General features: G+C 42.4%; 1 protein-coding gene and 1 pseudogene across 6 annotated transcripts; both read right to left on the reverse strand.

Annotated features, from left to right (window-relative positions):
- Positions 1–20,549: 20,549 nt before the first annotated feature.
- Positions 20,550–165,376, reverse strand: Frmpd3 (FERM and PDZ domain containing 3). Of its 6 annotated transcripts, none has more exons than XM_070039960.1 (15): positions 165,312–165,376; positions 88,202–88,356; positions 84,360–84,462; positions 81,074–81,119; positions 69,355–69,459; positions 64,946–65,053; positions 61,937–62,068; positions 60,475–60,594; positions 53,702–53,838; positions 53,274–53,400; positions 50,682–50,771; positions 48,221–48,400; positions 38,296–38,440; positions 26,177–26,998; positions 20,550–24,494 (listed from the first exon to the last, which is right to left on the reverse strand). In XM_070039960.1, the coding sequence occupies exons 2-15, from the start codon at positions 88,347–88,349 to the stop codon at positions 21,475–21,477; spliced, it is 5,283 nt and encodes a 1,760-aa protein (XP_069896061.1). In that variant the 5' UTR covers positions 88,350–88,356; positions 165,312–165,376; the 3' UTR covers positions 20,550–21,474. The 6 variants fall into 6 exon arrangements, with proteins under 6 accessions (XP_069896061.1, XP_069896062.1, XP_069896066.1 ...); XM_070039961.1 differs by lacking the exon at positions 165,312–165,376 and adding an exon at positions 107,586–107,646; XM_070039965.1 differs by lacking the exon at positions 88,202–88,356 and having other exon boundaries at positions 165,312–165,349.
- LOC138839427 (MICOS complex subunit MIC10 pseudogene) lies at positions 126,767–127,003 on the reverse strand (annotated as a pseudogene).
- Positions 165,377–270,577: the final 105,201 nt, after the last annotated feature.

The raw sequence follows: 270,577 nt of genomic DNA on the forward strand, positions 1-270,577 counted from the left end.
GGCTAATTTGTTAGGAAATGGAAAGACTTGGAAAAAATTATATTAAGTGAAGTAAGCCAGACCCAAATATACATAGGTCCCATGGTTTCCCTTATCTGCAATAACTAGTATACATCTAGCATAATCTTACCAGACAATCAGAAAAGGTAAAAAACTATGTAGATATGATATAAGACATAAGATATAAGATGATGCTAAGGGCTGGGAAGGTGGCTCAGTGGTAGAGTGCTTGCCTTGCATACATGAGACCCTGGGTTCAATTCCTCAGCACCACATAAACAGAAAAAGCCAGAAGTGGTGCTGTGGCTTAAGTGGTAGAGTGCTAGCCTTGAGCTGAAGAGCTGAGGGACAGCGTCCAGGCCCAGAGTTCAGGCCCATGACCGACCAAAAAAAAAAAAAAAAAAAGATGACATTAAGCGAAATGAACCCCAAGATAAGACACAAGAGCTTTTATTTTGTGGTTGTTGTTTTTAATGTCCTATGTGATTTTTTTTGTTTCTTTCGTATGTTCTTTCCCCTATGTTATAACCCCTGTTTTCACTGTATTTGATTCTGGTACCCTGAATCTTGTATATACATTTTTCTAATTTGAGAGAGGAAGGGAAATAACAAAATGCTGAAATAAGGATACAGGTTGACTCATTTTAACAATGAGATGTACAAGACACTATGTTGAAAACAAACATTACAACTTGGAGGGGGGAGGGGAAAAGTTGAGGAAGTGGGGAGGGAAGGGATGGTGGGGTAAAACAAAGGAGGGGGTAGCAATGCTCGATAGGAAATGTACTCATTACCTTACTCATGTAACTGTAACCCTTCTGTACAATATTTTTACAATAAAATATATATTTAAAAAGCTGAGTCAGGGGCTGGGAAGGTGGCTCAGTGGTAGAGCGCTTGCCTTGCATGCCTGAGGCCCTAGGTTCGATTCCTCAGCACCACATAAACAAAAAGAAAAAAAGCCAGAAGTGGCGCTGTGGCTCAAGTGGTAGAGTGCTAGCCTTGAGCTGAAGAGCTGAGGGACAGCGCCCAGGCCCAGAGTCCAGGCCCCACGACCAGACCGGGGGGGGGGGGGGGGGGGGGGGGGAAGCTGAGTCATTGGGCAGGGAAGGTGGCTCAGTGGTAGGGCGCTTGCCTTGCATCCATGAGGCCCTGGATTCGATTCTTCAGCACCACATAAGCAAAAAGAAAAAAAGCCAGAAGTGGCGCTGTGGCTCAAGTGGTAGGACGCTAGCCTTGAGCTGAAGAGCTGAGAGACAGTGCCCAGGCCCCATCCCCCCCCCCAAAAAAAAACTGAGAATTTTAGGACCATTTTCAATTGCCTGTCCAAACACTGATCTTTTTAATCCAAAACTGGACTCAATAGATTAAATCTAAATATCCCATTAGTGCCCAAATTAAGTAATCTCATCACCTTATGCCAAATGTAAATGTGTGTGGGAACAAAACTGTTTATTATATTTGTACCTTATTTCTCCCTATAAAGGTAAGTAAAGTCAGGATTTGTGATTATAATTTACTTTGGGTGGTAAGTGAGCTTAGTTCATGTAGATGCTTCTCATCTTGAAAATAGCATTGCTCAAAATTGCATTTAAGACAGGCACCATTGGCATATTCTTATAAGCCTAGCTACTCAGTAGGCTGAGATCTGAGGATCACAGTTCAAAGCCAGCTCAAGCAGGGAAGTTCATGAGATTCTTATCTCCAATTAACTGTCAAAAAGCTGGAGTGGATCTGTAGCTAAAGTAGTAGAGTATTAGCCTTGAATAAAAAGCTCAGGGACAGTGCCCAGGTCCTGAGTTCAAGCTCCTGAACTGGTACAAAAATGCACTTAATAGCCCTAGCCTATAAAACTCATAGCTGTAGGCGCTGGTGGCTCACACCTGTAATCCTAGCTACTCAGGAGGCTGAGATCTGAGGATCGCTGTTCAAAGCCAGCCCAGGCAGGAGAGACCTTGAGACTCCTATCTCCAATAAATCACCAGAAAACCGGAAGCGGCGCTGTAGCTCAAGTGGTAGAGTGCTCGCCTTGAGCTGAAGAGCTGAGGGACAGTGCCCAGGCCCAGAGTTCAAGCCCCACGACTGACAAAAAAATAAAATAAAATAAAACTCATAGCTGGGCAAGAGTAGAGAGCTGGTTGCATTGTGTGGTTGACTAGAAGATGTGGGGCTTGCTAGCCTAGGAAAATATTTGAATTTGAAATTCATAATGAAGCCCTGGGTTCAGTCTCTAACATTGCAGTATTAACTTTGATTTTTTTTTTTTTTTTGCTTTTTTTTCCCTGCCAGTTCTGGGGCTTGAACTCTGAGTTTGGGCGCTATCCCTGAGCTCTTCAGCTTAAGGTGAGCACTCTACCACTTGAGCCACAGTGCCACTTCCAGTTTTCTGGTGGTTAATTGGAGATAAGAGTTTCATGGACTTTCCTGTCTGAGCTAGCTTTGAACAGAGATCCTCAGATCTCAACATCCGGAGTAGATAGTATTATAGGCGTGAGCCACTGGCCCCGGGCTATGTCCTTAAGCTTTTGTGCTCACGGCTAGCATGCTACCACTGGAGACACAGCTCCACTTCTATTTGTGTTTGATTGGAAATCAAAGCCTCACTGACTTTTCTGGCTAGACTGACTGGCTTAGAATTGTGATCCTCAGATCTCAGACTCGGGTGTAGCTAAGATTTCGGGTATAAGCCACTGGTATCCAGCTGCAACACCAGCTTTGAAACACAAAGTATTATTTCTACAGATTGCATGTTGCTTTTGAAGCATTGTAAAGTTGAAAAAAAGTAAGTTGAACCATTATAAGTTGGGGGCTATCTGTCTAGTCCTGAGTGGAAAATTGAAAGGAGATATACATTCATAACAATATAATGTCCTTAGACCTTTAAGGATGGATGATTGTCAGCAAATTATTCCATCAGATTGGGGACAAGGTATGTGAATGCAGGCATTAGGAACACAAGAGGTATAGTTTTGAAAAGTGTAAAATGTAAATTATGGTGGCTTCCATAATATAGTTCAGAAGAAATGTGTTGAGTTCCTATGTATCAGGGCCTATGGATTAAGATGATCCTACATAGAATGAACAATGCAGACACAAAATATAGAAATGTGGTTAATTTGAGGACATGAGAAATGCTCAAATTAGGAGGATCTAGGAAGGACCTTGCAGCAAATGGACCCCCTAAGACCAACAATTCACCAGGTGCTAGTGGCTTACACCTGTAATCCTAGCTACTCACGAGGCTGAAACCTGAGAATTGTGTGAAACTCTTATCTCTAACAAATTACCCCAAGAGCTAGAAATGAAGCTGTTGCTCGAGTGGTGGAATGCTAGCCTTGAGCAAAAGAAACTCAGAGGCAGCGTGCAGGCCTTGAATTCCAGACACACACACACACACACACACACACACACACACACACACACACACACACACACACACACACACACACACACACACACACACACACACACACACACACACACACACACACACACACACACACACACACACACACTAGAGAGAAGAGCTTTAACAAATGCCAGGACAGGGAAATGCATGTACAGGATGAGTTGGAATGAAGCGGGGGGGGGGGGGGGGGGGGGGTATATTGAGCACTCAGGCAAGGAGGTTTAGTAGAAGGTTGTGAAGCTTGGATTTTATGTATCAGGTTAGCCTATCTGTTGTTCTAGTTATTGAATCAAACATTTAGATGGCAGTACACATCAGTACTCTTAGCATTTGGGAGGCTGAGGAGGAAGCTCGAGAGTTCTAGCCCAGCCGAGCCTATAGAGGGATCTCCATGTGGAGTAAAACAAAACAAAGACGTAGAACAGATGGAGGTGGTACTGTGGAGGTATTTTGTGATGTGGTTAGCATCTATGACGAATTGACTTTTAAAGAGATTTTCCTAGTTCATCTTGATGAGCCAGATCCTATCCATCAAAAGGCCTTAAGGGCAGAAATGAGGTTTCCTGAGGAAACAAAATTCCACCATTGGACTCCAGCTTAATTGATGGGATTGCTGCCCTTCTTAATAGCCTTCCTCTCAGATTTCAGACTTGTTTAGCCAGTTCCTAGGTGGCATGAGCTATTTCCTGACAATAAATACTTTGATATACACTTTATTGGTTCTCTTTCTGGTCAACCTTGATATAAAACCAGATTCTGGAAAACTTTGGATGGCAATCTGAAGATTTGAGAGTAATATCTGGAGTTCTAATAAGGACACATCTGATTCTGACCTGAAGGGAAAAGAGAGGGGAATCACTATTGGTTTTATTTTAAAACATTCTGCCAGGTGCTGGTGGTTCATTTCTGTAATTGTAGTTACTCAGGAGGCTGAGATCTGAAGATCACGGTTCAAAGCCAGCTGGGGCAGGAAAGTCCAGGACACTCTTATCTCCAATAAACTATTCAGAAAAAGCCAGAAGTGGCTCTGAGATTCAAGTGAGAGTGCAACCTTTGACAAAATAAGTTTAGGGACTGTGCCCAAGTCATGAGTTCAGCCCCAGGACCGGCACACATACACACACAAAAAAAGGAAAGCAGGGCGCCGGTGGCTCATACCTGTAATCCTAGCTACTCAGGAGGCTGAGATCTGAGGATCGATGTTCAAAGCCAGCCCGGGCAGGAAAGTCCATGAAACTCTTATCTCCCATAAACCACCAGAAAACTGGAATTGGCGCTGTGGCTCAAGTGGTAGAGCACTAGCCTTGAGCTGAAGAGCTGAGGGACAGTGCCCAAGCCCAGATTTCAAGCCCATGACCGACAGAAAAAAAAAAGGAACAAATGAAAGAAAAATAAAAGAGAAAAAAAAGAAAAAGAAAAAAGGAAAAAAAAGAAAGAAAAGAAGATTCTGAGGTATACCTTGACCATGTTTCACTTTTCCAGATATTTCATTGGGAAAAGTCTCTTCTACTTACCCTACAGGATGTTTCTTCCTCACTGGTTTTGCCTTCCTCTGAGATTCCAGACATTACAGGAGAATCTAAACCCATCCTTTTATTCAATCAGCTATTTCTTCTTCAATATCTCAAGGGTAGCTAAGGACAAAGTACAGTGGTCAGCATCTGGATTGCAGGTATGAATAAAACTTGGCCTTCTGCAGGGTGCTGGTGGATCATACCTGTAATCCTGGCTAATCAGGAAGCTGAGATCTGAGGATCACAGTTTGAAGCCAGCCTGGGCAGAAAAGTTCATAAGCATTTTATCTACAATTACACACCAAAAACAAAACAAAACTGGAAGTAGAGCTGTAGCCCAAGTGGTGGAATGTTAGCATGGAGGAAAAAAAAATTTTCAGGGACAGCGCCCTGGCTCTGATTTTGAGCCCCAATACTGGCAAAAAAATATTTTTTTTTATTAGTGGCCTTTTCTGACCAGGCTGGCCTTGAAGTATGATCTCCTGATCTCAGCCTCCACAGCAGCTAGTATTTACAGGCATGAACCATGGATGCATTGCTATTTTCCCACTCTTTTAATTAGTTTTTAGTGGATTCCATTGTGCTATTTTTATACTTGTGGTGTCCTTGGGTCATATTTATACCCATCACTCTGTTTTCCCTCTCCCTCCTTTCACTGATTCCTCTTAAAATAGTCCTCCATTTAAATCAGGTTATAATTCCACATATGAGTACATATGAGTAAAAAAATGATATTTGTCTTACTGAGCTTGGCTTATGTCACTCAACATGATGATTTCAAGTTCTCTCCATTTTTCTGCAAAGGACATTATTTCATTTTGTTTATGTCAGTAATGGGGTTTGAACTCAGGGCTCAGGGCCCCAAAGTAGCTCAGAGATAGCTCTCTACCACTTTGAGCCACAGCACTACTTCTGGTTTTCTGGCGATTAATTGAGATAAGAGTGTCATAGACTTTCCTGCCTGGTTGGCTTTGACCCACGACCCTCAGAACTCAGCCTCCTGAGTAGCAAGGATTACAGGCATGAGCCACCAGTGTCTGGCTATTTCCTTTTTTTAAAAAAATTTTATCCAACTCATTTCAATGCCAAAATATTTAGCTGCTGGGTTTCTCCCTTTTCTAAGCACACCCGATTACAAAGGCTCAGGCTGGAGGCAAGCAATCATGCACTTCTTTAGCATGCCAGAAACCCTGGGTTCTTCCCTAGTGAAAAGGAGAGAAAGAGAAAAAAAGAATCCAAAGGCCTTGGTGAAATGAAACCTGAGCACACCTTTGAAAGCATGTCCCCTGGTGCAGCCCACACTGATTTTACTGGCTCTCAGAAGGTGGACCTCCCATTATCCTCTTTATTCCTGGCCCCTCCAGATTTCCAATCTTCTTTTCTGTTATCCCTAACATAGGGACCTCAGAAGGGATGAATTTTAAGCACTTAAGAATTTGACTTGAGGGCTGGGAAGGTGGCTCAGTGGTAGAGTGCTTGCCTTGCATGCCTGAGGCCCTGGGTTCAATTCCTCAGCACCACATAAGCAAAAAGAAAAAAAATTGACTTGAAGTTTAAAATTGACACTCAAAATAATTTAGCAGGTAATCTTATTTATTTATTTATTTATTTATTTTTATTTTGTTGTTTGAGATGATCTCACTATGTAGCCCAAGCTGGTTTCCAAATCACAATCTTCCTGCTGGGATTACAGGTATACTACCACAGTGAACATGGTGGTGACTTCATAATGAGTTTTCAAAAGGATTTGGAAAGAGAAAAGGGGGCAGGGAATGTGGCTCAGCAGTTCAGAATTTGGCTAGCAAGCCCTAGCTCCATCCCTAGCACTAAAAAGAAGCCGGGAGAGAAGACTTAGCCTATTAACAACAACCACAACCACAACCACAACACACAACTCACATATTGTGTGTGTGTGTGTGCCAGTCTTAGCTAGTATTTCACAAAAGGGGGTAGGAGGAAGACTTTGCCTATTAACAACAACAACAAAAATCTACAATACATATATGTTTATGTGTGTGTGTTGGTCCTGGGACTTGAACTCAACTTAGGGCCTGGGTGCTGTCCCTGAGATTTTTGTTTAAAGCTAGCACTCTACCCTGCAAGCCATAGCTCCACTTGTGGCTTTTTGGTGGTTAGTTGGAGATAAGTCTCATGGGAAAAAAAAAGTCTCATGGACTTTTCCTGCCCAGGCTGGCTTTGAATCCTGATCCTCAGATTTCAGCTTCCTAAGTAGCTAGGATTACAGGCATGAGCCACTGGCTTCCAGCATTGTGTGTGTGTGTGTGTGTGTGTGTGTGTGTGTGTGTGTGCGTGTGTGTATTGGAGTTGAACTCAGGGCCTCATGTTGTCTTTCAGCTTGCTTGCTCAAGGCTAGCCCTCTACAATTTGAGCCATGTCTCCAATCTGGCATTTTGCCTACTGTGTTAGCCATATCTTTTATCTTTTTAACATATTGTTTTATTGTAAAGATACTGTACAGAGGGGTTACAGTTACATGAGCAAGGTAATGAGTACATTTCTTATGGAGCATTGTTACTCCCTCCTTTGTTTTTCCCCCACAGTCCCTTCCCTCCCACCTCCCCAACTCCTCCCTTTCCCATCAAGTTGTAACTTTTGTTTTTAACATAGTGTCTTATAAATCTCATTGTTACAATTCTTTTATCTTAAAATGATGCTTGTTCTGAAAGATTTATTTCATATAGCGAAGTTTATTTTACCTTAGTTAGATTTGCCTAAATGAGTTTTATTCTTCAGGGGTTCTTATGAGTTCATTTTTCCTTGTGTCTGTATGTGTTCTTGTGTAAAGTTAGTGTCTCAGGGAGCTACAATCAGGAATTAAAAAGGAGGGTTCAGCACCACTCCCCCTGCAACAGATGGCAATTAGATGAAAGCAGCAGGGCCAAAGTAGGCTTTGAGGTTTGTTCTGGTGTTGAACTTCTATAAACTGGAGAGTTCTCCCAGTTTAATTACTGACTTGGGGAATATTTGGGTGAGGCTAGAAGTGCTTATTTTCATTTTAAAATGCTTAAATGAAAGCTTGGCATGATGGCACATGCTTGTAATCCTGTACCAGGGAGGCTGAGATCAGAAGATCATGAGTTTGAGGCCACAGCAAGACCCTGACATAAAAACAAAGTAAAAATGTTTCTGTGAAGGAATGCTGAGAAAAAGAGTCCGTGCAAAGCTAATAGACCCTCTAGTTTGATTCTTATTTTATTTTATCTTATTTTTCTTTTTTTTTCTTTCTTTTTTTTTTGGGTCCAGTCGTGGGGCCTGAACTCTGGGCCTGGGTGCTGTCCCTCAGCTCTTCAGCTCAAGGATAGCACTCTACCACTTGAGCCACAGTGCCACTTCCAGCTTTTTCCTTTTTTGCTTATGTGGTGCTGAGGAATCGAACTCAGGGCCTCATGCATGCAAGGCAAGCGCTCTACTACTGAGCCACCTTCCCAGCCCTCTTATTTTATTTTTAATAATTGTATTCTGTGTATGGCAGGGCAAGCGAAGGGTTCTGGGGCTTCAATTCAGGGCCTGGGCACTTTTTTTTTCCTTTGTCGGTCATGGGACTTGAACTCTGGGCCTGGGCATTATCCCTCAGCAATTCAGCTCAAAGAAAATGCTCTACCACTTGAGCCACAGCTCCACTTCTGGTTTTCTGAGTGGTTTATTGGAGATAAGAATCTCGTGGACTTTCCTGCCCAGGCTGGCTTTGAACCACGATTGTCAGATCTCAGCCTCCTGAGTAGCTATGATTACAGGCATGAGCCACTGACACCTGGCCTGGGTACTTTCTCTGAGCTTTTTGTCCAAGCCCAGCACTCTATAATTTGAATCAGAGGTCCACTTCTGGCTTTTTGCTGGTTAGTTAGAGATAAGACTCTCATACTTGCCTGCCATGGTTGGCTTTGAACCTTGATCCTCAGATTTCAGCCCCTGAGTAGCTAGGTTTACATGCATGTTCCACCATCACCTTGAATCGTGTGTGTGTGTGTGTGTGTGTGTGTGTGTGTGTGTGTGTGTGTTTTAGACTTTGCTAGAAAACCATGCAGACATCCGGTACAAAGAACAAAGAAAGGTTTATTGCCAGTAAAGGGACCGGCAAGGCCCCTTCTCACAAGAAGGAAGTGTCAGCTATTGTCTGAGGTGACCTATATAACTAGGTTATATAGGAGGTTTAGGAGGGGCTAGGATGGATTAGGAGGCAGAGACCTTGGTGAGGACTTGAGGGCCAAGGACTTCATCCTGGTGGGCTAGGATTTATGGCTGCTGTCCAAGTAGTAGATAAGGGGCCCTGCAGCTGCCCAGACCTGAAGGTCACTCTAAGGGGATTTTGCTACATTATATGGTGGTAGCTGCCCCAGAGATGTGCCATCTGAAAGTAAAGGGGGTTGGAGGCTTATTATTCACTGCCTTTACTAAATGGGCCTAGTGTTGCCTAGAAAAGGAGCTAAACTATGGAAAGGAGAAGGACTATGCTAAGCCATGGGAAGGAAGCTTACTGGATTAACAGTGTGTGTGTGTGTGTGTGTGTGTGTGTGTGTGTGTGTGTGTGTGTGTGTGTGTGTGTGTACTAGGGTTGAACTCAGGGCCTCATACTCTCTCAGCTTGATTGCTCATAGCTAGCACTCTACCCTTCGAACCATGGTATGAACTGGTATTTTGCCAGTTATTTTGGAGATATTTTGGAGACTCTCAGACTTTTCTGGCCTGGCTGGCTTCAAACTTCTATCCTCAGGTCCTAGTTTCCTGAGCAGCTAGGATTATAGTCATGAGCCACCAGCGTCTGGCTTGATTCATTTTATGTAGCAAGAAGTTGGTAGCCAGAGAAGGGGGTGAATATTCAAATTCTCCCAGCTAGTTCTTGGAAGAGCTGCAAGAACTAACCTGTCTCCTGGTTCTTTGTGTCAGGCTTTTGCTTGCAACTCTGTTGTTGAGCCAAGCTAGCATGAACTCAAAGTTGAAGGAAATACAACTCGAAGACTCTTGCATTTTTCAGCACGACAATCTATTTCATTTCAACTCAATTCTTTTGAGTGTTTTCGGGTCTCTGGAGGGAAAATATACTCTTATTGTGCTCCTTTAAGTAATGAAAACCAGCACTTGTCCTTGATCTATTGCTTTCCTTACCAATTTCTGTGTCCATGGTGACCAAAGTCATCTAGCAGTTTTGGGTCTATACATCACAGGAATTGGGATGCATAGGCTGAAGAAGCAGGAATTGCGTTTACTTCCAAGAAACTGCAAACAGCTTGCTCAGGCTGTAAACTTAGCCTAAAGTTTATAGGAGGTAGGGAGAGGCAGATGTGAGCCCTAGCTTACATGGGGCAAGCAGTGGGCCTGAGTGTTTAGGGTTCTAGAGAAGGCAAAATGAACAGATGTTTCCTCAATGGCTTGGCTACCCCCTACTGTCATAATCCTGTAATTGAGAGAGGGGTTTCTGACAGCCACATTACCAAGATCACACAGCATGCATATCAATGAAAAGATCTGATACACTGCATCTTGCATTGAATATGAGTGTGATTTTGTAGGAAGCCCTTAGGGCCAACACAAAGTGTTTTATTCAATTCATCTCATGGCTCCAAACCCAACCTAAGTCTACATATGGTTCCAGTTTAGGTCTGAGGAGAGGGAATGAAGGAAGATGACATTGAAAAAAGATATAGGCTAGAGGGTTATATCTCTGTAAAGCATTGAGAAACTAGAGGAATGCATGAAAGTCAGGATGTACCAGGGAGAGAGAGAGAACGATGCAGAGCAGCCAATGGGAGCCAAAGCCAGGAGGTGAACCACTCCATTCCCTAACTTTCTTGCTGCCTGTGGCATGCTGCCATAGGTTGGTGAACTGCCAGGGTGGAAATGGTAGATATGGGAGCTAATCATTGAGCACAATACATAAACTCAAAGTTGCCACTGAGAAGCTGGAAAGATTTAGACTTTAGAGCCGAGCGTGATGGTACCAATCTGTGATCCCAGACCTCTGGACTCAGAAACAGGTAGATTGCTGTTCAAGGTCAGCATAAGCTACATAATGAGTTCTAGGTCTAGCTTGGGCTAGAAAGCAAGACCCTGTCTTGAAAAAAAAAGGAAAGAAAGACAAAGCATGGAAGGAAGGAAGAAAAGAAGAAGAAGAAGAGGAAGAAGAAGAAGAAGAAGAAGAAGAAGAAGAAGAAGAAGAAGAAGAAGAAGAAGAAGAAGAAGAAGAAGAAGAAGAAGAAGAAGAAGAAGAAGAAGAGAGACAGAGAGAGACAGAGAGACAGAGAGAGACAGAGAGACAGCCTCAACCTTTCCCACCTATGGCCCTTATTTTACAACGAGGAAAAAAAATGTGGGACTTGGATGAAAAATATATCTTGTCATATACCACAACATGGATGAATCTAGAGGGAAACATGCTAAGTGAAATGAGTCAGATCCAGAAGTACAATTACTATATGATCTCACTCATATGTAAAATATTTTATGGGATGAATAAGTGTAGACATATAATGTAGAACACAGTGACTATAGTTAATAAACAGTGTTATTGATTAATGTTAGAGATTTTTTTTTGTCAGTTGTGGAGCTTGAACTCAGGACCTGGGCGCTGTCACTGAGCTCTTTGTGTTCAAGGCGAGCACCCTACCACTTTGAGCCACAGCACCATTTCCAGTTTTCTGCTGGTTATTTGGAGATAAGAGTCTCATGGACTTGCCTGCACAGGCTGGCTTTGAACAGAGATCCTCAGATCTCAGCCTCCTGAGTATCTAAGATTATAGGTGTGAGCCACTGGTGCCCAGTGGGCCTCACATTTTCTAACACTGGATTTTGTTCAAGTACAGCTTTGGGTGGATGACAGAGGCCATGGAGTCAGCCCCTGGCAAAGATTCATCTCTGAGTGGAAGAGGTGGGGAGGGGGTGGTTAGTTGTGGCTCAGTCTGACAGGTCCCCATCTTCAGTTTCCCCTGGGGTCTGGCCACTGGCCGCCTGCCCAATGGCTTGCACCCAGCGATTTCTCAGCTCCTGGGTCCCCCAGGTGTAGAGTTGGTCTGATTGTTGCAGCTGGAAGCTTCGGGAATTTCCCTGGGGCCTGGGAGTCAACAGGTAGCCCAACAGGGGGGTGGAGGCGTGGGCTCAAGTGTCCTGAGGGGCAGCATAGACACAGAGTACCAGGGGGTTGTCCCGGGGGAATCACATACCAGCCCTGGGGGCTGGGCTGTCCCTTGTCATCTGCAGGAAGCCACAGATCACACTCTGCTTAGGCTCTGTTGAGGCCCCTTTCTCCAGGATGCCAGGCCTCCTGTCCTTGTCCCTGGGGAGCAAGCTTCCAGTGAGGAGCGCGTAACAGGAGACGTACACCCGGCTGGGCCTGTTGCCTTTGTATTTCAGCTGGGCTCTGTAGTCTGAGCATCGGGCACAGACCACATAGCCACAGGCCCGGCAGTGTTGGAGCTGGTGGGTCAGGGCTTTGAAGGGCTCCTGCCAGCGCAAGTGACCATCTTGTCCTGGATCCACTGCAGGGCACACAGGCCCAGCTCTTTACTCTGCAGCTTCCGATCCTGTGCCTCTCCTTCCAACCCCTGGGCCCCTGCTTTGAAGGTTTCATTCAGCTTCTCGATCTGGTCAATGGCGGCCACTACAATTATTATTATTATTATTATTATTATTATTATCATTGTTATTTGCCAGTCCTGGGGCTTGAACATCTGGATTGGGCACTGTCTCTGAGCTTTTGCTCAAGGCTGGTGCTCTCCAACTTGAGCCACAGTGCCACTTCCAGCTTTTTCTATTTATGTGGTACTGAGGAATCGAACCCAGGGCTTCACCCATGCTGCACAAGCACTCTACCACTAAACCACATTCCCAATTATTTTTATAATAATCTGATAGTCAGGCAAAGGGGTTCACACACACTCTTCCACTGAGCTACACCTACAGCCCACTCTCCTATAAAGCTTTATGTTGAGGAATAACTGGAGATTCAAACTTTTTTTTTGCTCAGTCATGGGGCTTGAACTCTGGGCTTGGGCGCTGTTCCTCAGCTCTTCAGCTCAAGATGAGCACTCTACCACTTGAGCCACAGAGCCACATCAAGTTTTCTGGTGGTTTGTTGGAGATAAGAGTCTCAGTCTTTCCTGCTTGGGCTGTCTTTGAACTGTGATCCTCAGATCTCAGCCTCCTGAGTAGCTAGGATTACAGAAGTGAGCCATCGGCACCCGGCTTCAAACTTTTGATTATAGGTGCATCTAGCAAGGAGGATGAGAATAACTGAAGATTTGGAGAATGTCAGATAAACAAACTAGAATACTGGCCAAGGGCTAAGAGGAACCCTGGTTTGGCTGCCTGTTCACTGAGAGCCTGCTGGCTCCTTGGTGTTAGAAGAAAGTCAGGATGGAGTAGGGTCATGCATGTCCCTTTGGAGGGTAACTGATAGAAGATGGTTTTGCCTGAGCGACAGACATTTGGAGGAATCACACTCCCAAACTTGCACAAGCCAAGGCTCTAGTTCCATACCCTTGGTGCAAGCTTAATTAGTTTCTGTGGACTGACTGTAAATGGGGCAGTTTAATTTCTACTTGTTAAGCATGTACAGTGTGGAGTCAGAATTTTTACAGCTACCTCTATAGCACCACCTACCTCATTAATCCTCACAGCCCCAGAGGGAGGCTGAAGACTCAGTCATATTCATTTTAGAAAAGAGGCCCGAGGAGGTGAAATGACTTGTACCCCATCATATGGCAAGTCAGTGACTGGGCTCAAAATAGAACTGAGCTCTGATTCTGGAGTGAACCACACGACATAGCCCACATGGCCTTCCTGCTTTCAAAGCTTGATCATTGCAGGTGCCGATATCTCCAATCTCCACCTTGCAAGGAAGCTGGCTCCCCCTTAGAGTGCTCTTTGGTTGACTCTCAGCTTAAGTGAGACATGGCCAACACTGAGGAGAGTCAGAAAGGGGCAAGGAGAGGGAGGTTTTGATAACTAGGCCTCATCTTTGACACCTGCCTTTTGCTACAGAAACAGACCAGTCCTGGATGCCTTCCCTTTGGAATTGGAATTCCACTAGCTAGCTCATCTGTAGAGCCTGAGGCTATCCACTGTTTCCATGGAAGCATGTCTTGAAGTGGAGGATGCTGAACTTGGACGCTAGGTTGATGGGTCACAGAAGGTATCCTCAACTCTCAAATATTTTTGAAAGACTTAGGTATTCTTTAAAAGGAATGCAACTTTTATATACCTCATGATGATATATTTTCTTTTCTTTTTTTTTTCTTTTCTTTTTTGTCAGACTAGGACTTGTGCTCTTAGCTGCTGAGCCACACCTTCAGCACTTCATATATTTCTTATAAAAATACTTAATATGAGCAAGGCACTGGTGGGCCACCCCTGTAACCCTAGCTACTTAGGAGGCTGAGATCTGAAGATCGTGGGTTCAAAGCCAGCCTGAGCAGGAAAGTACATGAGACTCTTTTTCCTTTTTTTCTTTTCTTTCTTTCTTCCTTCCTTCCTTTTTTTTTTTTTTTGTCTGTTGTGGTTCTTGAACTCTGGGCCTGGGCACTGTCTTCAAGGTCTTCAGCTCAAGGCTAGCATTCTACCACTTGAGCCACAGAGCCACTTCTGGTTTTCTGGCGATTAATTGGAGATAAGGGTCTCATGGACCATCCTGCCTGGGCTGGCTTTGAAGTGCAATCCTCAGATCTCAGCCTCCTGAATAGCTAGGATTACAGGCATGAGCCATCAGAGCCAGGCCATGAGACTCTTACATCCAGTTAACCACCAGAAAACCTGAAGTGGCACTGTGGCTCAAGTGGTAGAGTGTTAGCCTTGATCTGAAGAGCTGAGGGACAGTGCCCAGTCCCAGAGTTCAGGCCCCACAACCAACAAAAGAAAAAAATACTTAATATGTCATCTGAATAATATTTTTTCTCAAAAATATTTGATAAAAATTATGTGTCAGAAATATCGGCCACCCTGTATTTGTGATTTTTGTTTTTGTGACAGTACTGGGGATTGTATTCAGGGCATGAGCACTGTCCCCTTAGCTTTCTCTATCAAGGCTAGCACTCCAGCACTTGAGCCACATATCCACTTCAGGATTTTTGCTGTTAATTGGAGATAGAGTCTTATGGACTTTACTGCTTGGGCTGGATTCAAACTGTGATCTTCAGACCTCAGACCCCTGAGTAGTTAGGATTACAGGTGTGAGCCACTGGTACCAGACTATGACTATGACTCTTTGTGTGTACCAGTACAGTATCAAATGCCCTGGGAGACCAAGACACCAGATTGGAAAGAACAAACGGGTGCTACAACAGTGGCAGATAAAAGGTGGCAGTGAGCCACCTAGCAACTCACATGTGTATTTTGATATACTCTACCTATAAATTACCATGCATGTAAACTATGTCATTCCTGGTTCTGTGAGGGGCACATGGTACAGGGAAGACAGGTGAAGACAGGAAAGTGTATAGGGGGAGGAAAGTTTCAAAGTATTCTGCATTTCATGCTTCATTGTTATCCAAAGACTGTCTGGACCTCCAGCAACAACTACATTTGTTGCTGTTCTGACCAGTGTGGCTGCATGCACCCCTCTGATTCTAGCAGAGGTGCTGGAAAGGTGTGGTTGGGCAGAATAAGGTAGCATTTGAAAACAGGGGCTGGGTATGAAAACTGCCTTTACCAGCTGTGTAACCTGGGGGTAGTAGCTTAACTTCTCTGGGCTTCAGTGTCCTCTGAGAAATGGAGTTGGTAACTCTCTCAAAGGATTATTATGTAGATTAAATGAGATCATGTATGGAAAGTATGTAAAATACTTAGGATCATGGGAAGTTGTCTCAAGTATTGAAGCGCAGGAGTATTGAAGCACAGGAATAAAAATTTTCCTACACTATTTCCTCCTTCCCCTTCTCTCTCCCCTCCACCTCCTCCATCTCCTTCTTCCTCTCTTCTTTTTGGTTTAAAGTCTTATTATGGAAGGTCTTATTATATAGCCGAGGGTGCCCTCAGCCTCCTGAGTTTTGGGATTACAGGGTGTGCTACCATGTCCAACTCTTTTTTTTTCCCCTGAGGAAGGGATTGAACCCAGGGCCTCATATATGCTAGGCAAGTACTCTACCACAGAAACCTTGTACTATCTGCTCTTCCTTGGACCCTACCTTCTTTGTTGTGGAAGGATCCCTACACAGTACAGGAATGTGTTCCTTTCAACCAAAGCTTTGCAAGTAAGAATGAGGCATGAGTACAGCGAGGAAAGAGCATTCTGTATTCTTGAGTGACAGGTTTGTCATCTGCAGCTGAAAATGTCAGGATCACCATGGATGCATTGGTGCTGGGGCATGGATGTCACCCAGGGATTTAGTGTATGGGTCTGTGGGCACATGTGGGAGGGATTTGCTGGCAACACTGATTTGAATAAAGCACCCTGTCCTTGAGAGAAGGTGGCATTCCTTATTCCTTATTCCTTATTCCCACCTGACTGCGTCAAGCAGCAGGCTCGGGCAGGGATTGGACCCAAGAGACCCAAGAGACTGTCCTGGACTTGCAAGCCCAGAACTGAACCCTCAGAGGTCACTTGCTTGCACTCCATGGAGGCTTTCCTCCTTACTCTAAACATACACTCACTCTTGCCTGCAGACTGTGGGCTGAGGAATGGGATGCGGTCATTACTTCCATCCTATTGGTTGCTTGGTGAAATTTGATTCCTAAGACATAAATGTATGCCTCTTTCCAGTGCTGGCAATTGATCCTCCCCTGCCCCTGTTGGCAGCAAAAATTCTGGCTGAGGCAGTTCCTTTCAATTCATTGCTGATGAAATTGCCTATTATCCCAGTGCCTTGACAACAGCTTGAAAAAAAATGTGCCTGTGCCAGCCCCATGGGCACTGTGGACCCATGCCAACAGTCTGAGCCCATTTTCTGTAATTGGCTGAAGTCAGAAAGGCAGGAGTCAGGCTCTTGGGGACTTATATGGGGTGGTTGGAAAGCATCAGCTCCAGGCTCCAGGCCTGGCCAGAGGTGTTGTGAAGGTGGTAGAAATATACTGCCTCCCTCATCCCTGCCCCCTGCTGCCAGCTACTGCAAAGATTGGCCCTGGGTCACAGTATAGGAGAGAAGCAGACATCTCAGGAGAGTTTTCAAAGTTTTTGGGATGTAGTTGATGAGACCCACTAGAGTTGGTGTGACACTGGAGATGGACTCAACTTCCCCCCTCCCCCTTTTTTTTTTTGCCAGTACTGGAGATTGAACTCGGGGCCTGGGTACTGTCCCTGAGCTTCTTTTGCTCAAGGCTAGCACTTTACCACGTTAGCTACAGAGCCACTTCCAGCTTTTTCTGTTTATGTGGTACTGGGGAATTGAACCGAGGGTTTCATGCATGCTAGGCAAGCACTCTACCACTAAGTCACATTCCCAGCCCCAACTCCTCCTTTGATAAGAGAAAAGCACTTTACTCATGGTAACAGCTTGTTCATGACAGTCTTCTCATTTAACACTTATTCATTTAACATTTATTTGAAGACCTACTATATGCCATGTACTGTTTGGGTGGATGCTCAGGATACAGATCCAAATATACATGCTTTCAGATTTTCACAGGCTACCAGTGCTGTTGGTATACACAGGCTTCCAGTGCTGTTGCTACAGGGCCACAGGGCGCTTGAGTTTTAGACTGTTCATTGGGTCACCTTGAGTGTCAGCAGGCTCCACTCTATACTGGCATTAACTTCTACAGAATCCCAGGCTTGGTGTTGTGGGCAGGTCTGACCTGCAGCCCCCCAGAAGAGCCCTGCCATCAGTCCCAGGCTGTCACCTGCACTTTCCTCCTCCCATGGGAGTGCATTGAGGAACCTGCAGAGCAGCTCAGGCTGCCAGCTGCCTATGGCTCCTCCTTTCCCAGTGCTTGGCTTGCAAACCTCTTTTGCAAGGACCTTTGCAGACATAACCAAAGTCAGTCTTTGGAAGGAAGTGACTCATCAGGGCCATTATACATAATTGTGGACCCAGCCAATGGGCAAGTGGGGCTGGAATGAACTGAAATTACCAAGCCACATGCCCTCAGGGTTGTCATTATCCAGAGGGAATACTTTTTCTTTCTTTCTTTCTTCTTTTTTTTTTTTTAATAAAAGGACGTAATATATTTTGATATTCTTTACTCTTGATCATTCTCTTTTCCTCTAACCCCTGAGAAAGGGCTTTTTCTAAGTCATCACTGAGGGAGCACTATGGAGGGAGAAACTTCCTCTAATTTTTTTTGAAATGTGATTTTGTTGTTATTATTAAAGTGCTGTACAGAAGGATTACCATATCACAAGTTAGGTCATGAGTGCAATTTCTAATTTTGGGGGCTTGAACTCAGAACCTGGGTACTGTCCCATAGCTTTTTTGCTCAAGTTTGGCACTGTACTACTTGAGCCATAGCTCCACTTCTGGCTTTTGGGTGGTTAATTGGAGATAAGACTTTCACATGAAGGGTAAACAAAGGAGGAGGCTGAATGCTTGATAAGAAATGTACTCATTATTATCTTGCCCATGTAATTGTAACCCCTCTGTACAGTATGTTCACAAAAAATAAAAAAATAAAAATAAATTAAAAATAAATTTAAAAAAGAAAAATAAACTTACAGTCAAACAAATGAATACCAGGAAACTGGTACTTGAAAGGTAGAGTGTCAAGGGTAATGAATGAAGAAAAGAAGGTTGGGAGAAAGTAGTCATAATATTCAATGAATAGCCTTCAAAATTAAGAAAATTGAGGGGAAGAGTTGGGTTGGGAAAGATAGGGGAGAATGATGAAAGGGGTGATATTTAGAAAAATGCATAGTATTCATAAGCTGTTTTGTTGATTGTTAACTCTTTTGTACAACTACTGAATCATAATAAAAATATAATTGTAAAAATAAAAAAAGACTTTCACAGACTTTTCTGCTTATGATGGCTTTGAATATCAATCCTCAAAACTCAGCCTCCTGTGTAGCTATAATTATCGGTATGAGCCAATGATGGCACAGCAGCATTCTCTATTTTGTACAAAGGTAAACCACAGGCAAGTAGGAGACCTAAGACAACCAGAAGGAATGAAGAGCAAAAATAATTTTCAGCAGGACACCACTGACAAGCCAGGGAGGCTATCCATGCTTAGGGTCTCAATACTTCTATCAACATCCCTCTTCCTGCCAAAAATTACCAGAGACTGATGCTGGAGATTCATTAGTTTAAACTTCAGGTGAGCAGATGTTTCATCTCCCAATCCCAATCCAAGGGCTGGCCTAAAACCTTGTTTCCTAATTTCTAACCATCTGGAGCAGTGGGCTAGGAGTATATGTGCTTTTGTCCGATCCCCATCCTTTGGCTCTGAGGTCTCAGCTATGGTGGCCTGGTGAGCCAGAGGACCCACAGTCAACAGAAAGAGGTAAACAATACTTCAATGTATAACAACTAGTAAGCTTCTATGAGAAGTAAAGAGGATCCCCCCCTCCCCTTGCTGCAAGCTGGTAGGGGTATGGGAAGAGCAGAGTCCTCAGTTCTCATCATCCAGCAGTGCCCAGGTTCCCTGGGACAGAGGAGCAGGAGGAGTACTCAAAAAGGCTGGCACCCATTAAGGACACAATGACACTCACAGAGAGGCACCGCAAAAACTTGTTGGGATAATAACATGAATAGATTTAATCATTCTTGTTTGAAAAACAAGACATAAATTAGTGTATATATATAATTTATATATTTTATGTAGTATATATACTATGTACAGACATTAGAAAATGTTCCCTCTCCATGAGGCTGAGGGAGAGGTGAATGATGGCGCTGGAATGACACAGGCAGAGACTGAGTGGCAAAGGTTGTAGGATCAAGAAGTTGGGGGAAGAGGAAGACCACGTCAGCACTGGGGCTGGCAGTGGCTGTAGGGGAAAGGGTTCCCCATTGGCTGCATCTCTGGCCCATTAAACAACTTGGTCCTGGGGGAGGAGAGGCAAGGAAGGGTGGGCACTGCTTCTAGAGAAGGGACACGCCTCCTCCTTGCCAGGAGACCTTGCCACTCGGGGGGCAGGGGTAAGGTTATTGCAGTAGGGGCTACCAAGATTGGGCAGGGGCTCAGCACAGTGTACATCTTTATAAAACTCACATAAGAACAAGAGATTTCACATGGGCCTCTCATAGAGTGATGAAAGAGAGGCAGACAAAGGGTATGGGAGGTGGGGTGGGCCACAGGGAGATATGGAGAGGTGGACAAGAAGCAATCTATACAGAAGAAACATTGGCTTTCTTTGTTCCCTACGGTGGGACCTTGGTAGGGACTCCGTGTCTTCACTCCCAGGAGGGTGGGGGTGGGGTGGGGTGGCAGCGGTGGTGGCAGTGGCGATGGCAGCAGTGGTGGTGGTGGCAGCAGCGGCGGCAACAGATGTGTGTCAAGGAGGATGCTAAACAGTGTGAATTCCCTTCCAGATGGCTCCGGAGAGGGAGAGAGAGGTGCAGGAATGCACCGGGTAAGGCGCTCAGCTTCTTTTCTTAGAGAGACAAATCCACAGGGTCAATACACAGCCAAAAGCATATACTCAGGATTAACATATCACGCTAGCTTCCAGAAGTTTAAGATATAGTCATCAACACCCACCCCACCCCTGCCCCCCTCCCCCCACCCCCCACCCCAATCCATAGCTAAGTCAAACTCCTAAGCACAAGTCTGTCTGGTAGAGATGTTGAGAGTGGAACTGCATGCCTCTGGCCACAGCCTGCACGCAGGGCAGAGCAGAGCTGGGCCAGGCAGGCTCCAAGATCTGCTCTGGGTGTCACCAGGGCAGACATTTTCATCAGGTATCTTCCCTAACACAAGGGGGTGATCCCAGAGGCCTGCTCCCTAGTGGACTGAGCGGCCTTGCCCATCAGTAAGGGGCAGGGCACTTTGGGGATGGCTGGTGTGGAGCTACTATACCTGGGGCGGAAGGCTCCCGATGCTGCCAGCCTGTTGGGCCAGCCACAAACAGCCAGGCCTGGCTGTTCTCTGTGCACATCCTACCTGTGCATGGGCCTCTGCAGTGGCTCCTGCCAGGTGAGTGTGAGCCCAGGATGGGCAGGTGCATCTGGACGGAGCACCCTCTCTTCTTGGCTCGGCGCTTGGGCCGACTGCTACTGCTGCTGCTCCCTGTAGGGGAGCAGATGCCAGGAGGAGCTCAAGACCCCAGCTCTCTGGTGCCCACTTCAGAGCAGAAAGTGAGCTTGATGTCACCTCTCAGCTCCGGAGAAGAGAAGAGAGAAAATACAGCTCTGGAAAGCGAGGGGCCTCTGCCCTCACAGTGACACCCAGAGGCCAGGCAACAGGGGGGAGGGGATGACCCCAGGGCGGCAGCGGCTAGGCCTGCAGCCCTTAAGAGAGAGCCTCAGTCACAGGGAGTTTTCACTCCCTGGAGACTGATGGGCTCTTGGACCCTGACTGGCCCAGCAGACACACACACACAAACACACACACACACACACACACACACACACACACACACACACACACACACACTCACCACAAGATGCAAGGACCACAAAGCTCAAACCTGGTGCCGTGGGTGGGGAGGGGCAGGCCTAAGCCAATGCCCTACTTAATAAGGGTTTTTAAGGAGCGGGTGAATGTGCTCATAACAGTCGCCGAAGTTGGGGAGCCTGGTGGCTGCCCCGTGGCAGCCTCTGTGGCTGCTGCTGCGTGCTGCTGTTGCTGCTGCTGTTGTTGTTGTTGTTGCTGCTGCTGCTGCTGCTGGCTGAGGTTCCGGGCTGTGGACTCCTCAGCGGCACGTAGGAGGAAGGTGTAATTCCTTACTACCTCTTCTACCTTGGCCAGCAGCTCTTGGCGCTGGGCCTCAGAGCGCACGATGAACACCAGCCGCACAAAGGTCTCAATGAGGCTGCTCAGCACCTGGAAACTGCCTGTGATGGCCGCCAGCATGTGAGTAGGGCTCTTGTCCACGTTGGCCACACGGCGGCAAGAAGCTCGGAGCTCCTTGAATTTGAGAGCTAGCTCAAGCTTGTACTCAGAAATCTGGGAGACATAGGGCTTGGGAGCACGGGCCTCTGGGCTGGCCACACACTGTCGTAATACTGTCAGCAGCTCATTGGTGTCCAGTCGGGCAGCCAGGAAGCCATCAGGGAGCCCATAGGCATGGGCTCTCAGGGCATTGATCTTGGCCAGGCTCCCTTCAAAGGTGGACACCCGAAGGTCAATCTCCTGGGTACGGGAAGCCTCGGGGCTGCTGCTGCTGCAGGTAGCGGCATCCAGCACCTGCAGGGTTCTGCTCACCACAGGTACTACCTGTTCATCCAACTTCATGCCAGGCAGAATCTTCATGGGGATGGAGTAGGAGAGCTCGTCCTTGCCATCACTGGCATCATCGGCCATGTCGCACTTGCGGTAATAGAAGCAGTAGCGTATGGAGCAGCACTTGCCACTCTCACTGTCTTCATCCAGGTCAGCAGGCTTCCGGTATACCTCCTCTGGCAGTGAGAACACAGCCATCTGTCTGGGACCTTTGGTCTCAGGGGCTACCTGGACGTAAGAGGGGTCTCCCAGGGTCGGTGATTCCACAGACTTGCTTTTGGGACCCAAGGGGAGAGGGAGGCCTGCCTCTACCTCCTTGGCTTCCCTGGGCAGCATGCCCAGGGGTGGGTGCGGGTAGACATCCGAGGTCAGTGAGGCACTCTCACCTTGGTCCAGCTCACTGACACTGTAGCGGCGCATCAGTTTCCGGTAGTTGGGAGCTCCCAGACATTCACCCCCTGAGGCACACGTGGTCAGGCACGAAACACCACTCTCAGGATCTGATCGGCACTCTCGCGATTCCAGGCTGGTGGATCTGATGCGCCGGACGTTGATAGGGCTGCTGAGGCTCAAGCCTGGGCCAGCCTCTGGCTGCCTCTGGGTAGGGGGGACTCTGTCCCTCTCCCTCCCACGGATGCCAGGTACCGGTGTCTGGGCGGCCTGGGGCCGGCCTCCTCGACAGATACGCTTACAGTCACAGCTCCGCCTCTGTTCGCGGGACATGCCAGGTCCTTGTTGCACGGGGCTGCTACGAAGCTGGCAGCTGCAGCGGCCAGGTGCTGGAGGCTGCAGGTACTCGGTGCTCGGCAGCTCCCCCTGGCTTGGTGGCTTTAAAAGTTCCTCGAGGAATTCCAGCTCGTACTGCTTTACCTTCTGCAGCTGGGCCTGGCGCTCATCTGTCTCCTTCTTTTGGCGTGTGGGGAAGGTAGCTGAGAATAAATTGCGAAGTCGGAAAGGACCTCGGGATGACTTGGGCTTTGTGGGGCCTTCAGAGGCCGAGTAGGCTCCGTCCAGGGTGCTTTCAAGCTTTCTGGAAGGCATGGTGCTCACCTGCCGGCTGGCGGCCTGTGGCCTCAGTGGACTCTGGCCTCGAGGTTGGCAGCTGGGGCTCTGACCTCGGGACTGACTACTTGGACTGTGAGCACGGGGCTGGCAGCTTGGGCTGTGGCTTCGGGACTGGCAGCTAGGGCTCTGCAGAGCCATAGGGTAGCCAGTTCGGGGAACCAGGCTGGTCTCCTCAAGCTTATTGCTTTTGGAGGTGCTCTCCAGTTGCCCCTTCTCCCCCTGGCTGGAACTGGTGCTCTGCTTGTGTAGGGGAGGCTTTGCCCCCTCTTGCCCGCTCTTGCCTGCCATCTCCCCTGAAGCTTGTTTGCCCATTGATTCCCGACTCGCTCGTGATACATAGCTCTTGGGAGGGAAACTTTGAATAGAAAGTCTGTCCTCTTGTGGAAAGAGGTGGAGGTTATCAGCCCGGCTGCCCATGGGTGTTCGGGGGCTGGCAGATGAATTCCGTGAGGGCTCTGGAGCGCCAGGGCTCACTTTAATCTTCGGATTCTTATTGGCACTGCTGCCCACTATGTTAGCTTCTGGCCTCCCCACACTGGCCTCCACTCTTCTCTCACCCCTGCTAGGGGGATTCCCCAAAGCCCGGCTGGGTGTGCCTAGACTCTTACTGTGCACTACCTGCTGAAGGGCAGCTGAGATGATAGCTGGGGTCACACTGCCTTTTGGGTCCAGGATAAGCTTAGGGCTCAACCTGACCTCCTTGGGCAGGTTGTCCCTCAGCTCTGTGACCTGCTCTTCACCGAGGGTTGGTGTGGCTGCCCTCAATGACATCTCCATGCCTGCCCTGCTATGGCCAGGCCCTTTGTCCTCAGGAACTGGGGGCAGAAGGCTCAGATTCTTCTGCTCATTCAGCTGTGGAGACAGTGCCGGGTGCACTGCCAGGGAGTATGTTCGCTCTCCCTGTGCCTGAGCCTCGGATGGGGGCAGCTTTCTCCGAGCACCTGGAGGACCAGGACTCTGGCCTGTGACAGCTGGCTGGAGGGATGGGTTGGGATCCGGGCGCCCAAGAGAATAAGGGGCCGTGAGAACGGCCTGGGCTGCACAACTCTGGATCCGGAAGGGCAGGTCCTTGCGGGCAAGGAGGCTGTCCTTATTGAGGTGCTGAGCCAGGAAGTAGGTGGTATTCTGGTGCTGCTTCATGGCCGACATCATCTCTGACATGTCCGTGAGCTCTGAAGAGTTGGTTTCATGGCCCGAGTCCAGCGAGGATTCAGGAGTGATTGTGGCCAGCACAATCAGACCTGGAGGAACATGGATGGGACTGGTTATACTTACATCCAACCAGATGTAGAAGTTCATGGACCCCAAGGTTAGCCAGAAGTATTTCAAGTCGGGGAAAACCATTGAAGCCTGGGAGGACTGCAGGGTCCAGGGTGGGAGGAGCAAAGGGGAAGGGGACAAAGAGGAATGAGATGTGAAAGGAGGTATGAAAGGCAGAAATCCAAAAGGATAACAAAAGAGGCAGAGAAGATCTGGGCCATTTGGTGGCAAATTGACATGCAAAGGCACATGCTAATCAACACTATTTTTAGATTTAACAGCTAGGAAATTTGTTAATTGTCTTGAAGAGGGCTGGCAAAGAGTGGTCTCTTTTTATCCCTCCTCATCTGGCCAGGCCTCCGCATAGTTCTTGCAGCTGAGGCCATTTAGCTGAGCCTGTACTCTCTCTGGCAGCCACCTGGACCTGGATCCTGGAAGCACATAGTGTTGTGAGCTTCAAACCTTGAACAAAGAGAAATGCCAGTCCCCAGACAAACACACAGGGGCTTCCCAGTTCCAAAGGTGTCCTCACACATAGAAAAGCAGGTTCCTTTTAACTCCTTCCTCTTCTGTGTTCACACCTGTCTGTTTCACATACTCTCTTCCATTCTTTATTCCTATTCCTTTTCTGTTGCTGTGATATTTGCCTCCTTTTTGAAGGTAGATGTGTATGGAGGTACACATGTGACTATGGCTATCTGTCTGACATGTTTGTCTAGAAGATGGTTGGACACAAATCTTATAGAGAATGTTAGTCATAGTGTATGGTTCTTTACTAATAATTCCTGCAGTAGCTACTTCTTGAGTCCTTCCTCTGTGTGAAGCAGCACTTACCTGTTCTGCTTCAGTGAGCTCATTTAATCCTCACAACTAATTGACACCATTAAGATGACAACAGTGAAGCTCAGAGACAGTAAGTGTCTGGCCATGGGTCACATTTGCAGAATGAAGAAGCCAGAACTCCACTGCACCTGACTCAGAGCCTATGTTCTTGGGCAGGATAAAGACTTCAGTCCTGAGCAGATGGCTCTTGGCTTTTCTGATGCCATCTCACTAGGTGGAGTTGCTCCTTTTGTTTTTCTTTCTTTTTTGGGGGGGTCCGGTCATGGGGCCTGAACTTTGGGCCTGGGCATTGTCCCTCAGCTCTTCAGCTCAAGGCTAGCGCTCTACCATTTGAGCCACAGCACCACTTCCGGCTTTTTTCTTTTTGCTTATGTTGTGCTAAGGAATCGAACCCAGGGCCTCAGGCATGCAAGGCAAGCACTCTACCACTGAGCCAACTTCCCAGCTCCTCCTTTTGTTTTTCTAATCATGTGTATGCCGATATTTTTTGCCTGTCTTCTACAGTTGTCACAAATTTTCTCTGCTTCTCTATTCTGCCCTGACTCTGTAGCTGTCATAGCGCCAATCCTTGAGATGTAGCTGCAAGATGTCTCTACAGAGATGAAATGGCAAGAGCTGGGGCTTTAGCTACCGTTGAACTATATCACTGCCACACACCAGAGTTTCCAGAGCTTAATCTGTACTACTTCTGGCCTATGCACTGCCCCAGACATAACATGGTCACTTTAATATCAGCTTGGGAAAAGCAATGTTTACCTGCTGGCCATTCCTAGGCCAGGGAAAGAAAAGGAGGCAAGAAGGAGGAGGAACGGGCTGTTACCTGCAGTCTGTGGGGGTGGGGGGTGCGGTCCATCCTCTGATGCAGCTAGGGCTTCCAGAGCCTGAAGGGTGGACACCAGGGCATCATCGAGCTCCTGGGCATGATCTCGGACAGTCCGGGTCTGTACACTGTCAATCAGGGTCACTGGTATCTCATCATACAGGAGCCCATGCAGGTGACGTCCTTGCTCCTGACTCTGGACAGCCCTGCGCTTGGGATCATCCTCATCAGAGCTGTTGTCTCGGAAACCAGGGGGTGGGGCAGCAATGGCAGGCAACAGAGAAGTTGTCTCATCTTCTTCTTCTTCTTCCTCCTCACTCCCTGGTGGTGGGAGGGACATCAAGTCTACCATATTGTCAGGAGTGGTGCCTGGCCTCCCACTTTTGCGAGGGCCCAGCTGTTCCTGGAGTTTGGCTTTGCACGAGTCACAGTAGAAATTCAGGGCTTCAGCCCCAAGGGAATTGTCCAAGGTATATGACCGGGCCCTGCTGGCACAAGGCTCATGGTCTAGGCTGGCTGCATCAAAGTCATCAGGTACTACCTCATAACCTTGGCCAGAACTTTTGGATGTGGGGTCAGACTTGGTCCGGGGCCTGGTCTCTTCAAAGAAGATTAAGTTCTCATTGACATCTGTCCGGTTTTCCTGCTCCTTCCTTTGTTCCCGCATGTGGAGGTAGCAGAAGCTGACAAGCTCAGAGTCGGCAGGCGGGGGCGTGCAGCGGCTCGACTTCCTGGGGCTGGTGACCACGCTGCCCACATAACTACTCTCCTTTTTCCCCAGGTGGCCCCCAGTGACAGGGCGGTGGGCGCTGTGCATGTAATCTAAATGCAGAGAAAGAATCAACAAATGAGCCTGCTGTTGGAAATGGGGGCAAGCTGAGCTCACCTGGCAAGGCTGGTCTGTATGTATGCAGCACAGTGGGGTGGCCTAACTGTTAGAGATTACAGGGAGGGGAGTTGATAGACCATGTCTTAGCTGACCCTGAAAGTAGTATAGAATCGAATGGCCAGAGCTGTGACAGTCCTACCACCTCTGAAATGGCAGGTGATGTGGGGATGGTATTGAACGCCTTGCTGTGTGGGCATTGCTGGACTCTTATTGGATATGTCTGATCTGAGGAGTCAGCTGTAAACATACTTAAGGAGACTGGGTTTGTTTTAAGTTTCCTTGAGAAAGATTCCATGCCTGTCCTCAACCCTTCTGAGGGCCAATCCAACTGCCAACTCAGTAGCTCTCCTGTTACTTGGATCTTTTCTTACTCAAGGAAATAAACCTAACAAGTTACTAGTGCTGTATGGAGAAAGTGTTAACAGTTTGCATTCCATAGAGGGCCAATTTGAGAGGAACTCTAAAAGAACAGATTTCTGGGCATCTGGTCAGTAAAGTGTAAAGGAGGTATTGCAGGATATGTTGGATGGCAGGGGTTGGGATATTGTCTGTACTTAAGATTCTTCAAAGTTGGGCTGGGAAGGTGGCTCAGTGGTAGAGTGCTTGCCTTGCATGCATGAGGCCCTGGGTTCGATTCCTCAGCACCACATAAGCAAAAAAAAAAAAAGATTCTTCAAAGTTTATTACTTTTCTATACTCAAGCAGTACAGCCCCTGCCTGGTCCAAAGACATGTGGCAAAATCATTGGGATCAACAGTTCTTGATGGTACGTAGTATATCTGAGAACTACCCAGAGAAGATGTTTTATCTGTGAGTGGTTTCTCTCTCACTCTGTTTTGGGACCCCTTTCCATGTAACCTGTGACAATGCGAACCTGCTCTGTTATTAGCACACAGATAACAAGCCAGCACTAAAGTAGGCTAAATTTATTACAATTGATTCCTTTCCATCCTATGAGGAAGGTATTATCACTACCCCCATTTTTTGCAGAGGAAGAAACTGGCTCAGATGGTTCTGAGATTTACCTAATGTCACAAGTATCATAAGTGGTGATCTGGATTTGCATACAGATAAGAGAGACTTCAAAATTCATGTTTGTGCCAGGTGGTGATAGCTCACGCCTGTAATCCTAGCTACTCAGGAGGCTGAGAGCTGAGGATTGTGGTTCAAAGCCAGCCTGGGCAGGAAAGTCCATGAGACTCTTATCTCCAATTAATGACCAGAAAACCAGAAGTAGCACTGTGGTTCAAGTGGTAGAGTGCTAGCCTGGAGCTGAAGAGCTGAGGGACAGTGCCCAGCCCAGAATTCAAGCCCCACAACCGACCAAAAATAATTTATGTTTGTTTTTCATGCCAATTCTGGGGCTTGAACTCAGAGCTTGTGTGCTATTCTTGAGCCTTTTTGCTCAAGGCTAGTGTTCCACCACTTGAGGCACAGCTCCACTTCCAGCTTCTTGGTGGTTAAATGGAAATAAGAGCCTCATAGATTTTCCTGCTTGGGTTGGCTTTGACCCTTGATCCTTAGATCTCAGAGTCCTGTGTAGCTAGGATGATAGGCTTAAGCCACCACTGCCCAGCAAAACTTATGTTTTAACCTTTAACCTGTAGCCCATTATAGTGATAAAAGTGTTGGAAAAGAAGACTTCAAATTGCCTTTCAAATTTCAGTGACAAATGCTTGCAATCCCAGCATTTGAGAGACTGAGGCAGGATGACCTCAAGTTTAAGGTCATTCTGAGCTACAGACTGTCTCTATCAGTGTTGCCTTTCACAAAATTCAGCACTCAGAACTAGCATGTAATAACAGAGCTCATAAACACAGCAAACAAAAACAGATGGAATTGAATTGAAGGGACAAATATGCAATTCAACAGTAGTTGGAACATTTAATACTTCACTTTTGTAATGCATAAAACAAGAGCAAATCAGTAAAGAAACAGAGGATCTGAACTATTACCACTAGATGTAACAGAACTCCATAAAACATCCTATGTGCCTAGCAGAATATATGCTAGCAGAATATATATTCTAAGTGTACATTGCCCAGGACAGACAGTATATTTAAACATCAAATAAGTCTCAACAGATTCAAAATGAATAAAATGACACAAAGTATATTTCCTAAGCACAGTAGAATTAAAGACAATAATAGCTGGGAAGGTGGCTTAGTGGTAGAGTACTTGCCTTGCATGCATGAGGCCCTGGGTGCAATTCCTCAGCACCACATAAACAGAAAAAGCTGGAAGTAGCGCTGTGGCTCAAGTAGTAGAGTGCTAACCTTGAGCTGAAGAGCTGAGGGACAGTGCCCAGGCCCAGAGTTCAAGCCCCACAACCAAAATAAATAAATAAATAAAAGAATAATAAAAGCATAGGCAGGTAGAAATTAAGGCATACACACACACACACACACACACACACACACACACACACACACACACACACACACACACACACATCCAGGGCTAGAGGTATAGCTCATTAGTAGAATGTATGCTTATCATACAGTGGGCCCTGGATTTAATCCCCAACACTGAAAGAAATGGAATATTGTAGACCAATATTTGGGAAAGAAACTGAGTAGCAATTTAAACCTGCCCCCCTTTCTCGAAAACAAGCTCTTTTAAAAACAGAAAGAAACGGAAACAAAACCCACAAGAGGAAAAAATACTCTTGAGCTTATTCTATGTGGCCAGCATTAACCTTGATACCAAGCCCTGACAGAGAATATCAAAAGAAAGCTATAGAACAATATCTTGAGAGTAGAATATCTCATGAATAGAGACACAAAGTTAGTTAACAACTAGTAGCAAATGAAGTTCTGCCATACATTGTAGAGCACAGGGGCAGCAAAGATGGCGCTGAGAGGGAGTTGAGTGGGCAGAGCCCAATTTGCCTTAGGTTCAGTGAGTAACCAGCCCATGGAAGCTTAGGTGCATGATAGGGTGTGACCTTGACAGTGATTGGTTACTCTTCCTCCCCTGCCATGCCACCGTTCCTTTTTTTGCTTTAAAAAGGGCTGCTCTGTGTTAATAAACGAGTTTCTTCCTGCTTGACTTGACTCCCCGCTGCGTCCAATTGTCTCCCAAGCTGAGGGAGGCTGGGGAGCTGAGGGAGGCTGGGGAACAGGCGAGCTGCCGCACTTACCTTTCCTCAGACCCGGTCTGTCTTTCGTGGGACAGAAGAAGACCCAACAATACATTAAAAGAATTACATAGCATTACAAAGGGAGAAATTGTTGCAGTGATGCAGTCAGTTAACATCAAAGGTAAATTAATGTAATACACCATGTTACCAAAGGATCAAAATTAATGGTTGCCAAACATGATGCATGCCAGTAACCCCAGCAACTCAAGAGGTGAAGATAGGAGGATCTCAAGTTTGAGAACAGCCAGTACAGAGTTTACCTAGACCCCATCTTAAGAAAAAAATGAAAACCAAAGAAAGAGGCTGGATACTGATGCCACATGCCTGTAATCCTAGCTACTCAAGAAACTGACTTTACAACTTGGGCGGGGGGGGGGGGGGGGGGGGAGGGGGAAGAGCTTGTTTTCGAGAAAGGGGGCAGGTAGGGGAAAAACAAAGGAGGGGGTAATAATACTCAATAGGAAATGTACTCATTACCTTACTCATGTAACTGTAACCCCTCTGCACAGTATCTTTACAAATATAATATATATAAAGAAACAGGGCTGGGAAGGTGGCTCAGTGGTCGACTGCTTGCCTTGCATGCATGAGGCCCTGGGTTCGATTCTTCAGCACCACATAAGCAGAAAAAGTTGAAAGTGGTACTGTGGCTCAAGTGGTAGAGTACTAGCCTTGAGCTGAAGAGCTGAGGGACAGCGCCCAATCTGAGTTCAGACTCCATGTCTGACCAAAAAGAAAGAAAAAAGAAACTGAGATCTGAGGATCATTGTGATTCAAAGTTAGCCCAGGCAGGAAAATCTGTGAGATTTTCATCTCTAATTAACCACCAAAAAGGCAAGAAGTGGAACTATGGCTCACGTGGTAGAGTGCTGACTTTGAGAGAGAGCCGGAGTTCAAGCCTAGTACGTACATGTACACACACACACACACATAATGAGGTACTGACATATCTTACAATCTAAATGACTGTTGAAAACAGTCTAAGTAAAAAAAGCAAGCCACAAAGTAATATATACTAGATGAGTTCATCTATTTAAAGAAAACATTCAGAATAGGCAAAGCTATGGAAACAAAAATTAGAACAATGGCTGCTAGGGGTGAGTGGCAACTGGGAGGACATGGGAAATAATTGCTAATGCATATTGTTTTCTTTATGAATGGTGATAGATGCATACCTTGTGGATATACTAAATACATATATTAAAAACATTGAGCTGGGTGATGGTGGCTCATGCCTATAATTGTAGCTACTCAGGAGGCTGAGATCTGAGGATCATAATTCAAAGCCAACCTTGGCAGAAAAGTCCATAGACTCTTTTCTCCAATAAACTACAAAAACAGTGGAAGTAGAGCTGTGGCTCAAGGTGGTAGAGTGCTAGCCTTGGGCATAAAAGTCCAGGGACAGTGCCCAGGCCCTGAGTTCAAGCCCCAGGAATGGCAATCAACAACAAAACTAACCATTGAACTATATATATATTTTAAATGAACAAATCGTATGGCTTGGAAATAATAGCCAAATAAATCTATATGTTAGAAAAGCTCTGTCATGATTTTTATGTTCTTTTGAGGAAAGAAGTTAAACATGTTTAATTTTGTTATTATTAATTGCTTTAAATAAGCAAAGATTAGTGTGTAAGACTTGTCCTGGTGGTGTAATTTTCCAACTTATAGTGTTGCTAAAGATCACTTGCCATGAGGCAAGCAATTCTAGAATCTTTCACAAACATCTAACGACCTACATGTACATTGGTCTCCATTCAGAGATGAATCATCCTGCCTATATAGATAAGCTAGCTTCTAGAGGGTGGTTGGGATATACTCCTCTGAGGATTTCAGGGTGTCTTCCAACTGAAATTTCAATGTACTCAGTATGAACAACCTGAGATCAGATACCTATGTTTGCAGAGTGCTATTCACCCAGTAACTCCCCACCCCCCAAAAAACTCCAATGGATAATACTGGACATATATTGTCTTTTTGACATTATCTTAGGAGTCTGTAAGAGCCTCTCCTGTCCTCTTCACCAGTAAGACCATTTAAGTGTATGTCAAACAACTACAGAAAATTAAATAAAAAGTTTGCCTAAAAAAACAAACAAATCCAACATAGCATTGGACACATGAAAACAGATAGGTTTTACTGACTTCCAACTTTTATCTTCGTGCTTCAGCCTCTGCTGTTCTGGGTTCATAGGCATGTACTACCACAGCCAGCTTGAGCTTTTAATCATCGTCATAATTATTACTTTTTGTCAGTCGTGGGGATTGAACTCAGGGCCTGGACACCATCGCTGATCTTTTGTTCAAGGCTAACACTTTACTACTTTGAGCCACAGTTCCACTTCTGGTTTTTGAGTGGTTAATTGGAGATAAGAATCTCATGGACTTTCCTGCCTGGATTGACTCTGAACCATGATCTTCATATCTCAGTCTCCTGAGTAGCCACCAGCACCTGACTTTAATCCTTATTTTAAAAAAGAAAAAAAGTGCTTTACATCATAAAAAGAATTTAATGTGGCTTACCACACACAATCCTGTGAAATTCCTTATGAGGTAGTAGTGTTAATATTCTTTTACACATATAGAGCTTGATACTCACTTTATAGAACTTGCTCCTATGAACCAAGAGTCAGAACTAGAATCCAAGCCTCTCTGCCTTCAGACCCAAGTTCATAGCAGCTTTCCACAGACCACGTTGGCCCATGTTACTCAAAGTAACTATAGTGAGTCCATATGCTTCAGGCCTTACTGGCTGTGTCTATAGAACTCTGGATCAACTAAGCAAAAGGATTCAGTGACTCAATTCAGGCCTCTAAAAGTCAGGGAAGAAGTGCTCCATGGAAGTGCTGAGTTGGGAGTATGAGCTGTAATTTCCTGGTATTTCTCTACCCCCAGGCATCATCAGAAGGGTCTGGGGATTCCTCAGGAGCTATCCTCCTAAGAGACAGCTATGCAATCACAGGAACTGGTCTAGCAATGAGCTGCAATCAGAGGTCGCTCCTAAGGTAGATCTACCAAGTAGATCTCAGACAAAGGCTGGAGTCCTTAAGGTGGCTTTTCTCCTTGCAAGACAGCACTAAGACAATAAAGGTCAGGTCATGCTAGCCTGTCACTGGCACAGTGACTTCCAGATCTGAGAAAAGTGTGCCTGGAGAAACCCAACTCTCCTCCAGGCAGAAAGCTAGAGATGCCATGGAAGCCAGGTGCAGGTGGCTGATGTCTGGGACAGTGTGTCTCTCAGACTGCAAACCTGTGTAAATTGCTCATCAGATTTCCCCAAGGAGGGGGCGGGGGTGTGCTAGTTTACCAGTCTATACTCAGCCATTCACAAGACTGACTTCAAAACACCTGCAAAAAACAAGTCAGTGAGCCAGTTAGATTTGCCTCAAAATATATGCAGTTCATGTACACACACACACACACACACACACACACACACACACACACTCACACACATCAGTGCAACAGTATGATGTGGCCCTCCTGCATTCTATCATTTAACATTCATTCCTTAAATGACCATATACAGCCCCCTATTCTTTCTGAGCCATTCAAAAAAGTGTATTGTGTTCAGCCTAACTTTGGCACTCTGAATGTTGCTGGGTTTTACCTATAGGAAAACTGGCAAGGCACAAAGAGTTAATTAGAATAGTCATTTTACCAAACCACACTGTCTCTAATCATGGTAGTTGTAGAATAGCTCTCCTCCAAATAAGGCCCCAACTGAGATCCCCAAAGCATAATTTTCCTGGACTCCCCCAGGATATAAATAAATAAATAAATAAATAAATAAATAAATAAATAAATAAATAAATAAATAAATAAATAAATAAATATATATATATATATATATAAAAATTTAGATGCTGGTAAATTTCTTGCTGATTCATTATATCCTGGACCTTTAAACACACATGCTAGTAGTCTGTGGTGGCTGCTGCATTCCCTAGCATAAAGGCAGATTTTTAGTTATGGAAATGGTCCCATACATTTCCCCCCCCCCCACTATGCTGTAAGCTGTAAGAGGGCTGGGACTGTAGACAATGCATTATTCTCAGCTGTCTTACCCTCCCCAATGCTTGGGTAGTAGAGAAATATCTGTTGAGTGCAGCTACTGAGAAGAGGGAATACCTTCCCTGCCACTTCCCAGTTGGTGGTTTAACAGCATTCTTTAGGCCCAGAAGACTGTGCACTGAGTTGGGATGGTTGGATTCTAAGATCTGCTGTGGCACAAAAATATAGACCCAGACTGACCTTTTCCTTTTTGTCCTGAAAGACCAAGCTCTACATGAGCTGTAGCTGTGGCCCCTGAGGGACAAGGCCAGTGAGACTGGCAGGATGCCTATTCACTATAAGCCTTTGCTAGGCAACAGCTTCTGGCACTGATGCTTCTGTGGTGAGATGAAAGAGAAGGCTGATAGAGGAAAATGACTTCAGCTTTGGACAGTGTTCTAAAGGTCTACCAGACCAGGAGCTGACCACCACAGCAGTATATCCCCAGCTGAGGCCTTCTCAGTGGAGTCTGCAAAATAGGATGCGCATAGCACCCTGGTGCTTTGTTGAGCTCAGCAACACATGCTGGAAGCTCACCTCCACACCACCTAGCAAGAGCATTTTGTGGGTACTGTCAACCTAGCACCTAGCACTTCAGTAGGCCAAGAAACCAAGCCCCTAATCAGTTCTCATGGAGGAGGTGATGCCAAGCTAAAGGTCATGTCTTTCTGGCCAGAAGAGAAAGGAGAAATAGAAGCTTTCTATTGCTTCTGCTTCTGAGCAAATTTTCTGTGCTAAGAAAGAAGCACTACAAACTGCAGACATAATACAGTGGTCCATTTGGCTCCTGCATGGACACAGAGATTCCAGGCTAGGGATAGTCTGAGCCTATGGCCCTCTGCACACACATATGGGTTCTCAGGAATCAGGAAGAAGATCCTAAAACCATGATCAGCACCAAAAGAGTGCAATGAGTCAGATCTGCCTTTGGAAAAGCAACAGGGAATCAAGTCACATGGAAGGTGCTAGGTAAAGCTGCAGGGACACACTTGGAGCCCCTTTGTTAGGGTGCTGATGGTGTGACACAAACTTACTTTCTTTTTTGTGTGCCTATTCTGGGGCTTGAGCTCAGGGCCTAGGTGCTGTCCTGAAGCTGTTTTGGTCAAAGCTAGCGCTCTAGCACTTGAACCACAGCTCCCCTTCTGGTTTTCTGGAAGTTAATTGGAGATGAGTCACATGGACTTTCCTGCCAGGCTGGCTTCAAACTGCAATCCTCAGATCTCAGCCTCCTGAGTAGCTAGAATTATGGGCAGACGCCACTGGAGCCGTACTTAGAGCCAGCTTCTTAATGCAGATTCCTTCCTGATACAATTCCTACTGTTACATTTGGCTCTTGGCTGGGATTCAAGTTCTTCCTTCTGCCATCTATTTCCCTTCCTCATCTATTCTGCTCATACTTGGGTGTGATTAGACAGTGGGGGAGCATAGATGCCACTGTAAGTGCTAACACTGGCTTTTCTAGCATGTGGCCATCTGTAGGTTAGCAAGTCCAGCTGTCTCTTCAGAGCTCTTCATCTGGAGCTGTGCAACACCTTGCCCCCTTATTTCTTTTTTCTTTTTTTATTGTTATTATAAAGGTGATGTACAAAGGGGTTACAGTTACCTAAGTCAGGTAAAGAGTACATTTCTTTTTGGACAATGTCGACCTTCCTCCCCTGTTGCTTCCTGTTCCAGCTCAACCCCTTCCTATACCTTGGGTGGGGGGCGGTGCACATTCATTCCCAAATCTGTGTTTGGTGCATTGCCTTTTCATTCTCATGAAGCACATTATGAGATCCATCAAAACTTGTGTCTTTTATGATGTGTGGGATGGACTTGTTAATGGGGAAAAAAGTCATGATGATGTATACAGAAGTGACACACAGCTCTATGGGTGCTAGGTCATCTTGCCATAAGCATGTCATCGTCGTCTTCTTCTTCTCCTTCTTCTCCTTCTCCTCCTCCCCCTCCCCCCCGTCCTCTTCCTCCTCCTCCTCCTCCTCCTCCTCCTCCTCCTCCTCCTCCTCCTCCTCCTCCTCCTCCTCCTCCTCCTCCTCTTTTTTTTGTCGGTTGTGGGGCCTGGACTCTGGGCCTGGGCACTGTCCCTCAGCTCTTCAGCTCAAGGCTAGTGCTCTACCACTTGAGCCACAGCACTACTTCTGGCTTTTTCTGCTTACATGTGTGCTGAGGAATTGAACCCAGGGCCTCATGCATGCAAGGCAAGCACTCTACCACTGTGCTACCTTCCCAGCCCTGAAGAGTGTGTTTTCATGCTTAAACATGGCTATTACCAATATGAATCAGATGTGACCCCTTTGAAAACTAATAAAGTGTTGATGACAGTAAGTCAGGTAGCAAGGGCAGGTGCATCAAATGGTTATCATGTGACAAAGGTGTCAACTGGGTGTTAAGTTTTGACTTCTCTCATAATGTTTGATGTTGGGAACCCTTACTATTTGTATGTGAGTCCAAGGTTAGTATGTGAAGCACAGGCTTTCCGAGTCATCTGCTTCTTCTTCTCCAGCTTATGTTCTGGGCAGCAGGCCTGGACTGGCCTGATTTTCCCAAGGCTTCTCTTTGTGCCATCACCAGGACAACCTTGGCAGGTGGTCACTGGAAGTTGTCTATTACTTTGTGTTTGGGGGCTGATTTGTTCTATCTCTTATTTTCAAGCTGCCTTCTGGCCCTTCCCAGTCCTTCTTCTCTCCCCCATTTTTCAATGCAGAACAAAAATTTATCTTCTCTTTCTTTCCTTCTTTCTTTCTTTCCTTCTTTCTTTCCTTCCTTCTCTCCTTCTTTCTTTCTTTCCTTCTCTCCTTCTTTCTCTTTCTTTCTTTCTTTCTTTCTTTCTTTCTTTCTTTCTTTCTTTCTTTCTTTCTTTCTTTCTTTCTTTCTTTCTTTCTTTCCTTTCTTCCTGCCTTCCTTCCTTTTTGCTGGTCCTGGGGCTTAAATTCAGGTCCTGGGTGCTATCCCCTGAGCCTCTTTGTGCTCAAGGCTAGTGCTCTACCCCTTGAGCCACAGTGCCACTTCTGGCTTTGTTGAATAGTTTATTGGAGATAGGAGTCTCACAGGGACTTTTCGGCCAGGGCTGGCTTTGAACTGCAATCCTTAGATCTCAGCCTCCCGAGTACCTAGGATTACAGGTGTTAGCCACCTGAGCCTGGCTAAAATTCTTTTCATGGAGAACCCTCTTTTCTGTATCAGTTGGCCTTAAACTCATAATCTTCTTGCCTCAATCCTCTTTTTAATTTTTTTTTTTTTGTCAGTCATGGGGCTTGAACTCTGGGACTGGGTGCTGTCCCTCAGCTCTTCAGCTCAAGGCGAGCGCTCTACCACTTGAGCTACAGCGCCACTTCCGGTTTTCTGGTGGTTTATTGGAGATAGGAGTCTCACGGTCTCTCCTGCCCGGGCTGGCTTTGAACCGCGATCCTCAGATCTCAGCCTCCTGAGTAGCTAGGATCACAGGCGTGAGCCACCAGCGCCCGGCTTTTTAATTTTTTTTAAACAATCCTGGGACTTGAATTCTGGGCCTGGGCACTGTCCCTAAGCTTTTATGCTTAAGGCTAGTACTCTACCACTTGAGCCACAGCTCCACTTCTGGCTTCTTCTTTGATTAATTGAAGAGTCTCATGGGCTTTCCTGTCTGGGCTAGCTTCCCATCATGATCCTCAAATGTCAGCCATCTGAGTAGTTGGGATTATAGGTGTGAGCCACCAGTGCCCAGCTTGCCTCAATCATCTGAGTGCTAGGATTACAGATGTGTACTACTCCATCCTACCCAATGCAATTCTTCAGTTGGCTCCAGCACATGCTTGCTGAAGGTATCTTACATCCATTCACTGACTCAAGCATTCTGCATTGTTACAGGAATGCTTTGTTGAACAGGCACATTCCTAGTGGGGATGTGCCAGGAAGGGTGCTTGATATAGAGCTGTGAGAATGATATTAGGGACTGTGGGCATGGGGTGAGTGTGAGGGCAGCAGATTTCCTCCATCTATGTCTTCAGGGTCCAAAGGGCTTCCAACACACTGAAAACCAACCGAGGCTGAGCCCTACCTGCCTTGATCATTGGAGGTGGAAGGGGCTGGCTGGAAGGCCTGGAGAAGACCATCTTTCTGGAATCCAGCAGGAGGCGGCAGTACCCTGCAATCAGGCAGGCAAAGTTGGTGGCTTCTGGCCACTCCATCAACAGCACCAGAGGCTGTGAAAGAGAGGGAAAGAAACGTAAAGACACGAGAAGGAAGACTGGCTACAATTCCAAGATAGTGAAGAAAAGTAATAAATAATAAAGTAAAAAGTAAAGGAAAAAAAATAAAGGTAATAAAGAAAAGATGCCTTGAATTGTTGGAAGAACCACACTTTTAGCTGGGTACAGTAGCTTACACCCGCCATCCTAGCTACTCAGGAGGTGAAAGAAGGGAAGATTGAGGTTCAAAGTTAGACTGGGCAAAAAGTTAACAAGTCTCCATATGAATCAATAAAAAGCTGGATGTGGTGGCACATGTCTGTTATCCCAGATATGAGGGAAGCATAAATAGGAGGATCATGACTTAAGCTGAAACAAAAAGGGATGAGATCTGAGCATTGAGGTTCAAAGTCAGCCTGGGCAGGAGAGACTTTTATCTCCAAATAACTAGCAGAAAACCAGAAGTGGAGCTGTGGTTCAAGTGGTAGAGTGCTAGCTTTAGGTGGAAAAGACAAGAATGAGAGGCCCTTAGTTCAAGCCCTAGGTCTAGAAAACAAAAGGATGAAAGTGTGGAGTCACTGGACACCTGCTATGAAAGCTCAAGGCCCTGAATTCAAACCCCAGTACCACCATAAACACTATATATATATATATATATATTCAGAACTAAACATTTAGGCACACTGCCTGACAACTTCTGATTTGAGATTCGCTTTGTAGTAGACTCTTACTCAGGTATCACATTAAATCAGCCTTTAGTCACACATTTAATGAACCAACATATTTTACTGAAAAAGACTAAAATTATATAACATCATGTGCCTGCTGTGTGGCTGCATTTGCATTTGTCAGAGCTCAGCAGATGTGTGGGCCAGCTGGGAGAATGTTGGTAAAGCTGGAAGTCTAGGCTTCGCCTATACTAGCTCTCACTCACCACCATATGCCCTGACACTTCTAAAATAGCCGAGGCTACAGGCATGCACTACCACGCCTGGCTTAGGTATCCTCCTTATAGTAACTAATGCAGAAGGACTGATTCAGAGAGGTTTGAGCGTGGATGGTTGCTACTATCATTGCTGTGTCTAAGAAAGTGCCACCTGATGTACCTTAGGGGCATTCAAAAACATCACAGCCATCCTCACTGTGCCTGTCTTATCATCTTCCACCCAGATCCACTCTCCTCAAGGTATGTGGGAATGGCTGATGAGGGGCAGTGATCTGAGCCTCTCAGCCACTGGGTCTTCTGCTGGGTCCACAAGATGCCTTACTTGGGTATATATGGCTCATCTGTAGATATGTTTTGCCATAGAAATTGTGATGTTTTCTCATGATATAGAGGAGGCTGGGATATACTAACCTAAGGACTTCCAGTAGCCTCCTAATTGGCTTTTCTGTTCGTCTCTTCTCAATTTAACCCACTTCGTCTCCGACAAGAGTCTTTAAAAAGCCTATCTCTTTCCCCTGAGAACCTCTACAACTCATCACTGACAGGCTAAAATCTCCAATCACATGTCCCTTAACACTGCCTGTGACCTCCTCCCTTCATCTCTCACCTGGGGCTTAGGCAATGCCCCATCATTTACAGTTTGCCATGCTCTCTCATAGCACCATACCTTAGTCTGTGCTTTTCCCTTGCACAAAGTGCTCCTGCGTCCTGCCTTGTTGACATGGTCAACTGTTACAAATGGCTCGATGCCTTCTGGGAAACGTGACCAACTGAAATCTTTGACCATTCATTCCAGAGCAGCCAATCTAATTCCTGATCCTGTGGAGCTTACACTCTAGTAGGAACATGACATAACAAGAATAATCACACAAACAAATGTGACTCCAAGGTGGGAGAAGTACCACAAAGGCAAATTACAGAGAGCTATCAGAACACAGAATGTCCTGGAGCAGTGGGTAGGTGGGCATGAACATGTGTTAGTGTGTGATATTTGGTTTCAGAAGCTGAAAGAATCTTCTTTTGAGGAAAAGGCCTTGGCTGACAAATAGGATGAAAAACCATTTCACTAGAGTACAGGCTGAATGGTAGTCTGATAGACACACTGATGGGCTGACTGGCTACAGGGCAGACTGACTCACTCAGGCTTAGTTGACAGGCTAGCTGCAGAGCAGGCAGAATGTCAGTTATTCTCATATTCTGCTTAGTAACCTGGCTGATTGGTTGACTAATGGAGAGAATTACTGACTGGAAGTTGAGTGACTAATTGACTTAACTGTGTGACTTTAGTTTCTTCTTACCCCTGTATAACTTGATGTCAGCAATTAAACAGCATGAGAATAAAATCTTTTTTTTTATTTGCTTTGCTTTGCTTTGCTTGTGTGTGTGTGTGTGTGTGTGTGTGTGTGTGTGTGTGTGTGTGTGTGTGTGTGTGTGTGTGTGTGTGTGGTTTATTGGAGATAAGAATCTCAAGGACTTTCCTGCCCAGGCTGGCTTTGAACCACGATCCTCAGATCTCAGCCTCCTGAGTAGCCAGGATTACAGGTGTGAGCCACTGGTGCCTGGCGAGAATAAAATCTTATGCATAGAGAGGGCCAAGCCCATTGGCAGCTGGTTTAGCCCAGTCCAGTGCAGCTCAGCCCATCAGGAGTCTCTCCTCAGCATTTGCAGATAGCCAACTGGGCCCCAGCATGGGGCAAATGCAGTATGTAAAGGGAACACAGATGTGCTTTTTGCCAATAGGGGTAAAAATCAAATCAAAGGCAGGCAAGCAAGCAGAGGTTAGATAGGTTTTTGAAAAACCTTAAAAAAACATTTTACTTTAAATAGGATTTTAATGCTCATGATGCCTAATGTAATACTTGTCTCTACAGAAAGCACTAGACCAATACAGCTCAATCATGAGAATGGGAGACACAGGGGGGGAGTGGGGCACACAAGAGATCCCTTGGGACTTTCTTTCAACCATTCCACCCTTACCGCTTCCATGTTTCTATGGTAATGGGGTATGATAATGTCCCAGTGGTGTCTCAGTCCCACACTGCTATCTCCTGGAGAAAAATATCTGAACACTACTACTTCATGCTCACTCCACTATGAGCAAGTAAGCCAAGCGAAAACAGAATATGTCCAGGCCATTTTCAAGTGGAAAATGAGATCAGTAGGATGGAGTGTGAAGCATGAGACAGCCAGGAGAAGGGACAGTGGGGATTAATTTGACATGCTCCAATCACATCTTGCCCTAGCATAGCTTCAGCTCACTCTAGCATCTCTGACAACAGGAGAAAAATGGGAATCCAGGGCCTGTAGAAGCAAGGTTACAAGATGGTGATCAAGTCCAAGGCAGCCAGTACATTCCAGTTCTTGCCTCCACAGTACTGGGAAAGGTTAATTGGGCTCAGCCTGCTAATTTGGGGATAAGACTGAATATGACTTAAAGGCTGTGGTTCTCAGGCTAGATGCAAGAATAATAGTTACCTGGGAAGCCATAAAGACTTAAATGGTACCTCATGGTACCTCATGGTACCTCAGATATTTTGATGTGAGTGATCTGAGACAAAGAATTGGGACAGCCAATGGTTTTGAAATCTCCATACATAATTCTTCCATGCACTCAAGTGAATAATCTTAGGTTTTACCAGACCCTTCCAGAATACTATCAGATCAGAGAGGCATATCTAGAAAGAAATGGGTCAAATTTGGGTTCTAACTTCTATGTTCCCCGTAAAGTAAATTGAAAAGCTGAAAGTGTCTCCTATGCAGAGGTAGGCTAAGTGTCTCACAGTCAGTTCATTCAAGTTCTAGACAAGCACTCTATCACTAAGCCACATTCACAGCCCCTCTTTCAAGTTCGGCTCCTAGCGTTTACCTTTTTTTTTGGTGTGGCTTGAACTCTGGGCTTGGGCGCTCTCCCTCAGCTCTTCAGCTCAAGGCTAGTGCTCTACCACTTGAGCCACAGCACACTTCTGTTTTTTTTTTTTTTCTGGTGGTTTATTGGAGATAAGAATCTTATGGACTGGACTTTTCTACCCGGGCTGGCTTTGAACTGTGATCTTCAGATCTTAGACTCCTGAGTAGCTAGTATTACAACATGAGCCACTGGCATCCGGCTTGCATTTATCAATTTTTTGGGGGGGCTCCACTTGTGGGGCCTGAACTCTGGGCCTAGGCGCTGTCCCTCAGCTCTTCAGCTCAAGGCTAGCGCTCTACCACTTGAGCCACAGTGCCACTTCCAGCTTTTTTCATTTTGCTTATGTGGTGCTGAGGAATCGAACCCAGGGCCTCAGGCATGCAAGGCAAGCACTCTACCACTGAGCCATCTTCCCAGCCCGCATTTATCAATTTTTTGGGGGCGCACCTACACCTGCTTTCAAGTTTTCAGTATATGATGTCATCATTTATTCATTTATCTTGTATGCTAATTGATCTGAACAGAAGGATAAAAAGTGTTGTGTTCATTTCAGAAGGTACACATTTGTCCTCATGATGCACAGTGGATATCTCTTAGGACACATGCATCTGACTTTATGTAACAAATGCTGGTAGTTTATCAATCAAATCATTTTTGATATAGTGTATAAGTACTTGCTATTTGGAGGAATCTCACAGTGGATTAATCTCTTATTGCTAGTGTAACAAATAACCTCAAGCTTTGTGGTTTAAATAACACACATCTATTTTTTGCCATGCCTGGAGGGGAAAGCCTAACATAAGTCTCACTGGGCTAAAAATGAAGTGTAGGCCCATCTGTGTCCACCTAAGGAGGTTGTAGGATAGAATTTGTTTCTTTGCCTCTTTTTGTGGCTTCTGGAGGCTGCCTACACTGTTTGGCTCATTGTTCCTTCCTTTATCAAGGCCAGTAAGGCTGGGCTGAGTCTTCTCATTGAATCTGTCTGGCCTTTTCAGTTTCTTCACTTATGTGGACCCAAACAATTACATGGGTCCCACCTGAATGATCCAAGCTAATTTCCCTACTTTTAGGTCAGTTGGTTATCAATTATGATGAAATGATAATTTCATCCACAATCTTAATTCTTCCCTACCATATAACATGTTCACAGTTCTGAGCAATTGGATTAGGACATGGACTTTTTGGGGAGCTACACTATTCTGCATCTAGCCCAGATGAAATTTTATTACAAAGTAGAATAACTGTGACATAAAGTAGAAAATTCATCTGTGTTGTATTCTTTTCTCTTTTCCTTCTATCATTCTTTTATGATGCTGGGGATCCAACCTAGAGCATTGCATGTGGTGGCACACACCTGATCCTGTTGTCTCTTGGTTTTTCATATGCACTTATTCAGTCTAAAGTAGGACATACCTGACCATCTATCGTAGTACCTCTGAGCACTCATGTCAACTTCCTAACCATTCACTGTTTCTTGGTACCAAAATGTAACCTTCATTTACCCCAAAATATAGTCTTACCTTGACATCACACAGTTTCATCATGCAATCTAGTGAGTGTGTAAAGCATAGTTCTTAGTGTTGTTGGGCTATGTTCCACAGGCAACAGGGTTAGTTGTAACAAGGCAGGTGCACTGTGTGTGCAAGACAAGTGTGGGGTAAGGATACACACTTGCTCTTTCTCCTCCCATCCTACTATTAGCCTCCAGCTTGAGCTCTTCTTGGCTCTTGGTACCAAAATCCCCTCCTTACTTCCCTAGCTTCACACAAACCTTGTTTCCATGCATCTTTCATTCTGGTCCAAATCAGCGTCCAATCCCTCATCTCTCTGCTCAAAGACCTATAGTGGATTCTCATTATTTGAACACATTGAATCTGAATTCTTTGGACTGGACTGAGAACTCTGGTTTTTTGTTTTGTTTTGTTTTTTGTTTTTTGTTTGATCCGGTCGTGAGGCCTGAACTCTGGACCTGGGCACTATCCCTCAGCTCTTCAGATCAAGGCTAGCGCTCTACCACTTGAGTCACAGCGCCACTTCCCGCTTTTTTCTTTTTGTTTATGTGGTGCTGAGGAATCGAACACAGGGCCTCAGGCATACAAGGCGAGTGCTCTACCACTGAGCCACCTTCCCAGCCCCTGGACTGAGAACTCTGAAGCAACTTTTTCTGCCAACTCCCTAATCTGTCTGCCCTCTTCTCTCATTTTCCTCTACAGCTAAGAAACTATGCTTATCAACCTGCCCATGTGGTTTGTTCATTTCTATGCTTGCTCCTTGCCTTTGAACACATCCCATTTGTCCCTATTAACTAATTCATGCCTATCACTTCAAGATCCAGCTAAAACATGCTCTTGCAGCCAGTCTCGTAAACTCTGTCCTGTTCTTTGTTCCATACCACACTATTACATTTATTTCACTTGTCTTTTTTCCTGACTGGTATTTTGCTTCTGAAAAAGTAACAGGACTTATTTGTTGGGTACCTATTATGTACCATGCAGTATATAGTTTCTCATTTAATGGATGTATAGGTGCTCCATTTTTCAGTCAATAAGATTCGGGTTCAAAAATGTTTGGATACTTTCTTGGGGCCACACAGCTAGGAAGCAATATGGCTGGGACCTGAACCTCAGTTGTCCGATTACAGAACTCTGAACATGGTTTGTGAGTGTTGTCTCTCCAGTAAGGGTATAGCTTATCTGGAGCATTCAAGCATATAACTGTGACTGCTGGATCACTTCTACAAAGCACCCTATTGCTCCTAACTCAGGCAATACCCTCAGATCCCTGCGCAGCCTATTTCCTCTCAGACCTCTGGTCATATAGGTCTCAGTCATGAACTCTGAAACTAGTTGTAGCTGGGTGTGGATTCTGGCATTCTTGGAATCCAAGCATTTGGGAGACTGAAGCAAGAGAATCATGAATTCAACAAAGCCAGCCAGGACTGCATAGTAAAACCCTGTCTCAGGAAGAAAAAAAAAAGCCGGGTGAAGGTGGCTCACACCAGTAATCCTAACTACTTAGGAGGATGTGATCTGAGGACCACAGTTTGAAAACCACCCAAGGCACAAAAGTATGAGAGACTCCATCTTAAATTCAGCAATAAGCTAGACTAGAGGCATGGCTCAAGTGTTAAGGTGCAAACTGTGAATGTGAATAAAAAATGAGAATGTAAGACCCTGAGTTCAAGACCTGGTACTGGTACATGCATGCTCGTACACATGTGCACGTGCCCACACACGCATCAACTAAACAACTCCCCTAATTGGTTGTACTACAGAATCACCTAGGAAACTGGAAAAAATTCAGATGACCAGGTATTGCCTACAACCAATGAATGCATGGTTTCCAGCAGTAGAACCAGGCATCCTTAATGTATAGTCAATGTGAAAATTCACAGTGACAATGTGAAAAGAACACAGGAGGCCATTCAGTTGGAAAGCTGTTTCTCCTTATAAAGCCCTTCTATTTGTCAGGAAATCACACCTCCCACGCATGCCCGTCTCTGATCCCCCTTCCTTACTGGTTAATTTGGCTTTTTACCCAAAAACATCTGAGGAGAGCAGCAATCACACGTTGTGGAAATGGCCACAAGCCAATTAAACAGCACCAGGCAGGTTCCCAAACCAATGGGAATCCTGTGACTTGCAGGTGGAAAATTAACATATTAAAGCTTTCTGGGTTTCCCAAATACAAAAATAAAGTAAATAATTTGTTCTTTTAGAAACAGCAAACTCTCTACGCTTAAGCTGTTAACACCACATCCTTCAGCCAAATCCTTTAAAAAGGGAAAGCTACACCTACTCTAAGTGCCTGCTGGTTGGCAGGCAGGCAGGCCTGCCCTATCCCTGCTGGTTACTGTATTAGCAGGAGAGCTGTGGAGGAGGCAACTGACCACCACTGCCAGACTTTGCACAGCTCACAATAACTGAAGGAGCTGATCTGTGAGAAAGGTTCTAAAGTTCTGCATGCTCTGGACTTGGAGGTGAAATGGGGTTGAAGCTCTATCTACTCCGCTCCTCCCCAAGCATCCACCCTGGTTCTGTCCACATGCTCAGATCTCCCTCCTCCATGATTCAAAATGAGTCTTCCTCAACTGGTTCCCTCTCTGCCTTCCTTCATCCCTCCTTTTCTTCTCTTCCTTTCTTGTTGTTTTTGCGCTAACACTGGGACTTGAACTCAGGTTCTGGGTACTCTCCCTTAGTCCCTTAGCTTTTTTTAAAATCAAGTCTGGTGCTCTACCACTAAAGCTATAGCTCCGCTTCCAGATTTCTGGTGGTTAATTGAAGATAAGAGTCTCTTGGACTTTCCAGGCTGGCTTCAAAGCAAGAACCTTAGATCTCAGTCTCCTCAGTAGCTAGGATTACAATGGTGATCCACTGGTGCCTGCTTTCTCTGGTCTTTTTTCTGCACATAAATTTTTTTATTGCCAAGGTGATGTACAGAGGAGTTATACTTACACAAATAAGGTAATAAGTACATTTCTTGTCAATCTTATTATCCCTTCCCTCATTTTTCTCCTACTTTCTGTCCCCCCATCTCCCCACCTCCAAGTTGTAGAGATCATTTCCAACATACTGTCTTGTATATATGGCTGTTGCATTGGTTCCCCCCTTGTCCTTTGTCTCACCATTCTGTTGGTTTCTCTCTCTTATTTTTGATGTTAGTACTGGAGATGGAACCCAGGAGCTTGCAAATGGTAGGAAAGCACTCAACTAGTGAACTCCATTTCTAGTAATTTGCCAAATTCTTTTGTGTGTGCCAGTTCTGGGGCTTGAACTCAGGACCTGGGCACTATCCCTGAGCTTTCCTCAGCGCTAATGCACTACTACTTGAGTCACAGCTCCACTTCTGTTTTTTTAGTAGTTAATTGGAGATAAGAGGCTCATGAGGGGCTGGGAAGATGGCTCAGTGGTAGAGTGCTTGCCTTGCATGCATGAGGCCCCAGGTTCGATTCCTCAGCACCATATAAGAAAAAAGAAAAAAGCTGGAAGTGGCGCTGTGGCTCAAGTGGTAGACCGCTGGTAGATCCCTAGCCTTAAGCTGAAGAACTGAGGGACAGCGCCCAGGCCCAGAGTTAAGGCTCCACAACTGGACCCCCCCCAAAAAAGAGGCTCATGAACCAGGCACTGGTGGCTCATGCCTGTAAATCCTAGCTGGCTGAGATCTGAGGATTGAGGTATGAAGCCAGCCTAGGCAGGAAAGCCCGTGAGACTCTTATCTCTAATTAATCACAGAAAAAATCAGAAATGGCGCTGTGGCTCAAGTGGTAGAGGGATAACATAGAGTAAAAGGAGTTCAGGGACAGTACCCACCCAAGTCCTGAGTTTAAGCCCCAGGACTGGCAAAAAAACCCACATCAAAAGCAAAAAGAATCTTGTGTACTTCCTGCCCCCGCTGGATTCAAACTGCTTTCCTCAGTCCTCAGCCTTCTGGGTAGCTAAGATTACAGGCATGAAGCACCGCTGCCTGGCTCTTTGCTATCATTTTTTATTTTGAGACATTTTCACTCACAATGTAGTCCTAGCCTAAACCTTGAATTTATGATCTCTTTACCTTAGCCTCCATAGTGCTAGAACTACAACAGTGCTAGGATTACAGGCATGTACCATCATGCTCAGCTTTGTGAATATATTTTCCTATAATACAACATGAGAAAAATTGGGAAGTACTGGTCTAGCAGTAGTTGTCAGTTCTTCAGCTTTCCTGCCATGTGGAGAAATTCTGATCACAGGTTCATCTGACAATTCCTAGCAATCCCTAATACTGGCTGACCATCCTAGGTGGTCAATATAGTATCTGGAGGGCTGAGAAGGGAAGGAAAGAAAAACTCAACAGGGTCCAGGGTCCAGAATCACAGAATCTTACTTCACAATCTCATGCTTTCTTTCTCATGTTTCATAAGCATGTTCCTGGAGAGAAACAGCCCCATCAAAGCGGAGTTTACCTTGGCATCCATGATGCTTGTCTCCACTCGGGCCACACCCTGGTTCTCCCGGAACAGCTGGATCTTACTGATCTTGCTGAACTCAGACAGCACAGTGGTGAGGTTGGTTTTGAGGTCAATAACATGGCTGATGCCGTGACGGGGTCCCACTAGGAGAGTGGTGGCTGACTGTTTCTCGTCCTGGTGTCCAAGCATGGCCGGCCGGCAGTATTCACAGAGAAGCAGGAAGACAGAAGACAGGAGGAAACAGAAAATGCACATTGCACTGGTTCTGCTGGGTAGGGAGGGGGTGGTAGAAATGTCTGGAGCACAGTATCAAGGCAGAGCCACTGCAGCAGTAGGGTTAAGTGGCCAGCAGCAGGGCTAGCTCTAGCAAAGTGGTGAAGGAAGTTCTCAGGCCTTTGGAGAACCTTCCTCTACTAAGCCCCAGACTTTCTACTGCTGGCTGCAGGCGATTTGAGACTCTCACCTGACCTTCTGTCTGACTAGACAACTTTGTGCCAAGATTTTATCCTCCCTTCCCCAACAGCCAAAAGCTGAAGTGATAAATAAACTCTACGTAACATATCAAAGGTAAATTAGATGCTTAATAGACTCTTCTGCTGGGTATAGTTGTCTCAACTGTAATCCTAGCTACTCAAAAGGTCGAGATCTGAGGATCACAGTTTGAGGCCAGCCAAGACAGAAAAATCTGAGAGACTCTTATCTCCTATTAACCACCAAAAAGCCTCAAGTGGGACTGTAGTTCCAGTGGCATAGCCTTGAGCAAAAAAAGCTCAGGGGTAGCACCCAGGACCCTGAGTTCAAGTCTCATGACAAGCACACACACACACACACACACACACACACACACACACACACACACACACACACACACGTCTTTTAATAAGCATTTCTGGGGCTTGAACTCAGGCCTGGGCTCTGTCACTGAGCTTCTCTGTGCTCAAGGCTAGCACTCTACCAGTTGAGCCACAGTGCCACTTCTGGCTTTTTCTGAGTAGTTCATTGGAGATAAGAATCTCTCAACTTTCCTGCCCAGGCTGGTTTTAAACCACAATCCTCAGATCTCAGCCTCCTAAGTAGCTAGGATTACAAGCATGAGCCACTGATACCCAGCTTCCTGAAATTTTAACCCAAAAGAAATGTCCAATAGAAGTTTTTGCAATGATAGATGAAAGGAAAAGAGATTTGAGGGGTGTTTGTGGGTGAAAGGAGGGTACAGGGGGCTTTCAGTGATCTCAGTATTTAAATGTCTGTCTGTAGGTGTAATAGAGTGGATTCCCTTACATGGTCCTGACATACTCTCTGGAGCCATCAAACCAGAGCCTTGTTCTTGCCCACCTTTCTGCCATTAGCATCACCCTTGGGAACCCCTTTGTCTTTCTACAGGCATTTTGATAATACTGCTTTTTTTCCCCGTGCAGTTTGCAGGACTGAGTGCTCGCCAGAGTGTGACAAGCACCTGGCACCAATCAGCAAGATGTTTTGAAATTTTTTTCACCTGGGTCAACGACCTTGGGGCATATTTGTAGGGGTGGGGCTAGTTGTGCCCCGCAGCATGAGAATTGCTTCTGCAGTGTCAATGTTGCACCTGCAGGGGGCGTGATGGGGAAATCAGGAAACCTGGGGTAGGGGACTACCAGAGTATGCGTAAGGGCAGTGAAATATAGCAGGGGCTGGAAAAAGGCCTGTGGGCCAAATCCATCCTATCACCTGTTTTGTGTGGCCCAGGAGCGGGGAATGGTTTTTATATTTTAGATGGCTGGGGCCTGAACTCTGGGCCTGGATGCTGTCCCTCAGCTCTTTAGCTCAAAGCAAGCGCTCTACCACTTCAGCCACAGAGCTTTGGCCTTTTCTGCTTGTGTGGTGCTGAGGAATGGAACCCAGGACCTCATGCGTGCAAGGCAAGCATTCTACCACTGAGCCACCTCCCCAGCCCTGCAGTTTATTTTTTATTGGTACTGGGGGTAAAATTCAGGGCCTGACACTTGCTAGTCGAGTGATCTACTACTTGAGCCATGCCTCCCCAGTCTTTTTGCTTTTGGTTTGTTTTTCAGAAAATGAAAATATCTCCTGCTTTTTACTCAGGCAGTCCCTGGAGTGTTATCCTCCTATCTGTTTCACTCAAATAGCTGGGATTACAGGAGTATAACACCACATCTGGCTACATCTTACATATACTTGATATTATTTACAATACCTAATTAGCGTAAATGTGGTGTTAACATCTGTCATATGTTTTGCTTAGGAAATAATTAAAATAAAAGCATATATATATATATTCAGTACTGCCACATTTTTTCTTAGAATAATTTTTGGTCCACATTTGGGATCCATAGATGTGGAAACCTTGAATTCAAGGTCCTTCCTATGCTACCTCTACCCAAGGTCACCAACCAAGAGCTGCCCTTCCTCCACCACACCCTCCCCATCACACCCTCCCCTACCACACCCCACTGACCAGGCCCACAGTGTTGAACAAAACGCCAGTGAAGGTCGGAAGTTCATTCAGAATTCGAAGGTACTGGAGCTTTGCTTGAATTGCAGAGCCCTGTGGAAACAACCCCCCCTGGAATATGAGAAGCCCCACAAGCACAGGAAAAACAAATTTATGTTAACAAAAGAGGAGTCTCAATATCAAGACAGGCACCAGTCACTAAGCTATGCTGTGGGAATGAGGAGAGGCTGGGGTGAAACTACGGGAAGGTTCCAGATTGGACTGCTCTCACCTCTGCCATTCTCCCTTTCCAAGCCTCCTGATCCTGGCTCTTAAAGCGTCCAACTGACTCATTTTGAGCTTGCTTTTAATTCTAATACTTTCTTTCAACTCTGATACCCACTTCATCCACGCTTTTTTTTCTGAGATCCTTCAAATTCTTTGAGCCACTTAGGCACTGCCCATCTGAAGCTGAGGGTCTTACTCTGCTTTTTCATTGAGTAGCATGACATCTCAAGCCTGCTCTTCACCTGATCTTCTAGACCTCTGTCAGAATCTCTAAGGCTATTGAGAAATCTCTGACACTGGACTCCATCCTCTCATCTGCAATAATCACCAAATTATCTTCACTTTTCCCAACTCTCTCCAACCTCTCTATCTCTATTCTTTTGCCCTATAGCCATTTGCCTTGACATTCTCTCTTGTGGCAGAGTTTATTTACTTTTATTTACTACAGATACTCTTCCCTCAGCTGCCTCCATCCTTCCCTCAGTTGCCTCCACCCACTGTTAGCAGGAGCATCCAAAACCATAGTAACTTTTTTTGTGGGTTGTTATAGGGCTTGAACTCAGGGCCTGGGCACTGTAGCTTTTTTTTTTTTTCAGTTGTGGGGACTGAACTCTTAGCCTGGGCACTGTCACTCAGGTCTTCCACTCAAGGTTAGCACTCTATCACTTGAGCCACAGTGCCACTTCCGGCTTTTTCTGCTTATGTGGTACTGAGGAATTGAACCCAGGGCCTCATGCATGCAAGGCAAGCACTCTACCACTGAGCCACCTTCTCAGCCCCTGTCCCTAGCTCTTTTGTTTAAGGCTAGTGCTCTACCACTTTGAGCCATAGCACTGATTTTCTCATGATTTTAATTGGAGATAAGAGTCTCATGGACTTTCCTGCTCAAGGTGGTTTTGAACCACAATCCTTACATCTCAGATTCCTGAGTAGCTAGAACTACAGGTGTGAGCCACCAGTGCCCCATCCCATAGTAACTTTAATCACAACTGCTTCCTGCTTCAATCCTGCTTCCCTTCTCTGAGCCTCCCTCCAGGCCCCAGCACAGAAGGTTCTCTGAACAGACTCCTGTTGACTTCCCTACCTCTTCTCTTGTCCCTGTTACATCCCTTGCCTTCTGTGTACTTGCTAAGAGTAAGCGATCTGCTTTCCTGACCTCATACCATAGTCTCTCCTATCTCTGGACTTCTGTACAAATGGATTTCCCTGCTTAGGAAAGTCTTCCACTACCTAACCCAACCAACTTATGTAGACAAACTCCTAGCTATCTGTCCTTTCTTCAAGACCAAGATCTAGCACCAAATGTACCAATTCCTGGCGTGTTCTTCCTCTCCCAGCCTGTGTTTAGTGTCCCTCCTCTGTGTTTCCAGAGCTCATGGAACCTATGACATTGTGTTGGGGCTGACTATTGTGTTTCTGCATTAGACCATGCCTGATTCTGTCATGCCTTCTTCAGCTTTGTATCTCCAGGCTCAAAAATATAAAATGCTAGTGGTGGAGATGGTGGTGAGCACTGGTGCTCTCAGCTGAGAAGAAAACAATGCTATTAAATATGTGCAGCAAGGTGGGAATGGCTTAGCTTTCTGAGAGAAATTGGCATCTTAAAATAGAAGCTAGCTGGCAATCCAAGAAATCTGGAATGGCTGAAAAATATGAGTGGGATCCATCCATGTCCTGCATCTACATCCCTGTGCAGATTCTAGCATTTCTCAGCACTCGATAGCCTCTGGGGTAAGAAACAAGTACATGGAGCCTCAGAAGCCTAAGAAGGGACTACAGAGTCAGGACCAGGGGAGGCAATAGAGAGGTCCCTCATAGGCAAAGGTGTGTGCCCAGAAATTGGAGAACAGCACAGTTGTAACCTTGGCCCTCATGTTTGCCCTGTGATCCATTCTGCAGATTAGGCCTTGTCACTTCCTCCACCCAGACCCTGGTTGGGCTTTCATGTTCCAGAATTCCACATCCCAGACCTGATGAACTTGAAAAGTAGAGCAGTCATTTCCACAGAAAGCATGTGTCTCTCCTGGGGGTAATGCATGCCATAGGACATGTGCTCAATTAGCACTAATTGGTGAAAGAATAGAGGAATGAGCTGCGTTTGGTCACTTTGTGTTGAGGACCCAAAACTTGCTCAATGAATTCTACTGAGTTGTGACTCAGAGAATCTCTGAGTTGTGACAAACTCCTGTCTGTAACAGCCCCATACTTCATACCAACCCAGATATATACATGAGTCAAAGATTAGGGATCCCCAGAAAATGAACAGACACCTCCATCCTCCCCAAGACCTTTAGTGCCTAAACACAGTGCCTAATTGCCTTTAGGTACCTTGGTGCCACTAGAAGGATGAGTTTGGTGAGCTTTCAGTTGCTGAGAGAGAGATTTTCGAAGGTTCTTCTCTTTAATGCCCTGCAGGAGGGAGGGGGGAAGAAAGGGTTCCAAACCCCACTCCTTCCTAAAAGCAAAAGAAAAGGAAGAGGTTAGTAAGAGAGATGAAGTAAGACAGAAAGAAGATGGTAAGACAAACTGACTGAAGCAGAGTGGCAGAAACGGACAAATAGAAATTGAGAGAAGGGGCTGGGGACAGAACATCATTGGTCCTCAGTGGGAGATTTAGCTGTAGGCTACAACAGTCTAGGTGTGAACACTTTTGATTCTCACTCCTACAGCATGCATACATTTGTGAAATGCACAGCAGAGCATCTTCTCCCTATGCAGCAATCTGTCCCCACTCCAAAGGGTTCTCCACAACTCACTCCACATTCTTGAGTGAGATCTTCTGAGTAGGCCGAGTAGCTGAGACAGTGATATAGATGTGGAGGGCAGCAAGGCCCAAAAGCATCTCTGGCTTAGGGTCCATTCCAAAGCGTTCTCGGATAACATCATTTCGACTCTGTGAGAGAGGGCAGGCCAAATTAAGTTAAAGGGACATTTTCTTCCCACCCCCATCTAGCCCTTTATCATCTAGAAAAGAATTAGGCATCATTTAAGGCAGGAGGGACCAAAGGGATGAGGAAGAGAAGAGACAACAGAGGTGCTTTGGGTCAAAGAGACATCATTCGCTTTACTCAGCAGGTACTAGACAGCCTTCTCAGTGACAGGTGCACACAGAGGCAAGGCCCAAGTGGGAAGAAAACTAAGTTTACTGCCCAAGTGAGACATAGCACCACTTTTCTTCTTTCCTCCTGTCATAAAAGATCTTCCCATCTTTTTTTCAGGGCCCTATTCACATTCCTCCCAGTCATACAAGGCTCTTCTACTAGTTCAAATAGGAACAAAGAGAGATATTGGGAAGGGCTTTCCATGGAGCTCTGGCTCAGAATCCCAGAATAAGATAGACTGCAGGGATGGGACAGACATTATATTCTTTGAGGTCTTAAGGCCAAACACATTGATGAGTCACTTTCCTTCTATGCTGTCTTGGGTGTGAGGTATGATAACAAAACAAACCCACAAACAAATGACAAAAAGGGGGAAAAAAAACCTCACAAACAGATGACAAAAATAAAAAAAACGGGAAGAGATGTGAAAGGTAAACAAAGGAGGAGGCTGCAATGCTTGGTAAGAAATGTACGTATTATCCTGCCCATGTAATTGTAACTCCTCTGTACAGTATGTTCACAAATAAAATTAAATTAAATTAAAAAAAAAAAAAAAGACGGCTGCTGGAAGCTCACGCTTGTAATCCTAGCTACTCAGGGGGCTGAGATCTGAGGATTGTGGTTCAAAGCCAGCCTGGGCAAGAAAGTCCATGAGACTCTTATCACCAACCACTAGAAAACTGGAAGTGACGTTGTGTCTTAAGTGGTAGAGCACTAGTCTTGAGCTGAAAGCTCAGGGACAGTGCCTAGGTCCAGATTTCAAGCCCCACAACCAACAAAAATAAATAAATAAATAAACAAACAAACAAATAAATAAATAATTTAAAAAACCCTACCACCACCACTACAAACAACAACAAAAACTCTCATTTCTATTTCCTGGAATTTGTTTCAATACATAGTATTTTAAATGTACAGAGGAGTTATGCTCTTGGGTTTTCCCCCTTAGAGTACCCCGCTTTGGTCTCATTGTGTGTGAATGCCTAGATTCCTGTATAAGTTATCATGTCCCAGTGCATTTTAGTTCTAGCTCCCATATATGAGAGAAAACATGCAGCATTTGTGTCTTTTAGCTTGGCTTACCTCACTTAACATGATTTGTTCTAGGTCCATCCAGTTCCCTGCAAGTGACATAATATTATTCTTTCTAATGGATGAATAAAATTCCATTGTGTATAGGTTCCACATTTTTTGGATCCATTCATCTATTGTAGGTCATCCACATTTGGCTATTGTGAATAGTGCAGCAATGAACATGATGTGCAAGTGTCTTTACAGTATCTTGGCTTGTGAAGTTCTGGTAGATGCACAAGAGTGGTATGGCTGGGTACTACCAATTTTTTAGTGTATATTAATTGTACCAACAGTTTTTACCATGCTATTTTAGATGTGCCTATATTGTATTATGATCAGAATAATTCTATCGCTTTTCTCCCCCCATCCTCTCAACCCTTAGTTTTTGTTTTTGTTTTTTTTTTGGGGGGGGGGTCCGGTCATTGAGCCTGAACTCTGGGCCTGGGTGCTGTCCCTCAGCTCTTCAGCTCAAGGCTAGCACTCTACCACTTGAGCCACAGCACCACTTCTGGCTTTTTCTGCTTATGTGGTGCTGAGGAATCGAACCCAAGCCTCATGCATGCAAGGCAAATGCTCTACCACTGAGCCACCTTCCTAGTCCCTGTAACATTTTTTGTGTGCCATTGTTAGGGATTGAACTCAGGGTCTCATGTTCTCACTAAGCTTTCTCACTTAAGCTTGGCAATCTACTACTTAAGCCCACCTCCAACTTTCAGCTTTTTGGTGGCTAATTGGAGGTGAGCATACCATGCATTTTTTTGCCTGTGTTGGTGTTGAACTCCAATCCTCAGATCTCAGCCTCTTGAGCAGCTAGGATTATAGGCATGAGCCCCCAGTGCCTTGCTACAAATCCCTTATTGATCAATAGTTTTCACTGAGATCCTTTACGGTTCCTGGCAACACATATGAAAGTAACTAAAAATAGATTATAGACTTAAATGTAAAACTTAAGCCGACAAAACTTCTAGAAAAAATATAAAGGGGGTTGGGAAGGTGGCTCAGTGGTAGAGCACTTGCCTTGCATGCGTGAGGCCCTCGGTTCGATTCCTTAGCACCACATAAGCAGAAAAAAAAAGCCGGAAGTGGCACTGTGGCTCAAGTGATAGAGTGCTAGCCTTGAGCTGAAGAGCTGAGGGACAGCGCCCAGGCCCAGAGTTCAGGCCCCACGACCAGACCCCCCCCCTAAAAAAATATATATAGGATCATTGTGACCTAGAGTTAAACAAATATTTTCTAGATACGACACTGGAAACATTGTCCATAAAAGAACAAATAACAAACTGGACTTAATCAGTATTCAAACATATGCTCTGGAAAATATTGTTTAGAGATTGAAAAGGCAAGCCACAGAATAGGAGAAAATAATTGAAAATAACACATCTGACAAATGACTTGTTTCCAGAATAGATAAAGAACTCCCAAAATTTGGTAATAGGAAAACAACCCCCCCCAAAAAAAGCTGGAAAATGATTTGAACAGACATTTACCAAAGAAGATGCACAGAAGTTATTCAACATCATTATTCATTAGAGAAATATAAGTGGATGCCACAATAAGATCTTATATAGTACTAGAAAGATTAAAGTAACATTGTCAATACCTAATGTTGACAAGGATGTGGAGAAACTGGAACTCTAATATATGACTGGTAAGAATGTAAGATGGTACAATCTTTGAATTAAAGAAGTAGTCAGGCACCAGTATAGAAGTAGCCAGGCACCAGTGGGTCATACCTGTAATCCTAGCTACTCAGGGGAGTGAGATATTAGGATCACAGTTCAAAGCCAACTGGTGCAGAAATGTCTCCAGGAGATGCTTATCTCCAATTAATCACTCAATATCCAGAAGTGGAGCTTCTGGCTTAAAATGGTAGAACACTAGCCTTGAGCAAAAGAGTTCAGTGACAGCACAAGGTCCTAAATTCAAAATTTATCTATGATCACCACCACCACCACCAAAACAAACAACAACCAAAAAAAAAAAACCCTAAAGAAGCAAGGCAGGTACTAGTGACTCATGCCTGTAATCTTAGCCTGTAATCATGCCTGTAATCTTAGGCTGAGATCTGAGGATCCCAGTTCAAAGTCAGCCTGGACAAGAAAGTCCATGAGACTCTTATCTCTAGTTAAGCACCACCACCAACAATAATTAAAAAGCCAGAGTGGAGCTGTGGCTTGAGGAAAAATCCTCAGGGACACGGCCCTGAGTACAAGCCCCAAGACTTGCACAAAAAAATGAAACAAAATAAACCAAAACTAAAGAAAGATAGCTGAGCTTGGTGGCAAATATCTGCAATCCTTGCAGTCAGAAGGCGGAGGCAGGAGTATTACAAATTGGAGGCCAACCTGAACTACATAGCATGCTTCAGCTTAGACCCTGTCTGAAATCTGGTCACCTAGAAAATAATACTAAAGAAAAATAGATCTACTATACGATCAAATCCATTTCATTGCTATTTGCACAGGAGAAAAAAAGCATGTGCTAATACAAATATTTGAATATGAAAGCTTTATTTGTAATACCCAAATATCCATCACCAGGTACAAAAAAAAATCTGGGATAGTACTTGACAATAAAAACAAATGAACTATTGATATATGCAACCACACAGATGGATTGTGATGTCATTATACCTAGAAAAATAAGCCAGACTAAAATAACAATGCATCCTGTATATATAAACTTTAAAAAATAAATTTATAGTTAGGGAAAGCAGCTCAAAGGTTGCCTGGTGCTTGGGGAGAGGAATTTGCAAAGGAGCTTCAGGAAATTTCTGGGAATATTATATATGCTCAGTATGTTGATAGCAGTGATGGTTTCGATGGTAATGTGTGTGTGTGTGTGTGTGTCACAATTTATAGTATGTACTTTAAACAGGTATAGTTTGTTGTATGTCAATTGGACCTCAAAAATGGATATATAAAAAAGAAGAAATATACAGAGGGAAGAAATCTAGAAATTGTCTTGTCATCAAATTCCAAAATATTAGAATGAAGGTAATCCTCAAAAGTGTGAATGAAGAAATTCAAGGCAAACAAAATGAGAACTGGGCTGGGAAGGTGGCTCAGTGGTAGAGCGCTTGTCTTGCATGCATGAGGCCCTGGGTTCGATTCCTCAGGACCACATAGCAGAAAAAACTGGAAGTGGAGCCCTTGGCTCAAGTGGCAGAGCACTAGCCTTGAGCTGAAGAGTTGAGGGACAGTGCCCAGGCCCAGAGTTCAGGCCCCACAACCGACAAAAAAAAAATGAGAACGAAATTTCTAAAATTCATAAAGCAACCACACAACTCACTGCTCCCCTCTAGGTTTGGCAAAGGAACTTGAGAAGGAGAAATATTTCATAACATTTTAGATGGTCACAAAGGGCAGAAAGGACAACCATGATGTCTTACAGCACTTTATCAGGTGTCATAATCAGAGACAGATGAAGTTCCTTCCCCTACCTTTCAAGTGCTTTGTATATCCTGTGGGCACTTAAAACTCAACATGTCCCAAAATTAACTCATCTTGTCCCCAAACCCACTCCACTGCCTCCATTCCATGACTTGAGTAATGACACCATTTCTATGAAACACTCATCAAGTCAAAGTGTATTGACTGTACCTTTTAAGTCTCCTTTGAGTTCCACCCCATCCCTCCATCACAGTCCCGATTTCTCCTTAGGATAATAGCAAAGTTCCCCAGGTAGAGTACTTCCTTATCACTGTGTAATCTTCTGAAATTGCTTATCTGACTGGGCTATTCATTCATTTATGTGTCCCCACTCTCCAGCAGAATTTCTTTACCTTAGTCTCACCTGAAGAATTTTTCAAAATGCCAATATTTTGGCCCCACTACCATACTTTTTTCATCAGTTTTAGGTGGGCCAGAAGGGTTTTTTTTTTAATCAAAGGCTAGTGGCTAAGGTTAATACCCACTGTCTTGAAAGTAAAATAGGCTCTTTTGAGGGGAGAATACCCGTGGTATGGTAGGAGGCTAATGAGAGTAAATGAAGGTGAATAAGGTTGAAGTAGTTTATTTGCATGCATAAAATCTGTTGAAATTGTTTTAAGAAGGGGGGAAAAGAGGTAAGAGTGTGATGGAGATGAGTTTGATTGGGGGTACAGTGTATGCATGTATAGAAATGTTATGACACCCATGTACAAGCAAGGTATGCTAATAAAGAAGAACCATTGTACTAAAAGAGGATTTGGGGTATCAGAATCTGATAGATGGTCTGTTAAAACAGATCACTGAGCTCTACCTCAAGAGTTTGTGATTCAGGAGGGCTGGGCTAAAGACCAAGAATTTGAACTCCAGTAAGTTCCCAGTTGGGGCTGATGCTGCTGGTTCAGGAACACTGTGAACATTGCTCGGTCTCTATCATAAAGCCTAGCAAGCCCTTGGTAACCTGGTTCCTGTCTCTCCAACATCATTTCCAACTGTTCTTATGTCACATCCTGCACTGCAATTATCATACATGGCTCACAGTTTTCTCATCATGCCATGCATGAAAGTAAGAGCCCCTGCTTACAATATACAGTAAATATCACTCTTCCTTCAAAGCCAAGAGCATGCCTGAATCATTTTTGGGGGGAGGGGGGTCTGGTCGTGGGGCCTGAACTCTGGGCCTGGGCGCTGTCCCTCAGCTCTTCAGCTCAAGGCTAGCACTCTACCACTTGAGCCACAGCACCACTTCCGGCATTTTTCTTTTTGCTTATGTGGTGCTGAGGAATCGAACCCAGGGCCTCATGCATGCAAGGCAAGCGCTTTACCACTGAGCCACCTTCCCAGCCCTGCCTAAATCATTTTTATGCCTGAATCGTTTCTTCTATAAAGCCTTCACTGTCTCTCTCTCAGGAATTTATTGCTGAGTGCCCTCATTGACATTGAACTCTGCCATCGTATTTATTTATGCATACATGAGCTCTAGTGAGCCAGGATGGTTCTTTCTTCACCTCTGATTGCCAGTATCTAGCATTTGGCTTGGTTCAGAGTAAGTGCTCAATAAATATTTCTGAATGTAGTGAATTGGAAACTTATTCCTTACTGGAGCTAGGTACTGCAGTTTGAGATCCCCTGAAACATAAAAGGGCTTGTTAAACTTTGGGATCTTGTGAAGGCACTAGTTACTGGGGTTGCTCATTCCTGAAAATGGATGAGCTTTGTGAGGATACTTAGGTAGGACTAAACCATGGCCAAATCAAGTCACAAGATCAATCTACTTTGCCATGGACCACAATGGTAGCAGAAAAAAAGGGCTTTCAGAGCTATGAGGAGATTGGAAAGACTTAACATACTGACTTAATTGTGATGCTAGATCAATCTGCCTGTTTGTCCACATAGCTGCCTGTGTATCCCCAAGCCAGACTCTACCTGGATGTATAGGTACTCAAAAGCAGCAGGATCCCGACGCAGCAGTTCCACGGGGTCTTTGGGAAAGAAGCTTATTCGGAAGAGGCATTTCATTCCATGATAATGGGTCCGCTGTACCACCTGAATTCAAGGATGAGAGGTGGGGACAAGATATCTAGAATGAATGGAAGTCAGTTTGGTGGCTTCTTAAAGTAGGGCTAAGGACAGAGCTAGGTTGCTGTTTTCTATCTGGTAAGATTCATGTTCAGTAGTCTTCTTTACTGAGTTTTCATGTACCCTTGTCCAAAAATATCAAATGGGAAATTCCAGAAATAAATAATTCATGGGGTTTCAATGCCTTTTATTATAGTACCTTTTATAAATCTTCTATTTTATTGCTAGTTATTGTTGTTAATCTGTTACTGTGTCTAATTTATACATAAAATGTTGTCATAGGCATGTAAGTGTAGGGAAAAAACAGTATATATAGAGTTGGTATGCTGAGGGCTGAATTTGTAGATTTTTCCCAAACATTTCTTCTTTTTTGTGTCTTAATTTTCCCTTCCTCCCTCTCTCCCTCCTTTCCTTCTTTCCATCCTCTTTCTTTTTTAAAATTTTATTTATTTTATTTTTATCAGTCCTGGAACAGCTTTTTTTGTTCAAGGCTAGCACTCTACCACTTGAGCCACAGAACCACTTCTGGTTCTGAGGAATTGAACCCAGGTCTTAATGCATACTAGGCAAGCATTCTACCACTAAGACACATTGCCAGCCAATCCTCTTTCTTGCTTGAGTGCTTTACTCAGTGCTGGTTAGCCTGAAATGGCCTTTGTAGCCTAGGCTTACCTCAGCCTCTTGAGTGTGGGAATAACAAGCTTGTCTCACCACATTCAGCTTGATTTTGGCTTGTTTGGCTTACACATAAGCTCTAAAAAGGTCTTTCTTCCCAATGCTCCCTCTCCAGTTCTTATCTTCATAAAACTACTGAATCGACCTGCTCACTTGACACTTGGGTGTTTGACCATTGGTGAAATCTCATCCTATGTAGCAATCCTGTATTTCCCCTGTATTTATATGGCTAGGAACATCAGACAGTTCCTCCTCTATCTTGGAAGCATGTAGATGGAATGTGACCTATTCTTGGCCCTACAGAACTCATTTCCAATTCTCAATTTATGCCATTCCCTGACCTTTGCCTATCACTGCTTTATTCAAGTTTCCCCTTAAGAAGTAGAATGGTCAGGTGCCGGAGACTTGCTACTAAAGACTACAACTAATGATCTTCACATCCTCTTTGAAGTCACAAAGGACATGATCAAGGGCCCTCTGGATATGAGTAGTAACCACCTCTGCTACCGAAATGTGGCTTCTGGAAGCTGGTTGAGCATATTGTTAAAAATTTTCTAGATAGGGAGCATCTCAGACTCTCTTCTCTAGGAAAAGCAGCACACACGTACCAAGCCAGGCTAAAGGAGATACTTACATAAGCCAGAGGCTGCTTGTCCTGGAGAAGCAGGAACTTGTGGTTCTGCTCCGGCCCAGCATACTCAAGGACCAGAGCGAAGTGCTCGATATATCTCAGTGAGAGACGGTCCTGTAAAGTCACCATCACATCCTATAGGAGAAAAAGAACTTTGAAAGGGGAAATCCATTATGGCTCTAAGCTAACTAAGTAGCAAACATATAAGGAGGATAGACAACCAAGTACAAACATCCTATGGAGAAGGCAGAGACAGCAGTCTTCATGGTGGCCCAAGTACTGGATTTCAGGATGAAAAAAGGGGCCCATGAGTGCTGCCTACAGGTCTGGACCCAGGGGAACATCACATACCCAGGACTTGGAGGTGTCTGTCTCTGAATTATCCCTGATTGGACATATGGAAAAAGAAGTTTGTGTCACTGCCTCCAGCTCTCCTTCTACTAGACAAGTAATTGTCTGAGTGCTCACTGAGTGCCAAGTACTGTGTTGGTTCTCTTCTCCCCTTCTCTCATCAGTCAAAATGTCTACTCTGCCTTGCCTGTCAACTCTTTACTTAGGAATTAACAAAAGCAAAAGCTACATTTCTATGATTAAAAAGTAGACTATTTCCGGATTCATAATCTAAATCAAATGACTTGAGTTACTGGCAAAATGTTCATTTTTGGCCATAGCTGGCTTTTATAGATGATCAATTTAGCAACTTGAAAAATGTGTCCATGCAGAGGAACAATGTCACGTGTCTGCTGTACAGTCATAAATCTGACAACTTCTGGGCTCCGTCTGCTCTGGTGACCTACTTTTAATACTAGGGCGTCTGGAAACATTATCAGTGGGGGCTGCCCAAATGTCATTTTTGAGATTTCCTCCATCTATTTGCTATGACTTCAGCATCCACACTGGGCGCCAGTGTGTGCATTTGTGCACTCAGCATCTCCTCTCAGTCACCAAAGGCTGTAAAGAAGCAGGCTAGAAGGGTCATAGAGCTCTGTGACAGCTCAGCCTACTAAACAAGCCCCTCAGTGAACACTGCAAGACACTCAGCCATTGAAATGGTAGACTGGAAAGTGCTGGGTACTTGAGAGGATGTCTTTGTATTATCCAAGTAGTCACAGAGGTACCCGTATTGCTGAAGCTCTGGCAGGGACAAATGAGGTTTTCTTTGCAGTTCAGCTGCATTGGGATTGTGGACAGCCAAGCCGGCAATTGCCAACTGGTGTTACAAGTGTAACAGCCCCTGTGCCAGGCTGTCAATTCACACAGGTACCTCTCTGGGACAAGTGGCTTGGCAGCCTGTCAAAGTTCCAATGAATAGCCATGCACCCTTCCTGAAGTCAGACTGGGATCTCAAGTGAGGGGAACACTGCTATCATGGAAGCCACTATGGTGGTAATGATGTGAGGTGGGAGAATATGTGGAGAAGCTACCAGAGGGAAGGAGTTGGCAGCATATGCTCTCATACAAAGACAGAGCCTACACTGGGCAAAGCAACCTATGAAGGAACACTAAAGAAGATTCTGACACAGAGATACACACATTTGGATGAGGGACTTTGGAGATCTCCTGGGTGACTTTAATTCATGTGTGTGTGTGTGTGTGTGTGTGTGTGTGTGTGTGTGTGTGTGTGTGTGTGTGTGTGTGTGTGTGTGTGTGTGTGTGTGTGTGTATGTGTGTGTATGTGTGTGTGTGTGTATGTGTGTGTGTGTGTGTGTGTGTGTGTGCCTGTACTGGCCCTTGAACTCAAGGCCTAAGCATAAGGCCCTTATTTTGTTACTCACAGATGCTACTCTGCCACTTGAGCAACAGGTCCACTTTTGTTTTTTTGCTGATTAATTAGGGATAAGGGTATCATGAATTTTTCTGTCTGGGCTGGCTTAAAACCAAAATTCTCAATCTCGGTCTCCTGAGTAGCTAGGATTACAGGTGAAAGACACCACAGTCAGCTTAATTCTGCATAATTCCTCTGCATAATTCCTAGACCAGTTTCCTGGTCTAGGTTCTTTTTTTATTTATTATTTATTTTTATTTTTTGCTAATCTTGGGGCTTGAACTCTGGGCCTGGGCACTGTCCCTGAGGCTCTCTGTGCTCAAGGTTAGCACTCTACCACCTGAGCCACAGAGCCACTTCCAGCCTTTTCTGTTTATGTGGTACTGAGGAATTGAACCCAAGGCTTAACCCATGCTAGGCAAGCACTCTACCACTAAGTCATATTCCCAGCTCGGTTCTTTTCTTCTCTTTTCTTCTTCTTCTTTTTTTTTTAATAGCCCCAGTGTGGGAATCATAAGACACCTGTGGACCAAGGCAGGTTTTCTGTATAGGTGTTATAGCCCCTCAGCAATAATAGGCTGCACTGGTTGCACAAAAAACACCTTCATTTTGGAATGGCAGTCTCTTTCTGGAGAGAGTCCAGAAAATCAGGAATGGACAGTTGTGTCCCAGAGCAGAGTGAACCTAGGTTAAATTGTATCATCGTCTCTGTTCTTGGAGACTAAGAGAATCACTAGGACTTTTTCATGCCTGGCTGAGCTGTTAAGAATCACAGTTCAGTAATTGCTCTTCCTGTGAAAAGCATAGCTGAAAGGGCTGTGGCTGGACTTTTCAAATCTCGGTTCAGTGCTTAAGATTTGGTTGCAAAGCATGGCTAAGTTAACCTCCCAAGAAACTGCATTTGTTTATTTCTGTGTGTAAACTTGTGTAGGTATTATTGTATCAATACAAATAAGTTTTGCTTTATAAATGGCATGATAATATTCACAATCCTAGTCCTTAATAATCTTTTAGGATCCGAGGAATGTGAACATGAAACAGCTCAGAAGCAGATGTGCACTCTTGTGCACAACCACATTTTAACAATCAACACACAGTTGGGCTTGCAAAGTCCACGACCTCAATGGAGGACTATGCATTTTTGTAGCCTTGTGTTCATGAGCATTTGAGAGCAGTGAGCAGCCGTGTGCAGCCTCAGAGGAACATAGGACAAACAGCTGACTGAGGAAAAAAGACTCTGTATGTACCTTGACAGTGGTCCGGCCATCAAATGTGAATGACTTGATCTGCCCATTTTCTAAGAAAACCTTCAGGACGTTGGGGATGAGGAGGAGAGCTTCCTTCTTCATCATTTTCTATGAAAAGTCAGGGAAAAGATAATGACAAGGCTCATTCAGATGAAGAATAAGGTCCAGATGTGTATGTGGTAAACAGAAACAGAGAGATGATAGAGTCAAAGGGTATGAAAGGGCAAAGAGACAGAGGAAAAAGCAGATCGATAATGTTACATGGAGATCAGAACCAAATTCCCCAAGAAGATGTTAGGCCATATTAAAAGGTCACATCCTTCACTGGACATGAAGTGCACTTATATTGTACTGTGGTTCAAATCTCTATTGCTGTGGCCCCGAATCACTACCACACACACACACACACACACAGACACACACACACACACACACACACAGACACACACAGACACACACACACACACACACACACACACACACACACACACGCGCACACACACCCTGAGGGGCTTCTGTGCCTCAGCTTATCATCCTTCCCTTCCTATCAGATCCTTCACAAGGTCTTTTCTCTGCTATTCTCTTCCCTTCATGGCATCCCAGCCCTCATTCTTTTTTTAGTGAAGGGTACTGAGCAGGACTTCACACATGCTAGGCAAGTGCACTACTAAGCTACATCTCAAGTCTCTAGGTCACAGGTTCTTTCAGATGTGGCCCTTGCTACCTCTCTGCAGTCATGTCTTACCATTCCTGGTATTCTTGTTCCTTTGATGCCTCCATATCACTGACAATTCTTCATCGCAGAGAGTGTGAATTTAGTGTCTCAGCTCTGACTGATTCACTCAATATTTTTTTTTTTTTTTTTGTCGGTCATGGGGCTTGAACTCTGGGCTTGGGCGCTGTCCCTCAGCTCTTCAGCTCAAGGCGAGCGCTCTACCACTTGAGCTACAGCGCCACTTCCGGTTTTCTAGTGGTTTATTGGAGATAGGAGTCTCACGGTCTTTCCTGCCCGGGCTGGCTTTGAACCGCGATTCTCAGATCTCAGCCTCCTGAGTAGCTAGGATTACAGGCGTGAGCCACCGGCGCCCGGCAATTCACTCAATATTAATAGTATGAAAATCTCTGAGATGATCCCAAATACTCTCAGACATATTTGAAAGCTCTTGGAAAATGGGAGCCACTGACCTTGATTCAGAACCACTGGCAAGGCCCATGGCCCATTTCTTAATATCTGATCACTCCTTAGCCTAAGTTTTCCTGGACCCAGAGTTTGTTTAAAAAAGACTACATACTAATTTCTGAATAAAAATTATTAAATAAACATATTCTCTTCTGCCTTCTTCTTTCCCTTTCTATTCATTCTTCAAATCAAGCTCCAATATGCATTCTGTAATGCCTTGGTACAGTAACATCAGATACTTGTACTGATCTTATCATGAGTTCCTGTTATCAATTTATACCCCTTTCTTTCTGTGCATAGGTGTGTGTGTGTGTGTGTGTGTGCGCGCGCGTGCGCGCACGCGCGCGCGTGCAAGCGTACTTGTACTTTTTCAGTTTTTGAGACAGGGTCTTACTATGTAGGCCTGGCTGGGCTGGAACTTGCTACGTAGGTCACGTTGACCTCAAACTCAAAATTCTCCTGCTCCAGCCTCCCTAGTGATAGGTTCATAGATGGGTACTATCACACATGGCAATATTTTTGCATACTTGTTTTTCACAATCAAACAGTAAATTCAGTAAATTCATCTTTTCAGTCCCAATACTAAAGAGCATTCCTGACATACAGCTGGTATTCAACTAATGGTGTTTTCTTTGTATGTAGGTACTGGACTTGAACTCAGGGCTTTGTCTCTTTGTCCCAGGACCCTCTGAGGTCAGTGTTAGCTGAATATGAGTTCAGTTCTCGAAGACAAGACAACACCTTGCAACATGGGACTTGGCCTTGTGATACTCCTGCCTGGCTGACCCTGAGTGTCCCTACCTTCTACTATTCTCCATTACCTAAATGAATTAATGAATAAACAAAAAAAGTAAATAAAGTTTAAAAAGTGGGCCTTCCCAGTCCTCTCCTTGATCCTGAGATGCCTTGCTCCTGCCAACTCCAGAGGCCCCGACTCCCCAGGCTGATGATGCTCGGTGGTGGCAGGTTTTATTTAGCACACTGGGTTGGACTCAGATAATTACTTAATTGATTTTGCTTAAAAATAGAGCTGGCAAGGAACGCCCACAGGATTTATTTTTACTCTGGTTGCTTAATAAAGCCTTGGAACACAAGGGAAAGAGATATGGGACAGCCTGGAGTCATCTGGACTCCCCAAGTCCCAACAGGCTGCTATGGTCCATACTGGCAGCAGCAGTGGAAGGCTGCTGTTGGGATATTCAGGGAATTTCCTAAGTACAATAAGAGGTGGAAGATCGATGTGTCTTTGTCCTGGTAAGAGCTTTGAGAGATGCTTGGTGGCCTGTCCCAGTGAGGAAAAGAGAGAAGTCATTGGAAGGGTTCTAGCTGCTCTGGGACACTTGTTTTCCAGTAGGGCTGGAGTAGGGGTTTCAGTTTGCCTGTGGCCCAGCTCTGAGGTATGGAAGAGTTACAGTGGAGGAAGGAGAGCATGGAAAATGGAAAGGGGGTAGACGAATAAAGAAGGGGAAGAAGTGTGGGAGTTTTTCACTGGTTGTTCTGGCCATGGCTAATTTGTCTGCAATATTGAGGTAGGATAGACTGCACTGGTCCAACTTTCCAAATTGAAGTCCTATGGTTCAGGACACAAATGTCCCTTTGGTGACTTGGCACTCAGAATCTGCTTTAGTCTGATCTTCAATGAACTTCATCCTGTATCCTCTACCCTCTGATCACCCATTGTCTTTAACTTCAGCCTTTTCCAGAATGGACATAGATCCCAAGCACCAGTTATTCAGACAGCTTGCCAATGGGGTCCCACAGTCCTCTGGGCTTCCTAGCCTTTTTTATACATGTGTGCATGAGGGCACTGGCTGGGTTTGAGGATGAGAATCAGGCAATGGAGATGTGTCTCTTGTCCTTTCTTCTGAGTGGCTTTGCCTCAGAGAACTAGAGGTGCTGGGCATCTCACTCATTTCCCTGCTAGTTCAGGGCCTGTTATCTTCTCTCAACAACTACAGCTGGGCTTCAGTGTGTGAATGCTAAGTATCCCTGAGAGCACAGCTGGCCACTGCCCACAAAACCACACAAGGCCTGTTAGCTCAATCTCTCCTACCCCCACTGGGATATCACCAATTTCTTCAGACTCCTGGGGAACTCTGGGCCAGATTCCATGATAGCTGAACACACTTATTTCTGCTTCCCACTCACCTCTTCCCATCTGCACATCTGGAGCTGACAGCTCGCCTCATATAAATCCCACAAAACAGTGAGAAAGGCCATGGGCTGGCCAGTGTCTCCTAGATTGGCAGCTGTTTGGAATGAGCTGTCAAATATTACCTGTTTGTAGAGATGATGCCACATAGCAGTGGATTCTTTAATGCCTTAGTCTGAACCACTTGTCCCCCCCTCCCACTGATACCCCAACACTGAGAGGTATCCAGTGACAGGAAACAGGTATTTATTTTGTGCGTAATAAAAACTTGCTGAGTTTAAGCAGAGTCTGTCATTTCCCCTAGGCAACTTCACCTATCACCACAGTTTTCTCCAGTCAAGATGTGAAATTGCAGGACCACTTAAATGAGAAGAGAGTTCAATTTCATCAGCTTCTTGCTCCCTAGATCTTCAGAAAACCATTACTTCCTTCCTGTTTCTATCAAGTAGCCAAAAGATGTTTATGGAGCACTTGTTCTGAGTGTATGCTATTGTGGCAGGGATGGAAATTTCTCTACACATCAAGAGAATCTGGAGTGTACTGATACATGTTTTTTCTTCTTCCAATGTGTGGGGAGCCTCCCTGGAAGCTACACACTCTGGTCTACTCACTACCTACTCACTCACAGCATGGGATTTTCTGGTTCCAACCCCTTAGTAATGTTATCAACTGGGATGAGAGAAGAGAGAGAGGGGAAAGAGAGAGAAGAGGGAGGGAGAAGGACAGGGAGAGGGAGAGGGAGAGAGAGAAATAGAAAGAGAGAGAGGGAGGGAAGGAGGGAGAGGAGTGAGAGAGAGAGGGAAGGAGGGAGAGAAGGAGAGAGGGAGGGAAAGGAGAGAGAAAGAGAGAAAGAGAAAGAGAGAGGGAGGGAGAGGAGTGAGAGAAAGAGAGAGAGGGAGGGAGGGAAGGAGAGAGAAGGAAGGGAGAGAAAGAGATACACACACACACACACACACACACACACACACACACACACACACACACACACACACACACACACACACACACACACACAGATCTCCACAGCTTAGCTAATTTTGGCCAAGCACTAAGGAGTAGAGCCAAGGCTGGACTTACTGCATCTGTTTCTCCAACAGCCACCTGCTCAGAAAATCGGACCTTCACAGGATTAGATCTCAGCTTGGCCTTCTTTGCAGCACTGATGAAAGCAGATTTGGGAGACTGAAAAAAAGAACAGAGGGCCAGTGAGTTCTCTATCCTTGGCGGGAATCCTGACCTATGTCATGTCAGAGTTAAGATGCCTCAGTAGAACTGAGTATAGTCACATAAACTTGTAATCACAGCATTCAGGAGGCTGAGGTAGGAGGACCATAAATTTAAGGCAAGCTTGGATTACTCTGTTTTGAAATTTAAAGAAAGATGTCTAAATACATGAGTACATGCACATTTTGCCTTGCTAATCAATGAATCAATAAATAAGTATTGATTGCCTATTAAGTGCAAGGCAATATACTATCTCCTCATACAATTGTGTGTTGGAAAAAAGCTGGACATGAATCAAATGTGGGGAAATTGATGAATGCTATAAGCCTATGGGAGTTTCTCTAGAAATAACACACATTGGATTTTTAGATATTTGCTTTCCTTATTATGAGATATACCTAAATGTTGGATTTTATTGCATCTGAATATAAACGTTCCAAAGGATTTACAGAATTAATCTTACTCATCTCAAAGACATGCCCTGCCCTTAGGAAAGAGACTCATAACAAATATGTTTTCGATGTAGGAGAAAGGAACCATAGCCCTCCAAAATGACTCACCCACCATTTCTACACTGCTCAGGAAGAAAAATATGAGAGATTTAAGCTAGGGCTCTTGGCTCTCTACTTCTGGGTGCTTTGCTTATCCAATTCTGTTTGAAATGCCTAAAGATTCAGTTAAGCTTTCTGGTTCTTGAAAACATTTCCAAAAATTGAACAGGAAGTATGATTAGCAAACATTGGAAACTACATCCATCTATCCCTGCTCACGGGTTCTGCATCCTTGGATTCAACCATCCACAGATTAAAAATACTTTAAAAATGGTGTCTGTACTAAATATGTATAGATTTTGCTTATCTTCATTCTTAAAGCAGTACAGTATAACAAGCATTTATATAGTATTTACATTTGATTCCATATTCTAAGTAATCTACAGATGATTCTAATTATATGGGAGGATATGGTTAGTCCATTGTACCTAGGGACTTGAGCATCTATGGATTTTGGTACCTATGGTGGGTGTCCTGGATATAGGAAAGGTATTCTTTAAATTCCAGACCTTTGCTGAGTTCCATACCTCCCAGTAGCCAGTGAATTTAGAAATCCTGCTAAAGGGTACCCTGTTTGGGGGGAATTTATTTGTTAATTTGCCAAATTTAAGGAGGGTCTACTATATACTAGGTAGTCTTCCAGATGATGAATGATACCATAGTGAACAAGACAGACAAAGCTCCTGGGCCTCATGGCACATCTGTTCTATCTGGAATATAGATAGTAAACAAACAACTTTTTTGAGATAGAATCTTGATATGTAGCCTAGCCTGGCCTTGAACCTATGATTTCCCTGCCTCAGACTACCAAGTGCTGGGATTACAGGCATGTGTCACGATGGCTGGCTAATAAACAAAGATTTTTTGTAGCACATAAAGACTACATTAGTCTTCCCTTAGCTGCAGTTTGCTCAATATGGTTTCAGTCATGTGTACATAACTACAGCTTGAAATTTTAAAATGGAAAATTCAGAAATAATTCAAAAGCCTTAAATATATTTTGTTATCAAGTATTTTACTAATTATTTTATTTTGTTATTGTTGTTAAACTCTTACTATGCTTGATTTATAAACTAAATACTATCATAGTATATATGGATAAGAAAAAATGTTTCCTATATTTAGGAGCTGTTTTATAGTTCAGTATTATTAGTTGTTTAGGCATCCACTGGGGATCTTGGAAAGTATTCCTTGCAGAAAAGGGGTTTAGTGTAGGAAGGAAAATAAAGAAGGATAAGAGACTACACAAGAGAATGAGGGAGACTGGGGTTATTTTAGTAATTTTCAAACCTATAATCCACTATTCTTAACTGTAGTCACATGCTGTACAATAGATCTTAAACATTTATTCCTCCTGTTTGACACTATATACTCTTTTTTTTTGCCAGTCCTGGGGCTTGAACTCAGGGCGTGGGCACTGTCCCCAAGTTTCTTTTGCTCAAGGCTAGCACTCTACCACTTGAGCCACAGCGTGGCTTCTGGCTTTTTCTGTTTATGTGGTACTGAGAGATCGAACCCAAGGTTTCATGCATGCAAGGCAAGCACTCTACCACTGAGCCACATTCCCAGCCCACTTTATACTCTTTGAATAGCACCTCCTCATTCCCTTCTCTCAGCTCCAGCTTCTGGCAACCACCACTGTATTCTGCTCCTGACAATATATAATATGAATTATTTGTCTCTGTGTCTGGTTTACTTTACATAGCATAATGTCTTCCAAGTTCATCCCATTAGCAAATGGCAGAATTTCCTTTTTTTCTTGCATTGATGAAGACTGAACCCAAGGCTTTGCAAGAATTTCCTTTGTAAAGCTGAATAGTATTCCATTACCTATGTAGCCCATTTTTTCTGTCCAGTCATCTGTCAATGGACAGGTTGATTTTATATTTTGGCTATGCTGAATTGTGCTACAATGAACACAGTATCTTTTCGACATAATAGCTTCAACTTCTTTGGAATATATATCTAGAAATGAGATTGGGGGTGGTATTTTAGATATGTTGTTCAGTGAAGACCTCTTTGAGGACATTTAAGCAGAGATTTGAAGGAAGTAAGAGAGGACATCCAAGAGGCTATCCAGAGAACAGGGCTTCCAGGCAGAAAGAACAGTAAAGGCCCAGAGGTATAGGATATGGGTGGAAGAAGAACAGGAATAATCCCTCACGTAACTGGACAATGATGCAGTAGGGAATGGAAGCAATGTGCCAAGAGAAGCAGCTGAGATTGAGTTATTATATAGGGCTTTGTAAATCATGGTGAGAACTTTGGACTTTCCTCAGAGGGGGGTTTTGAGCAGACAGAGTCTGGAGTGCATTTAAAAAGATGCTTCTGGCTGCTTTGTGGAAAATGGAGTGTAAAAGGGCAATGGCAAGAGGAGGAAGGCCAGTTACATGTCCGACTGAAATACTTATGACTGCTATAATACAGTTCAAATATGGTGACAGCACAGGCTAGGTTCACAGTAATGGAGATGATGAGAAATGAGTGACTTCTAGGTAGATTCTTAGGGCTGAGCCAAGATCCTGTGCTGATGAGTTGGATACAAGGAGTAAGAAAGAGGTGCAGGTGGCTCACATCTGTAATCCTAGCTACTAAGGAGGCTGAGATCTGAGAATCATGGTTCAAAGCCAGCTTGGGCAGGAAAGTCCATGAGACTCTTATCTCCAATAAAACACCAGAAAACAAGAAGTGGCACTGTGGCTCAAGCGGTAGAGAGCTCGCCTTGAGCTGAAGAGCTGAGGGATAGCACCCAAGCCCAGAGTTCAAACCCCATGAACAACAACAACAACAAAAAAGCCCCATGAGCAACAAAAAAAAAGAGGGGAGTGAACACTAAGAGTAGGCTTGTCATTTACTGAGAAAAGAATTAGGGGGGAAATCAAGTTTGGGGCCACTTTAAATCATCTTTTCCATTGGTTTTAGAGCCTGTGAGTCCTATGATTAGGAATTCCTTTGTGTTAAGACCCTTAAGGGTCCCTGTCAGTTGGAAAGGTGAGCCATTTACCCTGTGGTTGGGATTCATTTACTAAATCAGCCACAGGGGGGGCAGGGCCCTAAGATATAGACACATCAGAAACAAAGGGCCTCATCATCCTCATCACGTCTTAAGCTCTGGACCCAGCTGTGTTTTCTGTCAGGGCAGCAATCTCATTTATCCAGAGGGCAGATCACCAAAAGCCACTTGTTCCACCTGAGTCCAGCAGGACTCAGGCTGCACAGCAAAAAGGCTCAAAGGGGTTTTAAAACTCCCAAGACCCAGGCCCTTCTCCAGACCAATTACATCAGAAGTCCTGGGGTTAGGGCCAGAATATTAGTATTTTTCAAAGCTTCTGATGATTTCAAAGTGTAGCCAAGATTGAGAATCACTGAGCTAAAGGAACCTTAGATTTCACATCTTGAGTCACAGGGGCAATTTGTTGGCAGCAGACGATACAGCAGAATGAAATCCAGGCTGGAGATCATTGCAGAAAGTGATTACAGTATTGATTGTTCATGAAGTCAATACATGTCTTTGCATGTTGCACAGCTGGGTGCTCAAATCGTAGGTGGGGGCTGAAGGCTGAAGCAGGAGTAAAGGGAAGGGCAAGACAGGAAGATCCGCAGTTCTGCTCAGGCAGATCTGTTTTATTCCACAGCTACACAATTTACCACTGAGCTGTCACAAACATGAGGCAAGTGGAATCTTTGTTCTGTGTGACAGTCACTCTCTCCCTTCTTTGTTATAATATACCAGCAGATATATGCCACCATTGTGGGACAGCATCTGAAAGGCCATGCAGTTGGTGTTTCACTGTTAAATGCAAAAGGGAGGTCCACAAAGAGGGTACAGTTTTCCCAAAATGTCAAAATAATTGAGTAGCAGAGCTGAAACCAGAATTCAGATTTCCTAAGCCTTGGATTAATGATTGTCTCCCTACAGCAGGCTGGGAGTCTACTACTGATCTTTCATCCACTGGTTTGAATTTTACCTTGGCCTATCTAATGGATTCCAACAATCAAGGAACCCCGCTGCTATCCTTTTATGTATTCACTCATAGGAGGGGGAAGCATCTTTGCTAGTCCTACCAAACATCCAAAATTAGATCCTGTCTTAAAGATTTTTGTTTGTAGCATTATAGCAAAATATTCAGATATTTACAAGAGCAAGACCAGTGAGAGTTGAATTGCCAATATTTTCAGGGGTTGTAATCACTTCTGGGTGGTGGTTTCAGAGCTATTTTCAGCTTGTTTATGCCTTATTCCTCATTGAACCTTGTCTTCTTGATCTCAGAGACACCATCCTGTTCTCAGTCTTCAGCCTCAATCCCTGATGGTGACTCACTAATTGCCAGCTGCTCTCTGCTAGATGTCACATTCATGTCTAGCCTTATGTTTAGATACAGGTCAGGCCTGCCTTCCAGTGGGATACAAGATGGCTCTCAAAGGTCTCTATGTCCTAAGCATCTTCAAAGCTTAGCTGTGGTTGCTTAAGTTCTTTTCTTTTATTAAAAGCACACATTTTTTGTATTAACTTCTTGTTTAGAAAGAGGATTCTCAACTGATGGTTTTTTCAATTAATCATTTCCATAGAGGAGCCTGAAGTTCTGAATACTAGGGTCACTTCACATTAACATATTGACAAATGCAAATGTGGTACCAGGAAGAGGTGACAAATACTTTTAGGGCCCAGCAAATGAAAGGCTGATGAGGGCCAAATCTTGTCTACCACCTGCTTTTGGAAATAAATCTATATTGAAATAGTCATGATTTTAATCTATGCATTGCCTACGGCTGCTTTGGGGCTTTCACATTTAATCTGCAATATTTACTATATGGGCCCTTACAGAAAGTATGCTGACCTCTATACTAACTTATACACTACCACACCAGTTTTAAATCTACCCAGCGATAAGAATTACTAGGAAATGTTCATTAAAACATGATGTTTCGGCCCACATCCCTATCAGATTTAAATTCAAAATCCTTGGGAGAGTAGGGTCCAGGAATGCAGATTGGTTAAGAAGTTCTAACCCATTAAGCATAGATTAATTGACGACCTTAAAGCTGGGACATCTGAGCTCTTCACTGACCCTATTTTTTTCTCCAAGCAGCCGTGAGTCTGATTTCGCAACAGGCACTCTGTCTGGCTAAAATGAATTTTTAGTTTGAAACACAGGACTAGAATTGCTAAGTACTTCTGGGGCCACTGCAAGCCCCTTGAAGCAAATATGAAGCCAGCAGCTAGGTGGAATAAGGAATTGAAGAGAGAGTCTGCCTTTGCCTCAGGGCTGAATTCAGCAGCTGGTGATGCTCTGACTATTTTTTAATTTGGGGGCTCTATTAGAACAGATTTCAGGGCTATGATCATTTATGTCTTGGCCAAAGTTAGGTATCTGGTCAAATACTTCACTGAAAGAAAGTACCCCACATTTTAAACATTTTATTTTATTTTTATTTGACACAAAATAGGTATATATATATATATATGTGTGTGTGTGTGTACATATGTACACAATATGTGTACATATGTATGGGGTACAGTGTGATGTTTTGATACATATATACATACATACATTCTGTAACAAACTGATCAAGCATACCTACCACCTCAAATTTTTATCATTTCATTGGGGGTGACATCAAAATCACCTCTTCCTGCTCTTTCAAATATCCATTATTAAGTATAGTCATACTATAGTGTAATTTAAAAATAAAACAGAACTTATTCATCCTATCTAACTATGGAATCTAAAACAGTCTCATAGCACTGAAGAGTTAAAACAGTAGTTATTCAGGCTGAGAAGAGTGGGGAGTGAAGACTGGGAGAGGTCAAAGTAGCGCTCTGGTTCTTGCCTGAAGCTCAGCCCATTTCCTGATTGGTCTTTCTGCAGGCTCATTGTCTTTGACACCTGAGCCTACTTACAATCAATTCCCATAGCAACCACTGTGGGCGCCTGAGATAATAGAAGGCTGCCTTAGTAGCACCAGATTTCTGATAAGGGAACCTGGAGGCCTTCCTTTCAGCAGTCAGGACTGCAGAGAAATGACCATGTCTTCTCCTAACCTCCAATGCCACTGCCAAGCCACACTGGATTCTAGCCTCATTCCTCAATTCTATCCTTTATTGCCTTCTGTTGCATTGCTGGTTCCAAACACAGTACTCTTCTTAACACAGTGGGCTTATTCCTACTTCTGGACTCATTTCATGGTGACTCCTTCTCATCTCTACCTTTCATGGGCCTGGGAGTCCTTCTTAATGCTATCTTTCTTATAACTCAGTTCCAATTCAACCTTTGTTCATAATCCTTCCCCAGCCCCTCTACTCCCTAGAATACAGTATTTCAAGTACTGCTTACCTCATAGCTCATCTCCCCTAGTGCTAAGCACGTAGTAGGCTCAGTATAAAAATTATTAGCTGATTGCCAAGATTAACAACAAATTAGTTTATAAATTCAGCAAAAAGTGGTTTGAGCATGTACTACACCTCAAAAAGCTCCATGTAGCTGGATGCATGTGGCTCACACCTGTAATCTTAGCTACCCAAGAGATATGAGAATTCAGACAGCCAAGGCAGACAAATTCAGGAGTCCTTTGTCTTCCAGTAACCAGCAAAAAGCCAGAAGTTGAGGTATGGCTCAAGTAGTAGAGCAGAAAAAAACCAAGCAAGAGCCAAAGCCCCATGTTTAAACCTCAGTACTGGCACATACACGAAAGAAGTTCCATGGAAAACAAGTTAGTTCTGCAGTGGTTTCATTATTTTGGCTTTTTTCCCCTGGAAAAGTGGTTCTAGGCAAAGAGCATGCAGGCTCTTTGGGTATTAGTTAAGTTCTCAGAACCAGAAAAATGGTTTATTGTTTGAAGGAATTGTCTTTGCTTGTTTTACTAGGGCTATTCTAGGTTCTAGGTCACAATCCAGTACTTTATATTGATTTAAATTATTTATTGAGTAGTAGGTATTAGACCATTATCAGCTACACAGTTTAGATGTTGGAAGAAGCCTTAGAGACTATCTGGTTATTGTTTCCTAAATTCTACTTATCATTTGAGTCATCTGTGGGTCATTTTTTTTTTGCAGTACTGGAATTTCCACTCAGGGCTTTGTGCTTGCTAGGCAGGCACTCCACTACTATTACTTGGGTTTAACAGCTGAGAGCTCCGTTTCCTTCAAATATTTGACCAATATTTATTAGTGCCCACACTGTGCCAGGTGCTATTCCAGATATTGAGGATACATTAGTGATAGAACATTGTCCATACACTTGTAGAACTGACATATTAATAGAGGAGATAGTTAAGCAACACAAATGCAACATTTCACATGAACTTAAAATGATACACACTGGGTGTCAGTGGCTCATGTCTGTAATCCTCGGTGCTCAGGCAGCATAGATCTGATGGAAGGTACACTGGGCAGGAAAGTCTATCAGAATCTTATCTCTAATTAATGACCAAAAAGCCATAAGTGAAGCTGTGGCTGACATGGTAGTATACTAGCCTTGACCAAAAAAAACTCAGGGCCAACACCCAGATCTTGAGTACAAATTATAGGACGGACACACACACACACACACACACACACACACACACACACACACACACACAGCTAAAACAATATGCCCACTTTGGCAAATAGTGGGCAGTTATTTAATAAACTAGGTATTCACTTATTAAATGGGCCAGCATTTATCCCAGACAAATGACAACTTAATCTAACAGAAAACCTGTACACAATGTTTATAGCAGCTTTATCCAGAAGAGTCTCAAACTAGAAATGTTCCAGGTACCCTTTGACAGAGTGGGAATCTGTCCTGTGGAATACTACTCTGCAATAAAAGGGACAAAACACTGTGAGGAAAATCATGCAGCAAGCATCTCAAGGGCATTATGCTGAGTGAATAAAAACCACTTCCTCAAGGTTACATTGATATTATAGTACATTATTCCCTTTACATAGCATTGTTGAAATGAGTAATTTATAGAAATGGAGAACAGATTATTGGTTGGTAGGAATTCAGAGTGTGAGTGGGGGAAGGAGGTGTGACTGTTAACAGGCAACATAAGGAATCTTTTGGGTGATAAGATTTTTTTTTCATTATCTTGATTGGGTTGGTGGATGCATAAACCTACTTATGATAAATTCACACTGAACTACATATGCATATTGGTAATTTCCTGAAAACAATTCTTTTTTTGGCAGTAGTGGGGTTTGAGCTCAGGTCCTCATGCTTCCTAGACAGGTGCTCTACCACTTGGGCTATACTCCCAAACATTTTTCATATAAGAGATACATGTTTTTTCCTGGGCAAGCCTTGGACCTCAATTCTCCTATGCACATCCTCTTGTGACTGGACTCACAGGGCATGCACCACTGTGCTTGGTTTATTGATAGAGATAGGCTCTTACTTTTTGCCTCAGTTGGCCTTGAACCAGCCACGATCTTCCCAATCTCTACCTCCCAAGTAAGTGGAATTTGTAATTTTATGAGTCTCTGTGATCAGCCCCCTCTTTCTTTGTGACAGCTCTCACTATATAGCCAAGCTGGCTTGAAATCCTCCTGCATTCACCTCCTGAGTGCTGGGATTATCAGTATACGTTACCACACCTGTCTCTGATTCCCTGCCCTTCCTTTCTTGCTGGTCCTGGGACTTGAATTATGGACCCGGATGCTGTCCCTGAGCTTTTGTGCTCAAGGATAGCCTTCTACCACTTCAGCCACAGCTCCACTTCTGGCTTTCTGTGGTTAATTGGAGATAAGACTTTTCCTGCCCCGGTTAGCTTTGAACCAAGATCCTCAGATCTCAGCCTCCTGAGTGGCTAGAATTATAGACGTGAGCTACCAGTGCCTGGCTGATTTCCTAATTTTGATGTTGCATTATATTTATGGAAGATGTAACCACTGGGAACAACATGAAAAATGGTATGCACAATGTTTCTGTACTAGCTTTCTTGCTTTCTGTGAATCTACATTTTTTTTCAAAAGTTTAAAAATATAGCATATCAGCTTTGCTGAAAGCTTAAGCAGAATCAGGATATAATGACCAGTAGGTGCTATCTCAGAGAATATAGGCAAGGAAGGTGTCTGCAAGGCAATGACATTTGAGCAGACCCAATTAACAGGGTAACTCATACTGTGTCTCTGATCAGAGCAGGAAAATCTCATCATACGAACAGCATGATTTGTAGGGAGAACTAATGGCTATTTTCAAGACAGGGGTTAGGAATGAGGATGGATGGAGCAACTGCACACATACTGTAAGATGGGGAAAGGGATCATTTACAGCTTCAATGAAGGAAAGGGCTTGTCTGTCTAGAGGCAGAGAATTGCAACTGAGCAAAGTCTGTCTGCCTGGGAGTGGGCTGTGTGTGGTGGGGGCATGTATGCGTGAGTATATGAGTACTGCACGAGTCTATGTGACACTGTACATGTGAGTATGTGTATGTGTGCATGCAAAGTTCACATGGACATAGAAAGGAGTTGGGGACCTTGGGACAAGGAGGTTGGTGCTGGCTTAGGTTTGTATCCCATGCCCTTCTTGTAAACCCAGGCTCCATCCCCGACTTTTTTATGTAATCATTACTTCTCTCTGAAATAGTTTCCCTTCTTGCCATGCCTGGGAAATCCTGTCCTTCTCTCAAGGTCCAGCTCAGTTACATCCTTCTTATCATTGGTGGGATACAGAGAAGTGTTGTAGACACTAGGAAGGGAGGTGGAGAGGGGTTGTGAATTTCTGCACATGGAAGTTTTGCATCTGGATTTGTGCATTTGAGTTAAAGTGACAATGTGAGTATATGGTAGTATACTACCATATGTCTATGAGTATACTACCATATACTCATAGCTCATTGCTACAGACAGTAAGTTTCTGAATCCAAAGCTTGAGGAGAGGGCCTTGGGGATTTTACTTTTAAAAGGTAGTCCTATTAATTGTTATAGTATGATAAGAAACATTTAGAAAATGTAATATTCCACTCTAACCTCTCAATTTACAGATGAACAAACAAATTCAGAAAAGGGAAGTTACTCATTGAAGGTCACATAGCCAGTTAGTAATTATACCAAGACAATAAAGAACCTTGGTCCATCTGTACCTACAAGAAACTTTATAGACAATTCATCACATGCAGACTGTCTCCTACATTGTAGGTCACTTAGTAAATACTTACATGAATGAGTTTGAGTAGCACCCACCATCTGCCAGAACTTTATGAGAACTGGATACCGGACAGATAAATATCAATGGGATATAGCAAAAAAAGTTGGAAGACAGGAGCTGGGAAAGTGGCTCAGTGGTAGAGCGCTTGCCTTGCATGCATGAGGCCCTGGGTTCGATTCCTCAGCACCACATAAGCAAAAAGAAAAAAGCCGGAAGTGGCACTGTGGCTCAAGTGGTAGAGTACTAGGCTTGAGCTGAAGAGCTGAGGGACAGTGCCCAGGCCCAGAGTTCAGGCCCCAAGACCGGACCCTCCGACATAAAAAAAGGTGGAAGACAGATTTGGAATTGAGGAAGTAGACAGCTTATGTGGGCAAAGCAGAGAGTACAGGACAAAGTAATGCATAGCACAGCACTATACTGTATAGTACTGCCCAGCACTGCATAACACAGCACAATACTACCCAGCACTGTACTTCACTACACAACAAGGAACTACAAAGCACTACACTGCAGAGCACAGCACTACAAAGCACTGCACAGCGTTCTACTGCATAGTACTGCACAGCACTGCACTACACAGGACAGTACTGCATCACACTATACTATACTATACTGCACCACACAGAACTACAAAGCACTACACTGTCCAGCACAGCACTGCAAAGCACTGCAGAACATTGCCCTTCAAAATCCTCAGCCTTGGTTGGCTGTTGAGTAAACTGAAGATTCCAAAGTTTCTCTAAGTTTACTCCTAAATCCTCACCTTATACATGTTGGCCCTAGTCAGTGAACCCCTCCTTTCCCATGCTGTGGTTTCCAACGTGTGGTGGGGAGGGGTCATCTCTTCTCAGTCAGGAAGAAGGACAGATGGCAAAGAGGCTCACTCACCTGATGAGTGTGCAGAACTGTAAGAACGATCGATTCCTTAGCGCTCCTATAGAGAAAAGAGGGAACAGGAGAGCAGTGTATCATGCACTAGGTATTCATCTAGTATAAGAAGCAACACCAGAATTTTCCCCTGGGTTGCATTCAGGTATATGGATTAGGACAGAAGGTAATCTGAGTGTTGGCATGGATGCCTGGCCTCCTTATCATTTGTAGATGTGGGCACAAGCCATCCATATTCGTTCACACAGGTATCCAGGATGGGATGACCATTACCTCTGGGGCTATCATTTTTCTGGTCTTCTTTATATATTCCTTCTCACATTCTGTCCATAGAAATCCTCAAATCATGGGAACAATTTTATTTACAGACTAGAAAATTCTCAAGAAAAAGAAAGGCTTGAATTATGGAACTCAAAAGGCATTCTGCTAGAGTTCTGGGAACCATGTATGGTGATTATTAGCAATTTGCTATTTAAGCATGAGAAGAAACTCACAGGAAAAACCCAAAGGAGGTCATTTGGTCATTGTGACTCATACACAGCAGATTTGTTTTAATTGAGGGACCAAAAAATGAGAGCCAGGGAGCAACAGATGGAAAGCAAGACTCTCTATATAACAAATATTCCAAAGGATGAAGAATTTGTAACTCTTCTGATGAGAATTATGCCAGTGATCAAAGAGGCTGTGAGGTATGAAAATTCTCTCCCAGGAATCCATCTTTTAAAAGAACTAAAAGAAATGAAAATAGTTTGCCCTGAAGGAGTGTCCCTGTTCCAAGTTTGCCTTTTCTAAATGTTTATGGGAACAAAATCATTCAAGAAGGAGTCAAGTCAGGTGGTGAGGTCCACCTATAATCCTAGCATTTGGGAGGCTGAGCCAGGATGATCATGAGGTTGAGGCCAGCCTGGACTACACAGCAAGAGTCTGTTTCAAAGCAAGACAACAACAACAACAACAAAGAAGTAGAGTCAAGACTTCCTTGACTCTGGGTATTCAAGAAATGCCTACCCCCCTAATCCCTCACCCCCACTCAAGGACTTCAAAGGCAAAGTACAGACTTGAATTAACTCCAAGTTTGGGAAGTTCCCAGAAGTAGAGTGTGTTACAAGGAAATTACTAATACCTTGAACAAAAAAGGAGCATAACACAATCATGTGACTCGTGTACTCCAGTCTTGCCATCTCTCCCCACATCATTTAGAAGAAAGCCGCCATGCTTACAATGCTTTGTGAGGCTCTCCATCTTTCCCTTGCTTCACCTGACTCCAGACACAATGGTTCTCCCTGTCCCTCCATCAAACCAGACATACCTCTGCCTTAGGGCTTATGCAGTCACCTTCTCAGTGAGGCCAACATTGGCCACATTATTATTATTATTTTGGGGGGGTCCGGTCATGAGGCCTGAACTCTGGGCCTGGGCACTGTCCCTCAGCTCTTCAGCTCAAGGCTAGCACTCTACCACTTGAGCCACAGCTCCACTTCCAGCTTTTTTCTTTTTGCTTATGTGGTGCTGAGGAATCGAACCCAGGGCCTCATGCATGCAAGGCAAGCACTCTACCACTGAGCCACCTTCCTATTATTAAAGTTACATTCAGTACCTCAGTGTTACTGGTTCTCTTTACCCCATATTGAATTTCTATTATTCAATAACATTACTTCTAATGTATTGTATAATCACTTATTTGTGGTATGGTATGTCTCTTCTTACTGGAATATAAATTTCAGTAAACCAGAGAATTTTATCTCTAGTTCACTGCTGTATCTTTAGTGCCAAGAATAGTGCCTGGTGCATAGTAGCTATTAAACAATAATTATTCATTGATTAAGTGAGTGAATGAGTGAATAAATGAATACCTACCAGTGATCTCTGTTTTGACCCCAAGGGAGCTCTGGATTCCCTCATAAAATCATACTACTTTGTTCTAGGGTACAAAGATAGCCTTTAGAAGCAGAGCAGTGACTTCCAAACGATGAAGCTGAAAGAATTCCAACATGTCCTGGTGAGGTTTAAAGAACTCCCTTTATATTGTGCTGGTGGAAGGTAAAGGGTGAAAGGTGACGGACCAATGTTGAGCAGTAGAGGTATGCAATGAACAACTCAACTTGGAGAAAACCAAACTAAGAAGGCTGTCAGGGTCCAGACCCACTTCAAGTATTTAGCTTGAGGGGGAACAAGCCAAAGAATACCTACTCTGGACTACAGGATAGAGCATCTCACCCTGACCCCATCCCTGGAGCTGCAAGTGCTGTGTCACACATAAATTGCTAAGTCTGCCTTTGAAAACCAAGTATCAGCTCTGAGACAGGTGGGGTTTTGAGAGTCCCAGAAAGATGAGTAGAATAAAAACATTGAGCTGTATGTGAGAGACAGCAAGAGAGTGAGTGAGAGAGTTGAGAGAGAATAAGAGAGTGAAAGAGCAAGTGGGGGGAAAGAAAGTAAATGGTTCTATTTAGAGAGAGATAGCCAATGTCTGTAACTGAATTTATCTGTAGAGTTTAGTCTTCCCTAGGTCCTCTTAATTAAGAAAACTATGCAAGGATGTGAGCTTGCAGTGTGAGGATAGAGAAGGAGAGTTTGTATATGTGGGGGGGGGGTGAGAGAAAGGCAGACAGAGACAGAGACAGACAGAGGGTGGGGCTGGGCATGTAGGAACAAAATTTGCTTTCACTGTGCTTATCATAGTGTGTATTTTTTTTCTGGTACCAGGGCTCAGGGTCTCATTCTTGCTCTGCTTTCTTGCATTTGCTCAGCATTCTTGCTCATGGATGGTGTTCTACAACTTGGGTCATGCCTCCAGCCTAGTTTTTTGCTGGTTAATTAGAGGTAGAGTCTCATGGACTTTTATTGGCCTGGACTGGTTTTGAACCATGATCCTCTAGATATCAGCCTCCTGAGTAGCTAGTATTACAGGTATGAGTCACTGCTACCTGGCTTAGGGGTCTTTTAATAGTTTGGTTGGTTCTTATCAGTCACTTGGCTTGTCTCATTGCACAGTACCAAGCAAATAAAGAAGGTCAGGTGAGGACTGGAGGTGAGACTGTGGCAAGAGGCTCTTCATATTTGTTCACATCACTGGAAAAGGCTAAACCAGAGTGTGCGAGGCCTCTCAGACACCTGACTGGCTAACCCTGGAAATTCTAGATAGCCAGGAGCCATGGCTAGGGCTGACCTGCCTGGGAGGACTCCCCTCTTGGGGCAGGAAGGACAGTGGTAGCCCTTTGCTACTAGAGGAGCAGGAGTGAAGACACTGTTAAACTCCTGCCAAGGCCCCAAAGGCCCTTGTTACCTGATAAGTTCTATGAACCTCTCCCTGGGGGCTTCACTCACGTCCTCCTCATTAATAGCCACAATCTGGTCACCAGCCAGGAGCTTGTCCTCAGAAGGGCCTCCTGCAGAGAGGAGAGGAGAGAGGAGTGAGCCAGGAAAGCATAAGTCAGGCCAGAGCCACAGTGCCTGAGGGAGCTGAGCTGAGCCAGGCCTGCAGGAGATGACACAGGCTGAGGGGTATGAGGGTGCTGTTCCAGGTTTGGATGCTGTCTATGGAGGGAAGAGAAATGAAGGAAGAGAATGGAGTAAAGCTAGATTAGCTGTCCACAGAATGGTACTAAAAGGTCCCAAGCCCAGATCTTGTTCACAGATGAAGTTACAAGTGCTTGGCTGGCTTGGTTCTAAAGAGGAACAGATTTGCACTTCATAGGAAGGAGTTGCTTAGCCACGAGGAATGACTTCCACACTGCTGAAGTGGTAAGGAGATTAGAAGAGGGTGAGGAGTCTTCGTACGTGAATAGTTTCATACTTACTGATCTGAAATGGTTTGAGCATTCTTTCATTTGCCTGAAGACAAGGGTATAGACTAAAAGATCCCGAGGTTTTAATTTGTTTCAACACTGAGAGATGCTGCTCTTCTACAAATGACAGGTGCAATCACAGACTCGGGCAGTTTTCTGTTTCCCACCTCTAGTGGTGGTGAGGATATGATCTCAGGTGACTGGACAGAAGTCTTGGTTAAAAGATTGAGGGCAGAGGATATCTGCAGGGTGGTGGTAATAATTCTGCTGTTTAGTAAAGAACATTTCAAGAAAAAAATTCAGTGACTCAGAGAGAATGAGAAGTCAGGTCCAGCATGACTTGAAACTGAAAGAAATGCTTAATGACATGTCCCATTTCTCAAAGCCTCATCTGTAAAATGGGAAAATAATAGTACCTACACACTGTAAGAGTGGTGAGAGGATAAATGAGATGATGAATGTATAATCCACAACAATTGATAGATATTGGTAAGAATTCAACAAATGGAGTTTTTTTTGTTTTGTTTTGTTTTTTGGGTCCGGTCGTGGGGCCTGAACTCTGGGCTTGGGCACTGTCCCTCAGCTCTTCAGCTCAAGGCTAGTGCTCTACCACCTGAGCCACAGCACCACTTCCGGCTTTTTTCTTTTTGCTTATGTGGTGCTGAGGAATCGAGCCCAGGGCCTCAGGCATGCAAGGCAAGCGCTCTACCACTGAGCCACCTTCCCAGCCCAACAACAAATGGAGTTTTTATATCCTCCATGATACAACTTCTTCACCTCATTTCATTCCTTATATCTACTTCTATCAAAAATATCATTCTTTATATCTACTTCTTTCAAAATATCAGTCTTGCTGGGCACCAGAGGCTGAGATCTGAGGATCACAGCTTGAACCAAACTGGGATAGGAAACTCTATGAAACTGTTATCTCCATTAAAATACCAAAAAAGCTGGAAGTTGAGCTGTGGCTCAAGTGGTAGAACACTAGCCTTGAGCAAAAGAAGCTCAAGGCAGCACACAGACCCTGAGTTCAAGCCCCAGGACTAGCACACAAAAAACACCCAATCCTGCTGGGCATGGTGGTGCTTGCTTGTAATCCTAGCACTCAAGAGGCTGAGGCAGGAGGATGATGAGTTCAAGGCCAGCCTGGGTTGTATAGTAAAATCCTGATTCAAAAACAAAAAGACTGGTTTGTCCCCACAAATTTTTCGGTTAAGGCCACTCTACCATTAATTTCCTTCCTTTCCTTTCCTTCCTCTTTTCCTTTCCTTTCCTTTCCTTTCCTTTCCTTTCCTTTCCTTTCCTTTCCTTTCCTTTCCTTTCCTTTCCTTTCCTTTCCTTTCCTTTCTTTTCCTTTCCTTTCCTTTCCTTTCCTTTCCTTTCTTTCCTTCCTTCTTTCCTTCCTTCCTTCCTCCCTTCCTTCTTTTTCTCCCTCCATCCTCCCCTTCCTTTCTCCTTTCCTCCCCCTTTCCCCCCTCCCTTGCAATAAAAGAGGTCTTGAATGATGGAACTTGACATCTTTCTTTCTTTTTTTTTTTTTTTGTCGGTCTTGGGGCTTGAACTCTGGGCCTGGGCGCTGTCCCTCAGCTCTTCAGCTCAAGGCAAGCGCTCTACCACTTGAGCTACAGCGCCACTTCCGGTTTTCTGGTGGTTTATTGGAGATAGGAGTCTCACGGTCTCTCCTGCCCGGGCTGGCTTTGAACCTCGATCCTCAGATCTCAGCCTCCTGAGTAGCTAGGATTACAGGCGTGAGCCACCAGTGCCCAGCAGAACTTGACATCTTTCACAGGCCTTGATATTTGAATGGTACTTGTAACATCAGTCTACTGTTGCTTCCACAGATGGTTGGCTAGCTTGGTTAACCACAATTGTCTTGTGTAGGATACTTCTTTGCTTTCTCTTATGGACTCAAATACTAAAACAAATGTCCTCTACTTCCCAGCAGGTGCCTGTGCAAAAGCAGCAATGTGGATCAGCCCTACTAAGTCTTTCATAGGCTAGGTGTCTTGCCCCATGATTTTGTGGTACTAGCCTAGGGTTTTCCTTTTCTTCACCTCTCCAACTCCTTTCTCTTCAACTTATCCATTTTGCAGCTTATACCCTAGGGCCTTTTTCAAATCTATGATTTATACTTTCTTTGAAGTAAAAGTTGGGGTTCCTGGTGGTCTACTACTAAGTTTTATCTGGTCCTTCTTTCCTGGGACAAATTTGATTTCTGATCACAGATAGAACACTTTTGCCAAAAACTGCATGACTGACTCTGGAGCCTTAGGTCAGACACAAACTTCTGTGCTGAATTTTTTTCTTATGCCCTCCAGTTGAAGAGAGCTTACAAACATCTTTTTTCTTTTCCTTTGAGGATTGAAAAATTCATCAAATTTCTGCAAGACCAGTTTGTACTCCAGCTGCTCCTCTTGACTGAGCTAGAAACTGTTGTAAACATCTCAAGCCTCAGGCCCAGCAAGGCTGGAATAAAATTCCTTTCTGTCAATGTGTAGCAGATCTGGAACAAAATAGTGTTCAGCCCTTCCCCATTTCATTCACGATGGCAGGAATTCAGTTTAGTGTGGTTTGGGCTTATTCCATTCAAGCCTCACTTCCGGCTTGTATCATCAAGCCCTGGGGCGAACCCTGGCCCTACTGGCTTCCTAGTTGAGTGACTCTGGACAGATCTTGTCTCTTCCTTAGATTCCTCATTCATCAAATGGAAATGGTACTAGTTACTTGCCTTGCAGGCTTGCCCATGACAAATAAACAAGATGATGTAAAGTATTTAGTAGATGCTTAGTCAATGGTAGCTGTTGCTATTGCTACCCTGGCATTCAGAGACTGAATTCTGACCTTGCCCTCTGATCCCACCTGTGTTCTCTTGCCTATTTCTGGTCTGACCTAACTGTAGATGGGCTATCTCATGAGTGTGTACTGGTCTTTATAGCCAGATGCTTAGATTCTCCATGACAGGAGCTGTCTTGCACTTCCCTGTAACACTGCTGGGTTTAGAGTAGGTGGTCTTATAAGTACTCATTGAGTTGAATTGAATTGAATGGTACTTTCTCTTTCAAGGCATTATGACACTTCTATGCGAGTTATATGCAAAGGGAAGCTTTATTAAGGCCCCGAACCTACTAAATTATCAACTGCAACCTCTGACTGGGGCCTCACACCACCTCACTGATTGTGTCTATCAGGGTTAAACACAGCTATTGGTGGCCAAGTTGTTACTAACACATCAAGCATTCCCTGGCAACATGTTATGCTCAGAAGCTCTGCTCTTTCAAAAGATATGTGGGTGTTGGGCAACAGAAGCTATGGCTGGGAAGTCACTCTGAGAGACACCTACCTGGCCTCACAGAACGAACCACCACAGGCCTCTCACTGCCAGCCACGAAGCCAAAGCCACAAATAGGGTCTCGGTGAATGGTCACTTGTCGCAGTAGCTCTGTTGGCAGCTGCTCACATTCCATATCATTTGCGCTCTCTTCCTGCATCACATGACTGAGGGAAGGGGGAGATGGGAGCAAAAGAAGATGCAAAGGGAACTAAGCCTCAGAATCAGCTCAGAGGGACACAGGTTAGGATTCTAGCCCTGGTACCTCAGAGATTACAGCTCAACTTCCTACTTCCTGAGACACCAAGGGAGATGATGACTGCCTTGTATTTCAGACTGCAGTAAGGTATGTAGGCAAGAGAAGCCACTTGTCTTCAGAAAAACTGGTACCCTGGAGCCTGAGATAATGAGTGAGAGCCTCCCTCCATGACACCAGGACACCACAACAAGAAGCCTAAGTGTAAAGGTGTTATGCTGAAGTTAACTAGTATTTTCCATCTTCATTGGTGATTTAATCCCCAAGGGATATCCAACCCTTGATGGGACAGGCCACACGTAAGTGGGAAATGAATGGAAAGTCATTTTAGAACATAGAACATATCTCTCCATGAAAAACTTGTGCAATTTGACATTTTAATGCCTCTTAGGTGATAGGTAAACAGGAACTATTTAGATGGCATATAGAAACAAGGGTGTTTAGGGCCAATGCTTTACATGGTTGTACATAATACCAACCTATTTCATTTAATGGGACTGTCAAAAAATGGCTCCTGTGAACAGGAAGGGGAGCTACATCTTAGGGCTGTGCACCAACTTGAAACTCAGAAGAGCTAGGAGAAGAGAAGCCCTTCAGACTTGAAGAGCTGATTACAAATTGTTCTCCTGATGCCCACAACTTAGCTTCTGAGCTAAGAGCCTTATACACTTGTACATCAAGGGCCAGAGTGAATCATACTGCAGGCAGATAAACCCACATATGGGAGTCAAAGAGCCCTGAGGGGTGAAGAGATAGCGGCAAGTGGGGCCTGTGAAACTACTGAGTCCCAGAGTCGAGGAAGAAGGTAAAAAGTGGAAGGAATGGTGGCTGAGGGAAAGGGCAAAGTAGGTGGAGGTGGAAGAAAGGGCTAGAGCCAAATGACTCCAAGGTTTTAGCTCCATGATTTGGCCTATGGGCTAGGCATCTCACCACCTCAATGTGTGTAGTCTGTAAAATGAGCACCAAATTCATCAGAGGTGAAACAAAACCATTTGGTTTCAAGAAGTTAGATTATTTATCAGGACACAAATCAAGTAATTAGAGCAAAGTTTAAGATGATTTGTTGGAAACAGGGAGAAGATTTAGAGTAATTGTATGAAAAAGAAATACACAGTCTAGCTAAGAACTTTTCAGTTTTCTCTGTCATACAAGAGCTCAGAAAAGCAGACAGACCCCAACTGACTTGATGGCAACCACAGCTTCTCTGGCTGCATGAAGACTAGCTCCCCTAGGGAGGTAGAGAGGCTGCTACCATGTGGACCAACTAATGGAATTCATAAGTTGGCTCCCTCCCTCCGGCCTACTAAGACAAATGGTCACTTTCTAACTGATAGCACTCAGAAGCTAGAAGCTAGCTATCCAGAGTCCTGGAAAAGTACTTTCCTGGGATAGGAGTTCTAACGGGTGTCCTTAGGCTGGGGCTTCTCTCATTTGTGCACATGGTGGCAGGCCAGAGCTCAACCTTGATAGGAACAAGAGAACACCTGCAGCTGCGGCCTTGCTTTAGTCCTGGGGTTGCTTCCCAAATCAAACTTTTGCCTTCTGCCATCTGGCCTTATCAACAGTAAAATAGTCTCTTTTGGGATGACACTAGGTCATTGCTCATGTAGCCAGGCACTCCAGGGCAGGCTGTTGGGCTATGCAGCCCTTGGAATGGAAAGCAAGGAAGATACAGGTGGACCATGTTAAGGAAGAGCTTGGTACTGGCCCCACTCTTGCTGCAGAAACATCAGCTTTTTCCCCTTTGCTTTTCCAGAAATTGGGGACCCGTCAATATTCAGGATGAAAATGAGTATTTCTAGGGCCAGAGCAAGCAATGAACCAAAGAGTGCTGTGGGACACAAACTATTTTGCTTTATTCTTTTGACTCATGTTAGTCAATCAACAAGTATTTATTGCGTGTCTATTCAGATAGTTCAGAGCCCTGGGGAGACATGAAAGAAATTACAGATCTCTTTCCACAGAAAGCTGCTAGTCTACCTGGAGGAGAGACAAATGTCCAATACCTAAGAGAATGAGAGCACTGGATAATATTAGTTAGATGAACTGTAGGATTCAGTGCCAACTTATGTTTTCAGAGGTGGTGTGAGAAGCTGGGGAAGGTACCATGGACGATATGGTGATGAATTGGGAAGAGAGACCAGAATCTAAGCTGTGCCCATAGGTCATGTTCTGTCTTCCCAGAGGGGCCTAGCTATTTCTCCCACCACGTTAGTAATGTCTCCAGGTGTGACTGGAGCACATTTGTTCCTGCTATTTGTTGTACCTAACTGAGCTGGACTTATCATCCCTAACAAGCAGTTCTTCCTTCACACTGCCTGTATCTTCCTAGACACTTTGGGTGCTTCAAGGAAGAAGCATCTCCATTAATAGACCGCGAGGTCATTTTCTAATTCAAATGAAAGTGCTTCATTTCCTTCTGGGGTTTGCATCTTTCTGTGTCTGCAGCTCAGTCCCTCTGAAATTTGCTAAGTGCCTGGAGAATCAGGAGTGACACTGAAGGCAAGCCGTGATGGATGAGAGGAGCTCAGCTGTCTATGGGTCACATGACTGCCTTCCTAGGGGAAAAAGGCAATTTGACTTTGAAAGATGTTTAGCTTCTGGTCTTTTCCAACAGGGCAACCCTGAAGAAAATTATGAAGCAGATAAAGTTCACCCCCACCCAGATTTGTTTCTGGAACCTGCTATTTTCTTCTGTTTTCAGTTATCAAACTATGCAATGCCTTCATTCTGTCCTCTTCCTACTCAAGGTCTCCAAAATATCTCCTTACCCTTCACTAGGCTTGCTCTCTCTATTCAGTACCCCCACATACAGGTCTAGCCTTTATCTTCTATCTAATGATATCAACACTTTAGATCCATGTGGTTATTTGCATTTTTATGTCCATTACCTCATTTGAGAAAAGGTGCTTTCACATCCATTATCTCCTCATCACTGACTCTAACTGTCCTGCCAAATAGCCAGGTGATTACTCCTCCTCCTCCACTCAGGGTCTCCAAGATAGAACAGCAGAAATCTAAAGAGGCTGAGCAAAATTAGTCATCTGGCTAGAGCCAAATCTCATGGACATGGCCCATAATCCCAGCACCACCAGCTGCTTCCACTCAGGATCTTAGACCCTCTGGCTACCAAGAGTTTCCACCACAGGACTGCCACAGCCTTATGGTCACCAGCATACCATGTTCTGGCCTAGCCTGGATGCTTGGTCCACATCATAATGAACCTGCCTCTGATCTTGTTCACTCTGCATTGTTGAGAGAGTGAAATGAGATCATGGCTACAGCAGCACTTAGGAAGGTTAAGCATATCATTACACGAATGTAGAGGTGGCAATATTACTGGTAGCGTTCTTCAAGGTGGCCAGAGGAAAAAAGAAAAGGAGCTAAATAGCAGTCTCACCCATTTCACACAGCCCTAGCTCTTCCTCCAACAACTCTTTGCTTTGAAGACACAGCCCCACAATGCACTGTTTCCCCCATTTTCCAGGAAGCTCTTTCCTTGACTCAGCTCAGACAACCTGGCTCCATCTGGATGCCCTGACTTCTCTGTGGGCTGAATTTATTCCCTTATCAGTGTCCAAAGAAAGTCGGGAGGCTGGGAGTCACATTAACAACTGTTGCTAGGCAGGATGTAGCTAAAGGACAGATGAACTGACAAGACAAAGAAATGGTTCCAAGCTGACGCTCTCCCCCTTGTGCTTTTGGGCAGGAAGATAGAAAAATAACAGTTCCATTTCCAGGCATCAGCTTTTAGTTCTCCATCTCTCCTTGCCTTTGGCTCTTTTTGCTTTACATTTGGTTGGCTCCTTGGGGAGTCTTGTCAGTCCCCTCGCAACTGGCAGGATTTGGAGCCATGCAGGGCCAATTAGCCCTCTGATTCCAGTAACTGGAGCCTGACTCTCCTGGAAGCTCCAGAGATCCAGCATGGCAAGCTAGCAGCTGGGTTCTCATGAGATGCCATAGTCTCCAGGTGGCCATGATAGCAGCACCATTCCTATAGCTGCACATAGCTGTTATAGGAGTGTGGACACAAGCACTACTCCCTGGAAAAGAGTCCTCACCTGTCATTTTAGCCAGCTGCTCCTTGTCATGGTAGTGCTGCTCAAACTCTCATGTGCACCTGAGTCATGGGTGTATCACCAAATGAATTCTGAGGCAATAGGTGTGGAGCAAGGTTTGAGATTCTGAACAGTTCCAGGGTGGTGTCATGCTGCTGGGCCACAAACTTTGAGAAGCAAGTGCCTAGAAGGATGCTGTTCTCAGACAATGAGAGAGCCACAGTCAGGTAGGAGGACTGAGGTACTTTTTATTCTGTTGGGTTATGGTGTCAAAGGTCCCCGTTAAAACACAAATGTTATCTTTAGTGGACACATGAGTTAATGCAAACAAAAGAATAGCTAGCTGAATCAGTTTTATCCCAGTAGTGAATATAGAGCTGGAAACAGATAAAGAAGATAGGCAAAGTTGTATTGGGGGAAAAGGAGAGGAAAGATCTGGAAGAAAGGGCCCTATTCAGGCTCCACTGAAGAATTTTATCAGCTAAACAACAGCCAGAGGACTAAAGGAGTGAGGAAGATGCTGAGAAAGAGGACAGTGCAGAAAACAATAACCTCAGCTGTCATCTATTCAGTAATTACTATGCTCTTGGTCTGTCTGTATAGTTCCTTATGATAGCCTCATGACAACCTCCAAAAACCAGATTGTATCATGGCTACTTTACAGATAAGGAAACATATTTGAGAAGAAGTTGGGTAACCTGCTAAAGAATATGCACCTAAGCCAAAATAGCTCAGTTGGGAGAGCGTTAGACTGAAGAAGAATATGCACCTATATAAAGTGTGTGACTATAATGTGAACCCTGGCCCTGCCTAACCCATTATTCTACATGACTTTTGCTATGCACCTAGTAGGCTATGAGAAGGCAGCAAGGTTGGCTCAGTAGACACATTTAGTAGACCACTCTTCCTCAAATGAACTGAAGGCCATTACTCAGAGAACAGACTGTCATCACCATACAGCAATCTCCACTTATGAATGAGAATACATTCTAAGGCCCCTTGGCAGATGTCTGAAATGATAGCACCAAACTCTGTATATATACTATGGTTTCCCTGTGCACATGTGCCTATAATAAAATTTAATTTGCAATCTAGTGTACAGTGGGAAACTAATGATAATAATGAACAAGAGCAACTATAACAATCTATCATAATAAAATTTATTTAAAACTTAGGAATGGTTCACTTCTGGAATTTTTCATTTAATACTTTAGGCTTATTATGGCTGACTTTAGGTAACTAAAACTGTGGAGATCAAAGCCATACATAAATAGAAACTATTAGTGCTCTGTTTATACTTTAATCCCACCCTTTTCCTACATCCCAATCCTTCTACTGCACTCTTTGGAGCTCTCAATCAACAGTAAGGTGCCCTATACAGCCTTGATTTCTTCTTTGAAAATCTGTCCCCTTCTTCTTCTTTTGAGTTGAAATTGCTTAAAAAAATTTTTTTATGTTTTTCCTGTTCAAATTGCAAGTCCTTCAGGATCTGGAGGGATAAGGGGGTGCCTTTTTGTCTTTTGTTTTGTTTTGTTTGTTTGTTTTTGCCAATACTGTCTTTAGTGCTTTATTCCTCCTTACTGCTGCAAAATACCCACCTGCTGTCCATCTCTGCCAGCCATCCTCTCACCTCATATTTACCTACAGATTTCCTACATAGGCTCCACAGTTACTGAGAACTTAGTACCTAGGCACGTGTAATTTTCTACTCTTCCAGCCCCCCCTTTTTTTTTTGCTGGTTGTGGGGCCTAAACTCTGGGCCTGGACGCTGTCCCTCAGCTCTTCAGCTCAAGGCTCTACCACTTGAGACACAGCGCCACTTCTCGCTTTTTCTGCTTATGTGGTATTGAGGAATTGAACGCAGGGCCTCATGCATGCAAGGCAAGCACTCTACCACTGAGCCACTTTCCCAGACCCACCCCCTCTCTTTTGTTTTGGTAAATTATATGTAATATAAAATTACCTGGTTTTGTGCTGTTCCTGGGGCATAAACTCGGGGCTTGGGTGCTGTCCCTGAACTTTTGTGTTCAAGGCTAGTGCTCTACCACTTTCAGCTATAGAGCCATCTCCAGCCTTTTGGTAGTTAATTGGAGATAATTATCCTTTTAAATTGTTTCTCTCAGGTATTCGTCACAACAATGAAGAACTAGCCTGGTAATTTGGTTTAATTTCTTGAGAAATAACCATATTGTTTTCTACAGTGACTACATCCAGTTAACCTTATTACAAGCACTTTTCCTATGCCCTAGCTAACACTTTCTATTTTGTTTCTTTTCTTAATAGTTATCCTAATGGTTGTGTCCACTGCAACTCTTGATATCACTGTTAGTGAATTCAATACCTACATGGCAATGAGGAAGCCCCTAACAATGTCTTCTTTTTACTGAACTCACTCAGTAGTCATCCATTTATATTTCAGGTCATCATCAGTTACTGCACCATCTTCCAATTCTTTTTATAACAAACATTCTAGTCTTGACTACGCTATCTATACACCCAGTTTTCCTTCATGAGGATTCTCTCTGTGTGGGTCATGTGAATGTATCATGTATACCTCTTCACTTTCTTTGTTCTCTCCTTTACTGGAAATTTCTTCCCCACTCTTTTCTGGGTCAACTCTTCAGCTTTGGAGAGGCTTGCTCTAAAGCCTTCCCCCTAGTTATTCATCTTTTCCTTCATGCTCTTTCTTAGTTTGACTTCCTTTTGTGTCCACATTGGAGTTCCTGGTCTGCTATTATGATCATTCGCTTGTAAACATCAATTCTCTTATTTCCTCTCCCTGTTATATTCACTTTGTAAAACCTCACTCCTCAGTGAAATCAATCAACCATATGCATTTTCTGTGTAGGCATTCGAGTAGCTGAAAGCAGCTGGAGAAAAATCACACCGGGTAGCTGGCTTTTACTTTAAATTCATTATCTCACAACTGGTGTGGACACTCCACACTGGCCCCCACTTTCTCTGAAAGGACTTTTTTCTTTTCTTATTTTTTCTTGTTGGTATCAATATTTGAGCTTGAGGCGTTGCAATTGTTAGGCAGATGCTCTACCCTTTTTACTCTGGTTATTTTTGAGATAAGGTTTCACTTTTTTTCCAAGCTAGCACTGACCACAATCCTTCCAGTTGCAGCTGCTGATGACTAGCAAGTGCAACCATGCCCAGCTTTTTCTGTTGAGATGGTGTTCTTGTGAAATTTTTACTTGCTCTGGCTGGCCTGAAGCCATGATCCTTCTAATTTCAGTCTCCCACATATCTGGTATGACAGGCACATCCCCATGCCCAGTTTTTATATGGGGTCTTGTAAGGTTTTTTTGGTCCTCACTGGCCTGGAACTGTGATTCTCCTTATCGCTGCCTCCGAAGTAGCTAGGATTACAGTAGTGTGCAACTGGCACCCAGCTAAAGAGGACTATTTCATAGCACTCCTCTTTTCAATCTTCCTTACCTCACCATTTGAGATTCTAAGAAGTCTCTAAGAAGTCTCAGCTGATGACCTCATCCTGCATATTACTGGAAAAAAAACCAGGTAGTCAAATGACAGCATCCTTTCCTACCATCTTTGTTTTTCCCACTGTAAGGTCTGCCTGGGCCTTGCAAGTCCTGTGTAGACACCTCCCTACCTCTTGGCTAAGTTTCTACCCATCTGTTACCTAGGTTACTGGCACACATGGCAGCAGTCACCTTCCCCTCCTGCTAGGTTACATCCTGGGCCACCTCTGGTCACATGCCTTCCATCTGACCTTAGGAAGGTTCCAGACCCTGAGGTCAAATCCAGGTCCAGTGTGGCCACACCTCTTCCTGTCCCTGGCCTACATTAGTCCTAGTCCCAGGTGGGTCACTCTCTTTTTCAGCCATGCCTCTCCACCATGCACAGCGGGGGCAGCATTTCGGTAAACTTCTTTTCCTGCCTGAATAGTATTTGCTATTCTCTTCATCAGCTACCTAATGAAACCTACTTATTTAATATACCTTACACCCACCTATCTCTTTGAAGAATGAAAAGTCTCTTCACTTAAGTCCTGGTGACATCTTCTCTTATCTTCTCATGTATTTTTGCTCCTTTGGACTTTCATTCTCTTCCCTAAATCATCCATTTTTCCACCTCTCCAGAATAATGATGGCCTAATCATGGAAAATATTCAATCTTAAAAAAACAGTCTATGCATGGTGGTACATGTGTATAGTCCTAGCTACTTAGGAAGTGGATGCAGGAGTTCAAGAGTTTGAGGTCAGCCCAGGCAAGTGTAGTGGGAACTCATTTAAAAAACAATATAAACAAAAAAGGCTGGGATGTGGCTCAAGTGATAGAGTGCTTGGGTTCAATTCTCCGTACTACTAAAAGGAAGAGAAAGGGAAGGGGAAGTGGTAGGGGAAGGAAGGGGGTGGGGAGGGAGGGAAGGAAGGAAATGCCTCCTTCCATTCCACAATCTCCTTAAAGTTACTGCCTCTATTTTCCTGTTCTACTTCACAGTAACATTCCTTAAGAATTCTCATTGCATATATGTGTATAAATAAATGTTTATATATGTACATATACACATGTGTATATATAAATACATATATATATATATATATATATGAAGATAATGTGATGAAACCCACAAAGATTGCTTGAAAAGTAGAGAGGAAGAAGGAGAGTGAAGGGAATATTTCAGAGAGAGTGAACTTATCTGAAGAACACTGTACTCATCAATGGAATTATCACACTTAAACCTCCTTGTACTTTTAATGTATGCTAATGAAAAAAAATTCCAGACTGGAGCCATGGCCCGAGTGGTAGTGTGTCTATGTAGGAAATGTAAGGCTAAATTCAAACACCAGTACTGCCCCCCCAAAAAGTAAGTTTTCCACACATATTGTCCCTACTTCCAGTCTGCATTCCTAATTGCTGCACTAACATCTGGTTGTCACTCCAGAATAGCTTGTTAAGGTTCCCTCTGATCTCCATGGTCACCTTTCAGTCTTTTTCTTATTGTCAAGGTGGTGTACAGTGGGGTTACAGTTACATCAGTAAGGTAATAAGTACATTTCTTGTCAAACTTCCCTCATTTTTCTCCTACTTTCCCAGCACTCTATCACTAAGCCACATTCCCAGTCCATACCTTTCAGTGTTCATCTTACTCAAGGTTCTCACCAGCTGCAGACACAGCTGATCACTCCCTCCTACCTGAAAGTCTCCTCCCTTGGCTTCTGACTACCTCTTGGCTATCCTCCTACCTCTCTGGCCACCTCCCCCTTTGTTTCCTTTTGTTGTTGTTTTTGTTTTTTGGGTCCTGGGCCTCGGTACTGTCCCTCAGCTCTTCAGCTCAAGGCTAGTGTTCTACCACTTGAGCCACAGCGCCACTTCTGGCTTTTTTCTTTTTGCTTATGTGGTGCTAAGGAATGGAACCCAGGGCCTAAGGCATGCAAGGCAAGTGCTCTACCACTGAACCACCTTCCCAGCCCCCTTTGTTTCCTTTGTGACCTCTCCTTTCTTACTGGAGTTCTTGGGAACTTAGGCCTGGCCATTTTATTTCTCCTCTCTTTTCAAGGTGAGTGCATCCAGTCCCCTGGCTTTAACTGTAATCTATAGGCTGACAACTCCCAAATTTGCATTCTATCTGAATGTCTTCTGGAGCTCGCAGGCTCTTAGATTTTGACACTTTTACTTTTCTGTCTTAGAGAAATCTCAAATTTAACATGGGTGAAACTGAACTCTGGGTTTATTTCTAACTGAAACTTAAGCCTCTCTCAATGTTCCTCATTTCTGCACACACCATTAGAATCTCTTCAATCGCTCAAGCCAGACATCTGAAAGTCCTTCTTCAAATCGACTCTCCTTGATCCTGCCCTTGCATCCAATTTCTCAGTTAAGTATTGACATCTGTCACCTCAAAACACATTGAGTATTTGCTAGACTTCTTCAATGTTCACAGCTACTACAAGCTCAAGGCACCATCACCTCTCCTGTGGATCTAACACCCTCCTTATTGGTCATCCTACACCACTGCTGCTTCCCTTTGAAATCTGTTCCCTATAGCTATTGGCAAAAATCAAGACCAGAGCCTATCACTATTTTGACTCATGATTTCAGAGCTTTAAAGTCCTTCAGGCATTTCCCCACTGCAAGTGAATAATACATAAATTCCTTTTCTCTGGCTCACAGGGCTTATCCCCAGCCCTGTTTTTTTTCCCCAAAACCCCAGTGCTATTCTAACTGGTCTGCCATATAATTTGGCCCCATTGGCTATCTAAGAGTTCAACATATTAAGTTCCTTGCTACCTTGAGGTCAGCCCATTTGATACTCTCTTTGTCCCAGAACTCCCTTTTCCCTATGTTTTGCACACCTGATTTTTCATCCTTTAGGGCTCTGCTCAAATATCACCTCCTCACAAACTCTGCCCTGGTTGCTCTCCATTGTTGCAACCTAGGTTTCCATTGTGAGAGTCATCCCAATTTGTAATTACATATTTATGTGATTATTTGCCTGGAAACCTTGTTCAACAATAGACTGCCACCATCTAGTATGTAACTTGGCACATAGTAGGTGCTTAGTAAACATTTTCTAAGAGAGCCAAAGCATACAGAATAGAACAATAGAGAATAGAATCATACAGAATAGAATCAATAGAAGCATACAGAATAGAATCCTCTGTGGCCATTCCATGCTAGACGCAAGCTACATGCTGTAGCTCAATCTGTGAAAGGCAGGTTTCTGGATGAGGAGTGCATTACTTAAACTTCAACACAACTTAAAAGGAGGGAAATCTATTTTGGTTCATGATTTCAGTGGTTTCAGTACATTTAAAATTGGTCCTATGGTGAGGCTGAACATAATGGTAGGGAGTCTATGGTAGAGCAAAACAGCATACCTCATGAAGCCAGGAAGCAGAAAGAGAAAATAACGGGTCTAAAACAAGGTTTTTATTTCCAAGACACCCACTCCCCCTAAAGACCTACTTCGTCCTAGGTCTTACCTCCTACTTTTTGTCGCTTCTAATAATGCTATCATATTATGAATTCACTGAGGGATCATTCATTGATTTGGCCAGAGCATTCAAGTTCCAATCACCCATCCTTTGGGAAACCAAGTTTTCAACACATGAGCCTTAGAGGGGGACACTTCATATCCAAACCATAACAAGGAGCCTAGCTTATAGGCAAAACCCTTTCACACCTTTGGCCAAAGCTCAAGTTAGGGAGAATGGAGTCAAAGGAAGGATTGAAAGCTGCAATTTAAGAAGAGGTGGAAGACAACACAATTCCAGCCTTTTAAGGATGGAAAATCCAACAGTTCTTCCCCAGTGGAGGAATTCCTTCCTCTCCTGTCTTCTCCTCTACTGTCTTCTCTTGTCCTCCTCTCCCCTCCCCTCTTCATTCTTCCTCCTTTCTTCTCCTTTCTTCCTTCTTTCCTTTTGTTTAGTTCTGTTTTCTTTCTCCTTTTTTTTCAATAATAGGGTCTTGTACTCTGACAACTAAGACTTTCCCCACCCTGGGAGAATTTTGTAGACAGTCCTCCAGAACAGCCAAAGGCAGTGGGATGGACAAGACGACTCTGGATAGTCCTTCCCACTTCTGGGAGTCTCTGGATAGATGATTCGGTACTTTCTTAGCATTGCCTTCCTCTTTTCCTTCCAAATCGTTAAGGTCTCAAAACTTCCTTTTCAGCTGAGTTTGGAGAAGCATCATTTGGAAAAACCTGCTGGTGTCTGGATTATTTCTCTGACTGCCCAAACAGTAGTTTTCCCCCAGTGGACTGAAATAGAGACACCTGTCATCTGTTCTTTCAGGTCACAAGCAGGCAGGTAGTGAGACCAAACTTACCTGTCCTTCTACAAATACCTGGGCCTAGAGTCACATTATCAAAGTCCAACCTCATAAAACTGAGAGGAAGCTGTGGAGGACCCTCTCTGCAGCCCCCTTCCCCTTCCCTTATCCCCTCAAGGGCTACACATTCAATAGATTCCGACATGTTGTCTAATAGGCCTAGACATATTCCTAAGCCCTCACTTCTGGGGCTGCCAGCCTGGTGACAGATGTGTGTGCTGTGCCAGATGTGAGGCTGATGCCATATGGCATCTTGGGTCTCGGGTCACAAGGTCTGAAGCAGCTGCCACTGAGTTGTGGAGGAGGTAGTGGGGAGATCCTTGCATTTTAGCCCCACTTACCTGTCACTGACTGACGCAGTGAGGGGGAACTGTAGCAATGAAATATTCATGGGATCTTGAAGGAGTTGTCATGTCACTCCAAATGGGCACCCCAGCCCCCACTCTCCATGTACCACACCAAGTATTTTTGAAAGAGGCCAAGACAGAGATTGACTGAGCCAGAGGGGGAGAGAGAAAAGACAAGCAAGAGGAGAAGACAGCTGAGCAAGAAAGGAGGACAGACAGAGCCAAGAGGGAGCAAGCGAGGCGAGGAGAGGCAGTGACAACAAGACAGAAGAGGCAAAATGAGACAAGAGGGCCTTGGAGACCGCGAAGGCAAAAGGACAGGCGTGGGGAAGGCAAACCCGACAGAGATGCTGTGGCTGTACTGCCAACTCCACTTACCTTAGCTTTACGCAGGCCCTCTCCTGCTATATACTTGCTCTCTAAATAACCCTGGGCTGCTCCCCAGTGCTGCCCTTGGGGCTTCCATGGCTACTCAGAAGCCATGAGATAAATGAGAACCTTCAGGTAAAGGATTTATGGTGATGCATCTCTTATGGGAAGAGGACTGCTATTCTGACAAACTGACAGTATGATTCCCTCTACCCATTTGACAGATGGGGATGCAGTGGCAAGGGTAAAATCTGAAACAGCATAAGGAGGAGACCCAGTATGACTTACCAACTAGGGTAATTTCCCAGTCACCAGATGGTACAATTTCATTGTGAAAAAGGAAATCAAGAGGAGCCAAATCCTAATGGGAGACAATTCCAGAAGGTGGGAAGGCACAATCATGATGGGATAAGTGGAGTTGGCAGGGCTAAAGGAGCAGCAGGCCTGAATTCTTCCCCTCAGTGCACACATCTCTCTGAGGTCAGGCTAGGCCACAGAGCTCTGGTAAAGAATGCTGATTCCAAAAATTATATTAAGTGAAGTAAGCCAGGCCCAAAGAAACATAGGTCCTATGGTTTCCCTTATTTGCAATAACTAGTATAAGTCTAGGACAAGCAGAAAAGGTCAAAAGCTATGTACATATGACCATATAAGATGATGTTAAGCAAAATGAACCCCAAGATAGGGACACAAGTGTTTTTTTCTTTCTTGCTATTGTTTTTAATGTATTTATAATGTATTATGTGATTTTTAAAATTTCTTTTCTATCTTGTATATACATTTTTATAATTTGGGGAGGGGAAGGGAAATAACAAAATGCTTAAATAAGGATATAGGTTGACCTATTGTAACAATGAAATGTGCAAGACACTATGTTGAAAACGAACTTTACAACTTCAAGAGGGGGGAAGGAGGAGTTGGAGAGGTGGGCAGGGAAGGGATGGTAGGGGAAACACAAAGGAGGAGGTAACAATGCTCAATAGAAAATGTACTCATTACTCATTACTCATGTAACTTTAACCTCTCTGTACAGTATTTTTATAATAAAAAACATATAAAAAAAGAATGCCGATTCCAGAGAGGGTCCCTGGCCTCCCTGTTCTCTGCTCTTGGATCTCAGCCTTTATTCTGCTAAAGATTGAACTGTAAACAAAACTTGGAGGGTGGACAGGGGGAGCAGATGTGGGCAGGAACTTTTGGGAATTTCCCAACAAGTAGCTTCCTCCAGTAGCTAAAGACCCAGGGCTCAAATAGCACCTCTGTGGGGGTTATTTGGCAGGTGCTAGCTGCACAGGACTCTAGGCAAAGCCTCTTGAAGAAAAATGAGGGGTTATTCAGCTATCTGCATCATTTTCCCCTTTTTTTGTAAGATAGCTAGACATCTATGGCCTTAGCCATTACTCTTGGATGACACCAACTTCTGGCTCTGGTCAACTTCTAGAGAATCTCAAGAATTGGTTGGAACCTTAAAAGTTATTCACTTGCTCCTCATCCACCAGCCACTTATTTCCAGAAATAGGGGACAGGGGGGCTTTCTAGATGAATAGTGCAGCTAGATACTGCAGGAAGGACCAGACTTGGGCTGGTAGAGAGCAAGGACACTGAGAACAGACCCAGAGACCAAAGGGAATAGGAAATATATAGTAAGAGGCATAAAGACAACAGCTTAAGGAAGGTAAAGCTTAGCTGGGAAGCAAGAAGCTGTAGCTGAGCCAGGGTAGGCAGATAATAGGCCTTTCCCTCACTGTCTCTCATCTCTACCAGTGCTAGGGCACAAAGCCCTCTTCCAAGTGCTTCTTGAGGAACTTTGTGAGGAGAGATGCTAGCCAGTCTAATCAGAAAGGGACAGAAAAGGGCACATTTATCTCGATGCCTTGCCTAGATGCCTGTGATGATGGAGGTGGCATCTTCAGCCCAAGCCTTATGGCCAGCAGGTGCCAGGCTGACCTCCTGTGAGGGAGCAGCCTCAGCTCCTTCCTGTGCACAATTTCTAATCTGTCCAATCAGTACAGCCCAAGAACAAGGCAGAAATTAGGTCAAGAAGCCAATAGACAAAGGAGAGTATGTGAACAAAGACTTGGAGGAGTTCAGAGATGCCAACTGCCGGCTCAGGACAATGAGACACCTTTTATTCTGCCGAAATGTATCTTCCTGCTGAGACAAAGAAAGTATAAGGTCTTTCCTAAACTGGGGTCAGTAAAGGAGTAGTGAGATTGGTGAACCCTTCACATAAGAAAAAAGGACAAGGGCAAGGACACCCACAAAATTTGAGGTAGCACAGTAACATATACTTTCCCGGTGTTGTTGGTTGGTAACACTCATCTGTTTCCTGGAGATGACAATGAAACGACCAGCCTCACAGGACCCATAGGTTTGCCTCTGCCTGGAGCAAGGACACATAGAGGTTGGGTATGGTAGTAGGAGATTGCATCCCATTCTATAAAAAGGCGTGGGGCAAAGAGAATCCTAAAGAATCCTGAGAACCCCCAGTCTCTCTACTCAGCCACAGACACTCAATGATGGATCCCAGACTCAACTCACTAAGGTAGAAAAGAAAACCCAGGCATTTTAGAAAAAAAACTCAAAAGGGTAAGGAAAACATGATTTTATTTTTGAAGGCATGCTAACCCTTAATTACCCAGAAACATTCTATTAAGCAAGAAGCTCTTTGACAAGCATTTAGGTTTTGGCAATACTGTCTATTTTCTGTTATTAAAATCCACAGTAGGTCTGGGAATGTGGCTTAGTGGTAAAATGCTTGCCTAGCATGCATGAAGCCCTGGATTTGATTCTTCAGTACCACATAAACAGAAAAAGCCAGAAGTGATGCTGTGGCTCAAGTGGTAGAGTGCTAGCCTTGAGCAAAAGAAGCTCAGAGACAATGCATAGGCCCTGAGTCCAAGCCCCAGGACTGGCAAAAAGAAAAGAATAAAATCTACAGTGGAATAATGCAAACTCTACCCCCTTCCCTCTTACAAGAAGGATGGCAGAGTCCCTTACAGTGAGTCAGGGACTCCCTCTCCTAGCTTTTAGATAGCACTAATTCATTTAACTAATATCTGTATCAAAAATCTACTCAACATCTACTATGTGCCTAGACTGTCCCTGCAGGAAAGTTGTAATCTATGGTGGGGGCAGGGGTACGTGTGGAAACAAACACAGAGCCATGTGTCATCTCTTCTATAGGGGGTAGCAAAAGATGCTATGGAAGCACAGAGGAAGGTTTGCCTCTACCTCACTATGGCTCCCAGCAGATTTCCCCACCCCCTCACCCTAACTCCAGACAAGTAGTGAAGGTGAGAAGGACATTCCAAAAAAAGAATGTCAGATGTGGGAACAAATGAACAGGAAGACTTGGTAAAGAGGGAAACCTCTTGGTAGCCAAGTCATTGCAGTTAGAAGAAATCACAGAATAAATTCAGGCAAGACTTTAATTTGAGCTCTATTCCCCACTGACTCCTTTTGTGTGGCCTTATGAAATGATATAGTGAACTCTGAAGAGACCATGTAGATAATGAGGGGCACAGCCCAGCACTGGGATTGATAGTCACATGTCTTATACACCACCCCAAAGCTGTTCAGGGACATCCCCATCACATAAGGAGCAGGAAGGATAGACCAGCTGATTCACTGAGATCCAGCCCATACTAATGGTGACCACATACCCTGTGATGTCCATACTGAAGAGTCTTCATGAAGCAATCTCTATGAATAGGGCAAGGGCAAGGGTAAGAAATTCAAAATAACGCAATTGCAGCACCAGGTATGTCATAGGGATCACCCTAAGGGACTTGGTCACATACAGGATTCAGTTCACAGGGACCATGCTCAGGGAGGAGCAGGGGTCACAGCAATAATATTACTCAAGTATGGGCTGGTGGCTCATACCTGCAATCCTAGCTACTCAGGAGGCTGAGATCTGAAGATCAAGGTTCAAAGCCAGCCCAGGCAGGAAAGTCTATGAGACTCTTATATCCAATTAACCACTAGAAAACCAGAAGTGGTGCTGTGGCTCAAGTGGTAGAGCGCTACCCTTGAACTAAAGAGCCCAAAGTTCCAGCCCCACAACCACAAAAAAAATACCAAAAAAAAAACAAAAAACAAAACAAAACAATCCCCTCTCCCTCACTAGGAGGTACCAGCCTTGCAAATAAGGTTATAAAAACTTTCTAGAAAATAAATCATAACAGAGGTACTCAGAGCCATAATATTGGATTAACAACTCAAAGCCAGCAGACCAGACACTTGTCTAATTAATAAAACTTACAAAGCAGAACAGCTCATTGATGTTGCAGGCATAGCACTTAGTACAAAAAAACCAAATCCATGAAGCCCATTCTCCATCGACTTGTACAATTCTGTTCTTGTGTGATAGGGGGCTGGGGAATGGAAGATAGTAAAGAGCTCTAAGCAGTTGGGAGTCTGTTCTGAAGACAAATCTGTGCCTTGTGCACAAAGCTCCTCAAGAGTTCTTTCAAGCCAGGCTGTGGAGTTCCTGGAACTGGTCTGGAATCCCAACTTTGTGGCAAGTTATTTAAGTCTCAGTTGCCTCATTTACATAACAAACTCATGATAGTTTCTACTTAGGAGTACCTACGAAGATTAAACATGAAAAATACTGGTACAAAACAAGACCTCAATCAATAACAGCTACCAGCAAGTATTATTACTGAGCACCAACTAATACGATCTACAGGCCTGTTACGGCTCACTTGGTTTGACTTTCTCCACAGGATATAACAGGAGTTGTTTTGAAAATTGATTGAAAACTCTACAGGACTAGGCCCTGACTTCAGATCTACAGAACAAATAAGCTTTGCCCTTTTACTACTTCATTAAGGCCAACTTCTTGTCCTATTTCCAGCAATTAACAGTGGGGGAGGGAGGCTGAAGCAATACTAGCTGAAATCCCATTAGCTGGAGGCCATGGACATGATCTCCACGATCATTGTGGATCTAAATGTCCTCATCTGCCAGATGGAAATGCTGTTAGTATCTACCTCACAGGGTTGTAAAAATTATATAAAATTATATATATATATATATATATACATACACACACACACACACACACACACACACACACACTTAGAACATGCCTGGTACACAGAGAGCCTTCAATGAATATCAGCTATGGTTATTCTTATAAAAATAATTTGTGTGGGGAGGCGGGGAACTTGAGCTGGAAATGAATTGTTAACTACAAGGTAAAGAGAGATCTTTTCCAGGTGCTGGTGGCTCATCCCTGTAATCCTAGCTACTCCGGAGGCTGAGGATTGCCATTCATAGCCAGCCTGGACAGGAAAGTCTGTGAGACTTTCATCTCTAATAAACAACTCAGAAAAAGCCAGAAGTGGATCTGTGGCTCAGGTGGTAGAGGCACTAGCCTTGAGCAAAAGAAGCTCAGGTACAGAGCCTAGGTCCTGAGTTCAAGCCCCAGAACCAGGCCAAAAACAAAAACAAAAACAAAAACCGGCTGGGAAGGTAGCTCAGCGGTAGAGTGCATGCCTTGCAAGCATGAGGCCCTGGGTTCGATTCCTCAGCACCACATAAACAGAAAAAGCCGGAAGTGGCTCTGTGGCTCCAGTGATAGAGCACTAGTCTTGAGCTGAAGAGCTGAGGGACAGCGCCCAGACCCAGAGTTCAGGCCCCATGACCGGCAAAAAAAAAAAACAAAAAAAAACAAAAAAAAAAACTTTAATACATCAAACACTAATGGCTAGGGGTGGTAGATCAGAAGGGAGACTTGTATGTGCTCAAAGAAAGGACTGACTTAGGATAAAGTCACCTTTGTTATCTCCTCTCTCAAGAAAAAAAGTGACAATTACACTCCTGCACATTTCAACTTTCAATCTTTCTGTAATCAATACATCTATGATGGGGTGGGTAGTCATGCTGTAGTCCTGCAAATCTTGGAGAAGACGGGGTATCATTGCTATCCACCTGTGCAGGCAAAGACGCATAGAGGGAAAGCAGGCCAGCAAGGGTGTCTAGGAAGTGGAGGTGCAGTGGGGGAAAGTGGGAAGGCTAGAAAACTCCCCCCAGCCCACTTCCTAAGAGTCCAGGTGACCCAGCACTGGAGGCTTGAGAGGGTGGCTCTTGGGGAGGATGGTGCCCAGCACCTGGCAGAGCTGCACCCCAGCTTCTTGCCTTCCTTGGTTTTTCTCAACCACTTCCCTCCCTTCCCCCCACCACCAGTAGGAAAACTTCCCGCTCAGCGGCCACTTTTCCATCCGCACCTCAAATCTCAGCCTCGCCCAGCAATTTCCTCTTCTGCAGCAACAGAACCGGCCCAGGGGCTACCTGGTGACCAGAACAATCTTCTGGGTTGGGGGATGGAGAAGGATTGTCAGTATTCAACGCACCAACAATGCTCACAGGCTGCCGGTGCCAACTGCGCACAGACCCAGGAGGAAAGAACCCCTGCCAGCGCCGTCCCCAAGTCACATCGAGGGCTGAAAACCCTAGGACTTGCTGCCGACAGACAACCGTATAGATCCCTGATTTCTAGCTTTTTCCCAGGCAAGTCCCAAGCCTGCTGCTCAGAGCACAATACTTACTGTCTGGCCCTCTTGGGCCAGGGGCTGGATGGCTACCCGGCTCAGGAACCCTGCCGCCGGCTCCCTCTTGCTGCCCCTTGCCAGTGGCCAGCGCTGACTGTAACAGCAGTCGGCAGCAGCAGCGGCAGCGTTGGTAGGAAGAGAAAGATCACGCCTGCCTTAGAAACCCAGCCCCTGCTGTGACCAGAATCTTAAAGAAGAAGGCGACTGGCTTGGGCCCCAGAACCTCCACTGAGGTTGCAAACTAGCGAGGCAGCTGGTAAACACCCTTTGCTTACCTCTTACCAGTCCGAAATCTGGCCACCTGGGCATTCGGTGGTGTCTGCTGGAATGAGCCCTCCGGCTGAGGACAGACAAGTGCTGGTAATCCAACTGCTGCTGGCTGAGCACTTAGTAAGGACTAGACATTGTAATTTTCGTCCATTTTTCTCATTCCAGCATCTGTTCCATTGTACAGAAAACAAAACAGAGGCTCACATAGGCAAAGGGAATAGCCCCTGATACGGTAGCTACCAAGGCACTGAAGGGTCCAAGATTTGAAATCTTTGGGATCTCAAAGTGTGGCTGCCTGCTTCAAAGCCATTGTGTCAGTACAAAGTAGCATATAAAAACATTTGTCTCTAGCTTCCCCAGTCATTACTTTTCTGAATGGACTGGGAACAAGTGGGAACTCCAGATCATTTTGCCTGTGGGGAAGGGAGTGGGACCTTGGGACGCAGAAACTTGACTGCAGTGCCTAGACCCAGAGACCAGCCACCTCTGTTTGCCATAGGCATTCATTCTTCTCACACTTATTAGACACTTATTATGCATGTCCTTATAAAAGACAGAAAAAGGAAAAGGAAGAAGTCTGGGGTCTGGATGGTCTTCCAGAACATATATTTAGAGCCTCCGAGGTCTGGATTATGCTATAAGGAGAGGGAGGTGCTAAGGCCCTAAAGCTATGGCAAGGAGTGTTCTCAGCCAGAGCTCAGGGAGCCAGTGAAGGAGTGTGGTGAAGGGGCTTACAGAAACAACCTGGGGAAGACCTTCCCACGGATCAATTCTCACTTCTTTCTGCTATTGCACTGATGACCCACAACATCTATGCCTCTGGACAGAACAAGTGGAGGGCAGCCTTCTACTGAGATAAAGCCCCACAGCTTTCCTGTATGAGCTGCCCTAATCTTCATGCCTTTGGTGATGCCAAGTGTGAAATGGTGAAAGATCTCTTCCACCTTCCTTCCTGGTCAAAATAATGAAATAACAGCATGCCTGCCCTATTCTGATCATATATATATATATTTTTTTAATTGTGAAAATACCATACAGAGGGGTTACAATTAGATGAATATTCTGATTGTTTTAAAAGCAACTATGAACAGAGTGTGGTAGTGTGGTTGCAGTCCCAGCTACTTAAGAGGATGAGGCCAAGTAACTGTTTAAGGCCATGATTCTGAGACCAGCCTGGGCAACATAGTAAAACAGACCTATTTCAAAACTTGTATTCTTTCTTGCCTTGTTTGCCCCTGCTTCTCCATTTAGTCATTCATGTAGAAAATACTTATTGGAATCTACTTTGTGCCAGGCACTATGCTAGGAGCAGGGCACTTCCACAATTCTGTGGGGGAGTCGACATGGGAGGTTGAAAGATCACAAGGCCGGAAGAAACACATTTGAAGTCCTCACTCTTTGACTAAATAGCTGATGACTCTGGGTAAGTCATGTATACTTTTGGGACCCTGGTTTTGTTGGTGACCAAACAGAGATAATAACACCCTCCCATCCTACTTTATGGGGGTGCTTGTGAAGCTGGATGGAGACTATGGAAGTGAAGGAGCCTTGAAAAATATAAAGCCACTAGACACATGCCAGGGATTAGTTTGTCTCTAAGGTGGGATGGGGTGGGGGTTCCAGGAAATAAAGCTTAAAGGAAATCCTGGCTGCCTCTCCCAAATTGATTACACTAATTCCATCTTCCCTGAATCACTGAACCTGTACTCAGGGCAGGAATCCCTACTCTGAAATTTTTCTCTCTTAGTGTTACCAATGACACATTTGTTAGTGATCACTTTGCCTTAAGCTGGAAGATGGCTCTTGGGGACTTGCAGGACAGCAGGACAACTCCAGGTCTCAAATTCCTGATAATAAGAACCTCTTCCTCCCACCTGAGCCCATCCAACTCCAACAATTGCAAACAATTGTTTGGGTAGTCACCATACATCTCTTTCAAGAAGCGTGGGGTTCATGTTGAGCAGTAGAGGATTGTTGAAAACTGGGGAGAAGGTTCTGTGTTCTGCTCCAATAGCTTAGATCTACAATAGAAGTAGTGAAGTCTTTGCAGAGGTTTTAACTCATTCAACTCATCTTTGAGAACAGTTATCCTTTTTTTTTTTGGTCGGTCATGGGGCTTGAACTCTGGGCTTGGGTGCAAATCCTTCAGTGTTCATAGGACATTGGTTCCAGGACTCCCCATGGACACCAAGGATGTTCATGTTCCTCATATAAAATAACATAGTATTTATATATAACCTACGCACATCCTCCTGTGTATTTTAAATCATCTCTAAATTACTTAAAAGTACCTAGTACAATGCAAGAGCTATGTAAATATTGGCTATATTCTACTGTTTAGGGAATAATGACAAGAAATAAAGATGGTACATGTTCAGCACAAACATAATTTTCTTCATATAATTTCAATCCACCATTAGTTGAAACTGAGAACGTGAAACCCAAGGATCCAGAAGACTGACTATATTATGCTTGTTATGCAAACACAGCTTCAAAACAAGTTCCTGTATTTCCAGAGGCATTCCTCTCTACTTCTGCTGTCCCAAGAAAACACATACTCTAAGGAAACATGGGGTTGTGCTGGGCAAAAACAAGTCCACTGGCCTCCTTCCTTCCCCCTGCAAGAATTTCACCCCAAATACCTTTGATATAAGAATGTCAGAGCTGATGGAAGAGCCAAGAAGGCTTGGACAACCACAGCTAAACCTGGTGCTTCACTGCACAGATCTGTACTAGAACTAGAATGGAAGCCAGAGGGACCAAGAGTAAGAACCCCAGCCTTAGGCCAGGGAACCTGCAGCTAGCAGGTCATTAGAGGAGGCACAGAGCAGACACATTCTATACTCAGCCTTCCTTGGCAGCTTCAGAGCCCATCCCTCTTGTGACTGCAGCTTCTCTCAATGTCTTCATAGATTCCCTTGTCACATCCATCTCTCCCAGACTGCTCCTCTTAATAAAGTGCCCCCGTGGCTACTCCAGACAGCCTGATGTTATCCTTCACTCTCCCGCCCTTCTTTCCAGTGTGGGCCACATAGCAGTGATGCGGGCCTCCTGGGTCACAGTACAGTTTCCTGGAGGAAATGCTTCCTGAGCTCCCAAGCTCAAGCTTCGCTGAAGCTGTGGGTGTGGGTTTATCAAACATTCCTGCCTTGCCTACCAAGGAGGCCACGTCACTGGATTTAGATCCTTGCCCTGAGTTCACATCCTTCTTAGCACGTTTCTTCTTCCCTGGACCAGTTGCCTTTCCCCAACTCTATAACTTAGATCTAATCTCAAATTCCTTTTCTCAGTGATTGTCAATAAATCCCCCATTTATATCCCCCCTAAAAAATGAGCAGAAGGCATCAAAATGCAAAGGAATGAACCACTGATGGTGAAATCTCAGCCACAATGACAGGCAATTGAGGAGACACATTTGATCACATCATGTTTACCTATGTGTAAGGCTGGCCCTGAGGATATTCTGGCATTTTTTCCCTCAAATATAATGAAGACTTGGGATAATAACAAAGAAGGAAATAGAAAATATACCAGACTGGGAGGCAGAGACAGCTTGCTGTTCATCCCAGCTCTGGCACTAACAAGAAATATTGCTCTACACTTTCTTTCTAAGCCTCAGTTTCCCCATATGCCAAAAGAGAACCCTGGGTGAATTGATTTCCAGAGTTCATTCCCCTTTTAATGAGCTCAGATTCTCAGCTCTTTGAAACAGACTGCTGTTCCTCCAAGACTGGGCCTAGATTCCAGGACATTGGGTATGGCCTTGTGTGTGCAGAGGAGTTAGACAATTGGTTGGCTCTATGAACATGGGTCTGGCACTGCTATTCAATGGTGCAGTCGGTCTGACTCACCCTTTGCTATGGGCATGAGGGGAGAACTTGTCCCACATCAGGTCTTACCACAAGGACCTATAAGGTTTCTATTGCTATCAATCTGCCTGAAAAAAAAAAAAAAAAAAAAAAAAAAAAAAAAAAAAAAAAAAAAAAACCTTATGCCCTCCATGTTCCATCTGCCTCAGGATCAAAGCTGATATTTCCCCCAGGGAATACCTGAAATACCATTTCACTTGCTCAAATCATGCATTTCAACCTTGATGATAGACAAGCAGCTACCTCTCCCATCCCTCTGGAGTGCCCTTGAATGTCCTGGTACTTCTTCATCCCCTCCAATCCAAACCAAAGGATTAAAGTCTGACCCAGCAGGGGATTCTCAACACTTCCAGTTCTAGTGGATGTCCATTGTGATTGGCCAGTGCCCTTCCCATATATAGGCTTTCCCAAATTTCTAATATTGCCCTAGCCTAAGATTCCATTCTAGTTCAGCACTCCTCCACTTCCCAGTGCCTTTTTCTAGGAAGACTTATCAGGGATGTCTCTCAACTGAGGGCACCAACCCCCATTAGTGGGTTCTGAGGAAGCAAAAGAAGGCAGCTAGGGTGTGGGGAGGAGACTGGCTTTGTAGTTAGTGGCAACTGCCCTGGTGACCTTCTGTGCTGTGGTGTGGATTCAGTTGCTAGAGACAAATGTGTCACATTTAAAGGGATGTTTCTTCCAGCAATCACCCTGTCCCCTCTCTCCTATGCACACACTCATGTTGCCCCTAGAGGCTGTCAGGCTCTCCCTCTTGCTTCCCAGGTCCACCTGGCACACTTGCTGCTGCATTTTTTCCCTCCTTTATTTCCCTCCTTCATTTCCCTCCTCCATGGCTGACTTATCTCCTGCTCTTCTAGATCAAGCTTCCTTAGCATCCAACCTCCCACCTTGGACCCTCTTCTTCTTCTCTGATACCCTATTTCCTTAGTAGGGAAAAGAAGCTCCAATGGGTGCTTTGCCTCTGTGGTGTGAATGTTCTGTTCTCACTGGGAGGAGTATTAATTTGCTCTCATTTGTGAGCTACTTTGTTAATGTTCATGGCCTTTTCTTAATGTGTAATGCTGCTTCCTGCTGCCTTTGTTGTCTCCCCACCCACACCCTGCTTAACCTTGTAATCACAGGCCCTTCCCTTGTGGAGAGGAGGGCTGGGCTTTTGCAAAGCACTTTATTATACATGGTATAGCAGTTCATTACATTCTCACCACCACTAAGGAAACACAGTGGGTGAGATAACCATTGATTCATGTGGGGAGACTGAGGATCAGGGTAGGTAAGGTTTGTGAGCCTGATAGCTATTGTGTGATAGTCAAGCAAGCCTAGTACCACAGCTTTCTGCCATAATACTCCACATGTCTATGCCACTGACCTCAGAGTGTACTACTCCTCAGAAATGTGTATGTATATATGTACACACATGTATAATTTGACTTATAGTAGCAGTTATACAACCTCTGAGGGACAGACTTCTGCACAGTACTTTGAAAAAGCTCCCCAGAGCTAGGTGCTAGTGGCTCACAACTGTAATCCTAGCTACTTAGGAGGCTGAGATCTAAGGAAGTAGGAAGCCAGCCCAGGTAGGAAAATCCAAGACTCTGACCTCCTATGAACTACAAAAAAAGGGGCAGGAGCAGAGTTGTGGCTCAATGGTTGAGCACTAGTCTTGAGCAAAAGCAGTTCATGGACAGTGCCCAGGCCCTGAGTTTAAGCCCCAGAACTAGTATAATTCTCTTTTTTGTGGGGGGGTCCTGTCATGGGGCCTGAACTTTGGGCCTAGGTGCTATACCTCAGCTCTTCAGCTCAAGGCTAATGCTCTACCACTTGAGCCACAGCGCCACTTCCAGCTTTTTTTCTTTTTGCTTATGTGGTCCTGAGGAATCAAACCCACGGCCTCATGCATGCGAGGCAAGTGCTCTACCACTGAGCCACCTTCCCAGCCCCCATAGCACAATTCTTTTAAATAAAAAGCTTCCCAGGAAATTCCAATGTGCAGTCAGGGATGAGAACCATATCCTGAAAGAAAGAGGGAGGAGAGAGGGTGGGAGGGAGGGAAGAAGAGAGTGAAGAAGGAAGGGAGAGAGAGAAAAGGAGGAAGAGGGTCAGAGAAAGGGAAAGAGACAGACTGATTTGACTGACGGAATGACTGACTTGGCTTAGTAGTTCTCAGGAAGAATTGTGGCCTACCTTCTCTGCCTCAGTTTCCTCCATTTTGCAGGGTTCCTCAGCACCTTGGACTGGCTTTGTAAGTCAGTCCAGCACTGGGTTTGGTATGTGAATGTGTACAAATAAAGAAACATACTCCTTTTCCCAAGATAACTCATCTTGCCATGATAACTTCTCTTGGTATATCTTTAGTATCTTCTCTTTGATAGGGTGGAACTAGATTGCCTGGATTAGTCTACCTGAAGGTGAAGGATAGGGACTGTCTGGTTCCTCAACTGGAAAGAGATGTTCCTCAGGTAAGGGACTGAAACTCCTAGGGATAATAATTGTCCTAATATCTACCATGTGTTAATCACTCACTATGTGATTGGCATCCCAGTTTCATGACCTCTGTCCTCATAATTGCCTTCTGAAGTATTGCTACTCTTCCTATTTTACATATCAGTAAACTGAGGCTATAGAGGTCATTACTTTACCCAAAAAAACCACCCAGATAGGTTAAGCAAGGAAAAGTGTCTTATTTTAGTTTGTATAATGTTTTCAATAAACTTTTATTGTTAATATGCAAACATCCTCAGATTTCATATCATATCATTCTTTCATAGCAATCCAAATTTCTGGCTGCTTCTTTTACAAAATCCTACCTGTCAACTCTGCGCTTTAAGGACCCACCCAAAAGTAATCAGCTAGAGCTAAGTAACAGTGCCCCCTTTTTGATATGGGATGGGCTTCCTGGGCCCACACAGTCCTGATCACTCCCTTCTGTATCCTCATTACAAAGTGTATGTCAGTTGCCTTTTAATAGTGTACTTGTACTACAGGGTTGCTGCTGTTTATTAAAAGAATAATAACGAGAAAAACAGAACATTTCTTGGGCAATACAGCTGATCTTCCTCTAATGAGTACAGTGACTCATTTGGGTCTGGTCTGTAGGCATCTGGGCTTATAATCCCTCTCTTCCCTTCCCCTCTGCCTGCTCATTAACAAGTAGAGAGGAAAAGCCAAGAACTTCTGCCTTGGCCTGTTTGAGAGAACATATTTGTAAATGGCCAAGGTTAGAAATGGCCTCTGGCAGATAGAGGCAGGCCAGGTATTTATTGGGAAGAAAGTTTGGGTTCCCAGAGGACCTCAGCAATAGGTATGATTATAACAATTTTACTACTGATATTAAAGTAGAACCCTAACATGTCTGTTTCATGGGATTACAAGGAGTAAAGGAGTATGTGTATGCAAATATACTTAGAACAGTACCTGGGCTCAGGAAAAACTCTCAACAAATGTTAGCTATTTTCATTAATTTCCATGTTAGTTTCCCTTTTGTCCTACTCTATTCCCTCCTTTTCTCCTCCCTCCCTTCCTTTCTGTCCCCCCCCCCCCCCCCCCGCACTCAGCTACATATCAAGTCCCATCACCTACGCTATAGTTTTGCGTAGAAGTTTTAGGCTAATCTAGACAATAAAGTTGAACATTAAACAACCCTGTGATAAGCCAAGAGAAATATTCAGATGCTTCTTCTTGCTGAAGCAGTCTCCTTTTATGGCTAATCATAGAGGTTTTACTGATGTTATATTAAGAAAAATAGCATTTCCTACTCCAGAAAGAAAACAGTCTTGTCTTTCTCATTCATATTTTCATTTACTTGCTTTTTTTGGTGGTACTAGAGGTTGAACTCAGGGCCTCAAGCTTCCAGACACTCTACCACTTGAACTAAGCCCCCAGCCCTTTCAGCTTTAGTTATTTTGGGAATGGGGTCTCATATTTATAATGGAAATCTGGATACAATCCTATTTATACGTCTTTCATAGCTGAAATGGTAAGTATGTACCACCACACCCACATTTTTATTGGTAGGAATGAGAGTCTTGTTAACTTTTTGTCTTGGCTGTCCTTGAACCACCATCACCACGAGTAGCTGGGATTGTAGGTATGAACTTCACTTGCTATTTCTTTATGCACAGAATAGCCTTGTCTACCTGGTCATTTCCAATGTATCCTTCTTTCCTTTCTCTACCCCTCTGAGGTGACTTTGTCTGGGAAATTCTCACTGATTCTCATCTACCCCTAGGCAGTGTTAATTTAAAAGCCTACCCTCTACTGGAAACTACAGGGCAGGATGTTTGTCTTGTTCACCAGATCTCCAGATCCCTAATAGGAGTAGGTACTGTTTAAGTGTGTTCTGAATGAACAGAAGTGTTTAAGGGATCACCCTAGCAATCATATTTCCTAGGGTTCTCTAGTTCCTAGCAGCTCTATTAATCCTGTGTTCATCTGAGCCAAGTTTTCCCAACTAACATAAATTCTCTGCACAACTCCCAGGACTACTCTAACCTAAGGCTTTCCTTTGGGCCAAGGAGTATGACTTTTGGGGGAGCAATTCCCAACTTTCACCAAGTCCTTATGCCTTTGAAAAGCTGGCCACTGTGAGAGAACTGAAAACTTTTCAGGGTACCCTCAAACTGCTGAGAATTTCCTGAGCACCAAAACATGAGTGCTTTAGGACCCATTTCCTTCAAATCCTGGTCTTTTTCCTGAGAAAACATATTTGATTGTTCCAGGTCTGCATCAGAGGAAAGTTCCAAAACTGGGATGCGAGCTGAGCAGCTATTTGTGGGTGAGTGGGGTTCCAGAGGGCCTTCAGTCACACCCTCTACATCAGTACAGGACTTCCCTCAAATGGTTGCAGGTGCCAGTCTTTTGTGGTAGAACATGCTAACATGCCTAAGTAAAGTTTGTCTCACCAACCCTACCACCTTAACACTGACACAGAGGCCATGAGGGTCTGCTGAGCCCTGCTCTAATCCCTATCCAGTGTAATCCCAGTCATCATCGCCAATCTCAAACCAACTTCCCTATGCTGTTTTCCTCTAGACATCCACATTCTTTTGCCAGGAGCAGCCTGTCTGCATGTAAAAACAACTTCAAAGTCATTAACATGAGACTATATCTTTCTGAAAAGCCTGATGATCCAGAGACATTAGCAGATACCTTTGTGCTCCTGTCTCAGGAGGAACTAGTGTCTCGTCAGCTGGTTGGCACTGGGCCAAGAAGTGTTCTGCCTAGCACTCTCCAACTTTGAGAACACATGCCCTGGGATCCATGGTGTGCCAGAAGAACCAGGTGAGATAGAAGAACAGTGACAAGACTGAGAATGTAAGGTTTCAGAAGGTATCAATAGTCATTCTGTGCGTGTGTGCACGCATGCGTGCACGCACATGCACGCTCGCGCACGCACGCGCTTGCTCCCAGCCAGAAACAGCCAGAAACAGGCGGGGCCACACATTGGCATGAAAATACCACCCACACTCTTGCTATAAGACTCACATGTGATTTGCCAACAAATTGCAAATTAACCTCCTAGTGAACAGATTAATGGTATTCATGGTAATTTACACTCCAAGTTTCATAGCAACAGACTTTGAGCATTCTGGTTGCATAAGAATCCAAGGATTTTAAAGTTCCTGGAGACATTGTAATAATTAACCTGATAAGCCTATGCAAATTATCCCCAATTTGACACTGTCATTTTAGAATCTAATACCCAGGGTATTGGCCCAGAAGGTGGCCTGGTCATAGCTCCAAGTCCTTGGCTTGGGGTACTGAGCAGACAGATGTCAGTCTGCATTCATCTATGCAAATGAAAGCCTCTGAGCAGAACTTGCCATCAGGCCTGATAAGGGACTGAACAATTGTAAGTGCTCCTCTGAATGGTGAGGAGAATGGATTCATGTCTTCTGGAGAAATGAGGAGGGACCTAGCTCATGTGCACAAGACTGACAGGGTTGTTGGGGTCCTTGTTTTGATAACACAACTTCCTGACTTGAGAAGGAGTTTGGGCTTCCCATCTGAAGGTTAAGACGCAGTAGCTAAGTGTCACTAAAGTTTTTGTTGTTTTTCCAGAAAGAGCAGCTTCCTAAAATAGACCTCAAAGCTGGGGTTCCCAATTTCATCTCTGGGAAGGTGAGGTTTAATTGGCTATATTGTCCATTTTTAGCAAAAAAAAATCACAGAATGTACTTAATTCCCTCATCAAATCAATCAGCCCATGAGCACAGCTTGTGCGCGCTCTCCACGGGTGGACTAGTTCCTGTCTAATAATGTTGAGCCTCAGGGGGTGGCCACTCCTCCCTCACCCCAACTCCATTCTAAGCTATATCCTTGACCTCTGTCTTGTTTGATCTCTTGAACTACCAGAACTCAGTGAGTTCCCAGGGAAGCAGAGAAGAGTGTATCCTAGCCCACTGGCTGCCCACGGTGGTGGCCCAGCTCAGTGTTCCCCAGGGTCTCAGGTGATGGCTCCTTGCACTACAGCCCTGCAGAACAGCTTCCTTGAGTTTTCATGGGGGGATGAGGGGAAGAAGCTGTTTAGATAACCCAGATCCAACCTTTCACTACTAATCTTCCACCTGGAACTCACTGACTTCTTTTTGGACTATAAGGCCAGACAGGGTGATGATCAGAGACGCCTCACCATGTTTGAAGAGCTAATACTATGAGAAGATAAAACACTCACCACTTATACCAATAGCATTCAGTAATAGCTATCTTTATGTGCTTTTGTGAGCAAGCTTTAGCTAAGTCAGGATTTTAAAGGCATGGAAGACCTTACCTGAAGCTACTGTCTTCTCCAGATGGGTATGCTCAGCCACCATCATAACATGCTGCCTACGACCCTTCTCATTAGGCCCATGTCCCTGTTCTCCAGGGCACAGCTCATCACTTAGCATCTGCTGTACTGGCTCACAGAACTGTAGGTGCAGGACCCTAGGTACTATAAGAGGAAGGCAAATCCATTCACCTGAGAGCATTGCCTGGGGATTCAAATAATAACTGATGACAATGACAACAATGATAATGCTAATTTTATTGGGGAACATTTACTACATGCCAGTCACTTTACCTGAGCTTTACATGCAGTATCTCATTGATTAGTCACAGTAACTCTGAGGTAGGAGTTAAAACAACATATTCAAGGTAATAAGAGGTATTGTATAAGTAATAAGAAGCAATGCCAACTTGAGTGACAGATGCCAGAGAGTAGGAATTTAAGCCTTGTCTTTTTATTCTTTCTTTCTTTCTTTCTTTCTTTCTTTCTTTCTTTCTTTCTTTCTTTCTTTCTTTCTTTCTTTCTTTCTTTCTGTTTCCCTCTCTCTCCCTCTCCCCATCTGTGTGTGTGTGTGTGTGTGTGTGTGTGTGTGTGTGTGTGTGTGTGTGTGTGTGTGTGTATGTTGCTACTGGGGTATGAACTCACTGTCTGGGTGCTATTCTTTAGCTTTCTCACTCAAGGCTGGTACACTTCCATTTAAGCCACACCTCCACTTCTAACTTTTTGCTGGTTTATTGAAGGTACAAATTTTACAAATGTAGGTATCACTGTTTTCCAAATGTTAGGCAGAGATAATAATTAACAAAATTCACACTCATTTAAAAATATGGTCAGGTATGGTGTTATATGCCTGGATTCCCAGCACTCAAGAAGCTGAGGCAGAAGGATTGTGAGTTTAAGGCTAGCCTGAACTTAGTGAGACTGTCTATAAATCAATCAACCAATTTACATTCAGGTTAATTAATTCATTGCTATTTTATGTATTTTTCCATCAATGGATACTAAGAATAAAATTGTTATCAAGAGGCATCTTATCCTTGGCTTCTGTCAGATTAGAAATAATGGGCATTTTGTGCAAAGAGTACTTCTACTAAGTGTCTTCTCATCCATGAACTTGTACATTGCACCCTCTTTCCCTCCTAAGGCCCTATATGTGTGTGGCAGGGTAGGGAGCTGTATCTAAAGCTCCCTTTAGTTTCAGTCTCTCATGGCACAGTATATACTGGGATCCTCCAACATGCCAAATGAGGTTCCTAGATGCCAGGAACAATGCAGTGAATACAACGAAGAAAAATCCATGTTCCTAAGGAGCTTGCAGTCTACTGAGACAATAGAGACAACAACCAAACTAATAGGTAAATTGGGTGATAGTTTAGAAAAGAATTACTTTGGAGAAGAATAAAGCAAGAGAAAAGGAAAAGAGTTGCTTTGGGGAAAAATATAACAAGAAAAAAGGAACACAGGCTTGGGGATGAGTGGTTGCAATCTTAAATAAGGTTGTCAGGTTGTCAGGTGCTAGTGAGAAAGTGACAAGGAGCAAAGTGGTTACAGGAAGGGGGCAGTTGAGCTATGGAGGAACAAGGAACAGCATGTGCAAAGGACCAGGGTAGAGTGAGGGGGTAACCAGGTACTGTGAAGTAGGCTGGCATTGCTGGCAGTGTTTGTGACAACGCATGTGAATGATTGTGTGGAGATAGATTCAAAAGCAGGCTCTATTATTAAATCTCCATATGGGCCACTTGGAGACTTGCTAGTAAGATTTGCACTAGTCTTAGGCACAACTATAAAGACAATGTACAACCCATGTGTCTGCCAATCCTAGTTCTTTCTTCTGTCTCCTCAGCTCATTTGCCCCCTCAGAATTCAGATCCTCTTCAGTATTCTCTGCCCTCAAAGCCAGCCCCACATGCCCAAGGAATAAATAGTACATCCTGGACTGAGTACTAGAAAGAGTATGTTCTACATATTAGAGCCTGCCTCTACATTCTGCCTCTTTCTAGCTGTGTGACTTTGTGATTTTCTTTGTGTAAAGTCAGCTACTTCGGGCTTCAACTTCTTTAGTGGTAAATAAGCATAATAAGTCAACGTGAGTGTTAAATGAGACAGTACATATAAAATGCTAAGCATTTATAGTAAATGGCCAAGAAATGGTAGCTGCTATCATTCATTCACATCCAGGTATAAATTCAAAGAACAAACTGTACTTTGGTCTGTGGAAAGGCCTGTGGATTTCTTGCAAGGAATTTTTTTTCAGTACTGGGACTTGAACTCAGGCCCTTGTACTTGTTAGGCAAGTATCATACTACTTGGGCCACATCCTCAGACATTTTTGCTTTAGTTTATTTTGCAGGTAGAGTCTTATGTCTTTGATCTATGGCTGGCCCAGGACTGCAGTTTTCCTATTTCTACCTCCTGTGTAGCTGGAATTACCACCTTTTCCAGCTTGTTTTTTGAGTTAGGATCTTGCTAACATATTTGCCTGGGTTGGCCTTGAACCTTGATTCTCTCATCTCCATCTCCCACTTAACCAGGATTATAGGTATGTACCTTCATGCCCAGCAAAAAAAAAGTTATTAATATACCAACTATGCATTGCCAGTAGAAAAAGAGAAAAAAATCAAGTGGACTCACTATTGCGGGGAGTATACTAAATGTTTAACCTTACAAATAGACACTGATAGTTGATATTTACAAACCATTGCTATCAGTGGTTATCTGTTCCCATTGATTCTGCATTTAATTAAAAACTGAATTGGGGCCTTTCTAGCATCATTGAGTGGATGAGAAATTTAAATAAAAACTTGGAAGTCCTGATCCAGTGTAAGGAAGTTTTTCCATGTCTTCTCTTCTTTTATTCAGTTGCTTCTGCTTTGATGGAAATGTGTGGAAGAGATGGAAAGCACTGCTTCAAACCACAACAGGCAGCCCCTGGGGTTGGCAGGCCCTGTAGCCATAGAGATCTAATAGTGTAGTTGGTCTTCCTTTGAGGTACTATTGTGCTTACACATCTCACCTGGCCTGTGAACAAACAGTTCTGGCCAACCACAGGAAATAGCCACAGAACTTGATGACAACCTCCCCAAAACCCAGCTGAGAGCTTTGCCTGCTCTGAATCAGAGTTTCAGCATGGCAGCACCTCACTGCAAAGAATAGTTGAATCCTGGACAAGTTTCTTATAAATCTACATTTTACATACCAAAGCCTCTTTTTCCTTTAACTTTTTACATAATATTGAAGATATGTTTCTCTGAGAGGGAAAAACAGTGCCACAAGACTTAATAAAAATCATGTTTATGAATGCAATGCAGCAATACACTTGAAAATCACAAATGTGAATGGAAAAAATGAGAATTTTCTTATAAAATATTAACAATGCCCCCAAATGAGTTGCAAGACCTGAATACAAAATAGCTACAGTTATTTTGATGTTTGGCACAATAGCTTAAAGGCCTAAAAGAAAAACAATGACAGCTTAACTGCATAGAACACACCGGACTAAAAAGTTGCCTGGCTTCTATAAAATTGCATTGATAATATTTGACAGCAGGAGATCATGGAAAATTCTTTGGGTGCTGGAGTCCTGGACCTAGTACTCAGGAGGAGCTGCTGGAGTTAAGAAACAAGCAGGTTGATCTGGGCCTGAGACCAGACCAAGGAGCCCAGCTGAGGCACTGTTTAAAATGCCCCAGGAAATGAGTTAATTGGGAGCAGGGGGTATGCAGAGACTTTCTGGTGACACAGATTCAGAAGACTTGACACTGATATAAAAGGACTTTGGACTAATGTATAACCAGTCTTCCAATTTCCAAAGGATTCTCTCAAGTTTCTGAAAAATAAACATTTTTTTAATGAGGGACTTTCTAGCCTTAGTATTTCTCCAAAGTATGTTCCAGAGGATGTCTATGTAGTCTCATAAAAAGGCTGCATAAAGGGGTTCCATGGATGATATAATTTGATAAATATCATTCACCTAAATCAATACTTTTCAGGATTTAATGTGCACACAAATGCACCGACGATCTTGTTACAATGCCCCTCCTGACTAGGAAAGTCTGGGGTGAAGGTTTGAGATCCTGCACGTCTAACAAGCTCCCAAGTGATGCCTATGGAGCCAATCCTCAGGTTGCACTTTGGATGGCAATGCTCTAAATGTCCTTTTGGAGATTCGTGATGCTCATTAGTATATTAAAAGCTCTGCAAAATCTTGTAGTAGAACTTAGCTTATCCAACCCAGTATTTCTCCAAGTCATTTGTACCCAAAAACCTTTTTCTCCTCATGGTACCTATTAAGCCTTCCCACTAGGGATACCACAGAAGCCAATTTGGGAAATGCTAGTCAAGCTAATAATACTCCACCCAGAGTGACTTTACATCATCTGAGAAATGTACATTTTGGGTCACAGCCACAGACTGTATTCACAGCTAGTGAATAGCTCTGCAGAGACAATGGTATGTCAGAGTTGTGAATTACCTTTGCTTTTCAAAGTTAGATGACAGCAAAATATCATAAAACTCTATTTTCCATCCTGCCATGCTCACTACTTTCCAAAGTTCTTTACAACCTTAATGTGGCTTGAGCTGAAACAACAACAGGGATAAAATGAAGAGGTTTGAAGCAAGGAAAGGATGATTATTTTGAAAGAGGAATGAAATGGGATGGTGCGCAAATAACACTGAACATAGACAGAAGGTAAGAGACTCAGTTAGAGCAAGGAGAAGGAGGTGGCATTGTTAAGAGACACTAGTGGGCAGGGTGTCTTGGGGGGGGGGTGTAATGAAAAGGATATATACTTGCAGAGTTCTATTCTCCTGAATGCAGAATAAGAAAACACAAGTCTTGTTTACCAGGCCTCTGCCACTGTATTTTCTCCAAGTTCTATTATACAAATTATTTGACCCAGAATCCCTCTCTGAGAAGATGTCATATGCTTACAGCACTGGTTACCAGATGGAAAGAAGGATTTATCAGGAGGCCATCTACTCATGCCCATGGTGGCACAGCCTATGCTTCTGTTTTTCTCTGGCGATGGGTCTCAGTACTAGGGGTAGACAATGCTCCTAAAAGTATAAAAAGGAAGAAATGAAAATCTGTGCAGACAGAACTATATGAAAGGTAGAGTGATACAGGATGTAAGGTTCTGGAGTCAAACAGAGATCACATCCCAGCTCTATTATTCAATGGCTATGAGGCCACAGCGTAAATAAATTAACCTGTCTAAAAATTTTTTTAAAAAATAAATTAGCCTGTCTAAACTTCAAGTGTTTTTTCTTCTCAAATTGGCTGAGTAGGGCAGAACCTGGTGGTACATGGTTGCAATTCCAGCACTTGTGAGGCTGAGTCATAAGAATCATAAGTTTGAGGCTAGACTACATAGTGAGTTCCAAGTACCACCTTAACTAAGTAAACCAACAGAATGGAGCTAAGAAGAGTATCTATCTCTTAGCCATATGAGAAATGATTTCTCACTGTCCTAAAAGATTTAGTACAGTATGCAATAGATAATAAGATCTAAGTAACTATGAAGCACTATATTATTATTATTATTATTATTATTATTATTATTATTATTATTGTTTGTTCAGTTGTTTTAGAACAGTGCCTAGGGAAAAGAAAAGGGTTGACAAATGAGAGCTCACATGATGATATGAACATGACCACACTGACAGCAGTAAGGTTGCTGTTATTAATGAGGATAAAACTTGGGAGATTGGCATCAGTAAGTTGGTAGTATGTGAGGAAGTAGTGTGCTTTGAAAGTTACTAGGCTCATATATTCCTAGGTCTGAATCCTGACCCTGGTACCTAATAATAAATAACCAGTTTTCCCAACTGTGAAATGCATCCTTACTGTGGTGAGAATGAAATGGGATGATGTGTGACATAGGAAGCCCATCACCTGTCCTGCTGGAAGCATTGACAGCTGTTAAGTAATTAGCTAGTGAGCCAGCAGAGAATTGGAGGGAGCTCTGGGAAGGGAAGCCTGGGGGTAAAGGTGCCCTCACAGGTCAAACTGTGGATTACAGACAGGCCTACGAAAGGCTTACATGTAATATGTGCCTTTCCACATACAAGCATTTCACACACATGAGAAGAATAGGTTAAAGCCCATATGCAGAATGGGCTTGTCTGCTGAGGAGAATTTTTAGTGTACAGAACTTCTTGATATATGGTTTAAGGTGTTTTATTTATCCTTAGTACCTTTTAGCTTTAAAAAGGTATGTCCTAGAAAGAAATGAATAAAACGAACCAGGCTGTTAGGTCCAGGCATGCAGGTTTGAGTCCTCTTCAAATCTAAAGGCTGTAGCCCAGAGACTGAAATGTGATAGCGTACAATAAATATCCACTGACTGAAAGGTCATGCTTTTATCACAGTCTTTTTTGTGTGTGCTGGTCCTGGGGCTTGAACTTAGGGCATGGGTGCTATCTCTGAGCTTTTGTGCTCAAGGCTAGTGTTCTACCACTTGAATCACAGCTCCACTTCTGGCTTCTTGATAGTTAATTGGAGATTAAAAAGTCTCATGTATTTTCCTGCTCAGGCAGCTTTGAACCATGATCCTCAGATCTCAGCCTTCTATGTATCTAGGATTAAAGGTGTGAGCCACAGGGGCCCAGCCATAAAGTATTTTTTGTAGAAATTGTCTCTCTGTCTGTTGTTTAGGTCATGAATCAAGGATTTTTTTTCCATCTGCACTTAGGAAGTCCTTTCAGTCTGTGAATGGGCCAAATTTGAATATTAGCCATAAGGGCTAGACACCCACAAGTACACAAGAGTCCCTCCAGTGAATACACATTCAGTCACTCTCCAAATGCTTTGCCAGATTTGGGCCTCCTCTGAAAGATGTGGGCCCAGCTTCTTTGGATGGAAATAGCAGAGCATGAGTCTGTGATGGTTCTCAGAGCCAATAGAGTTAGAATGATGAGGCCATTCAGGGTCCTCCTCAAAACCTTGTGGATCTGGGGTGAAATTTCAATCATCTTACCAGCTGGCACCAGAATACTTAAGGAGGAAACTAGGCTGGCTTTAGGAGATTTTCTTAAGCTGCTTGCCTTGACTGCATGGGCAAGGCAGAAGACAAAGCAAAGGAGGCAAGAGCTTAGTCCTCTGTTTAAGGCTGAATGATGCATGGGAGTTGCAGAAGGAGCAGAGAAGAAAGCACAGGCAGAAGAGAAAGGGGAAGAACAGAATCAGGGACTGGAGTCTGACTAAGAAAATAACCAAGAGTTCTCTTGGATCTGGGATTTCTCACATTAATTCAGTTATTTGTGCTACTGTGAGGTGAATCCTTCTGTTTCCCCACACTAAGTCTCTGGGTAAATTGTTATCTAGGTGAGGTTAGGGAGGAAAGTGAAGTTCTACATTTTGATTGATATGAAAATATGTAACAAACCTATGAAACATGCAGTGAAACCTACACTTCTTAACTGTGGCTGCATCTTAAGAGTCATTTAGGGAAAACTTCTAAAACTTAGTGATGTTCCCAAGGCCTTCCCTCAGACACTGATGTAATTTGTTGGGTGGTATCTGATACCAACATGCTCTCAAAGCTTTGCAAGTGCCCATGACAGGCAGCCAAAGTGGGCAATCCATCACAAAACTCTTTCAGTTGCCTGAGGTTAGAGTTGAAGTCTTCCTGGCCATGTAGAGATCATGAGTTCTGGAGAACTGAAAGGCAGGGGAGACCCTGTGGACATAACAATAACTGATGTCATTCATCTCTGAGTTCTCTCTAGGCTGTCCAGTTTTCCCTACCTAGGGAGGGAGCTTGTGGAAAACATCTCCTTTCCCTCTTCCATTGTTGAATCCTCTTTCTTTCTTTTTCTTTCTTTCTTTCTTTCTTTCTTTCTTTCTTTCTTTCTTTCTTTCTTTCTTTCTTTCTTTCTTTCTTTCTTTCTTTCTTTCTTTCTCTTGGTTGTTCAGCTTGAACTCTGGGTTTGAGCACTGTCCCTAAGGCTCTCTGTAATCAAGTCTAGTATTCTACCACTTGAGCCACAGTGCCATTTCCTGGATCTTATTTCTTTGTGAACCTACTTTTTTTTTCTTTCCATTTTTGCTTAATTTATTTCTCTGAAGACCACCTCCTTAGAATTTCCAGAGAGAAAATACAAAATGAGAAACAGACTTGGTTTCAAATATACAAATGGTGTGCTGGAGTTAAAGCATGGCCTACAGCATAGTGACAGAGGGATGTCAGCTCGCTCCGGGGCACTTCAGTATTCCTGAGGAATAAACTCGATTCTCTTCCTCCCAAGGGGGTATTCTAGGCTCCATATAGTCACTGCTCCTGCTCTTTTACATATTTTCCAAGGAGAAGATATGGAGACTGGAAATCATACTGACAGTTGGAGTAGGCCATCCTCAGTCCCATGCCAGAACCAAAGGCTAACGGCCATGTTCTTCTTTTAAAGAAGGTAAGTGAGAAAACAACTCCTAGTCCAAAACCAGTACTTATCTTCATGACTGTATCTGCCATGCACCAGTCCCACTTCTTGCCAAGGTCAGACTCCGACATGTTCCCCACCTGCAGCTCCAGCTTTTCCTTACGGTGGGCCCCCACCTGTGAACCTACTTTTGAGACTACTCTTCACAAGTAAAAGCTAGTGAACCAAACAGAAATGTACATTTTTTTTTGGTCAGTTGTGGGGCTTGAGCTCTGGGCTTGGGCGCTGTCCCTCAGCTCTTCAGCTCAAGGCGAGCACTCTACCACTTGAGCCACAGCACCACTTCTGGTTTTCTAGTGGTTTATTGGAGATAAGAGTCTCACAGACTTTCCTGCCCAGGCTGGCTTTGAACCGTGATCCTCATATCTCAGCCTCCTAAGTAGCTAGGATTACAGGCATGAGCCACTGGCGCCTGGCTAAAAATGCACATTTTTAACAAAGAAAGACCTTAAGGACAATACCTTGACTCATGGCAATAATTTTCAGAGACCATGGCAAACTGTGGAGAGAATATTTTGTGGTCAGAAGGAACTTGGAAAGTCATCAAAGCATACCACATGAATAGATGCCATGTGGATAGATACTGCAGATTACTGCAGATCCATGTCTGAATTATCTAGAACATTGAGGTCCATTCTATACTCACTGGCATCCAGGGAAGATCTGGCCTTTTTTTTTTATACAACTGTAATGCCTTCCTCTATTCTTCCAGTTTCCTCTAAGCTCTTTACTTCCAAGCTCTTTACTCCTCCAGTATTTTATGCAGCTCTGAATAAAATAAACTTCACAGGCCAAGCTACCAGTTAAAAGCTCACTCCGTCATGGCCAAGGCAGGAGTCAGCATTTTAGCAGCAGTTTTGCTGCAGCCAGAGAAGGCAAAGGCAGAGAATGGCAGGCTGCAGGTGCCAATTCCCTGGTTTTATAGGCCCGAGCTTGAGGGATGGATCATCCTGATTCACCTCCTGAAGCTAAATGTGACAAATGAGTGCTCATCAGTGGGAAAATATTCAGCAAGATAGAAGCAAGCAAGGAGGAACAGTTCTCTCTTCCCTATGTCTTTGCCAATGGTGGGGGGTGTATCAGGGGGATCATGTCAGATCTTAGTGGTTAGCACAGGGATAGAGTGGACCCAAACCCCATTTCCCAGGATAACTTACTCACAGGCAGGAGCTTGAATTGAGTATACTAGAAGCTATATCAGAATGAAACCTGTTAATTTGATGAATCCTTTCAGAATTTTACAGATACTTTTTTTAACTGAACATGTAACAAAGGTGCTTTTGAAAACCTAGTAAGCCAGTTAAATTGAGGCAGAAATCTGCATATTTTCTAGCACAATACAAAAAGCTTAAATAGTCTCTGCATCTGAATATAACTAAAATATTTGGTTTGTTCCGAGATTCTTCTCAGTAGTTCAGGCTTATTGGAAGAACTCTCTTCTGCTTCAACACCCCCCCCCCATCATCCCCAACTCCCCAAAGGAAATCTTGACTGACAACTTCCTGCAGTGCCTATCCTACCCTTATCTCCCCTGCCTCCTGCCAAAGACCCACTGAGTCCTAACCCAGTTTCCTGAAGAACTGCTTCTGTGGCCCAGGAACCCAAGCTCCAGGTCCAAGTGGCTCATCTCTGCACTCCAGCTCCAACTCATTCCTCTCCCCTTACCAAATTTCTTAGTTGGCTTGGCCCACCAGAGTGACTAACTTGGAACTTTCTTTTAGGGTATATGGTTCTTTCCAAAAGACTTTAAAATAATCAAGAAGCAATTTCTAACCAAAACCAATCAGAATCCATGGTTTTCTCTCCTTTATAAACCTCACATCCTAGCACAACCAGCACTTTTGCCTTCCTAATTAGCTAACTGTATCATTTAGGATACATTCACAGACCAGGAAGTTAACTGTATTGCTAGAGGATGCATTGGCAAAAACAATCACCAGGAACTCCAGCAGAGATAGTCACTGGACTCCTCCAAAACATGAGTGCCTGTCCAGGATTCATCTGGATTTGGACCTGTTTTGAACTATATAATCATGAAAGGACCTTGGGTTCCTGGACTTCTCTTGCTGTTGTGACCACTCCAGGATAGGCACCTCAGCCTACAGCACTGGCCTGAGTCCTGGCTCTAAGACCCAGCACTTGGACTGCCTCTGTCTTTTCCCCCTGGTTCCTCCTAGCTGAAGCCCACTAGAGCTCTGGCCCTCAGTTCCCAGGGAAGCCAGCTGGAGCAGTGATGAAGCTGCCTGTCAGAGCAGGAGATTGATGGCAGGTCCTCACGTGCTTTCCCTACCCTTTCTTCCACTGTCTGACTTCTTCCAGCTGGAATCTAGGGAGGAGGTAAAAAAGGAGATGCATAGTTATTCCACTCACATTTTTCTTTCTTTAGGGTATTTTGTCAAGTCCTCACTTGAAGAAGCTCAGTTGAGTAGATGCTATCCTCCCTTTCCGAATGGGGAGGTCCAGGGAACCCATCTCCCTCCTTTGGTGCCTCCCCTGGTTGGCCTAGTGCTGGTCTTACCTGAAGCCTCTTTGCTCCTCAGCTGTACTGTTGGGCAGTTTGCTCCAGGCCTATCTAGCTACATAAGCCACTGCTCCATGGTAAAAGCCCAGTGAGCTCATTGGAAAGCTTGGGTCTATGCTGCCAAGAGTGTAGGAAACAAGGGCTCTTAGCACAGCTAGAAGGATCCACTCTAATCCCAAAGATGGATTTGTCTTCCTCAGCCTCCTCACAAGCACATTCCTACAGCCTTGCCCCTGGCCTGCCACAGCTCCTCCCTTGTAGCCCAGAAAGGGTAAGTTAGGGACCTGGTAGGTCATAGACACAGCTCTGTGTGGACATGACAAAGCTATGCTGCTGAGAGTCTCTGGCCACTATCATCCTCTCTGTGTACCAGGTGAATGTCTATTTTTTGCAGTAGAAAGTGCCATCCTCCATCCAGACAAAGGCAAGGAGCAAGAGCAAGTTGCTCATTGGTAATCCTGTCCTACACAGGACCTTCTAGCCCAGACTGAGGATGTATTCTGGCTGCCATAGCTAGTTACAGAGAGGCAACTAGGAGGACAGGTGACAACAACAACAAAAAATGCCAGGAGGAGTAATTCAGAAAAAAACAGTTGGCATCTTTCTTATTAGGAAGGAAATTGGGCATCTACAATATAGTGGCTAAGCTAAGCAGGTAGACAGAACACAAGGGCTGAAAGAACTTAGAAATGGGCTGGGAAGGTGGCTCAGTGGTAGAGCGCTTGCCTTGCATGCCTGAGGCCCTGGGTTCCATTCCTCAGTACCACATAAGCAAAAAGAAAAAAGCCGGAAGTGGCGCTGTGGCTCAAGTGGTAGAGCGCTAGCCTTGAGCTGAAGAGCTGAGAGACAGCACCCAGGCCCAGAGTTCAGGCCCCACGACCGGACCAAAAAAAAAAAAAGAACTTAGAAATCTGGGAATTATTATAATGGTGAATCCTAGGCCCCATGAGATCCACATGACTCTGAGTATCCTGCCCTTACACTCAGGTGGGTGGCTAGCAAGAATCAAATGTGTCAGTTAGAAGCCAGGATCTACAAAGTTATGGGGTGAGTCTCAGCAAGGAACTTAGGAAACTCAGGAAGGATTCACAGGCTTTACAAAAGTTTTATAACAAAGTTTAGAAGAAGCTATTTCTGGATCAAATGAAAGAGAAGCTGCTTCGTCAGGTGGACTTAGCCCTATACCAGGGCACATAGTTTGGGGAGCAGAGCATGGGCTGGATTTTTATTGCCATGTATCCCCTTGGCCAAGAACCTTTTGTGTGGTAAACCCTGTACAACTATATGTGGTAGTTTTGTCTGCAAAAAAAAATAACTATACTTCTCCATAAGTTCAGGAAGAATGAACTGCTGGAACTTTGCCTACCTTCTGTCCTCTTTGGTTCAAAGTATGGGAAGGACTGGGTCTATGGATAGAGATAATGGGGAATCTGACTGGAGCACCAGACTAGTGAGACGGTCCACTGTAAGGCCAAGATAAATATGCCTTTTCTTGTTACGAAGTTATTTTTCAGAGTCTTGTGCCCACCAGCAACTTTGTATCTTGTTATTTTAACTGTATTCTGTGTTGAAAAGAATGCATACTTTCTGTGCCCTCCAACCTTTCCCCATGTACTGTTGTTTAACTACTGGCCCAATAGTGTTGGCACTCATTCATGCCCACTCTTCGGGAATCTTGTCCCCTCATACTCTGACCTAATAGGAATATTGTTATGCTACTATATTAGTGATCTTCAGTTTTTCTATCTAAACAATGGTGATAGATTAAGGACTCTCCCTGTTTTGAAAGACTGATGCTCTACAAAGTCTATTATTTTTGCCCCAAGATTTTCTCCCTGACTCCTCCTCTCCAGTAGATCAACAAAGGGCTTTGGAAGGGAGTGAATAAAAATATAAACCCTTGGGCAGGATTCAATGACTGTCATTCTTTGAGTTGCACGTTAGAGGAATCAGGCCAGGTGCAACTCAGATCAAGAGCCTGGGATGAGACCAATGAAGATGGCCAAGCATGTAGTCTAGTCAGCCAGTAGCTACCTACTAACAAGCACGTCACTGACATTATCTTCATTGTAGAATGGCCTTTCCAGTAAGCCTCTGGTGACAAAGGAGCGAGAGGAGGAGTGGCTGAAGAGGAAGCAAGGACCTACTGGAGACAGGGCTGACTCCAGAACAGGGCCACCTTGCTGTGGGAAGATGGGGAGAAGGAGGGAGAGCCTCTTCCAACACTGGGTTTCAATCAGTGCCACCTTGCAAAGGTGTTTGAGAGGAAAAAAAATCACTTGGCTCAGGGTTTTTTGTTGTTGTTGCTCAATATTTTTTTTGTTTTGCTTGTTTTTCTTTTTCCTTGACAACAGTATAATGTATGTCAGTGTTTCTTTTTAAAGGACTGGATTAGGATTCAGGAGCTCTATTTTATCTGCATTAATTAACTGGATGGCCTTGGGTAAGTCCCTTCCCCTCAGCTCAGGTTACTTATGTGCAAAATTACGAAGAAAGTGGAAGCAGCAAAAACTTCCCAGCTTTCTAACCTACTTATATTTATCTGTTATTAGACCTTCCATCATCCTAGGCTCTTAGCCCCATTTCTTTTTGATGCAGATTCAATTATTTTGAAACATAGCTATCAAATGTAACATGGAAGGGGATTTAGTTTCCAAGAAGCTAAAGACACAGAGATTCAGGAAAAATCTCCAAGGGTTCATTCTGGCCAGCTCTTCTCTAGCTCAGCATGTTCCCCTCCCATTAGGTCCCATCATGCTTGCCCCTCTCTCTTTTTCTTTTTTCTTCCTCCCTTTCTGCTCATTCGTCCCTCCCTTTTTCCCTCCCTCCTTCCTTGCTTCTCTTTCTCTCTCCCTCTTCCCCCTCTTTGGCTTCCTTCATTCCCTCGGTGGCATTTATCCTTTGTGGTGATTAGTGTAGACAGTAGGCAAAAGCTGGCCAGGGGAAATGCAAATTAGGTTACAGCCCTTTTCTTCTTGCATAGGGAGGATCAAAAGCCTTTTGTTTGGTGGGGCTGAAGCTGGGCTGGTGTAGCAAAGCTGCAGTGCTCACAGAGTGGTCCCCACAAATTACCTTTCATTGTGTCTCTATTTGGATCTGTTTAGGGAGATCTGCACTGATCCTTAGGTCTTGCCAGCAGTGAGATGGATGGTACTTTCCTATTCCAGGCAAGAACATCTGGAGGGCCCTGGCACTAGGCTACCCTCCCCTTTTTATCCCCATCAGCAAAGGCCCGAATGGCCAACAGATCACACAGAAGTAGGACTGGGTGACTGACTCACAGGCACTTCCTACTGATGCTTCCTCTTACTAAACCTTAGGCCATTAAAGCCATTATGGGTCACATTTTAGGGAGCCCTGCTCACTTCCAGCTAGAGGTCTGTGGTTTGATAAGATTTTAAAAGTGGAGCTGGATGGCAAAAAGCTAACCTAAATGAACTGATGACAGCATCTGCAACTTCTCTTTCCTACTTCTCATTCACAGAGGACTTATAAACACCACCAGAGAGTACCTGCTTGAATAACTTCAAGACTGACCCCTAATTATAAGCTGTATTATTTTGTAAGTGCTCTCCATGGAATATCTTGACCAATTTGTCTAACCAACTACAGTAGACAACTGGCTCAGCTCTGCCATCTTACTTGTCAATAGACTGACAATGCCTGGCTGCACAGAGATGCAGCCACTGCTTCCTCCCCATCACTGTGCTCCAATTTTCAATTCGGTCCTGGGTCTCATGACTCAGCTCTAGTACAATCTTTTTTTTCACCCACAGCTGAGGCTCTACCACTTGAGCCATGCCTCAAGTCTTTTGGTACAATCTGGAAATGCTACACAGGACTATATTTCCATTTTTCCATAAGTCTGCTCTCATTAAGAGTTTCTTAGATTCATTACGTTTTTATGAATATTTTCAAATATACTGAGCAGCTAAATTTAGCATTAAGACCAATACAATCATTATTTTTATATACACCTAGACTCAGTATTTTCCAAAATTTTGGTCAATTTTATTTTCTCTCTCTACATAACAAAATTTACTAGTCTTACCATTTTTACTGTAAAGTCCCTTCACAATGTTGTGCAGCCATCACCACCATTATTCCAAATGGAAGCTGTAGTCTCATTAAGAAACAACCCCCTTCATCTCCCCAGGCCCTATTTATATCTTTTTAAATGTTATCCCATTTTTAAAGTTTAAAACATTATGATGCTTCACCCCCTAAATATTTTATAACTCATCTCCTAAAAATGGGAACATTCCTGCAGAACCACACCACCATTCTCACATCTAAGAAATTAACAGCAATCTACTCTGCAGTTGGCAGGATCTGCTTAAATAAACAAAGGGTTCTACACCTAAAATGAGAGGAATGAGTCATATCTAGTTGTTTCATAAACTATGAAGTGGTATATAAATATGAGGCATTAATAATCTTGTTAGATGAGTTTGAATGTTTGTTGCTGTTCGAAAATTCAATTAGTGTTTATGATTTTCCCAAGGGTACTGCTTCAGAGCAAGTGATGTGGCCAGAGGCTGCCTGAAGGCAGGGAGACAATCCCTCTGGGTTAAGGCAGTGGCCTTAATTCCAGCCCAACCTCCTCCATCCTCACAACTGATTACCAATAAACAAATACATCAAACAAATCCATACAAATCCCAGCACAGTGACTCCACAAAGGAACATAAAGGCCATAAAGTACATTCTCCAGAACAGAAAGAAGATATAAGCACTTGGCCACCGACCACAGCCACAGCTATAGCTACTGGGACAGGGGTGGTGGTTGGGGTGAAGATATAGGGATGGAGGAGACTGACTTGGGGTGGAGCAGCTGGCCTGACCACTAGATTGGGAGCGGCAGAGAGTTTACTGCCTAATGACTGAGTGGGGTGCCAAGAGGTTTTACTCCCAATTTTAGCACTAACCCCCACCAAAAAATCCCCAGCTCTCAGCTCTGTTAGCTCAGCACATAATACAAGCCTCTCATAGGTTTAAACTCCATCTCTGCATTTGTCTCTGCCTCCAGATATCCTCACACAGGCACCAGTCAGTTCAGTGTTCAGCTGCTTTTCTTCCCAGCCATCTTAACAATCAATTTCTGTATGATTGCATGGCTTGGCTTTATAGTCTAGTGAAGCTAGGCACTGAGTCAAACATTTTCTTTTTCTTTATTTATACTGTGTCTTGTTTCAGAAAGGATTTTAAACAAGGAGACAAACATTTAGTAAACACCCTGGACCAGATGCTCAAAACTGTGCTAGGTGTTGTGGAAATTCAAGGAAGAACACATGGGTTTCTCCCCCCACCCCCACCCCGCCTCAGATGAATTTACAATTCACTTGGGGAGACAATACTTTCTCAGGAGGCAGCTAAACCACAACCCACTGGTCTTGGAACTGGAAGCCTGGGCATCTGGGTCCTATTCCAAGCTCAGGCACTAGCCAGCTGTGTGATCTTGGAAAAATCATGTACCTCTCTGGGCCTCAAAGACAGAGGCTGGAGCCAGTAATACTAGTCTTCTGAAGGGACAGGATGTGATGGGCTTGACAGGTGGATTATTTTATTAATTGCTCCTGTTTTTCTTTTATTTCCTTTTTATTTCTTGAGACAGCATCTATGTAGCTAAGGCTGGCTTTGAACTTACTTTGTAGTACAGCTTGGCCTCAAATGCCAGATCCTCTTGCCTCTATCTTCCAACTTCTAGGATCACAGGCATGTTCCATCATGCTCTATTCTGAGTTAGTTATAGGCACAGCCTATGATTATCCATGGTTAGAATGGGAAAGGAGAAAGTCTACTGAGGATCTCTAGAGTCAGGGAAGGCTTCCTGGAGGAAGAGAGTCTCTGGGCACGCCTGGAAGGACTGGAATGCTTTGTATTATTTTGATAGAGACAAGGAGAGGGCATCTTTGGCATAAGGTAGAGATGAGTAATAAATTGGCAGCGACTACAGTCAGGGGTAGAATGCAAAAATGAAAATAACTGTCTTAAGATGCAGATGTGTTCAGGATTAGGAGACATCTTGGGCTGGACACAAACTTGAGAACAGGAATAGCTTAGCCTAGTTCCCCATCTCCAGGGGGCAGCCCCCAGGACCACCTGCCAATGGAGCAGCTGCAAAATATGAGCAGCAGAAAGTCTAGAGGCTCCAGCCTGGTACTCTTGGATCACGGAGTAAGCACAGCACTTGGGTATTAGCTAATCAATCTCGTAAATTCATCTCCCTTTTACTGGGATCTGTCAGGAAGCTGATTAAATGCTGTGCGAGTGGGATTTGGCTCAGATGCTAGCCGGGAGCTTGGGGCTGAAGTTTTTCAATGTTCAGCTCATGCATAAAATTCATAGTTTATCATTACCCAGACTTGCTTCTCTAGAACTATCCAGATGGGAATATTTCTATATGACAGTCCTATCCTGGGTGAGTCGGTTGCCTAGCCTCTCCCTCTACAATTCTCTCTGCAATAGATGATCCCTCTGCCTGTAGAATTACTGAGCCAGGATGACAAAAGCCTTGGGGCACTCAGCAATATCTTCCTGTTTGCTAGGGCCGCAAAAGCATCCTAAGGGCAAGGCCAGCCTTCTGCACTTCCAATATTCTTTTTAAAAAATGGGAGTAGAGGGCTGGAAAGGTGGCTCAGTGGTAGAGCGCTTGCCTTGCATGCATGAGGCCCTGGGTTCAATTCCTCAGCACCACATAAGCAAAGAAGAAAAAAGCCGGAAGTGGCGCTGTAGCTCAAGTGGTAGAGCACTAGCCTTGAGGTGAAGAGCTGAGGGACAGCACCCAGGCCCAGAGTTCAGGCCCCACGACCGGACCCTCCCCCCCCAAAAAAAAAAAAGAAAGAAAGAAAAAAATGGGAGTAGATTGTATGCCTTTAGGGGAGAGACAAGCTACCAGTACCATCCTCTGTCCCAGTCCCCAGCTTACTAACTCTCTGGCTGTCCTTGCTGGTTTTTTTTAATCAAGTCCCCAAGTTCCCCCAAGTCCCTAAATCTGGAATCCCACCCCTGACTCTTGTCCCTATCCTTCTAAACCTTCAGTCTAATCAGGTGAAAAATCTCAACCAATGCATAGACGGAAAGGGGCTGAGGGCTTAGAGTATAAATGACAACCATCTTCAGTTCTCCCTTAGCCTTCTTTTCCTTCATTTGCTTGGAAGAGACAGTGGATATTCTTGACTCTTGCCTATAGTCTGATTTAGAAGTGGCCAGCCCTCATTTCCTTATCTGTAAGATCTTCTCTATACCTAACATCTCCTGGGTACAACTCCAGCAATCACCATGGAACTGGAAAACCTGTGTTAATTTCAACTGCCATCCTCAGTGTCTAGGTAGCTCTAGAAGAATAATGCTACCATTTATTTAGTACTCACTACAAGCCAGTCCCTGTGGCAGAGCAGAAGGGTCAAAAAGAGGATTCTGTCTAAACCTGCAGCCTGGCCAAGTGGTGGGTAACAAAGGCATCTGCACTGGCACCATTACTGAGCATGACTAAGCATCACTGAGTTATTTGTGCTTTTCCTAGGAGATAAGGGGTTTGAATGACTTGGGCAGACACTGAGTATCCTAAGGGTTAACATTCTGATGAGGAAATGAGACAAATATTAAAATTTCAGCCAACAGAAAATCTAATGGATCAGATCCATCAATTGATCATACACATTTCTTCACTCTGCTGTTTGGAGCAAGAGGCAAAAGATAATGAAACTAGCCTGCATCAAGGAATATTTCAAACAGGTACTGATTTACAAGGAATGGTCTGGGTTGAGTGCCTATTTTCAGCTATGGTTTCTTGATCTTGTGAAAATAAACACCACTCCATTTTACAGTTGAGAAAACTGCTTAAAGTCACCTGCTGCTAACTATGTGGCTTCCCTGGATGAGGAAGCCACATCTGTTGTTTCCCAGAATTCAGTGCTCAGTTTACTACACTCTCCTACCTTTCTGGGAGGCTAAACATTAGAGCTGACATTTATAAAGCCAGGTTCTTAAGTCATCAAACACAGAAAGCATTTCACTAGGAGTCGTTATAATGTAAGGAAAAAGTTTCATACTTTAAAAAGAATTGCACCAGTGAATCAAAATAAAAACCCTCCATTTATCAGAAAACTGGTATAATGTTTGCATTGTCGAATATTCTGGTCAACAGAGGATTTGCTCCATCTATAGATAACTCTCCTTTAGGCATCTGGAAACAATAGCTGAGCTGACATTTCATTGGCTCAGAGATTCTTCTCAAACCAATGACTGCTTCCCCCTTTGGATGTTGCTGAAGAAATAGCAGCTCAGGCTATGGTTGAAGCAGAGGAAAAAGAATCACAGGAAACAAAAACACATTTTCCAGATGGGATCCTCTTCTGCAAGGCACAGAAGACAATTGAATGTAGCTCAGGGAGGGAAGAGAGATGGGGTAGAAGCCTTCATCAATAACCATTGACACAAGGACACCCAGACAGTGTAATGTCTCCGTGTGTGTTTCTGTGTCTCTGTGTCTCTGTGTCTCCCCACCCCCCACCCACACATACACACACATTATCCATGGATATGCAATGCATTTGTGTGCCAGAAAAGAACAATGTTCGTCTATATGAATGAATACATCCATATCCAGACAGACAGACAGACAGACAGACAGACACACACACACACACACACACACACACACACACACACACACACACACACACACAAAGTGCAGATGCATTTGTTGTCCTTTACTCTAAATTCAGAGATCATTCTGCTATTGGCCTGCTAATTCTCTAACGCTCTGGAATACATAATTCTCTTCTCAGAGTTTCTCCTACCAAGCCTTCATGTAGTCAATTTTCCTCCCTGGACTTGAAAAGCACAAAGCCCCCATCGCCACCTTGCCAGAGCACTTAATCTATTGCAAGCCTCCAATCCTTTTGCCGTTTTTTTTCTTTTTTTTTTCTTTTCTTTACTTTCTGCCATTTTTACCTTTTCTTTTACTTTTTAAATCTTTTTCAGTCTTCCTTGGCACAGATCAGGAGCTTTGTAAATGTTGTTCTTTAATAGGGTGGCTTGGGGAGGAATCAGCCTTCCCCTATTTATCGGTAATATCACCTGGCCCCCAGCAAGGCACTCTTAATAAATACACAGCCCAAGTAGAAACGATGTACAAAGAAAGATTCCAGACAAGTCTCTATTGACCCCAAGTTCTTCCCATTTCATAAGTCTGTCAGTCACTGAGTTTCTCTCTCCATTTGCTCTATGAATTTGCCCTCCTTATCTTTCTGCCATTCCTGTTTCACGAATTCTTCTCTTAATTTCCTCTTTCCCTTATCCATTCTCTTTCAGTCCTTGAGTCTTTTCTTCTTCATTCTTCTTGCTCTCTTTCAGACCATCATATTCCTCACCTAGATTCCTTATATACAGATTAAGGCTCAATTATAGCATCTTCTCTAGCCCAATTCTTTGTCTCAAGCTCCAAGGATTTCAAGCTCTTCCTTTCTGGCAGCTCTTGTAGATAAAGGCAAAGCTGCCCTATGCTTCAAGGCTAGGGCAAGTTGTGGCCAGCCCAGATATCCATCTCCTGATGCAGGGACTCATGTTTCCATGGTAACAGGGAAAAGGTACCATACTTTTATATCCAGAAAAAAACAAACATACTCTTGAAGGTATTTTGAACTGGCCCTCAAATACTCAACACGTGCACCTGTTCTCATTTCTTGGACTCAGAAATAGGTTCAAAGGGAAACTAGCTCTGTGTGTGTGTGTCTGTGTGTGTCTGTGTATGTTACACAACTGAGAACCTCTATTCCTGTTCTTACCTTTGCCACACAGAGCATAAACTTCACTGCAAGGTCAAGTGTGTGACATCCAAAGTCTTCCATTCTGTACCTAACCTCTAACACTGTGGTGTACCTAACAATATCACATCCTGAAATCATGTTGATGGTCAGCAGGCTGTGGGGTAGGATAGAAAGAGGCCCAACTTGGGACTATGAACAGTTGTGGATCCAACTGTTCTCCTTATTATTGGCTCCTGTGTTCCTGAGAAAATAATGTCAGCCCTCAAAGACTCAGTTTCTTCTCAATTTGACTGGATATGAGTGTGCCTAACTCATGTAAATCCATGTAAAACCCTCAGTAAAAAAAAAAAAAAAAAAAAAAAAAAAAAACGATCTGTATATTCAAGAGAAGGCTTCTGATTGGTTTGAGAAGGGAGTCATGTGCTGGGGGAGACTGGTCTCTTTGGGGTGAGTGCTCTGAGTAAGAGTTAGGTATAGAAGAGCAACTTCCTTTTTTGGACATTGGCTTACTGGTTTCTTTCAACAACAGTATGAGTTAGAGTCTATCTCTACTTTGCAGAGAAGAAAAAGAGAATTAAGAAAATAACTTGCCCTAAGTCACAAAATCAGCAAGTGGTAGTAGAGACAGGATGCTAACACAAGGTTATAAGAAGGGAAAAGTAGGCACCAACATACAGTAGTTGGCCTATAACACTGTTTTTTTCCAGGGGGTAGTTAAAGCCCCTAACCGAAGACCTCAGACCCATGTAGCCCAGACAGTTTTTCTTTACTGTTAGGGAGCTCGCCACCCTGTGAGTAGCAGCTTAGAGCTGACAAGGTGGCAGTGGCCTGTGGGAGGCAGCCAAGGGCTAGCTCAGCAGAAATGACAAACCTCCTGCTTCAGACCCTTGTGTGAAGTTAAAATTAACAAAATTTCCCAACTGCAAACAAATGCAGAACCTGCTGAACCTGCATTCCCCTCTTCTGCTTCTGCTACCAGTGGGCTTCCTGGGCCTCATCCCAGATCTTTCCTCATTTCCTAGGCCATGACCCGAAGCTGGGCCTTATGGACAAGGACAGGTGATAAAATTAATTTGGGTGTGGATCAGAGGAGGCTCCTAGGACCACTGGCAATCCCAGATGTTGGTTAAACATCTTTCATGTACCATTGACCTCATGCTTTGGCTCTACTCTATACTTTTAGTATCCAATGTATCTGGTTAACACTGTCAAGTGACTTTATATTGGTCCTCAATTAGCTAGGGAATTTCAAATTTACTTCACAGGGGCCTTGGAAAGATCACTACCTATTCATTTGTGGTGGACAGCTTCTAAAATGGACTGAAGTACTTATTCCTCATGATATTCACACCCTTGTGTAGCCTTTCCCTCTAAGGATGGGCTGGTCCTGGAGATCTCTTTCTCTTTCCTCTTCTCCTTTGTCTTTCTCTCTGTCTCTGTCTCTGTCTCTGTTTCTGTGCCTCTGTATCTGTCTGTCTGCCTGTCTGTTGTTCTCTCTCTTTCTTGTGTTCTTACTGAGGCTTGAACTCAGGTAAGGTTATAAAAAAAAAAAAAAAAGACTGGCTTCTGCCTTGAGCTGGCCTGGACTTGCTTACACACTTTCTCCCCAAACTTCTTCTGCAATCATGCCAAAGGAGGCTAGCTACCGTGCTGTGAGAAGCATAATAGAGAGGCTCACACAGCCCAGCAATGAACTGAAATAGTCCCACAGCCTGTGAAGAATCCAGGCCTGCCAACAACCACACTAGTGATTTGATTTTCAGATGCAGCAGCCTGAATGCAACTTCATGAATGACTCTGATCTAGAACCACTCAGCTCTGCTGCATTCAGATTCCTGACTCAAAAAAAGTGTGACATGATTTTTTGTGGTCCAGAAATTTGATCATTTATTCAAATGTTGATTCATTCATGTGAACACTCCAACAACTTGGGTATGTGAATTTAGGTTTCCAACCACCTATTTTATGAAATTGCCACAACAGTTCAAAGTATGTGCAAATGGTGCCATTGGGAATTCACGTGGGCCAAGTGAAATATATTTTGTAGGAATTTAAATTACTTGACCTCTGGTCATCTGATGAAAACTTGGTGTTCAAATTCAGATGAGACATTTTTAAATTTTTTAATATATATTTTTATTATAAAGATACTATACAGAGGGGTTACAGTTAAGATAATGTGTACATTTCCTATTGAGCACTGTTACCCCCTCCGATGTTTTTCCCCTACCATCCCATCCCTCCTCACCTTCCCAACTCCTCCCTCCCCCGCAAAGTTGTAAAGTTTGTTTTCAGCATAGTGACATGTTTTTTGTTGTTGTTGTAAATGGTTAAATTGGGCAATAATTTGTTACACAGCACTAGGAAACAAATGGAACATCTTGTGTCCATCTATAAGTTTTTCAGCCAGGCACTTGTGGCTCATGCCTGTAATCCTAGCTACTCAGGAGGCTGAGATCTGTGGATTGGAGTTCAAAGCCAGCCTAGGCAGGAAAGTCCATCAGACTCGTATCTCTTATCAACTACCCGAAATCTGGAAGTGGAGCTGTGGCTCAAAATGGTAGAGCAATAGCCTTGAGCACAAAAGCTCAGGGTCAGCACTCAGACCCTATGTTCAAGCCCCATGACAAAAAAAAAAAAATAATAATCCATGTTTCCTGAGTCATAATGGCTGATGACTTAATATTCATTTTTTAAATTGCTAGATAAGAGCATGTCTTAATTCCATTAAAAATGTTCATGTCTTTAGCTAGCAAGATCAATAGAAAGCCCACCGATTGGGAGAAGATCTTTACTAGCCATACAACAGACAAGGGTCTCATATCTAAAATATACTTGGAACTCAAAAAATTAAACCACCCAACAACAAATCCTCAAAGAAACAACTGCCCAATAAATAAGTGGGCGAAAGACTTAAAGAGAAGCTTCTCTGAAGAAGAAAGAAGGATGGCCAATAGACACATGAAGAAATGTTCAACATCCCTAGCCATAAAAGAAATGCAAATCAAAACAACATTGAGATATCACCTCACTCCAGTTAGAACAGCAAAAATCAAGAACTCTAACAACAACAGATGCTGGAGGGGATGTGGACAGAAAGGAACCTTACTTCATTGTTGGTGGGAATGTAAACTTGTTCAACCACTTTGGAAAGCAGTATGGAGGTTCCTCAAAAGACTTCACATAGATCTCCCCTATGATCCAGCAATCCCACTTTTGGGCATTTACCCAAATGTTTACAAACAAGACCACACTAAAGCTACCAGCACAACTATGTTTATTGCAGCATTATTTACCATAGCTAAGATCTGGAACCAACCCAGATGCCCCTCAGTAGATGAATGGATCAAGAAAATGTGGTATATATACACAATGGAATTCTATGCCTCCATCAGAAAGAATGACATTTCCCCATTTGTTAGGAAATGGAAAGGCTTGGAAAAAATTATATTAAGTGAAGTAAGCCAGGCCCAAAGAAGCATAGGTCCCATGGTTTCCCTTATTTGCAATATCTAGTATAGGTATGAGTCAAGCAGAAAAGGTCAGATAATGTGATGTTAAGAAAATGAACCCTTAAATATGTATTTTAATGTTTTCGTTTCTTTCATGCATATGTTTCTAACGCATTTATAAGATTATTTCTTTGTTGCTTTGTATGTCCCTCCCCCACAGTGTAACCTCCGCTTTCACTATATTTGATGTCAGTATAACATGTGGAGGAGATGGGGGCAAACAAGTCGTTTAAGGATTCAGGTGGACCTGTTGCAACAATGAGAAGTACAAAATGTCATGTCAAAACCAGCTTTACAATGTCGGTGGGGGGGGAGGGGGGTATAATTGGGTGGGGGGAGGGGGGAGGCTGGGAAGGGAGGTGAAGGGTAAACAAAGGAGGAGGCTGCAATGCTTGGTAAGAAATGTATGCATTATCCTGCCCATGTAATTGTAGCCCCTCTGTACAGGATGTTCTCAAATAAAATAAAATAATATTAAAAAAATGTTCATGTCTTCAGATGTTCAATAAAAAGTGGTGGGGGGAATTTTAGACACTGATAGAAAAGATTTTTGGGGCAGAGGGTTCATGCTTGCTTGGCACACACTGGGTTCTGAGTCCAGGCAATACTCACAACTTCTTTGACTCCTCAGCTGATTAAATTTTGACTACAATAATCCAAATTCATGCTAATATCCGGAAAATATCTTCTCATATCAATTTCCTCCTTGGATAATGGTACTAAAGTTTACTGACTACTAAGTATCAGGTACTATTCTAAGAACATCACAGGTATTTATTTAATCCTCACAATAACCCCAGAGGGGAAAACTGAGGCACGGAAGAGTTAAGAAACTTGTCCAAGTACAGAGCCAATAAATGGCAGAGCTTAGATTTGAGCCAATCACTAGAAGCTTGGTACTATAGGGAAGCCCAGAGGTTTGTTGAAGAAGGAGGAATTCTGGTTACTCAAAGATACCAAGTCCTTTCTCTTTCTTTCCTCCCTTTCATTTCCCTGACCAAAAACCTATAGCAGTTTTACAAGGATTACAGGATTGAGTTCAAAGTTCTCCTCCCAACCCTTACCATAAGGTCCCAATCTTACATATCTTTCTCTATTCTTTACTACATTTATGCTATAGATATAATAAATATTATATCTAATAGCTGTCATAACCCTGATTTCTTGGGTTTTTTTCTTCCTGAAAAAGCCTCAATGTGTGTCCCACTCACTAGATAGGACACAAAAAATGATGTCATAGATCATGTAAAAAAGAATCTTGAAGATTTTTGCTCTGACAGTGGGCATGAGATATTAAGATAAACTTTGCCCAAAGTGAGGTTAATGCTGCAAAGATGGAGGTCAACACTATATACTGTACTGAGCCATACTCAATTGCTTCTGAAGATCTTCTCCAATTCCTTTTGTCCATGTGATTTTTCTCATATCTGAAATAAGATGCTACTGGAAGTCTGAGGCACAAGGTGTGGTCTGTTCTTGTGTAGTTTTGTTCTTAGATCAAATGTCACTTTTTCATTGAAACTTTTTCCTGACTATCTTAGCTGAAGTAGTTCCCTGCATCACAACCTCCATTATTTCTTTCCTTCATAGCATTTATCAATACAAGTATTGAGTTCTTGGTTTATTTTTAAGCACAAGCCTCATTGGAACGTATGTTCCACATGGCAGGGTCTGTCTATCCTTGTTTGCTATTGTATCTCTACCATCTAGAACAGGGCCCAGGAACTATTATTAAGAATATTGCTGGTTAAATGAAAAAAAATCACAAGAAACATTGTGTGTGTGTGTGTGTGTGTGTGTGTGTGTGTGTGTGTGTGTGTGTCTGTGTCTGTGTCTGTGTCTGTGTGTGTTTCCCTCCCTAGAGAATAAGTGTCACTCTTTCTGATGGATGCATATCATTCATATATACATACATATATATATATATATATATATATATATATATATCACATTTTCTCGATCCATTCATCTACTGAGGGGCATCTGGGTTGGTTCTAAATCTTAGATATGGTAAATAATGCTGTGATGAACATAGGCTTGCTGGTAGCTTTACTATGGCCTTGTTTGTGGTCAACTGGGTAAATGCCCAGAAGTAAGATTGCTGGGTCATAGGGAAGCTCTATGTTTAGTCTTTTGAAGAACTTCCATACTGCTTTCCAGAGTGGTTGAACAAGTTTACACTCCCACCTACAATGTAGTAGCATTCTCTTTTGGCCATATCCCTGCCATGGACTTTTCTACTACACACAATTCTAGTCTTGAACTTTCCAAAAGGGCAAGTAGAGGAAGCTTGAGTCAGGGAGAGTGTGATTTTAAGATTTTCTATAGTATCTGAATATTGGGGAATTTTTGAGGGGAGAAGGCCCAGAGACATCAAATGGAAAGACAGAGGGGTCCATATTGCCAGGCAAAGCTAAGGCCTATCCAAATATATCTGAGAAAAAGAAATCTTGATCCTGGGGAAAGAGCAAGCATTCAATAGCCATACCATAGTAGGGGAGAAGGCATTTGGAGGCTGCATAGCAACTCTTGGAGCCTCTGAATGGGAATAAGGATTACTATTGCAGGCCTTAGTGTGAGAAATTGTGAAGGAGGGGGAGAAAGAAGAGAAGGGAGAAGAGAGACAGAGAGAGAAACAGACAGACACACAAACACACAGAGAGAACACTAGTGAGCCTGGGCTCTTCACATCTAAAAATAGAGACAATGTAGTGAGAGAGGAGGGGAACCTATTTTCTAAGCTTAATGCAGTTAAGCAGTGAAATAAACTGCCAAGCGAGAGAGGATGTTGAGTCACTGGTATTAGAAGCATTCAAAGTAGACTCTAGTAGATCCTAGGGGCATTATCAGTACCAGCAAGAGCTTCTGGCTGTGGGCAATGGGATGGGGGGGTAGAAAAAAGGGGGGAATCTATCTGCAGAGGCTGCCATGAGTGTCCACACTCACACACACATACATAGTCATACTTTTGTACCCAGAACAGAAAGAAATGAGCCTGTTCCATGTTCCTGCAGTGCATCTGTTTCGTTGGTTGCAAAAAGGCTGGTGCACTATAGAGATTCTATTCTTTCTCCCTACTGAGAAGTCACTTCTGTGATCTTGATGTACCTCTGCAAAGGCCAAGAGTCCCCTGGGCCTCCACAGTCAGGAAAAATTCAACAACCTTTCTGTTTACCTTCATATACCAACATATGCAGGGATGCAAGTGCATAATTTTCCTCTTTCCCCTCTTCTCTCTCTCCTCTTCCTTCATTCTAATTTCTTCTCTCTCTTCCTTTCCTCTCTCCTTCTCCTCTCTCTCTCCCTCCCCCCTCTCCCTCTCCCTCTCTCTCTCTCCCTCCCTCTCTCTCTCTCCCTCTCTCTCTCTCTCTCTCTCTCTCTCTCTCTCTCTCTCTCTCTCTCTCTCTCTCTCTCTCTCTCTCTCTCTCTCTCACACACACACACACACACACACCACACCTCCAACCTGAGTCAATCTCAACAGTCGTGAAATGGATTTATTCAGCCTCACTTCTCTCTGGGAAGCACCATCCCAGGCCTTTCCAAATAACAATGTCCTCTAGATTTTCTTGGTGACAGATGTTTGCCTTCTGTGATGTTGACAGTACATCCCCAAGGCCCAGCAATGGCTAGAGAAAGGCCCATTCCTACACCAAGGGCCTAGGGAACATATGGATTTACCTCCATGCCCTACAGAACAGGCTGTGCTCTTTTCCTTGCCTTCTCTCCCACTCCACCCTCTCCTTTACTTTGGCAGCAGCCAACTCTTCAGGCCTCAGTCCTTTCTGTGGAAGGGAAGAGAAAAGTACAAGACCCAAATGGAATGGATCAACTAGTAGACTGGGAAACTGAAAATGCGCCAGAGGCTCAGGAAGGGAAATGGAGAGCAGCAGGGCAAGGAATGAAAATGGAAAGGCCCCAGCTGGGAAGCCAATGACCACAAATGGCCCTGCAGGGCACATGCCTGGCCAAAGCTGCTCTGCTCTGTTCTCTGTTTGGCTCAGAGCCAGGAACAGAGCATACACCAGTGCCAGCACTTGGCTAAATGGTACAGTGGGGCAAGCTGGTCCTCAGCATCCCTTGTCTTGTTCTCAACTCCCTTTTTGAGGCTCCCTCTTCTCTCCCAGATGCCTAGGCTTTCTCCTTATCTCAAGTCTTGTACAACCTCCCTACAACAAAATCTACCTGCTGATGTCCCATTTCTGCAGAGCCTTGGGTACCCTGAGATATTTGTATACCTAGGTATGAAATGGCATGTGGCAGCTTAAAGCTGCATTTTCAAATGCTGTTATATAGGATAGATATGAGGAGGATATTAGAAACCTTAAGTGACTTCAGCGAGTTCCTTATAGCAGGACTTTATAGAGCTTTTAATATGCTCTGAGAAGGGTATACAACATTTCTTAAGCTTATTTGGGTAGAGAATCTTTTGGGGGGAAGCAGAGCAGATCTGAACTATTTCCCCTCTCAGATACCTCAGTTGTGTTTTAATAGTCTTTAATACCAAAAACTGGAAGACTGACCAGATAGTGAGAAAGTCAGGCATTCTTACAGTTAGGAAAGTCAGTGATGCTAGATCAACCACCAAACCATAGGAAAGATACAGTCACAAGAAAACCCTATGGTAGGCCTGTCTCATGTTATATGATTCTATCCATTGGTCTGTTTCTATCCCAGTGCTTTTCATGTACAGCTTTTATTTGCCGAGACTGGGAGTTAGTATAGAGGGAACAGAGGGAAACCTGTCTTGCAAATACATGTCTACATCTTTTATCAAACATAACTTTTGTGACTTTTTTCTCTGCTGAAACCAAAGTCTGTTATCCTCCATTCTGGGAATGTCCATTGGCCAGTAAGGATAGCTGTAAGCCCAGTTCTTCAATTTGTGTTCTCACACTGCTTTAGAATAAACAAATTAGAAAAATGAGGATACCAGCTAAATGCAGTGTTTCATGCTTGAAATTCTGACTGCTTGGGAGAGTAAGAAGTAGAGGATCAAAGTTTGAGGCTAGCCTAGGAAGGAAGTTCATGAAATTCAATCTCATCCAACAGAAAGCTGTACATGGTAGTGTGAGTCTGACATCCTAGCTGCACAGAAAGCATAAATCGGAGAATCATTGTCCAGACCAGCCTGGACAAAAAATAAAAACTTATTTGAAAATAATGAAAGTAAAAACGGGATAGAGGTGTTGCTCAAGTGGTAGAGCAATTGGTTAGTTAAGTACAAGGATCTGAGTTCAAACCCTAGTAGTACCAAAGAGGAACAAAAAGGAAAATGGGTTACTGGAGATAAGTGGAGGGCTGTTACCCAGACATGCTGCTCTTCTACTAGCCTACTAAACGGCATGACTAGGTAGAGACATCTACCTTTGCCCTTCAAAATTGCTGAGATGTTCTTTATCCTGGTCAACTAAGTGGGGTGGACATTTCAATGACTTAATCCTCAGAAGGATCAACTACAACTACCTGAGAACAAGAGGGTCTCGCCCATTAAACTGAGACCTTTCCAAAGGTGATAACTATGTAGTATCAGGCTGTATTCAGTGCTGCTCAGAGCTCCCAGAAGTACCACACTCAATTCTAGAAAGAATCCCTAAGAGGCAGCCTCCCAGATTGGAGTGTTGCCAAATACAAGTGACTAATACACTATTAAGTCAACAGGCTGGTATCTTTTCTATGTTCTGGACCACTGTGGAGAGCTATGGCCCTTGAGGCAAGACATACACAGGCTATAGCCAACAGTGTACATAAAATTTCAGGAGTTACATAGACCTCCAGGTTAAGAGGATCAGCTATGGAACTACATCATGAAAGAAGTCACTGAGCAAAATGGGTCCGTGTAGTCCCCTCCCCCAATGAAATAAAAGACAATAAATTTAAAAAAGGACAAACTTGAGGAGCTATATTCAGAGTTTGAAGGGATTGCCAAGAGCAAGAGGGGAGGAAGAAGTGACTGAAAGACTACTTATAGTTTTCTCCCCAAAGTGTTCAATTAGTGGTGCACGCCTTTATCCCAACACTTGGGAGATAGTGGTAGGAAGAGGGCAGCACACACTATATAATGAGTTTCAGGTTAGCCTGTACGACACAGCAAGATCCTTTCTCAACACAAACACACAGACACACAGACACACACATACACACACACACACACACACACACACACACACACACACACACACACACTTTTGAATAAGACTTATTCAACACAGAATGGGTGACTCTAGGAAGCAGATAATGACCTGCTGATGAGTTTTAAATCCAGGCAGACCTGGACTTGATGGTCCCCAAAGCCTCTTCCTCCTACTTTGTATTTCCTTGCAGCCACTCATACTTGCATGTCACTGAGATTCTTCCTAGTTTATCACAGAGCTGAGTCACAATCTTGCCCAGAACAAACTCCAAAAGGCAAGAGCAATGCAGAGGTGGCCTTGAGCTCCAGCTAGCTTGCTGGACCCCTCACTCTACTCTCCCCTTAAGTCATCACATCTTCCCAGCCTCCTACCCAGAGTTCTCAAGGTTTCTTTGCCTGACAACAGCTAGTTAATCTGATAAAGTAATCTGCACTAATGGGATCATGAATGCTAATGAATTAATGCCTTACCTTCCCCAGTGACATATTTGCATTTTAACAGAGGTCTTCTGGAGATAATGCCTTAACTCAAAGAAGGGATTAATGTTGAAATTTTGGCTGTTAGGCAGTGCAGCAAAGGAGATATTTCAGGAAAGGGAAGTTTTCTCCACCCTTTACAGTAGACCATCTGCCAGAAGGTGTAGAGGAGGAGGCATGTCCCTGCCCTTGAGGGGTTTATAGTTTATGTGGTTGGGGAATTACAATGGCTAACATTTATTGAGTCTCTACCAAAGTGTTGGCCCAGTGCTAAATGCTAACTAAATATTACCTCTGAATTCTCACAACAAACCCTCTGAGGTAGGCATTTTACAGATAATGGCCTGAGCTTCAAAGAGGTTAAGTAATTTCCTAGTGCATTTCGTTGGCTGGAAGATGCTATGCGCTGTCAGAAGCAACAGTTTTTTCAGGTTTCCCTAAGAAAGAAAAAAATGTTGCCAATTAAATGACAATGCACGATGGATAGGAAGAAGCATCTCCATTTCAGCAATGGTTTTGAAACTGTTAAGTAGATTCAGTAAGTGGCTAGACTGACTCCAGAGTCCACTTTCTGCCTAATGCTGTTTGTAGAACTCAGATGGGAAATAGCAGGGGAACACTTTGATAAGATAATATGATAGCAAGCACATATTAATATTTTAAAACAAAATGATTACACAAGGACCCCAAAGATTGCAGACTGAATCTGAGGTCAATGGCAGAATATGATAATGGGGGTCGTGAACTTGAGTGGTGAGAGACATGGGGAGCTCAGTGTTAACAACTGAGAGACAAGGCTGACCCATCCTGGGGTCGAGGTGGGTGGTATTAGATAGAAAATACCTCTGCAAGTCAGTTTCCGAGGCTATGACATACTGGCTAGCTTAGGAAAACACAGGAGACATTATAGTGATATGAAATAAAGGAAGACAAATGAACTGGTAGATGCCACTTGGAAGCCAGGGCTATGGTTTGAATATGGGTATTGTTTCTCAAAGGTCCATCTGCTCACAAGGCAGTAAGATTGAGAAGTGTTGTGGACTTCTAAGATATGGGGTCTTATGAGAGTTCTTTAGACCACTGGGGTGTGCCCTGGAAGGGGGTCATGGGACTACCTCCTCACCATTTCCTCTTGTTTCATTTGCTGGTTTATGGCAGAAATTTGCTTCTCCATATGCTTGGCTCATGATATGCCACCCTCACCAAAAGCCCCAGGCAGTGGAGCCACTTAATCTTAGACTACAACTTCTAGAATCATGTTCTAAATAAATGGACATTTTCTCTTTATACATTAATTGCTTTAGGCATTCTGTAATAGTGATGATAAGCTGACTAAAACAACCAGGATGGGATATTTCCATTTAATGTGATGTACAAAGGAGATAATTGCAGATTCTTGCTAGTTAATGCCACCATATTAAGAAAAGCAGTTTTGTCACCAAGATGAATGAAACCTCCCAGCCTTGAAGCTGGGAGCTTCCTAAAGGAGGTCCATATCATCGGAGGCAGCAGAAATCCAGGGCATTATACATCCTAAACTTCTTTTTCTTTTAAATTTGTATTTGTTCATTCATTCAAACATTTGTCTATTTAGTTGATACAAGGTCTTATTATAATCCAGGCTGGCCTCAAACATGCTATGTATTCCAGGTTGGCCTTGTACTCGTGATGCTCCTGCTCCACCCTCCAAAGGGTTGGGATTACAGGCATGCACCCAGCTCACAACCCTCTCTTGACGTGCATTGTCTTCTCTCTGGATATATCAATACTCACCTGAAAAAGAAGGCTCAGCAGCCATGGCTGCATAGGATACAGTGAATAGCCTCAGGCCTTGCTGATGAAGCATAGGCCCTTTTCTTAGCCATGGGCAGAGCAATAGCTGGGAAAATGTACAGCCCATCTCCCCTTCTGGCTACTAACTGATATTTGTTGAGCATCTTCAGTGTATTTTCAGCAATACAAGAATAAGAAACATTAGAAGAGCTTACTCCACAGCTAGAAAAGTGAACACATACAAAGCTAAAACAATGTAAGATGGTAGAAGATTCTGAGTTGTGGGAGAAGACAAAATGTTATTCCAACAAGAGGGAGAATTATAGATATCTTTTATCCTGTAGGTTTTCCATGTTTTGAAAATTGTCTACTATGCATAAACATTATTTTTGTTAATGTTGTGGGCTGGGTTTTTTTGCACAGTATTGGGGCTTGAACTCAGAGCCTCATGTTTATGAGATAGGTGCTCCATCACTTGAGCCACACCTCTAGCCATTAGTTTTATAGCCAAAGAAAATTGTAATTTAAAAAGAGGAGGCAGCCAATGAGGGCTAGAATTATTAGAAAAGGATTATGGCAGATGCTGGACTTTAGCTTGTTGGGTAGATGATGTGATGGGGGATTTATAGAGAGGGGTGAAACGGTGTTGCTGCAAGCTGGGAGAACAGAAAAAAAAAATGACCATGAGAGACGAGTAAGCGCTGAGGTACAGTGGAGGAAATTAATGGAACCTGGACTCAAAAGAAGTGAAACAGTGATTTCTTTTTCTGTTTTCCTTCCTTCCTTCCTTCCTTCCCTCCTTCCTTCCTTCCTTCCTTCCTTCCTTCCTTCCTTCCTTCCTTCCTTTCTTCTTTCCTTCATTCTCTCTCTCTCTCTCTCTCTCTCTCTCTCTCTCTCTCTCTCTCTCTCTCTCTCTCTCTCTCTCTCTCTCTCTCTCTCTCTGTGCACTGTGGTTTTTTGGGGGACCTAGAGGCATAGTCCCTGAGGTTTTATGCTCAAGGCTAGCACTCTACTAATTGAACCACAGCTCCATTTCTGACTTTTTGATGGTTAATTGAAGATAAAATTTTCATGGACTTTCCTGGCAGGGCTGGCTTTGAACTGTGACCCTCAGATATCAGCCACCTGAGTAGATAGGATTACAGGTGTGAGACAGCAGCACCTAGCCAAACATTGATTACTTATAATAATAATTTACTTTATTAGTGTGCTTTCCATTCATATAAAATACTTAAGGCAGGCTACTTTATAAAGAAAAGGGGTTTATTTAGCTCATAGTACTGGAGATTCAAGTGCTCACATGTAGTAATGGCTTTCTTTTTGGCAGTCTTGAGGTGACACAATGGATCACTTGGCAAGAGATAGTTTGTGTGTGTGTGTGTGTGTGTGTGTGTGTGTGTGTGTGTGTGTGTGTGTGTGTGTGTGTGTGTGTGTGTGTGTGTTGATGTTCTTTCTTTTCCTATAAAGCCTCTGGTAATTAACTCATGGGGGAATTTACCTAATCTTAATCAACTCCCAAAGTTCCTACCTCTAACCACCACTGTCCTGTTGTTTCTACCCTCTAATAAGCAGCTCATAGTGATGATTAAATTTTGATGCATGAACCCTCCAGGGACACACTCAAACCATATCCAAACCAAAGCGAATTTTATCTACATGTATGATATTCTAATTATATAATTATATTTGTAATTTATTATAAATATAAAGCAGTGTATCCCAGCTGCTGTGGAAGGCAGGACTCAGATCCCAGGGAGAGGAGCTTCTTTTTGGTACAGTAAGCAAAAGGGCACTATTACAGGCTCTTGAACAGCAAGTGACATGATGAAAGATGTTTTAAGGAGATTCCTTTGGCAATACCATTGAAGGATCAATTGGTAAGGAGGGAAGAAGGCTACTACAGTAATCCAGGCATGAAGTTATAACAGCTTGGATCCTGATAGTGACAGTGGCAATGGTCAAGAAGGCTGGATATCATGAGACATCTCAGAGAGATGAACTGCCAAGGTATGGTAGGGACTGACTGGAGAGGGGAAAAGGGACAGATTCTAAGTCTCAGACCTTCAGCTTTTGAAAGAGTGATGGGAACCAAAAGTGGTAGTGTACCCCTATAAATCCCAGTACTTGAGAGGCTGAGGCAAGAAGATCACATATTTGAGGCTAGCTTGGTTTAGTCTTTTTTTTTTTTTAAAGACTCTACCTCAGAAAAAATAAGTACATAAAAGAGGGATAAAAGAGAGATGGTGGCCTGCATCTTGTATATACATTTTTATAATTTGGGGAGGGGAAGGGAAATTACAAAATGCTTAAATAATGATACAGGTTGACCCATTGTAACAATGATATGAACAAGACACTACGTTGAAAATGAACTTTACAATTTAGGCGCAGGCAGGGGTGGGGGGATGGGGGGTGTAGTTGTGGAGGTGGGAGGGAAGGGATGGTAGGGGAAAAACAAAGGAGGAGGTAACAACACTCCATAGGAAATGTATTCATTAACTTACTCATGTAACTGTAACCCCTCTGCACAGTATTTTTACAATAAAAAACATAAAAATTTTTAAAAAAGAGAGATAGTAATGGTTAAAAGTGGTAGGGCTGGGGATTAGCATAGGGGGAATGTTGGAGTGAAGATCTTGAGGATTTTTTTTTTTTTGCCTGTGGTGAATTTAAAATGATGGTAAATCCCAAAGAAGAAATATCCTTAAAAGTTAATAATGAAATGGAACTGGAGCTCAGGTTAAAGGCCAGGCTTGACGATTTCTAGCAATCACCTAGAATTCCAAAGCAGGACAAGCTATTTTTAGACCACATCTACAACCCTCTAAAGAGGGTGGAGGGGAAGTTAGCAGACTCAATTGCCAATTCTGATTTGGAATTTATAGGTGATAGTCTGAACTGTGTGGCAGCAGCAGGCTGGTGGTTCTGTTTAAAGATCCCTCTCTTTTTTTTGTTTCCATCAGTGAAAGCTTTTTCTACATATGGCAAAGATTACAGCTCAACTGTAGATGAGATGAATATGGAGTAGCACTTGCTTTATCAATCATTCTAAAACTCTGTGTGATTTTACTGATGGTAACAATGGAACCTGTGTAACACACAGCACACTTGCCAGCCCTGAGAGCAGGCTGGTTTTCTTTGCTGTAGCCCACAAAAACAGCATGCAGACTTTTTGCCATCTTGGTACAGACCTAGGAACAAATTTTATTTAAAATTCAACTGGGCACCTCACAGTTTCCCATCTCAATAGTGAAGCATGTGAAACTTACTTAGGTTCAGGTAAGTAGAATAGTAAAGAGAACAATTATTGTTTAGAAAATGTTTAGAGTATACACAATACTTGGCACAGAAACAGAGGCTACAGATTTCCAAATCAGACATCTTGACACTTACCTGGATGACTCCTAAGCTATTTGTTGCCACTATGCCTTCTTCTTTGGGCCTTCAATGAGCTTTTCCATGAGAAGAATAGTAAATATGACAACCACCTTAGTCAGAGATAACATTCCTTCTTTCCAATCCCCCACTTACACAAACATTTTCCAGAATGGACACCCACTCACTTCTCAGCCACCCTCCTCCCAACCATTACCCCTACTTCAAATCAGCAAGCAGAGGCTGCATAGAAATCTTTAGCAGGAAGTGCAGAAGGCCACTGGCTGGCAGAGTATGCAATGTGTATGTATTTGTGCACACGCATTAATATGTGTGCGTGCCTGTGTTCATCCACCAATCTAGCCATCTGTTACTGTTTCCCCAGTGGATTTGGATCAGAAGCAAAGACAAATCTGTTTGACTGGGTGGTCCTTCCCTTACACCAGTGCTTCCTTGGTGGTTAAGAGTTCCAAGCCTGGATAGACTGTTCTATTTATTCATCTTTAGAAGGCATCATATCCATCCACACAAGAAGAGCCAGCAAATGGGCATTAAAATCTCACACACATCCCTTTATTTGCAACTTTGTTTTTCCTCACAGACACCTACCCAGAGTGGACATTTAGCAGGCTGGGTGAGGAGGGAAGAGGTAGAAGGGGAGAAAAGTAAGCAGGTAGAGGCCTTTACCATCACTCTCCCACCTACCTGTGGACTTCCCACTTTGTTTTCTCCATACCAGCTGGAACACCAGGGCTCCAGCTGGCATCAAAGTGCTGTGGTAGCTCTTGCCATACCCAGGCACAGGTGTAAACCTCCACTGGGAAAATTGCCAAGTGCTCAGAGGAGTTTTTCAAACTGATTTTACCACAGAAGTTGAAAGATGTTTCCTTACTCCCAGCAGCTCTCCAAGGTCTTAAAAAAGACCAGACTCAGTCAGTGCCTCCAGCTTCCCTGATGGGGAACACAGCACTCAGCACCCCAGGTTATTTGTCATCTTCACCAGGTTTTGCAGCCAGTTCCTCCTTGCTCAGTCTTTCAGGTCATATCCTTGAAGGTCCCTGTGCAAGTGTACTCTCTTTGGGATGGCTAATCCATTGTCATCACAGCACAAATGCCCTGAGAATATGGGACAAGAATGCAAGTACTAAGCCAGATGCTGGAGGCCAAAGCCTGTAATGTTAGCAACTCAGGAAGCTGAGTTCTGAGGATCATGGTTTGAAGCCAGCCTGGGCAGAAAAAGTCCGAGAAACTCTTATCTCCAATTAACCAGCAAGAAATTGAAAGTGGAACTGTGGCTCAAGTGGTAGAGCACCAGCCTTGAGCAGCATGAGGCCCTGAGTTTAACCTCAGTGCTGGTAAAACACACACACACACACACACACACACACACGCACACACACACACGCACACACACACACACACACACAGAATGTGCAAGTACTGAGGCTAAAAGAATGGAGTGATGCAGAAACAAGCCAAGAGAACACACTTGGAGTTTTGCCAGCCATACCAATACCATAAGTGCCCTTTGAATTTGACCCTCCTCTTTATGTCCTCAGCCACCACTCTTGTCACTTCTCATTTGGACTCTTGCAACATCTATCAACCTAGCCTGGGTGTCCCTTACCCAGCCACATATTTTCCCCTACTGAGCCTCACATCTACCAACTTTTCCTTACTGTGACTCCCCTTTGGAGGCTTACTTTTATTCTATACAACACATTATACAAAATCAAGTTCAACTCTTCTGTAAAGCTGTCTCCTTCTGCTCCAGTCCATGTTTTTGTTTTTTTCTGAGCCTTGAACCTCTACAGTGCTTCCTGTTTAGAGCAAAATAGTGTAGCACCTAATTGTTTTCCATCATGTATTATTCTTAGTTGCTCCATATGAATAAGCATTATTTTCCTGTTAAATTATGAACCTCTGAAGAGCAAGCCCTTTACTTTTCTTCTCACCATAATATAAGCTCAGGGCTCAATAGATTTCTGTTTGCATGCCTTACCTCCAAAATGAAGGGAGGATAAGATAGATTGAAGACCCTCTAAGGATCTCCTGTCTGTGCCCTCCGCTTTCTCAAAAATTGTTCAGGCAACAGAAGCTCTGAGACTGCCCCCAAGAGGCCCAGGCAGCCAATCTGTTGTCAGATCCTAGCTTCCTGAATACTCCTACCTCCTAAGGTTTTCTGGGCGATCAATAATGCTGCTTAAGTGATCAATCTGAGACACAATGGGCTGCAGGGGCCAATGTTTGATTAACTCCAGAGAATAAATGTATGCTGGAAGAGAAAGAGCAGGGAGGGAGGAGCTGAAGAGAGAGCAAGAAGAAAGATGAACTGGGGGAAAGGAGAGAAAGAGAAGGATTTTCCCATGAATGAAGATATGATAGGGTGAGGCTGAGAGTAGCTCTCACCGGATCTGATTCAATAGCCTGAAGAATTCTTATTGAGGTAATTCAATACACTTGGGGCTTTCTAGTAACCCACTGAATATTCTGGTAGTCCTGATGACTTTTTGACCTGAACAAAAACATTGTTGTTACTGTCTGCTGAGAGCTCACAGGCTCCATATTGGCTAGAGAAGTGAGTATGAGATGCACACTTCTAGGGATTTCAAGGAAGGACTCTGCTCATTGACAATGTCTATAAAAATCCCAAACTCTGACATCCTCTACTCCCACCCAAACGTGGGAAATCCATGATGAAACAAGACAGTAGGCTGATTTTCATGGAGGAATATCAGCGTTACCTTCTCTTTATCTAAAAGGTTACATACTCCCCTTCCTCTCAAGGCTCTGGGGCTTGAAATTTGATAGTTTAAAAGCAAGGAGTTACTTTTTGATATTTGTTTGTACTGAGGTCCCAAATAGCTATACTACTTATCAAAATTTTTCTAGGAAAGATGGTGTTAACTGGTGTTAACAGAGCAGATGGCTTCTTACTGTGAGAAAGTTCTTCCTTTAATCTAACCCTGACTCCTGCTGCTCTCATTAGAAAGCCATCCTTTACAATGATGACATCATCACTGTTTTTCTCTGTTACTCAGGCTCAAAGACTAGGCATCATCTTTGATTCTTCTTCCTACCTCATGTCATGCATCCAACTGGTAAGTTAATCAGGTTTTGTCTACCTCTACATCCAACCACATATCATTTTCTTTCTGTTTCCATCAGCTGTTGTAACAATCTCCTTCCAGCCTCCAGGATGATTGCCCTTTTAATCAACTATCAAATGGGAAATAAATGGAAAAAGAAATGTGAGCCTTAGTCCAGAGCTAGCTTCCATTTAAAGGAAATATAGGGGACAGCAGAACAATTTAAATGACAATAAGATGACTAATCAAAAAATAAAATGCAAACCAGAGTTTCAGACATTTCACAGAAACTAGCTAACAAGTCAAAAGGGGCTGTTGAAAGAACCTGAGAAGATAGAACAACTAAATATAATGTGTAGAATTTTTTTAGATTTATATTCAAATAAGTCAACTGTAAAGCCAGTTTTGAGACAATCAAGGACTTTTTTTTTTTGTCGGTCATGGGGCTTGAACTCTGGGCCTGGGCACTGTCACTCAGCTCTTCAGCCCAAGGCTGAGCGCTCCTACACTTGAGCCACAGCGCCACTTCCAGTTTTCTGATGGTTTATTGAAGATTAGCGGCTCACCGCTTTTCCTGCCCTGCTGGCTTTGAACCTCAGCTCTCAGCCTCCACTCAAGTAGCTAGGATTATAGTTGTGAGCCACCAGTGCCCAGCAATCCAGGACATTTGATTAAGGACTGGGTAATGGATAATACAAAGCCTTGTTACTTTTGTTATGTTACATGATGTTATATGAAAAATGTTTATTTTTTAAAGAGATCCATCAGTGATGAAATGATATGATTGATGTGTGGAATTTCTTTTCAAATCTTTTAGTAAAGAAAAATGGGCAGATATAGAAAATATGGAAAAGTCCTGAATGGTAGTATGTACTATTAAGCAGTATTATACTATTTTCCTACTTTTTTGACTTTGAAATATTCATAAATAAAAAACAGCAGTCACCCACTATTTACAAGTGTACCTTTCTAGCCTTCCATGATGATCCTATTTCTCTATTTGCTTGCCTATTTGCTTGCTTAAGTTATTTGCTTGATTTTCATCCATTCACTTATGCATTTGTTCATTTGTTCACACAAAAAACATTCTTTAAGTACTTCTTATATGCATTAGACATTGTAAATACAAAAATAATAGAAAAAGGACTCTCCTTTATCTTTAGATTTTCCACAGCAACTATTACAGTCCCTTGCATGTAAGGCATGCTTAGATATTTATTGAATTAATGTCTAGAGGAAGATGTAACAAAATCCTTAACTCATATGAGTCAACAAATATTCAATCAAATTCGACAAATGCTTATTGATCATTGTGTATTATAGGAATGAGAGATGAAAACAATGATGTTCTTTCTGTCATTGAACTTATAGTGTAGTAAGAGTAACACCTATGAGAAATCACATTTGTATGTGAAGAAGAGATGAATAAAGGAATCAAGCCATAGTGGTGGACTGCCCCAGTGATATACTTGCCAAATAAATGTGTTTTAGAGATAGCAAGAGCCAGAGGAGAGAAAGCAATTGTTTTCAGTGTAAACTAATCAGAAAGTTTTAAGGAAGTGGTAAAATTTGTACACATTTTTAAAGGGCAGATATGGTAGGTAGTATTTACAGGAAAAGGAATCAAGATAAAGAAAGGAAAGTACATTCCTGGTGAGTAGGATGGCATGAACAAAAGCACAGATACAAAAAAATGTATAAAAACCTGCTTAGGAAACCTCGAGGAAAGAAACTTGGCTGGAACAGGCTTGTGGCTCACATCTATACTCCTAGCTACTCAAGAGGCTGAAATCTGAGAATTTCAGTTCAAAGCTGTCCTGGGTAAAAAAGTCCATGAGATGCTTTTCTCCAATTAACCAGGAAAAAGCTAGAAGTGGAAGTGTGACTCAACTGGTAGAGTGCCAACTTTGAGCAAAAAAGTCAAGTGAAAGCATGAGGCCTGAGTTCAAGCCACAGCACAGGCAAGCACAGTGGTGCATCACATGGATACACACACACACACACACACACACACACACACACACACACACATACACAAGTTTGGCTAAAGTTGAGGATCCACAGAGAGCAAGCAGTGTTTCTTAAGAGGGCCAACTACATGAGAACCACTGGGACACTGGGCTCCAGTCCCTATACCTACTAAATCAGAAGCTCCAGAGGTGGAACCCAGTCAGTTGGTTTATAACAAGTTCTCTCATTTTAGAATCATGCCTATAATCCTAGCTACTTGGGAGGCTGAGATCAGAAGGATCATGGTTCGAAGCCAGCCCAAGCAGAAAAGTTCACAAGAGCTCTTTTCAAGGCTTAGATGGGTACATTGGTGCATATCTATCATCCTTAACTATGTGAGAGGCTAAGACTGGAAAGAATATTGTTCCAGGTTAGCCTGGGCAAGAAAGTCCACAAGAGTCCATCTCAATGTAGGAAAGCTGGACAGAGTAGAGTACACCTGTCATCCTAACTATGATGGAAAGCCTAAAGTAGGCAAATTGTGGTCTATGTGCATACTCCACAGAAAGTGAGATCCTATGTTAAAAATAACTAGCAAGGCCAGGTGCTAGTGGCTCATACCTGTAATCAGGAGGCTAAGATCTAAGGATTGTGGTTCAAAGCCAGCCTGTGCAGGAAAGTGCGTGAGATTCTTATTTCCAATCAATCAGCAAAAAGCCAGAAGTGGAGGTATGGCCTAAGTGGCAGCCTGCCAGCCTTGAATAAAAAAGCTAAGAGAAGGGGCTGGCTCAGTGGTAGAGTGCTTGCCTTGCATGCATGAAGCCCTGGCTTCCTCAGCACCCCTGGATTCCTCAGCACCCCATAAACAAAAAGAAAAAAGCTAGAAGTGTTACTGTGGCTCAAGTGGTAGAGTGCTAGCCTTGAGCTGAAGAGCTGAGGGACAGTGCCCAAGCCCAGAGTTCAGGCCCCAGGACTGGACCAAAAAAAAAAAAAACTAAGAGAAAAGCTCTGAATTCAAGCACTAGTAATGGCATAAACAAACAAACTCGCAAAAAAAAAAAAAACAAAAAAAAAACAAAAAAAAAACCTGGGCTGTGGTTCAGTAATAGTGCCTGCTTAGCAAGTGCAAAGCCCTGAGTTCAAACATTAGTACCATGTAAAAGGGTGAATGGGAAGCAAAATGAGCTACAGCATGCATTAATTTCAGGGCTGAAAAGAAGAAAAAAAAAGGAGAGATCACTTGCATGGTGGGAGACTCACATAGTACAAGTAGGCGAGCATTCTTTCCAAACCTAGGAATGGCTAGTGTAGCTAATGCCAAAATGAGCTGGAGGCTCAAAGAAAGACTGCTGCTTGTGATATGACTATGGAGAAACCTGCTAATGGGCACACAACTGCTTATTCTCATATTTAATAACACAGGCTTGCATATATATATATATGTATACACACACACATATATATTGAACTTATAGTATAGTAACACACACATATACATATACACATATACAAACCACCTCCATTCTCTCTCCTCTTCCTACCCTCATTTCATATACATATTGCAATTCAAAGACTCATTTTCTTTTCTTTCTGTAATTTTTTTTAAGTACTGGGGTTTAAATTTAGGGCCTAAGCACTTGCTAGGCAGGGGCTCAACCACTAAAGCCACACCTTTGATACAGAGTCTCACTATGTAGCCGAGGCTGGTCTTGATCTCAAGATCCTCCTTCCTTCACTGGGTGCCAAGATAACTCTCAGTTCATTTTCTGACTGCCAGGTAGTATTCAATAACATGCCATTGGTTTGTTAATATTCTATTGTAATGTTGGTATTCCTAGTCTCAGAAAAAAAGAGTGCTGCTTGTTGTGGGTGGGGAACAGTATATTATACCCTTTCTCTCAGCTCAGCTGAAGAGGGAGTATAAAGGATGTAAGACAGTGTGTTTTTCCCCACTTTCTCCCAATCCTACCCATTGGTCCCTAACCTTGGATTTTGCAATGAACTACAAGACCCAGCACATATTGAGAGTGTTTCATGTTGGCTGCAGAAAATGCAAGAGAATGTTTATCTTTTTGAATTTATGGTAAGGAGGCAAACAGAAGTCCTTGAAAGAAGAGCCTGATCAGAGTTTTCTGCTGCGAATGCTAATGGCTTTAAGGCTGGCTCACAGCTAAAGCTGATTTGGGTATGGCTTCTGCTCAGAGACCAGTCCAAGCATGGGGTAGTTATCCAGCATCAATGGATACCATTCCAGTTCCCCTAGAATGTGAGGGCACAAATCCCTAGAATCTAAGTTTGTCTACACGAGCCTCATTGGCCACAATTTACTCCAGGGAGTGTGTGTGTGTGTATGTGTGTGCGTGCGTGCATGCGTGTGTGTGTGTGTGTGTGTGTAAGAGAGATAGTGTATAGATAGGCATGTGTGTATGTGTCTGTGTGTGTGTATGTGTCTGTGTGTGAGTGTATACACAAACACATGTACATGGCTTTCGCTAGCCTGGAGGCCCCAAAGACCAGAGATCCTTTCTCAGATGCACTGATGCTCCCCCTTCAGGGTGCCTTGTCCAGTGATCATGGAACCCAAACATTTATGTCGAGATGGGGTTGGTTGGTACAGAATGGTTCTCCTATTTTACCTCAATCTATATTCCCTTCAAGGCTCAAGTGAGGTTGCTGCGGAAGGGCCTTGAGGCTCAGTGCTTCTGCACTCATACCCCTTCCAGGACCATGACTGCCTCACTCCACCCACCCACCACATCCAGTGTCAGCCTGTGGCTGTCAACCTGTAATCTCAGCTTTCTTGCTGCACTTTTTCTATTTCCTACTGCTTCCAAAGGATGGAATTGATGCCAAAATTCCCAAGTTGGGTCACAAGGCTCATGTCTGAAGACCCTTTCACCACATCCCCTGCCTCTGTCAAAATCAGGCTTGTACATCCTAGGAGTCTCCACACCTCTTCCTTAGAAGAGCAGAGGCTCCACTGCGCTTTTTGAAGCCACAGTACCAACAGCTGTGCTTATAGGGATTCATAACCTGGCCAGTTTGCAGGATGACGCAGCTCTGCAAAATGCACAGAGCACCCACCCCCTACCCTGGCCAGCCGCCTCTCTCTAGTGGCCTCAGCTCCTACTTGCAAGACAATCATGATGGTGGATGTCAGTGAGCACAGAGAGGGAGGGCATCTCCACACAGCAGCAGTGAGCATTCCTGCGTAGGTCACATTCTCCCCCCCACCCTTCCTCAGAATCCTGCAGTGACTCCCAGTTGCCTCTCAAATCAATTTTAAACCTTCTCTCTGTGGGCCTCAAAACCCTCCATAATTACATCCCATCTTTTCACTTCCCCACTCTCCCACGCACATTGCACAAAACTCGCCCCAGACAGAAAGCAAACAGATGATACTATCCACAAATGTTCCTGCCCTGGGTCCTGCCACAGGTGCCTGAAAGCCTCCCCAACAGAGCTACTCCTCTACTTCCTTTAAAAATGTTACCTGGGAGGTAAAGGCAATGAAGCCCTAGTAGTTATTAACAGTTTGGCCTGGCAGGGATTCTGTCATTAAATTTGAAGGAGCTGGGAGCAAAGCGCTGCCTAAATGGTCTAAGGGGTGGGGGAAGGGACCCAGAGGAGCTAGAACAGCCAACGGGAGGGGCAGGAGCAGGGAAGGGACTCTGACGTCGAAGCTGTCTCTGTCACGACTTTACCAAGGACTACAGCCTGACTCTCAATCAAACACAGTAGTCCTTGCTCCCCTCTAACCTCACTTCTCCCTCCACACATTCCGTCTAATTTCACCTTAGGGTTACCATGAGGCCACTCTGTTGAGGTTGAATAGGTTCCCCTTACAGGAAACACACACACACAACAGACACACACACACACACACACACACACACACACACACACAGAGCCACACACTTGGGTAGACATGGCATGTTTGCTTGTACATGGTGACCAAATCTTGTTGAGGTCTCCTGGGGTGAGGGTGGGGGACTGAGAGTCCTCTGCCTCCGTAGAAATAGAAAAGGTTTTCTCAGAAAAGCTGGAAACTGGGTTTCCGTTGCTTCTTTTGCAGTGATCTTGCTAGCCAGGCAGGAGAAGAAGCAGGGTTTCCTAGCTGAGGACTCCAGTGGCTGAATTGCCATCCTGGGGGGAGAGGGGGAGGGGGGGAGAGAAGCTTCCAGGCCAAGGTGTGTGCCTTGTTTATCTCAGTCTCCAGCTGGGAAAACTCTCTGGGCTCTTCCCTCTGAGTCAGCACCGTCTCCCACCCTCTACTTCTTAAAGGGCACCCCAAAGAGAGCCTTGCTCTTATAGCACTTTCCCCAATGGGTAGCAGTCCAGAGACACCCCAACTCTTAGCAAAAGCTTCAGGGTGCTGAGACCACGGGGGGGGGCTTCGGGGTTTCTGCAGCTGATCCAACATGCCAAGACGAGGGAGTAGGTCTGACAGAATTCAGTGTTCACTTTAGTGGCAGCTGCAAAGATGGGGGTACCACCTGCTGGGGGGGAGTGTCAAGCATTTGCCCCTGCAGTGGCTTTAGTTTGTTCTCTTGTTCTCTCTCTCTCTCTCTCTCTCTCTCTCTCTCTCTCTCTCTCTCTCTCTCTCTCTCTCTCTCTCTCTCTCTCTCTCCTCCCTCCCTCCATCCCTCCCTCCATCCCTCCCTCCTTCCCTCCTTCCCTCTGTCTCAAGCGTGTATGCTCTCTCAGGAAGCCCAATTGTTCGAATGTAGAGGGGGATGACTTTGAGAGTTGAGCATGTTTTTTGTTTTTGTTTTTGTTTGCCAGAAAGGACTTCTCAAGCGACCTGGTGTAGGTGTCCACAGTAGCTTAGGGGTTGGGGACTGGAGGGGGGAGCAGCAGGTACTGGATCTGCAGTATTGTGCAGTTGTCATGTACTTCCTCATGGACATTGAGAAAACACACTCACTCACATAGACTCTCCAAGCTCCAACGGTGGAGAGAAGTGTATGTCTGTGTGTGTGTGTGTGTGCGCGCGCGCGTGTGTGCATGTTTTGGTAGCGCTGGAGAGGATGCGCGTAGCTGCATATGCCTTATTAGCATCCTGGGCAGGGGCAAGTGTAGCTCTGCTCGCGCGCGTGCGCGCGCGCGTCTCCGTGTGTGTGTGTGTGTGTGTGTGTCTGTGTGTGTGTGTGTCTGTGTCTGTGTCTGTGTGTCTCTGTATTTCGTCTTTTCATGTGGGTGACTGGTTGCGCGCGGGGAATTTGGTGCGGCTGTGTGTGCCTGTGAGTGCGCATCCGTGTCCGCTTGTGAACATGGCCCCGGGAACCACGCACATGCTTCAGACAGCTGTTTCTGGCAGCCTTGGGGCTGGGCTGGGGCTTCTCCGGACACCCCGGCTAAGTGGCCACCTCCCCGCAGCCAGGCCCCCGCACCTCGCCAGCTCTGGAAAACTGTGCCCACAGCCCAGGCGCGCGCACAAAGGCTCCATAATGAACACGCTGCACTCCCAGGCGCTGCGCTGGGTTCCTCACCCCGCACCCGTGCGGTCATGGTGAAGCCGCCAAGCCAACGACTCTCAGGGCCAGTGGGTTCCCAGCCGGCCACTCTCCCGGCAGCCCAAACTCCAGGCGGCCCGCCGCTCGGCGCCCTCCAGCCCTGCCCCAGGCTCCCGGGGGCGCACCAGCTCTAGTCTCCCCAGCCCCCTACCCACTGAGCCGACCCAGGGCGGCACGCTCCCCCTCCCCTCACCCCGCGACCCAACCCCGGCGGGGCAGAGACTGCGGGCGCGCCCCCCTGAAGGCAGCGTGCTTCTTACCTTCCTCCTCTAGCTGTTTTTCCTCCTCCTCCTCCGCCTCGCGGGCAGCGGCGGCGCAGGCGGAGGCGACAGCGACGGCGGCGGGACTAGGGCGCCCGTGCCCCGGAGCCCAGCACGGGCGTGGGGCTCAGTGGCGCCAGGAGGCAGGGCGGGCAGAGGCTGGCGGGGCGGCAGCAGCTGGCCCGGGACGCGGGGAGCTGAGGCGCAAGCCGCGAGCTGCGGGCAGGCAGGCAGCAACGCGCGGGGGCTCCTCGGGCGGGCTCCATGGCTGCGCCGCGGGCGGCACCATCGCCGTGGATCGCTCGTCGCTTGCTCGCTCCAGGAGTGCGGCAGGCTGTGAGGTGACGGATGGCGGCGAGGCGGCCGGACAGCCGAAGAGGGGAGGGGAGGAGAGGGGAAGGGAGGGATGGGAAAAAGAGGGGAGGAGGGACGGGGGAGGGGGGAGAGGAGGGGAGTGCAGAATGAGGGGCCCTCTCCGGCGCCTCCCGACCCTCAAGTGCTGGCGTCGGTTCCCCCAAATGGGAAAAGCGGCTTAAAGGCGCAGCTCCTGGCTCGGGTCACAACTAAAAATAAACAGAAAATTGACAATTAGGGAAAGAATCTCCCAAGACACGACCTAGCCATCCCAGCTCCCCAGACCGGCGCTGCCTCACTTCGTGAACCTGCTGGTTCCGGCTGGGCTGCGCCGGGAACTGCCGGCGGCTAAGGGGGCAAAGCCAATTTCCAAAGTGAACCCCGGGAAGGCAAGGGGAGGGGGTGGGGGCGGGGAAGAGGCAACTGCGGAGAAGGGGTAGCAGCAATGCTGTCTCTTTGGGGATTCCATTCCCTGGCCCCTGACCTTGCTTCTTGCCCCTGGATTGCTTGCCCTCGACTAGGGAATGCCCTGCCGGCAATTCCACTCCTGGTTACCACCGCCAACATCCACAGGCACCTTGACTTTCCTGGCAGCACCTAGCTCCAGCCAGGCTCAGAGCCGGAGCAAAAGCAGCTTGGAGTACAGGCCCAGTCTGGGAGCCCACTTTAGGGACAGCGCAATCTGCCACCCTGCAGAAATCTGCTTAGAGCTTGCCTTTGGTTGGCTTGGTGAGCTGGGAAGGAGGTTAAGGTGTGTGTACGTGTGTGTTCACCAGCAGATGGAGGGAGGGTCCTGGCTATGAACACACATGCACACATAAACATACCCTGAAGGAGAGCAGCTAGGCACACATCACAGTGTCTGATGAATGATCTCAGGACGTTGTTGTTGTTGTTATTGTTTTTTCCAAGAGACACGCTGTGAATACTAAACATGTAAAAGCTAGATTGGAGAGTGTCTCTTGATCTCCCAGCGAGCACCAGACCCCTTTACAAGAGTTTTAAAGATCAAGAAGGAAGGTTACTCTTCCTTCCCCTGCAAAGAGAGCCTTACTTGTTAAGACTGGAAGCTGGGCCGCAGGGCTGGGAGGGTGAAGTCCAGGGTAGGGAAGAGAAAAACAGTGGGGGTTTAGGAGCCTCTGGTGATGCCAAATCCATAGTGAATGTCCAAGTGTCACAGGCATCTGGGGAGACAGCTAATAGGAGCACATATGGGCTCCAGGAATGCTAAGGTGAAGTCTGAGTTCCCTTCAGTTCTCTTGGATTCCTGGGTTCTGTTGACAAAAGTAGCCACATTCCAGTTGGAATCTTTCCCTCACCTCCAGTTCTAATGACACACTTGAGTAAAGCCTCAGAAGAGGTTAGAGGGCTACTGAGGGGCAATTGTAGGGCAAGAGGATGTTCTTGTAAGCTGTATGAGATTTCCAGGATATAGAGGAGAGCCCTGAGTGGTTCCACAGCTGGCATCAGCAGTGGAGGAGCTGACAAGCACATTTGGCCATGGGTCCATTGAGTGCACTTTTTGCTTCTTTCCTAGTACTTCTGCCTTAATAAAAGGATGGAAATTCTTTGCATCTGAATGGTGGTAGCCTGGCCTGGGAAATCAAGTGAATGGAATTATTAAAGTGAATGATCAATGAACGTGACCATGCAGGAAGATAACAAACCATATAGCATTCTTGACCAGCAAAGACTCAGACCCTAACACAAGAAGATGTTTTAAGGAATACAGCACAATACACACACACACACACACACACACACACACACACACACACACACACACACACACACACACACAATGGAGCCAGAGAGATGACTCAGATTTGATTCTAATCCTTCCAAAGGAGAGAGGTAAAGAAGAGCAGAAAAGTGTCAGCCTCCCATCTCTGGAGATTGGGAACCAGCTTTCCAGTACAAATAATAACATTCACAGCCAGACAGTCCATCCCTGGTTAATTTCCTTAGAATAATATTAGGGGATAGGACCCCTTCCAGAGTCCCCAATCCTCACCCAGTTTAGTCATTATAATAATAATAATAACTATTATTATTATTATTATTTGCTGGTCCTGGAGCTTGAATTCTGGGCTCGAGCACTGTCCCTGAGCTTCTTTGGCTCAAGGCTATCACTCTACTTCTTGAACCACAGCACCACATCCAGCTTTTTTGAGTAGTTTATTGGAGATAAGAGTTTCACAGTGTTTCTTGCCCGGTCTGGCTTTGAACAGTGATCCTCAGATCTCAACCTCCTGAGTAGCTAGGATTACAGGCATCAGCCACCAGCACCTGGTTTAATCTTTATTATTAATAACATATCTACTGACAAGTCGGTGAGCATCAGTTCTTCCAGTAACATTCATTGGTTAACACAGCAAGTGAATTTTGATTCTGATTAAGCTTTCTTCTGCTGCTTGCTAGGCTCACTCAAGGCATATGCCCAGGTTCCAGTCAATCTGTTGTGTGGTAAACACAAATAAAGAAGGGGTGGTGAAGGGAGTAGAGGACTGGGAGGGGCTGTGTAAATGGAGAAGTGCATATATGAGGGCCCTAGAATAACCAGCATGACATCTGCCTCTTTAGGATAGTGATTAGTATGTGACTTTTGGAATCTCCTCTCTGCTAATAATGGGACCTTCAGTAGGTCATTAACCTCTCCGTGCCTTACCTGTGGGGAAAAGATGACAGCAGAACTAGCCTTCTGTAGTTACTGGGAGTGTCAAAGGGATAACAGGTTCAAAAGTCCTCAACAAATGAGATTTTTTTCCCTGAAAACCAATCTGCTTCCTAGTTATTTGCTAAAAGGCACCCCATTTTGTTCTGATTTTGTCTAATTCTTATTGGAAGGATGTGGCATCTGCATTATTTCTTCCTCTTGGAGTCCCCAGGTGACTTGGCTACATTCACTACCAAAGGGAAGACTCCTGTTGAAAGAATCTTGTAGGTAAAGTTTTCATTATTTGACAAGCTGGGTGCACTCCTTATATGCAACAGAATAATGTGGGAGAGTCAGAGACAGGCTACAGAAAGGTATGGGGGGAAGTTTCTTGAACATTCTTATCCCTGTGCCAAAATTCAGCAAAACAAACACTGGCATGCCAAAACTGGGACCCTTGATTTATTCTCACAGAAATTTGGTGAGAAGAGGCAAGACTTCTGTCTCCTCAAAGTGCATGGGAAGTGGAAGGCAAATGAGGATGATTCAGCCAGATGTCTATTTCTTTATTGAAATCAACACATTAAGATGGAGCTATTAGGTGGCACTATTTTTGTTGAGATGAAGGCAGCCTAACTTCATTGGCACCTTAGTCTGTAATCAGCACTTAACAACCAAGCAACCAATTCACCAGTAACAGAATCAAGGAATAAATGGACAGAGTCTCTTGGTCTCCAGTTATAATAATAATACTGACTACTACTTATCAAACTATCAGTCATTGCAAACTGGGCACTTTGCTAGCATTCTTAGAAAAAGAGGGAGGTCACTTCATCTCAGTGGTTACAAGTAGTTCCACTCTCCTGAAAGGACCTTACCCCTACCCCCAGCCAGGCCTGATAGCTTCAGATACATTGACTCATTTCATAATCCTGACAACCATCTTACTTAATTTTACAGAAGATGAAGCCAAACTCATATAGCAGTAAATGATGGTACCTCAATTCCAACCACATGATGACAATTAATAGTAATAATAATTATTACTATCTTTTATGGAGCACTTAGAATGGGCCAGGAACAGTGTTAGCATTTTACATACATTATCAGATTTAATCATCACAATCAACCCCACAGTGTAGGTACTCTGATTAGCCATTTTAAGGGAAATTGAAGGCTCAGAGAAGCTAATTAGTTTCCACAAGACCACTCAGGAGCAGGTTCTAATCTAGGATTTGAACTTTTGTCTACTGTGTCATTGTGACAATATCTGAAAAGACCCATTCCAAACCTTTAAATGAGATTACACAGCGGAGATAGGCTATTAATCTTCCCCATGGAGGCATTACTAAGCTGCCTGTCTCTACTGGGGCTACCCATCTACTTATTAACACCCGGGATAAAGCTAAAAAAGAGAAGAGTATAGCATCACCAATGCCTGGGTGTATGAAGTACATCTGACTTAGATGATTGATGAAAGAATGATGTGATAAGAAACATCAAGTAGGAAACTCCCATTATTATTTTCAACTCCAGCCCTTTATTCCCTGTCTTGCCTTTCAGCAAGATACACACCTACCCTAGAGCATCAGGGCCCTGGCATTAGGAATAGAGTGGATAAGGACAAGGATGAGGAATCTCCTGAACTACTGGGGAAACTGAGGGCTAGGCAGTAAGCTGGCTAACAGAGTGAATGCCAAACAAAAACAGAGGGAAAGGGCCATTTCAAAAGATTTGTCCCTCGGAGGAGGGAGGACAAAAGGCTGGGCAATTACACTTAGAGGGCTATTTAGTGGTTCTCTGTATGCTAGCTGAGCTTGCTCACCAGCTGTGGGCTGAGACTCACTGAAGGCTAGCAATTGAACAACACTGGGCTGAAAGCAGTAACCTGCTAGCCAGTTGCTTCACTAGCCTGTGCTGGGAGGTAGGCAGGCATCCTTTCCCTTCTAACACAGCTACTACTTGTCAGAGTTCCCTGTTGATATTCACCACTGCCCAAACTTGGTGGGCAAGTGCTTAGTCATGGGCCAGAGATCATTGGACCAGAGTGGAATTTTCCCTCCAGTGGTGCCCTACAGACTAGGGATGTGGTAGTTACACAATCCTAGTCCATCTGAGATATGGAGTCTGGCCTCTCATGTGCTGCTTGAGCAGTTGGCTATTGTGATCCCTCAACTTCTCTGCTTCTGCTCACTTAGGAATATAGAAGTGATGAGATTCCTTTTAGTACATACTACATATTCCTTCAAGAAGCTCCCTTCTTCTGAGATACTTTCTGAGTCCTCCTCCTCCTCCTTTACTCCTTCTTCTGGGAGTACTAGGGTTTCAGTGCCTCATGCTTGCTGGGCAAGTAGTCTACCACTTGAGTCATACCTCTAACCTTTTTTTTTTTTTTTGCTTTAGTTACTTATCAGATAAAGTCTTATCTTTTTTTTTTAACCCTGGACCAGACCTGGATCAGGATCCTTCTACCTATGTCTACTGCATAGCTGCGATTACAGACATGTACCACTATTCCTGGCCCTTTTTTTCCCAACAAAGTCTCACTTTGTAGCCCATGATAGATTTGAACTCACAAACCTCCTACCTAAACCTCCCAAGTGCTAAGATTACTGGTGTGTGTCACCATGCTTGGCTAGACACTCTCTACCCTCCTTTGTCCCCTTCAAAAAGTACCCTTCATTAACCCATCTAGATAATGTGATGAGTGAGTCCATATGTAACTAAATAGAGATGGTAATTGGGAGTACTTCTCAAGCTTTCAAATAAGCTGCCATAGACTTTCCAACCATTGAATCCAGTGGCCAAAAGCTTAACATTTCCAGGAAGCCTCATGTTTTGTTATGAATACATATGTGAATTTTCACATTGTACTCTAGTATACTAGTGTTCTATGTACCATGAAAGCACTAAAAATCTTTGTAAAAATTGATGCTCCAGAAAGAGGTACTGGGGTTATCTCATGCCTCAGTATATCTCATAGGATCTGTCAATGCTCCCATGTGAGAAAAGTTGAATAAATGCCTAATCCTCGAACTTGCTTGCTCTAGCTCATGGTCTCTGTTGCAGACAACAATGAACAGAAAGAATGACTAAAGGAGTTTGGAGTGTTGTGGTACACAGGTTTGGTGGAGGAACTTAGTCTTCCTGTCTGGCTCCATTTCCCCTCAGCTCTCGCAGCAGAGCTAGCAGGAAATAGGAACCCTAAGTCCCTAAGGGTATGGGTGGCTTCACACTTGCAACACCAATCTTCCCCTTACTCAAATTCATCTGCCCTAAGCTGTGTGAGCCAGAAATTCTCCTTTGGGTTAAGGCCCAGTCTCCAGAAGGTCCTAGTAAATTGCTCGTGTTATCGGGAATGGACAGCACATTAAGTCATTAGTGCCCATTAATGCATTCGCCTGAATAAATCTATCAGATTGCCTGTCACCTCTGCAGGGCAGAGGTGTGAGGGAATGAGACACTGACCAGGAACATTTTCTGGGGGAGGGGGATGGAAGAGCTCTAGCACAACAGCATTTCCCCAACTGTGGACCTTAATCCAGCTTCATCAGAATCACCTACGTAGCTTTGAAAAGGTTGATTGCTAGAGCCAGGCACTGGTGGCTCATGCCTGTAATCTTAGCTACTCAGGAGGCCAAGATCTGAGAACTGCAGTTCAAAGCCAGCCTGGACAGGAAACTCCATGAGACTCTTATATGCAATTAAACACAAAAAAAAGCCCACAAAAAAAAAAGCCAGAAATGGAGCTATGGTTTATGTTATAGAGCAAAAAGCTCAGGGACTGGTACAAAGAAAACAATTTTTAAAAGTTGATTGCTGGGCCCCATCCTAAAGCCCAGAACATTATTTAGCTCCCTGCAGGCTTGAAGTGATTAAGGTTATACTAGAGGGCCATGTGGCTCCCAGTCTAGGCCTTCTCTTTTTTGTTTCACCTTCCTTCTCTTCTTTCGTTTTTGTCTCTCTTTGGAGAGGTTCTGCCTCTCCCTTTTCTACTTCCCTTAGGCAGGGGGAACCTCAACAGAGAGGCCAGTGGCTCAGGAAGGTTTTAGCATAGAAGTTAAATTGACAGCCTCTAAGGAATCACCCATCACTTTCTTGTGTGCCTTCTTTCTCTTGCCTCTGCTGGCATCATGGGCATGTTGGCCCTCCTGAAGTTAGGAAGCAAAGCATTAATTTAAATAGATGCTGATGCAACCTGTCAGATGCCAAGTGCTTGTTGCCTTTGTCATTAGTCCAGCTAGTCCCTGTAAGGGAAGGCATTGGATTCTTCACCTTTACTCACCCCTGACTGGGTAGGGCTAAGGGTAAGTGATAGGCAGAAAGCATATGCTGGGAGTAGAGGATTGGCTGCCTCCTAGAGATTCTCTACCCTGAGTAGGCTGCTGTGTGATCGTGGTTTGTTCATCTCTCTGTGCCCTCAGGGAGAAAAACAGGAGAGAAAATCTAATGTCTACCCAATGCTTCTCAAAGGGATACAGACCTTAAAAAGGTGGCACGAGTTGCTCTTGGAAGGAAAACACCGCACATAGACAAATGCCCATTGAAAGTCCCTAAGGAAAAGAGTTTTAAAATCTACCTCCCTACCCCATACTCTGCGGATCCCTATAGATCTGATAAATTAATTCTTGCTATTGTAATGGCAAGTACTATTGGATCAATGAGTTAACTTCCCAAATGGTTTGCATTTTGTTCAAAGTTAAGTTTTCAGAGATGTTTCTCCAAAGGCAAAATTAGTAACAGGAAGGTAGGAAGCTGAGGAGACTGAGGGTGTGGGGGCCTTTTCTCTTTCCTTGAATAAGCAATAAGCCTTTACTTAAGCATAAGGTTCGACCATTTAATTGATCTTCAAAGCAACATGAGTTGGGAAGGAAGGCAGCTGTAGTCCCTATTTTATAGGTAAGGAAGCTGAGGCTTAGACTGGCTAAATGACTGTGCAAGGTCAAATAGGTAAGATATGACTGATTTCTAAACTTTCCCATGAATAGAACACAGGGTTCAAAGACACCAGGCTTGAACTGATTGGCCAGCTTCTCTCTCTCTCTCTCTCTCTCTCTCTCTCTCTCTCTCTCTCTCTCTCTCTCTCTCTCTCTCTCTCTCTCTCTCTCTCTCTCTCTCTCTCTCTCTCTCCCCCCCCTAACTATCCCTCTCTCTGTCGTTCCTAGGGCTTGAACTCTGGGCCTGGGTGCTGTCTCTCAGCTCTTCAGCTCAGGTTAAGCACTCTACCTCTTGAACCACAGTGCCACTTCTGGTTTTCTGGTGGTTAATTGGAGATAAGTGTCTCACAGACTTTCCTGCCGGGCAGCTTTGAACCCTGAACCTCAGATCTCAGCCTCCTAAGTAGCTAGGATTACAGGCGTGAGCCACCAGCGCATGGCTCTTTTTTTTTTTTCTTTTAATCTATCAATAATTTCTCTATTCTTTATGCTGTCTTTTCTATACCCTGTTTTCTGTTCTGACGCGGGTTCACTAGGCAGGGAAAGGGGGAAAAATCCACTTTGAAAGGCAAAGCAGTGTTGGTAGGCATGTGGTAGTAGTATAATGCAATAACCTCCAGAAGAGCCTGACTAAAACGTTCACACATTGGACTGTCAGTAACATGCTGCATTTGGCCTGGAGTTAATTGATTAACCTTTCTGTCTTCAAGTTCTCTTCTTCTCAACCTGCAGAAGCCTTGTTAAGCTCATGGCAGGACTGTCGTGAGAGGAGGTAGGGTGGGGGAACAGAGCAGTGGGAAATGAGGACAGCTAATGAATAACAAGAGCGAAAAAGCACTTTGCAACCATTCCTAAGTGACGCATCGATATTTAATGGCATTCATTGCCTCAAAAGCTATGGCTCAGAAATGCGAAGCATTTGTTAAGACACTGCAGGCAGGGCTCTGGTAATCCTGGAAGCCTCCTATTTAAGAAGAAGGCCTAATTATAGTTTCTTTTTCTCCTTATCTTCTTCTCTTGTTCATTAAGACCAAAGGACATTTGCTCGGGAAATCAGATCTTGGTTTCAGAAGATTTCATCTGCTCCCACAAATTGAATTTCCCACCTGGAGTCAAATTCTCTATTTATAATAGAGATATCATCTGCCCAAAAATCTGTCCTTGGTACTGGCCGAAGCTTGCTGAGATGTGCTTCGAATGATGACCAGCTGTGTGGGCCAGATGAGCCTCCTCAGGGAACTAACATTCTGGTCTCAGGATATAAGGCCAAGACTATATCTTTCTGAGACTGGCTATACCCTAGCTGGCTTTGTCAAAGGAAGCCCAGACCCTGTCAGTGCTCGAGCATATTTTCAGTGATTACAACTGCAGGAGGATTCTTAAGCATTCTATTCTAAGGCCTGTGCTCCCTACCTCCACCTCCAATCCTCTTCCTAAACAGATTGATCTTATCAAAACATGGCTCATATCATGATATTCTTCTGCACAAAAGCCTTCAGTGGCTGCTTGCTACCTACTTGCATCATAAAACCCAAACTGTTCTGTTGTAGTGTCCATGTCCCAGTGTTTCCCTCTGAGAGCAGCCTACTCCAATCAGGTATGGCTTCCCACTGTTCTTTTTCCATTCTCTGACTCCAATACTTTGATTTTGCTGTTTCTATAGGCCTGTGTTACATTTCCCCCTCACACCTCCCAGGCAACAGCCTTATGGTAAGGGAGCCCTAGGAATTAGGATCCCCACAGGAAATACCATCCCCAAGGCTCCTAGTTTGGTCCTTTGCTAAATTTTCACATATATATATATATATATATATATATATATATATATTGCCTGGCTTTCTATAATTTATACCATTGGTACAGGCAAGATGGACACAGATGGAGACTTTCTGTGTCCCTAGTATTTGTCAAAAGTATAAATTCATTTTTCCATTTTTATATCTTATTACATTTTGAGATAGGGTCTTACCATGGCGGCTGGTCTAGAACTTGCTAGCGATGTAGCTCAGTTTGGCTTTGAATGACTTTAAATTTGCAATCCTTTTGCCTGCTGCTAGGATTACATGCTTGTACTACCACACCTTGCTTTATTATGGTTTACAAAAAGAAAATATTCCAGTGAGCATTCAGAAGCCAAACTAGGCCATATGGCCAGGTGGTCTGGAAACATCTAGTAACAGGAAATGCCACACCTACAAAAGCCCCTTCCTCCCAGGACTGCTCAATACTTCTCATCACACCAGTGATTTAGCACATAAGAGAGTCAGTATTTTGTCACAGCATTGTATTCTTGGCTTGGATAGCAGTTTGTTCTTTTGTGGTCATAGTCCTGTCTATCTACAATTCTTTGTTTTCACAGAGTACCTACACTGATGCTGGGTCTAAGGTGGAGTACTCAGCAGATTGAAGTAGCTGGGCCCAGGCTACCTGCCCCTTCCTCCCATAACTTCCTGCAGCTCTGCACTCTGTGGCAAATGCTTTGTTTCCAGCTCTCACAGCCTTCCCCTCCACATCCCCTTTTCTTGTCCTTCAGTGGAAGCTCTGAGCACCATTTAGTAGCTTCTTCCTTTTATTAATCATTTTGATGGTTCTTCCTTGGACCCTCTTCAGTTTCTCTGAAATTAATCAATCCAAAGGCAGCCAAGAAAAAAAGAAACAACTCAAGTTGAAGTTTGTCTTTGCTACTACCAACCCTCCCTCTTCTGGTTGCTCAGTGTCTGTTATGGAGCAACACAACCATCATTTTCAATTCCTGTTCCTTGAGATTGAACTTCACTTAGAAAGGTATATAAACAGCTTTTCTGTAATTCATCAGACCTCAATTGCCCAGCAAGATGTCAGAACTTCCTTAATTCTGGGTGGCTAGAAGTAGAGACAATATGGCTCTTGTAGAATAGTCAGATACACGATTATGTGGTCTCAAGAGTTACTGGTGGGGACTTGATCTTTTCATTGCTCTGTTCTGGCTAAGTGTGTGTGTGTGTGTGTGTGTGTGTGTGTGTGTGTGTGTGTGTGTGTGTGTGTGCGCGCACGTGCGCGCGCGCACATGAGCGTGCGCACATGCATGTGTGAGCAGGTGTTGGTAATGGGGCTTGAAGGTACTAAGCATTGTCCTTTGGCTTTTCCACTCAAGGCCGGCACTCTATCATTTGACATCTCCAGTTTTTTGGTGATTAATTGGGGCTAAGAGTCTGATAGACTTTCTTGCCTGGGCTGACTTTGAACTGTGATCCTCAGATCTCAGCCTCCTCAGTAGCTAGGATTACAAATATGAGCCACTAGTGTCTGGTGGGAGAGAATCATTTTTTTTTTTTTTGGTCCGGTCATGGGGCCTGAACTCTGGGCCTGGGCGCTGTCCCTCAGCTCTTCAGCTCAAGGCTAGCACTCTACCACTTGAGCCACAGCGCCACTTCCGACTTTTTTCTTTTTGCTTATGTGGTGCTGAGGAATCGAACCCAGGGCCTCATGCATGCAAGGCAAGCGCTCTACCACTGAGCCACCTTCCCAGCCTCGAGAGAATCATTTTTAAATCATTCATTTACTTACAGATATTTTTGGTACATGAAGCTTTTCAGGTGCAACTATTTCATCTTGGTTTGGAAAAATCTCTTTAATCAGAAGATGGCTTGGCTTAGCTAGTGCCATTTTCTTTAGGTACACATCCCTGTGAGAAGCATCAAGCAAACATTAGATTTTCTTTCCTATTTTTCTCTGGAGGGAAGATCTGAGGCACACAGAGGTTAAGTAAAAGTGTCAGTGGCTATCAGCTGGGGAATAAGAGCTAACATTTGCTGAGCCTTTCTAGATGCAGGCATTCATTATTCCACACAGGTTACATCAAACATTGGGCTACCACCCATTAAAAACACTTATTCAAAACCACCTACACAAGGGCTATCCTTTGAATACTTTGACTGCTTTCAATTTACCACCTGTGATTAAGTTTGTTATCATAGTCTTAACAGTCATATCATGCTTCCAATGCTGCTCTGATCACCTTTTTTGTCTCATACCAAAGCTGTGCAGGGCATTGGATAAGAGAACAGGTTCTGAAGCCTGAATGCTTGGGTTCAAATCCAGGCTCTGCCACTTGATAGCTTTGTGACTTTGGACAAGTTGCTTAACCTGTCTGTGCTTCAGTTTCCTCATGTATAAAGTTAGGAAGAATAATACAACACAAGAGAGTTCCTTGGAGCATTAAATGAAGCAATGGATGTGTCATGCTTGGCAGAGTCCTTAGTACTTAGTCCTTAGCAAGCTGACTATAAAACAAGGCTTTTCCTTCATGGTACCATTTGCAGCCTGCTGGCATGCTGCCTCTACTGAAAGCCTTTTAGCCCCAAACTTCATGCTAAGCCCAAGTTCCTCCCTCAATAGTTAACCATTAAAAAGCATTCTTACTAGGTACTGGTGGCTCAGGCCTATAATGGTAGCTACTCAGGAAGCTAAGATCTGAGGATCATCTTTCAAAGCCATCTTTTTTTTTTAATTTTAATTTTTATTTTTTGTGAACATACTGTACAGAGAGGTTACAATTACATGGGCAAGATAATGAGTACATTTCTTATCAAGCATTGCAGCCTCCTCCTTTGTTTACCCTTCACATCCCTTCCCAGCCTCCCCCCGCCCCCCCATCCAATCCCCCCACCCCCCCCCCGCACCAAAGTTGTAAAGTTCGTTTTTGACATGACAACTTGTACTTCTCATAGTTGCATCGGGTCCACCTGTATCCTTAAATGACTTGTTTTTCCCCATCTCCTCCACAAATTATACCGACATCAAATATAGTGAAAGCAGGGGTTATACTGTTATACTGGGGGAGGGACATACAAAGCTACAAAGAAATAATCTTATAAATGAGTTAGAAACAAATGCATGAAAGAAAAAAAACATTTAAATACATGTCTAAGTGTTCATTTTCCTAACATCACATTATCTGACCTTTCCTGCTTGACTCATACATATACTAGATATTGCAAATAAGGGAAACCATGGAAGAAATGCAAATCAAAACAACATTGAGATACCACCTCACCCCAGTTAGAATAGCTATAATCAAGAACTCTAACAACAACAGATGCTGGAGGGGATGTGGACAGAAGGGAACCTTACTTCATTGTTGGTGGGAGTGAAAACTTGTTCAACCATTTTGGAAAGCAGTATGGAGGTTCCTCAAAAGACTTCACATAGAGCTCCCCTATGACCCAGCAATCCCACTTTTGGGCATTTACCCAAATGTTTACAAACAAGACCACATTAAAGCTACCAGCACAACTATGTTTATTGCAGCATTATTTACCATAGCTAAGATCTGGAACCAACCCAGATGCCCCTCAGTAGATGAATGGATCAAGAAAATGTGGTATATATACACAATGGAATTCTATGCCTCCATCAGAAAGAATGACCATTGCCCCATTTGTTAGGAAATGGAAAGGCTTGGAAAAAATTATATTAAGTGAAGTAAGCCAAGCCCAAAGAAACATAGGTCTCAAAGCCATCTTCAGGAGAGATGGTCCCCAAGACTTATCGCCAATAAACCACCACAATCTAGAAGTGGAGCTGTGGCTCCAAGTGGGCCTGAGCACTGTGCCTGAGCTTTTTTTGCTCAAGGCTAGCATTCTCCCACTTGAGCCACAGCACCACTTCCGCTTTTTTTCTGTTTATGTGGTACTGAGAAATTGAATCCAGGGCTTCATATATGCTAGGCAAGTGCTCTCTCACTAAGCCTCATTCCCAGCCTCTTACACCTTTTAAGAAAAGCAGCCCTATAAATTGCTTAAACCTGGGATGCCTTTAGGCACTAGTAATTCTGGATAGACAGAGCCCACATTTTTTAAAGGAGGGAGACAAAATGAATTTGACAAATTAATAAAAATCTATACAGATAACAGTGTTATGAAAAAAAGTGAAATAGTTAGGGGGAAATAACTGATTAAATAGTCAAGCAATGCTTCCTTGAAGAAATTGTATTGTGATGTCATCCTACGTGTGTGTGTGAGTGTGAGTGTGAGTGTGAGAGTGTGTGTGTGTGTGTGTGTGTGTGTGTGTGTGTGTGTGTGTGTGTGTGTGTGTTCTGGTCCTGGGGCTTGAAATCAAGGCCTGGGCACTGTCCCTGAACTTTTGTGCTCAACACTCTACTGCTTTGAGCCATAACTCCATTTTTGCCTTTTGGTACTTAATTGGAGATAAGAGTCTAATGGACTTTCTAGCTCAGTCTGGCTTTGAACTGTAATCCTCATATCTCAGCCTTCTCAGTACCTAGGATTATAGGTGTGAGCCACTAGCACCCAGCCATTACTCTAAATTTTGATTGAAAAACTGGGCCAGACATACGAGGATCTGGGGAAACAGCATTTTGGGTAGAATGGACAGCTGGTGCTGAGGCCCTAAATTTGGTAAGTTTCATTTTGGCCATGTTGAATCTGTGCTACTTATGGGACACCCAAGAAGGCATGCAAAGAAGATAGTCAAATACTATATCAGCATCATTTAACACTTATTAATGGTTTCTATATAGCAAGCATGATTTAGGTTGTATGATTTAGCTTGCCACAAACTAAGGACCAGTAATTGTAGTGATTAGTTTGGAGAGATAGGCACAGGCCAGATCTTGGCAATCTGTGGTCTAAATCCATAGAAAGCCATTAAACAGTTTCAAGTAGGTAAAGGATCTAATCTGAATAATGGCTTTAAATAGATAATGGCGATCTGTACAAGGATGAATCTAGGTGGGAGGTAATATTTGCTTGGGCTAAGGTAGTAGTAGTAGAGACAGAGGAGTAGATGGAGGTATTTAGGAATTTGATAGATTAGATGTTAAGAGGTAAAAAGACAGGTTTTTTTCCTGAGCAATTGGAGCTTGGGAGTACCACTTAATACACATGAAGAAAAGTGTAGGAGGAATTATTTAGAGAGTTCTATTTCGGCCATGTTAAGTCTAAGCTACTTGTGAGACATCCAAAAAAGAAATGCCAAGTAGATTGTCAGAAATCATCATAATTTAGAATTTATCAATGTTTATTAGATACCAGATACTGTCCCAAATGCTTTACATGTATTAAACCAATCAATTTTTTTTTTTTTGGGTCCGGTCTTAGGGCCTGAACTCTGGGCCTGGGCACTGTCCCTCAGCTCTTCAGCTCAAGGCTAGTGCTCTACCACTTGAGCCACAGCGCCACTTTTGGCTTTTTTTTCTTTTTGCTTATGGGGTGCTGAGGAATCGAACCCAGGGCCTCATGCATGCAAGGCAAGCGCTCTACCACTGAGCCACCTTCCCAGCCCCTAAACCAATCAATTCTTAAAACTGTAAGTTCGAGTATTATCAGCCTGCTTTACAGAAGAGGAAACTGAAGAACAAAATGCTAAATAAGGCTAACCTCAAGATCACATGGTAAGTGATAGATCCAGGATTTAGGCAATTCATCTCCAGATTGTGCCTGCATGCCATCAGTTTAGAGCTCAAAGAAAAGGTAAAGGCTAGAAATACAAATCTGGAAGTATCCATTTTATTAAGGCTATTTGCAGCTAAAAGACTGGATGAAATAAGTTTGGAAGAGAGTGAAGGGCTTTGGGTTTGAGCCTGAGAACATGTTAAATCTTTAGATGTTGACTGGAGTTAAAGGAATCAACCAAGCAGACTGAAAAAGCATAAGATAAGAGACAGGTCAGGGAGATGTGGTATCCAGAGAACTGGGAAAGTAGTGTTAAAATATGTGTAGGTCCTTGAGAGGGTCTCCATGTGGAAGACAGAAATGTAATCATTTTGGTAGGATCTTTTTTTCCCCAGTACTGGGCACTGAACTCAGGATCTTGTACTTGCTAGGAAAGCACTCTACTACTTGAGCTACATCTGCAGCTTGCATGAGTAGAAGGAAGGGGAGTTTCCTAATGTTTGCATGTCACAATTTGTGTAATGTACCTCTCCTTCCCACTCCTTCCTTTTCCTTTTCCTGCCTTTTTTATGTGCTTTTTTCCCTCTGTCTTTTCCTTGTTTTCCTTTCTATACTTTCCTCTTTTCATTTATTTGACCCTTTCTGAGGTTCATTTTTGAACTAGCATCTGTGGAAGGTGAGCCAAGGTCTAGACTTAGAATCTCATTATTTCCTATTTAGTATTCGCTTTCAAGGGATTTCAGAGCTAGTTTATTGATGCAAGAGAAAATTCAGTCATGCCTGACCTGAAGAAGGCTTTCAGTAAAGGACCAGACAGCCTTAGGGAGTTGCTAATTGACTGATGGTATGGAAATCACTCATGCTCAGACACTTGGGCTTCCTTCCTGGGAACACAGCCTCCAGAGCATGGCACCTTCATAATCAACCATAAACTACTACTACCCTCTTTTTTCAGTATGCAAAGATGTTCTAGAGAGCAAACTCATTCTATAGATTACTTGTTTTTTTTATTGCTAGTCCTGGGGCTTCAACTGAAGGCCTGATCACTCTTCCTCAGCTTTTTTGCTTAAGGCTACTGCTTTACCACTTGAACCACAGCCCCACTTCTGGCTTTTTGTGGTTATTTGGAGATAAAAGTCTCACATGCCTGGGGTAAACTATGAACCTCAATCCTCAGCTCTTAGCTTCCTGAGTAGCTAGGATTATAGGCATGAGCCACCAGTGCCTTGCTTTAATTGTCCTTTATTTGGTTCTCACTCAAAATAGTAGAACCCACTTTCATCCACTTTATAGTGGGAATCTGCTAGCTACAGTCAGATCCAAAGGAACCTGCCCCCCCCAATCCATTATAGCTCCATTTATGAACATATACAAACCTGACCATAGGCTAGGGAAATAGGATGGTATTTAGAAAGAGATTTCTGTATATTCCTCAATGGAAAGTAATTTAAGTATACACACACATCAGTATATCTAATAAAGAAATGGAGATCTACCCCTTTCCCAAGAATACAGTAACTTATAGTCTCCTGAGATCCAATTTCCCAATAGGACAAAAGGTTTGAAATAATCTTGTATATCTGTTGATATCTAGCATACTACTTTACACATGTACACATGGACAGACACACTCATGGTAGATCATTACAAAATATGTACTGAATTAACTAAAATTAAGTGTGGTCTTTGGGGTCTATTACACTAGATTGAAATTTTAGTAGAGCATGATGTTTATTAAGTCGCTTTACCTTTCTACATCCAACCTTTGAAATCCATACAAAGAACAACTTAAATGAATGATTTATAAAAGGCTTTCCAATTATTTTCAATTATTTTCATATATACCCTAGGGTGAAGTTATATACAGAAGATGGTCAGGACCAAAGGGAAATCCTTTCTTCAAGAATATTCAGCACTGAAAAGCTCACAATGCCTGAGAAAGATGAGAGAAATTAGTTGGGAGAGAAAAAGGGTGGGTATCTGAAGCTAGAGGAGCAGAAATATACCCCAAGAAAAACAGGCTCTTTTATTCCAAATCATATGTGACACCATCCAACTCTACCTAGTTGCCAAGCTCATTACTATCTCATTGAATCCCCACAACTCTAAGTTAATTACTTTTGTCACTGTCATTTTATTTTTTTCTCACATTTTTACTAACCTCAGTTGGTTGGACTCACTCTCCATCATTCTCCCTCATTCTCCATTCTTTTCTCACAATTACTCTCAACAAGCTTCATTGTTCCATTTTCATATGAACATATTAAATATTTGGACCATATTTACCCTCCTTTATCCTCTTTGCCTTCCTTGCTCCCCTCCTGCACATCCCTGGGCAGGTCCTGTTTTATATTCCTGTCATCCATTGTTTTGTTAGTGTATGCTAATTGTTCAAAGGGGTTTTACCATGGTAATTCATACTTGCATATCTAGTACTTTAATCAGATTGACCACTTCACTTACTCACTTTCCATCCATTGCTTCTTATTATTCAATAGCCTTCAGTGAGTTTTGTTTGCTATCCTTATTCACAGAGCCATGTATTTCATTGTCGTTTACTTTCTAACAATCTTTTTTCCTCCCTTATCCCTTCAAACAGTCCCACAATTATAAATGTGTTTTGTATGTGTAAATGTGGTCCTGTATGTATTATGTACATGTTTATCTTCTATTTCTAGTGAACACATCTGAGAGAAATTATGTGATCTTTGTAATTTTGTACCTGGTTTACTTTGCCCGACATCATTATATCTAGTTCGATCTATTTTCCTGCAAATGACATAATAATACTCCATTGTGCATATAATACCACATTTTCTTGATCCATTCATTGGATAATGAGCACCTAGACTGATTCCATAGCTTGGCTATTGTGAATAGTGCTTCAGTAACATGAGTGTGCAAATGACTCCATTGTATCCTGACTTACAGTCTCTTGGATATATGCCCAAGTGTGGTATTCTGGATCATATGGTAGTTCTAGGTTTTTGGGGGACCTACATACTGATTTCAATTTTGGTTGGATTAGTGTAAATTCCTAACAAAGATGTCCCTCCCCCACAGTATAACCCCCACTTTCACTATATTTGATGTCAGTATAACTTGTGGAGGAGATGGGGAAAAACAAGTCGTTTAAGGATTCAGGTGGACCTGTTGCAACAATGAGAAGTACAAATTGTCATGTCAAAAACGAGCTTTACAATGTCGGTGGGGGGGGGAGGATTGGGTGGAGGGGGAGGGGGGAAGCTGGGAAGGGAGGTGAAGGGTAAACAAAGGAGGAGGCTGCAATGCTTGGTAAGAAATGTATGCATTATCCTGCCCATGTAATTGTAACCCCTCTGTACAGTATGTTCACAAATAAAATAAAATAAAATAAATAAAAATAAAAATAAATAAATAAATAAATTCCTAACAAAGCCTACAAGTTTTCTTTTTCCGCAGCAACTTCATCACTATTTGCTGTTTATGTCACTCTCATTTTAGAGACAAAAACTCATACAAAAGCAAAGTAAACTGTGCATGGCCACAGGGCTGGCATGGTAGAGAATGGCTGTCAATGCCTGCCCTGGGACTCAGGAGTGTATTTACCAGAGATAGGAGAGGAAGAGAATAAAGAATGTGGATTCCATCTGGGTACCTGGTGACCAACTGAAAGAAAAGGAAGCCAGAGCAAGTGTGTAGGAACTGGGAAAAAATTGGTTAGAAGTTGGGCAAGAACTAAAGTTAGGCTTTGGATCAATTGCATACATAGGTTGAACTTCCCTAATTTGAAAATCTGAAATGTAAAATGCTCTCATGCTGTAAGTGGAAAATTCCACATCATGAAACTTTATTTCATTACACAGGATTATTTAAAATATTGTATGAAATTACCTTCAGGCTATGCTTATAAGATGTATAAGAAGTATAAATGAATTTTGTATTTAGAGTTGGGTCCCATCCCAAGGTATTTCATTATGCATAAGCAAATATTCTGAAACCTGAAAAAAAAATCCCCAGTCCAAGATATATCCAGTCCCAAGCATTTCAAATAAGGGACACAGAGCTTGTATTAACCCTGTCCCACTTGGCAATCGCCACTGCCACAATGAAGTAGTTGCAGCTGCTACGGATGTGGGAGGTAGCCAAGGAATCTAGGGGAGCTATATTCTAAGGGCTGAGGCCAGTCTTGTCCCTGGGGAGGACAGGGAAGACAGCATGAGCTGCCAGCTAGTAATCAAGCTATGCTGCCACCAGTTTATCAATCACTGTGAGAGCCTAAACACCATGTCTTTCCCTGGCTCTAGGCCTTCAGAAATGTGTCTAGCCTAGAAGGGACATTGCACATGCTTTCTATATAGCCCTCCTCACTTACGAAAAATATCCTCAATTGATTTCCTCCTATCATTGCTCAACTTGGACTTACCAGTTAACCTAGTAGCTCCTGTCTTTTAATTTCAGTTTGCTTGAAAGTCTCCTCAGGAGAAGCCAAAGTCTGAGCTACATGCAGCTGTTCTTAAAAAGGGATCACACAAACCCTTAGTATTCATTTTTTTACTCTAGAAAGACTTGGAGCAGCAGCAGTTGCCTATGGACAACTCACCTGCTCCAGGATTCTGGTGAGAAGGATGTTCTAGCAGGAGACAAAGCTGAGACTCTACAACTGTTGCCTTCCTAGAGAAAGAGATGAGGTGCAATTGCAGGTGTTCTATTTCTAGGGATTTTGTCACTATGAACTATTTATCTCTCCCCACTTCTCAATTTCCACACCTCTATGTCCCCAGTGTAGTTAAGTAATAGTGCTATTCTAACACTAATCAATTTTGTAACAATAACTAATAGACATAATATACTACATATGCACAAATATAATGTGCAATCTATTACAATATCCCTGTATATAATAGACCATCTCTCGACTCCTTTACATACTTTTATTGTATGAGACTACACTTTTCTTTCTACCTGTTTTCCCCTCTATTTCTAGTTTTGTTAGTTGAGTACAGTTGTCTCCCTTATCAGTAGAGAATATGTGCCGGAAGTAGCAAAGAGTACTAAGTTCTCCATGTATGTTTTCCCTATCTATACATACCTATGCTAAAGTTTATGTTTATTAATGAGGCCTAGGAAGAGATTAACAACAATAAATGGGGTTAAGTGGTAGAGTATCTGCTTAAACTGTACTGGGTTATCCAATGCTGCAAAATAACAACTACAGTCAATAATAGACTAGAATGCACAAAAAGTGAAATCCTGTCCTTGACCATAACATAAGATGGAACTAAAATTAAAGTTCCATCTTATGTTATGTGACTTGTCAGGTCCAGTGAAACAAGTACTGCAAGATCTCACTCAAAAAATGTTTATGTCATAGAAGTTGAGAGTAGAATGGTGGTTACCAGAGGCTGGGGAGAATAGGAGGAAGGTATTGGGACAGGTTAGTCAATGGACATTAAGTTGCAATTGCATAGGAGCAAACAGTCTTGAACTACTATTTCAAAGTAGCATGACTACAGATTACAGTTTTGTACTGTACATTTCAAAAAGCCGGAAAAAAAGAAGTTGAGTCTTTTCACCTTAAAGAAATAATAGAGCCAGGCATGGTGGCACATGTTGGTAATCAATGAAGAGGATGAGGCAGGAGGATCATGAGTTTGAGACCATCCTTTAAGGCTACACCTTAAAAAGAAAAGAAATAATAGAGGTTGGTATTATAGCTCAGTGATGGGGCATGCATATAGGATATGCAAGACCTAGGAATCATGCTCCAGTACCAAAAAACATAAACAAAAAGAAATGATAAATGTTTATTAGTGTACATCTATTTAACCTGACTTAAACATTATATGACCTATACATATATCACACTGCTCCATTAGTAAATGCCAATTTTAATGTTTCATGTACTGAAAATAAATTTCAATTAAAAATACATAAGAGAACAACTATAGCAATATAGTCTAATAAGTGTTACATGAATATAGTCTCGGTCTCTGTGTGTGTCTCTCTAGAATATCTGCTTGTACTGTACTTACTGTTCTTGGGATGATTTGGGATAATACAAAACAGTTTCTGTTTTATGGTTAGATACCAGCAGAAGTAAGAAGGGAGGGTGAAGGGAGAGGGTATGAGGGTAGACATGGTCAAAGTCCTCATACACATTTATGAGTGATAAGGTAATATGAGGTAAATGATTCAGGCAATGGTGATAGGGAATTAGGCTACTAGAAAAAGGTTTCTGGCCACAGGCATTACAATGTTCTCACTGTAGACCTGAAACCTAAGGTGGCTACCAAGTGTGTCAAGGAGAAGTAGAGTTTATACTATGCATATGCTGGACAAAGGGATGATTCACTTCTGAGACATGTTTCCATCATGCTACTCAAACAGCACCCAACTTGAGACTTATGAATATTTTATTTCTAGAGTTTTCTGTTTAATATTTTTGGGTCACATTTCATGAAAAGTAATTGAAACCATGGAAAGCAAAATGACCAATGACCCAATGGGCATGAGTACTATAATTACTTTTACATTATCAAGGTTGATAACATTTATATTCTACTCTATTGCTATGATTATCACTCCCATGCTTTATTTATATGTTGATTCTAAAAGTTGACAACCAAGTGTTTGTATTATCGCAACTTGGCAAATGTCATTCACTGCAAACAGATATATTATGACTTTCATAGATCCTAGCACTTTGGCCTTCCTGCTTCCATTCTATGTTGGAAAAAGGATGTGTCTTCAATAAATGTGCAAAATTGGGAAAATTGGATATCCACGTGCAGAAGACTGAAACTAGATCCCTTTCATCCTGTACAAAATTTAGATCCAATGAGATCCTAATGTAAGATTAGAAACATTCAAGCTATTATAGGAAAACATAGGTAAAAATCGCTAGATAATCTTTTCTTGAATGGAACTCCAACAGTCCACAAAAAAGACCAATAATTGAAAAATAGGAGTCTGATCAAGGTACATTGTATGCATATATGGATATGTCAAATGAAACTAATAAACTGTTAATTGATTTTTAAAGTAAACCATTTTCATATTCACAGGCTACATATAATGGAATCATATTTATGAATTTATGTATCTTTTCATGTACAACTTTTACACTAATTTTATAAACATTTTTGGAGTGGTGGGGCTTGAAGTCAGGGCCTGGGCACTGTCCCTGAGCTCTTTTGTTCAAGGCTAGCACTCTACCACTTGGAGCCACAACTCTACTTCTGGTTTTTACATGGTTAATTGGAGATAACTCTCATGGACTTTCCTGCATGGGCTGATTTCCAACTGCAATTCTCAAATCTCAGCCTCCTGAGTAGCTAGAATTACCGTTGTGAGACACTAGTGACCAGCTTCTATTTTATAATCATACATGATTTTATTGAGATATGAATGACTACAAAAACTTCACATATTTAAAATGTACAAGTTGGTAAGTTGGGGTCTTGTTGGGACAAAATTTCGCTATATAGGTTATATTAGCCTAGAACTTGCTATATAGTTCAGGCCTGCCTTAAACTCACAACCATCCTTCCTCAGCCTTCTGGGGCCTCAATCTCCTGGGGTTATAGGCATGTGCCACTATGCCTGGCTACAGATTGTAAGTTTTGATGTATGTTAATACCCATGAAATCATCATGACAATAAAGATATTGAACCTATTTAACACTTCCAAATATTTCTTCGCAAACCCTAATCACTAATCTGTTTTCTATCATTATAGATTAGTTTTACATAACTGAAATTCTACAGCTCAAACATTTTTTTTGGGGGGGGGTCCGGTCGTGGGGCCTGAACTCTGGGGCCTGGGCGCTGTCCCTCAGCTCTTCAGCTCAAGGCTAGTGCTCTACCACTTGAGCCACAGCGCCACTTCCAGCTTTTTTTCTTTTTGCTTATGTGGTGCTGAGGAATCGAACCCAGGGCCTCAGGCATGCAAGGCAAGCGCTCTACCACTGAGCCACCTTCCCAGCCCAGCACAAACATTTTTGTATCTGACTTTTTTTTGGCAATACTAGGTTTTGAGCTCAGGGCCTCACACTTCCTAGCCTGGTGTTCTACCACTTGGGCCATACTTCCAGCCCTGTTTTTTTTCATTTTTTAAAGATAGAGTCTTAACTTCCTACCTGGGTATGTGCTTGAGCCATGATCTACCTATTTAGGTTTGTAATCATTGCTGAGATCACAGGCTTGCACCACTGCCTCCAGTTTTCCTTAATGTAGGTGAACTCTCTCAGACTTTTCTGCCCAGACTGGCCTTGAACTTTTTTTTAGTACTTGTTAGATGTTATTGAATGTATCAATAGTTATTTGTTGCTGAATAATATTCCCAGATATGGATACACTCAGGTTTATCTCTTCATTTTTTTTTACTGGACATTTGTGCTGTCTGCTATTTTGGACAAATGTAAACAAAGCTGCTGACAACATTTAGGCACAAGTTTTGTGTTTTTCTCTTTCTGGGAATGGGAGGACTGGATCTCAAACTAGACATATGTTTACTTTTATAAGACACTGCCAAAGTAATTTTCAAAGTGGTTGTACCATTTTAAAATCCCACAGCAATTAAGCAGACTTCGGCAATGACATTCTCCTTTACTTTAACTACTAGTGTCTGTATAGAGGTACATTACTGATGTTGTATTTCTCATTTCCTAAATGACTAATCACATATGTTGTGTGTTATTGCTTTATTATTAATTTTTTATTGTAAAAATGTTGTACAGAGGGGTTACAGTTACATGAGTAGGGTACTGAGTACATTTTATAGCGAGCATTGTTACCTCCTCCTTTATTTTCCCCCCTACCATCACTTCCCTCCCCACTTCCCCAACTGCTCTCACCCCCCAATTCCTCCCAACCCCCTACCCCATTATAAAGTTCATTTTCAATATAGTGTCCTGTACATCTTGTCGTCACTATGGGTCAGCCTGCATCCTCATTTAAGCATTTTGCAATAGCCCTTCCCTTCCCCAAATGACAAAAATATATATACACAAGGTACAGAGCACCAGCATCAAATCCAGTGAAAACAGGTTATACCATGGGGGAAGAACATACAATAGAAACAAAAGAATCACACAGTGTATTGTAAGTACATTAAAAAACACTAGGAAGAAAGAGAATGAAAAAAAAACTCTTGTGTCCCTGTCTTGGGGGTCATATGTACATAGCCTTTGACTACTCTGCTTGTCCTAGACATGTACTAGTCACTGCAATCAAGGGAAACCATGGGACCTATGTTTCTTTGGGCCTGTCTTACTTCACTTAATATGATTTTTCCAAGTCTTTCCATTTCCTAACAAAAGAGGCAATGCCATTTTTTTCTGTTGGAGGCATAGAATTCCATTGTATATATGTACCACATTTTCTTGATCCATTCATCTACTGAGGGGCATCTGGGTTAGTTCCATATCTTAGTATGGCAAATAATGCTGCGATAAACATGGCTGTGCTGGTAGCTTTGGTATGACCTTGTTTGTGATCCTTTGGGTAAATGCCCAAAAGTGGGATTGCTGGGTCATAAGGGAGCTCTATGTGGAGACTTTTTTTTGTCAGTCATGGACCTTAAACTCTGAGCCTGAGCACTGTCCCTCAGCTCTTCAGCTCAAGGCTAGTGCTCTACCACTTGAGCTACAGAGCCACTTCCGGTTTTCTGGTGGTTTATTAGAGATAAGAGTTTCACTGATTTTCCTGCCCAGGCTGGCTTTGAACCGTGATCCTCAGATCTCAGCCTCTTGAGTAACTAGGATTACAGACGTGAGCCACCGGTGCCCGGCTCTATGTGGAGTCTTTTGAGGAACTTCCATACTGCTTTCCAGAGTGGTTGAACAAATTTTGTGTGAGTTATTTTTATGTTTTATTTTGTAAAGCAACTTTTCAAACTTTTTGCCTGTTTTTGTTTGTTTCTGATTTATATTTTTGTGGTGCTGGGGATTGAACCCAGGGCTTGGTGCATGCTAAGCAAGTGTTCCACTGAGCCAAACACCTCAGCCCAAGGTTCATTTTGAAAAACATACAGTATTATTTTTGAAGACTGTTTTCTTCATTGAATTAAAGTTTGGTCAAAAGCCTTTTTCTGGGCTCTCTTTTGTTCTATTGTCCTACTAGTATATTCTTTCATCAGTACCACACATTAATGCTCTCTATAAATCTTAAAATCATTCAGTTTGATTTTTCTAATTCATTTCCTTTACCCCAAATATTGTCTTGGCTTGTCTAATCCCTCTACATTTCCTGGAATTTTGATAGAGATTTCATTTCATCTATGGATCATTTTGAAAGAACTGACATTATAACCATATTAAGGCTTCCAATTCACAAACATGATATGTCTCTACTTATTTAGATTTTATTTCTTCAGCATTTTGTAATATTCAGCATATAAATTTTATACAAAGCTGGGAAGGGTGTTTTGAAAATCTTCTGTATGACATTAAGTTGACTTTTTCCTTTAAAAAATCATGTTTTCCATCAATGTCAAAAAATTTTAATAATATTTTTCTTTGGTAACACTTTTTGTTCTTTAGTTTGGTGATACTGAGGTTTGAACTCAGAGGTTTGTTCTTGTGAAGAAGACCTCTACCACTAGAATTTACCCCACACCTTTTTTTTTGCTTTAGTTTGCTTTTCAGAGGTTTCCAGCTCTTGCCTGTATTGGCTGTTACCTCAATTTTCTTACCTCCACCTCTCCAGTAATTAAGACTACAAGTATGTCTCACCATGCCCATTTGTTTTTCAGATAGCATCTTGCTAACTTTTTACCTGGCATAGCCTTGAACTACAATCCTCTTATCTCTGCCTCCCAAGTAGCTGTGACTACAGCTGCCATTACACCACACCTGGCCCTCTTTCTTTTCAGAACTGCTAATAGATGTTAGATATTGAGCCTCTGGAATTTTTCTTCCTTACCATTTTTTCTTTCCTCTATTTCCCATCTTTTCTTCACTGTCTTTACCTTTCAATCATCTGCATGAGACAGAATTTTATGAAGTCCCTTAAGATTCCTGTGTATACAGTACATGCATTATTTATAATCCCTTTTCCTTAAGTGTGAATGGGACCTGTGAATACAATGGGGTGTCAGTCCCCTGACAGGTTATATGGCAAATATGTAAGAGTTGTATACATGTCAATATGTTCAAGTCAATTTAAATCAATCAAAAGAGAAATTATCCTAGATAGGTCTGACATAATCAGTGAGCACTTAAAACGAATCTAGGAGTCAGAGGCAAAAATCTGAGAATCAGATTGTCCTACTGCCTTTGAATAAGAAAATAGCCATTCTAAGAACTTCTCTATTATCAAGAACACCTGCTATTTCATCTCCCTTGGTGCTGTAGATGCAAGCCAAACATACATACTAGGCAAACACTCCACCACTGTGCTGTATCCTCAGCCCCTGAGGGACACATACTAATTTCTAAGGGTCTCATTACAACTCTAATCAATTGAATTCTGCCTGAATGAACTCAACAAATGTGAATGAATCCAATGAACCTGAATGAACTTAACTAAAAAGGACCCTGAGCTGGGTGCGAGTATCTCACACCTGCAATCCTAGCTACTCAGGAAGCTGAGATCTGAGAATTGTATGAGACTCTTATGTCCAATTGACCACCAGAAAACCAGAAGTAGAGCTGTGACTCAAAGTGGTAGACCACTAGCTTCAAGCAAAAGAACTCAGTGACAGCATCCAGGCCCTGAGTTCAAGCCCTATAGTCGCCAAAAGAAGGAGCCTGAAGTCCAAATAAAAATACATCTAGTTATTACAAATGAGGCAAACCATGCAGCTAATGTTTCTTTGGGTCTGGCTTACTTCACTTAGTATAGTTTTTGGAAGTCTTTCCATTTCTTTATGAATGGGGCAATATCGTTCTTTCTGATGGAAGCATAGAATTCCACTGTGTATATATACCACATTTTCATTTGTAATAACTAGAACGTGCTTATAAATCTACAAGTAAACACAATGGTTAGTAAAGTACAAATGATCACATCTGGACATGATTAATTAAACAACAGTCTAAAAATCCACACAGTGAGAACAGAGGATATTCTTAGGAGAGAATCACAGGGGCTCAATAACGTTTGTGCATACGATCACACAAAATGATACTTATCAACATGAACTCCAAGAAAAGGAAGTAGGAGATCTTTTTTATTATTCTGTTTGTGGATTTTTGTTTTCTTCTTTCCTTTTTTAATTTGGTTTATTTCCTTCTGTCCCTATTTTTGATTTCTGTACTCTTTGTCTTATATGTACATTTATCTGGTTTGGGAAGGGGAATGGGAAGCACAGAAATGATAGGACAAAGGCTGAACCAATTCAGCAGTGAAACCCATCAGCCACTCTGTTGGAAATGAACTATACAACTTGGGTGGGGAGAGGGGTCAGGAGCGGAAAAAATGAGGGAGAGAATGAAGGAGGGAGTGATACAGTTCGAAAGGAAATGTGCTCATTACCTGACATGTAACTCTAACGACTGTATACCACCTTTACAATAAAATTACAAAAACTTTATCTTGCATCTTGGGGATACCATGATTTGAGACTCTAAGCTGGAACTTTGCTATGTTATGCTTGGATTTCAGACCTACAGAAACTGTATGATAATAAATGTGAATAGTTTTAAACTACTTACCTTGTGGTCATTATGCAGCAATAAAAATAGACGTTTTATAGCTTTTCACTTTGTCAGTCATATTTTATATTTTCAAAAGTCACCCTTAAAAAACAAACACAAATATTTCAAAATAAGTAATGTTTTCATATGGCTCAAAGATGGTTCAAAGATCAAAAGAATACAAAGGTTTACATTGCAATCTTTTCTAAAAAGTTCAGTTGTATTCTGTATTCTGGTATTTTATAGCATTCAATTCTTGTTTTGCAGATGTAATATTTCTTTGGGAGTTTTATTTAAAGTGCTATCTGCTAGTTCCATTTACCTTGTCATTTCTCTTTAATGTTCCAATTTTTCTTATACATTTAATGTTTCTTGTTAATCTTTCTTGTTTACCTTTCAAAATAAGACTATAGAAATGTGGCTAGGAGTTGTGGTTCAATAGACGTTGACAATGGGCATATTTGTGCTTAAGGACAAGAGAAGGAGAGCTCTTTAATTTTGGAAGGTGGAGTGAGATCCAAATGCCAAGTTACAAAAAGCCTAACTCTGAAGCACTAATGCCAAATTAGTGTACTAACATCTAACAAGTTGCCCTGATCCTTTCTAGACTTATTTGTTCAACCTCTACAATGAAGAACCCTATGTTTTGGGGTTGACAAGTGAATATTTGACTACCAGGTCACCTGCATAGAAAGGTGGGGGCCACCAGTTCTTTGTATAGACTGATAATTAATTGCCCTGTTGCTGTCCCTTCTTACTGTCATTTTTGTTGAACTTGTAGTCTGGTTAAGGTTCACTAGGAAGGTCTGCTGCTTCTTAGCTGCAGCCCTTCATTGTTAGCAAGGGTGTGTTGCTGCTAGCATGCTTTCTCAGCACTTCTTCAGATGCTTTCTTTCTTCAGAAATTTATTTAAATTCCTCAGCCATTGATGCCCCACTTGTTCTCTTTGTTTGGGAGGAATTGTACCTGAGCTCCTATTTGAATGAAGTCTAGAGGGAGAGGGCTTGAATGTTTGTGCTTTGTCTGCCATCTTGAACTGAAAGAATGTGCACTAAGAAAAATAGGGCCCCTATTACACAGTCTTTTGTAAGGATTAAGTAATACATCCACATGAATTGCTTAGCACAGTGCTCAGTATAGATTTGATTATTTATAAGTAGAAATCCAGGGATAAATATAATAAGTATATATATATATATATATATATATATATATGTAAATCTGGAGATATAGAATATATGGAATAGAGTTCTAGACAGAGAACATTTTACTGGTGCCATTAAAAACCATACTATGCAAGCAACTGTTGCAGACATTAAATCAGGCCTGGTCAAAGTCTGAGTTTTATCTCCTTTGGTTCCAGAAATGATGGAAAATGGCTGTATTTTGGGGGGAAAAGCCATGAGGGTAGATGGTTTATGGGTGGTGGGTGGGTGAAGGGAATTGCTGCAGCCCTAGGAAGCAAGCCATGGAATGGAAGCAGTGAGGCAGAACCACAGCAACAAAATCTCAATTTTCCCTTGCAACAAACTGGGGAGCCAGCTGTGATAATGGACAGAGGGTAGCCGGCAACAACAGCAGCAAGCTCAAACAGAGGCTAGAATCAAGGCAAACATGTTGACCAAAAAAAGGCTCAGATGTGCCATTGAACCAAGGAAGCTATGGTGGATGGACGCTGGAACCAGGAAGTAAATGAATAAAAAGAACCAGCCACTGTGTATCTGTATTCTCAGTCTTTCTTGCCAGGGCAGTCAGGTCTCTGAAGATGGGCTGTGGCATTCCTCCTGTTTCCAAGTGCTGGGACTCCACGTACCACCATTATATTCATTGGATTTGGTGTCTTCAGAGTTAAAATGCAAATACTACAGTATTTGGTATTCAAGAAGGAGAATCCATTACCACCCAGAAGACATTAGGTTTAATTTGTTTATCCATTCAAACAGAAGTGTTCACAAAAGAGGTGGAGGGGAGAAAAAGGAGGTACATATACATGGGAGAGTAGGGGAGAGAGAGAGAAAGAGAGAGACACACATACAGAGAGAAAGGCAGAGAGAGAAAAACAGAAAGGGTGGGAGAGAGGCAGATCAGGAACAATCTTTTTAACTTGGAGAGCAAGTTGGAACATTTTCATGGTCTTTTCCCTTCTGTGTATGATTCTATATTTCCAAATTTTTGAGAGGTTAGAGGCAAAATGATTTTAATTTAAATTTTCTCTTGTTTATTTGGGCATTCTATACTCAAGTCACTTGAATAAAAAGGAGAAAAGCAATAGGGCCTAGGTAGTGGAGGCAACAAGCACCTTCAAGGAAAAACAGTAGAGCTAAAAGAATGCCCAAATCTTTCCATATCTGATTTTAGGGATATGATTGTATCTCAGAGGCACTCTATTAGAATAATCCCTGGCCTTTTCTGCCTCAGTCTCTATCCATATAATGAGCACATTAATCCCTATTCTACCTGGGTCTAAAGGACTGTTGAGAGGATGAATTGAATGTACAAACATGGAAGTGGTCCAATTCTTCAGGAGTTCACTAAATATGAGATGTTTTAATGATTTAGGTTTAACAAAACCATGATACCTAGCCTTAATTTGAGATTTTTTTACTCTTTTCTATTAGTATATATTAATTATACAAAACAGTTTCATTGTGATATTTCCACACACAGAGTGGTTTGATCACATTCAGCCCCTGTATTATACTTTCTAATCCCCCACTTTTGAACAATTTTATGAACTTTCACTGTTCTATTTTCATATATATGAAGTACTTTAATCATATTCATCCCTCCATTTACCATCTCCTCATTCTCCCTGAATCAAGATTTTTCATGTGTGCCAGTCCTGGGGCTTAAACTCGGGCCTGGATGTCATCCCTGACCTTTTTGCTCAAGGCTAGCACTCAACCACTTGAGTCACAGTCCACTTTCAGCTTTTTTTGGTAGTTACTTGGAAATAAGGGCCTCAGGGACTGGCTTTGAATTGCTATCCTCAGATCTCAGCCTTCTGAGTAACTAGGATTACAGCATGAGCCACTGGCACCTAGCCAAGTTTTTTTTTAAATTAAATTTTATTGTACAAATGGAAGTTCATTTTAAACAATCTGAAGCAAGAGTTAAAAAAAAAAAAACAACTTCTTCCTGGGGCTGGGAAGGTGGCTCACTGGTAGAGTGCTTGCCTTGCATGCATGAGGCCCTGGGTTCGATTCCTCAGCACCACATAAGCAAAAAGCAAAAAGCCAGAAGTGGCGCTGTGGCTCAAGTGGTAGAGCGCTAGCCTTGAGCTGAAGAGCTGAGGGACAGTGCCCAGGCCCAGAGTTCAGGCCCCACAACTGGACCCCCAAAAAACCAACCAAACAAACAAACTTCTTCCTGATTATGACAGCATTACATACTTATACATCTTATAGAGAGGTATGAAGAAAAATATTAAAGTCAATCTTAATCACACCGAAAGAGGGATAGCTTCACTTATTTTGGATTTGGATAAACATCCTTCCAGTCTTTTCCTCCACGAGGACAAGGTCTGCCTTTATGGCTTCTCACTGGATTATCTATCATTATACCCAACATATAGTAGTAGCTCCTTAGTAAATAAATATTTTTGAATTAGTATATATATTTGCTTTCTTTAAAAATAAGATATAGTTTTTCTTCACCCAATTATATCCTAAGTATTTTTTATGGAATTAAACATTCTTTTAAAACATGATTTCTGAGCCAGGCACTGATGGCTTACACCTGTAATTCTAGCTACTCAGGAGGCTGAGATCTGAGGATCGCAGTTTAAAGCCAGCCAGGGCAGGAAAGTCCATGAGACTCTAATACTCAATAAAAAAAAGGAAAAAACACCAGAAAATTGGAAGTGGTGCTGTGCCTCAAGTAGAAGAGCGCTAGCCTTGAGCTAAAGAGCTGAGGTACAGTGCCCAGGCCCAAAGTTCAAGCTCCACAACTGACAAAAACAAACACCCCCCCCCAACAAACATTATTTCTAATGTTGACATTAGAAATGTCTGTATCCAAGCTCCATTGTAGGATATTTGGGTTGCTTCCACCCTTCCACTATTATGGTCAAAGCTGAGACAAATGTCCTCCTAGCATGATCATTGTAGCCATACATATTTATTTCCTTTGGATAAATTCCTAGCAGTGGCATTTTTTGGTAACATAGTAAGCACAGTTGAAAGGCTCTTAATACACATGCCTAACTGCCTCCCATGAAAATTGTACCTATTTACTTAACCATCAGCAATATGTACGTTTTTCTTTCAGATGCATGCAAGTTTTTTATTTTGACTTTATTGCTCCTATCTATGTAATTTTTTTCTTTGTGACTTCTATGCATAAATGCGTAGAAAGTCCTTAAGGGAGATCTTCTTTTAAAGATGATAGAAGGTCCATTTATATGCAGTTGCTGCCTTTGGAATGCAATGTATTCATGAAAGCTTTATCATCAGGCAGTCTATATACTGGGAAATAGATGAAGCTCATGCATACCCATGGCTGTTTTCATCTACTCGAGCTTGATTGGTTTCATCATCAGAAACTAATGAATGTGTGGATTAAGGCAGTAAGGGTTGAAGTATAAGTGTTCAGTAAGCATCATTACAAGGCAACCAGTGAAAAACAGAACTTGCTTCTGAATGGCTTTTATGCCTTTCTTGGTTATTAGGGATTTATCAGGCAAACTGTTTTTTTTTTTTGTTATTGTTTTTTAAACAAAACCCTTTCCACAGCTGGTGAGTCTTGAGGTGCAAACCAGTGCAATCAGCCATGGAAGGAAGGTCTAGAATCACATCAAGTTTAGGAGATGCTGGAAGGTGATCAGCACTTTGGAGAGGTCTGCCCTTGATTTTACCCCTCTATGGTTAGAAGTCTTTAGTGATATGGGGGCTGGTTGGATGGTCGAGTTTTGGAATAAATAAAATTGAAAGCTGGCCCACAGTAGGGAGTTGGGATGAGTGTCTCCAGCCAGTATAGTATAAGAAAGTTACCTGTGATTTCCTTTGAGGCATTGAAGTTTCAAAAGGAAAAGTTCAGTCAGAGATTACCTCTACTCCCACAACTTTTAGCAAAGTGCTTAGCATATAATGCACAATGAGTATGTGTAAAATGGATGGATGGGTAAGTGAATGTATTATTAGTTTGTTAGTTTGTGTACTCAGAGGGTCCTGTCTACTCCCTGGTGTTTTCTGTGCCTGGATTTCTCACTTCCCAAACTGCCATATCCTGTTTCCCTTTGTCAAAAGAAACTTTCCCCAAAGCATTTTCACTAAGAAATTTGTCTCCCACACCTCTTCTGGCTTACAATGTTCCTAAATGCAATTCCTGTATGACCCTTCCTGGTATGCAGTGTCTTTTCTTCTCAGCTGTGAGTGTATATAACTAATGAATGCTGTCCCCTTTCATCCATTCAGTATTGTATAATGGATTTGACCATTGCAGGAAACTTTGTTTTTTTTTTTTGTTTTTGTTTTTTTTTATTTAATTTTATTTGTGAACATACTGTACAGAGGGGTTACAATTACATGGGCAGGATAATGCGTACATTTCTTACCAAGCATTGCAGCCTCCTCCTTTGTTTACCCTTCACATCCCTTCCCAGCCTCCCCCCTCCCCCCCCCCCCCACCGACGTTGTAAAGCTCGTTTTGGACATGACAACTTGTACTTCTCACTGTTGCAACAGGTCCACCTGTATCCTTAAACAACTGGTTGTTCCCCATCTCCTCCACAAGTTATACTGACATCAAATATAGTGAAAGCAGGGGTTATACTGTGGGGAAGGGACATACAAAGCAACAAAGAGATAATCTTATAAATGCGTTAGAAACACATGCATGAAAGAAAAAAAACATTAAAATACATATCTAAGGGTTCATTTTCCTGACATCACATTATCTGACCTTTTCCGCTTGACTCCATTGCAGGAAACTTTGAAAACTCCCTTTCTTACTAACAGGCCAACAAAATACTTCCCCATCTCAAGATCCTCAGCTGAATCACACATGTAAAGACCTTCCCCTTTTTGCCATAGAAGATAATATTCACAGGGTCCAGGGACTAGGATGTATATATTGTAGGCAAGACATTTTTAGCCCCCATCATAGTACTCATTATTATTTAAGGAAGAGAAAGTTTACACACCTGTTGGTAATGTTGAAAGTCTAATTTACTTAATTCAGCATACATATCAGCTCTGTTAAGAAACACAAAGGAGGCTTAGTGGTAGAGTGCTTGCCTAACATGCATGAGGCCCTGGGTTTGATTCCTTAATACCACATAAATAAAATTAAAAGTTTATAAAAAGAAACACCAGGATGGTAAGGGGAAACAAAGGAGGAGGCAACAATGCTTGATAAGAAATGTACTCATTACCTTGCTCATGTAACTGTAACCCCTCTGTACGGTATTTTCACAATAAAAAAAAGAAACACCAAGGAAACTTACACAGTTTAATTTTTAAGTAAAGGAACACTGAAACATAAAGAACTTAAGATTACTTTTGAACGTTACTTAATTTTGAAATTTAAAAAATAACCCATTATTCCACTTCTTCCTTAGTACTTGATTTCCAAAGATATGGCAGAGCCTGCTGGTTACTCCTGGCCCATATCTATTCTCCTATATGTCTATTATAATAGAAATTTTAGCTGGATCTGTGGCTTCCTTAAAAAGTACATTATTCCTTAGCTTCATTTCTAGCCTAAAGTGGTCAAGAGATATAAAACAGTTGTATAGGGGCTGGGAAGTTGGCTCAGTGGTAGAATGCTTACCTCACATGCATGAGGCCCTGGGTTTGATTCCTCAGTACCATATAAGCAGAAAAAAAGCCAGAAATGGTACTGTGGCTTAAGTGGTAGGGCACTAGCCTTGAGCTGAAGAGCTGAGGGACAGCGCCCAGGCCCAGTGTTCAGCCCCCACAACCAACAAAAACAAATAAATAAATGAAGCAGTAGTATGGAAAATTCAGGCCAATGGGATTTAAACTTGTGACATATGTCAGTTTCTAGGAAGTGTCTTTAAGAATACTACTCATGTCCATTGCCTCTTCTTTGAAACTTCCTTAGTACTCTGTATGGGAGGAAGATGGTGCATTAAAATACTAACTTGGACCATGAAATGAAGGAAAACACTGAAGGAAAGCTGGAGGCATGGCTCAAATGGTAAGCACTTGCCTAAAAGTCCAAACCCCAGTATTACAAAACAATAACAATACAAGTTAACACTTCAGGGATGATAGAACATTGTGCTGAAGTAACCTGGATCCCTAAGGATATCAAGGGATGGAAACCGAATGAGCTTGACATTTGTGTGAGAAGAAATATGTGTTCATTAAATCATGATTTTATTTTAGATTTCCTGTCAGTATAAGTCAAGTAAATTGCTCATGGAAGCAGATTACCCTTTTTCTTTTTTGCTCCTTCTTTCCCTTCTCATTCTGCTCTTCTCTCTCTTCTTGTGGTTGTTATTTCTGTTTCCCTTAAAAGACCACTGCTTTCAAGTATGATGAACTGTGTTTTTTGTCTTGTACGACTTCCATGTGGGAAACTCATTCGATTGAACTCTCAGTTCTATGGTACATCGTTTAATGACCTCCTGTTTGTGACACTCCAGCCTCTATAACTATTCAGTCTCTAAAATTAGTAAGTAAAATTTAAGATTTAAAAATAAATTAGTCTCTAAAATTAGCAATTAGTTTGGAACTATGGGAGATTTATTCAACTCTCCTCTGACCTTTTTAAAAAAACTCTCTAGTATACTGACCTTTGATTTTCTCTGTCTCTCTTTGTTCTCCTCTTCCATTCCTACTCAGCCTATGTTGCATATTTCATCATGCTAATAATCATACCACTTTCTGAAACTCTCTTGTCTCTGAATATCTTCCATTTGTTTGGAAAAACCTTAATTCCAGATTAAATCTATGGTTAACTTTCTTTCTTTTTTTGCTTTTTATGTTTTAATACATATTTTTTATTGTAAAGATACTGTACAGAGGGGTTACAGTTACATGAGCAAGGTAATGAGTACATTTATCAAGCATTGTTACCCCCACCTTTGTTTTTCCCTCACCATCCTTTCCCTCTCCACCTCCCCAACTCCTCTCTCCCACCCAAAAGTTGGAAAGTTTGTTTTCAACATAGTGTCTTATACATCTCATTGCTACAATGGGTCAACCTGTAACCTTATTTCAGCTTTGTGTTATTTCCTCCCCCTCCCCAAATTAGAAAAATGTATATACAAGATGCAGGGCACCAGAATCAAATACAGTGAAAATGGGTTCTACCATGGAGGAAGAACATACAAAAGAAACAAAAAAAAATCACATGGTACATTACAAACAACAGCAACAAAGATAAAACCTCTTGTGTCCGTATCTTGGGGTTCATTTCGCTTAGCATCATCTTATATAATTGAAAGACCCCCGACTTCGGGTGTCCCCCATATCAGGACCTCCCTGCCCCAAGCACCAGTCAGACGACACCAGATGCAAAAGGCAAGAGGGTTTTATTTGGGCATGCCCAGGTTCCCAGGTGCACGTGACCTCGAGATCCGCAAGGTTCGGGTCAGTGGCTGGGAACCCCGAGCAGTCCCGGGGATGGTCCTTTTATGGGACCCCTCTGTCCATTACAGGAGTGCCCGCGCTTTTTCAGCCAGTAAATTTAAAGTATTACAACCTGGTCTGCACGCAGGCAGCCAATCCTTTTAAAACAAATCATGTGTTTTGGCCAATCACTGTTCGAGGGGGTCCCTCGGTGTACATGCCCCGAGTTGTGTGTCTCCGGCCCTTGGTATGAGGAAGTGACCTTTGTCAGCGCCTGTCCTTCGCTCACACCAGGGGGCTGACTGCGGGGTGGGATTAGTTAGTAGGGTGTGGGCTTGTTGATTAACTGGTGAGGTTAGTTATCAAAGGGGGAGTGTGGGGTAATAGAAAAGCAAAGCATGTTACAGAAGCTAGAAATAGCTTGGTTAGATACAAAACTCTGTTCCCCTACAAAGAGGCTCAGGGCCTGGTTGGTTGGGGAGGGGGTCTTTCATAATCATATGTACATACTGCTTTTTATTTTTTTGACACAGGGTCTCTCTATGTAGACAAGGCTGGCCTTGAATTTTCAAATCTCCTTTCTTGGCTTCTTGAGTGCTGAGATTACAAGCATACATCACAACACCAAGCTACTTACTTTCTCAATGCCTTGATCTGAGCACCTAAAAATTGTCAAAGACATTACACAACAGTACAGACTGGGATTACTAAAAAATTGCACTAATAGAGCACTGTGAGTAAGCAAAGCACAATGTTATGATTTGAATATGAAATGTTCCCCACAGACTCATGTTCTGAAAGTGTGTTCCCTAGGTGGAGATGCTACTTTGGGAGGTGCTTGAGACTTTATGAGTTGGGACCTGGTTGGAGGAAATAGGACATTAAGAGTGAATCCTAGAAGAGTATTTTGTTCCTGGCTTTTCTTGTTTGTTGCTCCCTGCTTCCTGGCTGTCATGAGGTGAGCAGCCTTTCCCACACATTCCTGACATCATGATCTTTTACCTCAACTCAGACTCAAAAATAAACTAGCAGACCATGGAATGAAACCATGAGCCAAAATAAATCATTCCTCCTTAGAGCTGTTTCTTTCAAGTAGTCCTCACAGTGATGAAAAGTCTAACTAATATGCAAATAAAACACCCTTTCCTTCATTCAACATGATTAAAATGGACTAAGGAATTCTTACAATGTAGATTTTTAAGAATGAACAGAACAGGAAAGGAAACAAGGTAGACAAATGTATGAATGATGGAAAATAGATAGATGAGTTAGCATACCCAGAAAGGTTGAAAACCAAGTCTTTGGCTAGGGATGATGCCAATAATATAAAAACCCAACAGGGAGAGAAACTGAGAAGATAGAAGAACAGATTTGAAAAGGGGAAGTTTGAGTGAACATTTATATAAGAAAAATGAGAGAGGGGGTAACAAATTTGAAATGTACTCACTACCTTACATAAGTAACTATAACCCTTCTGTACATCACCTTGACAATAAAATCAAAATAAAAAACAATTTTTAAAAAATCAGAAAAAGAAAGAACTATATTGAGTCTGGTTCCCCCATCCTAATAGGAGGCAGAAGATTCATTCTATGGAGAAACTGCATCAGAAAGACTGGCTTGGGGGATATCAAGCTCAGAGTAAGGTACAACTAGAAAACAGTGAATTTGAGCGAAATTTTATATTTAGTAGTGAGACCTGTGACTCTTGTAACCCTAAGCTCCAAGAAGGCTAACAGCTAGATGTATGTAGTCATTGCTTACTAGAGAAACAATAGTCCAGGAAAAGATCTATAGAGAATGAAGTGCTTGCTTTCATAGTAGTATAAGGTCATAAAAATTGACCATTATAAGCTAGAACCCTACAAATGGATATTAATACTCACTAAAAGAATTATAATTGTTCCATGATCTTTATAATTTGCAGTCAAAGCGTTCAGAACTCGAGCCAGGCACTGGTGGCTCACGCCTGTAATCCTAGCTACTCAGGAGGCTGAGATCTGAGGATAGCAATTGAAAGTCAGCCTGGGAAGGTAAGTCTTTAAGTTTCTTATCTCCAATTAACCACGAAAAAGCCAGAAGTAGAGCTGTGGCTCAGGTGGTAGAGCACCACCCTTGAGCAAGAAAGGTCAAGGACAAAGCCCACACCCTGAGTTCAAGCCCTAGTACTAGTGCTAAAAAAATTACCTAGAAGTGGAAACCTTATGTTTGAATTTTTGTATAGTGATGGCTCCAGGACCAACACAAAACCAAACAAAACATTCAAAACTCTGTTACTGTTAGGTTTAAAATGTAGAGAGAAATGAAATAATGAAATTTCTTATTAATTTTTCAAGTAAAAGTTATTTTATTTAAAAATATTTTTATTGTTATTATAAAGATGATGTTCAGAGGGGTCACATTAAAGACAGGTATAGTTCAATTTCAACAGTGTTTAGGGAGTACCATCGCTGTATTTGTTCACTCTTTGTTCCTCCATTTTTGTGCATAAGACTGATATTTACTTTGTTCATTATAATTTAAAGCATTAAGAACACAGGATTAAAGTTTTTTTCTTTTACTTAAGAAATCTGAACAGCACTTGGCTTCTTGTAGTATAATTTACAGTACAAAGCAAGTGTCTTTTCTCTGCTTAAAATGGAAATTGTCATACTGCATTCTAAGTTTGAATCAGCTTCTGACATTTCATCCTTCAATCTTGTGCAATGAGTGCCCCTCCACTGTGAAGGCTTTCTTAGCACTTCCTCAGGGGCCTCTTCCTCCTTTCTGTTACAAACATTTCCCTCCTTTGTGATGATAAGTTCATTTTCACTCAGTTTCTCTGACTACTTATCTAGAATCTTTCCTTTATATTCACTTGGTGACCCTTCATTTTTTGACATATAAGTTATTGATGGAACTGCCATGCAAAAAAAAAAAAAAAAGCCCTGTCTCGTCAGCATTAAATAGTTGATGGAAACTGCATTTAAAGTTCTCTTTATGTATGTCAGTAACTTCATCAGATAGATTAACAGCAATTAATTCTAAAATGATTAAAGCAGAAGTGGCGCTGTGGCTCAAGTGCTAGAGTGCTCCCCCTTTGAGCTGAAGAGTGAAGGGACAATGCCCAAGCCCAGAGTTCAAGCCCCACAACCGACCAAAAAAAACAATAATAAGGGCTTCATTGGAAATAACATCAATGTGTTGGCCTGAACAGTAGCAAAACTGATTGGACTCTTTTTATTGCAGTCTTCAATCCAAAGTTTCCACCATAAGAAGCTTTTTGTTCCTCATACAATTTAAAGGAAAACTTGTTGATGCACGTTCACTTTGCTTTTTCTATAGTCATTGAACTTTTCAAAATTGTTCACACCATACCTCCATGCAGAACTCGTCCATCTTCACTTTGCTGTCCTTTTCAAGTTGCATGTGATTGTACCTCCCGCATTTTTACTTTCTATTAGCTATTCCTTCTTTTAAGTATCCATGTTTTTAAAATGTCAAATGTATTTTGTCATTAGGAGACAAGGAAGCAACACAAAAGTAGTAGATACTTGCTGGTCTGTCTGTGAACTGAGTAACAAATATACAGTGACCAATCACCAAGAGATTTTGAAAGAGGTGACACAGTCTTGATACACATTGGTTATATACACAGCAGAAATTGTTCTCTTAATGCAACTGCTCACAGGTAAAATACTGTGATAAATGAACTTGAGCTATTGGAGAGACTAATGGTAATAAAAATTTATGCATATTGGAATCATGCAAAATGTGGGTTGCATGGGGTTATAATTGTCACTCCTTCAATGAAGTGTGTGGATTGCTGCCCAGGTGCCTAGACTGAAGCCTATCAGTTAATAAGCTTTAAAAGAATATTTATTTAAATATGTAAATGAAACAGAGAGGATCATCCAGCCATGAGAAGAAAGCTTGTGACATGAAAGAAAACACATACACATACACACTTGCACACACAAGTACACATGAACACACACACACACACACACAGACTGAGGAACAGAATACATAGAGCACAACATCATAGAAATCAGGTAATCTATATCCATGGATAACGTTACATCCTAAAAACAGAAATGGGATCATTGGAAAAGAAAAAGAAATGGAAAATAAGAAAGAAGCACTAGAAATTAAAAAATCGTATAATGGATTTTTATTTCTTTTTAAAATTATCTTTAGATAGTTGTACAAAGGAGTTGCCATTTCACAAAGCAGTTTATAAATGTTATATATTGATTAATGTCACTCCTATCAACATTCTCACCTAGTCTTCCCCTTACAACCCTGTCCCTCACTCTTAATTTTGTAGGGTATACATTGGATTCTTGTATGCATTTCTCCCCTCTTCTCCTCTTCATTAGTCTACCACTCTCCATATGATCCCAACCCATATGGTGGATTTTTTTAAATTAAAGAGTTATTTTACTCCTTTATTTTCAGAGCTGAGGACTAAACTCAGGGCCTTGCACTTGCCAGGCAAGTGTTGTTACACTGAGCTAAGCCCCCAATCCTATATGGTGGATTAAAAAAAATCATTGGAAGAGTTTTAAGATAATGACTCAGAAAATAAAGCAAAAAAAGCAAAATAGGTATGGAAAATTACATATAAAAGAAATGAAACTTAAGAGAATCAATTCAAAAGGCAAAGTGTAATCTATAGGAGTTCTAAGAGATGAATAGAAGGAAAATATGTCATTAGTGATAATATGATAAATCATATGAAGTTCCCAGAAATGAAGGACACGAGTATCCAGATCATAAAGATCAAGCAACAACCCAGTTCAGTGAGTGAAAAATTGGCCTGGCCTACAGCAAATCATCCTGAAAACTCAGAACAAGGGGGATGAATAAAAGATATTAAGTTTTCAGAAGGGAAAACCATTGCATCAAATAGATAGGGAAACTAAAATGTTTTCAGAATTTTCAATTGACACATTTTGGAAAACAAGGGGGAATGTTTTCAAAATTTTAAGGGTAAATTATTTTATTTACTTTTGAGATAAAATCTCAATATGTATCCCAAGATGGCATAGAATCCTTTTGTCTCTGCCTCCCAAAGACTGGTATTACAGGATATTACCACTATGTCCCAGGTGGGAACATTATTTTTAAATAAGAATTTTATATTAGCAAAGGTATTCATCAAAATTAAGGTAAATTGTGTTTACAGAGAATCTGCAAATGTATTTATTTACCTCCTAAGTACCTTTTTTTGGAGAAGTCACTACCGGAAAAACTTGAAGAGACAAACATTTGGCACATAGGACATAGGAGATTCCTCACAAAAGCTTAGACAGGTGGAAACACAAATCTGATAGCCATGCCAAAGTCACAGAGGGAAAACAGTACAGAGTAGAGCAAAAGGATGGAGGCCTGCAGGACAGGTTTCCATTAAAACAGTGGAGGTGATTGAACTCCTGGTGTTTTTCACCAAGTGAAAAACAGCACTTGGGGGAAGAGGGGATCTTCTTTTGGGGGAGGGCAAGACTAGGGTTTGAACTCGGGTGTCACCCACTTGCCATTGCTAGGCAAGCACTCTATCATTACCATTGCCAGTCCATGGGAGGTGATTTTTTTTTAGCTTTATGTTTTTAAGTTAACTTACATTATTGTTATTATAAAAGTGATGTACATTACTTTTCATACAGTGTCCACTGTTCCCACGAGTTGTATAGTTCACTTTCATCAACATCCAGTGAGTTCCACTGCTGCATTTTCTCATCCTTATTTCCCTCAAGTTCTCTATCTTCTTCCCTGAAAACATACACTTGAACGCAACATTCATAAAGAATAGAAGACAGAATCATCAAAAAATGAACATTTAAAAAGAGATCTCTTGTTCCATATTTTGGAGTTCATTTATATATATATATATATATGTGTATATATATAATTTTATATAAATATGAAGAGGCATGTAGGCATTGTGCCCTTGTGTTTCTCTCATAAGAGTATCCTCTTTCAGTCTCATTGTGAGTATCTAGAATCCTGTATAATTTATCATATCTCAGTGTATTTTAGATCTGATTTCTGCATATCAGAGAGAACATGGGCCGTTTGTCTCTCTGAGCGTGGCTTACCTCAGTTAACATGATTTGTTCTAGCTCCATCCATTTCCCTACAAATGACATTGTTTTATTCTTTCTAATGGCTCTAAAAATTCCCTTGTGTATAGGTACCACATTTTTGGGGTCCATTCATCTATGATGGGCCATCTGGGTTGTTTCCCTATCTTGGCTACTGTGAACAGAGAAACAATGAACATGAATGTATAGGAATCTTTGTCATATCCTGGCTTATGATGTTCAGGGTGGATGCTCAGGAGAGGTATGGCTGTGTCATAGGGAAGATCTATGTTAATTTTTTTGAGGAACCTCCAGACTGCTGTGGTTGTACTAGTTTACCTTCCCACCAACAGGCCAGTAGGGTCCTTTTCCCCCACATCCAGGGACGGGTTAGTTAAGAAACATTTATGGTAGGCAAATTGAAAACAAACAATTGTTGTTTTAAAAAGGACCCTCATGGCAGGCTGGGAAGGTGGCTCAGTGGTAGAGCTCTTGCCTTGCATGCATGAGACCCTGGGTTCGATTCCTCAGCACCACATAAGGAGAAGAAGCCAGAAGTGGCGCTGTGGCTCAAGTGGCAGAGTGCTAGCTTTGAGCAGAAGAGCTAACAGACAGAACCCAGGCCCAGAGTTCAGGCCCCACAACCGACCAAAAAAAAAAAGGACCCTCGTTAGGAAGAAAAAGAGAAGTGGGAAAAAGCATATCTAAACATTGTATCACTTGGCTCAACAGTGAAACATACTGACATTATGATAAAATGTAAACAGTGAATTTTAAATGATAATTGGGATATAACTATTGCAAGGATGGAGGGCAGGGAAGTCCATGTTGGTAATGAGGACAGGCACATTTAAAAGAGCAACATTCTCTCCCTTCTTAAATTATTGATGATTTTATGATACCCTTTCTTCTCTGTTAAAATTTTCTGTCTCTATTAGGTCTTTTAGATTTCTAACCCTTAAAAAAAAACTCTCCCATTAATAAAAATGAAGCAAAAAAGAATAAAGGAGAAATAACCATTCAGCCAAGCAATAAATATCTAACTTGTACAACCCTTCAGCCAACTGTGCTTTCTTTCTCTCTCTTATTTCTTATCAGAGCCAAATGTCTTGACTGAATAGAATGGTTTATATTCTCTCCCTGCATTTTCTCTGCAAAATAGGCTAGTTTGGCAAGGTTTCAGGGCACAAGATTTATTTACAAAACCCAATTGTTCCTATAAGATGTCTATTCTCTGAAAAACGACCTATAGATTCAATGCAATCCTAATAAAAATCCCAGTATAGTTTTGCAAAAATTGCCAAGATTTAAAGGTTTACATATAAAAGTTACAAGGACTTTCAATACTGAAAATAATTTTGAAAAACATAATTATATGCAAGAGAAAAATAGGATTAGTTATGGAATCCATATAGTACCCAATGTCAGATCTTACCACTAAAATACAGTAATCAAGACAGCATGGTGGTTTCATAATATACAAATAGTTTAGTGGAATAGAATAGCATATATTCAATATATGCAAATATATAATATAATTAGTATAATAAAAATAACATATTCAGCTCATTTTTGTCAAAGACACTGCAGTAATTAAATAAGGAAAATATACTCTTTTAAAAATGGAATGGTGCCAAAAAAAAAAAAAATGGAATGGTGCCGTAACAAACTAGTGGATATCTTAATGCATAAACCAAACCTCTTCCACTATGTCATGATATACAGAAGATTAAGATAAATGGATTATAGATCTAAATATACAGCCTAAACTTATAAAGCTTTTTATAAGAAACATAATGAGAGAAAGTGGTTGTGAGATAGGCAAAAATTTTCATAATACCAGAAAAATAAGTAGCCGAGCCCGGTGGCTCACACCTGTAATCCTAGCTACTCAAGAGGCTGAGATCTGAGGATCGAGGTTCAAAGCCAGCCCTGGCAGGAAAGTCCATGAGACTCCTATCTCCAATAAACCACTCAAAAACTGGAAGGGGCACTGTGTCTCAAGCAGTGGAGAGCTTGCCTTGAGCTGAAGACCGCAGAGACAGCGCCCAAGCCCAGAGTTCAAGCCCCACAATCGACCAAAATGAAAAATAAGTTGATATTTATCAAAACTTAGCTCTTCAAAAGACACAATTAAGAAAATGAAAAGGTAACTCACAAACTGTGAGAATATATTCACAATGTATGAATCAGATAAAGGACTTGTATCCAGATTATATAAAGAACATTTATATAAAAATGTTGTCAAATTAGTACAGCTAAGATAGAAAAAAATGTGTGGAGGATGGAGGTTCCTTAAATAACTAAAAGTATAACTACCATAAAATCTAGCTACAGCACTCCTGGGCATATATCTGAAGTTGGCATACATAAGAGGCAGCTATACTCATACTTGTTATGGTACTATTCACCAGTAGCCAAAATATGGAATCAGCCTAAATGCCTGTCAACAAATAAATTGACCAAGTCAATGCAGCAATATATACTCGAGTATTATATAGCCATAAACAATAAAATCATGTCATTTGTGAGAAAGCTGATGGAACTTGAGAGATCATCATTTAAGCAAAGTAAACTAGACATAAAAGACAAATATCATGTGTTTTATTGTCATATATAGAAACTAAAAAATAAATGACTTGAAAGTAGTAGAGAGACAACTAAGGAAGGGTAAAGGGACTGGGGGATGGAGAAAAGAGAAGATATGAGTGGTTAGTAGAGGAAGAGAGACACCAAAGCATAATATGGGCATGCATGGAAATATCACAGTGCAAACTATTAATGTATAGAATTATTATGCATTAATATTTATAATACAATTTCTGTGGTGATTCTAAACCACTATACATTCTCATATTCTGCATCCCCAATGCAGCCTATATAATTTGTAACATTCAAAAAATGAGTAAGTCATCCTGGTGCCAGTGGCTCCTGCCTGTAATCCTAGCTACCCAGGAGGCTGAGATGTAAGGATTACAGTTCAAAGCCAGCCTAGGAAGCAAAGCCTATGAAACTCTTTATCTCCAATTAACCACACCCCCCCCCAAAAAAAGAGCAAGAAGTGTAGCTGTGGCTTAAGTAGTAGACCATTAGCCTTGAGCAAAAATGTTCAGAGACAGTGGCTAGGCCCTTCTTTCAAGTCCCAGGACTGGCACACACATAAAAAGATAAGCCACAGGGCTGGGAAGGTGGCTTAGTGGTAGAGCGCTTGCCTTGAATGCCTGAGGCCCTGGGTTCAATTCCTCAGCACCACATAAGCAAAAAGAAAAAAGCCGGAAGAGGCGCTGGGGCTCAAGTGGTAGAGTGCTAGCCTTGAGCTGAAGAGCTGAGGGACAGCCCCCAGGCCCAGAGTTCAGGCCCCTCAACCGAACCCCCCCCAAAAATAAGATAAGCCACAGACTGTGGAAAAATACTCACAATAGGTAAGTCAGATGAAAGATTTATGTAAAGAGCATTTACAATTCTATGGTAAGAAGACAATCTAATTTTAAAATCAGGTAAAGGATTTCAACACATATGTCACAAAAGAAAATATGAGAATAGGCAAATAAATACATTAAAATGTACTCAATATCACTACTCATCAAGGAATTGCAAATTAAAGCCACTATTCATCCAGTAGAATGGTGAAGATTTGAAATATTGACCAAAATGAGGGAAGAGGTGACACTGTTCATTACCTGACTTATGTAACTGTAACCCTTCTGTACATTACCTTTAAAATAAAAGAGTTAAAAATAAATAAATAGAATATTGATCATGTCATGTGTATGAGTTTGTGTAGAAGTTGGAACTCTAACACAATGCTGATGGGAATGTAAAATAGTATTAGCAATTTGAAAAACAATTTAGAGGTTTCCTAAATCACAATTATGATCTGTGCACTGGTAGCTCACACCTGCAATCCTAGCTACTCAGGAGGCTGAGATCTGAGGATTATGGCAGAGAAGTCTGAACTGTTGATCTCCAGTTAACTAGCAAAAAGCCAGAAATGGAATTATGGTTCACATGATAGAGTATCACCCTTGAGTGAAAAGCCAAGTCAGAGCCTCAGGCCCTGAGTTTAAGCTCTAATACCAGCACCCAAAATCAAACAAACTAATAAATAAGTGAAAACTATAACTATGATAGGATTTGTTATTCCATTTCTGGATATTTATTGGAGAACTATAAGCATGTGTTCATAAAAATCATTGTACATAAACACCACAGCCTTACTTGCAATTTCCCCATCTGGAAACAACCTCAATGTTCATCATTTGAGGTATGGAAAAATAAACTGTGCCAAATGAATACAACAAAATACTACTGTGTATTATTTATTGAATGTAATGTATATATCAACATTGATTCTGAAAATCATGTTGAGTGCAGCGGGGGCAAAAAAGTCCATATTATATGAGTTTATTAATACAAAACTAGAAAATATTACCATGTAGTGACAGAAAGCAGACCAGTATGAGCTGTAGATGTAGTCCAGTAGTGAATTACTTGCCTAGCATGCAAGTGGCCCTGAGTGTGATCCCCAGCATTAAAAAAGAAAGATAACAGGATTTAGGAAATTATGCCTGTAATGATAGGGAGGATCATGTTTAAAGGCCATCATGGTCAGAAAAGTTCACAGAACCTTCTTGACCAATACTAGGACATGGTGGTACAAGATGTAGTAGCACAGACCTTGTTATTGTAGCTTTGTGGGAAATGTAAACAGGTCAAGTGCACACCCAGACAAGAAGCAAAACCCTTTCTCAATAAAAGTGGTTCATGCGTCTAATCCTAGTTACTCAGGAAGCTGAGATCTGAATGATTCACTGCAAATGATATGTCAAGTGAAAGAAGAGACACAAAATGTTATGTATTGCAAGATTTCCTTTACATGAGGCTCTGGAAAAGACAAATCGAATCATTAGTGATTGCCCAGATCTGGGAAGATTAGCTGGGAAGACAAGATAATCTTAATTGTGGTAGTGGTTCCAAACTCATCAACTGCCCATGAAAAATGGTTGCATTTTAGTATTTGTAAATGATAGTTCCATAAAGTAAATTAAAATGAAAACCATCATTATTTTTAGGTGATATACCTGGGTACCTAAAATTTAAAATAATACACATACAATCTATAAAAATTAGCAAATTTAGCAATGAGTTTTACACACAAAAGTCAATTGTAGTTTTTTCTTTTTCTTTTTTTGGTATTACTGCAGTTTACACTCAGGGCCTTGCACTTACTAGTCAAGCACTCTGCCACTTTAGCCATGCCTTAGCCCTTTTCAATTGTATTCCAACATGTGAGAACAATTTGAAAATAAAAAATGAAAAACTCTATCATTACTCTGGATTAAATCTTGGAACAAAAAGAAGACATCCAAATCAAATCTGGTACTTAGTTAAAAATAATGGCATGCCCGTTTCTTAATTTTCACAAGAACTCCATGGAAATATAAAGAAAAAAACTATAGGAGAAAAGGTACAAAGTGTGCACAGCAACTCTCTGAATAACTTTGTAATTTTTCTGTAAATCTACAATTAGCCAAGAAATAAAAACATTGTTTTTAACCCTTAACATTTGAATATAAAGTAAATGGATTTCACTTTTCATTTACTGACAGAATTATTTAAGAAAGTTAAAAATTGTACTACCAACTCTGGTGAGATACATTCCAAGGAGACAAATAATTACAAGCCAACAATATATCTTTGCCCTCAGTATACCAGCAAAAATGGTCCTTCTCTAAATGAAGTGAGTGAATATGATCAACATACTTTCTGTATATGTGGGAAAGTGGAAAACTGAAGCCTTCTGAGACTGGTTTGAGAAGTAGGAGGAAACAGAAAGACGGAGGAGGTTGGTTCTGATCAAGATACATTGTATAGGAGCATGTTAAAATGAACTAATTGATGTTAACAAAAATTGAAGAACTTAACATGATAAATTAATTCTGAATAAACATGCTTAAACTTGCTCTTGCACACAAAATTTTGAAGAGCAAAGAATGGGAAAATAGTTTTCTCATTTACAATCTGGGTCCAATGTACCTTTTTATATTTTGAAGTTATACCAATCAGCATAAAGGCATAATGGAAGATACCTTTATGAAAACATTTAGGAAGAATTTTACTACAAGAAATAACTTTATATAGAGTAAATTTTGGTGCAAAAACATAAACTACACAAAATGTGGTCTGATGGCCTTTTATTGAAAAGGAATGATTTAGGTACATATCAAAAATATTGCATAGAAAATACTTCCTATTAAGTCATTCATTTCTTTCTCTGTGAGACTTTTAATCTTTTTTCATTTTTGTCTTTATAAATATATTGCTCACTTGTCAATTTTTCAGTTTGAGAGAATTCATCTGGGATATCTTCATCTGAGATTTTACTTACATAATCAGTTTCATTCTCAGCATCTGGAGAGCTGTTATCGTTCTCTTAGTATTCACATTATGATTCATCTAATAATTGTGAAACACTCCTTTGTCAAATTTCTTCTGTTTGCCTTATAGAAAGAAAAATCTAAAAAAAAATCTGTATTCTCAAATGGGTTTACTAAAAACTAAGAACAAGCTACAAAACAAAAACAAAAGGCATTGACAAATATCTAGTGCCTAAAACTAGGAAAAGTGTTCAAGGACTGTAAACAGAAAACATTTTGTGACAGGTAGTAAATGAGACTTAAATAAATTAGACTGTAAATGTCAATAGTGTAACGATGTCAATTCTTGCTAATTTGATCCACCAATTTGATCTATAGATTCAAGATAATCTCAATCAAATCTTGACAAGAAGTTTTTCTTTTTTAATATTTGTACATTGGCAAGTCAATTCTAAAATTTATGTGGAAATTCAAAAGGCCAAGCAAAAGCAGTCTTGAAGAAGGTCAAGAAAAACAAAATACCAGAAATCAAGCTTTGTAGCTACAATTATTTTTATTATTAGTATTTTTTCTTGCTAGTCCTAGGGCTTGAACTCAGGCCTGTAATTGTCCCTGAGTATTTATACGCAAGGCTAGCACTCTACCACTTCAGCAGCAGCTCTACTTTTGGCTTTTTCATGGTTAATAGGAGGTAAGTCTCAGAAACTTTCTGCCCAGGCTGGTTCTAAACAGTGATCCTCAGATCTCAGCATCCTGAGTAGCTAGGATTATAGGTTTGAGCCACCAGTACCCAGCAGTAGCCACAATTATTAAGATGATATAAAACTGACACAAAGATAGAAAGTAAACCAATGGAACAGAAAAGAGGCTCTAAAACAAATCTAGGAATATGTCAAAGATGAAATTGTCATTCTGGAGTAGGGGGAGGACAGTCTTTCCAATAAAGAAAGCCTTAAAAAATCATGTGTTTATCAATACATTGACCCCTTCTTCCTACTATACACAAAAATTAATAATTCCAGATAGCCTGTGAATGCAAACATGAAAGGTAAATAAAACTCTCATATCAAAACTTAAGAGAATATCTATATAGAATAGGCAATTTGAATGAGCTCTTAGGGACCAAATATGGCACAATTTGAATAAAAAATTAAGTAATGCTAAATGTATTCTAACTCATAGAAAATATATAACCATACAAAACCCTATTAGAATGGAGATAAATATAAACACTAGCTCATGCTGGTAATCCTAACTACTCAGGAGGTTTATATCTGAGGATCCTAATTCAAAGCTAGCACAGGCAGCCAAAACTGAGACTCTAATCTCCAATTCACCAGGATAAATCTAGAAGTGGCAGTGTGGTTGAAGTGGTAAAGAAACTGCCTTGAGTGAAAAAAGCTAAATGGGAATGTGAGATCCTGAGCTCAAGCCTTACTATTGACAAAGGAAGAAAGGAAGAAAGAAAGAAAGGAGGAAGGAAGGAAGGACGAAGGAAGGAAGAAAAGAAGGAGACAAGGAAAAAAAGGAAGAAAGAAGAAAAGAAAGGAACAAAGAAGGAAAGAGGAAGAAAGAAAGATGGTATATACAGTTGTGAATAATTGAATAAATGAGGTGTGAGAAAGACAGCTCTTTCCTATAGAACATTCCAAAATAAATATTGAAGCAGTAGTTGAGGTAGATAATCGTCATTAGACAAACACCACAGTAATAAATAATTGCTGGCAAGAAACACTGATGGCTGCTAAAATTAATGTACAAAGTTAAAGGAGAAACAGGAACTGGTATCAACTTAAAACATCTCACATACTGGTGTCCTAGCTACTTGCAAGGCAGAGATTGGGAAGATTGTAATTTGAAGCCAGCCCAAATAAAAAGTTAATAAGACCCTGTTTTAACAAAGAAGACAGGCATGGTACCTTACACCTTGTGGTCTTATCTACAAAGAGGCTATCATAAGTAGGAGGATCATAGTTTGATATTGGCTCACTAGCAAGCACAGGGTCCTGAGATCAATCCCCAATATTCCCCCACCTCTTCTCCCCACTGTACAATAAAAATTCTGACAAATGTTTATTAATTGTAAAGGAGAAAACAATAACTTTACAGTGAAGAAAGCTAGCAAGTAACTTACTTAACCAGGTTGTATACATTATCATCACCAGTAAGACATACTGGCACAATGTAGTCTTGATGTGAGACACTAAGAGGAGCCCAGTGTTCTATTTGTGGTATAATCTCAAGCTAATCATGTGGAAAGAAAGTTATACAGAAGGTGGTGGAGGCTTGAACTGGCTATAAGGAATCTAAGAAAAGAGAAAGAACCACTCTAAGCAAGGCAAAATGGGTATAGTTAAAAGGGACAGAATATAACCAAAGGCACTATGCCTATGTGCCTCTGATCATGTAAAATAATATTGGGCTGGGAAGGTGGCTCAGTGGTAGAGTGCTTGGTAGAGTGCTTGCCTTGCATGCATGAGGCCCTGGGTTTGATTGCTCAGCACTGTTAGGTTTTTAAAACGAGGTAACCTAAGAACTGCACCACGCACGTGGTATTCAGGTAAGGGGTAGGTTTATTCAGTAGTCCTGCTGGGACCAGGCAAGGTTGGCACTCCACGCGGCTGGCAAAAGAAAGAGAGCTGGGAAAGAGAGAGGAAAGAGAGAGAGGAGAGAGAGAGAAAAGAGCTAGAAAAGAGTAGAGAGAGCAGAGAGAGCAAGAAAAGAACAGAGAGAGAGAGAGAGAGCATGTGGGCCTGGGCTAGCCCTTATCTAGGGTATAGGCAGAGAAAGGTGTGGCCACATCAAATTCAGATGTGACCTCTTCCAGGTGTCCCAGTTGCCTAGGTAACGCAGGTACTGGGTGGAGACTTTGCTGCGAGGAGGGTGGAGTCTGCTAGCCATCCAGGAGCGGACCTTACAAGCACCACATAAGCAGAAAAAGCCAAAAGTGGTGCTATGACTCAAGTAATAGAGTGCTAGCCTTGAGCTGAAAAGCTAAGGGACAGCGCCCAGGCCCAGAGTTCAGGCACCATGACTGACATCATCATCATCATCATCATCATCATCATCATCATCATCATCATAGAAATGAAAATGGAAAGAAGAAGTCTTTTTCTTTGTTGTTGTTTTTCTTATTTATTTGCCTTTGGGAGGGTAAAGGGTGGGACAAAAGGTGAACAAATGTGGCAGTGATACTAGACACTATGTTGAAAATGAACTACAGTACTTGTGGATGGGGATGGGAGGGAAAAACTGGGAGGGAGTGAGGGAAGAGGTGATACTGTCCAAAAAGAAATGTACTCATTACCTGACATATAACTGTAACCCTTCTGTACACCACCTTTACAATAACAACTAAAAAATAAAATAGGATTAAATACAATAGAACCAGAATGCTTCTGTCAGAGGGCTACAGAGCTTAAAATTGCCACTGAAACACACTGAAATGTTGGGCCCTTAAATACTTCCTCATAAGGATATTAAAAGCAGTGTGTCATGTTAAGCTTGATACATGACAGATCTTGGGAAAATTATTTTGCAGGAATACGAACTGATTCATTTGCAGTTCATCTGAACTTTGAATTGACATGTAGTTTTCTTTGTTGATTTTCCCCCTCATTTTCACCATCCCATTTCCACCTACTTCTAGTTCTACCCACTTACTAAACATGATTGACATGCATATGTGAATTAAACTATCATTGTGCACCGTTTTGCTTTCTTGTCCCTCAAATTTACTCTTTTTTTTTCTTTCTTGGCTCTAGGAGATAGGATCTCACTACAAAGTCAGGACTAGCCTGGAACTTGCTATATAGCCCAAGCTCACCATCCTCCTTGCCTCAGTCTCTCAAGTGCTGGGATCCCAGGCATATGCCACCATACCCAGATCTCTTACTTTGAACATTTCAACCTGAATATTTCAAATAGGTTTAATAATGCCAAGCCACTTTTCACACTTTAGAATATTACATATACCTTCATTATCAACAGCTCTGTTAGGATAGTATATCATACTTGGGACTTAGTTGTAAGAGGGAGACAGCTTGTTCCAGTACAGAAAAGAATAGTTTAAAAGGTTTGGTAAATAATATAAACAAAAATATTGAAGAATGTGGCCCTTTAGTTAATTGTACTTCAAATATGAGAAATGTTTTTCTAATAAAATCCTGTTTTCTAACCTTACCAAAGAGAAGGTAAGAAAGCAATTGGTTTGAGTAACAAGATAGCCTTTTGTTAAAAACAAGAGAAAATTCAGTGATAGAGACTTTTAGGGAATGAAACTGCAGTCTTGGAGACTGGTAGTAAAAGATAGAGGTCTAAGTGGAAAGAGTTTCAGGTGAGTATTTACAAAATAAAATGCCAGCAGGGCACTTGTGGCTCAAGCCTGTAATCCTAGCTACTCAGGAGGCTGACATCTGAAGATTGTAGTTTGAAGCCAACCCAGGCAGGGTTATTCTCCAATTAACCACCAGAAGACCTGAAGTGACTGTGGCTCAAAGAGCTAGTGTTGAGCAAAAGTATTCAGGGACAGTGCCCAGGCCCAAGTTCAAGCACCATGACCGAGAAAAAAAAAAAAAAAAGAATAAAAGTGCCAGCTCCTGCTCACCACATATGCAAATAGCACTGTATGCAAATCAAGTGGCTTCTATGGAACTGTTTCTTTATTTCTAAAATGGTGACAAGCTAAAACTTTAGTTGTTTTTCTTTTAACTGTATTTGATAGATTAAGTAGGATATTTCTTGAAATTCCCTTGCAACATGCCTTACCAATTACACTGTTCAATGTAACAAAATATTCTTCAAGGTTATAACTGCTGTCATGTGCATTTTACCTTTCCCCTATGATTTATTTTCTTTCTTTCTTTCTTTCTTTCTTTCTTTCTTTCTTTCTTTCTTTCTTTCTTTCTTTCTTTCTTTCTTTCTTTCTTTCTCCTTTGGTCCTTTGGTTCTGTTGGTAGCACTGGGAATTTGTTACCTCTAGCTTCCTAGGAAAACACTGGATTATTTGATCCATATGTTTATCCATTTATCCTGTTTAGTTTGTCCTTTACCAAGGTCTTACACACTCTCTTTCTGCTTCCTGAGTACATGGGATTACAGACACATGCCCCAAATCCATCCTTCTATTTTTGTCTGACTGTTATAGAATATGTCTTTTAAATAAAATATTTATTACATTTTAAATAAAATGTTTATTATAGGCCAATATTCCTATTAACACAGTTGTCAAAATCCTTAACAAAATACTTACAAACCAAATGCAATAGCGTAGTTAAAAGATTATATAGTCTGGATATTAATCATGGAATAGATTTTATCCCATTCTGTGGCCCTGTCTCTATATTTTGATGAGGTTTTTTGATATGCAGAAATTTTCTATTTGATGCAGTCCCATTTGTCAGTCATTGCTCTTGTTTCCAAGGAGTTCCATTCAGAAAAAAAATTACTTATATCTTTATCTTCCAGTGACTCTCCTATGTTTCTTATAGTAGTTATTTCAAAACTCAGATCTTATATTAAAATAGTTTATCTACTTGTAGTTGGCTTTAAAAGTTTGGGCCAAGATTCTACAAGACATCAGAAGACAGAAAGGCATTCCATGTTCATAGAGTGGCAGAATTAATATAATAAAAATGGCCATACTACCCAAAGCAATCTACAGATTCATTGCAAAGTCCATAAAAATCCCAACGCCATTCTGCAGAAATAGAAAAATCAATCCTAAAATTTACACAGAACGTAAAAGACCTCAAATAGCAGAAGTACTCCTGAGCAAAATAATCAATGCTGGAGGCTTTATCGTATTGGATTTCAAATTATTTTACAGAGCCACCATCTCCTCTTAGTGAGAACAGCCATCATCAAGAAAACAAACAACAAACAACAAACAACTGGCAAGAATGTGGAGAAAAACAATTCTCATACACTGGTGGTGGGACTATACACTGCTGAACCACTATGGAAATCATAAATAGACCTACCTTATGACCTTGCTATACCCCTCTGGACACTAAATTAATATATAGGAGGGAAACCTACATATCTGTGCTTATTGCCAAGGTGTCCAACAACTGATGTATGGATAAAGGAAATGTATTTATATATACTATGGAATATTAATGAATCATAAAGAAAAATGAAATTACATATGTTATTTACAGGAAAATAGAAGTGGAAATCATCATTCTGAGCAAGATAAGACAAAAATCCAAATATCATGTTTTCACTCATTTGTAGAATTTAGATCTAAAATGATGATGATGATCATGATGATGATGATCATGATATTAATAATTGAATATGAATGTAAAAGAAAGACAGTAGAGGGAAAGAGTGGGGGGTGAGGGAGAAAGGAAAGGATACTGAATAGTAAAAATGGTTGAAGTACAATAGATAGATACATACATACATATGAAAAGAATATAATGAAACCAATCGCTGGAGAGAATATAACGAAGGGAGTGAACTTGTTCAAAGTACACTATACACACATATGGAATTATTACAACAAACCTCTTCATATTATTAATGTATGCTAATAAAAATTTTTAAAAGGTTAGTGAATTATATGATCAATGAGTCAACCACTTTTACATAATTTCTAAAAATGCTGTTGCTGTTTGGACCTCCTTTACAGAGTAGTGGAGCTCCAGCCCAGTTGACAATAACTCTATGTTTTGCACTATGGAAAAGTAAATACAAATAAAAATTGTAGTGCTGAATAAAATATCCAAAGCATGTGTCCAGCAAATGGATGACAGGTAGAAAACATGTGTTGAAAGGCTGAAGGCTTTATATATGTGCGGTCCAGAGAATAAAAATAGCCCTCAGAGACATAAAATTTCAGATGTCAAATATTCAAAGTAGAAATTTAGGCTGGGCCAGTGGCTCATGCCTGTAATTCTAGCTACTCAGCAGGCTGAGATCTGAGGATCACAGTTCAAAGCAGCCGGGGCAGGAAAGTCTGTGAGACTCTTATCTCCAACAGAAAACTGGACGTGGCACTGTGGCTCAAATGGTGGAGCACTAGCCTTGAGCTGAAGATCTCAGGGACAGTGCCCGGGCCCAGAGTTCAAGCCTTATGACCGAAAACACACACACACACACACACACACACACACACACACACACACACACACACACACACTCACAGAAAGTAGAAATTTAGTTTCTTTATAGACTCCCATGTGGAAGAATGGGCAATCCACAAAAATAAAAACCATTTAAACATGGGTAAAGAATTTGAAGAAACATCTCTCCAAAGACTATATATAAATGCCCAAGTGCATGAAAATATGTCTGACATCTTTTCATTAGTCATTAAAATAAAAAACCCATAATGAAGTATCTGTACTTAGTATCATGATTATTATTTAAAAGTTCACATAAAAAGAAAATAACAAGTGTATGTGAGGATGTGAAGTTGGTTTAAAGCATAAAATACTTTGCTTTATATTGCAAGTGGAAATGTGAAGTGGCACAGCCACTGTACAAAAATATCAGGTGAGTCTTCAAAAAGTTAAATGTAGAAATATATGCCACACTAACTTTACTCTTGGGTACATGCTCAAAGTCACTGAAAATTCGGACTCAATACAAATAAATGTACATTTGTAGTTATGGCAATGCTATTTATGATAACCAAAAGACCCAAATGAAACACTGATGCATACTACAATGTATGGATGAACCTAAAACTCCTATACCCAGTGAAAGCCAGACACAATAAGATGTATAGTTATGCTTCCATCCAGAATAGGCAAATCTACAGTGGTTGTCAGGACTGGAGGGAGGGACAGAGATGAGTAGGACCAGCTACTTAATGGTAATGTTTTCTCTTGCAGTGATGAAAATGTTTTGTAAATTGAGAGAGATAGTATACAACATTGTTAGTGTATTGTGTCACAGAATTATTAACTGTAAAATGGTTAATTTTGTAATTGAGCACAATGGCACACACCTGTAGTCCCAGCACTTGGGAGACTGAGACAAGAAGAACATGAGTTTGAGGCCAGCCTTGGCTACATGACAAATCCTGCTGTAAAATAAAATGGTTATTTTTAACAGTAAGTTAAAAAAAAAAAACTTCTACAGCTCAAAAGAAATAATTATCAGAGTTAAAGGCAACGTTCACAGTGGCAGACATTTTTGAAATTATATACTGGACAGGGGTGATATCCAAAATAACATAAGGAACTTTAAAACACAGGGTTGGGGGCATGAGTCAAATAACCAAGAGCCCTGAGTTCAAAACCCCAGTACTATCAAAATGATTTATTTATTTATTTTCTTTTTTGTTTTTTTGTCGGTCATGGGGCTTGATCTGGGCCTGGGCACTGTCCCTCAGCTTTTCAGCTCAAGGCTAGCACTCTACCACTTGACCCACAGCACCACTTCCAGCTTTTTCTGCTTATGTGGTGCTGAGGAATTGAACCCAGGACCTCATGCATGCAAGACAAGCACTCTACCACTGAGCCACCTTCTCAGCCCAAAACAATTTTTTTAAAAAAAATCTCTCAATAACAAAAACTGAAACAAAACAATAGCCGTATTAAAACATGGTCAAAAGATCTAAATAGATGTTTCTCAGAAGACTACAGTCAATAGGTACCTGAAAAAATGTTCATCATCACTAATCATTGGGGAAATGTAAATAAAAATTACAGTGAGAGAACACCTCACCCCAGTAAGAATGCCTATTACCAAAATGACTAAAAACAATGATTACTGACCATTCCATTGGGAATGTAAATTAGTACGGCTATTTTCAAGACAATTACAGAGGTTATTCAAAAAATGAAAAATACTACTACCAGATAATCCAGCAATCTCACTGCTGGATGCATATTCCAAGGAAATTAGATTAGTATGTTGAAGAGACATTCACTGCAACAGTATTCACAATAGCCAAGAGACAACCTGAGGGTCCACAAATTGATGAATGGGCAAAGAAAATGTGTTCCATATACAACAGTGAATGCTATCCAGGCATATAAAGCTACAGCTCTCTACTTCTACTTTTTGGTGGTGAGTTGCACTGGACCACAATCCTTAGATATCAACCTCCTGAGTCACTAAGATTACAGGTGTGAGTCACTGGTGACCAACAAGTACAATGTATATTGATTATTTCACCCCATCATTTTCCCCCAATTTTTCCAAACACATCCATACCCTCAAGTCACCAGGTTGACGATTATAATTATATTTAGACAACCTTCCTTTCTATGTGTCTATCCTCCTCCCCCGTGACTTCACTCCTGTCCAAGAAAATATCCTGGGTACTTCTGAGGGCCTTTAGTTGCTCACCTCACTGAGGTAGGTGTCCTAGGGCAATTATTTTGTGTGTTGTTTTGTGGAGAGATACTACCACCACATATACATCTCCCCTCATGTACTCACCACCCACATACCACCACCACACACAGCATGTTCACTGCTCATTGTGACATGTGCATATATGCAATGTACCTTGATCAGCATCACCTCTTTTCCCCCAAACCTCCTCTTCTCACCCCTACCCAACCCAATCTCACCATATTTCATTGTTCCATTCTTACACACGTATACGAAGTATTCAGATCATATTCACCATTCTTTACCATTTGTGCTCATACTCACACATTGCACAAGTACTCATATCCCAGACAGGACCTGTTTCACCTTTCTGTGTTTCACCATTGTACTTCATACCCATATACAGAATTTTAATTAGATTTCCCCCCATTTGGGAAAGAACACTACGACCACATCTCTAACAGCTTTGCTACACACACTTCACACCCATATCTAGAATTTTAATCAGATTTTTCCCCATTTGGGAAAGAACACTATCACCACACCTCTAACAGCTCTACTACATACACTCCCTACACACACACACACACACACACACACACACACACACACACACACACACACACACACACACACACACACACACACACACACACAAAACACACACACAGCATACTTTCCTTCTCCTATGGAACAAAGTGCTGAGAGAGAAAGTTGTCTTCCCTTTCACCTCTTATGGGTCCTATTTCTCCATGTCTGGTTCACTGTGTACCTGTCGATTGGACAGCCAGCCCCAGGGGACTCACCTCCCTCCCTTCCCAATCACCCCTTTCTCCCCTTTCCTTCCCTCTCCGTCCCCACCAGCACAGAGCACATAGAAACGCATATGAGATCATCTGGATGTATTTTATTTCATCATCTTATGTCTCCATTGCAATAACATGTGCTGGGACATGGCAGACCACCTGCCAGGACAGTGGAGACCTCAGAGATGGTCCCAAGGATCAACCCTGGCCTGGCTCTCATGTTAGTGGCTGTCTAAATGAGGTTTAAGGGGATGGATCTTTTTTGTTCTTCCGGTCCTTCGCAGGTTCAATTTTACGCAGGCGCACATTAGGGATGCGATCACAGGTTGGTGCTGGTCCTGTTCCTTCGTTGGTTGTTGGTAGGGGGGTGATGGGCACAATCATCCACGTTCCATACCGGCTACGGCGTCTGACACGCACCACCTCAGTTGTCAGGGCCTGGAAGAACCACAGGAAGTCCTTAGAAAGGCATTGGCGGAGCGGAGAGGGTAGGGGGGACATGGGAACAGGGCTCTCACAGGAAGGGGTGAGGGCTGGGAACATTTTGTGCCAGGGGAGGTCAGGGAGGAGCTCCTTGGAGGGGAATAAGGGAAGGGCCTTGAGTGGGTCGCCTCACCTTTCCTCCATGTGGAGATGCGGCCTTCTTGTTCTTTCCACGTTTGTTCAGTGGCCCTCGCTGGAGTGAGGTCCCCTCCTGGACAGCCAACAGGGCGGCAACGACGGTCCCAGCCTGGGCAGTCCTTGGGGTGGCAGCGATGGCGGCAGTCTTGCTCCGAGTCATAACCACCATGGTTTCTCCTTCACAGCCTCGAACTGTTGGAACCTTAACCGTTAGTCCTCGGGGACGCTCATATATATATGCCGTCCCCCACCCCCAGCGTGGCCACGCCCTTAGTCGTTGTTAGGTCAACCAGCCACTCACAGCCAGCCAATCACCGACCAGAGTGTGGCTTACACATCACAAATCCCCAACGTGACTCCTGTAGGGGTGAGGGTGAGCGGGTGCAGAAGGGAAAGGAGGAAGTATATTCTAGAAGGGGAGGTCAAGGATTTCTAGTTAGAAAGAGAACTGAGCTTTACTATTCCTTACCGGTTTTTTGTTTTGTTCTGTTCTGTTTTTGGTTTTGTGCTGATCCTGGGGCTTGAACTCAGGGCCTGAGTGCTGAACTGGGCCTGAGCATTTTTTTGCTCAAGGCTAACGTTCCACCACTGGAGCCATAGATCTACTTCCAGCTTTTTGGTGCTTAATCAGCTTAATCTTGCCCAGGCTGGCTATGAGCCTTGCTCCTCAAATCAAGGTCTCGTGATTAGCTAGGATTACAGGCATGAGCCACAAGCACCCAGATACTACTACTTAAAAAAAAAAATTATCTTAAAAAAATCTATGGTAGGGCTGGGAAGGTGGCTCATTGGTAGAGCACTTGCCTTGCATGCATAAGGCCCTGGGTTCGATTCCTCAGCACCACATAAGCAAAAAGAAAAAAGCTGGAAGTGGCGCTGTGGCTCAAGTGGTACAGCGCTAGCCTTGAGCTGAATAGCTGAGGGACAGCGCCCAGGCCCAGAGTTCAGGCCCCATGACCGGACCCCCCAAAAATAAAATCTATTGTAAGCTGGGCACTGGCGGCTCACGCCTGTAAATCCTAGCTATTCAGGAGGCTGAGATCTGAGGATCGTAGTGCAAAGCCAGCGTGGGTAGAAAAGTCCACGAGACACTTATGTCCACTTAACCACCAAAAAAAACTGGAAGTGGTGCTGTAGCTCAAGAGGTAGAGCACTAGCCTTGAGCTGAAGAGCTCAGGGACAGGGCCCAGGCCCAAAGTTCAAGCCCCACCACCGACAAAAAGAAAACAAAAACAAAACAGTTGCAAAAGTCAGGAATTGAGTACATTTTTTAAATTTAAATTCTTTAATTTAAGTTTGTTGTAAAAGTGATGTCCACAGGGCTTACAGTTACCTAAATGTCAAACCTTCCTTCATTTTATCACAATTTTTCCCTACTGACACCCTCCCAAGTTGCATACTGTAGTTCATTTCTGCCATAGTGTCAAATATCACTGTTATATTAGTTGACCCTTTGTCCCAGCATTTCTGTGCTTCCCTTTACCCTCCACAAATCAGATAAATTTACATATAAGACAAAAGGTACAGAAAGAAAAAGTGGCACAAGGGGAAAAATAGAAAAAAAACCACAAAAAGTAAAATAAAAAAGTCTTGTTTCCATTTCTTGGAGTTCATTTTGATAAGCCTCATTTTATATGATCATATGCACACAGCCATTGAGCCCTTCTGATCCTCTCCTAAGAATAACCTCCTTTGGCCTCACTGTGTGAACGGTTAGAGTCTGGTTTAATTTACCATATCCAAGTGTAATTTTTATCTTTTACTATCCATTGTGCTTACTTGTAGATTTATAAGCACATTCTAATAAGTACAAATGAGGGAAACCATGCAAACTATGTTTCTTTTGGTTTGGTTTACTTCACTTGATATGATTTTTTCCAAGTCTTTCCATTTCCTTATGAGTGGGGCAATGTCATTCTTTCTGATGGAAGTATAGAATTCCATTGTGTATATCTACCACATTTTCTTGATCCATTTGTTCACTGAGGGGCATCTGAGTTGATCCCATATCTCAGCTATGGTAAACAGTACTTCAATGAACATGGTCGTTCTGGTGGCTTTAGTGTGTCCTGGTTTTTGGTCAATTGGTTAAATGCCCAGGAGTGGGATTGCTGAGTTTTTCAATTCAGCAAGTCAGATTATAAGTATCTTGTTCAATGTCGCCCTTCCATAATTTGTTTTCTCCTATCTTTCCCACACTCATCCATACCCTCAAGTTACCTTCTATTATTTTCACATATTCCAAGTGAAATCTGAAATCAATATAAAAATTTTGATGCCCTTTTACAGGCTATTCTTTGAATAAATATATACACATGTTGTTTACAATGTGAAAGTAATTGATAAAATGCTTTCACTTCAATGAAAATTTATTAGAATGTTTGAATTTGACTTATTGCCTCTCCACTTGTGTCCTGTAAATAGAGCTTTCTGTCGAGTACCATATTTCTAGTTTACTTTGCACTAAACATCTAAGAAAAGTGGTCCTATATGGGCTCATGAAATATTTGATGATAACAAGTTATTTGAAGCCAGATGTTAATGGCTCATGCTTGAAATCCAGGCTACTCAGGATGCTGAGATCTGAGGATCATTGTTTAAAGTCAGCCGAGGCAGGAAAGTTCAAGAAACTCATCTCCAATAAGCTAGCCCCCAAAAGGCATAAGTGGTAGAGCACTAGCCTTGAGCAAAAGATGCTCAAGGACAGTGCCCAGGCCCAGAGTTCAAGCCATAGCACAGGCACAATAAAAGTAATTTGGAAGTTTATAGAGACAATTTGTTTTTCAGAAACTCATTCAAACCTATGGAACTATGACTTGCAACATTTTATTAATATTTGGAATATATTAATATTAACATTGCTCTGAGATTCATTAAGTTAATTTTGTAGAATCAAAATATAGGATTTTTTTTAAATTTGTGAAATTGTTTTAAGTAGGGGGAGGGGAACAAGGGAGAATGAATAGGCATGTTATGAAGGTACATTGTAAGCATATAAGAAAATATCACAATGCTTGCTAAGAAATGTTCTCATTACCTTGCTCATGTGATTGTAACCCCTCTGTACAGTATTTTCACAATAAAAACTTATTTTAAAAAAGAAAATAATATCACAATGAAAATCTACTTATACAACTAATATTTGCTAACAAAAATTTAAAGAACAGATATGAATAGGGCCTACATGGTAGAACATAGTTGTAATCCCAGCTCTAGGTAGGCTGAGGCTGGTAGATTGTGAGTTGAAGTCTGGCTTGAACTAAATAGCACAATTGTGTCAAAAAAAATCAACAAAAGTATTTGTGTATTTTTGTTGCAAAGTCATATTTTTAAAAGTTTGATGTAGAAAGTGATTTGTTTGAAATATATTAAAGGCCACTCGAGTATTAAAAGAGCTGTGTGTTGGGCTGGGAAGGTGGCTCAGTGGTAGAGCGCTTGCCTTGCATGCCTGAGGTCCTAGGTTTGATTCCTCAGCACCACATATAAAAAAAGAAAAAAGCCAGAAGTGGCGCTGTGGCTCAAGTGGTAGAGCGCTAGCCTTGAGCTGAAGAGCTGAGAGACAGTGCCCAGGCCCAGAGTTCAGGCCCCACGACCGGACCCAAAAATAAAAAATAAAAAAAAATATAAAAGAGCTGTGTGCCAGTGGTTCATGCCTATAATCCCAACTACTCAGAAGACTGAGAATCAAGGTTCAAAGTCAGCCTGAGTAAACAAGTTTCTGAGGCCTTTTTCTCCAATTAACCAACAAATTCAAAGCCAGAAGTGTAGGCAGAGGTAATAGACTCTCATCGGTGAGTGATAAAAGCTTGGCAAGGGCATGAGGTCCAGAGTTCAAGCCAGAGTGCTAGCAAACAAAACAAAAAGAAATCTACAAGAATGTCATTTTGCCAAATGGAAAACACCAATGATCTTCCAGAGTATAATGGTTGAATTATTAGTATATTCTTACAAGCTAGGATGCCCTCTTATTAGATATAATGATATGTACCTTATAAGCAATGGTGAGTGATAAAAAGGTAGACACATGCTAGATAACTCTAAAATATTAGAGCTTAAAAATAAGAAAAAGTGGGCTGGGAAGGTGGCTCAGTGGTAGAGCGCTTGCCTTGCATGCACGAGGGCCTGGGTTCGATTCCTCAGCACCACATAAGCAAAAAGAAAAAAGCCGGAAGTGGTGCTGTGGCTCAAGTGGTAGGGGACAGCACCCAGGCCCAGAGTTCAGGCCCCACAACCAGATCCCGCCCCCCCAAAAAAATAAATAAATAGTGTTCCAAGGTAGGAAAATGGTGACAATTATGATGAATATTTACTAAAATGTGTATGAAGGGGGCTTGCAATATTGAGATTTTTTGGTATGGATGCTGGTTATACCAGTGTGTTCATATTGTGAACAGTCTTCAAAGTGCATTTGTGTTGTATTTCTCTGTATAGAATACTTCAATTACCAACAGAACCATGATACAAGACACTAGGTTGAAAATGAACTTTGCAACTTGTGGGGGCAAGTTGGGGGAGGGATAAGGGGAGAAAAATGAGGGAGGGGGTAACATTACCTGACTTATGTAACTGTAACCCCTCTATACATCACCTTTACAAAAAATAAAATAAAATAAAATTTTAAAAAATGCTAAAAACCAAGCAACCAAACAAATCCTCCAAACTCACATATCCTCTCAACTCTCTTTCCTCCTGTTTAATCACAAGCAACTTGAATTTTTTTCTACCTGCTGTCTCCCTGTCCTCACTTTCCTACTCATTCCTCAGTCCACTGCATGTGGCCTTTCCTCCAAAACAGCTCTCACAAAGACCACCAATCGTCTCTCTGCAGACTATGCTTGACTTCCCAACAGTATTTAACACTGCTTACCACCTCTATGTTCTTTGACAGATTCTCTTCATATGCCTTTTATGATACAAAGCTCTCATGGTAGTTTTTCTAGTTCTCTGTTCATCTCTATCTCCTCTCACTTCTCTATCCTGTCATGAAACATTGACCATCCCATGAGGTCTGGGCATTGGGTGCTCTCATTCTATACTCACTCATTCATTCCTACAGCTTTCAATACAATTTATAACTCTCAAGTTAACAGAAATATCTCAGGCTTCTCTAAGATCCATACTCATGTATTTAATTGCCTAATTTACATCTTCATTTGGATGCTTTACAGACATTGAAAACTTCATTAATTCAAGACCAAAATCTTGGTTTCTCTCTGTCCCAAACAAATTTCTTCTTTTGTGGATTGTTTATTTACCCAAACAATTTTCTTACCTGCCTCAATAAATAGCACCAGCATCCAATTCATCTCTTTGGTCAAACCAGGGACCTTTCTCTCTTTCTCTGTGTCTCTCTCTGTCTTCCTTTTTCTTTTACTTAAAAAAAATTGCTAGTTGCTCACATTCAAAACCTGGGAGATCTGTATCTTTCTTCCCAATTGTTAATTTTAGCCATGAAAAAAGTGAGATTTAGGAGAAAGAATTCACAGCAACCTGTTCTGAAGCTTCTCTGAGGTTTAGCTAGATGAGTAACTAGTTAATATGGTAGTTTGCCACTCAGATCTATGACTACTAAGTGATGATGACTTTCAGCCATGTCCCCTTTTTTGACTTTGCACTTAGCCCCAAATGGTTTTGCTCCAAGGTTATACATCCTCAGGATGGGTAGGGGTAGTGAGTAGTATGCTTCCAATGGGAGTATACCTCATTGGTGTACTCAAGAGCTCACACCCCATTTCAATTTCAAACAAGGCCATCCCACCTCCAGAACTCCCTATAGGAACAGCTGGAACTTTCCATCCAAGTTCTCCTTCCCCATAGTGCTGCCTCCCTCACTCCTTCATAGGCATGAACCTACTGTTCTCCCTAATACCTTCTTATATGCAAATTCTGTATCATAATCTGTTTCCCAGAAACTTACCATAAATTAAAAATGTTTTACCTGAATGAGCAAAGGAGGGAAAAGAAATACTCCAATTAATAAAGGAGACATATATAATATGAAGGTAGAGCTGAAGAAGTTAGAACAACTCTTCTCACAAGGAAGCCAAGATGGTTGTGGTTCAGGGGATAAATTGGCAAGGTATAGCTAAGAAATATTTTACCTCTGCTTATGAGCAGATCATTGAGGAGTTGGGTCCTTTTGTGCATCTACTCTAGGAGTAATCTTAGTTCCTTTTCCTCATGAAAATAAACTTTTCCCAATAAACTAAGAAAATAGTACCTTGGTCATAGCCATAGTGTGAAGCAGAAGAAAACTGATGGTACAGCCTGCGTCCCTTCTGTGTGTACCTACCCCCAACACACACACACACACACACACACACACACACACACACACACACACACACACACCAACCACCTGCTTACTATAGACCAATATGTAAAATTTCTATCCATATATATCCTGGAGGGTGTGTATAGTATTCAGAAAATCACCAAAAAGGAAAATAATGTTTCAAAGGCAAAGAATTAAGCATATATAATTATATACATATATTACACACATGGTTTCTGCACAAAGTTTCATAGTTTTATGTTTAGGTCTTGGACTTATTTTCAGTTTTTATGTATTGTATGAGGTAGTGTTCAAATTCATTCTTTGTGAATATCTACTTGTTTCAGCAGCATTTGTTGGATAATCCTTGAGTCAGTAGATGGTTTTGGTACTCCTGCCAAAAATCAACTGACCATAAATGTCACAGTTGGTATTATTATTAAGGTTGGTTTTGTATCTTCTTTTCTCTCTCCCATCCTCCATTCCTCCTTCCTTCCATCCTGTACCCTTCCTCACTATCTCCCTCCCACACTCCCTCCTTTCCTTCCTTCCTGTGTTTTATTTTGTGACAATACTGGGGCTTGAACTCAGGGCCTCACACTTTTGTTTATCTTTTCCAATCACAGCTGGCACTGTGCTACTGAGCCACATTTCCACTTTGGGCTTTTTGCTAGTTAATTAGAGATGAGTCTCTCCAATTTGTATGCTTAGTCTGGCTTTGAATTGAGATCCTCAGATCTCAGCCTTCTGAGTAGCTAGAATTATAATGAGCCTTCAGTGCCCAGCTTCCCGGATTGTTTGTTTGTTTGTTTGTTGTTGTTGTTGTTGTTTTAAGCAGTTTCTGTATGTAGCCAAAGCCAGCCTTGAACTCAGTAGCCCAGTATGGCCTTGAACTCACCATATAGTATTTAATCCAGGTTGGCCTTGAAGTTGTAATCAGCCTAAGTGCTAGAATTACAGACAAGAATTCTGCTACCATGTTCAGCTCTGTTTTATATTTTTTCTGGTGGTGAGGCTTGAAATCAGGGTCAGAGCACTGTCGCTGAGTTTTTTGCTCAAGGCTAGTGCTTTACCACTTGAGCCACAGCTCCAGTTCTGGGGTTTTTTGGTGGTTAATTGGAGATAAGACTCTCACAGATTCCCTGTCCAGACTGACTTCAAATCTTGATCCTCAGATCTCATACTTTTGAGTAGCTAGGTTTGCAGGGTGAGCTACTGGTGCCCAGCTATATTGCATTTTATTAAGACAAACTATGTTTATTGCAGAAAAATACATGTAGGCAAAAACAAAGATCTCATATTGTTGCATCAGTCTCAAGGTCATATACCATACCACCATACTATAATATTGATTTTTATTTTGTTTTTTTAAAAAGCTTCACAGAGTTTGTGGATGTATTTCTCAGTCAATGTACATCACATTGTTGGTTTTATTGATTTTATGACCAATCATAGTATGAATATGCATTAGTTATTTTTATTTCTTTTCCTATAGTTAGATGTTAGGTACTTTCCAACATTTTCCCATTATGATCTTGCTTTCACAAACACCTTGTGCAGGTATCTTCATTTATCTGTCATTATTTCAGAGGTAGCCAATTATCAACCTACTGGCTGGCTGATTTCTGCTCACAGATGTGTTTTGTTTGCCTAGCATACATATTTTAAAGATTTATTTTGAATTACGAGGATTTGTTAGGATCAATTCCTAGGAATATGATTGCTAGGTCTCCTGGCATTTTGTTCTAAATTGGCAAAGTTCTGAAACTGCTTGTCCTGGAATGATCATTGGACTCTCTCTCTGGGTTAGTGCCATATTAAGTAGGTAGAAGACAGGACAATGGAAGATAAGCTTTAGAATTTTTCTCTGAGGTTACTAATAACCTAACTGAAAAAGGTCTCTTCAGGGATGCAACTAATCAAACTAGAAGGACTAATGGATTAAGCATCAGAAGATCTGGATCTATTTCTAACTCTATCATTATATACCTGTGAGACTTTGAGCTAGTTATTTAATCCCTTTGTCACTAGCCATTTAATCCCTCTAAGTCTGCATGGATATTGGGAGAATCAAAGGAGATAGCGTGAGATACACGCTTGGAAAAGCAGTGTCCTATACAATATACAGCAGTGTTATTTTTTTTAATTGCCCAAACTAAAAAGCAGTATCTGCTTTCAGAGATGCTGATTCCCAGGGATAGACATGATTCTATGCTTCCAGGATCTGATCAACTGCATTTTGTTCCAAAATCATTTCCAGATGATTTCACATGCCACACACTGTGGATGCAAAGATTATTGTGGCTAGTCCCTGTCTTTGTGCACCTTTATAGTCCACTAGAAAGATAAACATGTATTGAGATCATTGGAGAGCAGAAGGCCTAAGAGATGCAAGAGAGGAGAGAGCCAAGACTGCAGTGGATAAGAAAAGCACTCTTCCTTGGGGTGCTTTGGAGGCAGGGTTGAGAAGAAAGGACCAGGTGTGTGTATGTGTATGTGTGTGGCACGTGGGTGCATGGTAGTCTCTGCCAGTGGAGTTAATCTGGGGCTAGACTTTATCTTAGATCTGTGCTCATTTCTATGCATTTCCATTTTCTTTTTTTAGTCTTGTGTTTCTCTTCATTTTCTAGTCAAGTTCTTTTTGAAAAATGCTAATCTGGTGTTAGCTGTACTAACAGGAAAAGAGATTTGTCTACACCCATGCCAAGAGACTTGGAGAACCCAGTGTATTCTTGAAGCCAATCATGCTGGTAAAAGTAAAGAGCCCATTTGGAATCTAGGGAAGAGCTTAGAGGAGCTCCTTCCTCCCTGCTGCCTGCTTCATCTTGTGTTCTCTCCGGATCATTTCCAAACCCATCACCCTCCAACCATTTGTCTGCTGCTGCTGCTGCAGCAACAACCACAAGATCTTTAGAGAAGGCCGGCTAAACATCTTCTTGCCCTTCTCTCCAGCCTGCCTCCTTCCCTCAGTTTGGGTCATTTAAACATTTCCACTCCAAATAAAAACCAAATGTAATGATTATTGAAGCCAGAGGAAATAAAGGATAGTGTTCTGCTCTTAATGCTTATTAAATTTGGACTTAATCTTCTTCATCGCAATTAAGCCTTTAAACCCGCCAATATACTTAAACGAGGTGAAATGAAAAGACTTACTGTAAGAGATGACAGGAGGCTCTTCGGGAAATTAAAATCTCCAGAGATTTCCAAAGTGAGAGTTACTGAGCCAGGAAGGAGAAAGAAAGAAAAGACTTTTTAAAGCTCAATAAACAGGATGCCAATTAGGTTTGGGGATTAAAAGGCCAGGCAATGTTAGTGTTATGGACAGGAGGAGGGGGTTAACTAGATCCAGGAAATTAATAAGCACTATGTTGTTTCCAGAGCCTTCTTTGATTCTTTTTATCTCAAACTGACTTGGTGTACTTTCTCTTTTCAGTTTACTATCCTGAGACATGGGAAGAAACACAGAGATGAAGAATTACTTGCCTACTTGTGTAAGGTTCACCGAAGGGCTTTCCTCATTTTGCAAATCTTCTGCACTGCTCTGACACCTTTAGGGAAGTTATCTGCCTGCCTAGTCACCACAGACTGAAACTACACCAGCTCATGAAGAAGTTAAGGTCAGCAATACAATGCAGACATGGGTTTGGAAAATGACCTCTGTGGTTCCATAAGTGCTTGCTTTTCTGTTACCATTTTGGATTGAAAATCTTTTTCTAGGGGGCTCTTCCTTCTCCAGGCTCTCTCAGGGCAGAGAAGAAGCAGCTCTAAGATGTGGGAAGGACACCTCCCAGGTTGGGAGGATTTCCAGGGCCCTAGTTTCTACCAGCCAGAAGTTTGATTTACTGGTACCATCTGTGAGAAGACAAATGGCCCCTTCTGGATGTGCTGGTTAGATGCAGGAAAGGAAGGGAAGAAAGAAAAAAAATGGAGGAAGGCAGATTAGTAAATCAATAAATACCCAAGTGACATAACAAATGAACAATGAAAAATTCCTCATAGGAGGATGACAGGTGTTCTAAGATGGTGATGTTGAAGTAGAAGGCATGACACTTTCTCTGTGTCTCTGCTTTGTGTCTCTATGTCTTTGTCTGTCTGTTTCTCTCTTTCTCTCTTTCTCTCTCTCTCTCTCTCTTAGCCCAAGGATAATCTCTTAAATTCTGGGTATAAACAATACAGTATAACTCTTATGGTTGCTATGACAACATGAATCCCTCTTCTCTGATGTCAGCCAGCTCTCCCCACTCTGCTGGAATCCAGAATGCCAGTTTTCATTCTTCAGTAAATGCTGTGTGCCTGGTTTCAAGGGCCAAGTGATGGGCTCATCTAATAATTCTCTGTCTCCCAGGAGTATTTGTTCCAGACCCTAGGTCACATTACTTTTGAGGGGAGAGGGAGCCTGACATGTGGGAGACTAGACCAGGGCAGACAGACTGTTCCAGTTAGGCATGTGACCTGTTTCTGCAGACATCTGGGTCAGCCTCTGACCACTTTAAGGTCCACATTTCTCCTCTATTCCCCTTACACTGATGCTACCTTTTCATTTAGAAGTACACAGGACTATAGCCTGCTTTGCGGAACAGGCTAAAGAGGGTGATATAATTTGAAACCCTTCCACTAAAGTCTCTTCCCTAGTTGGCCTGCCAGAAGCTCCCATTATTAGGATCATTTTTTATAGATGCAAATATAGATGCAAACCTTAAAAGTTGCTGCCAAATGAAAATGCTCTCTGTGTAATGCAATAACTAGCATGTGATACCCTCATGTAAATTAGAAAGGGAAGACAGCACTTGAGGGCCCAGGACACAAGATAGATCATTCTGGTGAAGGAAGTAACTATCACACACACTATCATTTCACCTTCTTCCCAAGCCCATTCTCAGTAAACCCGGTAGGCATTTATCATCATCATCATCATCATCATCATCATCATCATCATCATCATCATCATCATCATCATCATTATCATCATCATCAACATCATCAAGTTGTACATATTTATGGGTGATTATGTGATATTTATAGATGTCAGAGTAGCTAACATTTCCATTGCCTTAAATTTTTTAAAGGTAATTCAATTTAAATTTTTTAAATCTTCAAATGTTTGTTCAAAGGGATTCCAACTTAGCATGTCCATCTATATGTAAAGTGCACCTTGATTTGAGTCGCCCCTTCCATCATTCTCCCCCATTCCGATACCCCTGCCTCTCTTGGAGTCATCAATACATTTTTATTATCTTTAAGTAGATGTACAAAGAAGATACCATTCAACAAATCAGTTTATATGTACAAAGCATTTGATTGATGTTACTGCTTTCATTATTCTCGCCTAGCCTTAATTTTTTTAACATTTGACTAACACAATTTGTAAATATTTATGGAATATAGTATAATATTTTAAAACATGTATGTGATATATACTTATCCAATCAGGGTAATTAATGTTTCCATCTCCTTATCATTATTTTGTGTATGGAGACTTCAACTTCATATCTTCTAGTTATTTATAAAATGCAGTAGGTCATTGTGAACTATAGTCCCTTCCATTATGATATAGAGCACTAAAACTTATTCCTTCTGTCTGTGTTTGAGTAATCCTTTTTTTTTCTTTTTTCTTTTTTTTTGGGGGGGGTCCGGTTGTGGGGGCTGAACTCTGGGCCTGGGCACTGTCCCTCAGCTCTTCAGCTCAAGCCTAGGGCTCTACCACTTGAGCCACAGCACCACTCCTGGCTTTTTACTTATGTGGTGCTGAGGAATCGAACCCAGGGCCTCAGGCATGCAAGGCAAGTGCTCTACCACTGAGCCACCTTCCCAGCCCCCTTCTGTCTGTGTTTGAATATCTATCATCCAACCTCCATCTCTTTCCTGTCCCCTCACCCAGTTTCTGACAATCACTATGTACACTGGAAGGCATTCTTTTCATCTCCCTTTCACCACTCAAGTCCAGCTAATCATTAAGTCATGTTGATACTAACATCTTCACATCTCCCAAAGCTATGTATTTCTCTTCACTTCCATAGTCATTACTGTAGCTCAGACAACCACCATTTCTCACCTGGGTTACTTTACTATATAAACCTCCTAACTCATCTCTGTGTTCTCAGTTTTGCTTTTCTTCCCCTACACAGTTTCTACTCAGCAGCCAGAGTGATCATTATAAAATGAGAGTGTGGGGCTAGGGGCAGGGCTCAAGTGATAGAACGCTTGCCTAACAAGCACAAAGCTCTGAATTCAAACCCAAATACTTCCCCAAAATAAAGTAAATGTGGTTATGCCACTCCTTTACTTAATACACATCAATAGAGTTCTCTATTTCTGACAGGGTAGAATCTAGTCTACTTAGCATAGCATGTAAGACCCAGCACACATGACCCAGCTCTTGTATCTTCAGCCAAAAGCCCCATCTCTCACTCTACTCCAACAGATCCTCCACACCTTATATACTAGCCATATCTAAGGACTCCTTGTGATTTGTCAGGCTTATCATGTTTTTAAATCGTCTGCACAAGAGCTTTGCTTTCATTAGTACATCTTTCCATTTTTCTTTCCTTCATTTAGTTTGCTTCTACTAGTCCATCAAGGGTCAGCTCAATCACCTCTTGCAGATCTTTCCTGATCTCTATCTTCTTTTCAACTCAGCTCTTAGTTACTTTTTAGCCAAGGTCTCTAATACTTATGTATTGCTCAGTCAACACACTAACTACATTTCATTAGAACTGCTACCTGACTTATCTCTACTTCTCAGTAATTTTCAAGAGAGCAAGGGCTATGTCCTTATTCAACATTATAGCGTTAGTCTCTAATAGTATCTGTCAATCGGCTATACTCAGTAAATATTTGTTGAACAAACGAACAAAATGCAGATGGTATGGATAAGCTAGAAGAACAGCTGCTCTTCCTAGTGGAGGAGAAAAGGCAAAGGAGGAAGCTGAAACCCAAGAGGAAAAGAATAAGCGAAAAACCTGAAAATTGGCACTGAAGATGAATAAGTCCTGTCAGATATTAAAATGTTATAATGCTATGTTAAAATAGTTGAGTTATAGAAAAATAGATCTATGTTTATTAACAGTTCTAGATACAAGTAAGAGACTAGTATATTTTATAGTTGGCACGTCAAATCACCAGGGAACAGATGAATTACTCCAAAACTGTATTTGGACCACAGGCTAGATGAATTCCCTAACTTACTTTTTATACCAAAGTAATCACATATGAATCAAACACATAATGTGAAAAACGAAAAGGATATGTGAATATAATCAGAATATTCAATGTACATATGTGAAAATGAAACTAAATAAAAGGGGTTGGGAAAGATGGGAGAGAATGATGAGAGAGGACACTGATCAAGATGCATTGTACTCAAAATCTGACATGTTAAATTGAAACCCTATTTACAACTATTTAAAAATAATTTTTTAAAAATACTAAAAGAAAATATGGGAGAATTTAAAAAATACAATATTGGAAAGGGGAATGCTTTTCTAAGTATCCCACAAATTCAGAACCATAAAAAAAAACTGGTAAATGTGGCTACATAAAAATTTTAAATTCCATAGCAAAACAATACAATAACAAAGTCAAAAGACAAACAACAACCTGGAACTAAGGCCTTTGCAACTCCTATGACAAAGAACTAATTTCCTTAATTTGCAAAGATCTCAAACAAAATAGCAAGAAAAATGTCAACAAACCAAAGACAAATGAGCAAATAATATGGATATGCATCTCAGGGAAAAAGAAATGTAAGTGGCAAATACACATATTAAAAGATGTTCAACCTTGCTTGTAAACAAAAGAGCATAAAGCAAGACAGCATGATACTACTTCATCCACCAATTGTTCTCACATACTTTTGATAATATCCAGTGTTGATAAGGGCTTGGCTGGGTGGCAATCTCTGGCCTGTGGGCCTCATTGGTACATGGGGCAGATACATGCTTCTCATTGTCTACCAAAATCTTTTACTGACCATTTTGTATGTCCTGCCATGATGTTACACTTATGTCTGGGAATAGGCAGTTTTAATGGACACACCCTCTCACTTTGCATTCTATTTCTACTGTACAGTGGTTAAGAGCCCCAGCTTTGGAATGAGGCTGCCTACATTCTAGTTCTGCCTCTACAACATCTTTGTGCACTAGGGAATCACATTCACATCATTAAGCCTCCATTTCCTTATCTGTGAAAATGAAAAAAAATATTATTACCTAATACAGATAAAATGAGATAAGACTTGTAACGGGCCTAGCACAGTATGTAGCACTCAATAAAAAGTGTTATTATTATTACTGTGCTTAAAGGGCCTTTATGTAGGCATTGTAGTGTTTCTCATAATAGCAAAAACCCTTAAAAACAATGTAAATATTTGTAGATAAGAAATTTAATAAATTATGATATACTTTTACAGTGTTATAGAGCCATTAAAAAGAAATAGATGAGAGTATATTTGGACCATTTTAGATATATCTCTAAATTATGAAGTAAAGTATGACTGCATTTTTTAAATGAAAAGGAAATATGCCCTTTTCTCCTTTCTCTCTCCATATATGCACATTTTTTTCTTTGAAGGTTAAGATACAGAAAACTGTTTATCTTTGAAGAAAGAGCCTAGTGGGGATAAATGGAAGGAGAAATTTGCTATTCATTTCATACTTTTGTGCAGCGTTAGATGTTTGAATCATGTACATAGGCAACATTTATAATTTAAAGAAATGGTGTGATATATTCAGATCCTGTCAGTGTTCACCATCTTCCAATGATGTTCCACCTCCCTTTGAGTAAAAGCCTAAGGTCTTCTAATGGCCTCACAAGGTCCTCATGATCTGACACTGCCCTTTCATTATTTCTCTAATGTCATCTTCTCCAAGATTTGCTCACTGTTTCAGTGACCATCCATTCTCTTCTGTGTACCTATCAGGCTGACACTCACCTCAGGACCTTCACCCTGGCTCTCTTTCTCTGCTTTTGAACTTTTCCTGCAGTTTTCCTATAACTCACTTCCTCATCTCTTTTGAGACTTCCTTCTATTGCCATATTCTCAAAGAGAACTCCTTTGCCCTTCCTCCACTTAAAATTGCAACTTCTGACATCTCCCCACATTTTGCTTTGTTTTTCCATATGGTTGATAACAGTCTAATCTAATCTATTAATCATTTATCCACCTATCTAGAATCTTCTATCTATCTATCTATCTATCTATCTATCTATCTATCTATCTATCTATCTATCTATCTATCTATCTATCTGCCAAATTCCACACTGTCAGGTAAAATCTGAGAGCACAGATTTTCATCTGCTTTCTCACGTTCTTTCTTCCATACCTACTATTTAGTATCTAGGGTCTTACAATTGATAGGCATTCAAAAAATATTTGTTAAATGGAGCATTGGATGTGGATTTGAGGCAGGAAAGAACCTAGGAATGCAGTGACATCTTTTTCCTTATTTTGACTCCTTTCTGGGGTTCTTTTTTTTTTGTCGTGGGGCTTATACTCTGAACCTGGGCGCTGTCCGTCAGCTCTTCAGCTCAAGGTTAGCACTCTACCACTTGAGCCACAGCACCGCTTCTGGCTTTTTCTGCTTATGTGGTGCTGAGGAATTGAACCCAGGGCCTCATGCATGCAAGGCAAGCACTCTACCACTGAGCCACCTTCCCAGACCTCTGGGGTTCTTTTTAAATCCTTCTTCCAGTTGAATTTCTAGCTTCCCCCTTTACCTTGTGCTTGGCACAAATCTCAAAAAACAACTTGTTGGCATAATGGTTTTCTATATTCATTCTGAGATAAGAATGATTGATAGCATAAAAGTCTAGGAGTATTTGCATTTTAGTAAGTATAAAAACAACCATATAGGCAAATGGATTAACTTGCTTCTTTGAGCCCCTGAGGTCTCCCCAAGTTGTGGTATATTTGTCCCAAACTTAGGGGTTCCACTTTTCCTACCTTCTGACTCAATGTTCTCCATGGGTCTAGTAGCTCATAATTTTAAGATAGCTGTTTAATTTTCAGTTTCCATGGCTTAAAATAGTACATAAAAAGAAAAAAAAATCAGGTGCTAGTGGCTCATGTCTATAATCCTAGCTACTAAGGAGGCTGAGATCTGAGCATCACAGTTCAAGCCAGCCCGTTCAGGAAAGTCCATGAGACTCTTATCTCCAATTACCCACCAGAAAACTGGAAGTGGCGCTGTGGCTCAAGTGGGTAGAGTGGTAAGCCTTGAGCTGAAGATCTGAGGAACAGCACCCAGGCCCAGATTTCAAGCCCCACAACCGACAAAAAAGTAAAAGAAAAAAAACCTCTTACAGTGTAATATGAATTTTTTGTGCCAGTCCTGGGGCTTGAACTCATGTCTGGGCACTGTCCCTGTGCTTCTTTTGCTCAAGGCTAGCACTCTACCACTTGAGCTACAGCACCACTTCCAGCTTTTTCTGTTATTTGGTACTGAGGAATTGAATCCAGGGCTTCATGCATGCTAGGTAAGCAGTCTACCACTAAGCCACATTCCCAGCCCATGAAACTTTTTTTACAGGCTCTTGCTGGGTAGCCCAGGCTCTCTTGGAATACTAATCCTCTGTCTCTGGCTTCTAAGTGCTTAGATTACAAGCATGCGCTACCTACCATGTCTTGGTCAATATGAATACTCTTTTTCAGAGGGGGAAGAACTGGGGATTGACCTCAGAGCCTTGAGCTCTACAACTTGAGCCATGTACCAATCCTTTTATGTTCAGTTTCTTTTTCAGATAAAGTCTTGCATTTTTGTGTGCTAGTCCTGGAGCTTGAACTTAGGGACTGGATACTATCCCTGAGCTTTTTCACTCAAAGTTAGCACTCTACCACTTGAGCCATAGGTCAACTTCTGGCTCTTTGGGTAGTTACTTGGAGATAAGAGTATGACAGGCTTTCTAGCCTGGGCTGGATTCAAACCACCATCCTCAGATCTCAGCCTCCTGAGTAGCTAGGATTATAAGCATGAGCCACCAACACCAGCTCGAGGCTTGCATTTTTGCCTGGGCCAGCTTCAGACTCTGGTCCTCCTACCTCTGCCTCCCATGTACCTAAGTTGTAGGTATATTCTACCACATCCTATGTTCAATATGAATATTCTTTTTTTGCAAGTCTTGGGGCTTAAACTCAGGGCCTGGGCACTGCCCTTGAGTTTCTTTTACTCAAGGCTAGCACTCTACCACTTTAGCCACAGCGCCACTTCCATTTTTTCTGTTTATGTGGTACTGAGGAATTGAAACCAGGGTTTCATGCATGCTAGGCAAGCACTCTACCACGAATCCACATTCCCAGCCCCTAATATGAGTATTCTTTTGTTGTTGTTGTTGTTGGTTGTGAGGCCTGAACTCTGGGCCTGGGCACTGTCCCTTGGCTCTTCAGCTCAAGGCTAGCACTCTACCACTAGAGTCATAGCTCCACTTCCGGCTTTTTCTGCTTATGTGGTGCTGAAGAATCGAACCCAGGGCCTCATGCATGCAAGGCAAGCACTCCACCACTGAGCCACCTTTCCAGCCCCCCCAATATGAGTATTCTTAAAGAAATGTGCACAAATGAATATATACACACATAAATACATATACACATTTACATATGCCAGTTGTCAAAAATATATCAAGGCTGTTTCTAGACAATATCCTATAAACAATATACTCTGTGTGTAAACAACAAAATCCTTGACAATTCCTGTAACTTTTATGGAACAAGAAAAAAGTAATCCCAGATCTAGCCATTTCTAGTTTAGTCAAATTGGTCTATTCATTTACAGAATGGCAGGAGACAGGTTGAACTCTTTAAAAGGATTGTACCTGATTATGTACAAAATTGCCCAGAGTTACAAACAACCTATTCAGTTTTACTCAGAAGAAGATAGCTACTCTGTGTGTGTGTGTGTGTGTGTGTGTGTGTGTGTGTGTGTGTGTGTGAAGTGATAATTTATATGGAATTATGGGTTAGTGCATATTAGACTCCTCTCACTTCCATTTAATGTCCATACTAGAGAGACCTTTTTCTTTCTCCAGGAGCAACTCCAATACCCTCTGTGACCAGGTCAGAAATCCCTTGTGAAGACATGGCCTCTGAGAGGTGGGAATGGTGGTTGTGGAGGCTAATGAGAAGTTGGACTATCTGGGATACTTATCAGAACCCCCGGCATAATTGCGTCAAATAAGAGATCAGCAAAAAGATCTTAAGCATGAAAGAGTTAGGAGAAAAGTAATGGAATCAAATAAATAGCTTCAGAGAACCCAAATTGTTGCTTTGAAAAAAATCCTATTATTGTGCAGGCCTCTGCTTATTGGACCTTTCTAGAGAAGGGTGGTTCTCAGACTTTAATTTGCTTGTTAAATGATAACTTGCAGGCTGAGTTGTAGCTTAGTGGTAGAGTGCTTGGAGAGTGTATGTAAGGCCCTGAGTTTTATCCCTACCATAGGAAAAAAAAGGAGACAGTTTCCTAGGCCTTATTTGATAGACTCTTATTCCATTAAGTTGAGCTAGAGTCCATGAATCTGCATTTCAACAAGTTTATAATGTGACTGAATCTTTAAGATCTATACTATCTAGTGCCAAGAGATGGAACCAACCTAGGGGCCCAGCAGTTGAAGACTACATAAAGAAAACATGGTACATATATACAATTGTTCAGTCATAAGGAAGAATGAAAGTATGCCATTTGCAGGAAACTGTATGGAACTAAAGAGCATTGTGTTAATCCAGACAAACCAAGCTCAGGAAGACAAGTATAACATGTTTTTAGATTTAGATGTTTTCAACATGTTTTTAGATCTAGATATGGAATCTAGATGTCAAAAATAATGCCATGCTTGTAAATGTCATGGTAGAGCCAGCAGGTGGGGAAAGGAGAAAGAAGAGAGTGACAGGTGAGAATATTATAGAAATACATCATATATATGTGTATTTATATATGAAAATAGCACAATGAAGCCCATCAGAATTGTTTTAAAGGAGCCTGTAAGATTTAAAGGGAATTAAGAAAAAGAGGTAAAATTGATTAAAATACATCATATGCTTATTGTAGATATCTCAATGAAGCCCTTTTGCATAATTAATTTGTGCTAATATAAAATTTAAAACAGAGCCAGTCGCTGGTGGCTCACACCTGTAACCCTAGCTAGTCAGGAGGCTGAGATCTAAGGATTACGGTTCCAAGCCAGCCTGGGCAGGAAAGGCCATGAGAATCTTATCTCCAATAAACCATTCAGAAAACTGAAAGTGGTGCTGTGTCTCAAGTGGTAGAGCACTAGCTTTGAGATGAAAAGCTGAGGGACAGCACACAGGCCTAGAGTTCAAACCCCATGACCGACAAAAAAAATATTTAAAACAGGACTACACTGTTCACATCTATACCTATATCTATCATTGTCTATCATTCATATTCATATCTATCTATCTATTTATATATCTCCAGATCTATTTTCAAAAGCTGACCCCCATGGTCAGGTACTGTGTTTCCATAGTGAGAAATATCAGTTTATATTGGGACTGTTGAGGTCCAAGGAGTCATACTCCAGCATTATAGAAACAGGGATTAAAATTTAAGTTCCTGGAACTCTGAAACCAATAGCAACCATTCTCAGTTAAACTCTCACAATGAATGAATAAGTATGCAAAATATTTAACTGAGCTGCCTACTTGACACTCCCACCAGCAACAAATATGACTACTACTTCTCAATTGGGAAAATGGAGACTCCAAGAAGTTATGTAAGTCAAATAAGACAGACACGTTATTCTCTTGATTTGAACCCAGTTCCATGTCACAGCAAATTTCTACTTATTTATATAATTTCCAGTTCCATCCATTTTCCTTCAAATGTCTTCCCTGGTGGCCAGTTAAGCCATTATGTAATTCACAATGAGAAATTTAAGGTGGATTTTTGAGATACATCTGTCTCTAAGTTTCCCAAGAGATACAATGAAAAGACATACTTTGGCATCTCCTTTTCCACAATAATGGTGGGTTGCTTACATTCTAAAATTGGGTGACAGCTCTGCAAGAAACATTAAAAAAAATCCCCAGAGGCAGATTACAATCAATCCTTCTTTAGGTCTATATGTGCCCAGAGCTCTTGGTTAGCCATTTTTCATAGGCAAAAAACATTTATGCATTTGTGTATATGCTTGAATATTGCAATCATCAGTAGATATCAGTGTTCAAAAAATAGGCTCTGCCCATTATTTCCCTTATTTGCAATATCTAGTATATGTATGAGTCAAGCAGAAAAGGTCAGATAAGGTGATATTAGGAGAATGAACCCTAAGATATGTATTTTAAATGTTTTTTTCTTTCATGCATTTGTTTCTAACGCAATTATAAGATTATTTCTTTGTTGCTTTGTATGTCCCTCCCCCACAGTATAACCCATGCTTTCACTATATTTGATGTCGGTATAATTTGTGGAGGGAAAGGGGAAAAACAAGTCATTTAAATAAGGATACAGGTGGACCTGTTGCAACAATGAGAAGTACAAGTTGTCATGTCAAAAATGAACTTTACAACTTGGGGGGGGGAGGATTGGGTGGGCAGGGAGGGAGGATGGGAAGGGTAAACAAAGGAGGAGGCTACAATGCTTGATAAGAAATGTACTCACTATCTTGCCCATGTAATTGTAACCCCTCTGTACAGTGTTTTCACAATAAAAAAAAAGAAATGTGCTCGTTATCTTAACCATGTAATTGTAACTCCTCTGTACGGTATTCTTACAATAAAAAAAAAAAAAACTAAAAAAAAATAGGCTCTGGTACTTTGCAAAGGGCCTGTGATTTCATTCCCAGGTGATGATAGTTCTTGTCTGTGTAGGTGGTGGTAAGCAGAATGATAGACCAGATAAACAAATAGTTCCAGGGGTGGCCCAGGTCCAGATCCAATAAGAGCTTTCTTTGAAGCTTCCATTTTTGGAGCAACTCATAATTCCCAGAGGAGAAGAGTATGGCTGCTTCAAAAGCCAAAACAAATTATATCTGACAAGATTAAGCCTCCTGCCACAGAAGTAAAGCTCAATACCAAAAATTAACCAAGGAGCCCCATGATGGCCATCATCAGTCAATCCAAGGACAAATAAGACTGTACAAATGGATGGGGGACAGCACCAAACCATTTAAGTCAGCTGAGCCCTTAGCTGTCAAAGTGAAAAATATTTCCCAATTCAACTGGTGCCATTAATATCATAAGGTCCTATGACTCACTTATGGTGGCAGTTGATATATTTGATTAAAGATCATATCTGTGTACATTGTTACCTTTCCTTTGTGGATGTTCTCTCTTCCCCATGCTATGACTGCTGCATGAACTAAGGCTTTGGGGCTAAAAATCGGAATTGGTCCAGCATTTACCCTTTGCACAAAGTAAGATTTCAATAAAGAAAAGGAATGGGGCAGGAGAGGGGGTGGCTATAAGTTTGAATAGATTTTTGTGGATTCGGCTGAAGATGCCTGTCCATTTCTATGCATTTGCATACAACTTCTAATTCCAAACTTATCTCTGCTGAACTGAGGGATTTGTCCACAACTGGACAGCTTAGATAGGAAAGCAGTGGATTGTCAGAGTTTAGATGTGTGGGGTTGCAGTACCCACCTCTATTCAGGATTCTAGGGGAAGCCTGTGGAAATGGAGAGTCAAATGGAGAGTGGAAGATGGGAGAGGAGAGAGAGAGAGCTGGAGCTGTTTCTGTACCCTTTCTATTCAAGGATGTCCTTTGATTTCTGTAATAAGGGTGGCCTCACTGTGACTCTTTTAGAGTCTCAAGCATGGCAAGAAGAATGCCATTAGTGCATCTGATTCACAGCATGCAGGAAAGGAGAGACGAGCAGACCATTGGGCCCAGGTCTTAAGCACTCAGAGGCCTGTTTGTTACAGGGGCTCCACATGAATACTGATCCATTTATCCTGTTGCTCCCCTGCATTAGCCAACTGAGTAGATGCAAAGATGGTTGCAAGGGAGAAGTCTCCAAATTTGAAAAGTGGGTTGGGAATGTAGCTCAGGGGTGAAGCACTTGTTAACATATAGATGAGATAATAAACCTGATCTCTGGTGTGTGTATGTGTGTGTACATGCCCACACGCACACACACAGACACACACACACGCACACACACACACACACACACACACACACACACACACACACACACACACACACACACACACACACACACACACACACACACACACACACACCAAAACTTAAAAACTATGTGGGTTGGGACCTGTGAAGTAGCATTAAAACATCATTGCAGCCAAATCTGCTTGTCACCTCAGCCTACAGATTTTTATTTTATTTCATTTCATTATGACCAATTCTTTTGAGTAGCTTCCCTTGGTGAAGTAAGTAAAGGTCAGTGTGCACCTTTGTGTGAAAGGAAGTGAGCTACACTATATTCTGCCTGATGCTTCTTCATTTCTCTTTAAACAGATCTCCGTATGTGTGTGTGAGGATGCTTCTGGAAGAAAGTGAAATGAGACCCCAGATTCTCTTCCTAGAGATTTCAAGTTAGTGAAATCTGACCAGGCTGATGGGCCTGACATGACTTCCTGGCAGGAAGCCACCCTGAAGGCCACAAGGGAAAGCTCATTGTGACAGAAAGGAGTTGTCTGCCATTCTCAAAGGTTTCCTTTCCTCTTTTTCCTACTCTGCTTCTGGTTTTTTTTGTTTTTTTTCTGTTGTTCTGTTTTTTTTTTTTTTTTTTTTATGTTTTGCAGCTGCGGGTGCTGTTTTTCTTTCTCTGGGGTTACCAATCTTCTTTCTTTTTCTTTCTGTTTTTAAAATCAATGTTGGGAATGGAACCCAGGGCCTTGAACATGCTAGGCAAGTGTGGTACCACTGATCTACGCCCCACAGCTACTTCCTTCCTTCTTTGATTTCCAAAAGACATTGGTTTATATGCAGTACTCAGCAAGTCTGCATAGATTTTATTGATGTGCATTGGGAAGATACCAGGGAGGGGTTCACAGCAAACAGCACTTCAGCTTTCTATCAGTCCCCTTACATTCTTCTTCCCCTCTTCTGTTCTCTGCTCATTTTACCATCCTCCACCCTAGATTGTGGGTTTTTTCCCTTCTGCATTTTCTTCTCCCTCTACTAGAGCATCTAGCAAGTTAATCCATCAAGCCCTCTGCAGAATTAAGAACCTTTCTTCCATGTACTAGTAGTCATCCTGTTTAGAAGGAGGTAGAGACTATAAATAGCTATTTATTTTTGCTGTATCATTTATCCTCATGCTTTCCTATAAGAAAGATGGAAATTGGGAAGTAATAGGGAGCCATCTAGCCATCGAATAGTGTTGCCCAACACCAGGTATAAATTCTCTGTATACCAGCCTCATTCTGTTTCCTCTAGAGGACTATTTTTCTTTGTAAAAAGTTTTTCCACTGTGAATACTCTAATGAGTAATCTATTACAGATGCAGGGGGTGTCTTGTTGCTATCCTCTGAGCTCTAGGGTTTTCTAGGATTGTGGGAGAAAATATTAGCTGGGGGGATGGGAAGGGGAAACAAAGGAGGGGCAAAAATGCTTGATAAGAAATGTACTCATTATCTTGCCCATGTAATTGTAACCCCTCTGTACAGTATTTCCACAATAAAAAAAGAGTTGTAAGCTCTTTCAGTGCAACCACAGACCCTTCTAAGATGTGTCTATGTCATTTGGAGTGTGTTTTCTACTTTTCAAACCCTACTTCAGCACTGGCTGAGAGGGCCAAAGTTGAGAAGGGGCATCCTGCAAGTTTCCTGCAAAAGGCTGAGAAATACTATGCTACAGAGAATGCTTTAAAAGCCACACCACCTTGTACCATGGTGGTCAAGACAGTGGACCAAATACTGGGCTTGTTCAGTATTTGTTCAGTTCTCCCCTGGCACAAAGGATGCCTGCCTCAGAATTCTCTATGCAGGAAGACAGAGTAGAGCAGAAAGAGCTCCATAGAGATAGTGATTACAGATGTGGTCACGAAATCCAAGAGACTCTATGAGAGCCCACTTGAGACTTTGAAAGAGGTATGTTAAAAAACACAAATCAATATGATTTTATGCAACCGGAAACCAATGTATGGAATTCATTATCCTCAGGAGTTGGCTGAAAATCTGTATAGATACTTTTTAGAAAGGGTTAGATGCATTCATACATTTATGCATACCTGGTTACTAAGGGCAACTAGGATGTTTTCATAGGAAGCTAGATACAGATGACTTTAGATATCAGTTCATTTCAACCCTTTCATCCCTATCACCTCTTAATGAGGTAGAGAACTTCCTGAGGCCAAAGAAGAGACTAGTTGGGAAATGGGTAATTGTTGGTGATTTTCCTGGTCAACCGCACTGACACCCCAATCTTTTCCTTCAGAGTTAGATTTTAATAGAGAAGGGATAGAAGCAAGCAAGCAAGCTTTCAAATAATTTGCTATAGGAACCAGATAAATTGTATGTGGGTAGATGGGGGTAGGAAGGCACATAGGCCAACAAATAAAGATGGAGGAGAAAAAATGCCTAGCCTGCCTTCAAGATTTTCTAATAAGAAAATGAATACGTGAGAATTTGATATTTGTTATAGTATAAGCATGAGTTGCTATGTACTGAGAGCAAATTGGCCTCTATATTTGAGAGACACTGTAAAAGGAGGGGCAGCTTGGGCTAGAAGACTAGTTAGCTCTGTCATCATCCAGTCAGTTTAGACCTCAAGTTCCTGCACTATCAAAGTAAACTGTGCAGTTGGCACCGTGTCAGTAGCCCTCCTCAATACCAGTTATTCCAGTCTTTTCATTTCCAGATAAGGAAGCAGAATGAGTTATATACCAAGTCCTTTAGGGAATAGGGCAATTAGACTTAGTGGTGGGAAGGAATATTCTAATTGGAAGGGAAAGGGGGCTAGGGCAACATCCTCAATCCATTTTGCCAAGAGAAGTTTTATTCAACATGTTTTCTTGTTGTTATCATTAAGTAGTTGTACAAAGGAGTTTTCATTCAATATAGCAGTTTATGAATAGAAAGCATCTTGATCAATGTCACTCCTTTCAACATTCTCACTCATCCCTCCCAGTCCAGTGTGATGTTTTCTGAAGATGTTTTTCTTTATACTTAATATTAAGAAAATGTGTCTGTTAAAGAGTATAAGGAACAATCAATGGCCAGTTAACCCTTGCCATTACTCAGCTACAATGGCGACTCTCAATGAAAACTACGCCAACTCCTGGAAGGCTGTGGAGCCAGAAGTAAAAAAGTCTGTATGCTTTCTATTTGGCCTATTCAACTTCTCTCTCTTTAACCATCTATCAGAACTATGATAATTAAACACAATAATAGAAATCCTTGAAGTTAATACTTCCAATGTTCCTACTTTTCTATGGCTCAAAGCTTAGGGAAAATTCTCTTATTAGCTACACCCCTCATTAGTGCTTGAAATTATTCTATGAGTCAGACTTCTTCCTCACATGTGACTCCAAAACTGTCCAGGTGATTACAGATTCTCTGATACAAAGAACATATAGCACCAATTGCTAAATCTGTTGTACAAATAACATTTGCCATATCTTTGCCACTGAAACAGAGGGTATATGAAGCAACAGAAATGAAAACAGACTACACCTTGATGGAATGGACATACTGGGCCAAAGTTAGTTGTCAAATGAACTGTAATTTTTCATCAGTTCTTTTCTTCCTACTTGCTGAATCTTCCTTGCTTCCATCTTTTCTTCTTTCCTTCCTCCCTCTCCTTCACCCCTCATTTACTTTTTCAGATCTTTCTCCCTCACTTGTTTACAGTGGTGCTCTTAGTTCAATCTGTGTTGCTAGAACAAAATACCAGAACATAAACTGTGTATGATGGCAAGCGTTCATACTCTTAGCTATTCAGGAAACTGAGGTAGGAGTAATTACTTGAGCCTAAAAGTTGAGGTCATCCTTGGCACAGCAAAACAAGACCTATCTCAACCAATCAATTGACAATGAATTATCTAAATAGCCTATTAGGAGTGAAGTGTGTACATGCTTAAGCCCTAGCTCTAATCCTTAGCATGCATATATATACATATATACTGCATAGGATATAAATATACATATATGTAAATACATGTATACACACAAATACACACACATGGATATAACATAAATGTACTGTCCTTATTTATGAAGTCTGTCAAGTGAGAGAATAAGGTACTTGTAAGGTTAGTGGCTGGTGAAGGCCTGTTCAGATTCTTCTTCCCAAATGGTGCCTTGAATGTTGTATCCTCCCAGGTTGGAAGGCAGAAGGGTGAAAAAGCCTTAGCTAGTCCCTTCCATTCCCTTTATAAGGTCTCTAATGCCATTCATAATGTAGATCATAGATTACTCATCTCTTAAATGTCCACCTCTTACTACTGTCACATTGGGTTTTATGTTCCCACTTGCATTTTGGAGGTGACACAAGCAATCAAGCCATAGCAGTTTCTAAAAGTGAAATTACTTGGAAACTTCCTTCAATAAATGGGATCAACTGCTAGATCACAGAGGGATGTGGCTTTAGTGGGAGGCAGAGGAGAAGTTGTGGGGGCAGAGTGCTCCTACACTTGTCTAGCATTGTTGCAGGGGAACTCAGCCTTAAGTACAAGTGGAGCTCAGAGCCTTGGCAGAGCTGGAGCAGGCTGTAGGCTGCAAGCTGTAGAAGGAGGACTAGGGTCATGGCTCCTGCAGAGCTGACTGCTTGGTTAACCATCAACTTCCACCTCCCCCGCAATGCCAGGAGCGTCCATCTCCTTGCTTGTACCTGCCAGATATGTTTCTCTTATATCCTCTCAATTTCTTAAAATTAATAACTATTTTAGAGCAGTTTTAAATTTTCAGAAAAAGAGTTTTCATATGTTCCCTCCCTCCAAGGTTCCCTATTATTTACATCTTGAATCAGTTTAGTGTGCTAGTTGCAATTGATGAACCAATAATCAAAGTATAGAGTATACAGTAGGATTTGCTTTTTGTATTGCATGATTCTGTGGTTTTGACAAATGTGGAATGTCATGTATCTGCCATTACAATTTCACACAGAATAGCTTAACTGCCCTTAAGGTCTCTTGAGTTCCACCTATTCATTTCTCCTTCCCAGTTCCTGATATTTCTATTCTTTCTATAGTGTCATTTCTGGAATGTGATATTTTAGAATCATTGGTATATAACCTTTTCAGACTGGCTCCCATTTTGTGGCACTATTGAGGTCTGAACTCAGTGCCCCATGCTCATTCAGCAAGTTGGCTCATGTCTGCCACAGTACCACTTCAGCCACACCTCCAGTCCAGAATTTTGCTGGTTATTTTTCTGCTTAGGCTGGCCTCCGACTGCAGTCCTCCACTTCACAGCTTCCGCAGTAGCTTGAATTTCTTCTACATTTTTCCATTGCTTGGAAGTTCTTTTATTTTTATGTTGTTGGAGCTCATTTGTTTTTATTGTATGGATGTAAAAGTGTTTGTTTATCCATTCACTTATTGGAGGATGTCTTAGTTGCTTCCTAGTTTTGGCAGTTATGAACCAAATTGCTTCAAACATTTGTATTCAGGTTTCTATGTAGACCTATTTTGAACTCATTTGGAAAATACAAATAAATATGATTGCCTGATCATGTGGCAAGACTAAATTTAGTTTTGTGGGAAACTTCCCTGCCAGGCTGTCTTTCATTAGCAATGGGTAAGAGTTCTGTTGCTCCCCATCATTGCTAGCAGCTAATGATGTCAGTTCTTTGAATTTTAGCCATTCTAATAATGTAGTTACTTTTTTTTTCTTTTGTTTTCTTCTTTTTTTTTTTTCCTGTCCTGGTACTTGAACTCTGGGCTTGTACATTGCCCCTGAGGTTTTATTTTTGCTCCAGGTTAGCACTCTACCACTTGAGCCACAGTGCCACTTCTAACTTTTTCTGAATAGTTTATTGGAGATAAAAGTCTCATGGACTTTCCTGCCCGAGTTGGCTTCCAATCGCTATTTCAGATCTCAGCCTCCTGAGTAGCTAGGGTTATAGGTATTAGCCACTGGCACGTGGCTGTGGTTGTTTCTTTGTTGTTGAGTTTTATGTACTTTGCTTGTTTGTGCACTAGTCCTTTACGGTGGTCGTGTTTGTAATTCCAGCTATACCACAGGCACAGGTCAAGGGATCAAATCTGAGGCTGGTCTTTGGCAAATGCACAAGACTAGATGAAAAATAACTAAAAGTACAAAAAGAGGTGGGTGTTGAGGCCTTCTTAGCAAATGCAAGACCCTGAATTGAAGTCCCACAGTGACAAATCAGATTTCTTTTTACAGAAAAAATAATTTTACTGATCCAAATTAATATTTTTTTCATGGATGATGACTCTACAGAGTCATTACCAAGTCTGAATTTACCAGATTTCCCTATTTTCTTTTTATATTATATTCAGAAATTTTATATTTTAGATCTTGAGATTTTTGAATTGATTAATTTTGTGCAACATATAAGGCCAGTACCTAGCTTTCTTCTCTCTTTACTTTTTTGCTTGCTTATAGATGTTCTGCTATTGCAGCACTAGTCAAAGATAAGTTGACTATATTTATGCGGATCTATCTTTTTTTGCTGTAATTTTATCTGTTTATTTTTCACTAGTACCAGACTTTCTTAATTACAGTATTGTAAAGGGCTATAAAGTTGGATAATGTCAGTCCTCTGCTTTGTTGTTTTTCTCTTCCTTCTCCTCTTTTTCTTCCACACCCTCCTCTTCCTTCTTCTCTTCCTTCTAAACAGCACTGACTATTTGGGGTCTTAGGCCTTTCCTTATAAACTCTACAATTACTTTGTCAATGTCCATAAAATAACTGTGGGATTTTGGCTGTGATTAAGTTCAGTATTTACATCAAGTCAGGAAAAACTGGCATCTTAAAAATATTCTAAGGCAGGCGCTGGTATCTCTTTCCTGTAATTCTAGCTGCTCATCAAGATGAGATCTGAGGATCAAAGGCAGCCTTGGCAGGAAAGTCCATTGGACTCATGTCTAATTAACCACAAAAATCCAGAAGTGGAGCTGTGACTCAGCAGTAGAGTAGTAACCTTGAGCAATAAAGCTCAGACACAGTGCCCAGGCCCTGAGTTCAAGTCCTAAGACCAGCACAAAAATATTCTTTCAGGGGCTTGGAAGGTGGCTCAGTAGTAGAGTGCTTGCCTTGCATGCATGAGGCCCTGGGTTTGATTCCTCAGCACCATAAGCAGAAATAAACTGAAGTGGCGCTGTGGCTCAAGTGGTAGAGCGCTAGCCTTGAGCTGAAGAGCTGAGGGACAGCGCCCAGGCCCAGAGTTCAGGCCCCATGACCGGAAAAAAAAAAAAATTATATATATATATATATATATATATATATATATATATATATATATATATATAGTCTTTCTGTACATGAATATGGTATATCTCTTCATTTATTTAAGTATTGTTTGATTTATTTAATCAGTTTTTATGGTTTGTCTACATATATTTTGTAAGGTTAATACCAAGATACTTTATTTGGGGGTGCTATTATAAATAATGTGTTTTAAATGTAACTTTCCAGTTGTTCATTATCAGATATAGGACAGTGAGTTATTTTTGTACATTATCTTCGCATCCTGCAATACTGTTATAATAATTGCTAATTAGTTCTAGGCAGTTTTTCATTGTTTCTTTGAGATTTTCCATGTAAACTTGTCATCTACAAACAAAGATGGTATAATTCTTCCATTTCATCCCTTTTATTTTCTTGTCTTACTGCATTATTAAGGACTTCCAGAAGGATAGGCATTCGATTTTATCTAATTCTTATTCTGCAAATGTGTTCACATGGTCATGATTTCTTTAACATGTAAATGCAATGCACTGTATTAATTGACTTTTGAATATTGAATCAATCTTTTATATCATGAGTAAATATCATTTTGTTACAGAATGTCAATCTTTTTATATATTGTTGGATTTGATTTGCTAATATTTTGGTAAAGACCTATGCATCTTTGTTCATGAGTCTATACAATTTCCTTTTTAAAATGTGTTGACTTGGCTGGGTGTGCCAGTGGCTCACTCCTGAAATTCGAGCTACTCAAGAGGCTGACATCTGAGGGTTGAGGTTGAAGTCAACCTGAGCAGGAAAGTTCATGAAGTTATTATCTCCAATAAACTACCACAAACACCAAAATAGAGCTGCAGCTCAAGTAGTTGAGCACTAGCTTTGATCAAAATTAGCTCAGAGACAGTGCCCAGGCCCTGGGTTCAACCCCCAGCACAAAAAATGTCTGGACTTAACACTAGGGTAATGCTTGCATTGTAGAATGTGTTACTGTTTTTTAGAACAGATTATAGATAATTGGAATCGCTTCTTCCTAAACTGTTTCATCAAATTTGTTACTCTGAATCCTGGGCCTGATCTTTTACGTTTTGAGAAGTTACCAAGTATGAAGTCAATATATTTAATGGACTCAGCATATTTAAGAGATATAGGTTTATCTAGATTATATTGTTTTCTCTAAAGAATTAGCCTATTTCATCTAAATTATCAAATGGGTGGTCACAAAGTTGTTGATAAAGTTGATTTACTTTTTTTTTTTTTTTGTCCGTCGTGGGGCTTGAACTCTGGGCCTGGGCGCTATACCTCAGCTCTTCAGCTCAAGGCGAGCCTCAGCGCCACTTGAGCCTCAGCGCCACTTCCTGTTTTCTAGTGTTTTATTGGAGATAAGAGTCTCATGGACTTTCCTGCCCAGGCTGGCTTTGACCATGATCATCAGATCTCAGCCTCCTGAGTAGCTAAGATTACAGATGTGAGCCACCAGTGCCCAGCTTGATTACTTTTTTTTTTTAATGTCCATGGACTCCCCTCTACTTCTTACCCATTCACTCATGCAAAAAGTACATATATTGAATATTTATTATAAAAATAATTCAACATTGGGCATTTATTGAATGCCTGTTATGTGCCAAGTCCTTGACTATGGATGAGGATAGAACTTATATTCATGTAAGGAAGCTCAGTATTGAACAGACATATCTAACAACTGCAGTTGTGATAAGTATGGGAGAGAATGTCTGTAGCAAGTGTGGGCAGGGAAAGCCTTTCTACGGAGGGGACATTTTAACTGAGAACTGAAAACTGCGAAGGACGCAGACTTGAGAAAAGCCCAGGCAAGAGCATTGCAGGCGGGGGAAGCCACATGTGTAGACACTGAGGGAAAGGCAGAGGTCTGTATGGAGGAGGAAGTGAAATAGATTCTGTGTTGTGGAACTTGATATGCATGAGAGACTAGAGTCCCAGGAGAAATCAAAGAGGTGCACAAGGCTAGATTCTGCTGGACTTTAGAAGTCATATGAGGAGTTGATATTTTATTCTATGTGAAATGAAAAGCTTTTGAGGGGTTTTAAGTGAGAGAGTGACTAGATGTGATTTACACTTCTAAAAGATCACTGTGATCTTTCCTCATCACGGTGAGAATAGAATGGAGGGGGCAAGCATAGCAGTGATGGTGATGATGGCATTGGCAAGGGTATCAACTCCTACAGGAGGAGTTGGCTTGCCTAAACTTGCAGTGAGAGTTCAAACAGAGAAGGGATGTAGATTTACTTTGCCACATACTGGCAAAAAGGAGCTCAGAGACAGCACTTAAAAGCTGCACTAATTAGGAAGTCTCATTGACTTTATCCAGCGAACAGAAATTTCCTTCCTCCACCTTCCTTTCAAAGGCTTCTTCCTTAAGAACCTTGACAGCAGGCAGCCACAAAGCCATCCCATTGCTTCTACATTTTATCCCAATAAGCTCTGAGAGGGACTATTATTCCCTGGGCCTATCAAAAACAGATGTTCAAGGGAGCATAGTCTCTGTCCCAAACAGGTGTTTGTACATTCTAGGCACATTCAGAGTCGTATATCCCCTTAAGGATCATTGTTCTAATCTCTCCCAGGAGGGTGACATTTAGAATGATCATTGTTCAGTAGTACTTAGGATGCTTCTAAATGCTATGACAGAAGGAAGAACTTTGACTATCAGGGTGATTAAACAGTGGAATGGATTGCTAGAGTCACTTCTGAAGGTTCCTTCAGCCAGTAAAGCAACTGAAATGTGAAAACATTATATATCAACGTGAGCAGCATCTCTATTTTGAGGATGAGTAGAGAAAGCAATTCAAAAAACAGGCAAGGAAAGTGGAAGGATGCTGTCAATGCTAGGTCATAGGTGGCTGTCAACCAATGTAAGTCAGGACTCCCAGCCTGGATGTTCTAGCAAGTAAATGGGGAAGCTAGAGGAAATGACCAGGGAGCTAGTTATAATGAGTTATGAGGGTAATGCCAAGGCTGGAGCCCAGGGTGTAAAGCCAAACTGAAGGACACAGGCCAGGTCTAGAGTCTGAAAACAAAGGCAAGAACAAAGCTGAAGAGATGCAAAGCAGGCAGAAGGCAGTGTCAGGAGAAATCCTGTCTAATGGTGATGTCTGTGGTTTGGCTTCAAACCAAGAAAAGGGAAATAGGTGGGGATAAAATCAAAGGGAAAGGCATCTCTTAAATCAGAACATCATAATTCAGCCAGGGTGTATTAGTTGCTTCTAACTGGAAGCCATTTGAACTCCGTCCTGTTTTTCAAGCTTCCCAGAGCCAGGCAAATTCCACAGCATTTTGTGACTTCAGCCCAGCTCTAGGCCCTCTAGGGGGAGGATGGAGCATTGCTATGTGATCTGCTTCTTTTCCTTGTGCTCAAAAAAACAGGCTGGAAATAAAATCAAATTCACAATCAAAGAAATTATAGTTTCTGTCCCTCTCCTTATTTGCCCCTCTTCAAAGCTTTCCACCCACCTGATTATTTTTGTGAGTCTCCCAAAGGCCTGTTGCACAGGTTCATTAACAGAATCCTTTAACCTCCCTGGAGGCTTCTACCACCAGCTCCCTGGGGTGATAATCTCCTGCCAACGCTTCTGATGCCCATAACAAAGGCACTGATGCATTGAGGTAGCTGCTGCTGCTTCTGTCACTTAGCTGCCTCCTACCCAACTGAAACTACTAAAGCCAATGCTTTTGATGTGGCCTTGTGTATTCAATGCCCCACAGAGATTTCAGTGAAACAGTCCTTTAAATTAGTACTTACTCTTACAAAGCTCTCTCTACTTAGAACTCAGGTATGAGACTTGGGGGTTGGATCAGAAGATTCCTGGTAGGCATTATTTTGATTGATTTGTTTGTTTGTTTGCTTCTGGTCTTAGAAAACTTTCCTGTTCTCCTTCATTTGGTTATAGACTCTACTTCTGACCTCAAAGATAAGTATATGAACAAGACTTGGCCAGTGACAGACTATACATTCTCCTAACAACAGTGACTGGACCAAATGATGAATATATGACTAAGAGAGACCAATCGGAATTGCTTTAGATCCAAGGACACTGGGAGATAAGAAAGATCTTTCCTAAACTGGGCTGATGAAAGTCATGTTGTAGGGATATACAGTCAACACCAGGACAGAGTGAAATACCTGGGAAAAGAGATCCAGGAAAGAGCAAAAGGAAATAGTTACCCAGAGAATTCTGACAATGTTGAATCTCCAACCCTGGTTCCTTTGTGTATTCCATTCTTTGTAATCTTTCATACCAATCCAGTCGTTTCATTCTAAAGCTCTGTTGAATTAAGTTGCTATTATTTTTAAATGTTCTGAATAATTGCAACCTGAAAGTTCTACTCAAAATCTTTCCTTCCTTTCAACCCTGAGGTATGAGAGAAAACCATAGATTTCCATCCTTTCTTCAATTTAGAGGAAATCTTCCCTGAGAATCTCCTTAGGTTTCTAAGCAAATAGTTCTCCAATAGACTCACACCCTACACTCTCCACATAGATGTCTACAAGAAGCCTATCAACCTTAGGGTGAATAAAATTTAGGCTTCCAAACCCTATCCACATAAACATTCATTTGACAAGTATTCATAGAGCTCATACTATGCTTCAGACATAGTACTAGGAAGTGATACACAGAACTGAATAAAATAGACCACACTTTTGCCCTTATGAAGCTTGCATTCTAATGAGAAATAGATTACAAATGATTGCATGTATAATACAATCATAAGTGCTGAGCATAAAATGGAACAGATTGGTAACACAGAAAAAGTACTGGAGCATGGGTGTTGTTTTAGGCAGGACGATCTGTGAAGGCCTTGTGTGGAATACACAGACTAGAAGTGGAATCAGAAGTATTTGGGGCAGGGATAGTACAGGCTAAAGAGCTAGAGAATGTAAAGGCCTGAGGTTCTTGTTTGAAACAGCAAGGGAGGCCAATAAATTGAAGTGAGCGAAAGGAAGAATGATAAGAAATTAGGCCAGAGAGGTAGCTAAGGGTCAGTCTGCAGAAGGCCTTTGACTTTGGGCTAAGCCCTTTAAACTATTTTCTAATTGTGATGGAAAGTCATTAATGTGTTTCCATTGATCTGGGGACAGACAGTATTAGATTTACCTTTCAAGGGCCTTTTTCTGGGCTACTATATGGGGAATCAACTGTAGGGGTTAAAGAGTAGAAGTAGGGAGAGCTTGTATTAGTCCAAGAAAAAAAGGATGGCACCATAAGCTTGAGAGAGCAATAGAGATAGAAAACAGTGGGCAGATTCAGTTATAAAATCTAAATTTAGATGTTCATGGTAAAGCTAGTTACAGCTAATAAAATTTATTCATGCATTGGATGCAGAGTGTGTGAGAGAGTCAAGGGCGACTACAAGTGTGTGGCCTGAGCAATTAGGTGAATTGCATTGATGTGTATTGAAGTGGTGAAGAATAGGAGAAGAATAGGTTTGGAGATTGTAGATATCACAAGTTTCATTTGGTATCTGGTGAGCTTGAGATGGCTATTAAACAACCAATAGGAAGGCTAGTGCTTGCCGTTCACATCTATAATCCTAGCTACTCAGGAAGCTGAGATATGGGAACTGAAGTTCAAAGCCACCCTTGACAAAAAAAATCAAGGTTTGAATCCAGCCTGGGGCAGAAAAATTCATGAGACTCTTATCTCCAATTAACTAGCAAAAACATTAGGCTGGAGGTGTGGCTCAAGTGGTGAAATGCCAGCCTTGAGTGAAAAAGTTGGTCTGGAGTTCAAGCCCAGGCTAACACACACACACACAGACACACAGACATACACACACACACACACACACACACACACACACACACACACACACATATGATGAAGCTAGGAAAAAAGGAAATAGATGTCATACCAAGGATTCCAAGCAGTTAGGGTAAAAATGGGTACCCAAGAAATAAAGAGTGCCTCACCTACACCCAGGTAGAGCGCATCACACAGCCAATAATTGAAAGAAAGCAAATGGATTTCTCTTCTCGTTTCTACTATTTCCCCAAAAGGAGCCTGCCAAAATTACAAGGTATAATAATAGGAAGGGGTTCTGTAATTACAAATCAGGTGAAGAGGCGGTAGCAGAAAAATCCCCCAAGGCATGCTAAGAGAACACCAGTGTGTAATGTTGAGAACATAAGATATAAGAGAATATAATGAGAGTATAAGATATAAGAGAATAGCATATATGTAAAGTTCAGGCATCTCTCACATATTCTGTTTTGTTTTGTTTTTTGGGGGGAGGGGGGTCCAGTCATGGGGCCTGAACTCTGGGCCTGGGCGCTGTCCCTCAGCTCTTCAGCTCAAGGCTAGCACTCTACTACTTGAGCCACAGTAGTGGACACTTCCAGCTTTTTCTGCTTATGTGGTTCTGAGGAATTGAACCCAGGGCCTCAGGTATGCAAGGCAAGCACTCTGCCACTGAGCCACCTTCCCAGCCCCTCTCACATATTCTGTACTGAGGCCAGTCTTTGGTCAGAACTTCTTCTCCCTGCCCCCACCACCTACAGGATAGGAGGAGCTTCCCATGTCTCCATTCAGCATTGGAACTAGGTGGGAATGAAATAAGTGGCAATGAATGACTGTTCAACCAAGAGACCGACTTTAGAAAAGAAAGTTCTCAGAGGCCATGGAGATGGAACTAGGCAAAGCAGTTCCCTCATTGGCTGCAAGAGGGGAGAAGTGCTCTGCTGAGTGTAGAACAGAGGTAGTGTACTCTCTTTGGAAATGAGGATGCAGGGCATAGTGAAGGTTTGACAGGAAAAACCTAAATGCTCTCTTGACTCGTGTTGCTTGGAATATGCAATTTAAAATGGACATAAAGAGTTTGTTGTGCATTTTTCTGAACTTCATGCATCTATGGATGAACAACTAACAGGATATTTAAAACTTATTCATTATCTTTATGAAGTTGTATGACTCAAAGTATCAGTTTATGAGTACAGTGCATCTTGATCAATGTCACCCATTTCATCATCCCCTCTTCTATCCTAACTCTACCCCTCCACTCAGTTACCTGGCTGCATTTTCCCATATGTACATTGAATATTATGACTGTATTTGTCCACCATTCTTCTCTCAATTCATCTGATTCTCATCCCCTTACCCTTATTCACTTCAGACAAGACATGTTTCAGCTTCTTGGTATTCATTTTGTTAAGCTGTCTGTTAATTGTTCCAAAGGGTTCCACTGCAGAAGCCCACCTTATATATTCCATGGTTTAGTCCATTTGATCATATGTCTATGCATATGTGTTTTCATATGTGCTTATATTACAGATCTAACTTCCAACTCATGTCTATAATCTTAGCTATTCAGGAGGCCTAAGACCTTAGGATTGTGGTTCACAGCCAGCCTGGGAGGAAAGTTTGTAAGTCTCTTTTCTCTAATTAACAACCAAAAAGCCAAACATGGAGCTATGGCTCAAGTAGTAGAGTGCTAGTCTTGAGGAAAAAAAAAACCCTCAAAGACAGCACTCAGGCCCTGAGTTCAAGCCCCCAGACTGGCATAACAAGAAAATAAACAAATACAAAGATCTAACTTCCACATATGAGATAAAATAGATACCTTTTATCTCTCTGAGCTTGACTTACATCACTCAAAATCACAGGCTGCTTTGTTTGTTTGTTTGTTTTTGAGGGGGGGGTCCCGTCATGGGGCCTGAACTCTGGGCCTGCGCACTGTCCCTCAGCTCTTCAGCTCAAGGCTAGCACTCTACCACTTGAGCCACAGTGCCACTTCCGGCTTTTTTTCTTTTTGTTTATGTGGTGCTGAGGAATCGAACTCAGGGCCTCACACATGCAAGGCAAGCGCTCTACCACTGAGCCACCTTCCCAGCCCCACTGCTTTTTCCTTTTAGTGCCAGTTCTGGGCTTGAACTCACAGCCTGGGCACTGTCCCTGAGCTTTTTTGCTCAGGACTGGTGCTCTACTAGTTGAGCCACAGTTCCACTTTCAGCTTTTTCTTGCCCAGTCTAACTTCAAACAGTGATCCTCAGATCTCAGTCTCCTAAGTAGCTAGGATGATAGCTGTAAGCTACTGGTGTCCAATTTCACAGGCTGTTTTAATCACCTTTTACCTTCCAACTGAAATAATACAAGCCTTTTGGGCACACTGAAATAGTAAAGTCTTTAAGGGCAGGGACTAGTGTTATGCTAACTGGCTCAAACTAAGCACTCAATAAGTGCTTGTTGAATTTTTTCATAGCTTCTAAAAGAATAATTCAAATAGGCTGTAGGGAGAGTCAAAGGGAAGGAACAAGATTAAGCAGAATAAGAAGAAGCAGAGAAACAAATTGTGGATATGAAGGGTAGCAATTCTGTGCACTTGAGGGGAGAAAACGATGCAATACGAGGAGAGAAATACAGGAGGAGACACATTAGAGATACGCGTTATCATTAGAAAAAAAAGGTAGAATGGGGGACATTTTTGGCTGTCAGCTTTTCTGCCTGATCCCTGCCAACAGAGTGTGCAGCTTTCTTGATGAAGAGCTTTTCTTGGCTTTGGGCAACAATAGAGTGAGCATAGATGAAAACTCAGTTTCAGCATTCAGAGTCACAAGCAGCCAGACAGTGGGAACAGTAGCCAGCTTTAATCAATGCAGAATTGATTTATAATTTAGTGATTTTGTGTTTCTAAGTAAGATAACATAAGAGGACAATAAGGAGAGTGGGCAGCTCCAAGATTCATTCTGCCATATCGCTGAAAGCAGAACCTGTAGTATGGGGAAAGGGTGACTTGGAAAAAGGGCACAGCAGAGAGGTAAAAGAAAGGGCAGGGGGGCTGGGAAGGTGGCTCAGTGGTAGAGCGCTTGCCTTGCATGCCTGAGGCCCTGGGTTCAATTCCTCAGCACCACATAAGCAAAAAGAAAAAAGCAGAAGTGGCGCTGTGGCTCAAGTGGTAGAGCGCTAGCTTTGAGCTGAAGAGCTGAGGGACAGCGCCCAGGCCCAGAGTTCAGGCCCCATGACCGGACCCAAAAAAAAAAAAAAAAAAAAAAGAAAGGGCAGGGGCCTTTAAAGGCAAGGCCAGGAAGGTAAGAGACAAATACCAAACAAAGGATAGGCCCATAAAGCTGAAATTGATGGGTGAATGGATGAGGACATTGAAAAGGTCTTTAAGATGCTTCAGAGAATGTAAGAATGAAAATCAAACAGAAATGTAAGATGCAGCATTTGACCTAACAAGTAGCCCATGTAAGCTAGATATGATATGGTAGAATGAAGGGTGTGCTGGGTTGGAGTGCTTCCTCAAAGCTTGCTGCCTGGTGTGTGAATCAAGGATGGGAATTCTGTGGCTCCCAAGGTAATACAATCTATAGAAAGGAAAGAATGCTACAGGCCCTTTCTTTTATATAGAAAACACTGGGCAATTGCAGTGACCAAATGTAGTGTCAGAAGAGTAGCATGGTTATCTCTGTTCTCTCTTGGGCAAGTATCTTTTCTTTCTTCTTTCTTTTCTTTCTTTTTTTCTTTTTTGTTTGGTTGGTCGTGGGGCTTGAACTCTGGGCCTTGGCACTGTCCCTCAGCTCTTCAGCTCAAGGCTAGTACTCTACCACTTGAGCCACAGCACCACTTCTGGTTTTCTGGTGGTTTATTGAAGATAAGAATCTCATGGACTTTCCTGCCTGGGCTGGCTTCAAACCATGTTCCTCAGGTCTCAGCCTCCTGAGTAGCTAGAATTATATGCATGAGCCACCAGCGCCCAGCCTGGGCAAGTATCTTTGAGTTCTTTTGTTTTGTGGTGGTACTAGGACATGAATTCAGAGCATAGCACTCTAACTGATCTTTCTTGCTTATGGCTGGTGCTCTACTACCTGAGTCATGCCTCCAGCTCATTTTTGCTAGTTAACAGGAGATAAGAGTCGAGAGGACTATTTTTTTTGCCCAAGCTGGTTTCAAAACCATAATCCTCTAGGTCTCAGCTTTTCTAGTGGCTAGGATTTCAGGCATAAGTCACTGGTACCTGGCTAATTTGATCTGTGACCCTTGGTTTCCTTGTCCATAAAATGGGAGCAATAAAAGCTGAATCTCAGTGTTGTCAGAGGATAGACAATACACATAGAAGTCACTCAGTTACTATTACCCCTACTACTTTTTCTACTATTATACAGTAGTATATGGTATGAATTTTTTACTTAAAATAAAATGAGGGCAGATGAGTAGAGAGAAGGGTTGATGAATACACTTATAATATTCAATGTGGATGTGTGGAAATGGAACTATGTAGTTTGAGGGTATGGATGAGATTGGGAAAGATGGGTGAGAATGATGGAAGGGGTGACGATGAAGATGCATTTTACTCATAAACTGACATATTGAATTGAAGTCCTTTTGCGCAATTACTTAAAGATAATAAAAAATAAAATAAGAGAAGAGAAAATGAACAAACAAAACAAAACATACTATTAGGGATTTTCCTACCTCTAGTAAATTCATTTTTGTGAGTATATGTTGGTTCTAGAGCTTGAATTCAGGGCCTGAGCTTTTCTGTTCAAGGCTAGTACTCTACCACTTGAGCCATAACTCCACTTCTTACTTTTTTGGTAACTAATTGGAAATAAGAGTCTCACAAACTTTCCTGCCCAGGCTGACTTTGAACTGCAATTATCAGCTTGCAGCCTCTTGGGCAGCTAAGAATGTAGGCATGTGCCACTGATGCCTGTCTTCCAAATTTTTTCTTGTTAAGGCAAGATAATTGAGTGAACCAAAGGAGGAATAATGAAAGGCATGATCTTAGCTCTAGATGTCTTCCAGATGGAAGTGCATAGGTAGAACAGATTTGGGGCAGGAATAAGCATATGTTAAATAAGAAGGAGAAAGGCTAGAGATCAGCTTAGTTTGTTGAAAAATGATCTTTTGGAGGTAGTGGGGTTTTTTTTTTTTTTTTTTTTTTGGTCCGGTTGTGGGGCCTGAACTCTGGGCCTGAGCACTGTCCCTCAGCTCTTCAGCTCAAGGCCAGTGCTCTATCACTTGAGCCACAGCACCACTGCCGGCTTTTTTCTTTTTGCTTATGTGGTGCTGAGGAATCGAACCCAGGGCCTCAGGCATGCAAGGCAAGTGCTCTACCACTGAGCCAACTTCCCAGCCCCATGGAGGTAGTGGGGTTTTAACTCATGTCCTTGAGCTTGCTGGATAACTGCTCTACCAATTGAGCCATGCCTGCAGGTATTTTTTTGCATTAGTTTATTTTTCATCTAGAGTCTTACCTTTTTTTTTTTTTCCTGAGGTTGGCTTCCAGGCTGATCTTTACCTCTTGAGTATCTGGGATAACAGACATGAGTCACCACACCTGGCATGGAAAGTGATTTGATCACTTTTGGAAAGGTGTTTAGTAACAGAAAATGATCTGGAAACGGACTGAGTATTCTAGCTCTTTTATAATTATAAGTACCATAAATCAGCCTTCCCTGGAGCTCCTAAACAACTAATCTCTCCCCTATTCAAAAAGTAGCAGCAACAACAAAAGCCAGGCACCTGTGGCTCACACCTGTAATCTTAACTACCAACAGGCTGAGATCTGAGGATAATAATTCAAAGTCAGCCAGGGTAGGAAAGTCCATGAGCCTCTTATCTCCACTATCTCCACTAAAACTACCAAAAAGCCAAAAGTGTAGCTGTGGCTCAACTGGTAGAGCCCTAGCCTTGAGCACAAAAGCTCAGGGACAGCACCCAGGCCCAGAGTTCCAGCCCCAGAACTGGCAAACAAAAAAGTAACAAAAACAAAAAAAGGGCTAGGGGCATGACACAAGTGGTAGAGTACATGCCTTGCAAGTACAAAGCCCTGAATTCAAAACTCTAGTACCACAAACAAGCAAGCAAACAAACAAAGATGCCTAGTTTCTCATCCATGTGCCTGGGGAGACTAGATAATCCCAGCCTTTTCAGTTTTCTCCTTTTGCTTATGTCCCCTCTTAATCCAGTCTCTATGTTATTCAGCTGCCCCAGAGCCTGAAAGCTCAGCTTGGCCACACGTTGATAAAATGATTGCCTGCTAAAAGCTGGGGCAGTTTCTTTTCTTTTCCTTGGTGTGTGTCTTATTTTAGTAACAAGCAACAAGCAATAGAAAGAATGCTCAGACTGAGGGGGAAGAGGACAAGACAGACAATCCTCACAGCTTTGGGAAAGTATGTTCCTGGGGACAAGGATGAACACCACCCACATAGACATGCATTTTCTCAGTAGTTCTGAAGAGGAAAAGAAATCTTAGGAGGGGGCCAAGTATGGACCAAATGGTAAAAGCTGCCAATAAGTACAGGGCCCCCAGAAGCCCCAAAAGAGTGTAGCAGTACTAAGGACTGCCTCCTCCTGCACTCCAGGGCACAGACTGATGGTCTGGCTTAGCCTGGGGACAGTGCTCTGAGAGTCCCTAGGAAGAGGACCCATTGTCTTACTTGCAGGGCCCAGTGCAAAATGAAATGTGAGATCCTTAAAAGTTATTATGAATTTCACTGGACGTCAGTGGATCATGCCTGTAAACCTAGCAACTCCAGGAGGCTGAGGTTTGAGGATCACAGTTCAAAGACACTCTATAGAAGGAAAGTCCACGAGACTCTTATCTCCAATTAACTACTAAAAAGCTGGAAGTAGAGCTGTGGCTCATGTGGTAGAGCACTAGCCTTGAGCTAAAAAGCTCAGGGACTGCACCTAGGCCCCAAGTTCCAGCTCCAGGACCAGTAAAAAAAGTACTATGAATTTTGAGACATCAGAAAATTTAGCTGCACTCACAAAGATTTCTGAATGTTGTTGGGCCCCTACAGCATAGTGGCTCCTGCTTGTGAGGCCAGGCCTGCCTAGGAACATTTTTAAGTGAATCCTCAAATATAACTTCATTATTTTATTTAGCGAATTAAATGCAAGGACTAGAATAACTTTAGGGGTATTATATTATGAGTTTCTGTTTTATGAATTTTAGAACTTCTGTTATGATTTCATATTATATTGTCTCTATTATATTAGAGACAATATAATAGGGTTATGATAGCAGCAAATGAAGAAAAAGTATTAGTGTCTTTTGCAGATTTGTGGGAAAGCCAAGTATCTATCCTTTAAACCAGAGATGTTTTCTATTTTCTTTTCGTTTCCCTAACCCCATGTGATTTTAACTGAAGCTCTGTAAAATGGAGAGAAATAAAAAAGGCAAGGAAAGCTGTTTTCAGGACTCTCCTCCTCCCAGCCTCTTATTGCTCTAAATGTCCTCATTCTGGGCTTTTCTCCCAGCTCCCCTCCCTCCCAAATCTTTCCCTGAGCTCTTTAATGTTCTTTCCGCTTATTTGTCACCCCTTGTGGCAGCTATTAAACCAAATCCTTACTTTGAGAATTTGTAATTAAAGGGAAAGAATTAAGCATTTATCCTGCCTTTCCAGTAGAACTATATTTCAGTATAATCAAATAGCTACAGTTTTACTCTTTACTTATTTAACACTTACATAGCACCATGCAGCAGGCCTTATTCTGATTGCATTGCCAACATTGCTTCTTTTAAGTCTCATAACAACTACACTTTACAGAGAAGGAAACTGAGGCAGTGTAGGACTAAGTGACTAGCAAGAAATGAGGCCAGGATGGGCAATCAGTTTGTTGCCAATACCATGCTCTTCCCTATTCCCTGGGTTGCCCTGGTTGAACAAGGCAACATCTATTTTGCTGGACAATACTGGCTAATAAATATAGACAGAGGGATAAAATTTTTAAATTCTTCATAGGGGAGGAGATATAGCTCAATGGTAAAGTTCTTGCCTACCATACATGATCTGGGTTTGACCCTCAGCATGGCAAAAAAAAAAAGAGAAAAAAAAAACATTTTTTTCAGCCTATCATGAATTCAGATAAGAAGCATGATTTAGACAAGAATTGTCAAATGAATTATTATTAAATGAGATTAAAACTGTGAGGTAAATGATTGATGAGGAACAGGACCTTTGCATGGTGCCAAAGTAACAGCAACACAGACTGCTTCCTGTATGTAAGGAGGAAAAGTCAACTGTGCAATGAATGTGGCTGTCATCGTGGTGAACCTGTGTCTATCCAATGTTACTAGCTGGGGCAACCAGATACCTTGGTCTCCTGACTTCCACCATATTGGACGTAAGGCCATGTTGATGTAGCTAAATATTTGACTTCAATATATCAAGCCTTCAGGCCTCACACCTAGTTTCTATGGAACTGTCAAGGTTAAGGAATATGGCAAATAACCCTACAAGAAGCCTACAAGAAGTCCAAAAATATTGACCATTCTGAGTTGGTTTCTGCAATAGACCTATGTAATGCAAAAGAGAAAAACAATAGTCTCAAGTTCTAGAAATTTAAGGGACAAAACAAGTGGAAGCATGCTTTTGAACTGAATACTAACTAGAATGAACCAGATGTAAAGAATATTTCTGGAATAATGAGGAGATTTTAATACGATTCGAACAGTATCAAACATTAAGGAATGTACACATTGACTAATAAGATCACCTTTTAAATTCCCATTCTAAAATTGGTTTGGGTTTTCACTTTCACTCTCTTCCCAGAATGGCTTATCTACTTTGTCCTTACTGAATCTGGCTCTGTCCTTTGCATATGGCATCCTGTGATAGATACTGCTGCTGTTCCACCAATAGTCCTTGATTAGGCTGATAAGGATCATTTCTCTCCATGCCAGCTGCTGTCCTTCCAACTATTAGCACCTGTGTCTCATCCTGGATGCTTTTCTCTGGCTTCCAGAGCCCTCTGTGACTGTACTCATAGGAAGCCAGAAATTAGAAGAGATTAACTAATTCCCTAGGGCAGCTCTGAAGGAATGGCTAACAAGAATTGGATATATCCTTCAGATGGGTTAACTCTGAGATGCATGTTCTACACAACTTCCTAGCATGATTAAGCTCCAGTTACACAGGGTGGTAATTTGCTTTAAAACATATTGCTTTAAAGCTAGCTGCAGTGACACATGCCTAGTATCTTAACTACATGGGAGGTGGAGGTTAGGAGGAGCATGGTTTGGTACCAGCCTGAGCAGAAAAAAAATTAGTGACACCCTCTCTCCCTGTCTGAACTAACATGCCAGAATTGGTGTGGTGTGCATCTATCCTCTAAGCTAGTCTAGAGGTTATAAGTAAGAGGATAGTCCAGGAATAACTCAGACAAAAAATAAGAGATCCTTTTGTAAAAGTAACTGAAGTGAAAAGGATGGTGTTGCTTAAGTAGAGTGTCTGCCAAGCAAGCGTGAGTGAGGCTCTTTGTGCAAGCTCCAATACTGCAGAAACTCCCCACATCTCTCTATTGGCTTTCTTCCCCTTACTTTGTCTCACTCCTGACATCTCATGGGTATTGCCTGTGATCACCTCCCAAGCAGACTGTGTAACTCAGCTTTATTCTATGTGCCAGTCCTGGGGCTTGAACTCAGGTCCTGTGTGCTGTCCCTGAGTTTTTGTGCTCAAGGCTAGTGCTCTACCACTTGAGCCACAGCTCTACTTCTGGCTTTTTGTGGTTAATTGGCAATGCAAGTCTCATGTCTTGTGGACTTTTCCTACTTTGTCTGGCTTTAAAACATGATCCTCAGAGCTCAGATTCCTGAGTAGCTAGGATTACAGGTATGAACCACTGGCACTTGGCTGAGTCTGTTTTGGGATAATCTAGACAAAAAGTTTTCCTCTGGAGCTCTCTTCTGTGTGAATTGTTCTTTTCCTTTTAGTCTAAGCAAGAGGATTTCCCTAGGTTCCCGCTTTCACTTTCACAAGGCTGTCCTTTTTCTTCAAGGCTCAAACCATGTACCTATATGCCTTCTTGTTATTGCCATTTATCAGCATCCTGTACACTCCTCTGCAGCCTCAGAAGAGTCTTAAGGCACCTCTCCACCCCAAATCCTATAGTAGCTTGTGGGTCTCATGCATCTTTTTTTCAGCTCTGCTCCATTTCAGTCAATGCTTAGGTCACCCTGCAGACCTCAACAACACCCCCAACTGTGAAATTCTGGAACTCCCACTTCCATTTTTAGAACACAGGATCCTACTATTCCAGCTCTTTACTCTGCATCGCC

Source organism: Dipodomys merriami, unplaced genomic scaffold, assembly GCF_024711535.1.
Source record: "Dipodomys merriami isolate MVZ:Mamm:240054 unplaced genomic scaffold, mDipMer1.0.p SCAF_3, whole genome shotgun sequence".
NCBI classification, from domain to species: Eukaryota; Metazoa; Chordata; class Mammalia; order Rodentia; family Heteromyidae; genus Dipodomys; species Dipodomys merriami.

Bases quoted from the DNA above. Each gene is read 5' to 3' on its own strand.
- Frmpd3 (XM_070039960.1), bottom strand. From the start codon at position 88,349: ATGCAGGAAGAGAGCGCAAATGATATGGAATGTGAGCAGCTGCCAACA. The intron at 69,460-81,073 runs GTGAGTGAGCCT...TCTTTTTTTCAG, and splicing joins CAGTTCTGCACACTCATCAG to TCTCCCAAATCTGCTTTCAT. The intron at 53,401-53,701 runs GTGAGTTGTGGA...TTTTGCTTTTAG, and splicing joins ATCTCACTCAAGAATGTGGA to GAAGGAGTGGGGTTTGGAAC.